General features: G+C 40.5%; 1 protein-coding gene across 1 annotated transcript; it reads right to left on the bottom strand.

Moving 5' to 3' along the window:
• Positions 1–62789: 62789 nt before the first annotated feature.
• Positions 62790–232828, bottom strand: LOC124798251 (alpha-catulin). The gene is made up of 10 exons (XM_047261572.1): positions 232600–232828; positions 176101–176666; positions 167369–167623; positions 166308–166556; positions 145935–146094; positions 132793–132914; positions 106359–106409; positions 101260–101538; positions 85096–85302; positions 62790–63535 (listed from the first exon to the last, which is right to left on the bottom strand). Exons 1-10 carry the CDS (start codon positions 232826–232828, stop codon positions 63398–63400), a joined length of 2256 nt encoding a protein of 751 aa, XP_047117528.1. The 3' UTR covers positions 62790–63397.
• Between the last annotated feature and the right edge of the window lie 55530 nt (positions 232829–288358).

Genomic DNA, 288358 nt, shown 5'->3' with positions numbered 1-288358 from the left:
GGTGGGAGGTGCAGCCCTCTCCACACTCGACTGCATTCTCTGACTCCTACCTGGTGGCGCAATGTCCTCCCATCTCAGCAGCAACCAGTGACATCTATATGGAGGTGCAACCTCCTCCCATCTCAACAGCTTCCAGGAGCAACTGTCCTGCAGCACAGCCATCAGACTCCGCATTCGACAATTCTACACTGCCACCAAGAACTTCTGCTGCACACGCCAAATCAGATCATGTTATTTACGGTGATTTACCATCCTCACCAGTTCCTTGCTCCTCCAGAAGTTCAGATAATACGATCTGAAACCAATAAAGCAGAATTTTCTGTTCCTGTTATGGCAATAAATAAATAAATAATTATGGAACATTAATATCAAGTTTTTAAATAATATAGTCTGAACATACTATATTAGAAATAAGAAATGCTGGCTGGATATTACAAATAATAAATGCTGGAAGATTACTTATCTTAATTCACGCAATTAAGTTCGACTTCCACAGCCTCTCGCTACGATTACCACTGTAACAGTCTAAATTGATTGATATATTAACTCTCTTTTGAACAGAACCATATTTACCTCTTCTTTCTTGAAGAAGAAATTGCGGGGTCCAGCTCTCTGATAAAGAATGCACTTCATACAATCATTAATAATGTTGCCGTATGCAGGGAAGTTTGCACCCTGCGGTGTATGCAGGTATCATTTACGGGATGAAGCAATTTAGATATAAACGAAAGTGTCACCCTTTCCAGAAGATATACTGTGAAAACTTTTAGACGCATATATATATTGTTGTCTGATATGCATGCAATACTTCCACCCAGAACCACGGATGGGAAGAGGCCGATAGTTAAATAGTGAAAACATTTGATATTGGCTTAAGGATACATTGGAATACAGATATACGTTCAGCCTTCTTTTCATACATATCTCTTTTTGGCGCGGGCATGTTTATACGTATTTCATATTTGCCCTGCACAGTGTTCAGATATACTCTATTGCTAAGCCAAAATAAGATCTCTCAATACCTACACATCTTAATAGCAAAATCACCAAATAGCACTGTCATAGCTGTAACAATGTTTCATAAATAAAGGTTTGAAGGCTCATCGGTGTGTTCCTGTGTCTAGCACCCATCCCCCTATTTTCATAGATCTAATACCAAGTGATGAGTTGAACCTACAGACCTCAATTTTTTCATGCATTAAATACGTAGGCCACTTAGGTTATATAATAAATAAAATGTAGGGTACATGATTTAGTTTTTATGCAAAATGTTGAAAAGAAACTTTTTATATACTGTGGTTTATTGCTTTAAAGAGAAACACTATAGAGCTCAGTTTGTGCACTGCAACTCCTAATCCTATTATTAGGTATAAACAACAATGAAAATAATTTTGCGTTGCAATTAATAGTTTATACATGCACTTAAAGATGACTTCAGCGGAAAGGAATATAAAATTTCACGAACTTCAAAGTCCCGGGGGCGGGCAGGCGGTGATAGGTACATAGACGAATGAATTTCACCTTGATTTTGTTGTTGAAATGTTTACATACTTTTAGAAATCTTAAGTGCCAAGAAGAGTATCCTTACACGCTTTATTCATTGGTAAAACATAACGTGAAAATGCCACTTACACATACCACCCACATTCAACACTGCAGGGAATTGTCAAATTAAAGCCTTATGTTTTCCTTGAAAAATTGTTTCTAAAATATATGTGGTTGACCTGTAGGTCATAACTGTAAATGGGTGAGAGCTGAAAGCAGTTATCAACAGTTTTTTTCTTGGCGTATGTTTTGTATTTCACTGCTAAATGTCTTTTTAATGCAAAGAATAAAAGGGACAGCTTGGGTGCACAAATGCGTTGGTATATCATTATTCTGTTACAGTAAATAAAACAGACGTCAGTGAAATAAAATAGAAGATGCAAGCAATAATGACAGACATTAATATTTTTTATGTATAGCCGTAGATATAGAAGCAAAGATTCTGGAGAGAACACTTCCATAACCAAATTCGAATATGAAGAAGAAAACTTGCTTATAACATTCTTTTCCTTGACATTTTGATCTAAAAACGAAATAAGTTTACTTAAAAGAGAGAGATAAAATCTTTTTATATCACTTATTGTCAAGTTTATACAACTGTGCACTGTGACTCTGTAACGGTGGGACATCAGCTTTGCACATAACAGTGGAGAAGAGGACCTAAACAGCGTCTTTCCTACTGGGCCATGAAAGGAAATGTGATTCAGGGGGACACATGAAGTTAATTTCAATACCTTTAAATTCACGTGATAACGAATAAGCTGCACACTAGTTTTCATCATATTTGGAAACCACGTACTGCCCCACTTGCAGCATTATCTATCTCTATAGCAGCAGTGGTCCCATTTGCATCTGTCGTAAATATCTTCATTGGAATACTGTCAGTTGCAGTGACTAGAAATGCACGGATCAGTCATGTTCCTGGAACTATCCCCACTGCATCGCGTACAAAGCCTTACAAACGTGACCTACCATCACTAAGAGTTTGAGACTGAAACAACGTCTGTAGCCAGCTAGGAAGCTACATCACCATACAGTTACAATTTGATTGCTGAAGAGCTGTACACCTGGGCACTCCACAAAATACAGGGTGTTAATACGAGTATATTCTTTGTTTCTTCACAGTAGAACAAATCATGTGAAGGTTCTTTGGAATGCAGGTGTAGTACAGCGAGAACAGTTCCAGGAACACGATTGCTCCACGCATTTCTAGTCATTGCTACGAACACCATTCCAGTGAAGAGACTTTCAGCAGATGCAAACAGGGCCACTGTTGCTGCGGCAGATCGAGAAAATGCTTTGTTCGAAAATCTACAAGTGGGACAGTAAATGGTTCTCAAATACGACGAAAACTAGTTCTTAGGACATATTTCTAGATATCACTTGAATTAAAGATGTTGAGATTAACTGCATGTCTCCTGCTGAATCACAATTCCTTTCATGGCCCACTAGGAAAGATGCTGATTAGGTCCACTTCTCCATTGTTATATGCAATGCCTCTGCCTCTGTCCCATCATTACAAAGCCACAGTGCAAGATTGTATAAATTTGACAATAAATGCTATCAAGACTGGTCGTCAATTTGGGGTTGCAGAATGCATGTGGCTCGAATTGTGTGTTAATGCGGCTTACGGGTTTCAGCCGTATGTTATAAAATTATGCATCTAGCAACTAACAGCTAAATCTGAACACATCAACTAACGTTAAGAGGTTCTTAAAAGTGTAGTTTTTCTCGTCAGTAATAAACAAAAATATTTACATAAACAGTAATATTTTAACATGTGCTTCATTTTAAATGACACTGGTGAAGTCGAAGTTGACCTTGAGCTAAGTAAAGGTGGGTACCTCAGTGATAGAGGGGAGGTAGCACGGCTGTAGGTGGGTTAGTGGAAGTGAGAGGGGGAGTATTTCATTGTTTGCCTTCCAGTACTGACAAGCGTGTGTGCCACTCATACTGATCGGGTGCTATGGTATACATTTCATACGGAAGAAATATGTATTTGTAACTGCTCATTACAGAAATGGTCATCGTCAAATGTGGTACATATCTGTAGCAAGGTATATAGAATTAAGTTAGGCTATTGTAATACAACGCAGTGGGTACTAGACCACACACTGCCCGAGGTGCAGCTGTTGAAACGAAGCATTTTCTCGATACGCCATAGCAACAGTGGTCCAATTTGCATCTGTTGAAAGTCTCTTTATTGGAATGGTGTTTGTAGCAGTGACTAGAATTCCATGTTCCAACAGTATTCCTGGAACTGCCCGAAATGTACTATACCTGCGTTCCAAGAAACCTTCATATGATTTGTTCTACTGTGAAGAAAGAAGGAATATATTAACACCCTGTATTGTGTAGAGCTGTGCACCGGTCTTCAGGACTCAAGTGTAACTGTATGTGACACACAAAGAAACTGGTATAGACATGCGTATTCAAATACAGAGATATGTAAACAGGCAGAATATGGAGCTGCGATCGGCAACGCCTATATAAGACTACAAGTGTCTAGCGCAGTTGTTAGATCGGTTACTGCGCCTGCAATGGCAGGTTATCAAGATTTAAGCGAGGTTGAACGTGGTGTTATAGTCGGCGCACGAGCGGTGGGATACGGCGTCTCCGAGAGAGCGATGAAGTGGGCGTTTTTCCACGAGTGTACTGTGAATATGAGGAATCCAGTAAAACATCAAATCTCCGACATCGCTGCGGCCCGAAAAGGATCCAGCAAGAACAGGACCAACAAAGACTGAAGAGAATCGTTCGACGTGATAGAAATGCAACCCTTCCACAAATTGCTGCAGATTTCAATACCGGGCCACCAGTAAGCGTCAGCGTGCGAACTATTCAACGAGACATAATCGATATGGGCTTTCGGAGCCGAAGGCCCTCTCTTGCGCCCCTGATGACTGCACGACACGAAGCTTTACGCATCGCCTGCTACCGTCAACACCGACACTGCACTGTTGATGATTAGAAACATCTTTCCTGGTCGGACGAGTCTCGTTTCAAATTGTTCGAGCGGATGGTATGGATACAACCTCATGAAACCATGGACCCTGCATGTCAGCAGGGGACTTCTCAAGCAGGTGGAGGTTCTGTAATGATGAGGGGCGTCTGCAGTTGGAGTGATATAGGAACCTAGATACGTCTAGATACGACTCTGACAAGTGACAAATTTGTAAGCATCCTGTATGGTCACCTGCATCCATTCATGTCTATTGTGCATTCCGACGGAGTTGATCAATTCCAGCAGGACAATGCGACACCCCACACGTCCAGAATTGCAACAGAGTGGCTTCAGAAACGCTCTTCTGAGTTTAAACACTTCCGCTAGCTACCAGACTCCCCAGACTTGATCATTATTGGGCGTATCTGGAATGCCTTGCAACGTGTTGTTCAGACGAGATCTCCACCCCCTCGCATTCTTACGGATTTATGGACAGCTCTGCAGGATTCATCGTATCAGATCCCTCCAGCACTGCTTCAGACATTGGTCGAGTACTTGCCATGTCGTGTTGCGGCATATCTGAGAACTCGCTGGGGCCCTACACGATATTAGGCAGGTGTACCAGTTTCTTAGGCTCTTCAGTGTTGCCACGCGACCGTTATCGGGCGACTGTCGGTCGTGCATTTCCATTGCCTATTGTGAGACGCCAGTGGGGATCATATTTATCTATTATACCACAGTCACGGTGCACACTTGTATAAACCTGACAATAAGTGCTGCGAAAAGATCTAATCTCTCACCTTTAAGCGAACTTATATCGTTTTTGGATCAAGACGTCAAGGTAAAGGTAAACAATGTTACATACCCGGTAGAACAGTCTGGAAAGTACATTTGTCTTCTGTATGTTTGAATTTGTATACGAAACTGTTCTTGTAGGATATTTGTGTTTATATCTACCAGTATACATAGAAAAATATCGGTATCTCTCATTACTGCTTGCATATTTTATTTTATTTCACGGACATCTTATTAATTTACATATCAAAATAATTATATATCAGCACATTTGCGCAGCCAAACTGTCTCTTTTGATTCTCTGCACTGGAAAGATATTTCACAGTGAAATATAAAATATACATTAAAAAAATATGATTGATAATTGTTTTCAGCTCTCACCTGTTTACAGTTTTGATCTACAAGTGAATCATATGCATTTTAGGAACAATTTTTCAAGTTTACACGCGGCTTTAAATTGACATTTCACTATAGTGTTGAATATGGATGGTGTAAGTGGCATTTTCATGTTGTTCTTTGCCAACGAATAAAGTGAGTTACCTTTCTGCACCCAAGATTGTTACCAGGTATGTAAACATTTCAGCAAGAAATCAAGATGAGATTCAATTGTCTATGTAGCCCCCTCCTTCCCCCCCACTTTGAAGTTCGTCTAACTTGATGTTTTTTCCCGATGGAGTTATGTTTCAGTGAAAGTAAGAACCTTAACTGCATTACAAAGTGATTTTCATTCTTTTTTATACTTAATACTAGGTCTACAGAGTTGCGAATTTAACGCATAACACATTAAAAATATTTTCTCGAACATTTTTCATTAGAAATCTGAATGATGTATCCTACTTTTTATACATTAAATCCACTTTGTGGTCTAAGTATCTGATGATTCAAATTTTATTTTTGTAGGTAAATTCATTGCTAAGTAGCAGATCTCTGAGAATGGGGGAAATTTGTGCCTGACTAATAACCGGGTACACACTGCAAAAAGTGAAATTTGGCAGATTTACTATTAAGATATTTAGTTCTCCATGTAACTAATACGACGACATTGAAAAATGACCACCTTATCAGTGAGATTTCACGGAACGACCCTATGGTACACTCTACAACAAAAAACGACGCTTCATGAAGGAGTTATGCAAATTGGTCACAAACTGATATTCGTACAGGGAGCGACGGGCAACGCAAAATTGTAAACTTTGGCGGGAGAAGGATGAAAACGTGACGCTGCAGCGCAATTTCACTGTGCATCCGGCAAGGATAGTAAACAGAGAACATGCCCGTACCAGGGTTAAAGTCGTTGCGAATTTCATTCCATGTTCTCATTTGGGCGGTAACTATCTCTGAGAGACAGACGCGTGAACGCTATACGCAGATTTCAGCATTTGATAGGAAACTGGTAGTTGGGCTCAAGGAAGCCCTTTGGTGTAATCGGTGAATCGCGCAGCATTTGAATAGGAGCGACGCCACTATTTGACGATGTTGGCAGGAATTGGTCAACCACGGCCGAACACAGTGTCAAGAATCAAGCTGTCAACCTACAGTGGAGTGTCGTCACAACGTGAGGACTGAGCAGTCGTCAGAGAGGCACTCAGGTCCCCGGATTCGGCATCATTATCACTTCGATGTGCAACTCGCGCTTCAGTGAGCACACGGACCATTAATGAGCAGCCCACAGAAGGGCGCTTGTGACGACTCCCATTGACCTCTGAACACCAACAAGCCCATCTGCATTTGTGTTGGGCACATCCGGCCTGGAATCTCATTGATTGGAATATAGTTGTCTTCAGTGATGAGTGCCGCTTCGAAATGAGCGCGAACGACCAGCGAAGACGTATCAAATGGGTTCAAATGGCTCTGAACACTATGGGACTTAACATCTGAGGTCATCAGTCCCCTAGAACTTAGAACTACTTAAATCTATCTAACCTAAGGACATCACACATACCCATGTCCGAGGCAGGATTCGAACCTACGTCCGTAGCGGTCGCGCAGTTCCAGACTGAAGCGCCTAGAACCGCTCGGCCACTCCGGCCGGCGAAGACGTATTCAGAGACGCCCTGAACGGCGGAATACCAACTTGACTATCGCCTACCATACAACCCTGCAACCAGGAGTGACGGTCTGGATGCCATTTTTATTTCATAGAAGGACCCCTTTGGTTGTCATCCGTGGCTTGCTTACGGCACGATATTCTATGTCCCTTTTGATGCCCTTCATAGCAAGCAATCCTGGACTTACATTACAGCAACATAATGCCCACCTGCAAGCAACGAGAGTTTCAGCTGCCTGTCTTCGTGCTCGCCAAATTCTACCTTGGCCAGCAAGGTCGCCGGATCTATTCCCAGTTCAGAACGTTTGGGGCCTTATGAGTAGGGACCAACAAACAGTTCGGTAATTTGTCGATCTAACGCACCAGTTGGACAGTAGTTGGTACAATATCCCTCAGGAGGACATCCAACAACTGGATCAATCAATGCCAAGCTGAATAACTGCTTGCATAAGGGCCAGAGGTGGACCGATGCGGTATTGATTTGCTCAGTTTGTCAAGCCATTTCTCTCGAATAAATCATCCAGTTTTCTTGCATTTCTAATGCCTTGTTTGTTTGTACAAGGTGTACAACTTTGCTTCCACCGTTTTTTCCCCAACATTTGAGGCTTTAATGAAACAAATTGGTTACACATGTATCATTCAGAGTATTTTACATCGCTGGCCACTACTTTCTCCCATCTTTAGGGCAGTGTGCGAATCCCACGTCGAAAAAATTGTTCATCTTTTGAAGCGATCCACGAATCGATCCAATTTGTGACTTCTTCATGAGATCGGAACTGTTGGTCAGCCATACCCTGTGCCACTGATCTAAACAGGTGATAGTCATAGGGGGCAATGTCTGGAGAATACGGTGGGTGGGGTAGGACTTCCCATTTTAACGTTGCCAACTACGTTTTGACCTCTTTTGCAACGTGGGGTCGAGCGTTGTCGCGCTGCCAATCACTTAATCGTGCCTCTCGCTGTATTGTGGCCGTTTGTGTTTTAATGCTCTGCTCAAACGCATTAATTGCATTCGATAACGAGCACCTGTGATTGTTTCACTTGGTTTTAACACCTCATAGTACACGGCCCCGAGCTGGTCCCATGTGGAAGCATGGCTGGGATATCCCCATGATCTTTTGCGTTTACGGTTATCGTAACGAACCCATTTTTCGTCCCCGGTCAAAATGCGATGCAGAAATCCCTTCCGTTTTTGCAATTATTCACGAATACACAAACGCCGTTCAACGTCTCTTGGTTTCAGCTCACACGGGACCCAAGTTTCTTCTTTCTGAATCATGCACATAGCCTTGAGACGTTTTGAAATGGCTTGCTGTGTCACTCCCACTAATCATGCCAATTGTTCTTGAGTTTGACTTGAGTCTTCACTCAGCAATGTCTCCAATTCTGCATCTTCGAAAACATTCTCTCTTCCACCACAATGCCGGTCTACGACGTTAAAATCACCGTTCTTGAAGCGTTGAAACCACTCATGACACGTTATAGCTTCCTTACCATGTGTACTTGAGAGCATTCGATGAGACTGAGCCGCTGTTTTTTTCGTACTGAAACAAAACAGTAACACCTCCCGCAAATGACGAGAATTAGGCTCGTAAACTGACATTTTCAATCAAGAACAACTTTATTATGTTTGAGGTCCAAGCTAACTGCCTGACGTCTGCGATCTGTTTCTTTCTACCGCTACTTACCGTTGTCGCCACCTATCGGCAAATGGCGGAAGCAAAGTTGTACACTTTGTACATGAACGTCACATCTTCCGATTACCGTCCCTTCGAGTAATTTAAAATCGTCTCTGTTCTCATACCTTCAGTACCTCACTGCGCGGTAACAATGACACAGATGACAGTGCTACTAACGCAGTTACTAAATACTGTTTTCCAAAACTCTTCACCAAGAAGACGAAGTAAATAGTTCAGAATTCGAATCTAGAACAACTGTCAAGTAACTTAGAAGTAGATATCCTGTGTGTAGTGAAGCAGCTTAAATCCCTTAAAAAAAGGCAATGCCTCCAGTTCAGACTGTATTCCAGGCAGGTCCTTTTCAGAGTATGCTGATACAAGAGCTTCATATTTTGCAATCATATACACTGCTCGCTCTTCGAAAGTTCCGTACCTAAGGACTGAAAAGTTGCAGAAGTCACAACAGTACGCAAGAAACGAAATACAGTTGTAATCCGTTGAATTACAGACCCACATCACTAACGTCGATTTTTCAGTAGGATTTTGGAACATATACTATGTTAGAACGTTATGAATTACCCCGAAGAAAACGATTTATTCACAAATAGTCAGCACGGTGTCAGAAAACTCTTGTGAAACTGGACTACCTCTTTATTCTCTCGAAGCAATCTGTGCTATAGATAGGGTTCGTCAAATTGATTCCATAATTTTAGATTTCCAAAGACTTTCGACGCTGTTTCTTACAAGCGTCTTCAAACCAAACTGTATGCCTATGGAGTATTGCCTCAGTTTTGTGACTGGAATCGTGATTTCCTGTCAGAAAGGTCAAAGTCCTTGGTAACTGACGGATAGTTATAGAATAAAACAGAGTAATATATGGCGTTCCCCAGTGAAGTGTTAAAGGCCTTCTGCTACACCTGATCTGCATAAACGACATAGGAGACAATTTTAGCAGCCTTCTTAAACTGTTTATAGAGGATGGAGTCATTTACCGCAAAGTGATTTAGGCAAGATATCTTATGGTACGAAAAGCGGCCATTGACTCTAAATAATGAAAATTGTGCAGTCACCCACACGAGTACTACAGTCAAACCCCGATATTACGAATTTCATGGGACCATAAAAATTGAATTGTTGTACCAGGGTTATTGTTAAAATGAGGTTTTGTTATCGTGACTCGGAGCAAGGAGCCAAGTGTTCGTGGCTGAGAAGTTCATTATTGTAGTACTTTCTGATGAAAAGTAACATTAAAAGACGAATAATACAACACATTTTGTTCACTTCATTTATTAATACTGTACCTGTAGAGTATCTTACTTTCGTGTACAGAAAAGTTCACGTATTTTCCTTTGTTTCTTTTTTCTTAAAGATTATCTTGTGAATGTTGTCTTTATCACCTCTAACGCAATCAATTGCTCCGCTGAAACACTGGAGATTGAAGATGCTACTTGCTAACTGGTTTCCAACTGACCTATAAGCCCCATCACAGGAGGGGGATTCGCAGTTATCACATCACTGTCATCTTCAACAAGCGAATTACTCTTTAACTCCTCGATGATAGATTCGTCGGTATATGCTTCAAACATCAACGCCTCATCATCCACTGACAAGTATTCAACTACTGAGGCATCTATGGTTTTACCAGCGACTGCTGAATAATTCTCCAGATCGCTTTGAATATGATCCTGCGTTATTTCATCCACCACAGCATTCTCACCAACATCTTCACTTTCTGAAATTCTTGCATTTTTCCAGCCGTTCACAATCACATTCGGCTGTACACTGTTCCAGGAACTAGCAATCATGTCACAAGCCTGCTTCACATTGAAACTGTAGGGATTGCTCACCTTTCTTTCAATGTTTGCGATCACGTTTTGAACTAAACGTGAGCAGTATTTTGTTTTAAAGTTCTTAACTATCTCCATATCTAGTGCGGCTTACATTCGAGTAAATGCAGTAAGCTGTAGTTAGGATTCCACTTATGCAAAAATTGACATCATTTACACTCCTGGAAATGGAAAAAAGAACACATTGACACCGGTGTGTCAGACCCACCATACTTGCTCCGGACACTGCGAGAGGGCTGTACAATCAATGATCACACGCACGGCACAGCGGACACACCAGGAACCGCGGTGTTGGCCGTCGAATGGCGCTAGCTGCGCAGCATTTGTGCACCGCCGCCGTCAGTGTCAGCCAGTTTGCCGTGGCATACGGAGCTCCATCGCAGTCTTTAACACTGGTAGCATGCCGCGACAGCGTGGACGTGAACCGTATGTGCAGTTGACGGACTTTGAGCGAGGGCGTATAGTGGGCATGCGGGAGGCCGGGTGGACGTACCGCCGAATTGCTCAACACGTGGGGCGTGAGGTCTCCACAGTACATCGATGTTGTCGCCAGTGGTCGGCGGAAGGTGCACGTGCCCGTCGACCTGGGACCGGACCGCAGCGACGCACGGATGCACGCCAAGACCGTAGGATCCTACACAGTGCCGTAGGGGACCGCACCGCCACTTCCCAGCAAATTAGGTACACTGTTGCTCCTGGGGTATCGGCGAGGACCATTCGCAACCGTCTCCATGAAGCTGGGCTACGGTCCCGCACACCGTTAGGCCGTCTTCCGCTCACGCCCCAACATCGTGCAGCCCGCCTCCAGTGGTGTCGCGACAGGCGTGAATGGAGGGACGAATGGAGACGTGTCGTATTCAGCGATGAGAGTCGCTTCTGCCTTGGTGCCAATGATGGTCGTATGCGTGTTTGGCGCCGTGCAGGTGAGCGCCACAATCAGGACTGCATACGACCGAGGCACACAGGGCCAACACCCGGCATCATGGTGTGGGGAGCGATCTCCTACACTGGCCGTACACCACTGGTGATCGTCGAGGGGACACTGAATAGTGCACGGTACATCCAAACCGTCATCGAACCCATCGTTCTACCATTCCTAGACCGGCAAGGGAACTTGCTGTTCCAACAGGACAATGCACGTCCGCATGTATCCCGTGCCACCCAACGTGCTCTAGAAGGTGTAAGTCAACTACCCTGGCCAGCAAGATCTCCGGATCTGTCCCCCATTGAGCATGTTTGGGACTGGATGAAGCGTCGTCTCACGCGGTCTGCACGTCCAGCACGAACGCTGGTCCAACTGAGGCGCCAGGTGGAAATGGCATGGCAAGCCGTTCCACAGGACTACATCCAGCATCTCTACGATCGTCTCCATGGGAGAATAGCAGCCTGCATTGCTGCGAAAGGTGGATATACACTGTACTAGTGCCGACATTGTGCATGCTCTGTTGCCTGTGTCTATGTGCCTGTGGTTCTGTCAGTGTGATCATGTGATGTATCTGACCCCAGGAATGTGTCAATAAAGTTTCCCCTTCCTGGGACAATGAATTCACGGTGTTCTTATTTCAATTTCCAGGAGTGTAGTTCCAATATAATGTACGTAGAGGAATTACAAACATGGTTTACAGATTAATTGTACGATTGTAAATCATACCCTGGAGCCGTAACTGCTGAGCATGTGGACTACGGGTGGAAAAGACCCACTGTGGTTTAATAACAAAATTGGATAATGCTGGGGAAGCAGAGACTGTTACACCTTCAGATAAAAAGGCACCACACAAATGTTGACGGCCAAAAAGATAATACAAATTTGTGCACCTGTAAAAGATTGATGCATGAAGCATACAACAAGTATCACCATCATAACTTAACAAAAGATCTTGCTGAGAAGTTGACAAAATTCTGGTCCCATCTAAAATCGCAAAGCATGTTGAAGGCTTCTGTCCAGTCACTCATTGGCCAATTTGGTGAGGTAGCAGAAGACGGCAAAAGGAAAGATGAAGTTTTAAATTTCACATTTAAAAAATCATTCATGCAGGAGGATCATACAAACATACCGTTTTTGACTGTCACACAGACTCTTATATGGAGGGCATAGTAATAGGCATCCCTGGCATAGAGAAGCAACTGAAAGGACTGAAAACAAGTAAGTTGTCAGATCCAGATGAAATTCCAATTTGGTTTTGCAGAAAGTTCTCTACGGCATTGGCCTCTTACTGAGCTTGCATTTATCATGAATCTCTCACTCAGAGCCAAGTCCCAAGTGAATGGAAAAAATGCAGAAGGCTCCTGTATGTAAGAGAGGTAAAAAAAAGGGACCCACAAAATTACAGATCAACATCCTTAACATCAGTTTGCTGCAGAATTCTTGAGCATACTCTGAGTTTCAATATGATAAATTTCATGGAGGTGAAAGATCTGTCCACAAATCAGCATGGATTTAGAAAGTGTCGCTTGTGTAGAACTCAATTTGCTCTTGTCTCACAAGATATCCTGTGAACCACGGACAATGGGAACATGTAGATTCCATGTTCCTAGACTTCTGGAAATCCTTTGATACAGTAGCCCATTGTACCCTTATTTATTTGTTTGCTGTTTTCTCTTAGTTTGTTATCTAGATAGAAGAACAGACCAAATGTTGCACATGAATTGCCATTAATAAACACATAATACTTCAACATAATTTCAAATGTGTTAGTATAACTAATCATTATGGTGTTATTGTGGAAAAGCCTACATTAAAAAAATTATAATTAAAAAAGTCTGCATTCCACCCTTTGTCCATCTGGTGCAGAGATTTTAGAATTGAGAAGGCAAATCATACTTGTCTACTGCACCTCTGGATCATATATTTTGTAATTTATATTTCTGGACTACACTACTATACAACACTACACTAAACTAAAAGAATACACTACTGTACTTGATATCAGAACCAAACTAGATTTTCTCATTTGTTTGGATAGTTAGCTTCTGGCACACTGGTGTGAGATTGGGAGATGGCTGCCATAGTCTTAGGAAATCCTTCCTGATTCTCCCTTTGGATCATCTCATCACTTCTTCCAGAAGGTGGTTGTAGGTGGATGCTCTGCCATAGTGTGTCTTGCTGTCATGATGTATGTCATCTTCTTGGTTGTCTGTCAGCAATGTGGGCTTTCAGCTCATAAGCTAATATTTTAGTTGTCAGTGAGTTCAGCTTAAATCACAGTTTCTCATTCCTTGTTATGTTATAGAGTATTGTATTACCAAAGGTAGGGCACCAAGTCCTAACAGGTAGTGTATACCTCCACTGGCTTGAAGAAAATATGACATTCTGGTTCTTTCTTTTTGTTAGAAATGAACTGGTAAGTCCTCCTCTCTGTTTCTGCCGTGTCCCAAATCTCTTGCCATTCTCTATTAATGCATGCCTTTATTTCCTTATTTGATGTGGCTCTTATGCCCAGTATCTCCTTTACCTTCACCCATATTGAGCCAATATTGTGCACTTCATGAGGTCCAGGGGCAGCAAGCCTAATATTAGCAGCAGTGCCTCAGTCAGTATATGTGCCCGTCAGGCTCACCATAGAAGCTCTACTGTCATTACCTTTCTTGCTCTATTAGCCCAAATGCTTTAACCCTAGCCAACGATAATGATTAAGATTATGTTGTGGTACATTTTTATTGCACTTAGTGGCATCTGAAAACTTCTTTGGTCAATTTTTATTATTATGTTCATGATTTTAATGTGTCCCTGGCAGACAGTTTCTATACGTGCATGAAAGTTTTGCTTTTTATCAATATTTATACTAAGGTGTCTATATACTTCTTTTCTTTTAACAGGTTCGTCATTTATTCTGATGGTGGGGTTTATGATCTTGGTAATGTTCCTTTTAGTAACACATAATCTTTTTGTTTGTTTGTATCGTTAGTTTGTTTCCTACATGCCAGTTGCTTAGTCTTTCAAGAACTATCCTACTATTTTCCTCTAATGTAACCCTTCTGTTGGCAGATATTGTAATTAGTAGATCATCTGCTTAAGTGATGCAGCCTCTTTTTTTTTCCTATTCTCTGAAGCTGGTTCAGTAATGGTTCTGTGCCAATTTCCCAAACTCTGGACCACAAACAGAGCCCTGGAGGCTGCTTTTGGTGATATTTTTCACAATTTTGTTTCTGGGACATTCTAATTGCATCTTCCTGTCTCTGCAATAATCTCATCGGCTGTTTTAAAGACACTGGGGGCAGTCCATCTATTTCAAGCTTTTGAACAGAGCAGACTACCATAAATTATTGAATGTCTCAGCTATATCAATCATTTTGTCCATAACATACTTATTGTCTGAGGTATTCACCGTGTTTGTTACATGACTTTTCACATCCTCAGTGTTTTCCCTTTCCTGAAACCATACTGCAGGAGGCTTATGCCTATAACATACCTGTGATCCCTCAGCTAGTGGCACAGAAGATTTCCCTATACTTTGGCTACAGCATTTGCTAAACAGACTGGCCTACAAAATTTGTCTCTTGTTTCTTTCTGTTCCCCATTTTTTTAGTATCATGATATGTGAGATTTTCCAGATTCTGGGCACTCGTCCCTGCAAAAGACATTGATTTAATAACACTAGCAGGTCACTCAATAAGTAATGCCCCACATTTTTTTTCTCAGAACATATTTATTGTTAGGAGTCAGAATTTGGTGACAATGTACATGCACATGTCTCATCCATGTCCTATTTTGCTATGTAGTCTCCATCACATTCTGATCTGCAGCTTGTGGTCTAGTTGCTGCCTCTGGATCACTGGGTCCTGGGTTCAATTCCTGGTTGGCTTGGGGATTTTTTTCTGCCCGGGGACTGGGTGTTTGTGTTGTACTTATCATTTCATCATCATTCATGAAAGTGGTGAGATTGGACTGAGTAAAGACTGGGAACCTGTGCGGGCGCTGATAACCATGCAGTTGAGTGCCCCACAAACCAAACATCATCATCACCATCATCCACCACATTCTATGGTCATTTGCCAATGGTGTGGAAGAGCATGTATTCCCTGCTAGTAAAAGCTCTTGTACTATAGGCATAGTCATGTTTTCACTGCATGACTGACACTCTCTTCATTTTCAAAGTATGTTTCCCACAGAGAATCTTTAAGTGGCCCAAAGAGATGGAAGTCCGAGGGTGCCAGGTCTGGACTATAGGTAATGGCATCTGCACAATTCAGCATGTCTGGAGCAGTGGCTGTGACAGTGACATCCAGAGCATGGCTGATCACGGAGCTCTGTTCCTGCATTTCATGAGCCTGTAACTTTCTTTACCCCTCACTCAACTGTACTCCTATCAATGGCAGCATTGCCATACACCACACAAAAATGTTTATGGATGTTCACCACAGTTTCTTTTTCTGCATACAAGAATTCAATAACAGCATGCTGCTTGTAATGTGAGTCATCTGTAGATGCCATTTTGATGCTGTACTATGGCTCTGCCATCTGCCAGAATGGTTTGAAACTTCACCGGAGCACAGAACAAACATCAAATGTGAACCAGCAACAAAGATGTTTGCCTATGTATAGCAACGGCTTTTTTAAAAAATGTGGGGCATTACTTATTGAATGACCCTTGTATATGGTTCAATTAGGGTTACTAGCTGATGTAACACTTCTGCCATAATTCTGTCAGGTCCTGGTACTTTCTTTTTTTTTTAACTTCATTCTTGCCCACCTCACTATGTCCTGAGCAAATGGAATCACAACAATATTATTCACATGCTGCTCTAGTAATTCAGAGTGAAGATGCTGATAGTACTTGTGTCTTCCATTGTCATATCATCCAGAAACAGAGTTCTGCATAGCTGTTGCCCTGATGTCTCCCAGTCTCTTCATTGTTCCATCTGATTGTTTTAGGATTGATAACTGCAACATTCACACTAATTTGTCTGCTTTGGTGTCAACATCAAATGTACATCACTGCAGTGTTTGTAGCTTGAATTCTGCTTTTAACAGTTCTCAATTCACTTTGTGCTGATTGTATAGTCACTCAGGCTGGATGTTAGCATCTAAGTCATTATCTGCATCTGTAATTGTGAAATAAATGAGATTATGGCCACTTGTAAGTCCATCACAGATCTTCCAGTTTGTAACGTGGTCACCAATTTTCTAGTTTGTGATGGTGATTTCTATATTTGTTGTCACATCTGTGCAATTTTGGAAATTAGGGAGGTTGAGAAGCCTGTTTATGACATTTAGGCCAAGTTCTTGAACAGCATCCTGAAGTCAGTGTCCTCTTTCATCTGTTACTATGCTATGCCACAATTCTGACTTCACATTTGCTTCCTTTATGAAAATGTGTCTGTCATGACGACCTCATATTTATGCTGCTTTTAACTTTTCTGTATGTGGTTGTATCCTCTGATTGTATTGAAAATGTTGATTAGTTAAGTAAACTTTTGTAAGGCAGTCATTGTTTCTATTGTCACTGCATGTTCATCAAATAATGATGTATCTTCACCTCTATTAAATCTTTATCTGGCACCATAATGGCAGATACTGGATGGTAACCTGATGTTGTGATCTTTGCTGTAACTGGCATGTGGGGTAATGCCCCATTTGTAGAGTATGGCTGTTATAAACATAATGTGTGTAGGTCCAACTCCTCTAACACTTGCCTGAGTTCTTCCATCACCATGGCACTGTGTATCACATTTATCTAACTGATTTTAATAGTTTATCTATTTTCCATGGCCATTGGACTGTGAGCTGATTGTATGTGAATGCTATGGGAACCTAATGAGCACATGCTATGGGGCCATTGCACTGCAGACTGTTAAGGATGGTCTGAGCACGTGTATTACATTCCCAGATATGTGAGTGACTTGAAGACTTCTTAAGTTGGTTTGATGAATGTAAAAAGTATGTAAGTCAATGCAGGTGAGTGGGAGAAACAATTCCATAACATTCAAATACAGCATTATTAGTGTGCTGCTTGAGACAGTCAGATAGGTTACATGTCCAAGTGTAACATTATAAAGCAATACAAAATGGAACAAGCCTGTAAGGATGGTAGTAGGAAAGGTAATGGCTGACTTTGGTTTATTAAGAGAATTTTAAGAACGTGTAGATAAACTTTAAAGGCAACCAGATCTGGAACAATAGTGGGACCCATTTTTGAGTGCTGCTCAAGTGTTTTGGATCCCCACCAGGTCAGATTAAATGAAGACATTGAAGTAAATCAGGGGCATGCTGCTAGATTTGTTACTGTTAGGTTCAATCAACATGGGAATATTACTGAGATTTTTCATGAACTCAAGTGAGAACCCTTGGAGGGATGATGATGTTCTTTTCACAAAACATTATTGAGAAAATTTAGAAGACCAGCATTTGAATTTGAGTGAAGAACAATTCTACTGCCACCACGTACATTCCACATAAGGACCATGAAGACAAGATAAGATAGAAAAAAGTAGGGTTCGTACAGAGGCATATAGACAGTCTGTTTTCCCTTGATCTATTTATGAGTGAAATGGAAAGGGAAATGTTTAGTAGTGGTACAAGGCATCCTCCACCATTCAAATCTCAGTGACTTGCAGAGTATGTATGTAGATGTAGAAGTAGATCTACGTTAGGAAGTCAGGAGGCTCTCTTTGGTTCTGTGAAGATTTTAATCAAATTCTTACAGCTCAAGTAGGCATTGAATATTATCTCTTGCCTTGTCCCAACGTTTTTCTAAACTTTAGGAGGAAAACTCTTTTCCAAAATTGTTCTAGTGGTGGTGGCTCTAGGAAGATTTTAGTCTTGACTACACTGCTGCAGCTGTATCTACATAATAGGCTGCCTTTCTATGTGGTTAGCAGCACCACCACGTTCCACTGGCTTGTTGAACAGATGACTGCACTGATTTTGTATTGTATGAATTATGTAAATTATATTCTGGGAATGATCACACAACAAAAGGACATTTGTGGTCCTTGGGAAGAAAGGCCTTAAGTGTAACTTTTCCATATCTGGCTTCTTTTGACCAGTGCTCACTAGATAAGGCTGTGCCAACAGAAATAAAGAATGTATAGAAGCTATTCAGAACATTCCTGTGCCTAAATCCATTAAGATCCTTCAAGTATTTGTAGGAAAAGTGAATTATTACACACATTTTATTTCCTGGGGTGCCTCCATAGCCCACCTGCTAAACTGTATCCATAAAAAGGCATTCCCCTTTCAGTGGCCAGAAGAGTGCCATCATACTTCACAAAAGTTAAAATCTGCTCTCCAACTTGCACCTTGCCTTGTAACTTACCAATCTCACTTGCCTCTGGTATTGACAACAAATACAGTCCAATAAAACAACGGGACTTTTCTGTTTCATCAGTTAGAGGATGGAATGGGATGTCAGTCATATGTGTGTCAAAGACACATACTCCAGATCAAGAATATTATTTACTGATTGAAAAGGAAGCATTAGCCATCACCTTTGATGTCCGTGAATCTTATGTTTTTTAGGGTGGTAACAAATTTCATCTTTTCATTGACCATAAACTACCCATAACTTACTGAAGATATGGCAAAATTGCCAAAACATATGGCACATTATCATCAGCAGGCTCTCTGTTTGACAAATTTCCAAGAACCCATTCACTAACACACTTCTGCTCATCATTTTCATGTGGATGCACTTCCTCCCTTCTGGCAGGTCCATTTCCTGATTTTGGCTGCCCGGAGACAGTTCTTTTATTTTTAGTCATCAGTCTTCTGACAGATTTGATGTGGCCCACCATGAATTCCTCTCCTGTGACAATCTCTTCGTCTCACAGTAGCAGATACTGAGCTGCCATAACCTGTTGCCAGCACACTGGTTGGCAAAGAGCTTGCAAGAAGATAGATAATAAGTGCTGAATCAATTGTGCCTATCAGGAGAGAGAGACCAAAGACAGACTTGCAAGCAATGTGCCACCAAAGCCCTCTTGACTGACAGTATTTAGGTGACTGCCACAGACAGGAGGGCCCAGTCGGTCACAGACAGCCACCCAGTCAGTCACAGACAGTCAGCCCAGTTCAAAGAGAGTCAGTCTCAGCTCAGTCACTATTCTAGTTGGCATCTGTCAGTACATTGTGACCAGATTTGAGTTTATAGTGGGACTTGTACTTCACCAGCAGATGATTAATGAATCCTGTTAATGCATGTGTGCAGTTATGTTATAGAAAGAGGATACCTTCCACCAAACAATATCCTTTCTTTTTTCCCCCTGATACAAGACTTTACAGTGGCAACAATTACACAAAACCCGACAAGAAAAAATCCGGGCAGATTGATATTAATCAACTTGCCCAATGTAACTGTGCTCCATTCTCTTGTGTTTAGCTTGCTGGGGGTGACCATTTTACTAATATGTTGTTGTGTTCTTGCGTGTGTACCAGGAGGGGTGCTGTAGAACTAATCAGATTTGTCTTTTCAGAGACATTGCTTGCTTTTTTGCTATATCGCATTTGTGTAAACCATAGCTACCTCGCTCCCTCCACCCCCTGCCGCCATGCCTCAGCCACAGATGACCAACGTGATGGATCTAACACAAATTTTCAGTTTCAGAACCAACAAATTGCTGCCTTGCTGATGATAGTAAAACAACTATGAGCTGCCCTAGCTGTGTCGGCTGCACAACAGACAAACAAGTAAGTCCAACAAGTGCCGCTGACCAGCATACCACTGTTCCAGCAATTTAATGACACAGAAGAGCAATGGCTCGAATACTTGACACAGTTCCAAGCACATTGTCAAGTTCATTGTGTTAAATGTACTGTAAACTGCAATACTTTCTTTTGATTGTGGGATCCCCAGTGCTCAGGTTACTATAAGAACTATACATATCTGCATCTCCTGACAAACTCAGCTATGATGAAGTAATTCATGCATTAACTCAGTACTATGACCAGCAAGTTCAAGTAGCTGTAGGCAGGTATTGGTTTGCTCACTTGCCGAAAAAGCTAGAACAGACATACCATCAGTGGTACACCGAATGAACAGGCATGACTAGGAAGTGTAAATTTAAGTGTCATTGTGGAAACGTTTATGGTGATTTAATGATTAGGCGTGCAATAACATTCAGTGTTCCAGATGGTAGAATATGAGAACACATCCTAAATTACTCTGATCCATCACTTCCTCAAGTATTGCAAATGTTAAAGCAATATGATTTGGATGCCGCAGCGGCCGATTTATTTGACCAGGCCCCGATTTATCAGGTCGAGTTGCCCCTTACTTGTGACCACCCCAAGCAGAAGCAACATTAAGTGTGTACACAGCCATGCAGACAGCCACATAGACACGTAAACAGAATTTAGTGAAGTATTGTCCTAGATGTTTTGCTTGGCATTAGACAGGAGGGCCAGCACGTAATGCAATGTGTTATATGTGTGGGGAATATGGCCACGTCCAAGCAGTTTGTTTGCAATGGCACAAAAATGCCAATTTTGCTCACTCCCAGAAAAAACAGGCTTGTGCACTTGTAGTGAACATTGTGTATTCCAAACCTACAACAGGTTCTGACAAAAGTAAGATCAAGGTGTGTCTCCTTCTAACCATAGTGCTGTGCAGTGACATTCTAACAAACCATTTGTCTCATTATGAATTGCTGGCCATTGTGTGAACTTTCAGTTCGACACAGGTGCCTCAGTAACTTTGCTTAATCATGCCACGTTTGAACAGGTAGGCTCACCATGCCTTTCTAAATCATGCAAGCACCTTACTGCTTACAACAGACAGGAAATTCCAGTGCTTGGACAATGTAGTTTGCCTGCCACCTACAAATCTCTCTCTAGGACAGTGAATTTTGCTGTGTTGAAATCAAGAGACAGTGAGAACATTTTCATTTTAGATGTCTTTGATTTGTTTGGACTTAGCATCCACGAGAACGTACTTTCCATATCAGCTTTTGCACCAAAAGACAGTGTTGGTAGCTTGCTTGAAGAATTTCCTGAACTATTTTCAGTTTTTCTGCCCCCCCCCCCCCCCCCCCCCCCCCCCCGATTCCAATTACTTTAAGAGACAAAGTAGCCAGTGAATTGAAAGAATCACAAGATAATGGTGTAATTGCCCCCATTCAGGCTAGTCAGTGGGCAAGTTGCCTAGGCCTTCTGATCACATTCGCATTTGGGTTGAATTCAAGTCTACAGTCAACCCACAGATAGTAGTTGACACTTATTCATTACCTCGTTCTGAGGAAATCATGGACAGCCTAGTAGATGAGCTGATAATGTGTGATGATCTCAAAAATAAGAATGAGATTGATATACTTTGTCTGTCTGAGCACCATGTAACTGTGGGGATGGAAAATATCAATATAAATGGGTATAATTTAGCATCATACACTTGTAGATCTAGTATGGATAAAGGAAGAGTTGCCATTTTCATAAAACAAGGGTATAAATACAGAACTGTTGAGGTAAGAAAATCTTGTGTTGATCAGCACTTTGAGGTTTGTGCATGTGAACTTCAGCTAGATAATGTTGTGCTGATATTAGCAACAGTGTACAGGTCTCCACTAGGAGATAGTGAGCTACTCATAAAAAAGTTTGACTACCTATTGTGCTGTCTGTCAGACAAAACGGAGAAGTTATTAATCTGTGGTGATTTCAGTGTTAACTTTCTAAGCAATTCTGATAGGAAAAGTGAACTAGAAGTGTTATTAACAACAAATAACTTAGAATCAGTGATCAATTTCCCTACACGTGTAGCTCAGGACAGTATTACTCTAATAGATAATGTATTTGTACAGCAAGAGAATGTAGAACAAACATATGCTTTCCCTGTGGTAAATGGATTATCTGACCATGATGCACAACTGATTAACTTACAAAACCTAACAGGGTGTACACTTCAGAAACCATTAAGTAAAAGTGTGAGGGTGCTCAACCTGGTATCTATAGATCACTTCAGAGAAAGTTTAGGAAATGTAAACTGGGAAGATGTACCGGTATATAATGACCAAAATGCTAATGATAAATGCAGTATATTTCTTGATAAATTTATATTCCTTTTTGAACATTGTTTTCCAAAGAAAATTACTAAATGTAACACCACAAACTTTTCAAATAAACCTTGGATTACTACAGGTATTAAAGTGTCTTCAGAAAGAAAAAGAAAACTGTATGAGACAGCAATAACTAGTAAAGATCCAGAAGTAGTTTTACATTATAAAAATTATTGTAACATACTGAGAAAAGTTGTAAGGAAATCAAGAAATATGTATGTTAGGGAAGAAATTAACAACTCTAGCAATAAAATCAAATCAATATGGAATGTTGTTAGAAGGGAGACAGGAGAAGTAACCACTGGGGTAGGTAGTATTACTGTTAAAGAGAATGGGACCATCCTAACCAACAGTAGACAGGTAGCCAATGAATTTAACAATCACTCCTTAAGTGTAGGAGAAAAAATTGATGAGATTAGTTCAAAGGAAAAAGCCAGGCAGTACATGGAAGAGTCAGTTTTGAAAAGTTTTAGTCAGATTAAGCTTCATCTAACAACGTCTAGTGAAATAAGGAAAATTATTAAATCTTTGAAAAATAAATGTTCTGTTGGAGTAGATGACATCTCCAACAAGTTATTAAAACAATGTGGAGCAATTACAGCTGATGTTTTGAGTCACATATGTAATGCATCACTGACTCAGGGTATTTTTCTAGACAGGACAGGTTAAAATATGCCATTGTCAGGCCTCTCTACAAAAAGGGGGAAACCACAGATGTCAATAATTACTGGCCAGGATCCTTGCTTACAGCATTTTCAAAAATCTTTGAGAAAGTAATGTACTCAAGAGTGGTTAGCCATCTCAACAGTAATGGGATACTTAGTAAATCACAGTTCGGATTTCAGAAATGCTGTTCCACTGAGACAGCAATATACAATTTCACTGTCCACATAATAGAGTCTTTAAATAGTAAAATGTCACCAGTAGGAATATTCTGTAACTTATCCAAAGCATTTGATTGTGTGAACCATGACATTATGTTAGAGAAATTACAATTCTATGGTATAAACGGAACAGCATATGAGTGGTTTAAGTCATATCTACAGAACCGGAAGCAAAAAGTCTCTTTATATGTTTCAAGTGATTCAAAGGAGTTTGCCAGTTCATCTAACTGGGGTGAAATTACATTAGGTGTTCCACAAGGTTCAATCATGGGTCTCCTCCTGTTCTTGATATATGTGAATGACCTCCCGTCTTATGTGAAACAAGATGCTGAACTGACACTGTTTGCTGATAATTATTAATCCAGTAAAAGAAAGTCCAATTGAAAATGATACAAATAAGGTCTTTGGAAAAGTTATTAATTGGTTTTCTGTGAATGGGCTTGCTCTGAAGATTGAAAAAACACAGTACATCCAATTTTCTGCTGCAAAAAGTATAATTCCTTCAATAAACATAACACATCAAAAGAAGTCAGTAGCCAGGGTAGAGTATACTAAGTTTTTGGGTGTACATATAGATGAGAATCTTAATTGGAAAATTCATATTTTGAATCTCCTAAAGCGAGTAGATTCAGCAACTTTTGCAATCAGAATAATTGCCAATTTTGAGGATGTAGAAATTAGTAAGCTAACATACTTTGCATACTTGCACTCTCTGATGTCATACGGAATAATATTCTGGGGCAACTCAACACTTAGGCAAAAGGTATTCACTGCTCAAAAGAAAATAGAATAATGTGTGGGGTTCATAGTCGCACATCTTGTAGGCATCTGTTTAAAAGGTTAGGAATTCTTACAACTGCTTCACAGTACATTTACTCAGTAATGAAATTTTTTCTCAACTTGGACCAGTTTAAAATCAACAGTGACATTCAGGATTACAATACCAAAAAAAGAAAGACGTACACTATCCTTTACTTAACCTATCTTTGGCACAGAAAGGGGTAAAATATGCTGTAATAAAACTTTTTGATAAATTACCGGATGAAATAAAATGTCTGACAGATGGCAGTAATAGTTTCAAAAACAAATTGAAATCGTACCTCCTTGACAACTCCTTCTATACCATAGATGAATTCTTGAATATGAGTAAATAAATCTGGAGATATAATATATGCATTTTGTGCCATTTAAGGGAACAGGTTAGATAAGAAACATTTAGGGGTTGGGGGGGGGGGTGGGGGGGTTGTTTGGGGGAAGAGATCAAACTGCGAAGTCATCAATCTCAATGGATTAGGGAACGACCGGGAGGGGATTTGGCCGCGCCCTATCAAAGGAACCATCCCGGCATTTGCCTGGAGCGATTTAGGGAAATCAACAGAAAACCTAAATCAGGATGGCTGGACACGGGATTGAACCGTTGTCCTCCCAAATGCGAGTCCAGTGTGCTAGTCACTGCACCACCTCGCTCGGTAAATATTTAAACTTGGCACAGGACATTACTTTTCTAAAATAGATTTGCATGATGCCTATTTGCAAATTCCACTGGATGAAGAATCACAGGAAGTATTTGTTGTAAATACACTCTTAGGAGTGTTCCAGTATTTGTGTTTGCCCTTCAGCAGTACTTCAGCATCCACCATTTTTCAACATTACTTGGAAGAGCTGATTGCAAAAATTTCACTGTGTTCAAACTACCTTGACAATATTGTCATCTCAGGTCATACACCAGAGGAACATATTGCCAATTTGCAAACTCTGTTTTCAGTGTTATCAGAAGCAGGACTCAATTGTCGTCTCAAAAAGTGTGACTTTATTCAAACTGAACTACAGTTCTTAGGTCATGTGATAAACAGTCAGGGTGTGCACCTCTTCCAATCTCATTTGTTTGCCATTGGTGACCTGCTTGTTCCTCGCAATGTGTCAGAACTACAGTCAGTACTAGGCAAGGTGACATACTACATTCAGTTCATACCAAATGCAGCTCAGATCACGGCTCCATTGCATCACTTGCACTGCAAAAATGTGCCTTTTGTGTGAACTAAAGACTGTCAAGCTGCATTTCAGAAACACGAAAATGCCTGCTCAGTGACAGATGATTAGTGCCTTTTGACCCTGCCAAGCTGGTAGTTTGCTTTTTCCTAAGGAACTGTTTCTGTGATTTTGCACAAAATTGGTGCGCAAGACAGACCTATTGCTTCTACCTCAAAGTTGTTAACTCAAACTCAGTGCAATTATTCTCAAATAGAAAAAGAGGCTCTTGCTATTGTGTATGAAGTGATCAAATTCCATCACTATTTGTATGTTTGCAAGTTCTATTTAGTGACAGATCACAAGCCTTGGTAGTACTTTTTTCATCCAATAAAACCAGTTCCCACACACACTGCTCAAAAATTGCAATGCTGGGCTTTGTTCCTTTTGCAGTATCAGTATGAAATTGTATACAGACCTATGGCAAAGCTCGGCAATGCAGACGCCCTATCTCGCCTTCCGATTGGTCCAGCGTCTGATTTTGATGCATCTGCAACATCTTGTTGCCAAATCAACATGCAGGACTCTGAATTGTTGGAATCTTTTCCCTTGCATTACAGAAAAATTGCCCAGGTCATGGAAGCAGACCCAGACCTCATGATTTTGTTGCATTACATTTGAATGTCTTGGCCTCGTTCATTGAACAGTGCCCAGAACTCAGTTGTGTGCTGATATTTTGCACGTCAGCATAGCCTTCAGTTCAACAGGGTGTGATTCTAGTTCAAAATGACAGTGGACAATCGTGTTTGCTTATTCCCAAAGTGTTGTGAAAGGCTGTGTTGCGATTGCTCCACCAAGGACATTGGGGAATTGTTCGCACTAAACAGTTAGTGTGACTACACTGCACTTGACAGGACACAGATGCCCGTATTGACCAGATGACATCACAGTCTCGTACATGCACAGCGAACCAGTCTGCTCCACCACAGACATTCTCAGCTTGGTCTAAGACTCAATTTCCATGGCAATGAGTGCGTGTAGACTTTGCAGGGCCATTTTGGAAGACCCGTTGGCTTGTAGTGGTAGATTCTTTTATCAAGTTCCCATTTGCAGTACCTGTGGCTTCTACCACATCACATAGCACTATTCAGGCATTGTCCTCCATACTGTCAGATAACAGACCACAGTTCACTTCACATGACTTTGAACAGCTTTCAGAACTAAATGGCATTCATCTTCTAACAAGTGCTCCGTTTCACTCATACTCCAACAGAGAAGCAGAACACTTCATATGCACTTTTAAACAACAGATAGCCAAGCTTTGCACCACCCACTCACAGAAACAGGCACTGCAACTCTTTCTCACCTCAAATTGGTCCAACCCATGGGACTGACCATCACTGGCGGAACTTCTGCATTTCAACTGCCATCGGACACTGCTATGCTTGCTACACCCACCATAGCATCATCACCACCCTACAATTATTGCTTTGTGCTGTATGATCTTGTTCTTTTTTGGGTTTATAGCAACCATGGGCACTGGGAAAGAGGTGTGATCCAGGAACGTATTGGATCTTCTATGTATTTGATTGCAGGTCCCAATGGTTTGCAGTGCTGCCACCAGAACCAGCTTTGCACATGTAATTTGCCCCATGATTCTGCTGCTTTTCTTCCCCAAGATTTGCGACCTTATGGGAACATGCGGCCTTTTCAGCCGTCCACTTGTACTGCCAGGGCATTCCAGATGGAGCAAATGGGTGATGTGCCCTCGCCCCTGCTGTCCCACTCGCTAATCCATTGGATCTGTACCCCCCATTGCCATCACCCCCATCGTCTAGGACACGCCCTCAAGCCGGACATGTGCCCTGGCAGCAGTTTTCCAGAGGATGTTGTTGTTGCCTCGCAAGCCAGATGGTGGGGTACGCACGTCAGGAGTATGCCGTCCTCCACAGTCATGGCTCCCAGCTCATCTCTACGTCCAGCATTCTGCCTCCCTCCCCATTGTCATTGACAGCCACCCTACATGACAACAGCGCAACATTTTTTTTTTTTTTTTGGGTGGGGGGAGTGGGGGGGGTGGGGGGGGGGAGGGGAGGGAATGTGCTGGCATAAGTTGTCACCAGCACACCATTCAGTAAAGAGCTTGCAAGAAGATCGATAATAGGCATTGAATCAAGTGCGCCCTTCAGGAGAGAGGCCAAAGACAGACTTGCAAGCAATGTGCCACCAATGCCTTCCTGACCACCAGCGTTTAGATTGCCGCCATGGACCAGTTGGCCCCTTCAATCACAGACAGCCAGCCAGTCGGTCACAGACAGTCAGTCCAACCACAGATGGAGTCAGTCACAGTCAGAGTCATGGCTCAGCTCAGTCACTGTTCTAGTTGATATCTGACTGTATATTGCAACCAGATTAGAGTTTGTAATGGGACTTGTTCCTCACCAGTAGAGAGGCTAACATGGACTATTACAGAAGAGCTTATACCACAACAACTTTTTTAAGATGAGTAGCTTTTTGTACTTATGATTAAAGAACCCTGTTAATACATGTGTGTAGTTGTGTTGTAGAAAGAGGAGACCGGCCACCAGATGACATTCTTTCCTTTCTTCCCCTGGTATAAGACTCTACAGTGGTAATGATGACACAAATCTATTTACATTATTTGCGGCTGTGTTCTAATCTCTTTTTTCCTTTACAGTTTTTATCCTCAACAGCTCCCTCTAGTACTGTGGAAGTTATCCTGTGGTGTCTTAACAGAAATTCTACCATCCAGCAGGTCCTGTAATTCTTCTTCACTTTCCCTGAGGATAGCAATGTCATCAGTGAATCTTATCATTGGCATCCTTTCACCTTCAGTTTTAATTCCACTCTTGAACCTTCCTTATATTTCCATCATTGTTTCTTTGACGAATAGAGTGAACAGAAATAATGAAAGACTACATCCCTGTCTTATACCCTTTCTAATCTGAGCACTTTGTCTTTGATCTTCCATTCTTATTGATCCCTGTTGGCTCTTGTACATATTGTACATTATTTGTCTTTCCTGTTGCTTACCCCAATCTTCCACAGATCGAGATTGAAGGAGTATGATCTACACTCCGGAAAGAGATATTCGATTCTCATACTGCCTTGTAGGGTGGAATACAGGAAATTTCAAGTCTCATTCTGCTCTACTTAATAAGATTGCTGAATTTAGGGAGACACATAGGAATCTTCCTGAAGTGGTTAGTAATTTACATGGTGAAGTGTCAGAATTAAGAAAGGTCATGAAGCCTTATCTGTTAGTGTTGTTGGTTTAACTAACCGAGCTTCATAGTTGTCTCATAAGCAAGACGAGGCTCTAAATGAAATACCTATTGCACAGAAAGAGAAATTAGATGATATTATACCTAGCTAAGAGGTGAGGATAACCAATTAATTGGCAAAGTGCAGGAGGAAGTCAACTGAGCTATAGAGACAATTATATCACGGAAAGATAATTTGAATAAAGAAATTACTGAGAGATTAAAGGAAGTCAAAACACAGATAGGAGATGATTTTGGCCAATGGTGGAATGAAGCAAATCATTGTTTGGAAGCAGTGAGTCATGAGCTGGTTGGGCTAAATGGAAAGTTGTGTAATAACCAGTTTGCTGTCAATGATAATGAAATAGGAAATGGACAACATTCCATAGCATTTTCTCCACAATATCAAACCACTTCTAGCAATCCAAATTTGTCAGTACAATGACACACAGTGTGGAGAGCATGGACAAATTAGTTACTCTTATGATGTAAGAGAAACTCATTAAACACCATCAGTTTGAAGTGTTCAACCCAGAACAGAAGACAATTCATCCCATCATTTTTATTTGTGCATGTAAAGTTGCATTGCCACACGTGTTACCTAAAGCACAGAAGACTGGTTACATGAGTGGATTTTTACATGGTGATAAAGGACTTTGACTGTGGATGCAGCCAAGTCCTGCAATACCCATGAACAATTCAAGAAAGTGTTTATTGTGAAGTATTTGTCAAATGTGACACAGTAGCATTTGCTTAAAGAAGTATTTGATCACAAACCTTTTAATGTTCATCAAGGCAATTTACACAAGTGCTTTGAAAACTATGTTAATAAAACCAAATATTGGACAGAATCAATAGCAAATAAAGATTTTATATGGATTCTCAAGGCCAAACTGTCCCTAGAAATCAAGGTAAAACTGATACGAATCTGGAAGAGTGCTTTTCTGTATTAGACACTCTTGATATGTTATATGAGGACCTGTAGGTGAATGGATCACAACCTCACCATCAAGTGAACTGTAGTAATCAGAACAACTATCACAGAGCTAGTGTACCACAGGACAATAGAAGGTAGCAAAAGAGGACTGGGGCAAGTTCACAAAATCCCACTGTAGGTGACATGTACAGCAATGGCAATAGTTAAGGAAATGGTAACTTGAACAACCATAACCACTTCCCAGGTAGGAGGCAAGAAAGGAGATTTAGCCCTGGTTATCAGACAAATCAAGGATGTAACAAGTGGCATCAAAACCAACCTACATCTCCTAGCATCAACGATGACTTACGCAATAATCCACTGATCCTCACAGAAGTGGTGGTGGGCATTTGTCCTTGTGGACTACAACCAGTGTTAAACTAAATGCAACCACATCTTTCTCCAATATATTGGTTGACAATTGTTATAGAGGCTGTAGTAGTAGTAGTAGTAGTAGTAGTAGTAGCTGTTGTTGTTGTTGTTGTTTATTGATATTATGGTATAACGATGAGAATGACAAATCCGTAGAACCCTCAATCTGGCATTTGTATTGAAATAGATGGCTAAATTGTAAATGCTGTACTGGACATAGTATCAGTGGCATTATTCCAAAGGATAGATCTTGCATTACCATCCTTCCCACAGTGAACTGTCACATAGCTGGGGCCGTTGGAGAATGTTTTCCATCCGTAAAATTGCAGACATGACTGAAAATAATACGGGTCGACAGAAGCGTCCGATCCCACGCGTCGGCTTTGACCTGTGACGTAAGGGTGTTGTCGTGTGTGACGTCATGGAGTTTGGTTTGAGTGTGGCTGTCTCCAGTTCTGTTTTATCTTATTTTATTTACTTTTCTCATCTGTTCGTTCTATCTCGTGAGATTTTTTTTTTTAAATTTAAAAACACTTATTACTTATTTTAATTATCTGTTTCCTCCAATTTCTGTTTTAGTTTATTATATTTATCTTTCTGATCTGTTTGTTCTATCCCGTGAGATTTTTTTTTTAAAGACAAAAAACGCTAATCAGCTAATGAAGCATCTTTATCTTCTATGGGTTGCAGGGGTTACGACCCCTGGGGAGGTGGGTGGGTATTCATGCATGGCTGTCTTCACTTACACGTTTTAGCTACGCAAGGCGTCTAAATTTGTTTATATTTAGTTTGCCCCCCACCCAAAACACCCCATTTCCCGAGCTTGTCCCGTTAGTGTCAATAGGCTTCTTGTGGAAAATGTGTATGTTTGTTTGTTTTTGTTTCTGCCATATTTGTGACGTCATGGGTCAAAGCAGACGGGCAGGATCTGACGCTTCCGTATTTCCAATAATACTGGGTAATGTAGCAAAATTTTGCACATGCTTAGTGGTGCCGACTTTAGTTGTCGACAGTATACTGGGGGCTAGAGTGGCTGCAAGAAAAGGAGTCAACAATTGACTTTTCTTCAGGCACACTGACATTTGCAATTGAGGTAGTCACAGATGCAGTTAACCTGCTTGCAAATGAACACATCCATGGGAAATACTGCTAAGGATTTGTCATTAAATGGATTAGTCGAGTAACAGCAGATAAGTCTAAACAAATGCGTGGTCACAGAAACGTTGTCACTACATGAGCAGATCAAAGCCAAGATTGATGAATCAATATGTTGTTATTAACAACATATAACTTAGAATTAGTGGTCAATTTCCATACACATAATAGCTCAAGACAGTAGCACTCTAATAAATAATGTATTTGTACCGAAAGAGGATGTAAAACAAACATATGCTTTCCCTGTGGTGAATGGATTGTCAGACCATGATGCACAACTGATTAACTTACAAATCCTAACAGGGTGTACAGTTCAGAAACCATTATGTAAAAGTGTGATGTTGCTCAACCTGGCATCTATGGAGCACTTCAGAGAAAGTTTAAGAAACGTTAATTGGGGAGATGTATATAATGAGCCAAATGCTAATGATAAATGCAACATATTTATTGATAAATTTATATCACTTTTTGAAGATGGCGGCTCGTATAGAAGTTTTAGTAAGTGGCTCCGTGAAAAACATGTATACTGCCGATATAAAGTGCATCTTATGCAGTGAAAGACTTTTTAATGGTTTCAGACTATGTTCAGCGAGTCAAAAATGGATTCATTCAAAATGCATCTCGAGTTCTGCCGCGGTAAGCGCAAAATGTGACTGTGGTGTAATTGGCTGTTGTTTGCGATCGATGTGCTTATCAAAACAAGATACTGTGCGAGAAGAAAACGTTGTTTCCACATTAGAACAGGATTTATTGTACGCTAAAGAGTATATACATAATTTGGAAACAGTGATTAGTGATCTCAAACAAAAACAAAAAGTGGAAAACGAGCCTTTTCTTAGGCCTAAAATAAACAGGCGTGTGAAACAAAGTGGAAATCGTTTCGAACTAAAAACAAGGAATAAATATGAGCTGCTAGACACGTATGAAGAGACGAACAACCAGGGACATAAGAGAAATGAATACACGTCTCTAGGGCATACTCTGAAGAGTGAAGAAAACACTAAATTTTCGCAAAATGGTTCACGAAGTGAGAGTAAGGGCGATGTTTACATTTTTTCAGCTAGCCACGGAAGAGGCTTAGCAGGTAAAATGGCCACTATGCAAAATAAACGAAAAGTAAGTGGAACCACCAAGCCTGGGGCTCCTCTACGAGAAGTGCTAAAAAACTGTGAAACATCAGTAACAAAAGGTTCGAAATGTGTCATTATTGGAGGAGGTAACGACGTTTATAGAAACGAAAGTGTCAATGCAACAAGGGCTCTACGTGAAACCTTAGGGAAAATTACACATTCAGATGTATATGTTGTAAGCATTCCACAAAGACACGACTTGATGGAAGCTTCATGCGTAAATAAAGAAATTATTCGAACAAATAGAAAATTTAGAAAGATCTGTAGCAGTTTCGCCAATGTAACATATATTGATGCAACAAGCTCTCAGAGAGATCATTTTACAAAGCATGGGTTGCACAGAAACAATTTTGGTAAAACAATTCTGTGCAAAGAAATATTAGAAAAAATTGACAAACCACAAGAACAGATACATCCACCCATAACACTGCCAGTGAAGGAAGAAAAGGAAGAGTCACCACTTTGCCCTATAAAGGAAAAATCAGTGTTATTACCAGCAGAAGAACCAGTGTTGTCACCTCCAGAAGAAGAAGTTGTGACACCACCAGCTGAAGAAGAAGCACCACCTTCAGAGATCCTGCAGCCAAGATATGGGAGAGGGGAGAGAAGAAAGAAACAGCTAAAGGACCAGGATTTTGTATACAATGAAGCCAGCAGCAGCCGACCAATTCACAAGAGGCAACCACCTGCGAGAAGTCAGGATTTTTGTTGGCTCCAGATCAGCAACAGCACACCATAACAGACATGGGGATCAACAATCTGACAAGCACACCACTCGTAGGTAATGTAAAAAATATAAACTGTGATTCAAAGTCAAACTGTATCCAGATAAACAAAAAGGGAGATAATATGCTGACATTACTTCAAGTTAATATTTGTTGTATTAGAAATAAGATGTTAGAATTGGAACATTTCTGTAAGATTAAGAATGTTGATGTAATATGTGTATGTGAGCATTGGTTAGTTGCAAATGAGGTAGATATGTTTGTACCTCAATGATACGTTACTGCAGACATAATGTGCAGAAAGCAGAGGCGAAATGGTGGGGCTGGGATCTTTATCAGAGATAATTTCAACTTTACAAAAATAGATGTATCATCTTACTGTACAGAGTTAGATGCAGAATTTAGTTGTATAAAAATGACTGATGAAAATCTAATAATTGTAAGCCTATACAGATCTCCCAATGGCAACATTGATACATTTTTTGAAAGATTTGAACTACTGGTTAGAAAAATACTAATGCATAAAACAAAGATTGCCATATGTGGTGATCTTAATATAGAAATGGTAAACACAAGTAATGAGCCCTCAAGAACTTTTCTTAATTTATTAAGGTCCCTTAATCTGTACTGTACCATCCAGTGTCCAACACGTAAAAATTCATGCATAGACAATATTATTGTGAATTTTCCCCGTGGCAGCTACACTGTTAGCCTTGCAAATGGGTGCTTTGCAGACCACGACCCATTGCTTCTCAATCTCTTTAGTAAGCAACCAAATTCCACTAGTGTGCACAATATGACATGGGTAAGAAGACAAAAAGAAGAATACATTATGTCATTTATTCGTATACTAGAGGATGCAAGTTGGGACTTTGTCTATAAGTGTTCATCTGAGAAGTCTGATGTTGAAACTACCTTTGAAAACTTCCTTAAAAATTATACAGAATTATGGTATTCATGCTCACCACTAATTAAAACCAACTCTTCTGGAACATATAAAAATAAAAAGCTGGAATGGTACACAGACGAACTGGTCCAGATAAGAAAAAACATGCTCGTACTATACACAGCATATAAAAATGCATGTAAACAAAGATCAGAGCAGGAGGGCACCTTTTATGCAGCATACCAAAAATGTAAAAAATTCTACAAACTTAAGCTGATACAGACAAAAAAGGCTGCTTATGAAGGGTACATAGAAGGTGCAACAAACAAGTGCAAGGCAGCATGGCAGATTGTAGCACAAGAAAATCCCACACGTCACACACATGAAACTCAGCTCACTCCAAGGGAACTAAATGACTACTTCATTAGCTCAATTAAAGAAATTGAAAGTAAGATAGAAAAAACAGATACATCTGCAAGCGATTTACTTAATGCCCTTCCACCAGTAGATCATGTCTTTAACTGGTATAGTATCACACCTGCTCAGATTAAAAGAACAGTCACAAAATTTTCAAATTCTAAAAGTATGGACTGCTACTGGCTCTCCAATTACATAGTAAAAAAAACTGTAGACTCGATCGCTAAACCATTGGCATTCATATTTAATAAATGTTTACAGTCAGGAGTGTTTCCCGACTCCCTCAAAATTTCCAAAGTTATTCCAGTGTTTAAAAAGCGTGACAAACAGCTTCCTAAAAGTTATCGCCCAATCTCAATTGTGTCAATATTTTATAAAGTATTTGAGTCACTTATGTACACTCAATTAAGTAGCTATTTTGAGACACACAACCTTTTGAGCAATAGTCAGTTCGGATTCCGACAGGGCAGAAATACCACTGCTGCCATCCTGGAAATTGTTGACCAGACATTAACAGCCTTTGAAGACCGGAATATGGTGTCACTTGTCTTGTGTGATCTGAGCAAAGCTTTTGACTGCATTCCCTTTGGCAACCTGGTTGCAAAACTAGAATTTTATGGTGTATGTAACCCAGCATTAGCAGTAATAGAGTCATATCTTCATAATAGAAGACAGTTTGTCTCAGTTAAAAATAATTACTCCCCTGTAGCAGCAGTTAGTACTGGTGTACCACAGGGCTCGGTTCTGGGACCCTTCTTCTTCATCATAGCCATCAATGACCTACCTCATCACATAAATAGTACTACCATATGCTATGCAGATGACACAACCCTCCTCACCTCACATCAGAACATCTCAGCTTTGGACAATAACACACAGGAATCACTCAAATCAGCCATCCACTGGTTCACATCCAATAAATTACTGTGTAACTCAGAGAAAACACAACAGCTTCTCTTAGGGTTACCCAAAACCATAGAAAACAAAACTGTAAAACTATTAGGAATGCATATTGATTCCAAACTTAATTGGGAAGAACACGTAAATCAGGTTTGCAAAAAGCTTTCAAGAGTCTCCTATCTCCTTTGGAAACTTAGGGACATGATTAGCATGAACTTTCTGAGAACAATGTACTGTGGACTCTTCCAGTCACATATTACATATGGCCTTCTCATATGGGGGCACAGCTCTCACAGTAACAAAATTTTGTTGATGCAGAAAAGAATGCTGCGCATAATGTGTAAAGTCGGTCCCACGGAGCACTGTCGTCCTCTCTCTTTATAAGGCTAAGACTGTTGACCATTGTAAACTTGTATATTTATATCTGTGTGTTACACATTAAAAACAATGGTATGGAAGGTGTTGTCAGGGAAGAAATTCATAACTACAACACTAGAAGGAAGGCAGATTATGATATACCAAGACACAGACTAACAAAAAGTAGTAACTCACACAAAGTGAATACCTTAAAAATATTCAACAAACTACCGCAATCTGCTCGGGACATGCCCACAAAAATTCTTAAACAAAATTTGTACAATTGGTTATCTGACAATCCATTTTATTCTATGCAACAATATTATGATCTGAGTAGCACAGAGATAAACCTGTAATTGCATAATTAACTTAATTAACTACTATATATACTGTTACAAAATATTTCATATCTAATACCTTTGTATTTCAACTGTGTTAGGTAACTACTTTATTTGCCAGTGTTATGATGTGTTACGTAACTACTGTGTTTGCTACTACAATGTAACTCATTTTTGGTACCTTTGTATGTATCTGAAACAAGAATATGTATTAAGCATTGTAGTCACCTGCTTAAGGTTTATGTTATTTGTAAGTTACTCATATGCTAATTATATCTATGCCTTATATATAGTGTCTGGAATATTAATATTATTTTATGTACTGACGAAGCCTATTTCATCTTGCATGATCAATGGCTAATAAAGAATCTTGAATCTTGAACATTGTTTCCCAAAGAAATTTACTAAATGTAACACCACACACTTTTCAAAGAAACCTTGGATTACTACAGATATTAAAGTGTCTTCAGAAAGAAAAAGAAAACTGTATGAGACAGCAAGAACCAGTAAATTGTAACACACTGAGAAAAGTTGTAAGAAAATCAAGAAATATGTATGTTAGAGAAGAAATTTACAACTCCGGCAATAAAATCAAATCAAAATGGAATGTTGTTAGAAGGGAGACAGGAAAAGTAACCACTGGAGTAAGTAATATTACTATTAAAGAGAATGAGACCATCCTAACCAACAGTACACAAGTAGCTAATATATTTAACAACCATTTCTTAAGTGTAGGAGAAAAAATTGGTGAGAATAGTTCAAAAGAAAAATCCAGACAGTATATAGAAGAGTCAGTTTTGAAAAATTGTAGTCAGATTAAGTTTCACCTAACAACCTCTTGTGAAATAAGTAAATTTATTAAATCTTTAACAAATAAATGTTCTGTTGGAGTAGATGATATCTCTAATAAGATATTAAAACAATGTTGAGCAATTACAGATGATGTTCTGAGTCACATATGCAAAGCATCACTAACTCAAGGTAGTTTCCCAGACAGTTTAAAATACTGTCACGGCTCTCCACAAAAAGGGGGACACCACAGATGACAATAATTATTGGCCAGTATCCTTGCTTACAGCATTTTCAAAAATATTCGAGAAAGTAATGTACTCAAGATTGGTTAGCCATCTCAGCAGTAGTGGGATACTTAGTAAATCACAGTTCGGATTTCAAAAATGCTGTTCCATTGAGATAGCAATATACAATTTCACTGTCCACATAATAGAGTATTTAAATAGTAAAATGTCACCAATAGGAATTTTCTGTGACTTGTCTAAAGCATTTGATTGTGTGAACCATGATATTATGCTACAAAAATTACAATTCTATGGTGTAAATGGAATAGCATATGAGTAGTTTAAGTCATATTTACAGAACAGGAAGCTAAAAGACTCTTTATATGTTTTAAGTGATTTAAGAAAGTTTCCCACTTCATCTATCTGGTGTGAAATTGCATAAGGCATTCCACAGGGTTCGATCATGGGTCCCCTTCTGTTCTCAGTATACGTGAATGATCTCCCTTCTTATCTGAAACAAGAAGCTGAAATGACATTGTTTGCTGATGATACAAGCATCATTATTAATCCAGTAAAAAAACTCCGACTGAAAATGATACAGGGTGTATACGTGGACAAGGAAAAAAAATTCCCGGATTTTTCCCGGATTTCCCTGTTAAAAATTCACTTTCTCCCAGATGAAAATACACTCTTTCCGTGACAGTATATTCTTCCTCGGCACTGTAAAACCCATCATCCTTTGAATGTTTATGTTTTTATATGCGGGAGTAGAATATCCCGGCACTTTATAAAACGAAACTCAGAGGGGGGAAAACATGTTTTGAAAGACCTTTGATGTGCAGCAACATGTAGGCCTACGCTGCATATTTTCGTATTACGATGGTATAAATTTGAATTCCACCAAACACCGCATGTTACTTTCCGAAACGTTGAAATCGAGATTGCAATGCGCTTTTGTAAGACAGTTCCTGCCACGTGATCTCGCCAGCTGATGGCAGCATAGGGTACATGATGTAGTGAGCCAATAGGAAGATCACTCTTAAGTAGCGCGAACACACAAATAAGAAAAGTTAATGGTTTAAATTAATATACACAGCATTCACATATAATATTGATTTCGAAGTTAAGCTGGAAGAGAAGCTGAGCTTCCACATATAACGTTGATCTTTTTTGTGCGTGTTACACTTTAAGATAGATCACACAAATGTGCCAGTAAAACGACGTAAATGTCTGATCTTTTGAGCTCAAAATTCTTCTAAATAGTCGTCCTTAAAGAGTTGATTTTTAAATGAGAGTCAAACGCTTTGTGATTTAAGATATTCATCGTACATTTTCGCACATAGTTCATCTTGCGTAAAAGGAAATCTGCTTTGAAAGTAACACTTTTCAAACCACCATTCGCAATATTTTCCTGCGACCTGGTAGAAATAGGTTCGTCTCAGCAGTTGCAAGAGAACGCCAAATAACAGGCGTCACCGCGCTTGCGCAGCTACGATGACGCAGGAACCCCACATGTTCTTACGTGTAAAACATTAAAGAAACATAAAAGAAACAAGGCATCAGATGATACTTCAAGAGCGTCGGAATTTCGTGAACCATACTAAAACGCATAATTCGGCTTAAAAAGTACATTCGTATGAAAATTTTCTTGGAGTACCAGTACTGTATTATCTCATGTTTGGTTCTTTATTATGGCATTATGCACGTGCACTGGAAGTGCTGCGAAGAGTTGAAACTAGGCAATAGTGTGAAATTAAACACTTCGTTTCAAATAAATTGATTGCCTCAGCAGAAAAGATTAACTTTAAGCCTAATCTCATTACCAAAGCGGCAAAAATAACTTCATTGTCCTGTCAGAAAGGTGGAAATAAAATCTGAAACTAATAACATATTTTATTCTTCCGTAATTATGCGAACGTATATTAATTCATTTGATAGCTCCCGGCCACAAAAATCCGTTTTGTTATCATTTAACATGAGAGCAATAAATGAAGAGGAAACAACAAAATCACTGAACGTAAACACAGGTCACGTGGACGCTCCCCACCTCAACTCAGACTGCTCTGTGCATCAGCCCCAGATTTACTACCTTTCCAAACCGAGGCAATAATAAGTAGTGGCGAACAGCCACACTTCTGTAACCAGAAGCGGGAGAAGGTACTACTCGTACGCGACTCAACTGCACATGCTCAAGAGCCCGCCCGCAACAGCTCAAATGAATCTAATTTAAACAGTTGTCACGTCACGCTCATCGGAGGCAGTTTGTTGTTGTAAAGCATTGCATAGTATTCCTAAAGCCTTTGACACACTTTGCTGTTGGCAGACGCTTGTATAAGCGCTGTTTTGTTTTTGTATATGGTGCATTTCCTTTGCAACTTAAGTTTTATTTTCGTTTTCTTTTTTCTCTCGTTCGTGTCTTGTTGCTGCAGTATTATTCTGCAGTAGCGGGATACAGTAATATCCTTTGTTAGAGTATTGGTTCTTACCAGTCAAAATCACAAAAATTTAACTGAAAACTAAAACAATGAAAAATTCCCGAAATTCTAAACAATTCCCGGGTTTTTCCCGGTTTTCTCCCGGATGAAAAAATTCCGGGGTTTTTCCCGGATCTCCCGGTTGTCCCGGGTTGTATACACCCTGTGATACAAATACGGTCTTTGAAAAAGTCATTAATTGGTTTTCTGCAAATGGGCTTGCTTTAAACTTTGAAAATACACAGTACATTCAATTTTATGCTGCAAAAAGTACAGTTCCTTCAACAAATACAACATCAACAGAAGTCAGTAGACAGGCTAGAGCATACTAAGTTTTTGGGTGTACATATAGATGAGAATCTTAATTAGAAAATTCATATTTTGGACCTTCTAAAGCGACTACATTCAGCAACTTTTTCAAGCAGAATAATTGCCAATTTTGAGGTTATAGAAATTAGTAAGCTAACATACTTTGCATACTTTCACTCTCTGAAGTCATACGGAATAATATTTTGGGGTAACTCAACACTTAGACAAAAAGTATTCACTGCTCAGAAGAAAGTGGTTAGAATAATGTGTGGGGTTCACAGTCGCACATCTTGTAGGAATCTTTTTAAAAGATTTGGAATTCTTACAACAGCCTCACAGTACATTTAATCACTAATGAAATTTGTTCTCAGCAACATGGACCAGTTTAGAAACAACAGCGACATTCATGATTATAACACCAGAAATAAGAAAGATTAACACTATCCTTTACTCAACCTCTCTTTGGCACAGAAAGGGGTAAATATGCTGCTATAAAAATCTTTGACAAATTATCAGATGAAATAAAATGTCTGACAGACAACAATGAAATGAATTGATCATATGGTATTTATTGGTTGGGATATCCCCTTCGGGGTGTGGCCACTGTATTGCAAGTCTTTTTAGCTGACACCACTTCGGCAACTTGCTTGTCAATGATGATGAAGGACACACAACACCCAGTCCCCTGCTGGGAATTGAACCTGGGTCCCCTTGCATGGTAGGCAGTAACGCTACCGCTGTGCTATGGAGGCAGATACAGACAGCAGTAATAGCTTCAAAAATAAACTGAAATAACATCACCTTGAAACCCCCCCCCCTCCTCCCCCCCTGCCATGAACCATAGACATTGCTGTTGTTGGGGAGGCTTGCGTGCCTCAGTGATACAGATAGCCGTACCGTAGGTGCAACCACAAAAGAGGGGTATCTGTTGAGAGGCCAGACAAATGTGTGGTTCCTGAAGAGGGGCAGCAGCCTTTTCAGTAGTTGCAGGGGCAACAGTCTGGATGATTGACTGATTTGGTCTTGGAACAGTAATCAAAACGGCCTTGCTGTGCCGGTACTGTGAATGGCTGAAAGCAAAGGGAAACTACAGCTGTAATTTTTCCCAAGGGCATGCAGCTTTACTGTATGGTTAAATGATGATGGCGTCCTCTTGGATAAAATATTCCGGATGTAAAATAGTCCCCCATTCAGATCTCCGGGTGGGGACTACTCAAGAGGACGTCGTTATCAGGAGAAAGAAAACTGGCGTTCTACGGATTGGAGCGTGGAATGTCAGATCCCTTAATCGGTCAGGTACGTTAGAAAATTTAAAAAGGGAAATGGATAGGTTAAAGTTAGATATAGTGGGAACTAGCGAAGTTCAGTGGCAGGTGGAACAACACTTTTGGTCAGGTGAATACAGGGTTATAAATACAAAATGAAATAGGGGTAATGCAGGAGTAGCTTTAATAATGAATAAAAAAAAAAATAGGAGTGCAGGTAAGCTACTACAAACAGCATATTGAACGCCTTATTGTGGCCAAGATAGACACGAAGCCCACGCCTACTACAGTACTACAAGTTTATATGCCAACTAGCTCTGCAGATGATGAAGAAATTGAAGAAATGTGTGATGAGATAAAAGAAATTATTAGGATAGTGAAGGGAGACGAAAATTTAATAGTCATGGGTGACTGGAATTCAATAGTAGGAAAAGGAAGAGAAGGAACCGTAGTAGGTGAATATGGATTGGGGGGGAAGAAATGAAAGAGGAAGCCACCTGGTAGAATGCTGCGCAGAGCATAACTTAATCATAGCTAACACTTGGTTCAAGGATCATAAAAGAAGGTTGTATACATGGAAGAAGCCTGGAGATACTGAAAGGTTTCAGAATGATTATATAATGGTAAGACAGAGATTTAGGAACCAGGTTTTAAAATGTAAGACATTTCCAGGGGCGGATGTGGACTCTGACCACAATCTATTGGTTCTGAACTGTAGATCAAAACTGAAGAAACTGCCAAAAGGGGCAATTTAAGGAGATGGGACCTGGATAATCTGACTAAACCAGAGGTTGTACAGGGTTTCAGGGAGAGCATAAGGGAACAATTGACAAGAATGGGGGAAAGATATACAGTAGAAGAAGAATGGGTAACTTTGAGGGATGAAGTACTGAAGGCAGTAGAGGATCAAGTAGGTAAAAAGACGAGGGCTAGTAGAAATCCTTGGGTAAAAGAAGAAATATTGAATGTAATTGATGAAAGGAGAAAATATAAAAATGCAGTAAATGAAGCAGGCAAAAAGGAATACAAATGTCTCAAAAATGAGATCGACAGGAAGAGCAAGCAGGGATGGCTAGAGGACAAAGTAAGGATGTAGAGGCTAATCTCACTAGCGGTAAGATAGATACTGCATACAGGAAAATTAAAGAGACCTTTGGAGAAAAGAGAACCACTTGTATGAATATCAAGAGCTCAGATGGAAACCCAGTTCTAAGCAAAGAAGGGAAAGCAGATAGGTGGAAGGAGTATATAGAGGGTCTATACAAGGGCGATGTACTTGAGGGCAATTTTATGAAAATGGAAGAGGATGTAGATGAAGATGAAATGGGAGATGTGATACTGCGTGAAGAGTTTGACAGAACACTGAAAGACCTAAGTCGAAACAAGGCCCCGGGAGTAGACAACATTCCATTAGAACTATTGACAGCCCTGGGAGAGGCAGTCCTGACAAAACTCTACCATCTGGTGAACAAGGTGTATGAGACAGGCAAAATATCCTCAGACTTCAAGAAAAAATATAATAATTCCAATCCCAAAGAAAGCAGGTGTTGATAGGTATGAAAATTACCGAACTATCAGTTTAATAAGTCATGGCTGCAAAATACTAACGCGAATTATTTACAGACAAATGGAAAAACTGGTAGAAGCCGACCTCGGGGAAGATCAGTTTGGATTCCATAGAAACGTTGGAACACGTGAGGCAATACTGACCTACGGCTTATCTCAGAAGCTAGATTAAGAAAAGGCAAACCTACGTTTCTAGCATTTAACTTAGAGAAAGCTTTTGACAATGTTGATTGGAATACTCTCTTTCAAATTCTGAAGGTGGCAGGGGTAAAATACAGGGAGTGAAAAGCTATTAACAATTTGTACAGAAATCAGATGGCAGTTATAAGAGTCAAGGGACATGAAAGGGAAGCAGTGGTTGGAAAGGGAGTGAGACAGGGTTGTAGCCTCTCCCCAATGTTATTCAGTCTGTATATTGAGCAAGCAGTGAAAGAAACAAAAGAAAAATTCGGAGTAGGTATTAAAATCCATGGATAAGAAATATAAACTTTAAGGTTCACTGATGACATTTTAATTCTGTCAGAGACAGCAAAGGACTTGGAAGAGCAGTTGAATGGAATGGACAGTGTGTTGAAAGGAAGATATAAGATGAACATCAACAAAAGCAAAACGAGGATAATGGAATGTAGTTACGTTAACTCAGGTGATGCTGAGGGAATTAGATTAGGAAATGAGACACTTAAAGTAGTAAAGGAGTTTTGCTATTTGGGGAGCAAAATATTTGATGAAGTGAAAGTTGCTGCACATAGAATTTTTAGTTCATGTAATCTCTTCTGCTGCTTTACTACTGGATACCAAAAAGATTAGTGCAATCTAGAATGCACCTGTACTGAAGAACTGAAAATAATTTAAAGGATTCTTAGGACAGGCCCCATTTTTTTTGTCATTTTCTCTTAGATAAAGTTCTGAATGCGGAACCTCTGTTGAGTTTGCTCAGAAAGAATGTCCAGTGGCAGTGGACTACTAAGAGTTGATTGTTGTTTGAAGGGACAAAAACAGCTTTAGTCAATTAACCGTTGTTGCACTATCCAGTTGTGAATATTAAATTTGGACTAACAACTGATGTAGATGCAAGTTGCCAATTAATTGAGTTTTTTTATAGTAAGATACAGGAATGACATAAACAATGTAAAGAAGAAAAATATTATATATTATCTAGATAGGTTGTTGCAGCATACTAATCATAATGAAGTTTTATTAATTAATCTGTAAATTTTTATCAGCAACTACAGTCTGTTTTTGTGTAGTTACATCATTAGTGATCCATACGTGAACTGTATAATAATAAATAATAATATAATAATGATGATGATGATGATGAACTACTGGCTGCAACATAGCCACGTGAAGGTGTTGATGAGGATATCTGGTTGAACGATTATAAATTTTTTGCAATTAGGTTTCAGAATCCAAACCTTGGTACTAGCAAACAGTCATGATCTGTGTGTGAAAATGTGCTTGTTTATATACTCAGCAAGCGGGTATGTAATGCTTAGGTTCCCAACTAATTCTTAAGTAATGTATCCTTAATGTTGAGAAGATGACTGAGTGGTTGTGAACTAAATTCTTAAGTCCTACAGAATGAGAATCTAATTTGATCTTCAGTTGACTGGCTCATTGGTGCAATATGTTCGTGGATACATCTTTTAAGCCCTGAGGTGTGACATTTAGTTGAACAGTAAGCTAACAAGTGATTTATCTCAGAATTTGCTGAGCTGAATGATTAACATTTTGTGAGCAAGGTGAAGTATATACCGAATATCAAGTGTACCAAAATCACACTACATGAACACTATTGTAGTATTACGTGATGAGTAAACATTTGAACCATCAAACTGCTAACTGCCATTAAGGAGGAAGGAAGACATTACAAATTAATTGTACTAGTAGTTGATGTAGCAGTATCACCTTGAATCTGAATATCTTGCGACTGTAGTTGAAGTGAAAGGGAGTGAATGATTACCCATATTGCTGAACAAATGGTCTTTTCCACCTCCTCATCTAACTATTCAGTTGTTTCATGTCTGCTACCAACCTTGATGATGTTGCTGGATGGAGTCCACCCCTACCTGAATGACAGTGCTGCCACCTCGCAGCGTCTTCCCACACTCAATCAGTTCCAAACTGGATCCATCCTCTTGGCTTCCTGACTCCTTGCTATTATCACCTCAAGTCAACACCTTGAGTTGCAAATTTACAATCAATTCAAAGCTAACTTCAAGAAGAATGATGAACTGTATGTTAAAAACATGGTATAGTGTCTTTTTTTTTTCTTTAAGCCAACACACCTTCAACTCACACTCATTCGTAATAGTTCAAGTATAATGGATCAATATGACACTACAGCATGCATAGACATCTAATACAATTACATCCCTCAGATCTGAAGGCCCTGCTTGGGTTTTTATCTTGCTTTCCTTGAGCTGAGCCAAGATGGAGAGGCAGATTTGTTAATTCATGGTTTATGAGCCTTTCCAGTTCTAAGATATAAAAAAGTGAGTGAAAGATATATTATAGCTACACACCATTACAAGAAATGAATACATATACACACCACTGTATGACTATAGGAATGATTAAGTAGGAGATCCTTCATTTCACTTTTGGTGTGAAATTTCATTATGTATGTGAACTTTCTGCCGTGCCAAACCTACTGAAATAACTGTTACATTCAACAGCTAAATAAAATGGTACACTCGACACGTCATTTCATGCTTCAAGGATATGTTCCCATTGGGGAGGGGGGTGAGGCTGTATAGTATCCCCTTTCGTATCGGAAATGACAATTCAGCATATGTGGGAGGATTTGTTAACTGTGGTAATTATGTGTATTGGCCAACTGTAGTCAACAAACAATTTTATATTTATTGCAAATGTACTACATCCTCTATGCACACGGGTTACTCCATGAATGTTGAAACAGGTTGTGTACATGTATGGAATGTTGTTGATACTGAATTGTGAAGAAAAAGATGAATAAAATTCCAAATCATCATGACGAGAGATTCCAATTCAATTACATCGTCTATTCATTTTATTAATCACAAAGTCAATTTTCAGGTGGTATGGATCCTATAGGAAGTTGGACACTGCAGACAAGCCTGCAGTATGGTTGATGTAATGTGTTGAGGATGGAGCAGTGCTACAGGAACAGTCTAACTTCACTATTTGGGCCCACACTGCACATTGCGGAGTCCCTCTGACTGTAAATGCTCCTGGAGATTCTGTGGAGCATTATAGACTGCATTAGAAACTAAATCTAATATTCATAATAATAGGCAACATACTAAGAGATACTTCTCAATTTAAATCTGTTGTTTCAAAAAGTTGATTTTCATTTAATTAATGTTGTTGTGGCCCTAAAGTGTGAGTTACAATACATACCCAACTTGATTAAAACAGTAGTGCCGTTACAGATACTGTATTCATACTAGGGATATGCAATGTTGGTAAATCATCTATGCTGATTTCAATTTCATCGTTGACATGTAAACATCTATGATTGATAAGAACTGACATCAGTGATCAGTTTTATTGCATGGCATAAAAACAACATACAAATACATCTAATATACTTATTAAATAATGAATACTGCAATTATTAAACAACATTTTGTCTACAAAACGAACAATTACATTTTTGAGAGGAGTTTCCCATTCAGTCTATTGCATTGTCAACAGAAAGCATATCCTACCTTCAAGAACATTTGTTCAGAAGCTGATGATATGACTATACATCTCAAATATTTATGTGCATTTTTATGTAGCTTAGGGTAGGGAGCACCAATGCTGTGACTTCATCTTCTTAACAGATCTTGTTGAAGCTCTGGAAAGTGATCTTTAAGATAACTGAACGTAATGATACAGCCATTTCTGTTCCTTTTTAAAAATTATTTTTTTCTTGTTTTATTTTATAAAGTTCACTCCATAATTTATATTTAGTTGCACCATTTTCATGTAATGTGTTGAGGATTGAGCAGTGTTGATATGGCTAATTTGTTAATATGTCCAGTTGGTAGTAAGAACTTTTTCATTTCTAATTTTGTTCTTTAGTTTCGCGCAATGGTCTGCATTTCTTGCATGTTAGATATTTTGATATTCAGTATATTAGTTATAAGTATTACCTTACTGTTTGTAACATACTTTTCTACAAAAATTTCTATGGGCTGCAGAATGTCACAAAAATCTGCCAGATCTACAATATCTGGAGCTGTCAATATCGGTGGTGCACTAGCATAGCAATTGAGGATGTTATTAATCACTGGAGGCAGCTGCAAAAAATTGTTCAGTCATATAAAATGTTGAAATCAATCCAGCAGATACTTCTCAGATTAATTTGAAGTCTGATCCTTTTTGTGACTCATAACATGCCACTATTTTTGTTTAAGCCATAGTACAATCTTTTTCAAAGCAGTAATCAACTCAGGCAGTTTATGTGGGCAAAATGTGTGGTATAGGATTTCTTTCACGTGCTATTTGCATGCTTTTAACCATATTGCTCCAGTTGTGTTACACTGTTCATGTTTTGAATTTTATTTTGAAGTAGTTCTTAGTATGTTTAAATTTATTTTCCAGGATTGTCTTGAGTGTGTGACTTCATGGTATTTTTCCAAAATTTGTGCAAAGATTTTCAGAATATTAAAAAAGCCTTCATTTTCCAAATTTTGGAAAGGTCATGTATCTTTGCAAATCATGTACAAAATTGCACATTGTTGGATGAAGAGTGTTTTTAAGACACTAAATGTGAATTACTACTTTTACCTGATACACATTTATGAAAAATATTCCCGATCACCCCCCCCCCCCTCCCCTTCCCTGCTGCCCAGGTTTGACAAATCACAAATAATGTATAGTAGTAGTGTCATTATGAAATATATTCATTCAAATGATGAGAAAATTGAAAGTGGTAAAATCAGCCTGATTTTTTGCCAACATCAAATGCTGACATTTTGTCTTCAGAACTAATTTTATTATGTTTCCAGGCTTCAGATTTTATATTGAAACAATGATGTTTAAACTCATAACATTAAAATTTTCTAAATATTAAACATTATCAAATGACCTTAACTCATACGAGGGTTGTTTTTTAAGTAAGGGCCGTTCGCGTGTATAGTCCCGTAGTTCGCGCGGATGCCGCGACAAGCCACCGCGCCACTTTCCAGCATCCTTCCCGTTCACACTGATGCAAGTTGCAGCTCTGTAGCTGACATGTACGCATTGCTGTGCTACTTTATAATGTTTACAATTATTGAATCACCCGCCGCGTGTGAGATACGGTCAGTGATACGTTTTTTGACCATGAGAAGCCTATCATCTGCAGAAATTCATCGTCAGTTAACAGAAGTTTATGGCTTGAATGAAATGAGTGAAGGTAAAGTGCGTCAATGGGTTAGAGAGTTTAAAAATGGCCGTCAAAACATCCATGACGAAGAACGCTCAGGCCGGCCCTCTGTGATCACTGATGATTTGGTGGCTGCAGTCGAAACAAATATTCGTGAGGACAGAAGATTCACAATTTCCTCTCTTTCTTTGGAATTTCCACAAGTCTCAAGATCGGTTTTGTACAAAATTGTGTCTGAAAACCTAAACTTTAAGAAACTGTGTTTTCGGTGGGTACCCAGACTCCTCACAGAGGACCACAAAGGGAAGAGATTTGCCACTTCATTGGACTTTTTGATTCATTACGAGGAAGAAGGGAATGATGTGTTGAGTCAAATTGTCACTGGAGAAGAAACATGGGTATCCCATATCACTCCCGAAAGCAAGCGACAATCGATGGAATGGCGACACACAACCTCACCCGTCAAGGTCAAAGCCAAACAGACGCTGTCAAAGCACAAGATTATGGCAACTGTGTTCTGGGACCAGCACGGTGTTTTGCTAGTGGGCTTTATGACACGAGGAACGACAATCAACTCAGATGCCTACTGTGCAACTCTAAAGAAGCTGTGCAGAGCAATTCAAAACAAAAGGCACGGCATGCAGACAAAAGGAGTTTTGCTCCTGCACGATAACGCTAGGCCTCACACCTCTCAAAAGACTCGGGATTTGATTGATTCTTTTGGCTGGGAAGTTTTGGACCATGCACCATACAGCCCCGACCTTGCTCCTAGCGATTTTCACCTTTTCCGGTACCTGAAACACCATCTTGGCGGGCAGCGCTTCAATGACGACGATGAAGTGAAAGCGGCCGTGAACTCTTGGCTGTCGAAGCAGGCGGCCGAATTCTTTGAAGAGGGAATTAAAAGCTTAGTTGTACGGTATGACAAGTGCTTAAATAAACAAGGCAACTATATAGAAAAATAGGTAAAAGTGTGTAGAATCAGAAAATAAAAGTTTTTTTACAAAAGTATTTGTATCTTTTTTAAAAAACAGAAATGGCCCTTACTTAAAAAACAACCCTCGTACAAGTGGAAATCAAAGAAATAGTGCCTATCCTGAATAAATGGACTATCAGATAACAGTGCATGGTCGGATACATTACATAACTTAACTACATGTACAGTTCAGAAACATCAAGGAAGACATTGAGGATGATTAATGACAATACAACTGAAGACTTTAAAGTAGTTTACAATGAGGCTCATGCTAGCTCTTAATCTGACATATTTCTTAACGTGTTTTGTACCCATTTTTGGAAGCATCTTTCTTGAAAATATAAATGGAAGTTATTGCAGAAACCTTGGATTGCTAGGGATATCAGAGTTATCTTCACAATCGAAAAGGGACATGTACAAAACAGACACAGCAAATAATGCTCCAGAAATACTATCATATTGCAAACAGTGTGGCTTCAGCTGCCAGAGGTTGCGGTCATATGTGTGAGAGTTGTGCTTGCATTTTGTGTGTTTGTGTGTGTGTGTGTGTGTGTGTGTGTGTGTGTGTGAAATCTGAATGGAATATTGTTCATAAAAAAGACAAGGAAAGCAGCAACAGAAATGAAATTATTTCTATTAATGGGAGTGCTGTAAAAGGCTCTTCATGTGTAGCAGATATTTTTAATAATTATTTTTTTAAAAATAGGCAAGAACATTGGTGTAAACAGCTCAGAAGAGAAACTGAAATGGCACATGGAAGATGTGGTACAGAGAACATCTAGTGAAGTAAAAAGTAATCTCACATTCTCGTCTAAAATAAAGAAGAGCTTTGTGACTCTATAAAGTTAATGTTCAAATAGTGTGAATAATATTTCCAATAAAACACTCAAATGTTGTGGCCCTATAATATTTAATGGTTTTGATCACATGTGTATCACATCATTAATTCATCTACATCTACATGGATACTCTGCACATCACATTTAAGTGTCTGGCAGAGGGTTCATCAAACCATCTTCACAATTCTCTATTATTCCTATCTCGTATAGCGCATGGAAAGAACTAACACCTATATCTTTCCATACAAGCTCTAATTTCCCTTATTTTATCATGGTGATCATTTCTCCCTATGTATGTCAGCGTCAATAAAATATTTTTACATTCAGAGGAGAAAGTTGGTGATTGGAATTTCATGAGAGGATTGCTCCACAAAAAAAACACCTTTGTTTTAATTATGTCCATACCAAACCCTGTATCATTTCAGTGACGCTCTCTCCCATATTTTATGATAATGCAAAATGTGCTGCCCTACTTTGAACTTTTTCAATGTACACCTTCATAGATCTGTTACATTTTCTAAGTGGCCTACCAATAAAATGCAGTCTTTAGTAAGCCTTCCCCCCACAACATTTTCTGTGTGTTCCTTCCAAATTAAATTGTTTGTAATTGTAATTCCTGGGTATTTAGTTGAATTTATGGCTTTTAGATTTGACTGATTTATTGTGTAACTGAAGTTTAACAGATTTCTTTTAGCACTCCTGTGGATGACCTCTCACTTTTCATTATTTTCACACCATACAGTTATCTTTCCTAAATCGTTTTGCAGTTTGTTTTGTCAACTTTACTAGTTGACAAATGACAGTGTCATCCGCAAACAGCCTAAGACAGCTGCTCAGACTGTCTCCCAAATCATTTAGATAGATAAGAAACACCAAAGGCCCTATAACACTATCTTGGGGAATGCCATAAATTCAGGTTTTTGCCCAAGCATACTAGAATATGCCATTGTCAAGCCTCTCTGTACAAAGAATGACTCCACATCACTTCTGACCTCATTTTCTAAAGTTTTTTGAGAAGGAAATATACTCTAGGTTTGTCATCCATCTGTGTAGTAATGAGGTACTAAAGAATACACAGTTTTGATTTCAAATGGCCCACTCTACTGAGACAACTACTTCAGAATTTACTGAACACATAATTAATGAGGGCTATAGGAAAAGAGGCTATGTTGCATGAAGGCTTACCATCTGCACAATTCAGAAAAGCTGGTGTTGGTGGTAAGGATCCAGTGGGACAGGCTGTGAAGCTGTCATTGAAATGAAGGATGTCATGTTGGGCAGTGTGCTGAGCAACAGGGTGCTCCAGATGTTCTTCACCACAGTTTGTCAATGGCTATTCATGTGGACAAAAAGCTTGTTGGATGTCATACCTATGTAGAATGCAGCACAGTGGTTGCAGCTAAGCTTGTAGATCACATGACTGGTTTCACAGGTAGCCCTGCCTTTGATGGGATAGGAGATGTTTGTGACCAGACTGGCATAGGTGGTGGTGGGAGGATGTCTGGGACAGGTCTTGCATCAATATACCTACATGCAAGACCTGTCCCATACATCCTTCCACCACCAGCTACTCCAGTCTTGTCACAAACATCTCCTATCTCATCAAAGGCAAGGCTACCTGTGAAACAAGTCATGTGATCTACAAGCTAAGCTGCAACCACCGTGCTGCAGTCTATGTGGGCATAACAATCAACAAGCTGTCTGTCCTCATGAATGGCCACTGACAAACTGTGACCAAGAAACAACTGGGCCACCCTGTTGCTGAGTACGCCATCCTTCCCATCAACACCAGCTTTTCTGAACTGTGCAGTTGGGAAATCTCCCTGCAATGTATCCTATGTTCCCGTAACCCTCCTGACCTCAGCCTTCATTAGTCATTGTTCTTACTTATCTAGCCTGTTCCCTGTTCCCATACCAGCACTACACAGTCCTGTATTCCACCCCAGTCTTTTTACTTCTCTCCTTTTCCACTAATCTCGACCCGTCTCTACCCTGTCCTCTGTCTAACCTCCAAAACTGCACTTAGCTGCCCCATCCTCCACCTCAGCCCTGAACACTCCCAGCAGCACTTTATGGTACCCCACCCTTATCCTGCTATCCCTCCCCCTCCCCACCCCACTTACTCCTTACACTCAACTTGTTGTCTCTCCCACAATGCCATGCTGCTTGCAGTCTGACTCCAGTTGTCAGAGACTGTGTTCATGTGTGTGAGAGTTGCATTTGTGCGAGCCTGTGTATGTTGTCTATTTTTGACAGAGGCCTTGTTGGCTGAAAGCTAACTTTCTGAGAGTCTTTTTGTTGTGCCTTTCTGTAACTCAGCATCTCCACTATATGGGGAGTAGCAACTATTATTTTCATTACACTATTACATTCCATCCTGGATTTTCCATTGTTTCCTTCAGAAAATACCTTGTTTAGTTCTTATTTAAGAGACAAAATGCAAAATGTTTCCCAAGAATACAAAGAGGAACATCACATTATCTTCATGAGGAGAAACTGACTGAGAGTCTCACAGTGTTCAATCATTTGTCCACTACTAGCCTTGCCTTACGTTAACAATCTGCCATTTTATTTGAATCTGAAGGCAGAGGTAATATCCTGTTTGTAGATGATACAAATTTTGCTCTGGAGCTGAGCAAAGAACCTTCAACAGAAAAAATAGCAAATGACATTTTTGTAGAAGTTATTGACTGGTTTTGCACAAATGGATTAGCTAGAAAGTTTCAAACATACAGCTAATTCAGTTCTGTAATGTCAAAAGTATCCCACCTCCTAGTAACTTAGTTTGTCATCAAGAAATAATAAAAGTGGCAGAAATTTCTAAGTTCTTAGGCGTGCAAAAAAAGTGAAAACTTAATTTGTAGAAATCATATAAAAGAACTGTTAAAACATTTAGATTCACCTACCTTTGCCATAAGAATAATTTGCAATTACAAGGATACAGATGCCAGTAAGTTAACACACTGTGCATATTTTCTTTTGCTGATGTCTTATGGGACAATATTCTGGTGTAACTCCTCACGCAGGCAAAAAGAAAGTAATTAGAATTACGTGTGGGGTTCACACATGTCATCTTGCAGGCAAATCTTTGAGAAACTGGGAATATAAACCACAACTTCACAGTACATTTATTTACTTATGAAATTTGCTATAAGCAATCTGTCTCAGTGTGAGAGAAACAGAAATATTTACAAGTGCAATATTAGAAGGAAAAATTATCTGTAATGCCTCTTGATGAATCTAATTTGGGAACAGAAAGATGTGAAATATGTGGCTACCTTTGACAATCAACCAGTGGGTATAAAATGTCTGACAGACAAAGCCTTTTCAAATAAAGAATAAAAATGTTTATCCTAAACTACTACTCCTGTACCATACAGGAATTCTTAAATAGAAATAACTATGCAAGAAGTAACATTTGGAATCTTGGTAACAGATATTCAACAGAGGAATGTCATGTTTCATCGATGTACACTGGCTATAAATTTGCAAAATTCTCACATAAGCAGGCTACTGTGGATATTAAGAGTTGAATCCTTTCTTGCATTCACTTAATCACACATCTTTGTCAACTAGATTTTGGATGTCAGACAGAACACACATTCACAACATAGATTCATAAGTAGCAAAACACACATTTACTGTGTAACAAACTTGCCTCATTGCCTTTATTTCACTAATATATCATGGGAAGAGGCTAAACTCAGTTCCACAAATAAAAATGCATAAATAATGTAAGCCTGTATGTAATAAATAACAAATTTTTTCTTTAAATTAGACACCAGGTACAATTTTGTCAAATAATTAATTGGCAACATGTTGAATGTGTCGTATGCTTGTTCAGCGTATGGCTACGACAAAACAATTCTGTTGTAATTCAAGATATGGATAACTACCCTGTACTTGTGCACATTAACAGTGGCAAATTTTGTGGACCCAAACATTTGTAGCACACAGCCAGTTAAGCTCTCTCATAGTATTAACAAATTTCCAAAACCTAAACTAAAGTTATTAATTCTCTTTCCCACAAGATATTATGTGCTGCATATTTACAATAAAAAATACTTTCTGCACGATCATACACATGGCTAGAGTAGATAACCAATGTGCAAGAATATTCATTCCCTGCACAGAGCACTGGTGGCAGGACTACCACAAATACAGAAGCTCAATGCTTAGTCATACTACACAATATGATTGTAATACCTTTTCATATACATACATCTCACATATATTTAAATATTTCAGTCAAGATTGCACATTTTCTTCTGCAAGACATGTCTGCCAAATTAAAATAGACATTTATATTTTAATGAATTCTCAACAGTATCCTGTTAAGTAAACAACATGGACTCTCCTAAAGAAAAGTAAATGAGTTACTTAAAGTAGAAAAGATGTGTGTGTTGAAGGATTCAAACAGTGAAATACATGTGGCATGTTCACAGCCCAAGGGGCATTTACAGTATATGAAATATATAACACTTCACATAGAGAAGCAGCACTATGGTGAGATAGTGATACACAGATGACAGCAAAGCTCAGAGAATTAATTCTGCTTAGAAGATGTACTAGATCTGTGCAAAGACTTCTACCAGTTGGGAAACCTCTGTCCTTGTTCGTAATGCTCTTTGATATACAGATGATAACCTTTCAATGTCAATTTTTTTTATACCATGTTTAATTATTATCCAGGCTGTTTCTTAAATGTATTAGAAGTTGTATTTGATGAGTACAACTACAATATATGTATAAAAATAAAATGAAACCAACATTAGCAAATGAAAATTTAAGTAGCTGCAATAAATGTTGTACACCTGGTACGGGTAATGAAACTTATTACAAGAAAGAATAAAACTGTCCATTTTAAATGGATATATTTTTTAGCTCTTTGCCTATGACTATATACAAAGTGTACAATAAAGTAAAAAATATACATAAATAATAACAACAGTAATAAATACATGGCTGAACATACAAAATACTAGAGTTTATTGGGGATACATACAGTTGATTCTGAGAGTTGAAAAAGTTTCCAGCATATTTACAGTTGACGACATTTATGGAACACAAATAGGGAACAGTACATATACATACATCACATGCATGGACAAATAAAAAATTACACCTATAGTAATGAGTATTGCTGTATCAAAATTCTACCCTGAGTTATACATGAGTACACAACAATATTGCACCAGTTCCACTGCTAACTCTTAATAAACCAATTGAAACATTTTCATAATTTTAGAATCTCCATGTATTCACCTTTGAGCATACATCCATATAAACTGTTCTCATAACAATGATAATTCTATCACAATATTTGCAAAATTTATAATGAGGATGTCATCCACAATCTGTGAGTATTACAATTAAGAACCTATGTGAGGAACTACCTTGCAAGAACTTAATATGCTAAATCTAAAAAAATTAATGGAAATTATTTTCCTTATTTGGCAAGTAGCTTGGTAAATGAAGGTAAATAAGTCATTCTATGTCAACCTACAGGTGATGAACTTATTTTAACCGAAATAAGAGTTTCATTATGACTACCCTCCTTCTGAAATAATGTGTCATATCAATCTCAGTTCATTGCAGTTCAAAGCATTTAAATACTGATTGGTCTAAACATAAACAGGATACTGAAGGCTAAAGAGAGAGGCACAGCCTGATATGCTAGTCAGAAAGGACAGCAATGTGACTCTGACTCCAGAGCACAATATTGAAAGTACACTGAAAGAATGGATGAAAGAAACAAATACCATATGGAAATAGCTAATTAATTGCATAAAAAGGAAGTAGAGAGAACATAAAGAAGGGGCAGTGGCAAAAGGAAGGAGAGGGAGGCAGTGAGAAAGAGAAGCAAACCTGCTAATGTTGAAGATAAACGCACACAATGTTACCGAATTTCATCAAATTCTCTGATACCATTGTTCTACTACTGAACCTTAAAGTTTGATATGGTATTCCTCCACTGAGTTAAACTTATCAATACAGTATGTACTCATCACCATAAACAATGCTGCAAACAAAGCACCAGCAGCTTCTTATGGTTTAGCCATTGTTTGTGACTGATCTTAATAAACATTAGTTCATCTGTAATTTACTAGGATAATGTACCTAACAAAATAAGGAGTATAATCAGATGAAAACAATAAGCAATATGCAATAAAAACAGCCACTGTTTCAGGAAGTTGAGCATTTTATTTCTATACACCAACACTCTGCATATTTTTAGGCCAAAAGATGACAACAATCTGCAGATAGCCGGTAGCGTTCTCGCGCACGGGGTCCCGGGTTCAATTCCCGGCGGGGTCAGGGATTTTCTCTGCCTCGTGATGACTGGGTGTTGTGTGTTCTTCATCATCATTGACGTACAATTCACCAAAGTGGCGTCAACTAAAAAGGACTTGCAATATGGTGGATGAACTTCCCCGCATGGGGGCTCCCGGCCAACAATGCCATACGATCATTTCAGTTCATTTTCATGGACATCAGTGTAGAACCAGGTGTCAAGCAAAGGCAATTTGATAACACTCTAGATGATGATATTACGCAGAGTAGCGGAATTTGCCTGGACTGAAATTTGGGCTATGGAATTTGATATTTATATACCAATGTACTATTTTGAAAAATGAATTAATTACTTTTTCCATGCAGTTTACTATTTCCTCTGATGATCAAAGTTAAAAAAGGTCTCAATTTCATACTGGTAACACTTCACTATTTCCGCTCAAACAACATACTCACTTTCTAAGAGTGTGCAGACTATATAATAATTTCTGACCTTATTATGAAAAGGATGGATTGCTACCCACCATATAGCGGAGATGCTTAGTCACAGACAGGCACAAGAAAAAGACTGTCAAACAAAAAGGCCTTCATCAGATTTAAACAAAGTATCCACACACACACACACACACACACACACACACACACACGCAAAAGCAGCTCTCATATTCATGACCACAGTCTCTGGCTGCCGAGTCTGTGCTTGAGCATGCATATGTGTGTTGTCTAACGCCAATGAAGGCCTTCTTGCCCAAAAGCTTTTGTTTGACGGTCTTTTTGTTGTGCCTACCTGTGACTCAGCATCTCCACTATATGGTGAGTAGCAGTCTAACCTTTTCAAAATATTGTCATTATTCCATCCTGGATTTTCCGTTGTTAAATTTCTGAGCTCGTAATTTTGAACATGATTTAAGCCAAGAAGTATTCATGATTATTAGAAGTCCCCAGCAGTTTAGAAGACTCTACAATGAGACTGATCATCATGCATTTGATGTTTTTAGTTATAGTGATCATACATTTGATGGCATTTTAGATAACGTCAGAACGGAAGAGAAAGCCAGGAGTGTAAGAGGTGATGAAGTTATGCAGTCTTAACAGTCCTTGAGCAAAACATCCATTCACTTACAAAGAAACCTCAATTATTCAAACTTTGGCATTGTTAAACCATAATAGCATGTATCATAGGGCACAGGTACAGACAAATCAAAATTTAGGCCTATTATGCATATGCTGTAAGGCTTCTCTAAGAAAGGAGAAGTAACTGTTTGAAGTTAGAAAGGATCTTTCCTCAGCTTGCTAAGTCAGTTACTTTGAAAGGGCAGCTATTAAATTAGCAGTTCATACATGCAAGAAATTAATTGAAAAATGTTGTGAGATGTTATCACAGGGAATTACTGATTCAGTCAGTACTATATTTTTTTGTACTCACGGCATATCAAAACTGGTGAACACTGCAAAAACAGCACTAAAACTATGGTGTTATCCAAATATACACAACAATAATAGTGCCACATGTACAAAAGTTCCTGCAATCAAGTTATAAAGTTGAAATTATATTCAGAAGAGCCAACTAAAACCAAGGTTTGCAAAAAAAATTTAAAAATCCAAAATGTTTAATACTGTCACAAGAGCATCAGAATAAAGTTGGGAGGATATATAAGCATGAAGAAGTGAATAACAAATTTCTGAAGTACAAATTTTCAAAAGGCTTTTTTTTTAATGTTCTGTTTTCAGTTGAATAAAAAACTATTCATATCATTTATAAATCCTAAAGTTTTATCAAAATTACACAAAAATATAAAGAAGAAAATCACTAAACAATAAAAACATTTATAATTCAGAAAACAACAAAGATATCTGGAATGTAATGATGGAAACAAGAAAGGAGAATTAAATTATAACAAAAAATATATCAAAACAAGGGTAGAATCATGTCTGGTTCACTGAAGTTAATCTGTAGAACTGCAACATAGTTCCAAAAAGTCCCACATACAGACACAACACCTAGAAAAAATAAAGCAGCAAACAAGAGCTCATTATGAGAACATTAATCTGGCTGTGTGGACAGTCTGTGTGCTGGGTGAATTAATCAATAGATAGCATGGAAGATTATTTAGAGATATAACGATGAGCTGATTTTACCTACAGTGTGCAAATATGGTCTCATTTTTACTCATGAAATACAGTGTTTAAGTCACAGAAAATTTAATCTCTGTCATCATCATTGTCCAAAATAACAGAATCAGTGGAACAATAAGTTTACTATTATCACTAACATTTTCATCTGATATCAATAACAGTAAGGGTAATGCGTAACCAAAATGTTTGTCGTTAAAGTAAAAGATGGACTAATTAACTATTTAAATGAACATAACCATCTCTGTAAACTGATAGAGGCGCAATACTAGTCATACTAGAATTACAAAGATTGTACTTGAGGCACTGAATATAACCGGCTGTATAAAGAATATGCTGCAGGTAATAAGAATATCTTATGTCTGCTAAATTAAGGATACTTGGTAACTCCCATAAATCTAATATCAGACTCTTTTTTTTCCTTTTTATTTATTTATTTATTTATTTATTTATTTTTTTAAAAGGAGTCGGTGATTCTTTAAATTGAGATGGTCAAATTAAGAGTTGTACCAATGCAAATATCAACATTTTTGTGATTAGTATGTCTTGCATTTACACTATTTGTAGCTATGGGCTTATTTTTTTGGGATACCGTAAACAAAAGAAGAAGAAATTTTTAAGTGAGAGAAATGAATCTCACTGTAAGGACCCATTTAAAAAGTTATACACAAAAAAATTGGGATCAAACAATACTCAGCTGCAGATGAATGACCAGCTGCACAAGGGCACACTAAACAATCTCGCAAATTTTTGAGTCTTCCTTGTTATAGTGTAAACAAGGCCCTATCCTCCCCCCTCCTCACCATCAACATGCACACTTACTTCTGCAAAAGAAGTATTTGTGAGTGTTGTGTGGTTTTTCTCATTCTTTAAAGTATGCTTATTTGTCACACAATTGACCAACAAATGACCAGTTGCCTGTCCTTGATTTTTATTCATTATTTCCTGGTTTGTTATTAGAAATGTTAGGTACAGAATCTTAACTATATCAACCAAACTGCAATCTACATTAAGAAAAGAAAAACATATCAATGCATACAATTATACATGAATATAATAGAGGGAAACATTCCACGTGGGAAAAATATATCTAAAAACAAAGATGATGTGACTTACCAAAAGAAAGCGCTGGCAGGTCGATAGACACACAAACAAACACAAACATACACACAAAATTTTAGCTTTCGCAACCAACGGTTGCTTCATCAGGAAAGAGGGAAGGAGAGGGAAAGACGGAAGGATGTGAGTTTTAAGGGAGAGGGTAAGGAGTCATTCCAATCCCGGGAGCGGAAAGACTCACCTTAGGGGGAAAAAAGGACGGACATACACTCGCGCACACACACACACACATATCCATCCACACATATACAGACGCAAGCAGATATATTCGAAGGCAAATTCCTGACGAAGCAACCGTTGGTTGCGAAAGCTTGAATTTTGTGTGTATGTTTGTGTTTGTTTGTGTGTCTATCGACCTGCCAGCGCTTTCTTTTGGTAAGTTACATCATCTTTGTTTTTAGACATAAAATTATACATATTTCCAAAACAGATTAAAAATGAATTAGGTTCCTTAAGAAAATTTTGTGTTAAAACACCAAGGTATTGCAATGAATTACATATTACAGATGAAAACCACTCATCAAAATCCAGAAGTACACTGATCTTTCATGTCCAGACACCCAGGATGTAACAGAAACATTGTGAACCTCATTTCCCTCTTGTTATGAAGAAATGGTGTAATATCTTAAATTTTTGTTCTGTCAATTTCATTACTTGAGTAAGAGAGAGTAGTTTTGATGCATACTCGGTACACAATGTGCTCAACCTGCAGAATGACTAAAATAACAATTTAAAACAATGGAAACACCAGGTAGGAATATCAACAATGTAGCAAAAGATAGATCGCTACCTACTGTAAAGACGACACATCAAGTTACAGACAGGGACAATTAAAATACACTTATGTAAAACTTTCAGCCACAGCCTTCATTAGTAAAGAGAGACACACGTCATTTACCACACAAGCAGGCACACCTCACACACATATGATCGCCAAGTCAAGCATCTCGGGCTTTGGTGGAGTTAGTGGCCGTGTGTGCATGAGGTGTGCCTGCTTGTGTGTATGAATGGTGTGTGTCTTCCTTTATTGATGAAGGCTGTGGCCAAAAGCTTTATATAATTGTCTTTTAATTGTGCCTGTCTGCAACTTGACGTGTCTTCTTTAAGGTAGGTAGCAATCTGTCTTTTCCTACATTCTTAAAATAATAATTTTCTCTTTTGTTACTACAGTTTTGTTAATCTTCATTGAGGACACACAAACTAATCATATACACAGTACTGTACATCTCCATAAACTATATTGCCACATTTTGGTCAGACAGAAAAAATATATGATATGAGATATGCAAGTCATTAATTTCTATGAAAGTAAATTAAATACCTATACCTAATAAGTTTTTTATTATTTGAAATGACAGGCCTAATCTGATTTACTAGTTTCTCATTCAGATGATGTAGGAAACAGTAGTTAATCATTTAAAGGGAAATTCCATAAAAAATATGATGCTAAGTATGAGTATTAACAGCTAACTAAATAAAAAATTTACATCCAATGAGAAACTGCAAACTCATAATGTTTCTGTTCCATTTGTATAGTTGTTAGTAAAAATTGTGTGTTTTCATTCCACTGTTGAATGTGTATGCCAGACTAGCAGATATGTCGAAATGTATTCAAAGAAATGGACATGCAGACAGATGTATATTTAGCTACCATTGATTACCCAACATTACGGCATGAAAAATAAGGATGCAACAGATAGAAGTAATGAATATAGAAACATGAGCATTGAGCCATGATAAAACTGCCAAACACAGCCATATGAACGAAAAGTGTGGTTAATACTATCCTGCAGATTTGTAATGAGGGGTGTGTTTGACAACACTACACAACTTACAGTAAAAATTGCAACATAAATTTTTCTTTTGAAGCCCTCATAATGCATTAGTTCACACAAAAGAGAATTTTTATCTATAAATTAATTATGATGCTGGTGGTGGTGGTAGTAATAATTATAGCAGTAGTGGATGCTCATATTCCTGAACTAATTCTGTTGGCAATAGCCTGTGTCTCTAAACAATTTGTATGTCAACACACTGTTATCTAGTGCACAACACTCACTCCTAAGCGCACAGCTGTTTATTGTCTTTAAGGCATCATGTTTATACTTCACTGGTCAGCTAATTACTGTTATGAATACCACAAGGGTACACAAGATTGTAGATGACTTCCTCACCTGATATGTAAAAACAATTTAATGCTGACACTGACAGCTTGCTACAGTTAAAGCTATTGTGGTTGTGTATAAATTGAGAAAAAATGTTTATAAATTCAAATAAATCTCCCACACAAAAATGTCATAGTTTGCAGGCACAGTTATAACTTTTGTCAGCTGATATTCACAGAGACACATGAAAATGCTTGGTTCCTCTCCATATCAGCACACAATATCAAATAACGAACAACAGCACCTTCACATCCTGCTGCTGCACAAGTGGAATGTTAAGAAGCTCATGCTTTCTTAAACCTAAAACAGCCTCTGCAAGGTATCATGTAGAAGTAATACTTAACATCATTGTCCATCATGTAACAGCCAGATGAACTAACATGCTTGTGAGACTACTTCATTTCCTCACAATGTTACTGGCTTTCCATTGTTATATAATGATTCACTGATCTTATTGCATTGCCTTACACTTGCAGTCTGACTAGCAAATGTGTGCTGGAGATCATTTATTGCTTTACTGCTAGTTTTCTTTTTCGTTTTGTCGCATACACAGGTAAGAGAAATACTGCAAAGGATGAAATGCACTCACATGAGTAATAAAGCATTACCACAAGGAGCACATTACTAGCTATAACGTATAAATACAATGCATATATATAATTGAATACTCATACAATAACTGGATTACAACAGTCTAAAAACAACTGTACAATTCACTTACAATTCAGTCAAATAACCTCACTGCACACTTTGTGAAGTTCCCTATAGCAATGTAAATCTCATTCAATGAAGACAAAACTCCTAGTCTTTTATTTTTCACTTAATGTTATTTGATGTTTAGGAACAGGTCACCACACCAAATATATGATGGTGTAGCACAATATACGATTAAACACTGGTCTAGTATAAAAATACATTTACAACATTTAAATAATAAGACATAATAATCACAGTTACAAACTATGTAATGGTCAACAGATAACACGGTGAAAATGAAACCTATTTATTGCAGGGATTCATTAACAATACTGAAATTTATAGAAGAGGAGACTTATCACAGATGACTCATGTAATTTGTACAAAAAAATTTCTTTCTACTGGGCAAAACGAACAACAAAGTAAGAACTCACACAGAAATTTCATTGGAGATTCCCTTAAAAGAACTAGAACTAGAGGTATGGGATACAGATAGGGATGGGCGTTGGGGGAAACAGAGAGGTACAGAGGGATTGCTTATCAAAAACATAAGCAAATGAAGTCATCCTTGCATAAAAAAGTATACAAGTTTCAGGGGTGATACCAATCACTATATCAAAGGCAGAGAGATAGTTTCTGCCTTTAATGGAAGATGTCAAATGCCAAAACCTGAGAATGTAACATATACATTTTTGTCTCTTATCATGATGTAAGCCCACAGAAACAAATGTTCTTCATAGTCTCATATGTTAGCAACATCTACTAGTGCTTGCCAAGAATTGGCAATTTGATAATATCAGCTGGCTTAGTATTTCATCTGAAGGAGCAGTGCTGGCAGCAGGCTCCAGTCTCAGCCTCTCTTATGTACTGCCTGCTGATTTCCTTGGCAGGCCGCAGCAGGGCCTCAGAACAAAAGGAAAGACACCCTGGTACGGCGCGCGTCGCCCTTGGCCCTTCGGGCCATCCCGAACTGTCAGATGGAGGGATCGGAGCCAGGGGCACCACCCATCTTGCCTCCCTCACCCCCAGCTCCGGCCCCTGTCCCATCCTCGTCGCGGAATGGAGACCCGGATGTGCCACGGGAAGACAGGCCTCGGAAATCCAAGTTGTACTGCAACAAGAAATGGTATCTTATGTACTTCTCCTCAAGCAAATGCAAAGACATCTCATTACATTAATCAAGTAATACCACATATATGCAGCATGAAAATATTTAAGGAATTGTAAAAGAGCAATTGTGACAGTTGGTCCAGGTTAAAAAACACTTTATGCTACTGCAACTACTTGCATGAATTTTAAGTAGTTTTTGCACAGTGTGTGTCAAGCAAATGTAAAGCATGAAAAAGATTAGAAGATATTAATGGCGAGAAACAGATTAAATTATAGCACGTCATTATTCCATATGATAGTTATTATGCTCAAAAACAGTCAATCTATAAATAGGGGTTAAGTAAGCCAAATATTAGTTACAGGATCCTGAAGAAACACTGTATCTACAGTCTCTGACAATGAGACATGCAATTTATCATCCTCCACAACTTTCATATGAAGAACGATATTTTTTTGTGTCTGCAATGAAATATACTGCCAATCACCTAATGAAAGGGTATGGAAACAACATAAATATGTTCTTCTTCTTAGGTATATACATCCTAATTGGCAACAAAGCACAGTAATCAATTTTCCTCTTAACTTCTTTCAACAAAACATTCACATATTTACTTGCATATGACAGCAGTGTGTTAGATTATCAGCATTCTCTGAAATTTTTTATTTGTTTTTCTATCTCCAACTTGACTGTCACATGAGACATCAGACCAATGATAGCAAAACGTGATTACCACATTTGTCACTGTGAACTTTTACAATATCCTTGTAGTGATGGAACTAAAAAGCTTGGAAAAACAATGTGTCATCTGCTAATGTAGAAATAAAAATGATATAGTGGCTCCATGTACGTGAGAATTGCAAGAAAAGATGTAGAAGTTGAACATTTAGTGAAAGGTGACAGTGAAATATTTTTCTTGAAGCTCTAGGGACAGAGTGAACATAGAAGAGCACTAATTTTGGAAAGAATGTTCTTCTTTGTTGAGGCTCATCCTCTGGGCAAAAGAGTTTTTTTTTTTTTTAGATTTCAGAGCACCAGTAGTCCACATGAGTATGATTTGCTCCACTTAACAGCAGAATTCACACATTATCATTCAAAATTTAAATACACTTGTTTGTCATATCCACAAATGTCTTCCTTTTCACTTCTGTCATCCCGCCAGAGTCCCACCTCCATATATTTATGCTTAATATATGTACTTTCATCTGTCAGTATCAAATATTATTCAGCAAGAGGTAAAGCTGCAATAACCTCAAATTTTGGGTTGAACACCACAGTGTTTTACTAGGCACAGTTCAATTATACACGGTATGCTATTGCTTTCCTATGACCTTTGAACTGACTTACCCAGATAGCGTTATGGGGATCAAGAGTTTAATATGGATTCAGAATCATGGAGCAAATTGGCATTTTTCACATGAACAAAAATTATCAGAGGTGAAAGAAGTGAAAAGTGACTAGGACTGAGTGGAGACTGAAGTGGAGATCTTTCGCACTTTATCACTGTCAAAAATTTTACATCTGCTGAACTTCAAAATGTCAAATTATACAAAAACAAGGATTATTCATATAAAATGAAAAATGTAATTTAAAATTATACAAGCAAGCATAACATTTTTGTTAGTTCTCAAAAGACAGCTCTTTAAACACTTAGAAACACTTAGGAGATTTATGCTACGTGACTAAACACGCACACACTTCAAGCAATAAGGGAAGATTTACACTAAACTTTTCACAGACATTAACACTAGTCACACATTATTAACACACACACACACACACACACACACACACACATACGACAACACAGAAGACAGCAAGCAATTACACAAACAAGCATGCACTGTGGGCCGTACATGTTGTTCTTGTGTCCTGTCACCTGGGAAGAGAAGAATAAGGGTTCCCAATGAAACGCATCATAGCCTGAGGACTCAGGAATCCAGGAATGTGATGATCAGCTAGTGCCCAGCTGCTGATTTCAACTCGCTGTGGCATGTACAGAGAAAACTGAAAAGTAAAACTCTTCACTAAAGTGCTTACAAATCTACATCCATTCAAACAAAAAGTTGTAGAAATTTCTTGAGACATTACATTATCTTACCTGCAAAACAAAATATACTGATATTAACTGTACAATATGTCCTAACTAACTTGTAATTACAGACTGAGATTTAATCAGTTAAAATAAGCTGGAACATCTTTCATTCATTTGCACTTCAAATGACGATGGTTCTGCACAGACTTTTAAGACAGTGACACTGCACCAGAAATCTGAATAATTTATGTCACGCACAACAGATGGCTGTAAATTACTTGTATATTTGAAACATTGTTTTACGTAAAATCTGATATGAGAGAGATTAGCACACTACACACTATGAAAGGAAGTAAGAAGAAATAGATATACAATAAAATGCGCACAAAGACACAGAAAGAATAGAAATAACAAGCATGTGTATAGTATACTGTGGAACATGGTAAATGTGGATAAAGGAAATGTTATTAGGTATCAAAGTAGGAGAAAGATGGTTAAACAAAGAAGAAGAAGAAGAAGAAGAAGAAGAAGAAGAAGAATCCAGTATAATAACTATGACTTAATAACCTAAGAAGAAAGATATGACATAGTATCAGTATTAATATGGTTAGAACATAAGAAAGCAGGTAGCATAAATTTGTAGGTTAGTAAAGGCAAACTTTTACTTTGTTAATCAGCCTGTGGAAACATTCAAAAAATGTTTGCACATGAGTGTAGTTCACTGCCTCTCTTGACAACTTCAGGCAAAAACAGTGTAGCCTCACTTGAAGAATTTCTTTGTAATGTCCATTTCAGACAGCACAGAATGTGAAACAAGTGCCAGGTGAATATGGGATATAATACCTTCACCATCTTTGGCTTTTGCACATTATGATCTGACATCTTCTGCACAGCCCTCTTCAGTTCAGTGTAACACAGAATTAGTGCAAGCTAACAAAACTTACGACACTGAATCTACTGATAAGGGAACCTCCCCATCGCACCCCCCTCAGATTTAGTTATAAGTTGGCACAGTGGACAGGCCTTGAAAAACTGAACACATATCAATCGAGAAAATAGGAAGAAGTTGTGTGGAACAGTGAAAAAAATTAGTAAAATATACAAACTGAGTAGTCCATGCGCAAGATATACAACATCAAGGGAATTGAGAGCTCAAGAGTGCCGTGGTCCCGTGGTTAGCGTGAGTAGCTACAAAATGAGATGTCCTTGGTTCAAGTCTTCCCTCAAGCGAAAATTTTACTTTCTTTATTTTCCCAAAGTTATGATCTGTCTGTTCGTTCACTGACGTCTCTGTTCACTGCAATAAGTTTAGTGTCTGTGTTTTGCAACCGCACCGCAAAACCGTGCGATTAGTAGACGAAAGGACGTGCCTCTCCCATGGGAACCGAAAACATTTGATTGCAAGGTCATAGGTCAACCGATTCCTCCACGGGAAAACACGTCTGATATATTCTATAAGACACTGGTGACGGCATGTGCGTCACATGACAGAAATATGTTGTCGACCCACCGAACTTGTACACTGGGCGAACGGGTAAAAAGATTCTTCTACCTTGCCCGATTTAGGTTTTCTTGTGGATGTGATAATCACTCCCAAAAAAGTGATGAAAACATAAGAGTTTGTCACATAAACTGAAAATAAAAAATTAAAGTTTTCACTCGAGGGAAGACTTCAACCTAGGACCTCTCGTTCCGTAGCTGCTCTCGCTAACCACGGGACCACGGCACTCCTTGACTCCCAGTGTCCTTGATGTTGCCTATCTTCACATGGACTACTCAGTTTGCATATTTTACTAATTTTTTTCATAGTTCCACACAACTTCTTCCTGTTTTCTCGATTGATCTGTGTTCAGTTTTTCAAGGCCTATCCACTGTGCCAACTTATAACTAAATCTGAGGGGGGTGTGATGGGGAGGTTCCCTTGTGAGTGTAATAACTGGATTACTACAATTCTTTTGTCCTACAAGATAAACAGAGCATGCAAGGAATTATATCTCAATATTCTCTTTTTTTCGTAACTCACATAATTTTACTTCTTTGGTTACAGGAGATACTGTAAGTCCAAATTAAAAAGAAACTGCCCCCTAAGTGTTGTTTCCTAAAGAAGTAATAAATATGTTTTATCTAGACTATGAAAACATTTCCTTGAGTCTGCATTTGTAACGATGTACATTGCCAAAGGTGTCCAGCTTGTCCCTAAAATAGTCTGCTAAGTACCCACTCTGTTTCTTCTGTGGTTGTCTCACTATAGCAAGATATACTAATAGAAGGCAATTGCCTTTACAAGACCTGACAATTATTTTGTTTTGATTATGCAGCCTACACACCTCTGTCAACACAATTATCAGCTACATTAGATGTGGAAAGTCTCGTTAGCCACCTGTATGTGAATTATGAAGACTTTTTATGAATATATGTCGTAGGAAAATTCTTGTTCAACGTAAATACTTTAATATTAAAGGAAACCACTCACCGAAAATCAGAAGCATTAAGCTGTTGATACACACACACACACAAAAGAAAGAAAACTTGCTAGTTTCTGGAGTTATCTTTTGACAAGTTAGTGTGAAATATGCAAACACACACACACACACACACACACACACACACACACACACACGCACACACACACACACACACACACACACATATTCATAAACATGCCTACTCTCATATATTGTGCTAGCTAGACAACCTCGCCGATACTGTTTTGCAGCATGTGGAGTGGTTGTGATGTGGGTAGTGTCAGGTGGGAGTGGGAGAGGGAGGCAGGGGGAGATACTGAAGGTGGGTGGCTAGCGGTCTGGAGGGAGGCAGCTAGTTGCTGGCTAGGAATTCAGAAGAGAGGTGTGGCAAGTACATGGGCTGCCACAACTGTAGAGGACAGTGCAAAGTGGCACATGATGAAGGTAAGATGGGGACATGAACTGGGAGATGGAAACAGGATGGAAGAAGGGGAAACTGTTGCCTGGAGGATGCAGGGACAGTGGGTCTCCTAAGACTGAGACCAGGACAATTGAGAGAGCAGAGGATTTCTTGTAAGGATAACTCTGATCTGCATAGTACAGAGAGGCTGGCGGTGGAAGGAAAAATCCAGATGACTCAGATTGTGAAGTAGCCATGGCTAGGTATTCAGGAAGGAAGGTGGCAGGTATGTGAACTGGCATGTCTGTATTGGCTGGTGGGAAGTGGCAAACACTGAAAGCAGTATGGGGTGAGAATTGGAACATCACATCCCAAGCCATCTGGATACTTCACTCTGCCACTAGCTTCTCTGAACTATGCTTATCCTTACAACACATTCTCCACTACTGTAATCACCCTGGTCTCAATCTTGGGTAACCCACTGTCATTGCAGCCTCCATCCAATGGTTTCCCCTTCTTCTGTCCCATCAACCCCTCCTAATTCAGGTCCACACATCGCCTTCAGTGTGTGACACTTTCCACTGAGCGCTACAGTCATGCCAGCTCATGTATCTGCCACCCCTCCCTCTACATTCCTAACCAGCAAACCAGCCATCCCCTCCAAGTCACCCACCACCCAGTCCCTAGCCCCTCTCCCACCCCACTCTCCCCTTACCCACCCTATCTAAAACTAGCCCACCACAACCAGTCCACCTACCACAAAATAGCATTGGCATGGTTAGTCTAGCTGGCACCATGCAGGAATATATATATGGTTATAATAGAGGGAAACATTCCGTGTAGGAAAAATATATCTAAAAACAAAGATGATGTGACTTACCAAATGAAAGTGCTGGCAGGTCGATAGACACACAAACATACACACAAAATTCAAGCTTTCACAACAAACTGTTGCCTCATCAGGAAAGAGGGAAGGAGAGGGAAAGACGAAAGGATGTGGGTTTTAAGGGAGAGGGTAAGGAGTCATTCCAATCCCGGGAGCGGAAAGACTTACCTTAGGGGGAAAAAGGACGGGTATACACTCGCACACACACACATATCCATCCACACATATACAGACACAAGCAGACATATTTAAAGACAAAGAGTTTGGGCAGAGATGTCAGTCGAGGCAGAAGTGCAGAGGCAAAGATGTTGTTGAATGACAGGTGACGTATGAGTGGCGGCAACTTGAAATTAGCGGAGATTGAGGCCTGGTGGATAACGGGAAGAGAGGATATATTGAAGAGCAAGTTCCCATCTCCGGAGTTCGGATAGGTTGGTGTTAGTGGGAAGTATCCAGATAACCTGGACGGTATAACACTGTGCCAAGATGTGCTGGCTGTGCACCAAGGCATGTTTAGCCACAGGGTGATCCTCATTACCAACAAACACTGTCTGCCTGTGTCCATTCGTGCGAATGGACAGTTTGTTGCTGGTCATTCCCACATAGAATGCGTCACAGTGTAGGCAGGTCAGTTGGTAGATCACGTGGGTGCTTTCACACGTGGCTCTGCCTTTGATCGTGTACACCTTCCGGGTTACAGGACTGGAGTAGGTGGTGGTGGGAGGGTGCATGGGACAGGTTTTACACCGGGGGCGGTTACAAGGGTAGGAGCCAGAGGGTAGGGAAGGTGGTTTGGGGATTTCATAGGGATGAACTAACAGGTTACGAAGGTTAGGTGGACGGCGGAAAGACACTCTTGGTGGAGTGGGGAGGATTTCATGAAGGATGGATCTCATTTCAGGGCAGGATTTGAGGAAGACGTATCCCTGCTGGAGAGCCACTTTCAGAATCTGATCCAGTCCCGGAAAGTATCCTGTCACAATTGGGGCACTTTTGTGGTTCTTCTGTGGGAGGTTCTGGGTTTGAGAGGATGAGGAAGTGGCTCTGGTTATTTGCTTCTGTACCAGGTCGGGAGGGTAGTTGCGGGATGCGAAAGCTGTTGTCAGGTTGTTGGTGCAATGCTTCAGGGATTCCGGACTGGAGCAGATTTGTTTGCCACGAAGACCTAGGCTGTAGGGAAGGGACCGTTTGATGTGGAATGGGTGGCAGCTGTCGTAATGGAGGTACTGTTGCTTGTTGGTGGGTTTGATGTGGACGGACGTGTGAAGCTGGTCATTGGACAGGTGGAGGTCAACATCAAGGAAAGTGGCATGGGATTTGGAGTAGGACCAGGTGAATCTGATGGAACCAAAGGAGTTGAGGTTGGAGAGGAAATTCTGGAGTTCTTCTTCACTGTGAGTCCAGATCATGAAGATGTCATCAATAAATCTGTACCAAACTTTGGGTTGGCAGGCCTGGGTAACCAAGAAGGTTTCCTCTAAGCGACCCATGAATAGGTTGGCGTACGAAGGGGCCATCCTGGTACCCATGGCTGTTCCCTTTAATTGTTGGTATGTCTGGCCTTCAGAAGTGAAGAAGTTGTGGGTCAGGATGAAGCTGGCTAAGGTAATGAGGAAAGAGGTTTTAGGTAGGGTGGCAGGTGATCGGCGTGAAAGAAAGTGCTCCATTGCAGCGAGGCCCTGGACGTGCGGGATATTTGTGTATAAGGAAGTGGCATCAATGGTTACAAGGATGGTTTCTGGGGGTAACGGATTGGGTAAGGATTCCAGGCGTTCGAGAAAGTGGTTTGTGTCTTCGATGAAGGATGGGAGACTGCATATAATGGGTTGAAGGTGTTGATCTACGTAGGCAGAGATACGTTCTGTGGGGGCTTGGTAACCAGCTACAATGGGGCGGCCGGGATGATTGGGTTTGTGAATTTTAGGTAGAAGGTAGGGGTGCGGGGTGTCGGTGGGGTCAGGAGGTTGATGGAGTCAGGTGAAAGGTTTTGTAGGGGGCCTAAGGTTCTGAGGATTCCTTGAAGCTCCGCCTGGACATCAGGAATGGGATTACCTTGGCAAACTTTGTATGTGGTGTTGTCTGAAAGCTGACGCAGTCCCTCAGCCACATACTCCCGACGATCAAGTACCATGGTCGTGGAACCCTTGTCCGCCGGAAGAATGATGATGGACCGGTCAGCCTTCAGATCACGGATAGCCTGGGCTTCAGCAGTGGAGATGTTGGGAGTAGGATTAAGGTTTTTTAAGAAGGATTGAGAGGCAAGGCTGGAAGGTTTGGAGAGGGTGATTTTGAGGAAGAGGAGGTGGGTCCTGCTGTACTCTAGCTCCTAGCTCATCAAAGGACAATTCCAAAAGCTACCACGTATTCTTTCTTTTACGTGTGCCAGTCAACAACTCAAAACTTCTGCTTTTCAGTGAGTGGTCTTCTTTTTTGTGTATTCATGGTGTCTCAGATCCTTTTGGATCAAATTGAAACAGGTGATAGAAGGTCCAGAACTGATTATATTGATACAGGGAACCAACTAACAGAAATGTATATTTTGTGTGTTATGAACATACACAGCATACACTGCATAACAATGACAATACTCATAGTAATTGTTCAAGTGATGACCGCTAGTCTAAAAGCATGTATTGCATTGGTGCATGCAGTTCTGCTGCACTCTTGCAAAGATCCCAGGTGTCTGTTGAGCACTGGAACAGGCAACAGGTGATAAACAGTGTACACCTCTGCCCACTAACCAGACACTGTGTGCAGAACTTAGCTCATAGCATGTGAGTCATATGAAGACCACATGCATCACATTGGTGCACACACATCACTGTCACTGGTGTCAGTAGTCCATTGCATCAGACAGCTGGTGAACAAGGTGAGGTGTGTTACTGTGTTCGTATGTTCGTCATGAGAGATAGCAGACATACATTTAATGTATGGTGTGGCAGGATGATGTTCCTGTAAAGCAAATAAATGTACAGAGGACACTTTCCTAACAGCTGTTATCCTAACAGGAAGAAGTTTATCTCTGTGGATATCAATTTGCAAGAGACAGTGACATTCACACCACAGAGAGCTGGCCAAAATCCCCACCAAAGACATATCTGAACATCAGATTTGAGTAGATGGTTTTGGATTGTCTGGCTGATCACCCAGCAATGAACACCTGTCAACTTGCTAGAGAAATGCACACTTCAAGGGATACAGTGTGGAGAGTATTTGTGGAACATGTATTATATCACTATCATAAAGGGCAGGTGCAAACACAGGGACCAACAGATTTTGAGCCCCGCATTCACTCCTGTCAATGGATTATCCACTGCATTGCTGCAGTGTCACACTTCATACAGTTTTTATTCGGAGTGTATACAACCCCAGAGATCCAGGAAAAACCTGGGAATTTTTTCATCCAGGAGAAAATTGGGAAAAACCCGGGAATTTTTTAGAATTCCGGGAATTTTTTGTTGTTTTAGTTTTCAGTTAAATTTTTGTAATTTTGACTGGTAAGAACCAATACTCTAAAAAAGGATATTACTGTATCCACCTACTGCAGAATAATACTTTAGCATTAAAACATAAATAAATAAATTAATTAATAAATGAAAATAAAACTTAAATTGCCAAGGAAATGCGCCATATACAATAACACAGTGCTCGTACAAGCGTCAGCCAACAGGAAAATATGTTAAAGGTTTTCGGAAGACTATGAAATATTTCATAACAACAAATTGCCTCCGATGAGCATGATGTCACAACTGTTTGTATTAGACTCCTTTAATCAGTTATGAGTGGGCTCATGTGCACACACACACAATTGAGTCGCATACGAGTAGTACCTTCGCCTGCTTCTGGCTACAGAAATGTGGCTGTTGGCTGTGTAGCAGCAGTAGCAGCAACCAACCAAACAGTACGCGGAAAAATTTTATTGTTGCGCCCAAGCCGCCAGATTCACGTGTGCACAGCAGGCCCGGATCTACTGGGGTGTGGAGACAAACCGGGTTATCTGAACCATGCGGAAATTTCAGGAGGAGGGGGAAAATTCATATTCTTGAGAGAAAAAAACCTTGTTACACAAAGCACCTAGCATCCAGCTCACGTCGGTCTATCGATCATTCATATGATTTTTTTAGCACGTTCTAAGTTGATTTCTGAGTGAATTACAAGTTGATTTTTGAATGCATGCATAGTGTACATAATGTCTCTGCCAGGGGAATTCTCGTCACATCTAGAAATAAACTTTCCTGCAGACAGAACAGGATGGGGCTATATGAGCTGAACAGAATAAAGCCGAACCGGTGAATGCCAACTACTTCTTGTTTATGTGGTTGATTTGGTTTGCGAATGTTCAGCATTGTTTTAATTACTACTGAAATCCATAGATTCAGACTACCAGAGTGGAAATGAATGACTAACAGGAATAACAGATAAGAAAGATTACAAGTCATCTTCTCAGTGTATCCAAGAAAGTGAAATGTTGACAGAAAAGTTTTGGCGAGATTGCTACACTAGACAGGGCTAGTTGTAGTCCCTGGCTAGCAGCTGCTTAAGTTCCATTCTGGGAGTAGCACAGAAAACACATTGTACAAACATGTAATAACGCCTAACCGGAGAATAATCGCTGGACAACTAAACCGGTGATTGTGGCAGGTTTAGTAAAGTTAACCAGAGAATGAGTTTTGACAGTGGTACGAATAGTTACAGAATTAGTGATGACAAGACTGTTTGTTAGAACAAGGAAGGAGAAGAAATGGGGGCATCACACAAATTATGGAAGAATATGATGATTCCAAATTTATATAAAAATTTCAGTCTACTACTTTTCGGTCTTGTGCATGAGAAACTGGAGCATATGAATGAAATGTGAAACTATTTCCTAATTAAAGCTTTTTGCTTGTAGTAGGCTAAATAGGTATTTTGGATTGGTACTTCGTGAATTATATTCTGTCGTATTATAAAAATGATCATTACTCCCAAAACAGTCTCACTTATTTGGTGTGTTCAATTTCTGCAATATTAGAAAGGCCTATTTTGTTTTATCCAGCACACAATGACAAAATAGATGTAATCAGATCAAGAAATCACACCAGAGTTGGGTACTATTTGTATTAACAGCTTTTTCAATATTAGACAATGACATTTCTATGTTTCATGTAGCGAAACTTTTGACAAACTTCGACAAGGTAACAGTTCTTTCACAGAAAGGAAACCACGTCATGTAAAGCTGTAGCAAGATTAGAGAGAAAAATAGCTAGGACCTAAGGATTGAAGAAATGTGTACTGTCATACCTGTCTCTTGTCTTTACTGGTTTCAGGTATCCTATATTTAGTTTTATGTCACACAGAAGAGCAAGTTTTTTGCTTATAGGCAATAAAGAGTCCAGATTTTCTGAAGAGTTCTTGTTCTCCTGGTTGCAACCAATCCTATCTAGTATTAACTGCAAGGTTTGTGTCTTACATTTCCTTGAAGATATATGTTGTATGTATCAGACTCTTCAGAAAGATGTGTGCTACAAAGTGAACGTATTTTTGAAAAGTCTTTTAACGTTCTGATGTGCAGAGCAATCGGAGTCATAGTGGGGTGGGGGTAGTCTCCATGTGACCCGTGTTTACATTTAGCAATTTTTCTGTTTCCTCTTCGTTTACTGCTCTCATGTCAAATGAAAACAAGACGGATTTCTGTGGCTGGGAGCTACCAAGTGAATTAAAATACATTTACATAATTATGGAATGCTAAAGTATGTTACTAGTTTCAGATTTTATTTTATTTCCACCTTTCAGACAGTCAAGCATTAATCGCGTTGCAGAACAATAAAGTTATTTTTGTCGGTTTGCTAAAGAAATTTGGCTTTTATTAAGCTTTCCTGCTTAGGCAGTCAATTTATTTGAAACAAAGTGTTTTATTCCACACTATTGGCTAGTTTCAACTGTTCTCCGCATTCCAAGTGCATGTTTTCATCTTCTATCACGTATCGCATTACGCCATAATAAAGAACCAAACATGAAATAATACAGTACTGGTATTCCTAGAAAATTTACGGCCCAAAAACCACACCGAAAAGCTTCATATCAGGTCGAGGCCTACGTCATTGGGAATCTGGACATATGAATGTGCACTGTAAGGTGAACTATGCATTTTAGTATGGTTCACGAAGTCCTGACACTCTTTGAGTATCCTATAATGTCTTGTTTCTTTTATGACATGATGTAAGATCTTTTAATACGGGCTTCCTACATCACCGTCGCTGCGCAAGCATGGTGACGCCTCTTATCTGGTGCTCTCTGGCAACTGCTGAAATGAATCTATTTATAACAGGTCACAGGAAAATATTGCAAATTGTTGTTCAAGAAGCATTATTTTCAAAGTAAGCTTCCTTTTACGCAGGATGAACTATGTGAGAGAATGTACAATGAATTTCTTAAATCAGAGAGCGTTTGCTCTCTTTTAAAAATCAACTCTTTGATGACGAGCCATTTAGAAGAATTTCAAGCCCAGAAGATCAGAGATTTATGTCGGTATTAAAAATTTTACTGGTTTATTTGTGTGATGTATCTTAAAATGTAACATGCACTAAACAGATCAACACTATATGTGAAAGCTTAGCTTCTCTTGTCGCTTATTAACCTTCAAGACAAATGTTATATGAGAAAGCTTTGCTTTTCTTGTAGCAACACTATGTATATTAATTTAAACCATTAACTTTTCCTGTTGGTGGAATTAGTTTTATACTTTCGTAATATGAAAATATGCAGTGTACATGTTGCTGCACATCAAAGACCTTTCCAAAACGTGTTTTCCCCCCCTGAGTTTCGTTTTCTAAAGTGCCAGGAAATTCTACGCTGCTGTATAAAACCATATCCATTCAAAGGATAAGTTTTACAGTTCCAAGGGAAAGTACACTGTCAAAAAAATGGTTCAAATGGCTCTGAGCACTATGGGACTTAACGTCTGAGGTCATCAGTCCCCTAGAACTTAGAACTACTTAAACATAACTAACCTAAGGACATCACACACACCCATGCCCGAGGCAGGATTCGAACCTGCGACCGTAGCAGTCGCGCCATTCCAGACTGAAGTGCCTCGAACCTCTCGGCCACACCGGCCGGCAAAATATACTGTCACTTAACATGGAAAAAGTGTATTTTCACCAGAGAGAAAATGTTTTTTTAACCAGGAGATCCGGGAAAAATCCAGGAAATTTTTTTCCTTGTCTGCGTATACACTCTGTTATTGTTCACGGATGAGGCCTCATTCAACCATGATGGTGTTTTCAACACCTGCAACAGCCATGTCTGGAGTGGGAACAATCTCCACGCTACCCACACTGGTGGCCACCAGTAATAATTCTCTGTCATTGTAAGGATGGGCACTGTCCAAGATCAACTAAGAGAACCTTATTTGCTGCCTCCCCATTTGACTGTTCCACATTATATAGTGTTCCTGTGAGATGTACTACCACAATTCTTGAAGATTGTACTCCTTGCAGTCTGCTAAAGGATGTAGTTTCAACATAATAGTGCACCAGCCCACTTCAATGTTAATGTCTGCAAGCACCTTGACATGTACCCTCATTGTTGGGTTGGAAGGGGAGGTCCTGTCCCATGGCCAGCACAATCACCAGATCTCACACATCTGGACTATTTCCTTTGGTGTTACATCAAGATGTTGGAGTACGAAATTCCTGTAGAAATGGATGAAGACCTTTGCTAGGGTCCAAGCTGCCTGTCTCCTGGTGCAACAGACATGAGGGATCTTTGAGAGAATGCGGAGTACTTCATGCACCTTTGCCATGCCTGCATTGATACTGGCTGTCCCATTTGAACAATTACTATGAATTATGTTGTTGTTATGCAGTTTATGCTGTGTATGTCTGTACCACAATGAATATTCATTTCTGATCATTTGTTCCATATCTCAATATAACTGATTGTCAACCCACTATCATCTGTTCAATTTGACCCAAAAGATTTGAGACACCCTGTATTTATTGTATAGTGTCTATGTATTAGATTTCTGGATCAGAGATGACGAAATAACTCTAAAATAGCCTAGAAAAGTGTGCAAAACTACCTAACAATCACATATGAGCTAGATATTATACTATAGCAATGATCATCAATCCACCATGTGGATTTTCTGGTTCAACTTCCTGTTGCACAAGCTGGTGTGCCATGCAAGGGGGCGGCCGATAACGGAGATGTATCAAGAATTACTATTTCTGAAATGTAAGTACCAGTAACAGCTCCTTCCCCCCCCCAACAGTTAACAGTTCCTTAAGAATCAAACTCTCATGTATAAAACAGCATTGATGATCTGATTACTTCAAAGATGAGTTAATATGTTAAATATCTGCTGTTAAGAATGTAAAACCTTTATGGCTGAAGAAACAAAAGCCAAACCTTGTTGGTGTCTTCAGTGGTATACGTATTACTGTCTGCAAAATGGGCAGTGAATAGAGTTAGTAGTAAAGAAATAATGCTTGATGCTTAAGTTCTACTGCATGAACAATGAGCATTTAGTAACTGATAAAATGGTATCCTTTCATTATGTTGTGGGGCTGTAACCCAGAAAAAGCTTAGAAAAGATTTGGAATTATGTGTAAAGTTTGCTGGAATACTGGATAAATATAATGCTGTTAATTTGGGTGCCATGAGTTATGCTGCCTCAAGACATGTACACAGATTCTGACTTCAATACCTGACTTAATGTGTTAACCTGCAATGCAAGATTATACTTCTTAATGAGAAGATTATGGCAGCATTTAAAATTTTTAAATTTCATCAATAATTATATGAAATACCAAAAATCACATTTTTGTGCCCCTGGAAATGATGATCTTCCGGCTATTCAGTAATACTGATTGCAAATAGGAGAAATAAAATAACTAACCTGTCATTCATTGTGAACAGGAAGAAAATTAAGAAATCAAAAGCTAATTGACATGATTTTCTGAGGTGAGATTGGATGATTGAGAAGCACTGTTACTGAGTGAGTCTGACACAAGGCAATATTTTTTTGAAAGACTACAATTGAGAACACTAACAGGAATGGTCATGATGGACTCACCACACAAACATGCAGATCATGATTCTGTGAGAGCTACAGCTGTGTAACCCATTAATGTGAAAGCTAGCAAACTCTTGCTGGAAATAAAGTAATGAAGTATTGGGAGATAGACAGTGTGACAGTGTGAGGTTGAGGATGTAGAAGATAAAAGGACACAGGAAAATAAATGAGAAACTATCTTACAAAATACATATACTACTTTTTTCATTACATCTTCTATATCTTTATAACTGAAATGTTGTCAGTGGAGCAGGAAGAACTGTCAGGAAGGCACATCTTCAATTTGCTTGTCAGACACTTTCCTTGTTTGGGGAAACAAAATTTAATGAAAGGTAATTACAGTTTTTGTCAGCAAGTTCTGCAATTGTGAATCTAACATTTGGCTAATGGGGGTTTATTTGCATAATATTTGATTAAAGAATATCTGTAGTATAAAGACACAGTCCTTAACAGAATGAGATATCCTTTCTTTCAGGAGTGTTAGTTCTGCTATGTTCACAGGAGAGCTGTAAGGTTTGGAAGGTAGGAGACGAGATACTGGCAGAAGTAAAGCTGTGAGGATGGGTTGTGAGTCATGCTTGGGTAGCTCAGATGTTAGAGCACTTGCCCGTGGAAGGCAAAGGTCCCAAGTTCGAGTCTCAGTCCGGCACACAGTTTTAATCTGCCAGGAAGTTTCACAGTCCTTAACACTTTTGCTTCTGTGGGCACACGTACACATCCTGCTGTGCCATTTCCCTGGTGTTGTGGATGCGTATGTGCACTCTTCTTGGTTTTTCTTGCAGTGCTATAGTTGTTTGAATGTGTCCCAAGCTGCTGATCTCTCACTGTTGTGGATGACATACTTCTCAATCTCCGTGAATAAAATGTTTTTTAAGTATTTATCATACAATATATGTGGCGCATTGCATTCCATCATTTGTAGAAAACCTCACTTCAGTATCTTGAACCTTTTACAAGTTTTGTTATGACCATATGATTCATAATGCGCAAGGCCCTGGATGGGCACATTGTGCACAATCGTCCTTTGTATATAAAACCTAGACACTCATGAACAAAATGAAATATCCTTCTGCTCTCAATTTTAAATAAAATTTTGATATCTTATCTACATTCCAGTGACTGCAATTTATGGGTTGAAATCAAGTGTATGCAAAGTTTACACAATGCGTTTTTACATTTGAGAACTCTTTAAAATTTTGTGGAATATTAATTTGATACAGCACAATAAGTTTGATAGATAAGAAAAAGAAATTCAGTTTTTTATTGAGTGAAGACATCAGACTGTAATAAGTACAAAAATCAATTTTTTTCACCTAATAGCTTTCAAAAAATCTGATGATAAGTGTTTCATATCAGCCAGAATGTTGTTTCTCAGCACAGTTTCTCAGCACAGCCACCAACATGTGGCGAGCAGTACAGCCATAACAAAAGCAACCTCAGCATAGGACACAAGGAGTTCATCTATTGCAGCGAAAGGTTTAAATGAAGTTCCTTATCCAATGGTGATAAGATATTACAAAGAAAATAATGACTGGGGGCTATACCGAATTATTAAGTCAGGCATAACTAAACTGGACATGGACAGTGGCTGCTAGAGCTAGAAGCTTTGGAAGTACACTCCTCCAGTCAGAGTTCTCAACAACTGAGCACTGTCCACTATAAAAGATAGTTCACTTGCAGTATTCAAGAAACGATCTGTTCATGTGCAGTGTGGAATTGGGCCCTGCTCACAGCCTGTGTGACTATCACCAGGCACAGCAAACAACACCACATTTATGTACACTGGCAGTCATCTCCCTGTTTGACAGAGCCTTAACCAAGTGGCAGCTAACAGCCTTTATTTAAAAGCTATACTGACATGTAACAAACATTATTTGACAAGTAATTTTAATGAAGATCTTAAGGAAATGCTTATAGAATAGTTCTGGGGAAATAATTTTTTGGTATGGATAGTTGAGTAATAATTTAAAATACTTGTAAAAAGTAAGCATTTACTCTACAGCCCACTATGATTTATTATTGCTTCTCCTGTGGTGATGTTAGTTATAATAGCTGCCTAACAAGTAAAACAGCATTAACTGTTGCTTAGTGTGATATTCTATTACTTTTCATTAACTAACAACAAATTCCATTTTACTTGTTAAGCAGCTGTTAACTTTCCAATGCACATGGGAAAGTCATCTGCAGAAAGTACGTTTAACTTGAAGGCAAAAATTCCTATTCCAGTTTTTTTGTCTGGCCAGCAGTTTAGTCAATAATTAATGTCAAAGTTTGCTATTTATACAAATGGCCTCCAGAAATGGCCCTTTCCAGAACAGGCAGCTACAGATGAATGACAGAACAAGCACCTACACAGTTCTTGTTGAAAATACATGGCAATATATAGGAAGAAAAGCATACCATAATTGCTCTGTGACATGCACCAAGTAGTTCTGCAGGTACTTGGAGGAAGTACTGTGATAACCATCATTCTGTGAGATATAGTAAGTTTTTGTGACACCTACTAAATTTAGTTCTTGTCTGAAGCTACATCTCATAACTGACCAACTCATTTATACAGGGTGTTACAAAAAGGTACGGCCAAACTTTCAGGAAACATTCCTCACACACAAAGAAAGAAAATATGTTATGTGGACATGTGTCCAGAAACGCTTACTTTCCATGTTAGAGCTCATTTTATTACTTCTCTTCAAATCACATTAATCATGGAATGGAAACACACAGCAACAGAACGTACCAGTGTGACTTCAAACACTTTGTTACAGGAAATGTCCAAAATGTCCTCCGCTAGCGGGGATACATGCATCCACCCTCCATCGCATGGAATTCCTGATGCACTGATGCAGCCCTGGAGAATGGTGTATTGTATCACAGCCGTCCACAATACGAGCACGAAGAGTCTCTACACTTGGTACCGGGGTTGCGTAGACAAGAGCTTTCAAATGCCCCCATAAATGAAAGTCAAGAGGGTTGAAGTCAGGAGAGCGTGGAGGCTATGAAATTGGTCCGCCTCTACCAATCCATCGGTCACTGAATCTGTTGTTGAGAAGCATACGAACACTTCAACTGATATGCGCAAAAGCTCCATCGTGCATGAACCACATGTTGTGTCGTACTTGTAAAGGCACATGTTCTAGCAGCACAGGTAGAGTATCCCGTATGAAATCATGATAACGTGCTCCATCGGGCATAGGTGGAAGAACATGGGGACCAATCAAGACATCACCAACAATGCCTGCCCAAATGTTCACAGAAAATCTGTGTTGATGACGTGATTGCACAATTGCGTGCGGATTCTTGTCAGCCCACACATGTTGATTGTGAAAATTTACAATTTGATCACGTTGGACTGAAGCCTCATCCGTAAAGAGAACATTTGCACTGAAATGAGGATTGACACATTGTTGGATGAACTATTCACAGAAATGTACCCGTGGAGGCCAATCAACTGCTGATAGTGCCTGCACATGCTGTACATGGTACGGAAACAACTGGTTCTCCCGTAGCACTCTCCATACAGTGACGTGGTCAATGTTACCTTGTACAGCAGCAACTTCTCTGACACTGACATTAGGGTTATCGTCAACTGCACGAAGAATTGCCTCGTCCATTGCAGGTGTCCTCGTCATTCTAGGTCTTCCCCAGTCGCGAGTGATAGGCTGAAATGTTCCGTGCTCCCTAAGACGCTGATCAATTGCTTCGAACGTCTTCCTGTCGGGACACCGTTCTGGAAATCTGTCTTGATACAAACGTACCGCGCCATGGCTATTGCCCCATACTAATCCATACATCAAATGGGCATCTGCCAACTCCGCATTTGTAAACATTGGACTGACTGCAAAACCATGTTCGTGATGAACACTAACCTGTTGATGCTACGTACTGATGTGCTTGATGCTAGTACTATAGAGCAATGAGTCGCATGTCAACACAAGCACCGAAGTCAACACTACCTTCCTTCAATTGGGCCAACTGGCGGTGAATCGAGGAAGTACAGTACATACTGACGAAACTAAAATGAGCTCTAACATGGAAATTAAGCGTTTCCGGACACAAGTCCACATAACATCTTTTCTTTATTTGTGTGTGAGGAATGTTTCCTGAAAGTTTGGCCTTATCTTTTTGTAACACCCTGTATTATAAATGCCAATTTCAGATTTTTGCTCATTGATTTATCACTAGTTATGACTCTCTTTTGCTTGGTTTGAAAATAAAACTTTTGTTCACTTGGAGAGTAACATGCTATGTTTGGACAAAGTAGTTCAATGAATTCTGTATAATAAGTCTTTTCATGTATGAATTAGCTAGTCCTACTATGTTCTTCTAACATTACAACAGAAAAGTAGCAATAGCTCAGTAAAAAGTGGTTTGCATGAAAAGGGAACATTACGTTTCGATACACACACACACACACACACACACACACACACACACACACACACACACACACACACACACACCTCTACCTCTCTGCGTGTCTGTCTATATATGGCTATGGGTATGAAGCTATGAAAGCTTGCACAATTCCATAACATTTACGTGTGTTTTCTCCTGTCATCAAGGGTTAGTAGATTTTTTTATCTATCCTAGAATATTAAGAAGTTCTACATATTATCAAAGAGCACAAAAATGATTATTATAGTGTCCATGCAACCAGTGAAATGTACATAACAATGTAGCATACCAAATTAGTCCAAATGTCAACATTACCTACAGGTTTCATTTGCAACTTCAGTTTAGCTAACTCTACCGAATTTAGTATAAAAGTTCTGGTAGAATGTAAATACTTTAGTAATAACAGAGACCAATCACTGAACAGCAGAAGCATTGATTCAATGACAGGCACAGACAAAAAGAGAGAAAACTTTCTAGCTTTTGGTGTCATCCTTTCTTGAGTTAGGGTACAAATACACACAGAAAATGTGCAGCCAGTTGGCGCCATGTAGGGGCAGAGGTGGGTGTATGCATGTGAATGTATATGTATATGTATATGTACATGTATTGTGTGTGTGTGTGTGTGTGTGTGTGTGTGTGTGTGTGTGTGTGTGTGTGTGTATTTGTACTCTAGCTTGAAAAAATGATTACCCAAAAGCTAAGAAGTTTTCTTTGTATTTGTGTGTGCCAGGCGACAACTCAATGCTTCTGCTTTTCAGTGAGTGGTTTCCTTTAGTCCTAAAGTATCTACCAAATTCAATAAGTGCTGAAGCAACAAAATTTTTATCGCAGTTCTGGTATTATAGGAATGTCTATTGTCTTACTGCAGAGAGATGGCCTTCTAATCCCAAGACTAAGGGGATTCTAACAAAAAAACCATCCTGAACACCCAAGCAGTCATGAGGAGTTTCTGGGGATCATACAAAATTGATTGAAACTGTCATTGGCACAAACTTACTCTTGAATTTCATCATTTGCAGTTCCACTGGTCCCAATTCACCAGTTACAGTCATAATCACTTCACCATTTTGTGGGAAACTCACATTAAAAGCACAGTCTGCCATCATTCATGATAATGTTTTGGACAAAAGAATTGGCTCCTATTGCCATTTGAATGAAGATGTAGCAAATATTCAAAAGTTTTTTGTTTTTCAGGAACTGAAACAGTACTGTATGAATTTCACTCACACCTTTTTCCATCGGTAAACCTTTTTTGAGTGAACAGTGTTTTCAAAATATGAGTACCTAAAAACATTTTTTTTGCAACTGAAATTATGATAATTGATCACCAATTCTTTTGAAATTTGTTTTTATAAAAAGCATATTCTAATGATTCAATTTTTCATAACTTTCAAATGACTCATTGTCTTTTTTGAATCTTTGTTCCATCAAATGCTTTTCGTAGAAAACACTTTTTGACGAGACAGGAGCCAATAGGCAGTTTGAAAACACTTTTTACTTCAACTCACGCACTTCTTCTGTAGCTGCTTAATATACCTTAAAATTGGATTTCTTGATTACTACCAATTCCTTTCCTACTCCTTAACATAGAAAGTAATCAGATTTTACATTGTGATAACAAAAATGGTTGATCTATATGGGAGCAAAATTAGACTCTTTGCAAAAATAACAAAGCCAGAATGAACTGCACAGGTGAGATTATTACATTCCCTGAGTGGTGTAACTTTGAGGAACAGAGCAAGAAAGAAAACTTTAGAAAACAACAGCATGTAGAAGAAACTGTACATCATGTGCAAATGTGTCAGTCTAAATGGCGTTGTCAACTTATTACCCAGAGAAAAGGTTGGTATGTAAAACACTCCAATATCAACACTGAGAATGGTAAGTTTAGGAATAGTATATTGTTGATGGATTGAACAGTTTGTGTCACTGCATAATGAAAGATGCTGAGGGAACTGATGACGAACAGAGCAAAACTTTTGTATTGACTCAGTGACTCATATAGTTACAGTTGTAGGTAACAACAACATAATTCTTTAACTGTCTAACAAATAATGCAGCCTGTATGCTCAGGAAAAGAAAAAAATCAGATGGTCTCCTTAATTTCTGAGTAGGGCATATATATGTCCTATCTGTTATTCACATTAAAAAAACTGTACAGCACACTCAAACTTCGAGCAATTTGACAACCCACATTCACTGTCAAAGAACAAATACTGATTATCTCAGACCGAGTTAAATATTGTCATTAAATCCAAAAGTAATATGCTACAGAAATTACAAGAGTAATAAAACTGAAATATGGTGAAACATAGGTAGTTTACCTTTGTGGCACAAACAAAGCAAGTTGTCACCACTTTAGAAATGCAGTCCATAAGACTTTTTGTTTCTTGGATAACATTATCAACCTTTGTGAATGTAGCAGCTTTGCCCACAGTTGGGTTTTTCACCGTGAACTGAAGCTGCTGCACATAGGTTGGTACCTTGTCTAAATTTTCAAGTAGTTCCTTCTTATGAGGGCCACCTGGAACCTAAGCAGAAAAAAGTACACATAAGTATTTCAGGCCGCATAAAACTTGGTACTTTAGGTGTTTCTGGAATGTAATGATAAAAGACAGACCTTAAACAACAAAGCACTCTTCAAAAATACACAGATCATCACTAATTCTTGGATAGCAGTTGCAGTGACACTACTTTAGGATCTTATGACACATATGGTGCACACAGGGGTGATACTAGATAGGCACAGTGATTTCTAACATGCTCTAAATGAATCACCTTTATAGCTCAATGTATTTATGTGCTGTAGATTCAGTGAATCACATACTATGGAATCATCACTGCATTTGTTGGCCACATATGAAGGCATCATATTATTTCGTATGTGAAATATCAGACACGATTTTCAATTATTGTCTTGTAAATGCTGAGAGTTTTCTTGCCCAGCATTTTACTCGGTACTGCTGTGACATTTTGAAGGACAGATTATATTCATATCATGTTTATTACCATGTAGGATTATTAATTTATACATTGAATTAACTAACAATCCCAAATTCTGTTACATTCACCTCTCAAAATTGTGTATTAAACTTTTAGCAGAGTTTCTGTATGAAAAACAATTATTATAATCAATAAATACACATAAGTGGGCTAATTTATTAGTTATGATTTAATATTGCAATAATTAACTATTTTAATTAAAGCAACTTGGTGAAACATTGTGAATTAGCTAAACAAACATTGTTTTTTGCCTTGTTTCACAATTTTGTTATTAATGTTACTTATGCTATTTGATGTTTTCCCTATAACAGGTAATCTGCACCATTTCTTTTCCAGTTTGTCTCTGTTTTTCATTGGGGACAGTAGGAACCTGGCTTGCTTCTTCATCTTTTTACCTGAAATTTTATCAGTGATGTTTGGGCTAAATTCATTATTTGTGGCTACTGTTTTTACTGTGTTAAGTTTCTGGTCAAAGTCTTCTTGGGACATAGGGATAGAAGTGGATCGTATGGTGGATTGCTGCATGTTCGTAAGTTGTAGGATGATGGGGGGGGGGGGGGGGGGGGGGGGGAAGCCAGGATGAATGTGTGAGTGAAACAGTCTTTTCGGTAAATTTTAAATATTTATGGTTACTGTCTTTAAGCCAATGTCCAGGAAATTTATGTTCCTCTCCCCCCCAAACACCATGCTTGTGGAACAAGGCAAAAAACAATGTTTGTTTAGTTAATTAACTATTTAAGAAATACATCTAGAAAATGATACTAAACCTAGGTAAGTGAAGGGAGGTTTATCTTTGGACATAGAAAAGACTTCAGTGCCCTCTACTCTGTCTTAGAATGCAGATGTGTGCATGTATTGTGTTTAATAAATAAATCATTTTTTTTAAGTCCAGCTGTTCTGATTATGTTATCAGTATGCTTCCTATCACCCAGTAGGGAATTCTACTACAGTGATGACCCTGTATAAATGACAAAATGCGTCATGCAAGTTATTGTGATGATCAGCCTACTAAGCATTTACAATGCAGCCATCTGGAATTAATACGTGTAAGTGTATCAATAGCACAATCATTGTGAGGAACCAGTGATAAAACATTAGTGTACTTCAGCTACATGTGGAATGTTGCCAATCAACACAACACTTACTATGTTATGAGAAAGGCGGTAAACAAACAACTTGTTATTGGACTTTGAACAAGAGTCTACAATGAATACACAACAGTGTGCACAAAAAAAAAATCTTAGTTCAAATGGTGAAACATTTCACAAGTCCCCTTTGTTGCATTGTGAGAATGGACATTTGATCATTCTGCTCATTCTCATTCAAACATTTGAATACTATTCAGCAGTACCAGCTTGGCTGATTATAGACATGCCACGTAATAGCCTTTATTTACCTTACAAGCTCAACCCACAACCAAAAGTGCCTCCGTTCAGACTTGAGCAGCCCACTCTATGGTTGGCCACCAACGAATGTGAAGACAGAACAGTCAGACTTAATCAGTGACAACATCTTGGCAACACTTCCCCACAACAAGTATGATGCAGCCAAACCAGCACTGCTACACTTGCTCTCCAGGACATCTGAGCAACAGTTAAAGCAGGCTACCTATGATGAACAACTGGGTTATAGAATGCCATCTCACTTTTTGTAATGACTTTGATCTACACTGGACACTGACCTCATGTTTGGATGCTGACCTGCAGACTATCTGGATCATTAAACTCCCACCACAAGTACAACTATGAATGACGTCACATGAAGCCTAATCTTCTGCGAGATGTTTCACTTTAATGGACAGAGCGTTTACGCTACTACAAGATAGATATCATAGAAAATTACAAAGGCACTGCACCTTTGCAGCACATCAGCACAAGGTCACCCACCTCAAGTGCCCACCACCCTGAGCAGAGCTGACGACAGCCCCCCTGACAGTGACGTCAGCACTCTGACTCAACACACAGCACACAGTACCACTTCTGCTGCAGGCAACACTATGATGAGCACCACCACCACTGACTCATGATCACAGCCCTGCTGGTACCATGCACAGTCTAGAGAAACCGCAAGCAACTTCTGCTCCCCTTATGGATTCCCAGACTTCAAACATGGGCTGCCATAGGTACACTAGCCTGTACAGAGAAGCAAAGACGCAGACAGACACTACACAGGACTCAAGTGCATGCCCCCCAACCGCACACCTGGGTGGCTGATTGTTCATATTCAATTGTAATTTGAAAATGCGCTTTCTGGAGGACACTGGAACTGACATTAATCAATACCACTAGAGAGCAAACCAACATTTGACAAAACATCAATATTACAAGTTCATGGAGCAAACAATTCAAAGATCAAGATGCATGGATCCACCATACAAATATCACCTAAGTACCAACTCACATAGAACTTCATGTTACTAACATCATGGAACTGGTAATGGGAATAGACTTGCTTTGTCACTTCCACCTCTCACCAGTCATCTAACATGCTTCACTCCTACAGCACAATATGAGACATCACATCATCACACGGCTGTCCATCTGGGGAACTGTAAGATGATATTAGGTTAGTCAATACACTTAAGATGTGTATCACGACAGCATAACAACTGTTATCTGCTCACAAGCTTTATGCTGTCAGCTGCGCAGCTTCCAACACACTCCATGCTGGAACGTGTATCTCCTACAAGGCTTCAAGGACACACTGGCTGCACTCGAGCTAGCAGAGGAGCAGCTCAAGGCCATCTCACACACTGCCACTATGATGAACATAAAGGAACACAGACAACACCACTCTCATTGACTGAACACTTTTGCATGTGAAGGTGTTGGTGTTCCTTTAGATGTCTCTTAATTGAACACTCCTGCTAACAGCTTCCTTAATGACTGTGAATGCAAATTATTTACCAAAGCTAAGTAGCTGAATGCCTTAAATATCTTCTTCAATCCAGCATACAACACACATTTTGTTACTTCCATTTCTTGTATTTTCGTCTCTTGGTTCTCGGCTGCTTGATACATCTTATGCATGTTACATCAACTTCCTAATGTAGTATGGCCAAATCTCTAGCATTTCATGAACCTTAAAGTACTTGAATAAAAGGCCTTACCTCCAATTCAATGGAACCATTCTTAACATATTTAGGTAACACTGGCATACTTAAAGTTACAACAAAAGTAGCAGTTTTCTTTTGCTATCATCTACCTTTTCCGTTACATTGCATGATGTCTTCTAGTTCTCTCTCTCTCTCTCTCTCTCTCTCTCTCTCTCTCTCTCTCTCTCTCTCTCTCTTTTGTATAGATTAGCTGTGGCTCTATCTATTATATCTTGGCAAGTAACAACATCTTTACTTGAATTACGTGATAATTCTTGGACTACTTCAGATGTGTGTGCCAAATACTGTCTAATCTGTCAAACTGCTCAGATATTTTTACCCACTACCAGATGATGAGCTACTCAAATTGTCTAACTTGTCCTGTGCTGAATATTTCTGGAGAACTTCAAGTAGTGGCTCTTGTCTGGGTTTTACCACTGTCAAAAAAAAACTAAATATAGCAACTGCAAAAAATATTCAGACCATTAATTAATGACTTGGAAAAATCTCTACAAGTTTATTATTGTAAATGGAAAACCATAGAAGTGTTAAAATTGTACTTTTCTCTAAGAATTACATGATTATTGGCAATTCTGCATACAATTTTTCTATGCCAAAAGTGATGTGTAGCTTCCAATTCATATACTCATTAACTGTTGCTTCCTCACTACCAGATCATAACAGCTGCTGTTCTGCATTTATTCCACAATGTACTAAAGAAACCAACAAATTTGTTAATAGTGATATGGATGGTTTTAGAAACACTCATCGTAGTCCACTGTTTGATGGATTGGAAATTATATGATTTACTATTTTGCTTGTGAGGGATAGGAACCACCCTTATCCAGGCAATCTTTAGAGGGTTTCTGTGGTGCAGAGCATCTTATTATGTCATACAGTGAATGATATGTTCAGAAATTGAGTAAGATGTTCTGAAATTTCTGTCACATCAGCATTCATTGTGATCTTCAATAATGACTTTTTTACTAATGAGACATGTTTAGTAGATTCACATGCAATTTGTCCTTAGACAGTGATCGCCTGAGTGTTTCGTCCTGAGAGAAACATGCATTATTTACCTTCAACATGTACAGTATGTACACAGTGTGACACTGACAAAGATTTCAATGTCCTGCTTAGTAAAATATCAAAGGGTTTCTCAAGTGTCAAATAATTTCTTGTGCAACAAGGTCAGAAGGCTGTCTGCAAATGAGTTACTGAGCAGTATGTCTAGCCTTATTTTGAATGCTTGCTGCTATTCTTAACTGTTTGCAGTTTTCCATAAGTTAAGAAATAAATGATGCAAAATCTGAAATGTCCAACTTTTCTGTTCATCTGCTATTGCAGCAATTCATCCATAGATAATCTTCAGAGTAAAGTTGTCTGTATTTTCACACAGTTAGGCCATTTGGAAGTGTACCGATAAATTTTGTGAGCATAAAGGCACATAACACTTCTGCTACAAGGAGATGTTCAAATTTTTCAAAAATATTCCTTAAATATTATTGTGCACCATCACTAAGGGGTACCAAGATGCCTGTGTTTAGTTTTTTGTTCAACATATACAGAAACAGTGAGGTGAGCTTCACTCAAAGCAACAAGAAACTTGCAACTGGTGGAAACTCTAGGACGTGAATTTAAACTGCAAACCTTTCTATTGTATTAAACCTCTACACTACGTAGATATGATTATAATTTTTATTGATTTGATTAAATAAATAACTTACTAATTTTTTGTAAGAATGTGAATCACAGAAGGGATTAATTTATTAAAGGAAAGTACCAATGCCAAAAGCCACCAATCAGAATGTTTCTCATTGGGTGCTGAGAGATGAAACTGATTCTGTCAAAGACACCTTTGTGAGAAGACTGAAGATAGCCAGAATGGTTGGATAGTGTGACAGACTTACAGGAACCAGTACCAGGATGCTGACCCTGCCGGAACAGCAGAGGAAGGCTGCTGTGTACAGCAACTGATGTGGTGCATTCGCTAGCCTGCCTTCTCTGAGACTAGAATGAAAACTGTGAATTGTTGCAGCTCTTTAACACCTTAGGTCACAATAATTAGACAGGTGTTAATCTCAGAGACTAAGCTGGCTGCCGTTTGCTACACTGTATAGATGAGATCTACCACAACCACCTTAAAAAATTGCCCAAGTAACTTCAAAGACATTCTGGGAGGGCATTTTTAATTGCTCATAAATTCATAGAGATGGTTCATCATTCTATTTCAGTACTTTACGGTGATGGTAAATTATAACTGACTTTGCACAAAAATGCATGGAACCTTAATTTATTAAAATGACCCCCCCTCCTCCCCTAAAGCCACTGAGCCATTGCTCCACTCACAGATTACACTCCTCTATGGACATTCTTCCCAGAAGCTTAGCTGGGCACAATTTCAGACTAGGCAGGGAGCTGTTGGAGTCAACTCACTGAAATCAGTATTAAGATTATGCCAATAGATTTACCTCTTTTTCCATTCTTTCTTTAAACATGGCAGCTTGATATTTGCAGTAGAATGGCAGTTATTTCACATGGCTACTGTAGTATGTATGAGGGTGAGTCAAATGAAAACTTTAAATATTTTTTAAAATATTATTTATTGTGCAGAAGTGGTACAAAGCTGTATCACTTTTCAACATAATCTCCCCCACGCTCAATGCAAGTCCTCCAGCGCTTACAAAGTGCATAAATTCTTTTAGAAAAAAATTCTTTTGGTAGTCTGTACAACCACTCATGCACCGCGTGGTGTACCTCTTCATCAGAACGGAACTTCTTCCCTCCCATTGCGTCTCTGAGTGGTCCAAGCATACAGAAATCACTTGGGGCAAGGTCTGGTGAGTATGGTGGATGAGGAAGACACTCAAAATGCAGGTCTGTGATTGTTGCAACTGTTGTACGGGCAGTGTGAGGCCTTGCATTGTCATGTTGCAAAAGGACACCTGATGACAGCAATCCATGCCACTCTGATTTAATTGCAGGCTGCAGATGAATTTTTAGGAGATCTATGTACGATGCACTGGTGACAGTGGTCCCTCTAGGCAAGTAATGCTCCAAAATGACGCCTTTTTCGTCTCAAAAGAGAGTCAGCTACCCTTCCCTGCTGATGGTTCTGTTCGAAACTTCTTTGGTTTTGGTGACAAGGAATGGCGCCATTCCTTGCTCATTTTCTTCGCTTCTGGTTGGTGGAAGTGAACCCAGGTTTTGTCCCCAGTAACGATTCTTGCAAGGAAGTCATCACCTTCTTGTTCAAAGTGCCAAAGAAGTTCTTCACAAGAATCAACGCGTAGTTCTCTCATTTCAGGAATCAGCTGCCATGGCACCCATCTTGCAGACACTTTGTAAAACTGGAGCACATGATGCACAATGTGGTGTGCTGACCCATGATAATCTGTAAACATGCTGCAATGTCATTCAGTGTCACTTGGCAGTTTTCCATCACTATGGCTTCAAGTGCTGCAATGTTCTGTGGAGTCACAACTCATTGTGCCTGACCTGGACGAGGAGCATCTTCCACTGAAGTCACTCCATTTGCGAACTTCCTACTCCATTCATAGACTTGATGCTGTGGCAAACATGCATCACCATATCGAACCTTCATTCGTCAATGAATTTCAATAGCTTTCACACCTTCACTATGTAAAAACCGATTAACAGAACGCTATTCTTCTCTGGTGCAAGTTGCAAGTGGGGTGGCCATCTTTATACTGATACTGCAACGGTATGTGTGCATCTGCACTATGCTGCCAGCTACAAGCCATTCTGCACACTGTTTGTAACATGCTTACCAACTTACAGGATAACAGGGCAAAATTTTGATTTGTTGTTAGAAATTTAAGGTTTTCATTTGACTCACCCTTGTAACAAGGTTCTATGTACTTCAGAAGAAGACATAATTGCATCTACATCTATACTCTGCAAACCACTGTGACGTGCATGGAAGACTGCACGTCCTACTCCACAAGTTTTTTGGCTTATTCCTGTTCTATTCAGATATGCAGCATGGGAAGAATGATTGCCAAAATGCCATTTTATGTGCTACAATTAGGCTAATCTTCTCTTTGTGATCCCTATGGGAGTGGTACATAATGGTTGTAATACATTCTAAAGGTCTGCAAGTTGAGCATTTTGTACTTCCTCAAGTGCACTGCGCAAGTACAAATGCTCAAAGTGGGGCAACCTTGGGTAGAACAAGATGCCACAGGGAAGGTATAGACCAACTGGTCTGGCGCACTCACCCCACTGCTGTTGCGATGGTTATAGTGGTAGCTTGGTGTGTCTGCAGGCTGTCTTTGCTTGTGTCATACTCCCACCAGTTGACGGATTTACACCGACATGAGTTTAGTTAGAACATAACACTGTTCTTATTAACAACAAATGCATGTAGAAAAATGTAAGTTAATGTGGATGAGTAGGAAAAACAAACCCATAATGTTCGGATACAGAATCAGTACTGTCCTGCTTTACACAGTCATGTCGTTTAAATGTCTGGGCATGATGACTCGAAGCGATGTGAAACAGAATAAGCAAGTGAGGATTGTAGTGGTAGGGAAGGCGAATGGCCAACTTCAGTTTATTGGGAGAATTTTAGGAATGTGTGGTTCATCTGTAAAGGAGTCCACATACAGTACACTAGCATAACATATTCTTGAGTACACAACAGGGTTTAAAGAAGAAATCAAAGCAATTCAGAGGTGAGCTGCTAGATTTGTTAGCAATATGTTCAGTCACCATGGAAGTGTTACAGATATGCTTCAGGAGCTCAAATGCTTGGAGGGAAGAAGACATTCATTTCAAAGAACACTACAGAGAAAGTTTAAAGAACCAGCATTTTAAGCTGACCACAGAATGATCCTACTGCCATTAACATACATTTCACATAGGGACCATGAAGATAAGATACAAGAAATCAGGGCTCATATGGGGGCAGACAGACAGTTGTTTTTCCCTTGCTCTATCTGTGAGTGGAACAGAAAAGGAAACTACTAATTGGGGTACAAGGTACCCTCTGCCACACACCATATGATGACTTGTATGTAGATGTAGACATAGAACTGCATTTAATGGACATGTTTGTTTTTGCACATTACTCCCTCAAATTTTGGGAAAAGTAAGTTATTGTAATTTTGTTCCAGCTTACCTGGAACCTAAATTTTATTACAGATTTGATGAACAGTAATGAAAGTCTCTTCTCTGTCAAAACAGATGTCATACACTCCTGGAAATTGAAATAAGAACACCGTGAATTCATTGTCCCAGGAAGGGGAAACTTTATTGACACATTCCTGGGGTCAGATACATCACATGATCACACTGACAGAACCACAGGCACATAGACACAGGCAACAGAGCATGCACAATGTCGGCACTAGTACAGTGTATATACACCTTTCGCAGCAATGCAGGCTGCTATTCTCCCATGGAGACGATCGTAGAGATGCTGGATGTAGTCCTGTGGAACGGCTTGCCATGCCATTTCCACCTGGCGCCTCAGTTGGACCAGCGTTCGTGCTGGACGTGCAGACCGCGTGAGACGACGCTTCATCCAGTCCCAAACATGCTCAATGGGGGACAGATCCGGAGATCTTGCTGGCCAGGGTAGTTGACGTACACCTTCTAGAGCACGTTGGGTGGCACGGGATACATGCGGACGTGCATTGTCCTGTTGGAACAGCAAGTTCCCTTGCCGGTCTAGGAATGGTAGAACGATGGGTTCGATGACGGTTTGGATGTACCGTGCACTATTCAGTGTCCCCTCGACGATCACCAGTGGTGTACGGCCAGTGTAGGAGATCGCTCCCCACACCATGATGCCGGGTGTTGGCCCTGTGTGCCTCGGTCGTATGCAGTCCTGATTGTGGCGCTCACCTGCACGGTGCCAAACACGCATACGACCATCATTGGCACCAAGGCAGAAGCGACTCTCATCGCTGAAGACGACACGTCTCCATTCGTCCCTCCATTCACGCCTGTCGCGACACCACTGGAGGCGGACTGCACGATGTTGGGGCGTGAGCGGAAGACGGCCTAACGGTGTGCGGGACCGTAGCCCAGCTTCATGGAGACGGTTGCGAATGGTCCTCGCCGATACCCCAGGAGCAACAGTGTCCCTAATTTGCTGGGAAGTGGCGGTGCGGTCCCCTACGGCACTGCGTAGGATCCTACGGTCTTGGCGTGCATCCGTGCGTCGCTGCGGTCCGGTCCCAGGTCGACGGGCACGTGCACCTTCCGCCGACCACTGGCGACAACATAGATGTACTGTGGAGACCTCACGCCCCACGTGTTGAGCAATTCGGCGGTACGTCCACCCGGCCTCCCGCATGCCCACTATACGCCCTCGCTCAAAGTCCGTCAGCTGCACATACGGTTCACGTCCACGCTGTCGCGGCATGCTACCAGTGTTAAAGACTGCGATGGAGCTCCGTATGCCACGGCAAACTGGCTGACACTGACGGCGGTGGTGCACAAATGCTGTGCAGCTAGCGCCATTCGACGGCCAACACCGCGGTTCCTGGTGTGTCCGCTGTGCCGTGCGTGTGATCATTGCTTGTACAGCCCTCTCGCAGCGTCCGGAGCAAGTATGGTGGGTCTGACACACCGGTGTCAATGTGTTCTTTTTTCCATTTCCAGGAGTGTATTTAGTAACTGTAAGGGTGATTACACAAATGTTACTATTCTTTGCAATGGCCAAATGTCAACTTTCTCCTGAATGAGATGGAGATAGTGCTATTCCAGTGCTTGTAGTATCCACAGTTAAAAGACGATAACACAACAGCTGTACCATACTGCCAAAATACCAGTGACACTGCAAATAGCATTCTGCAATTAATTGAAATTTTCATTTGCTGATTACACAGCATATATTAAACAAGAAAACTGGATCTACAGTAATCTGAAGGTACCTCTTTATCTTTGGGCACTGCATTACAATGGCATTGCTTTGTGCATTCATAATAAAATAAATTGAATTGTTGGATAATTCTCACTTTGGAGCACTTCTGTTGCATCTTTCAAAGGCTCTAAAAATGTAATAAGTTCTTTTGGAGCGTTGTTGTCATAAGCAGTTACCTTTCCATAATACGCCTTTTTCAAGAAGCATTTCCATGATTTTATTATACTGTCCAACCACAGACTGTTGTACTCTAAACAAGCTGTTCCATCTAATCTTGATTTCATGGTTCAAGTTTGTCGGTACTGAATTCACATCATCAGTTTTCTTCATGAAATGGACTCTATCTCAGGCACCAGAAGCTCTGAAATAAACCACTTTGACCCCATTTTTCAAATAATTGTCATCAACAATGTGCGTCAGGGCTGTGTCCAAAACAAGTGTAAGGCATGCATAATGCTGAAAGAATTGCAATGCCCTGCATTTATTAACACCTCGGTAAGTGAGAAATGAAATATTATTAAAATGCTGGAGATTTACTCTCAAGCTAAATAAAGTTTTTCAGTGTAGTTTTTACAAATTCCCCAAATTTTTCTTCTCGAGAAAATGATTTATCACAAATACCATACTACACAGTGCCCTGTCTCGATTAACAATTGCACAGTAATAGATAGGTATCATGTTTTCCAATATATATTAGTCAAAATATTCACTATACGTCCAAAGACATTCATGCCTATGGCCTAGTTAACGCTGTGCATCATACTCATCCATATTTCATCGGCTTGTCTTCCAGTGTTTCATATTTATATCATAGAGTGAGGCAAAATGTTGGAGACATCTATATGTCCAATTTCTGAATTGGCATTTACAAGCTCCGGACTTAAATGTGAAGTCCCACACCTGATATTAATGTAAATGGACAAAGATCTCTGGCACACATTTCTATGCACCTCCTAACGTGGTAAGCTGTCACCCACCCAACCTCCCCAACATCCTAGTCCATCCCTACGCTACTCCCAATCCCAACCCCTTGCCACAATGATCATATCCCTGTAGAAGAGCCAGGTGCAAAACCTGCCCAATCCACCCATCCAGCATTTCCTATTCCAGTCCTATCACAGGTTTATCCTACCCCATCAGGGGCTAAGTCACATGTGAAAGCAGCCATGTCGTTTGCCAGCTCTGCTGCAATCAATGCACAGTTTTTTGTATTGGTGTGACTATCAATCAGCTGTCCACAAGGATGAATGGCCACTGCCAAATTGTGGTCAAAAGGAAAGTCTGCTGAACATAACACACTTGATTTCAATTGCTGCTTCACTACCTGAGCCATCTGGATCTTTCCCTCCACTACCAGCTTTTCTGCACTGGGCAGATGAGAGTTATCCTTACAACACATTCTCCACTCCTGTAATTATCCCAGCCTCAGCCTACGGTAACATACTCTCCTAACAGCCTCCATCCAACAGTCACCCCCCCCCCCCTCCTCCCTCTGTCCATCATCTCATCCCCATTCTCATCTCTCAAATGTTAAAATGTGTGTGAATTCCTAAGGGACCAAACTGCTGAGGTCATCGGACCCTAGACTAACACACTACTTAAACTAACTTATGCTAAGACCAAAAGACACACACACACACACACACACACACACACACACACACGTGCGCACGCCCGAGGGAGGAACTGAACCTCTGGCGGGAGGGGCCGAGCAATCCGTGACATGGCGCCTGATACCGCATGGCCACTTTGCGTGGCTCTCACCTCTCACCCTGTGTATTTGCATCTCTCTGCCAATGCATCCACCCATCTTTCCCAGCTCCTCCCCTTCTTTCCCACCTCCCTGCCTCATAATGTTCTGATGCTGTGCCTGTGGGCAGTTTAGTCCCCGCACACTCCATCAAAAAGCATTTGTCTCTCTCCCCACCTGTACACTACTATCCTTTCCCCTTCTACATCCCCTCCAGATTGCTGCTTGCATCCCACATGACGTTGTATACCAGCCCGAGATGCTGGAGTTGGTGGTTGTGCGTGCGTGAGGTGTGCTTGTGTGTGTGTGTGTGTGTGTGTGTGTGTGTGTGTGTGTGTTTTTTTTTTTACTGATGACAGTTGTGGCTGAAAGCTATATGTGAGTGACTTTTAATTGTGCCTGTCTGCAATGTGATGTGTTTTCTTTATGGTAAGCAGCAACCTGTTTTTTACTACACTGATAATAGTCCTACCTGGAGTTTCCATTGTTTGATTAACCATCATGTGAGATAGCTTTAACTCTGTCCCCTTATTGCTTAAGCAGGATTCCATGCAGAATTTAAGCAAAAACATCCATCTCAGTTTATAAGACTACGTACTAATTTAATTTCAACTGCTTCCTTAATAACACCACCCTAAAAGCTGGAAGTCCATGCCAGAATCTTCATGTTGTTATATTTTACAGGATAACTGGTGCCAAGGCAGTGTCCTCTAAAAGGAGATTTGCTTGGCTGTTTCAAGTGTGTGTGACATTTATGTTCAGTACGCCAATGGTCCTTATGGTCTGCCCGATATATGAAAGGCCACAACGGTGAGGAAGATGAGAGACACACAAACCAAGATCATTCTTTATGGATCCAAGAGTAAAACAACAGCTAAGAGGGCTGCTTTGTGGTGACTCAGTGTGGGCCCTGATATCATTATATTACCTGCAGGCAATGGCGATGCCACAGCTGTGTTAGATAAGCTGGGTTATGTTCAAAAGATATATGTTTACAATCTGATTCGGTGTATTGTAAAATCAGTGCTGATCCAACAAAGAGTATTGAGAGAATGACAAACAACTGCCTGAAAAAAAGTTGCTTGCTGCGGCAGACTATCAATAGTTTTACTATTATGCTACTGTGCCCCTAATATTGTATGGCCTTCTGAAGATTCACAACACAGGCGTGCCTCTTAGGCCTATTGTTAGCACCATTAGTGCTTTGACATACCATGCACCGAAACACTTTGTTATTCTGTGAGCCCCTAGCAGGTCGGTGTGTGCATCACAATAAGAACACACCAGATTTCTTACACTGATTAGAGGGATTGTGTTGAATGACCCCAGTATTTTAGTAAGTTATGATGTGGTCTCTCTCTTCACTCATGTTCCTGTGTTGGATCCACTATGGTTAGCCGAGTTTAGGTTTCGTGTTGAATTAATGAAACTATTTTGACACTTGTTAACTTACACTTACTTTTTATTCAATGGCCAGTACTATGTCATCATCACTGAAAACTGTGTGTTTTTCCTGATATGTTGATGATGCTTTTGTTGTGTGGCCCCATGAAGTGAGAATTTAAATTATTCTTAGAACATCTGAATTCAATATACCCACTTATTTACTTCACAATGGAAAAGGAAAAGTATGGCTGCCTTTCTTTCCTTGACATGCCAGTTAACAGGAAGGCTGATGGTATCTCGGGACATGCCATTTTCAGGAAGACTGATAGTTGTCACCCTCTGGCGCAGTGTGAAGGGATAATACATACGTCAGTTCACAGGCCCCCTGTAATCTAACAACCTCAAAGTTTGTCAGCTAAGCTAACTCATCTTGAAGACCTTTCATCAGACTGGTTACTGTGAAGGACAGGTTATATGTGCATTGTGCTATGCACTAATCATGAACTGGCTGCGTGATGATGATGATGATGATGATGATGATAACGAGGTGGCACCAAAGTCTGTGGCTTTTTTGCCTCATACAGGAAGTATTTCCAACAGGATTAGAAATATGGAGTAACAAGTGTCTTTCGACCACCATCTAATATTAAGGCCAAAATTAGGATCTGTAAGAGATGATCATGGGTTGCGTAAGGTAGGTGCCTATAGTATTTCTTGCACTTATGGCATGCCATTTATTCATCAAACAATCACAACTGTGGATGACCAGTATATTGACCATAAGCATAACACACACTTACACAGCCAAGCAAATCTCCTATTACAGAACATTGCCTTGGTACTTGTCATTCTATGGAATATACAACACAGACATTATGGCATGCATTTCCAGATGTTGGGATACTGATATTAAGGAAGCAGTTGAAATTAAAAGAGCAAGTGACCTGATAATAAGGTTTTCACTTAAATTCTGCTTGGAATCCTGTTCTCTTGGTGCCACTGACAACCTCCACATATGACTAAAATTTTGTCAGCTTTCACGAGTGGTCTTTCAATGTGATTCTGCTGTAGTAGTCATCAAAGGATTAATACATTGCTCTTTTGATAGCTGTCTCATTCATCATTTCTCTATCTATACTCCTGCGTTTTTTGTGCAATAGCCACTGTTTCTTTACAGAGACTGTATACTATGCAAGGTGTCTCGCCTCATATACCTATGCAGTATTGGCAACTATAATACTAAGCTAGAGCCACAGTTCCTCTACGTGCTTCTGCATTGAGCTACATGTTTGGAGATCCTCCTTGCGTTGTGACACTAATGTCTCTTTATCTAGTTAACTTACTTACACACACACACACACACACACACACACACACACACACACACACACACTCCTCTCCCTCTCCCTCTCCCTCTCCCTGTCTCTCTCTCTCTCTCCCTCTCTCTCTCTCCCCCTCTCTCTCTCCCCCTCTCTCTCTCTCTCTCTCTCTCTCTCTCTCTCTCTCTCTCTCGGAATTTAGTTTTTGAATAACCTATCCACAGTACCATCTTCATTAAATATCTGCAATGCAACAGAGATGAATTGGAAGCCACCTGTAATGCTGTATTGTCCAACAAGGCTGTTTGATGATTGGTTTGTACAGTACACTTTTGAGCTCATTGGTCTCTATCACTTAATTTATTAGGCCTACAAGAACAGTGACTGAATTTAGTTACTACCCAATATTTCCATTTCACAATACCAATATTAAAAATAACCTTCAACACCTGTAAACTTGTGAAATATAGATGACATTATCCTTAAACCTGGATGTCCTTGCAGTCATGATCCATTTGATTTTACCCATTTTTCTTCATTGATTCATTCTTACAGAAAATGTGTCTATGGCAATGATAATAGCACTTACATGTGCATGTCCTCGATGCATAGCTCAATGATGTGCAAAATACATTCATTGGAGTGTCTGGGTGGTTTTGGCAAAATAGTATATGTCTAAAAAATTTAATAAATGACCTAGATGCTCTCTTGTTGGTTGTAATATTCTAATAGATGATTTATACAACAAAATACAATTAATTAAGAATGAAAAATTTACCTGGTACAGTGAACCATTTTTATTACATGTCTTAACCATGAGCAGTAGCTAAAGCAAATTTTGATACGGAAAATAGGAATTCATAATTTTTTAAAAATTCTATATTCTTTACTTTACCTTCATTAACATTTACAGCACGTTATTTATAGCCCTTAAACAGTGTTGTCTCATTAGATATTAATCAACATTTGATACATGTCTCAAAAGTTAATGAAAAACACACAATAACTTACAAAATTAAATTAATTAAAAAAAGTTATTACCTGGTATGAAAACTGTCTTACAACTTTATACAAGCGATTTGCCTCCTCAGCAAAGTATTCTGCCTGTGTAAAGAGGTCTTGTGTTGTCTTTAACGCTCCTTCACCTCTTGTGAACTGATACATGGAAAATGCCATGGAAGACATATTTTTGGCACGCTTCACAATGTCGTTGTTCTCTTCCAGTGCTGATCCACTTTCCTGCCACTTGTCTGTCTCAGCATCCATCTCCGATGATATGAGTTTCATTTCCAAACCAGTTTTTGCTATCTTGGCCTGTTCCTGAAAAATTTAAATGACATTTTAGAATTATGCTTTCGTATACTATGTACAAATGGAGAACCACACTGAACAGCATCTGCATCATGGATAGCAAAAGCGAGGCTACATTTATCCTACTACACTGAAAGCTGGCATGCTGTTGCTAGTCTACATTTCCTGCATTAACTAATGGCTCATGTACGTAATGTGAGAGAAACTGCTCCCTTGAAATAGTACCAGCATGTATATTTGGGAAAATGAATAGCTGTTGATTTCAGGAGACACTACGCAAATGATTCTGACGGAAAAAATGAGAGACAGGCTGAGAGATTTCTGAATATCTAAGCTATTGTGATAATACTGGAATTCAACAATATATGTGTTTAAAATGCCAGCTTCCTCCACTGTAGGTAATGTAATTCTCAAATTGCAATAACACTGGACTTAAGACAAGAAATATATTTAATTGACTGTAGAAGAGAGTCCTGCAATCAATAAACTGACCATTGTATAATGGGCAGTCAGTATCTTAATAGCTGAATTTGGATTTTAATCCACTCTTCTTTTACCTGTTTTTTTAAAAATTTATATCAGTTTGTTATAACAAGATATGTTACCTACAATTATGAAGGATAGATTGCTACTCACCATAAAGATGACACATCGAGTTGCACACAGGCACAATGAAAAGATGGTTACACACTAAACTTACGGTGAAGCCTTCATGAGAAAAGAGAAACACAAACACAAACACATTCACACCAGCAAGCACACCTCTCATATACATGACTGCTATTTCTAGCTACTCAGACCTGAGAAGCCAGAGATAGCAATCATGTGCTTAGCATGTAACAGCCTTTTTGTTGTGCCTGTCTGCAATTCATGTGTCATCTTTATGGTCAGTAACAGTCTATTCTTTATGTAATCATCGATATCCTGACCTGGTTGATTGGTTGGTTTAAAAGGGTGGGGGGTGGGGGGGGTGGGGGGTGGGGGGGAGGGCAAACTGCTAGGTCATCGACCCTTTGCTCCAATTGAAGTAATTCCACAAGGGTGGGAGTAAAATAATTGAGGCATACAAAACACAGCTGGAAGAAAGGAGAAAACCACAAGAATGACAGAAGGGCAACAAACACTAAAATGGACAAAATCAGACAAGAAAACCACAGAGAGATGCAAGAAACACGTAGAAGAGATCAAAACCAGAGAGCAGGTTACCATGGCTGACTGACCATGAGAAAAAACAGGAGAAGCCAGCCACTCTGGAGCACATTAAAACCTCCACCCTAAAGACACTAGGGTGGAGGACACACAGGGACAAAGGACATGTGTTAAAACTTAGACCAAATGATAAAACCCACCCTCAAGAATAAAATGTAAAACTAAAGCTGCTGTTGGGGCATTGTCACCCAACACTGAAGGCAGGGTGCTGGGAAAGTTAAAAGTCCGCCGCAGAGCAGCTAAAAGTGGGCAGTCCAGCAAGAGGTGGACGACTGTAATTTGTGAGCCACAGCAACACCAAGGTGGGTCCTTGCGACACAGGGGTAACCAAGCATTAGCCACGTATGGCCAATGCAGAGTCAGCAGAGGACAACTGATTCCCTGCGAGAGGATTGCATGGAAGACTTCCACACATTCATAGTGGAGGGACTCCAGCCTCCACAAGGACACTGGTCACCAGACTCGTTCTAAAAGCTCCAGTCACTAGGCGAATGCCACTGTGCTGCACTGGGTTGAGGAAACGCAACGTTGAGGGTGCCACCGAACCGTAAACCAGACTCCCATAGTCAAGGCAGGATTGAACATGGGCTCTGTAAAGCTGCAGCAGCTTAGAGCGATCTGCACCCCAGTCAGTGTCACTCAGGCAGCAGAGGGCATTGGGGTGCTGCCAGCACTTTCGCTTAAGCTGGCGAAGGTGAGGTAATCAAGTCAATCGGGTGTCGAAAACTAGTCCTAAGAATCGATATGTCTCCACTACAGTGAGTGGATCATCATTAAGGTAAAGTTCTGGTTCTGGATGAATGGTGCGATGCCGACAGAAATGCATGACACACGACTTTGCAGCTGAAAACTGGAAGCTGTGGGCTAGAACCGATGACTGCGCCTTGTGAATGGTTCCCTGTAGGCACCCTCAGTACTGGAGGAGCAGTACAAAATGCAGAAGTCATCCGCATACAGAGAAGGTGAGAGCGACGGCCCTACAGCAGCTGCTAGAGTGTTAATGGCCACTAAAAATAGAGACACACTCAATACAGAGCCCTGCTGGACCCCATTCTCCTGGATATGGGGGGCAATATGGGAAGCACCAACTTGGACATTGAAAGTACGAAGTGACATGAAGCTTTGGATAAAAATTGGGCGTGGGCCCCAGAGAGCCCACTCATACAATAGGGCAAGGATATGATGTCGCCAGGTTTTGTCATATGTTTTATGTAAGTCAAAAAAGGCGGCAACCAGATGTTGGCATCAGGAAAATGTTGTTCAGACGGCAGACTTGAGGGACACAAGACTATCAGTGATAGAGTGACCCTGTTGGAAGCCGCCCTGACATGGAGCCAGTAAGCCGCGTGACTCCAGCACCCAACCTAATGCACCCAACCTAACTGCCAACACACCATATGTTACAGCAGCTTACAAAGAAAGTTGGTGAGCCTGATGGGCCGGTAGCTATCCACATCAAGTAGGTTTTGACCGAGTTTGAGCACTGGAATGATGGTACCATTTGAGGATGCGAGACGCTGGGCGGTATGCCAAGTATAGTGCTCAGCAAAATGCTTGGCAGCTGTGTGTGCATTAGTAGATAACACACCATTGACGTTAATGCGAGGGATGCCTGTTGGGGTCTGGTACAAAAAAGACATCTGATCTACGTTCAGACTTGGGAAGGTGACGTATGGCACCCAATGGTCAACAAGTACCTCTCCCAACACACCTGTTTCCATTGTTTTATAAGCTGGTGAACGCGAGCACGAAGCTGCTTAAAGGCTATTAGGTGCTGTAGGGAAGGGTGCTGCTTATACCACTGTTGAGCTCGATGATTTGGGGTAACATTTATTAGAACTGAAGTTTGACCTTGACCACTTAGAGACTGCTGGTGTTTGACTACCAGCAAGAGATGATGTACTACACTTCATGGCGTGTCATCCACACTGATGCCACCCACTCCAACCAGGTTCCCTCCCCACGGGCATCACTCAGCCACAGCAAGGCCACCTGGCAGGGTGTCCATTGCTGGGAGTCCCAATGCCCCAGGGTGACGGGCATCTACTCCTTGGCATACATGGTGAGTTAATGGTGCAGGCATCAGCAGAGTGATCCCTGTGAGCTACTACAACCAACAGGGTACATGGTGGCCCCACCACAATGGACTGGCTACCGTGCTGGATATCAGGCTCCAATGAGCTAAGAAGTCCATTATCGTCGGCAGTGCAGAAAGCGATATTGCAAGGAGGATGGAGGAAAACACATGCAGGAGGGTGACCTCGCCCAACAGTTGGAGAATGAGTGGCAGTGCAGATCCATGTCAACAAAGGATGCGAGAGGTCTCAGCGCATGATGGACACTATGCACCATGTAAGGCATCCTTCCCCAATTGGCTTGCACTTTCGGAAAATTTTGAAAAATGGAGGTCAAATCCTACAGGGACCATCACATAAAGGCCAAAATGACTGAGACTTCTTTTAGTCGCCTCTTACAACAGGCAGGAATACCTCGGGCCTATTCTAAACCCCAGACCCGCAGGGGGGATTTCCGACCTGGACTTTCCATTATTTTAGCACATGGTTCTATCTTAGTTTTGGACAAGACCATTTATGCTACATTTGTACTTATTATTTTTCAGAACTTTTATATGAGAATGTATTTTACTTCACAGACAAAATACTTTGATAATCTTTAGGAGAGACAATCAATGTTAAAGGTGCCCTAAGGTTAAGAAATTACAGAAGAATACAGAGATTTTGATACAAATGAAATTTCACTTACTTGAAAACAGAAACACTGCAATTATTTTCAAATTACACCAGATTCTATTTGGAAGTTTGATAGATAAATCTTAACACTGAGATTCCTGCACAGATATGAAGTACACAACATTTTCGAGAGACTGAGTAGTGCACATTATTTTTTTGAAATTTTTTTAAAGCGCTATCAGCTACTTCTTGACATTGCTACACCATTATGATGTTCTTGAAATGTAGCAAGTTTAAAATTAATCAATTAATAATCTCAGGCAGCAATGTGCAGATCAGCAGGCACATCCTTCTACAAGCCATAGTTAAGATACCTTTAACACTGTAACTTCAAATGAAAATGATAACATAAAATAAAATCACTGAATTATTGAAACAGTGCTTAGCAAAGACCATAAAGCACCTAGTTATTGCTAAGCTGAAACAGTGATTATTTGTGCAAAAGAAGCTTTGTGCCGATCTGTGACTGCCAGCTGAGAAGACGCCATGGTGCTAACTAGAGCATGGAAGCAACATGCAAATGAAAGGTCAGATATGGAATGTAAGTGAGCTGTTAGCATTAGAAACTACCTGTAAGGCCAGACAAATCTCGAACTGAATACTTTTTCAGTCACCTCGTCTGGTAAGAAATCTGCAAATGTATATTTTTACGAACAGGTTGGTAAGCACAGAAGAAGATGATGGTGGTGATGAGAAATTCTATAAGTACTAATAGTGGTGGTAGTAGTGGCAGTGGTAACATCAGTAGTAGTAGTAGTAGTAGTAGTAGTAATAGTTGTAGTAGTAGTAGTAATAGTTGTAGCAGTAGTAGCTAGGAAATGGCCAATGAGTGGACCATTTATCCTCTGAACACTATTATAAGTAACTTACCTCTGAATCTAACCTCACAGGTTTTAATGGTTTGCTGGTTGTACCATGTTTCTGCAAACAAATGAAGCACTGTTAGAAGTTGATACAATTTGTCATCACAACACAAAATTATGTAAAATGTGCAGACTATTTACAAAATAGAAAGTGTAATATCATTTAGATATTTCAAAGCAATGCTTCCCACACAGCTGGACACAAACTGCTTCCAGTTAGTTTATAATGTGCAAATTCTCACACAATGGTAAGAAAATACTTAATATCAAGTCACAGTTTAAGTTTTCCATAAATAAAAAATTTCTCAATTACCTGTGAGTAAGTTCTTATGTTTTAAATTCACAGACATATTATGACAGACAACAAAATGTGGAAACAAATTATAATCTGTAGACTATGGAGCTATACACTACAAAAAAATATGGTGCATTGTGCAGGCATTCAGCATACCAAATTACAGTATGTGCAGTTACAAATAAGTCTATTAAACTGCCGTATCTGCTGATACATGGGAAGGTTTCAATGACTGAATTACTATTTGCTGTTGTCTGAATAGAAGAATCAGAATAAACATTTTAGTCAACAATGAAAGTCTAAGATATTTAAATTATAGTAGTCTCTATGCTGCATGTCAGTTGAAAGTATGACAAGGCATAGCAATATTGTTGTGAAGAATGTTACCTCAGGTGATGCTGAAAGTTAGTAAATTCTCTAAGGAGAATGATTTATTGCCTGTTAGTGAACAATTCCTCTCAAATTACCAATCTGAGAACACACATATAACCAATTTACAATTTTATAAAGTGGTAATGATCCTCAATGGGCAGCTGCTCTTCTGTAAAATCTGATATCAAGAGCACCACTAAAAATGAATGTAACATGTACAAGAAGTAACACAGATAAAGTGAATTTTGGGCACTAACAATGAACTTTACACAAGACATCTTCACACACATGACAAAAGAGATAATTCTAACTAGACTGATGATTTCAAAATATGCGGGGTTATTAAAAAAACTGGACCCAATTTAATCATTTTATAATACATATATTACAAACACAAGTCACAAATTTGAAGCTTCCTGGCAGATTGAAATTGTGTGCCAGACTGGGACTCGAAACTGGGATCTTTGTCTTACATGGGTAAGTGCTCTACTGACTGAGCTATCCAAGCATGACTCACAACTTGCCCTCACAGCTTTACTTCAAGCAGTACCTTATCTCTTACTTTCCAAATTCCACAGAAGTTTGTCTCCATAAGATGTGGGACTAGCACTCCTGGAAGAAACGAAACTGTGGAGATACAACTCACCCGCAGCCTGGGTGATTGTTTCCTGAGTGAATTTTCATTCTGCATTGGAGTGTGTGCTGATTTCAAACTCCCTAGCACTGTGTACCAAATTGGGACTTGAACCCGGGATCTTTGCCTGATACAGTTATGTGCTCTACCAAGTGAGCTATCCAGGCATGGCTCATGCTTTGACCCCATAACTTTGCTTTTGCTAGTACCTCCTCTCTGCAATATCCTTTCTTCCAGGGGTGCTAGTTCCACAAGTTACACAGGAGAACTTCCCTGAAGTCTGAATGATACAAGATGAGGTGACTCATGTTTGGACAGCTCAGTCAGTAGAGGTTTTTGCCCACATAAGGCATAGGTCTTAGGATGGAGTTCTGATCCAGCACACAGTTTTAACCTTCCAGGATGTTTCAGACCAGTTCACAATCTGCTGCAGAGTGAAAATTCATTCTGGAAACTATCTCCTCAGGCTGTGACTGAGTCAGGTCTCCACATCATTCTTTCTCTCAGGAGTACCAGTCCTGCACGTATGCAGGAGAAAATCTGTGAAGATTGGAAGGCATGAGATGGGATACTGGCAGAAATAAAGCTGTGAGGGTGGGTCACAAGTCATTTTTGAGTAGCTCAGATGGTAGAGCACTTGCTCATGTAAGGTAAAGGTTAAAGTTCTTATCTGGCACTGTTTTGATCAGCCAGAAAGATTCAAAAGATGCAAACTTTGCTGCTGAGTAAAAGTAATTCTGGAGACATGTTTTAATCTTTAATGTGTCTCCCTCTTGCTGCACAGCATACATCCAAGTGTAAGCCAAGCTCACATGGTGTGAAGAATCACCTTTCACGTCACCAAGTTCACCACAGCTGTGATTTGATTCCACAAGCTGACCAAAATTGATGGTAGAGGTGGGATACAAACTGCCTTTTTAAATAAACCCCCAAAAGAAAAAGTCACATGGCATGAGATCAAGAGAACTCAGTAGTCATAAGGTAACTGACAGGTCCTTTTTTTCCCATGCAACTTCTACATATATACTCTGCAAACCAATGTAGTGCATGTCAGAGGGTATCCTGGACCACTACTACTCATTTCCCTTCTTGTCTCACTTGCAAATAAAGTGAGGGAAAAAAGCTGTCTATATGCCTCCTTATGAGCCCTAATTTCTTGTATCTTTTCTTTGTTGGCCTTATGTGAAATTTATATTGGTGGCAGTAGAATTGTTCTGCAGTCAGCTTCAAATACCTGTTCTCCAAATTTTCTCAATAGTATTCATCAAAAAGAATGTTGCTCCCTGCAGGGGTTCCCATTTGTATTCCTGAAGTATCTCTGCAACACTTGTGTGTTGTTCGAACTTACCAGTAACAAATCTAGCTACCCTGAACTGCTTCAATGTCTTTCTTTAATCCAACCTGGTACAGATCCAAAACACTCAAGCAGAACTCAGGAATAGGTCGCACTAGTGTCCTGTATGCAGTCTCCTTTACAGATTAACCAAAGACAACAATTTTCCTTTGCTATCACAATCCTCAAAAGAACTTCACCACAACATCATCAGCAAACCACAGCAGATAACTACCAACCCTATTTGCCTGACCAATTATGTTATAGGAAATAACAGAAGTTCTATCACACTTCTCTGGGGCATTCCTGATGATAGCCTTGTCTCTGACGAACATTTGCCATCGAGGACCAGGTACTGGGTTCAGTTGCTTAAGAAGTTTTTCAGCCTTTCACATGTCTGGGAACCTATTCCATATGCTCACACCTTCGTTCACAGTCTGCAGTAGGGCACTAATGAAATGCTTTCTGGAAATCTAAGAATATAGAATCTGCTGGTTGCCCTTAATCCATAGTTCATAGTATAACATGTGAGAAAAGGGTAAACTGAGTCCAGCACAAGCAGTGCTTTCTAAAACTGTGCTGATTTGTGGAGAGAAGCTTTTTGACCTCAAGGAAATTTATGATGGTCATTCTTTATGATAGATTTATATAGGTCCAATAATTATGCAGCAAATTAATGTTAAGGACACTGCTCTGCAATTTTGCAGGTTCCTTCTATTACTCCTCTTATATACAGGATTCACCTGCACTTTTTACTAGTCATTTGGCACTCTGTGCTGGACAAGAGATTCACACGCAATCTAAGTGACGGACCAATGTCATAGATTACTCTCTGTAACATGAAACTGGGATTCCATATGGAGCTGGCAACTTATTTGTTTTCAAATCTTTTAACATTTTTGTGCACTAGGAATGCTTGTTAATATGTCATCCAGGCAGGACTCTGTGTGATGGTCAGACAACGATATCTTTGTATGATTCTCCTGCATGAACAGTTTCTTAAATTCGAAATTTAAAACTTCAGTTTTCATTTTGATACCCTCTACTGGCACATCAGACTGATTGGATAAAGCCTTAGACCTGCTCAGCAATTTTACATGGGACCAAAATATTCTCACATTCTTGGCCAGATCTCCTGCTGAGGCACGACAGTGGTAGTAGTCGTATGGTTTGTCATAGATAATTTCATAGACACGCGAATCTCTACTAACTTTAGTCGGTCATCACTTGCACATTCTCTCTTGAACTGAAAGTGCAACAGCCTTTACTTCCTCAGCATTTTCTGGATTTTGTTGTTAAACCACAGTGGGTCTTTTCTATGCATTATTCACTTAATAGTCACATACTTCTCCAGAGCACGATTTACAATCTGTTTAAACTTTGCCCATAATTCCTGTATGTCCATCATAACAGAACTAAATGATGTTACTTCATTGTCTAAGTGAGATGCTAACAACTGCTTATGTGCTCTTTCTAGCAGAAGCACTCTCCTAGCCTTCTCCACTGATTTATCAACTTTTGTAACTACAGTCACTACGACGACACCACGTTCATAATCACTATCTATATACTGATGCCATTATTACGGTCCTGCCAATTTGTGGATACAAGGTCTAAGATATTTCCATTGTTTGTGGGCTGCCGAACTAGCTGGTCAAGACAGTTTTTGGACCACGTGTTCAAAAGAACTTCACAAGACTGTCTGCCTGTATGTCCGGCAATGAATCCACTGATGTCTCTGTTTATGCTCAGTATATTGAAGTATTGCATGATTTGGGCACAGACTTTCTTTGAATGATTCTAGCATTATCACAGCATTAATTTTCACTCATTAACTTTGTTTTGTGATGAGGCATAACACACATTTAGCTTCATCAAGTCAGTATCATGTTGCTATGTTTCACAGGCATTTTGTGAACCCCATATATAAACATGGGGATCTATTCAGCTTTCCACTAGCATGACAAATAAATTTAGCACTAAAATTTATGTATAGGAGAAATGTTTCTTACCATGTCACCACAAAATTCAATATACTTTTCATCACAATTTTGAAAAAGAGCTTGCACCAATTGTACATGGTACATCTTGTACAGCAAAATGGATCTCAAAATTCATCATAGAATTGGTTGCGGTTTTCTTGATTCTCTATTAGCTCTATTGATGGACTTATCTGGACTATGCAAGACACTTTCTTCAATTTGTCTCATGTCCTCATCTAAAACATGCAGTCATCTCGTGCTTCGTACTTTGTAGAGACATCCTATATGTTGAAATTGCTTAAACAAATGGTTTAAAGTGTTCCTAGTTGGTGGTTCAAAGTATTGAAACTGTTGACTCATTTCTGAATTCAAGAATGCAGAAAACATTATGCTGCTTGGTAGTCATCTTACTCACAACTGCTGTGAACTGGCTGTCTGTTAGCAGAAGCACTCTAGTGATCATTAACACAACTGTCAGCACTCTAGCAGTAAGAAACAAAAACTTTAGATCCTCTTGATTCCAAAGGACTCAAGGTTTCATGAAATAAAAATTAATTAAATTGGATCCATCTTTTTGAATAACTATATATTACAGAGTACTTACAAGACAAAATAAATTTCAAATAATCTCAACAACTGATCAAAAAAAAAAAAAAAAAGAATGATATAACATATTTATGGCAAAATAAACAAAATATCTATAAATGGTAAGTAAAAGAAATAAACAGGAAAACACAGTCAGGATAAGTCTGGCATGTTACGTAATATATCACTGTAGATAGGGAATTCCCCCCTGTGAGATGACTTATGTAACAGGAAAGGGTATATTCAAAGCATTGATTTTATTCTGACTACTGTCAAACTGATGAACAGAGTAGAATACATACTCCCTGGTGTGCAGCCATTTTGAAAATTCCATTTTTCATCACAAATTTCAGTGTCTTTCCTAATTGTCTTTGCATGCTGCAAGCAAAGGATTTTGATATGCTTTCGATCTGGTGTGCAACTTGACAATTATTAGTGCATATCTCCATCACATACAGATTAGCGGGTGATGAAGCTTGACAGAGAGAGAAGCCATACGGAAGACAAACCAACAAAATGAAATTCATCCAGTGTTCCAATAACAATGCAGAATGGTAAGGCTGTGTTCGTGGAGAACATGGTGGCTTTCTGCCACAAAAAGACAAAATCTGCTATCAACTATCTGCATATCTTGGCTGGGCAATGAAAGAAAAAAGATAAATTTGATGTGCACCTGTACAAAGTGTCCCCTGCCCTGTCTCTTGAAAAGATGCTACTGTGAATTAAAAGATTCCAGGAAACAACTATGTCAAATTATGATTTTGCACATAATATATATCATAAACACTAAAAAATGTGTATGTGCTGCTGCTCTAGAAGGCTTGAGATGTGAAGATATATTCCTTTCCTAATTCATTTCCTACATGAACTGCAGTTAGGATCTAAGTGCCATCAAAGCTGCTTCTTTTTCCTCCATCACTACCTACTTGTTCTTCAACAATCTGTGGTTAACATTTCACCCTTTTTGTCATTCACTGCATTTTTAATGTTGCACAATTTTACATTTTTCCAATGGTGTCTACAAAAATAATTTAAAGCTACATTTCTTGTTTACAAATATCATTAACATTGCTAAACTTTAAAATTTGTAATAAGATGGCAGTACTACAAGAGGTGATCACAAATTTCTGTTTAAGGGTGTTTCTGCAGCATGTATGTAAAGTAGCACGACTCTTGTGTGGGTATATAAGCACCGACATGTAGGCACGGTATTATTACGGTATTCGTGTCTTTCCAATGTGCGTATGGTAAATGCAGAATTGTGAACTATGGCTAAATTACTGCCAAATGCATCCAAACAGGATCAATGGGGTGTTATTCTTTTCTTGGCTGCTGAAGGGCAAACACCAGTAGACATCCACCAGTTTTAAATTGACCCACTTTTAATGTGACCTTTTAGCACAACTGCTGCTAGCTATTAATTGGCATATTACTTTCTGACAGTATAGACTGTAAGGTTTCGCTCCTTTCCTTGTTGAACAGAAATGAGTTTGTAAATAGGAGTGGCACACGTGTGTGTTCTTTTAACTGATGACTGTGACATGTTGTTCCACGTTGCCACTTACATATCCCCACTAAATTTAAAACCTGTTTGCCACTCATGTAAAAGGAAAGTTTCATTGCCCTTTATAGTTTATATAATAATTTTATATCGCATCTTCCACTCAGTTTTACCACAGTTCTGTACCGACCTGTTCAATATGCTTCTTTACTACGCGTAATGCACTTTTAACTTATTTCGCGTATTTTTATGTAATTTTTTTGTTTTTTCTTCATTTTCAATGTAAACCACTAAATTCATATTGTGAATGGCTGGGCTAGTTGCCCCATGTTCTTCTCTCCGTCAATAGATGGCAGTACTTTTGCCACTTTGGTTTACCAATTTGCCTCCACTTTCGCATCCACTACTCCATGTTCTGTGGCCATAGGCAGCACACCGCGCCTGGTACAAACAATGCTCGGGGACCACAACACAGCGCAAGTGTCACGATATCATTTGTATATTTCCCTACCCAGGCAGTTGTCCTTAGTACTGTCTGGTGCCACTTTTGCATTGACGTAGGTTTCACAGCACCTAGCCCGACCAGCGGTTTCGAAATCTTTTTTAAAAGTTTATAAAACTTTTTAGCAAATTTTTTGTTTGTTTTTATGTGCATTGTGGCATGTGAAAATTATCTCCCGCCTTTTGCTGTTTCCAGTCAGACACTTGGAGATGGGCTAACAACAATCCGAAACTGGTCGTGTGAAAATAAAGAGGCCGGCCGGAGTGGCCGTGCGGTTCTAGGCGCTACAGTCTGGAGGCGAGCGACCACTACGGTCGCAGGTTCGAATCCTGCCTCGGGCATGGATGTGTGTGATGTCCTTAGGTTTGTTAGGTTTAATTAGTTCTAAGTTCTAGGTGACTGATGACTTCAGAAGTTAAGTCGCATAGGGCTCAGAGCCATTGGAAAATAAAGAAATTTACAACTGAAGCAGTATTTTCAACCTCTGCCATCAGAGAATGAAAAGTATGTCTCTTGAAAACCACCATCATGGAATGGTGCACCAAGGGATGCTGCTCATTCATGAAAATACATGTATCACAAATGTCATAATGCAGACCTTACACCAACTCAAGTGTGAGATACTTGAGCACCCACCCTATAGTCCTGTTCACGCCTCACATGATTATCATGCTCTCAGTCCCTTAAAAAAGGCCTTGAAAATGATGATTCCTATTGGACGAGGACATGCATCAGGCAGTTACAGATATCTTTACGCAGCACTACATTGTGTTTTCCAAAACACGTATCTTCAACCTGGTGTTTCAGTGGGCTGATTGGCTCAATGCTCATGGGGATTTTGCCTGACTGCATACCAATTCTGGACTGTACGGACTACAAATGGAAACTTTTTGATAGCCCTCATAATTATGGCATTTTTAATAACTGTCATCTGCTAAATTATGAATAATATATATAACTACAGCTCATTTAACTGAATATTAAACATTTACTGTAGTATTTATATAAAACAAATACTACATATTGTAAAATGCTTCTTAGTGCACAGAGTAAAAGAAGCTACAGTATCAAGTTAGCAAAAAAGAGATGAAACTTTCCACAGAAGCAGCAGCTTTTAAGCAGCTTTTAACAAGAATTGATAAACATTAACACAGACACACTTTGACAAAGGAACGAACATTAAGTATGCAAAATCAGTTACTGTCAGCAAATAACACTGCAGAAATCAAAACTCGCATCAGCATTCTTCAGGGAATACTATAGCATATGAAATATGCATAAAAGGGTAGTGTAGATATGATAAAATATAATTTGAGGAAACATGCACAAATTTGGTGTGGCAGTGTGTTGTACCTTTCCTTTTGCTAAACAGACAGAAGGCCTGAATCTGGTAAATCACTTGATTTTTAACTTCATACCTCTATACTCAATAACCGACAAATTAGGGAACTAGATTCACCACAGGAGCATATAGATTTGGAACAAGTCATAGAAAGACTTTCGCAAATTTTATTTCATGGGCATTAGGCCATGGTACAAGGCATATTTCTGAGTCTAATGTTTCATCTCCAAAAGCTCAGATAACAGTTTCAAATTTTAAAAAAATCACATCATCAGACTGCTGCCTACAACAGCAGAGTCATACCAACATATGTTATGGTGTAAATTGAAGGGGGAGGGAGGAAAGGAAAGGGATTCCATGTAACATCCTGATGCAGCTGACGGCAGTGATACCCTCCCTTTCCTTTCCTTTCCCCCCCTCTCCACCTTCAATTTACATATAATGTATCACACATGTGGATGCTGCATGGTGTCTGTTCTTTTGGACATGTCCGAACGAACATACACCACACATTCATATATATAATATGTTATGGTGCTTATAGTGCAAGAGAGTTGGTGCTGCTTGATTAATTTATCACTTAATCACTTCCTTTACCATTTTCCTTATCACTTTTTCTTTATTTGTCACTTGTCTAATTTCAGTCCTCCTCCTTTTCTGTTAAAGTCATTTACGTGCATTTGAATTTTTATGGCCCCTCTGTGCATCTTAGCATAGTGATTGGATCTCGATAAAATCACAGTATCAGAGAAACAAATTTGGTAATTCCATTTTCTCAATGCATCATCTTCCGATTTATCTGTGTTTCCCAGATGACAATTGCTCTAGTGTTCCTTAAGCCAGGTGTTAATGCTTCTTTTTGTAGTTCCTCTGTAACTTGACACATATGCAAGAGATTTTACATATTGCCACTGAGGAAAGTGAGAGGTGTATATCATTTCAATTGTTCAAATGTTCATGCACCTTTAAACTAAACACTATGTCAGTATCTGTCTCTTCTTATTACTCTGTTGACACAATCTCTATCTGCTTATACAAATGGGAGAAAATTTCCCTTTATTTGATTTTGTCCAATGAATGCTCCAGATCCTTTAGGATGCAGTGCCTTGTTTATCTCCTTGTCAGAGTAGCTGTTTCTTCTGAAAGTATGCATTAAATGATCGAGCTTTTCTTTCACATAGTGTATTTCACAAATATTTTTAGCTGCCTACAAAAATGTTTTAATCACTCCTCTTTTCTACTATGCAATTTATGTCAATGTGTCTATGTGTAAGAGTGGGCTTATGCAAGACATAGTGCCCTAAAGTTTCATTTTTTTAAAGTACCTTTATATCCAAAAACAAAATTTTTGTGTCCTTTTACGGTGGTATGGGCAGTGGATCCCACTGACATCTATAATGGTTTATTGCACAAAGTTAACAATAGCATGTCATATAATATTACAATATAGAAGGCTCTTCTGGACTTGGGGTGGAGCTGGCATGGTGCTGTGGTTAGGGTGTGACTGGTGGCTGTTAACGCTTGGCATGCCACGGCAGGATCCTGGCAATTGACCCTGTGGTGACACCAACACAACTGGCGACTGGCACCTGGCAAGGCTGGCAGTATCAGAAGCCCAACAAGTCAGCAGCAGAATTGGTGGGTGATGGAACTATTGGTGAGACACCACTCGATAAGTGCCAACCACCCTCGATGTGGAGAGGCCACTGGACTGGTGAGGGTGATGTCACTCTGGGCAATGGTGGTGTTGGCAGCAGCTGGGTGGTGTGTGTGCAGTCGAGTGGAAAATGAGTGCCTCTGGAGAGGAAATGCCTGCATCCCAACCACTAGACAACATGTACCAACATCCAAAACCAACAAGGAGGTTTCTTTTGAGCCATCTCAAGGGCTCTTTCTTCTATTTCCCCAAACAGAAATTTTATTTAACTGGTCTCTGAGTGCCCCCCCCCCCCCCCCCCCCCAATAGCCACACCATCAGTTTGCTCATATATGATTTTGTTCCATTGAAAGTAAGTTGGTAAGTTGATGTGACAGAACATTTAAGGAGATTTGCTATTTTCTTTCTGAAAATTCATTCCAACGGTGACTTCACCTCATTAAGAGGAACCACAGAAAACGGTGTTACAACATCAACACTGATCATATCATGGACTCAATCTAAAAGTTTCTTTCTTTCTTTTTTTTTTATATGTGTCCGTTTTTCCTAGAAATGGATGTATGAGAGTGGCTAAGTGGTTGCATTCCCATAGATCAGACAATCAGTAGTGATAACAATAGGCTTTTATGGAATGCTGGGTTTGTGAATTTTTAGTAAATCATATAATCTTGGTGACAGTGCTTCTGATTTGATGAGACACACATTGTATATGGGAGAAATTGAAGGGACTTTAATTTGATTCTTCATTAGTGTAAAACCAGAAATTGTTAGACCTCCCTTAAGCTACACATATCTTCCAGGTTCTATTATGTCCTCAAGTTAACTACATTTGACATTTTTTATATTACTTAGTATTGCCAGAATCTACTGTAAGAATTAGAATGTGGGTATCAGAATTTAAATCTCCGAGAGTTTTCTTCTCAATTTTCACTAAGGTGATTTTCTCCTAAGCAACATACTGGCTGATTCAAAGCATGATTCCAGCTTTAATATCAGCAACAATGTCCTCGCTGGTAGTTTTAAACAGAACTATGTCACACCTATAAATAACAATATAACCCAAATCTGAAAGTAGGAAAGTCACCCTCTTTTTTTGCAAACTATCCAATTTCTCCAGAAGTCTATTACTTGATATTGCTGAATCTACCTCTGTGGTCTGGTATATTCAACTATCTATTTGTCTCAAATATCACAGCACAACTTATTACCAAGGAAAATACATAGCTCCAGTTGAGAAAGCCAAACTACATCATTTGTGTGATGGACAAGCCCTTAGTGCAGTGCTGACACTCTGCAATTACAGATTCAATGTACAGTGGCCAAAATGAAGTTTTTGCATCACCTCAGAAATTTTGGATAAGACACCATCACAAAATTTCAATCATCATTCAAAGCAGGACAGAGGAGTGGTGAAAACATTTATCTACTGGGGTAAAAGAATGTGTGAAACACAGTATATGTAAGAAGAGCTCAATCATGTAAGAACAGCTTTCAAAAGATACATCTATTCTGACAAAGAGATAAAGAGGGCATTTCATCAAATAAGATCTGGGGCTGGAAGCAACAAAGGGAAAGTATTCCTCCTATTAAAAAAAAAATTACAGGTTGCATCAGCTGAGTAGACACAGTACTGACCCAGTTTTTCAACTAACAAGGAAGGTGCTTGAATATTTGACAAATGCAAAGGACTATACCTGTCATTTGCCACAATAGCAATATACAAAGCCACTTGTACATGTGTCAAGTGTACACAGAAACTACAAAAGAAGCATTAAGACCCAGTTTAAGGAAAAACAGATAAATTGCCAATAGCAGATGATGCACAGCAAAAAAGGGAACCTCCAAATTTGTTTCTCTAATACTATGGTTTTCCCAAGATCCCATCACAATGCCACGACAAACAGGGAGGCTACAGAAATTCAGAAGCACAAAAATAGGTTTAACAGAAAAGAAGGATTGAAATTTCACAAACTGTTGTCCTTAGTGATGAAGCAAACAGTTCCAACTCTTCCCCTCTACAAGCTCCATAACATATGCTGGCACTCCTTTGCAACCTTACACAGCAGTTTGACAACGTGACAACCATACCATTGCATGCATACATATAAACAGTTTGATTTGCTGAGCTTATTTAAATTTGAAACTGCTACTTGAGACAGTAGAGCCTCCGATGATACTCCAACATAAGGAGATGAAATATTAGGCACAGAAATATGCCTTGGACCACAGTCTAATGCCCACAAAACAAAGTTCACCAAGGACACAAAGCCAGTATTGTATGATCATTGTAACACTGTATCAGAGTGTTGACTTGATGGAGAAATATGCATAAGGTTAAACAATTGATTCAAGACTATAGCTCCTGAGGCTAGCAAAATGCAGTCATCATATTGACATACAACGAAAACCAGAATAACATGTCTCCTATGAAATGCTGTTAAGAGTTTCATTTGCGCTTGATACTGAAACAAATGCACATCTTAGTTAACTATGAAATGCACATGCAAAATTGAACACTGAATACTATATAACATTTGATGTTAATCCTTGCCTCCCATATGTGAAAATACTTCTCTCTGTTTCAATATTACCAGCAGCCTTCTTGTGGAATAGAGAACACATAGCATGCACACACATTATGGGGCTCCATAACACATAATAAAGTATAATTCGCAAAGCATGGTGATTGCTTCCAAATGTTAGGTACTCAGTTTAATATCCATGCCAACAACCAATATCAATAGTGGCTCAGAGACACTACAGATTGTCACAGGGTGTGTGCAGTGCGAAACATGGCCTGAGCTGCTGCAGGAGTGGGACCAGGTAGGCTGTTGTGATTCTGCTTATTGGATTTTGACACTGCATTGTACTTGGATGTTCTTGTTCTTATTATTTGGTTTCATTTAATGTTCTGCTGTCAGTGAATTTAGTTCTGTTTATGCATTACGTGTTCATGTAGGTAGCCAACAGAAAACTTGCGCATATTCAAAGTGCACAAAAGCTGGCATAATTGTCCTTAGAACAATAAATAACTCATTACATAAATCAAACCAGCAAAATGTGATACTTTTTTTTGAGTGTTCAAATTGCAAAAATATCTGATTTCAAAGTTAAACATGTTAGAAACTGGTCTTTTCCCATTGTAGTAATATATGCACATCTATTACACAAAAAACTTTCTTTTCCTTTGAATTCATTCCTACATCATGACCCATAAATCTCTTTGTGAAGAAGAGCTTGAAGGATGTGGAATGAGTCAAGTCATAATCAAACATTACTCATTAACAGCCAGAAGCAACTGCTGTGGGCCACTTCTGTAAAGTATACAAACAATAAATCATGACTAGTGCTAATCTACTGACACTGATTATTATGAGCATTATTTCTACATTAGATTCAAATATATATTTTAGAAGAAAAAATAGATACTTAAAAAAGCCACTGCTCCTTCTCTAGTACTTCTCGACTGTTGTAACACTACCCAGCTGTTGTTTATTTTTCTAGTACCTTAAAAAGAAGCATTAATGCAACTCTATACAGATCACTATTAGCTCTCTATATACAGGCAAAAATAAAGATCTTTCTAACAGAAATATGAAAGTTATGCAAAATGTACATCCTCAAGTTAAAATAGTCTGTTAAATTGTAGTATGTGTGGTTTATGAGAAATTCTTTTACTTAGTTTTTTTTAATATTTCATTAGTTTCAGTTTTCTGCATAATGTCCACTACCTACAGTTACAGGCTTTTGTGCCAGAGTATAAAACTCCATTCTCAGCCCTAGGCAGGAATGCATGGTCTGCGTGAAAACTGTTTTATTTCAGATATTGATGTTGCGAATTATAGAGTTCAACCTAAATAAATTCCTGTCATTAAACACATATATCACAATGGAGTGTACATATTGGCATGTTAAGTGGAAAGAACACCAAGTCCTTGAAGAAGCTTCTTCAAGGTGTTTGGTTCTTTTAGCACACTTATGAACAGTAAATAGTTTTAGCTCAGTTGTTCCAGAAAAGTATGCTACAGGTCAGTACGTATTGAAATTATGTGAAGTATGCTAGCAATCCCATCTTCCGGGGCCACTTCAGTTTATTATTCATTTGCATGCTCAAGAATTTCACACATGTAGTCTCGTCCAGCACATGCCCATTGATTTCTGAGGTTTTTGTATGTATAAGGGTTAAGTTCTTGGCTGTAAACCAGTTGGAAGCCTGTTCCATTACTCTCCCGCCCATGTATGGTCTGGATATGCTTGGGCCCTTTATCAATATACGTGTGCCATCAGCAAACACTACAGTTTCTGAAGATTCCTCCAACATCCAACACTAAGAATGAGACAGGATCAAGCACCAAATCATGCGACACATAATCACTCTGAAATTAATATTATTTGTTACTGTGACGCTTTGTTTTGTATTCTTATGATAAGACCCCGTCTATGCAACAGGACGGCCCTTAATGACACACCATTTTAATTCACCGAGTAGGACTTTAAGACCTGCACAATCAAAGGCCTTGGTAATATCATAGAAAATGCCAATTCGTCTTCAGTTCTACTTGAATTAAGTTTGTGAGGTGATATTTTGCTTTCTCAGTTAAGAAACCTAAGTGAGTTGTTGTTAAAAAGTTATTATCAGACAGATGTTCAGATCACTATTCGGATCATCAGCTTCAGTAACAATTTTTATGACATCACCAAAACACAACTTTATAGAGAAGGAAGTGCAGTTGAGAGCTCTTTTCAACACTACAAATGTTTACAAGTTCCCATTTTCAGTTCTGAAGTCAAGATCATTTTCTCCATTTTCCAATTACAGTTTGCCTGAAATGCATTTTACCAGAAAAATATTAGTAGCACCATTTCTGAGAAGAAATACCTGCACGGGAGGTCTGAAGAACCTTATATATAGATGTTCTTCTTTGATCTGTTTAGTTTAGGTAATCAGAATATTTATGATGAGTGAACACACCTTCGTATGCCCACTGCTTCCAACACAAGATACAGCATGAGTGATACAGTCCACAAACTGCACAGTATCCAGTCTTCATACTATCTAAATATATGATACCTCACAAACACATGCAGCCCAACTCATCTCCAAAATGTCTTTTATGTCTTTTGATATTCTTTTCAGCTGTCAATAACATCTGTTGACAAAGTGCCTAAGATGTCTTAATGTTATTTTCTACACATTACAAATGGAGATTGTCAACTTCTTTAAATGTTCTTATAAATTGAATTAAAGCAGTGCACAGTTTTTGAATCAGAATTTTTTCCTTTGTCTAATTAAATGGATGTAGTGCATTTTTGTCGTCATCCTGTGGTGTCCATATGATTGGATTACATTACATTATATCTTGCTATGTTGTTCATGCAGCATATGTCGCTTATGTGATGATGGTGATAATTATTCCTGGCCGAAAGAGAGTAAAATGAGTGCAATATTATAGACTGGATAGTTATTTTAAGTAAAATCATTTACTCACATTTACTGTTCATTTGTCTCTGCTGGCACACTGGCACAAATAAATCACTGTTACACTAGCAAATTTCAGAGATGTTTATAATGAAGTAACTGGGTTTCATTAAAGTTCATAAAATTATAATGTAACTTCAACTAACTGCATACACTTGTACATAAACAGTTACACTGTAACACTCATTTTACAAATTTTTATTTTGGCTTTAGTGGAATATACTGAACATTGTACTGAATATACTACCTGTAAAATAATGTTTTGAATATATAGTGTTTCACGATCCATTTTCTTGTCTGTCATTTTTTTGTCACATATGAGAGATGTCTTAAAACATTCTCAAGCATTTCATTGCTACGCCAAAATCTTTTGAGGCAATTTTTGTAATGCATCATTAATCAAATTTTCATCTTTTAATAATAATCAATTTTATACTTTGTTCATCTGCAGATGCTAAGTAAAGGATGGCCTGATTGTTTTCTGTGAGTAGTTTGTGAGCTCCAGGATAGTCAATGCTGACTACCCTAACAACTCGCATAGAACTGTGCAGAAGTCAGTGATGAATGTGCATCCATTGACCTTGAATGAAATTCTTAAACATTGTCGCACACTTTTTCCACACTTCAGCACAACTTTTGACTCTGATGTGACATATATAGATTTTGCATTTGAACCAAATGCACCCTCCTCTGGTCAAAGGTAGTGTTGCTTTTATTACTTCACAAGTGAGTGACTAATATTCACAAAAAATTATTTTGTGTTCTTTCAGACTCTCAGTGTGGTAGATGTCTTGCAAAAACATTGTAGTAATAGTACTGAACCAGAATGCTTCTATAATTGATGTTGTCTTGTTGCTGTAGATTATACAGTAGCAATAGGCCTATTTCATCCCTACGGGCATCTTCAGGCTATCTGCAGGCAAATATGCTTTGTTAACAGGTGCAAAATTCTAAATAATAACAATTTTGTTTCTTTGTGTGTCGGTACTTACATCCATATTCCATCATGACATTATCGCTGTCTTATAATTTTATTGCTGTGTAAGGAACTTCAATTGCAGCCTATTTTTATTTCTTAATCATTTACTTTACTTGTGACTGCTTTTATTGATGGTATATAGTGTTGTAGTTTTGACAGCTACGACTGACAGCAAATCCAAAGATGCTGTATGGTTAAGTTTGATTATTTGTCTGCATATTGTAAAGATCTGTAGCATGCTAGTATTATCTTCGCTGTGTTTTCATACTGTATACATCTTTGTTTTTATTTTGTTTGAATTATTTAGAATCCAGCTGTACAAGTTCAATTAAGTTGCCTATATAACTTTTCTGTTTCAGGTCCATTTCTTCATTTAATATTTTATCAGGGTCTGTCCGTGAGATATACTGGTTTCAGTTTCTTCCACAACATTAATTTTGTGTTTGTCATGTGATCAGCCTAAGTTTTTAAGTGGTTGAAAAATGTGGATTAGTTTGTGTTGCTATTAATTGTGTGTTCAAAATATTCAAATGTGTGTGAATTCCTACGGGTCAAACTACTGAGGTCATTGGTCCCTGTGTGTTCTCTGTACCTAGTTTCAAAGTTTCTGCCTGTTTGTCCTATACAGAATTTTTCACAGTCTTTACAACTGATGTTATATATGCCTGTTGGTGTGTGTAGTGGTGGTTTTGCTTTATCAGAATGGATCAGTGCTTTGAGGTTGTGTCCGGTTCTGTATATGAACTTAACTTTTGTTTTCTTTAGTAATGTGTTCGGTTCATTTGATATATGTCCTATGTAAGTTTGTGGTATGTATTTGAACTGTTGTTTTGTGGGTATTTCTTTTCTTAATTTTATGTCATTGTGGATCTTAATGTGTTTAGATTTATTGCGTTTTTTGTATAGTTTTCTCTCTATGCTTGGATTGAAGTCATTTTGTTGAGCTACATAAGTAAGGATTGCTAATTCCTTTTGTATGGCTGTATGTTCTCAAAATAGATTTATTAGTTGTTAATCATTGTGTCAAAATATGCATATTTATATGTTTTCAGGTGGTAAGAGTTTGTGTTGTTATTGGTTTGCTTGTGAATTTGATTTTAGCTTGTAGTTCAGTCAGCATTTTACATAACAGTTGTAATATGATGTCAGATCCGTCTGTTAGTAGCAATCATCCACATACCAGAAATAATGTGATTTTCTTTATTAGTGGGTTGGTTAGATTGAAGAATTTTAACTAGAAACAGTTTAGCCAGATGTCAACTATTGTTCCTAAAATGCCACATCCCACAGTAACACCATCTTCCTGGGTGTAAATATCATTGTTAAGTTCAAAGTAATTTTGTTTTAGTAGATTTATGATCTCATGTATTCCATTTGTAGGTAGCTCCCTATATTGTACTAAGTTCTCTTCTATGATTTTATTGTTTCTTGGACTGCTGTGTTTGTAATAATGTTATAAATGTTGAAGGACACGAATTTTCTATTCTGTGAAATTTTTATGTTTTTAATTTGATTGGCTAGTGTTCTTGAATCCTTTATTGTGAATTGTTTGTTATTGAGCAAAATTTTTTGGACCAGTTGTTCAGTTTTTTATTAATTACACATGTGAGACTATCAACAGAGTTTACTACAAGACATATCAGTATTAAATTTTTATGTAACGTTGGTTGTCCATGTAGTTTGGGTGTTTTTGGATTCATGTTTATTTATGCTCTTCTTTCAAAATCAGTTAGTACGATGTCACAGCTTTTTTTTTTTTCTTTTGTAGTTTCTGTTGTGTATTTGTTTGTTGTGTTCCTATTCATTTTGGTTATGTGGTTTGCTATAAAAAAATTCTTGTAGTTTGTTAATATAGTCATTTTGTATATTACCACTACATTATTACCAACGTCAAATTTGATTACTACCGCATTGTGTGTAAGCAGCCTGTAGGTTATGTTATTAAGTGTGGCATACTCTTTCTTTGCTAGTTTGTTAAGTATGCTTTTGGGTTAGAGCTGCGTGCACTATTAATTTTGTTATGTTGGTGAATAAACAATCTGACTGCGTCAATAGCTTGTTGCTATTAGGTTTTCCAGCAGTTTCATATGTGGTTTTAGTTGTACAATGTGCTTTATATAGTAACAGTTGTTCATAATTTCTAAAGTTAATATTTGTTAAACTTTTTGTTCTTATATGGAACTGGAACAGAGATGTGTATTTCTGTATTGGCTATGTGGCCAGGTAGATAGTGGAATTTCTTTTTATGGTTTAGAAATATTTGTTTGATTGTGTACACAACTTTGTCTGTAAAACTGGACAACTTATGAAATATTGCCAGCCTTCTATTAACACTAAGAGCAATAGTAATCAAATTAGACAAAGATAATAGTCTACTGGTAATAAGCAAAAATGACTATATTAACGGTGTATAGGACTTTCTTTATAGCAAACCACATTTGTTAGTTACTTACATGTTTCAGGGATAAATTTGCATGACAGATTGCAATGATGTGGAATGAGTCATTTTACACATCATTATAGTAACAGAAATTCTTCTACACAAGTTGCAGATAGGCACAATTAAAAAACACTTACATATAGCTGTCAGCCACAGCCCTTGTGAGTAAAACCACACACACACACACACACACACACACACACACAAAAACCAACTCCAGCAAATCGGGCAGGCATTCCGACCGAGATGCTGGAGTTAGTGGTTGTGTGTGCATAGGGTTTTGTGTGTGTGTGTGTGTGTGTGTGTGTGTGTGTGTGTGTGTGTGTGTGTGTGTGTGTGTGTGTGTGTGTGTGTGTTTTACTGACAAGGGCTGTGGCCGAACGCTATATGTGAGTGTCTTTTAATTGTGCCTCTCTGCAATTTGGCACGTCTTCTTTATGATAAGCAGCAATCTGTCTTTTACTATATTGTTGATATTCCTATCTGTAGCTCCCATTGTTAGAAACATTATATCACCAGATCAGTGATCAAAAATTTTTGTTGCAGCATTGTGCACCCTTATTGTTATAAAGACTGCTGACCAAACTGAACACAGACCCCACAAACAATTACACAGCAGAAACTACAAAAGTAATAAAAAGCTGTGACACTCTAATAACTAATTTTGAAAAAAAGAGCATATATAAACATGAATCCAAAAACACCCCAACTACACGGACAACCAAAGATACTCGAAAATTTAATATCGGTATGTCTTGTAGTAAACTCTATTGATAGTCCCACATATCTGATTAGTAAAAAGGTGGGCAACTGTCTCAAAAAATATTACACATATATCAAACAATACACAACAAAAAATTCAAGAACACTAGCCAATCAAATAAAAGACATAAAAATTCCAAAGAATGGTAAATTCATGTCCTTTAACATTACTAATTTCTACAAAAAGATACCAAACCAAGAAACAATAACCACCACAAAAGAAAACGTATTACTATGCAGGAAGCTACCTATGACAGAAAGACAGGTGATCATAAATCTACTAAAACTGGTACTAAAACAATATTACTTTGAATTAACAATGATATATACACCCAAGAGGGTGGTGTTGCAATGGGACATAGCACAGCAGGAACCATAGCTGAAGTCTTGCTAAACACTTTAGAGCTAAAATTCTTCAGTCTAACCAAGCCACTAACAATGAAAACCACTAACAATGAAAATCACACACTATTTCTGGTTCACGGATGACATTCTACTACTAATAGATGCATCCAACACTGACTAACAACAGTTACATAAAATGCTGAATGAACTACACAGTAAAATCTAATTCACAATTCTATCTGAAATCAATGAAACAATAAATTTTTTGGACCTGACAATCAAAAATAGTAATAATGAGAACAAATCTGAAATCTACGGAAACACACTGTGTCAGGCAATAATGTTAATGCAATCTCTTACCACCCAAAAACATATGAACACACATTTTAAGACAATGATTAAAAGACTAATAAATCTACATTTAGAACATAGAGGTGTACAAAAAAAGTTGGAAATCTTTACTTATGTAGCTCCACAAAATGACTTCAGTTCAAGCATAGTGAGAAAACAATATGAAAACTGCAATAAACCTAAACACATTAAGATCCTTAATGACAAAAGTAACAAAAGAAATACCCACAAAACAAATAAAAACAAAGATACATTACAAAAACATAGGAAAGATTATACTCCCATGATCTAGACCATTACGATACACAGACAAATAAATGAACAATCTGCAACCATACAGCATTGCTGGATTTACTCACAAAACCACAACAGTATACAGGATGAATCACCTAAAACATGCCCCACAAATATTGCCTAAATGGAGAGTGCTATTGATGTGCAATTTTCACACAATGGATTGGTAATCAGGGCTCTTATTGTTAGTCAATAAGTAGATTATAGTAATACTAAGAAAGTGTACTTTTTGTGCAAACATACATCTTTTTAAATTGAGCAATGCCTATTGACATTAACAAACTAAAAGTAGGATAAATTAGAATGTCAGTGGTGTCTGTTGCAGGATTCAAGTGTGAGTCGTTTATGAGACATTATATTTTGAAAAATTCTCATGCTGACACTTGTACAATAGCTGAGATAGCACTAACTAAAAAACAATATAAGTGCATGCACTAGTTATGTGGATTCTAACCAGTGACAAGACAATTGACCATCACAGGTTTTGCTCAAAATGACCACCAGCAGTGACAATACACACTTCCAGTCTGGTATGAAATGACTGCTGCACACATGCTAGCATTTCAGCAGGGATGTTCATTGCTGTGTCTCATCGGGTGCAATTGGTATGACCTTGTAGACAGCTTCCCTCAGCTTTCCTCACAGAAAAAAAGTCTACAGGCATCAAATCTGGGGAATAGATCGGCCAAGCTACAGGTCCTCTGCATCCAATCCAATGATTTGGAAACAATTAGTGAAGACATGTTGTAGTACTTCATGCACTATGGGCTGGACAGTAATCACATTAGTACCACAGGTTCCTCTTAATCTGCAAATGAATGTATTCTAACATCCATGCAGGATGGTCTTTTAGGAGGCTCCCATACTTGTGTACATTCAGTGTTCTGTCTATGAAAAATGGGCCTATGAGCTGATTTTTCACTATCCCACACAGCACATTTATACTCCACTGACACTGACGTTCCACCTGAGGGATTGTCATCAGACCAATAGTGCATGTTTCAGCAGTTTACCTGGCATGATTGGTAAATGTGGCTTCATCTCTAAACAAGATACATGATATATCTTGAGTATTCTGTGTCGATGCCCATGTACAGAAGTTAACACGATTCTCATAATATATTCGACGCAGTTCTTGATGGAGAGAGATGGGATACAGATGGACCCTATGTTGATGGAGAACTCATAGGACACTTGCCTGAATCATACCACTTCCTTGTGTTATTGCACAGGAGCTAACATGCAGATCAACTGCAACAGCAGCAAGAACATTACTTTTCTCCTCTTCTGTCATCACTTGTTTCCTCCTGTTATGTTATCTAGGTGTTACACTATCACTTTTGTGTAACTGGGTGCAGAAGTTGATAAATAATTGCCACAATGGTTGACATCTATTGGGATATCTTGCCGCACACACTGTACAAGACCGAACTTCATTCTTCATACCCTCTCCATAAACCATCAGCATGTCAGATTTTTCTGCATCGGTAAATCTCATTGTCCACTCACAATCTACTATTTGGACTGCCACACAGATTGCCCAGCAAGTCGCAGTGAGTTCTAGGAACATGTAAGCAAACTTAACATCATCATACTTTACAACTATGCAGGTTGAATGGCACACAGAAGTGCTGGTGTGGAGATTTTTCAAAATACAATATCTCATAAATGAATCACACTAGGATCCTGCAACAAACACCACTGACATTCTGATGTACCCTACTTTTAGTTTGTCAATGTCAATAGGCATTGTTCCATTTAAAAAAAACGTATGTTTGAACAAAAAGTACATTAAGAATTATTACATGCTGTTTATTGGCTAACAATACAAGCCCCTGAATATAAAACCATTCTGTGAAAATCGCACATCAATAGTGCGCTCCATTTCTGCAATATCTGTGGTGCAATTTTTAGGTGATTCAGCCTGTATACCATCGATAGAAGACCTAAGCTGATATTTTCCAAGAACAGCAATCATAAGTAAAGCAAATGATTAGCAAGTAAAATTAGGGTGCAATTATAATTCCTTATGCAGCAATAAGATTATAAGACAGTGACAGTGTCACAATGGAATACAGATGTTAGCAACACCATACAATTAAACAAAATTGTAATTAGTTATAATTTTGCAACTGTTAACAAAATGTATTTGCATGCAGATAGCCTGAGGATGGCCGAAGAGTTGAAATAGGCATACTGTTATACACAGCAAAACAGCATCTATAATAGTAGCATTCTGATTTCATACTATTATTGCAATTCAAAAAATATCCACTGGTGTATTAGCCACCTGGTATTGGTACCTCATCCACTGTGGTCATTGTACGTCATTATTTGAAATCGTTATGCTCTTTTCTACATTAAAAAATAGAGAAACTACAACTTACGCATATCGGAAGTGGAAAGGAAATTAATCTATATTGCCTCACAAGTTATTTCTGATTTCATCTGATTGATTGTGCAATAGCCACTGGTATGTTCAGGACAATGTTTGTCACATCTCTCACAACAGTGATACGCTGATCTCCACAGATAAGAGATTTTGCTGTATGTTGCTTCACAGTTAAGTGAACAACACATCATTCCTTTTGTGTGCTAGTTGTGTGGGGCCTTTGAGATCCTAAATGCAGCAGATATCACCCTCTTAAGCCCACCAGTCACGGGAGCCCATCCAAAGGAAAGTATCAATATCACAGAAGAATAAACAGTGATTTGATAGGCCACCATCCCATTGTTGTCGAATTCTAGAACAGGTTGGTAAATGTTATACATCTTACTCAAGGCATGACATGATATTCTCACAAACAACCAAAATTCAGATGCAGTTTCTGAATATGGCTCCTGCTGTGTAATTTTTCAGACTGTTGATGGATTTACTCCAACCTACTTTGAGAGGTTGGGCTGAAATGCTAATCATTGACATATTTAACCCTTTCCACTCCAATGGTGAGTGGTGCTCGACATAGCGAATTTTGTTTTCCACTCCTATACTGAACCTCATACGACATAATTTCTTATAGCTCTCACATGCTCCGACCTCGAATCTGAGTGTACTGGGCATCAATGCTGCATAATGCTGGTATCTAGGGATGCCTGTGTTAACTTGATGGTAATTTGTACATTTAAGTTAGTAGGAGCAAAATGGCTAGTTACTCATGCATCTTCCTTTCTGAGGAAGAGACAGTAGAACTTTTAGAGGAAATTCTATGTGAAAATGAGTGTGACAATGATTTTGATAATAATGATTTTGACAATGGAAGTGACTCATTTGTCACAATTTCAAGTGAAGCGATGATGGAAACAATCCACCCTGAAGAGCTTCAAAAAATATACAATGAAAAGTCTGGTATTGAATGCTTACATAAATATATTTGAATGAAAGTGCAACTTTTGTTTTAATATATACCATTATTGTTGGTCGGTGACCTCATTGTTTCCACAAAGGGACTCACACAATTCCCTGTGGTGCACTCACCGCCCAGGCAGCAATGATTTAAATAAGAGCACATAGAAACACCCTGTGTCTGCATTACAGAGTGCAAAGGGTTAAGCATGTAGTACACTTGAAGCCAATTTTACATGTGTTGCATACTGCCTTTATGAGATCACACTTTTAATGAACAGTAGCACATTTGTGACGATTTCCACACGTTTTATGACCAGTGAAAGACAAATAGTAATTTAACTTTAATTTAATATTATAGAAAAATGTAAAACAATGACCCTAAAGAAAAATATCAAAAAAATTATGTACATCATAGTCTTAAGATAGAAATCAGGCAGCTGACATGATTTATCCAAACTTGTATTATGTTTACTACACTGTTATATCTATGACAATTTTGGAGTGAAATTCTAGTTAATTATTGTGTTCAATTTCATTTTTAACATTTTATTTCCTTCAACGTAATTATTACTTAAATTTAAACACTTTACTCCAGATCATCTTGACTGCGAGTGCTTCTATGTTTATTTCAGTTGTTCAGTAGTTTAGTTTCTTAGGTTGTTTAACTAGTGATATAAGTTACTGGTGGTCATTACATGAATCTAATAAATAAAATAATTTATTACATCAAGAACTCTAGTCCAAGCATAGCTTTCCAAGAAATTTTATAATTTACTTGCTTGTGACATAGCTTCTTATTTAACATTTTTTTAGAACTATGTGATATAAGTATTAGCAAAGTTCTTTCAACTTTTAGTACCAAACCAGCTACATACCTTTTATTAATGGATATACTATGAATGTTGACAGTATTTATTTGAACCCAAAAATTAAAAATTAACTTTAGCTGCATATGTTAACTGCCAGGAATACTAAATTTCTTTATTTATTTATTTTGTCACATATCGAATTCTGAGGTTGTGAGCATCTTTCATTAATCACATGAAATGAGTTGTGAGAAAGACTTGGGGTAAATAGATGGATGCAAACCTCATGCATATAAGAAACATTTTGCATTGCATACAAAACTATTTGTTTAGGTCTGACTGGATGAGATTTCCCTGCATGTCATACAGAACACGGCAACAGCTGAATGACAAACACACACATTAAACAAACAATTGCTACTCATACCAAGCATATATGCCATCATTTCACTGATACTAACAATAGTATCAAAACAATCCACAAAGACGGTAAAATTGAGTTTTATTATGAACTTATTTACATTTTATTGTACAATACATGACTGAAAAATAATAAGCAATAAAACAGTAAATAGATGCCCAGAATTATTTTTGAAGTACTCATTTCTAACTGATTACTCACAAGCATACCTAATGCAACAATATGAATATATTTGTAGGCTATTAGTATTTTTTGTTGTTGATGAATTAACAGTTGTTTACCAATATATCACCATCTTTTAAGAATCTTTAGACAAATGAAGACACCCCATTGTAAACATTTCTGAAATTTTGCAGTGGGGAGAGGGATGCATGTGTCCCATTTGTCATAAGAAGCTAATGTACTTGTGCCACATGTAAATATATTATTTGAATTCATGTAGTTATCCAAGCAAGCACTAATTCATTTTATTATTTACACACTATGTTAGTTATGATCAGGGGGAAACATAATAAGTTCAAACAGACTAAGCATTACAAAGAGCAAAAGGACTGCAGTCAACAAAATTGATGACTTGCTAATGTTTAACATTATATTATGTATATATAAGCATGTGATCATGGCAGAATACTAGCACACAGTGTCATACTTATTTAAGTGACAAATAAAAATGCACATGTTAATGAAGAGAGTATTCTACACTGGTGTCAACATGTTAGACAGTTTCATGCTTCCAATAAGATAATGATACAGACTGGTAATGGCTAAGAAGACACTGGGATGGATATATGCAATAGAATTAACACAGTCAAGAATAGTCTGACAAGTATACGGTAAAAATATGTGATGAGAAGGAGAGTTAGAGTGAAATAATATGAAAGGTAAAAGAAAACTGCAAGGAATAATACTAAATGACACCATCAGAATATCTCTTGCTGTAACTACAGAGTCTGTTACACAGTACAAAGCCATACATTTCTAATCTAAAGTAATCAGCTGAAGTAATAAGACTCACCCCTGGTCTTGGTAAGGACATGTACACCTGTTTGCCAGATTGTCGCCCCTGGCACTGCTCCACAATTTCTTTTGAAACAGTCTGGACATCCGATGCTAAAGCCTGCCACATATCTGCAAACACTGTGGACAACATCATCATCTCAGAATACAACAGAGCAGCTGGATGAGAGTAAGTTGTGGATGCTAAAATATGTTGAATACTAGATGACCAAGCACAATTAACTAATTCCACATCCTTGAGGGTTCTATCATATGGTTAGGTGTACAAAATGCTGACACTGAATGAATGAATTATTGATTAGTTAATTAATTAATTAATGCTGCCTCCTATTTTATTTGCTGGTAATAAAATATAATTTCTGCTTTATTCTCTTACAATGCACTTACAATATAAAAAAAAAAAAAAAAAAAAAAAAAAAAAAAAAAAAAACAGTACACAATGACTGCAATATGCTTGCCTAGCAGCAGAGTGTTTCTCCATTGCATCAAATGATTTGGTTGCTGCATTCAACCAGATGAATTTCATAGCATGGGTATCCCCTGCAAATGATGTCTGCAACTTCCATCCAACTGGTGAAAGAAATAGGCTGGGCTACCCCTATGAGCAGTATAATGTAACACACCCAGAATCACCAACTGAAGTATACGATATGTCTTTTTAATAAACAGCACCGATACACTGTAACTTCATTGCATGAATGAATATACTGCCCAACAAAAATGTGAAGCATCCAAAAGACATGGTCAGATGTTAATGTAGCTTTGTAGGCATACCCAACATCAACGGGTATTCAAATTATTAAGAGCTGCAATTCTCTGTGACAGGTAGAATGGTCACCAGAGAGCATTTGTGTTCTCTGTGTTTAGTATTATTACCACACCTAGTAGAGTATACAAGGGGTGTGAACAGCTTTGGATGCTGAATGATCACTGTGAAAGACACGGAGCTGTCAAGTACTCATGTCAGACAGAATTGTTATCAGTGCCTGACAGAGTTTGAAAGGGACCTCATTGTGGGTCTACATTTGGTCAGCTGGCTGAATCATGCAATATCTAGATTTGTAGGGCATTCGGATATGGCAGTGGCTCAATGTAGCACTGCATGGTGTAATGCCCCTCCCTTGATCTAGCAAACAGAAAACTGTTCTTTTTCTTCACAACATTGCGAAATAATGCGTACCACTTTTATGGGAACGTACTTACAATCTTAAGGAATGTAACATGACACATTCTATTAAAAGTTTTGCTTAACTTCCAGATGGCGTTAGCGGCTCGAGTCTCTCCTGTAGGTGCTGTTATAACATCAGTTGTTATGTCCAGAGTATTTAGTGAAAAGGCGTGAAGCAAATAGTTCTCATTACACAAAAAAATGTGACTTTATTGACAATTGTGTTGACCTGATCCACATTCACATTCACAAATTCAAAACACAAGAATAACACACACAGCTAAAGATCATTTACATTGTTCCATATTTCAAACAGCTTCATGCATCTGTACACAATCAACTCTAAAATTGCTCTGATGCAGTTAGTGCCAGGGAACAATAATATAAGACATGCTATTTTTTATTGACCCTTCCTCTGAGTCAATACAATGCAAGCATCACATCCAGTTTTATATTATACATCAGGTTTAATTTATTAAGCATTTCTTGTGAATATGCATTCTTTAAATATTTTTAAGAATGGCAGTTGTTGATAACATATGTAATATGTTGGCAATATTCAGCCTCTAGACATCCAGTCATATTGGTCATGTCAGTTACATATCCATATCATAAAAAATAAAAATATGAATAGTAATATGTGTTTTGTCTGCATTTAAAATTGCTTAATAAAATAATAACAAACAACATAGTTTTGCTTTTAGAGCATTTGCTGTTAGTTATTTGCAAACCAGTCTTAAAGTGTATTCTCACATTACGTGAACATATAGACACATGAAAAAAAAAATATATATATATATATATATATATATATATATTTACGGCAAAATTGCACCCAATGACAGGAAAACTATATGAACATCCAGAGTTATGGATAATCAAATCAATGTATTGGAAGTGGTGCCATGATCAGGAAGCTTGGACTGCTGATGAATGGTGTCACATTGTGTTCAGTGATGAACTGCGTGTCTGCACTAATCTGAATGGCAAGAATGGTGGTGATACACAGAATGGTCCCATTCTTCCAATGTTTTCGAGAGGCCCAGCAGTGTTACTACTCGCATGGAGGTGTGGGGAGCAGTTGGGTATAACTTCACATTGTGGCTGGTTGTGATTGAGGGAACTCTGATGGCACCACAGTACATCATCGTTAATATGCATCATCATGTGTTTTTAAGAGTACTGTGGTGCAATTTTTCAACAGGACAATGCTCCTCCACACATGGCCTGTCTCTCTTCAAACTCTCTGCATAATGTTAAGGTACTCCCATGGCCAGCAAGACCTCCAAGATCTATGCCCAATAAAACGTGTGGGACCAGCTCAGAAGTCAAATCCACCCCAGTACCAATATCCAGGATATCAAGGACCAGTTCCAAAAGTTGTCGGCCAGCTTGCATGAGGAGAGGATGCAATGGCTTTATGAGAACCTTCTCAAGTGAATCAGTGCAAGTGTCCCGGCCAGTGGAGACATCATTCTGATAAGTGGGTTCATACTACAAAATTCTTTGTAAATTTGACACAATTATTTGTATAAAATGATAAAAGTTAGGGATTCTAGGTAATTAGAAAGTCAATTTGTTTTTGATGTAATCTTACATATTTGTATATTAATTATTAAAAGGATTTACTTCACAAAATTTATTATGTGAAAAAATTTTGCTTTATAAAACATTTCATTTAAAAATCTGTTATTTCTTCCTCCTGAATATGTTGTCATTTTTCAATGTATTTGAAACAACTTATTTTCATTGTAACTAGTGAAACATTGAAATTGTAACAATAAAAAAATAATACATTTGTCATGACTGTATATAAGGGCTGGTGTTCGGCCAAAGCAATTTGTGCAGTTGTGAGTTTTAAGTTGTTGAAAACCAGAGGTTGTGACCACTATGTGAGATGCTCAAAGTTAAAACTGGTAGCAAAAGAAAATATTACCTAACATTGACATCAAAATTAATTTGAAAAGTATAAAACCTGTTCCACATCATGTATATAATTAACAAATTGAAGACTTTTGCCATGAAGCAGAATGAAGAACAATCACAATCAACAACTGTTGGCAGCTTAATTCTTTTCCAGCCAAGTATACAAGATACCATGGCATGTTTCCTACTTCTAAACTTTTAAGACATTACAATAACCTTATTTAGTTACTTGGAAGAACAGCAATTTAGAAGGGTAAATTTTTTGTGACAAGTTTTCATACATACATGGTGATTCAGAAGGAATGCCACATAACTTGTGATGTGATTCTACATGTGAAAAACTAAAAAAGTCCTACAAACATGTGTCCAATTTTCCACTGTCATGGAACTGGCGAGGGAACAGGTTGAACACTACACACATCCATGAATGAATATTATGAAGACAAGTGCGAATATTACTTACTGAAATCCTGTGCAGGTGCTGTGGTGAACAGAATAATGGTGGGACAGATGACTGATCCATCCTACAACAGATGTGGGGGTTCTCCTATAGATGGCAGTACTGTAACGTTGCACCGAGGCAACATCTGCAAGTGTACCCAGTGTTCAATCATGAGATGGATCAGTTAGCAGCCATGATGCCATGTGTGTGTTGTGCTCAAATGTTGTTTAATTGAGCAAAACCAATGTCACATATATTCACCCATGCAGAATATGCAGACCTGTTGTTTGTGTATAGCTACTATAATGGCAGTGGTCATGATCTGTGACAGAATACCAGAGATGTTTCCCTCACCAATGGACCCCCTGGGCCAGGGTACTTCCCCAGGGTTTTTCGAACATAACATGAATCCATCTAGTGTGCACACATCATCAGAATATGAGGCCATCCAGTCAGTTGAGGAAAGGGAAGACACTATTGCAATAGTACAACAGAGACCTACCACCAATACACGGCGGATTAGCCATCAGCTCAATATTCCAGAAATGCAAGTGTGGCGTACACTACATTCCAAGGGTTGTACCCATTCCATGTGCAGCTCGTGCAACATTTGCATCCACGCGATTCAGGAAGCGGACAACAATTTTGTGAATGGTTGGCTGTTCAAAGAGAAACCATACAATACACTTTATTTAGACATGAGGCTACATTTATATGCAATAGTATCATGAACACCTGCAATTCTCATACACTGGTGATGGAGAACCCACATGACACTAGGAAGACAAGATTCCAAGTTAGGTTCTGAGTGAATGACTGGTGTGGTATGACCTAGTGACAGAGCCCGTGTACCTACCAAATCGCATGAAAGCCACAGCATACTCACGTTTCCTGATAAAAGACCAACCTATTCTTTAGGAAGAGATAATATTACAGTAATGATTGCATATCTACGTGTAACATGGTGGATCAACAATTCACTGTACCTGACAGGTATACCATTATCTGGATAACACATTTCCTTAATGATGGATTGGCTAAGGCAGACCCATTAACTGGCATGCCGTATCACCCGACCTAACCCCACTAGACTTCTATTTACGAAGCTGGTTAAAGAGAGATGTATACGCTACAAATATGCATACACATGAGAAACCTGTAGCTCCCATCACCAATGCTGTTGGCCGCATTAAAACCTGGTGAGATGAGGTTTGATGTGCAACACAACACACCCTCCAACACGTTGAGAAGTGCAATAGGTGGGTTGGGGTCTTTCTGAAGACCTTGTGTAGGATGGATCAGTCATCGGTCCCACCAGTATCTTCTTCTGCATGGATTGTGTTTGAGTTCACAAGGCACCACATGTGGTGGTTACGTGATTGTAAATCATAAAAAGCTGAAGTAAAAATTTAATATTGTGTTATCTGTTGTGTTACAGAAGTAGTCCTGCAACAACAAGGAAATTCAGGTCACAGTGTTCCAATTACAGTCCCAAAGACACGTGACTGATGATACAACCCACCTGTAAATCACACCACACATTATGTCAAGACAGCATTGAGTCAGCTGACAGTGCATGCCTTCATTGCCAGGCAGCCAAACAGTTACTGGGGCATTACTTACATATGCTGATCAAGCCACTAGTAGGTTGGAGCTGGTGACCATAATCAGATGGCAACCACACCAGCAGCCCTCCCAGCATCCATCAGACAGCTGAAATCATTGTCAGCCCGCCATTCAAATGTGGTGGCCCCAAGTTTGGGGTGCCAGCTGCTCCACATTCCCATTGCTGCCCTTGTCCAGCAATCACTGGCTGTGCTAAGCCAGTTGATATGGCCTGCAAGAATGCTGTTAGCCTCACCTGACCACCAGCTGTTTACTTGGGATATAATTTGTCGCTCCGCAGAGCCACGATGCTGCTGCCCTTGCCACATGCCACATGCCACATCGTAGGTCACTTCACGTGAGCCAGAGACAGACACCTGACTACACCTGCAGGATGCCCTGGATTGATGCCAGGCTGTGACTACTGGAGAAAGGCATCCATCTGTATCTGATCTAGTTGATGAACAATAACAAGTTCTCCTGAACACTGTCAGTCTTGCTTCAGCCACCTGCACCTCCAAAGGATTCCTGTAGTCCCTCTTCACATCACTGAGCCCACAATACTCAGGCGAGAGAGCTGAAAGCCATTCTGACAAATCTAAAGAACAGCTTCCCCACAATTCCTCCACTGCAGTCATTGCACACCAGACTGTTACATTTTGGGGTCAGCAGGGGGGTCAATGTCACTATGAGTAAGCAGCAGCAGCAGCAGGTGTGTTTTGTTACTGATCATGCATTCCTTGTGTGTGGATTGTCTCTGTCCTCCTATGTCTGTACTACTGATATATCACATTTACGTCAGGAATGAAGGTGATTGTGTGCTGGAGGAGGGGGGAAGGAGGGGGGTGAGGGCGAATGCCAGGGTAGGCAAGTATAAGTAGGAGTCAGTCATATAAATAATAGGCGAGTGTATACATAATGTAATTTGTAAATTTAAGAGCCCTTCAGGGATCACTGAGCGAGGTGGTGCAGTGGCTAGCACACTGAACTCGCGACATTTCAAACCTGCGTCTGGCCATCCTGATTTAGGTTTTCTGTGATTTCCCTAAATCGCTTCAGACAGATGCTGGGGTGGTTCCTTCAACAGGGCACAGCTGATTTCCTTCCCTATCCTTCTCTAATCTGTGCTTGTACTCCATCTCTAATGACCTCGTTGTCAACGGGACATTAAACATTAATCTCCTCCTCCTCCTTTTGAGATGTAAGCTAGTAGACATCTACAGAGTGCCTTAGTCGTATGGAGCTTTCCTCTTCCTTTCTGTTCTTGTGCTGTACCACTTTTGCTTCTATTGGCGGAAGGTCAGTTGGAATGATAAAACAGGATCTGCCCAAGACTGCTGTTGGGATCAGTGTAAGAAATAATGGGAGACATAATAGGAGAGGGTATTGGATTTCAGGCAAATATGATAAGGAGAAGCTATTATTTGAGTAACAGGAGTTGAAATATAGTTGCACAGGTTGTAGCTGGTAGACCCCCTATCATTAAAGGAATAGTCATATCACAGGGTTTAAGGAGCTTGTTAAGCTCAAAAGGTCTCTCTAGTATGAGAGGTGAATTTTAAGATTAAAGCTATATTTTTCCAGAAGCTACAATTACTAATGTGACAGCAGTGACTTTATCTCAGACTCTTTTTATGATCTGCTTATGTCTGTGTTGTTCCTAACAAATTATTGTGTTTGTACTTTAAGTCAGATTTCACAATGGGTTAATAGGATGATGTGTAGCATGGGGAATAGCACAAATATTTTGATGAGGATTAGTGATATGGTGAGTATGTAATTCTGCAATTTTCTGCAACTGTAGATAGATCAAGTGGGTGCTATGGGAATTCAAAGACTCCATCCCTACAAAGTGCTTTAACCCTGCTGCCAAATGGACAGTGAATGTCATAGATTGTAAGTGTTTCTTGGACTAGATTTGCCTGGAGCCTCATTGAGAGAACCTAGAAGACAGTGCATGAATTACATAAAAGTGAACCCAATCAAGTAAAGCACGGTCATCGGTAACAACTGGAGTCAAAGTGTAGTTATAGAGATCAGCTATACTAGTGTCTGTTTGAAGGACTTGTGCAGTTTTCAGAAGAACCCGGTGACTAGAACTGCACAAATATAGACACACTTGTCATATCTGAGAGCCTGTTCTACCTAGCTCTCAACAGCACAACACCAATGTAAATTTGGGTACCGAATCTACATTGCAGTATGGATAGAGTACCACGGTGCTAAGGAAAATCAGGACAGTGTTGTAATTACCATCCCAAAGACACGTGGCTGATGAAAACGCATAACATATTATGTTAACAAGTGGCAAGATGCTCATAATGACTTATCAACACACCACTGTGGCGATAGATACAGGAATATGTCAATAGTATCATAGAAAGTTTTGAGCTTGGTAACCTGAACAGGTTTCCCTTTACTAGCAAACAGCCAGAGAAACAGTCGCTGGTGTGTTATTTATATGCACTGATCAAGCCATTAGACAGGCTCAAGCCAGCAACTGTAACCGGACATCCAATGCTCTATTGGATCTCCTAGCCTCTACCTCACAGCCATCATCATTATCAGCTCACTACTCATTCATCAAGGTCCAAAGTACAGGAGATCATACTGCCTTCACCCAGTCACTTCTCACCGTGCTAAGCCTAGTTACTACATACTGCAGGAATGCTGCGCTGCCTCAGTTAACTGCTGGCCACCATCTCAGCACCTGGTGCATCAGCAACACATAGTCACAGTGCTGTTGGCCACGCCATGCGCCACAACACAGTGTCACTTCATGTGAGCCAGTTATCAACATCTGACTATGCCCATGGAACATGAACACCATGAACTGATGCCACGTTGGGACCGTCAATCAAGGGTAGACATCTGTATCGGATATAGCTGATGAACAATAAAAAGTTCAGAATGTTGTCTGTCTTGTTGCAGCCACATTCACCTCCAGTGAATTTCTGTAGTCTCTCGTCAACCCCTCAAACCCACAACATACAAGTGGGATAGCTGAACGCTATCCTGACAAACATGAAGAATGACTCCTCCACCACCCTTTTGCATCAGTCATTGCATATCAGACCGGTATAAATCTATGACCTGTAGATGCACTAAACGCTATTCTTACACAAGGAGGTGGGCAAACCAGACAATAGACTTACGACATCATCCCCCCCCCCCCCCTCCCTCCCCTCCCCAATTGCCACCAACCGCACAGTATTTTGAGTGCCATCTGTCACCTACTCTGTTTAATTTATGCTGTATGTATATCCTAACAGACACTGCTGCATGTATTTCCTGACAGACATCTGGTGTCTCTGAAAATATTTTCAATTACGTTTTTGTGACATGTTAGTGGAATTAGCACAAACAATATTTTTCTGGTATTTTCATTCAGAGTTCAGCTGAAAGTATTGCCTGTACATAATTCCCAAGTGATTTTACACGGTCTAGTCACATTAATGTGACCACTGCCTATGTTCAATGTCAACGAGCAATAAACGCTCACAGACAGATAGCAGCATTAGCACTGGAGAGCATATAAACTGTGTCGGGGAATGCAATAAACAGTGCAGTCGTTGTTGTAATGCTGAAACTGAGCAATTTATCTCACACCCTAAAGGGCATGATCATTGGCCTTTGGGCCAAGGGTGGAAGCATTTCTGAAATGACTATGTCTGCAACTGTTTGTGTGCCACTGTAGTTAAAGTATTCTGTGCATGGCGAGTTGGTGCTAACCAAAACTGTTACTGAGCCAACTGTGGTGCACCATGGACCACAGATGACAGGGGTGAATTACAGCTGCAGATATGTGTACAGGTGAATAGACATGCAACTGTTGAGCAACTGACCAACCAGATGAACCAAGGGGCTACCACCAGTGTCTCCTCAATGGTCTTTCAGCAAATGTTGCTGAGTATGAGCTCCGGCAGCAAGTGCCTAGTACATGCACCCATGCTGATTACTGTTCATCAACAATGAAAGCTGGAATGTGCATGCTAATATTGCAACTGTATATCCACTGAGAGGTCCATTGGACATATGGCCGTTGGCGATATAGCATGAAATGTCCATAAGTAGACACACTGCAATAATTGTTAGGAGGGTCCAGGATGGAGGAGGGAGCATTATGATCTGAGGAATGTTTTAGTGGCATTCCCCAGGTGATCTCATACTCTGGAAGGCATAATGGATCAACACAAGTGCATCTATACTTGGGAACCATACCCAACCTTACATGCAGTTCGTTTTTCCTCAGCATGATGGTATCTATCAGCAGGACAATGCAACATTGCACACAGCTCACAGTGGACGTGCATTGTTTGTTAACCATGATTCCTCAACTGAGAAACCTAGTACAACTGGCCATGGCACTGGAGTTGGTATGACTCCACATCCATTTTGGTACCTTCCAGAACCTCACTGATTCTCTTCCTGCACATCTCACAGTGGTCCATGCTGCAAAGGGTGGTTATTCAAGCTTTTGACAGCTGGTCACATTAATGTGACTAGACAATGTATATTCAAATGTTATTTTCGCAGGGAATCAAAAGAGGAGAGTGGCTGTCAAGACACTTCAGAGACAAGCAGTGACATTATTTCTATAACTATCATGCTTGAACAGTGCAGATGACAAAGGCCGAGGGTGAGGATCTCACACTGTTCGATTCTGATAAGGCTGGAACATCACTGTCTGTGTGGCAGATACGGCTATATTAACTGATTACAGCACTGTAATTTTGGATGCCAATGGTGCACATTTAGAACTTATTTGTGCTTTATTGTTGATTCTATCAAGAATACTACAAAGGAGCAAACTAATCTGTATGCCCACTGAAGCGTAAGGACAATACTAAACATGAATTGCTCTTCAACTGGTATACACTATGAAAGTGGAAGTAGCCCTTGCTAAAATCAGAATATATATTCATATGTACCAGATTTAACAATGTGAAACTTCATATATGATGGTTCCAATCCTGTTTCTACTACATGTAAATGATTTACATGTAAAAAATAGTGACAGAAAACTATACCATTTGCTGATGCCACCAGCATCTTAATTACAGGTAGTACCAAGGAAACCTTAGAGAAAAGATTAAAACTGTCACACTGAATATAGTAGAATACTTTATGCAAAGAGCTTTATTATTAATCTGGTAGAAACTCTTGCAATAGAAATATTCACCACCCAGTCCAGAAATGTACAAACAATTAGAAAAATGGAGAGTATACAATTTCACTGTGTAGGGCTACACTAGAACATGGAATGGGGTACACATGCAGACTACATAAACAGAAGGCTGAACAAAACATGTTAGACAATATAAATATAAGAAACTGTGTATGATAATCTCAGAACCATATATTTTATTTATGATCACTTGGTATTGAAATATGGTGTAGAATTTTGGGGAAATCATGAAGCAAATTTGAAATCATTTAAATTACAGAAAAAGCTTATTGGACTAATAGACAGGGTCAATCAAAGATCATTATGCAAGCAGTTACTTAGAAAAAATGAAATTTACCACACTCATTTATTTAAATGCTAGAAAATGTAATTATAAGAAAAATTAAATAGTAAAAGTCCCTGCATCATACATAGTGAATCTATGTACAGCTATCGCTACGGTCGCAGGTTCGAATCCTGCCTCGGGCATGGATGTGTGTGATGTCCTTAGGTTAGTTAGGTTTAAGTAGTTCTAAGTTCTAGGGGACTTATGACCACAGCAGTTGAGTCCCATAGTGCTCAGAGCCATTTATGTACAGCTACAACACAAATGAATGGTCTACATTTACAACAGCCATATACAGCACTATTATAAAAAGACATACATCATCCCCGCATCAAAATGTGTAACACATTACCCAAATCCACAAAAGTAATAATGGAAAGGAAAAATTTCAAATCAACCATGAACAATTAGTTGCTCAGGCATACCATCTATACAGTAATGGGGTATGCAGAAACATAAAAAGTGTAGCATTAATTAAAATTGGGTTTGTAAAGTGTATAGAGTAATAAAATAAGGTGTAACATTAATTTTTACTAAAATGATGTATGTGTAAAAATTTTATGAAATATGGATAGTAATTAAGGAATGGCCCTCTCCTTTTTTGTAGGTCCTAGGTTTAGAGGACCAATAAATAAAAATTAGTCCTAGACTCATGTTGTTTCATGCAATTTTAGTCCTAGCATTTTGAGTCATGATAATTACCTGTCTGTTCTCAGAAACTTTCACGTAAATGGTTATTCTTTAGTCATGAAAAAGGGGAAACTGCCTACAATCCACTGCAAAGGGTGAGACTTCTTGTAGAAATGGTGTCTGCTAACTTCCAGCTGGCCGCGGTGGCCGTGCGGTTCTGGCGCTGCAGTCCGGAACCGCGGGACTACTACGGTCGCAGGTTCGAATCCTGCCTCGGGCATGGGTGTGTGTGATGTCCTTAGGTTTGTTAGGTTTAAGTAGTTCTAAGTTCTAGGGGACTTATGACCTAAGATGTTGAGTCCCATAGTGCTCAGAGCCATTTGAACCATTTTTTTGCTAACTTCCAAAGTGCATACATGCCATCTCATAAGATAACTACACGACACAAAATGTTAAATTTTGTGGTTACATGTATTTTAAGCAATACATGCCACAAAAGGCAAATAAACATGGTATTTAACTACACATATTATTAGAGCCAGATGCAACATATGTCTACAATTTTTATGCAGGTGAGAGATCTGACACTGAATTTAGAGATAATATTGCCTGGGTATTTATCCAGAAAAGATTACACTGTGTTTACAGATAGACGTTACATCAATACTACCATTGTTTCAGAAATGAAAACTGCCAAAACCAGTCTTGTGGGAGCTACAAGGACATCCAAGCTGAGATTACCTCATTCAGTAAAACATACAAACCTTCAGTAAAGTGAACAAATTTTTAGGTGTCAAGGGACTGTCTTAGCATTGTGTTGGAATGATAAATGAAAGGTACACATTGATGAGCACAAGGCATAACACTAAAATGGTCATCTTTACTGATAAGAGAAGCAGGCAGAAGTCATGAGAGGAACACATCTACCAGCTCCTGGGTCTATGGCAATTGTCTGTGGAGGTCTTGATGGGAGCTGAAATTTAAAGCACAACCAGGTCCACAAAAACTCTCCAAACTATTGATTAGCTATACTTTTTTGAAAGAAGTGAAGTGGTGTAAGAAGAAAACAATATCAGGCATAAATATGACTGGAAAAGAATGACACAAAGCTACCTGCTACCAGAGTAGTGAGTGCAAAAGATCCACACCACTGAAAACTGGACACACATTTACAACTAGGTAGCAATGATGTTAGCACAGAAGCATTGTATCTCACTTTAGGTTTGTAAACATGCAGAATGTACCTATTATGGAAGTATTCAATGCACAGAGAAATAATTAAGGGAAGCATACAATTGGTTCAAAGAAAGACCTCACTGTGAAACAGTTTCAAACATTCTCAATATAGGGTCAAGAGAGGGTATAATGACATATGAGTAAAACTTCAGTCTTCACCAGATCAGTTTTACTAGTCTTTATCACTAATTATAATTCAAATGACCAGTTTTTGGTTGTTTAGACAGTCATCTTCAGGTCACATCAAAGACTGTAGTGATGTAGCATGTGCATACACTGTTTAAGATGTGTTACCAACTTTAATCAATTATTTTGAATGACCTGAAGGCCATTGTCTAACACTAAAAACTGATAATCAGAATTATTATTTGTGATAAAGACTAAACACTTGTATTTGAATCATCAGATTATGTACTCAAAAGCTTAGCTACATCAAGCTCTATTCAATTATAAATGTGAAAGTAACTAATGTGTTCTAACCAACACAAAACATATATATAAATATAAATAAAAAAATTCAAATACAGTTCAGAAAATAGACTGTCAGTTTGTTTGATCCAGTAACACTCATTTTACTACCAGCTGAACTATGTGGTAATTCAGCTAAAATGAAAAATTACCTTCAAGATTTTCCTTTGCTATTTTTGATGTTGGGTGCAAAGATAAAGTGTGAGCAGCTGTTATAACTTGTGGTCCATATATCCTCAAATTAATTTCTGTGTATTTGGCAGAAACTTGAAGAGTATCGGTAACTGCTATATGTCTGAGAAGCTTGCACACCTAAAATGGAAGGTGAAAATTACAAACATTCTGAATGAAAAATTGTCCACAGTAAATGGTTTCTAAATTTTTCATTTGAGGATGTGCATGCAACACGTAATTGCAGTTTTCAGTTCAATGTGAGCAAAATATTGGTCATTTCAAATATCAGTCTTATTAATGATACATATGGTAAATATGATTCACAACTATTGTTTGTTACTTAAGTCGTCCTCTCAAGACAATCCATATAACTGCTAGAATAAGACACAAGCATAAGTTTCATGTACAATCAGAAACACGCCACATTTTGCCATGTTCTACATATACTATGCTTTACCAAAACTAAATCAAGAACCTTACTCCACATTTCAACTCTGAGCCGTTCATTATAATGATGAAAATTTACAGTTTAATGATACTGAATGGAAAATGATTTACTTCTCTACTTCACTCAACTACAACTTCAATACCAATAGACAAACATAGACTCCTTTTGGAAATGATACTGTTTTAGAAGATATTAATACTTATTTTTCAAACAAGTCTAGAGATTTTTTTGGAGGTGGGAGGGAGGTACTGATAATCATCCTCAATTCAACTGGAAATTTAATTAATAGTTACAACAAATTTTTGACAACTTTTAGCAGTGTGATAAGCAGTATGGTAAACTCCTGTTTATCTGAATCACGTTTATCCTAAATCCGCTTTATCTGAAAAAAAAATTTCTGATTTTTGCGGTTCACATTGGCGCTGTAAGACTCATCGTACAGCTACGCTTTTGGCTAGCTAGAATGACACTTGACAAGTTTCAACTTGTCTGCACCTGGAGCCGTGCATTCTTTTTTTTTTTTTTTCGGCATTGGCACGTATAAAAAATTCGAATGTCGCCAATTTACGTGTGTGTTGGTTGAAGTTTTAGGTTGGTTGGTGTGATTTTTAAAGGGACCAAACTATGTGGTCATGGGTCCCTTGTTCCATTGAATGAAGTCCACAGGATAAAATGGAAAACATATGGGACACACCACAGGAGTTCGAGATGGACAAAGAAAACAGGATAAAATGGAAAACATATGGGACACACCACAGGAGTTCGAGATGGACAAAGAAAACACAAAGCTGAACACACTAGGGACAACAGAAGACAAGAAAAGCACAGACATACAAGAAACAGACAGAAGAGCTTAAGACAGTAGAGCAGATGTCCTGAGATGGCTGATCATGTGGAAGTTATAGCATGTTTTTTGTTCGTATTGTGTCGTTTCCTGCCATTGACATCTATTGGAACTCCTTGGAAGTACAGCACATACAGTATTGCTCTATGCAGCATGATGTAGCCCTGCTGAAACCGATAATGAGAGTACGGCGCCAAACACTTTCCGTCTGTTGTCAGTACATCAGATGAAGCTGAGCATTTGACAATTTAACAGTGAATGTACAATGCACTGTTGTGTTGCCGCGTGGGCTTGGGTAGGACAGGGGAGAGGGGATAGATGTATCCAATGTTTACATTCCATTGCTGCCATAGCCTGGTTTCAAAAGTCAAAAGCTTTGTCTAGTGCATCTTGAGTGTTGTCAAGTCATGCGTCTGTGTGTTTTCGATTTAATGTTTTGTGCTCGCACTACATGCTTTAAAATGTCCACATATAAAAGTGGCCAAATGCTAAAAAAGAATCATTCAAGTGTCAGTAAAAAAATTCTGAATGTGACTACAGGTGCAAAACAAAGAAAGAGGGTGATCTCGCTGGAACAACAGCTTCGCACTTTGTGGAGATTTGATGCTGGTGAGCCACTTGTGAAAGTTGCTGCGGATTTGAATGTCGGTAGGAGTGTGATTACTGATTAGACGACAAATCGATCAGAAACTCAAAAATTTTGTTCCATCCAATTGTCAGGCAGCACAGTGAAATCTCCAAAAACAATGAGAACAGGTGCACATCCTCAGTTAGAAGAGGTCTTATTTTTGTGGCGTGAACAAATAGGAGCTAAAGGTGTGCCAGTTTAAGGTCCTCTACCTCATCAAAAAGCGATGACTTTATGTGAGTTTATTGAAGGAAAGGAGCAAGAATTCCTCAAAAGTAATGACTGGCTGCATTGGTCCAAGAAGCAGCATGGCATTTGGGAAATTGCCATCAGTGATGAATCCAGGGACGAAGCTGCTATCACTGATTTTAAGAAACTGCACACAATCCTTGACAAAAGAGGTTATACTTGTGATCAACTTTATAACTGTGATGAAACTGTGTTGAATTACAAAATGCTGCCAACAAAAACTCTTGCCTCTATAGAAGAAAAAAAGGCATCTGGATAGATAGAGAGAGAGAGAGAGAGAGAGAGAGAGAGAGAGAGAGAGACTGTCCTCACATGCTCACATGCAGTAAAGTCACTTGGAATCATAAATTGTGCCTTACTTATATTGGCAACTCCAAAAAACCAAGAGCATTTAGAAGGCAACCAGATGATAAATCTTTGCCATTGTGGTACACGAATCAGTCTAAGGCATGGATGAATGATGCCATCTTCAAAGAGTGGTTCCAGGCAGGGTTTGTTCCAGCTGTAGAAAAATACAGCAAGGAAAATGGACTTCCTTGAAAAGCACTGCTTCTTGTGGACAATGATCCTTCTCACCCAGATGATCTACAAGATGGGGATACCAAAGTTGTATTTCTCCCACCAAATGTCATGTCTCTATGTCAACCGATAGAACAAGGTGTTCTTGAGGCGATGAAAAAAAAATTACATATGCAAGCTGCTGGAATACTTAATCGGTGTGATTGATGCTGAAGATATTGTGCAAGATCTTAAAAAATTAATGTTTTAAGTGTCATTCATTGGACTGCAGACACTTGAAATCTAATTCCTCCAATTTCTTGTTAGGTCTTGGAAAACACTCTTAGATCGTAAGGGAACTCATCGGTCGTGGGAAGAAGGAGGCAACACCGAAACTCAAGCTAATGTGCCAAAAGTAATTTTGGTGAATTTACTGAAGAAGGTGTCGGGTTGTGAAGACGCGAACTTCAAAGACATTGAAGAGTGGCTGGAGAATGACTTTTCTGATTTGACTGAGAATTAATTGCCCTAATTGCAACCAATTAGGAAGCGTCGGAAGAATATGTCTCTGATGACGAAGCACAGAAAAAGATTCCTCACACAGCCAGTTACGTAGCGATCCAAACTGTTCTGGAGTACATCAGCCAACAGGAGGAGGCAACTTGTCCTGAAATCGTTTGTTTCCAACATAGGAAAGATATTGCCACAACAAAAGTATCTCAAACCCAAAAAACAAGAAACCATTACACACTTTTTTACCAAAAAAATAAATTCTAATCAAGCGTCCTAGAACTTCAACATCCATAAGGTAAAAGTTTTTTGTTTTTAACTTTAAAGTTCCTGTCGACTAACTTTTTGTTCCTTTGATTAATCTCTAGATTTGTTTCATAATTTTGTACAGCAGTTTATTTTTTATCGAAGAGAGTATGTAATAAAATTAAAACTTCTGTTTTTTCCTGCTGCCAAATAAGGCAGATTTCTTTCTGTAAGAACACAAAATAAATGAGTTTTGCTATTCAGCACTTAAACCTTTTAGATTTCAATCATACTTTGGCACCTTTTTAACACGTCAACACAATTTTTTCAGTCAAAAACATGCAGGCTTATTCACAACCATATCAATAACATTCTATGTACCCTACGCATGTTTTATGATCATATTTCACAGTATTGACGCAATTAGGAGTGTTTCACACGTGAAAACAGAGGGACTTCAGTTTATCCGAAATTTTCATTATCCGAACCAGCCGCCGTCCCAATTATTTAGGATAATTGGGAGTTTATTATATTGTCTTTTCTTCCAATGTAACCCAAACTTTGAATTTACCTGTTTCACTAAAAGCTAAAAATAATTTATCTCTTTTTTTTATAACAGTGTGTTTAGCTTCATAACAAAAGACTGAGGCGACGACCTAATGGAATATAGGTCAATAATATCAAGGAGCAACATGGGTCCATATCGACGCTGACTTTTTATTTACAGTTTTCTAATTGGGCAGGTGGGTGCCTGCTTAGTGTTCTGTGTTTGCAAACAGTCTGTAAACCTTTCAATTTCCAAGCACTCATCCATAACAGGGAGGTTTGCAGAATTATATTCACTGTAAGATCATTCATCATGCATTTTACCAAATGTGATGTAATGTATTCATTCAGTTGACTATTTCTAGATTTTAGCTTCTTTGTGAGCATCAAGCAGTTTGCTGCAGAATTCTAGAGCATATTCTGAGTTCTAATACAATAAATTTCCTCGAGACCGAATAGCTTATGTCCACTAAACAGCACAGTTTTAGAAAGTATCCCTCACATGACATCCAGCTTGCTCTTTTTTCACATGATATACTGCAAACTACAGATGACAGGCAATGGATTTCTACATTTCCAAAAGGCATTCGATACATTACCCTACTGCAGACTGTTAACGCAGGTACAGGCATATGCAATAAGCTCTCGGATATGTGACTGGCTTGAAGACTTCCTAAGTAATAGAACCCAGTATGTTGTCCTCAAACATGAATGTTTATCGGAGACAGGGGTAACATCAGGGGTGCCCCAGGGAAGTGGGACCGGACCGATGCTATTTTCTGTACACACAAATTATCTGGCAGACTGGGTAGGCAGCAGTCTGTGGTTGTTTGCTGATGATGTACTGGTTTACAATAACGTGTAAAAGATCAATGACTGTAAGATGACACAAGATGACCTACACAAAATTACTAGTTGATGTGATGAATGACAGCCCATTCCAAACATAGAAAAATGTAAGTTAATGCAGATGAGTAGGATAAACAAACCTGTAATGTTGCAGAGCAATATGAAATGGAACGAGCATGTGAGGATTGTGTTAGGGAAGGCAAATTATCAAGTTCGGTTTATTGGGAGAATTTTAGGAAATGATGGTTCATCTGTAAAGGAGACAACATATAGGATGCTAGTGTGACCTGTTCCTGAGTACTGCTCAAGTGTGTGGGATCTGAACCAGGTAGGATTGAAAGAAACATCGAAGTAGTTCAGAGGCGAGCTGCTAGATTTGTTACCAGTAGGTTTGATCAGCATGCAAGTGTTACGGATATGCTTTGGGAACTCAAGTGGAAATGTTTGGAGGGAAAAAGACACTCATTTCGAAGAACACTATGAGAAGGCTGAGAGAACCAGCATTTGAAGCAGAGACCTGTGTGTCCTTAATCCACTGCAGTCCTCCAACCATGGCAAGGGGCCTACAATTTTACATATAATCTGAACCATGTGTCATTGCAGGTAACTCTTCACATCATTGAGAGATGAAGGCTAGATGAAAAGCAGACTAAAAATTTCCATGGTCTCACTGCACTTTGATCCTATGACTTCTCTGTTTCCAGACCACCAGGCCTGACCCTGAACTTGATATTAGCCTAGAATATTTTAACACCTTTCAAAATGCTCAGAACTGTAATTTAAAAAGTTTGATTCATCTGGCATCTAAGAAAACCAATATTGAGAAGAAAGATTATACATTATTTAATTTTACTTAAAATTACAAATATTAACAATAAAGCAAGAATACAGGACAATAATAAATTATAGCTTGTTCTGTATCTCAGTCAATAAAATCAAAGCAAACCAAAAAATACCAAATTATACACAGAATTATATAAGACCTACCATACTGTACATTTTTCTGGAAAACAATGTGCACAATTTTTCAGGTAAAATGTCTCTTAGGTAAACCAATAAAAATGAACTGAATGGTGAACATACATGCCCTGGAAGCTACTAGAAATTGGCAAAAAAGAATCCAAATTCAGAATTTTAAATGGCTATAGTCCTTTTGCATAGTTTTTTCAAAACTGAAACTTCCTCTCCAAACTGTATTTTTGTGTTGTGTGTTGATTTTACGATATCATCAAAACCTTACTGACAGCATGCCAATTCACCAAACATTTGGGACAGCTCACACTAGGTAGATGAGATAACTGGAATTTCTTCACCGCTACTGGCATTAACCCACATCTACTAAGAGGCATTTTGGTGGTATGTTATCAAGGGATTCTGTAGTGGTCTTTAATGAGCTTATTTCATTCATTCAGTAATGGATCATTCAATTTCAAAGCACATCTTTACATGGAAGAATAGCACAGGATTCCGAGGAGAGATTAAGTACTATCTGAAAGATCCTACACTACAGTGGTTACATCCATATCTTTGTTATGCCCATTAGGAATTAATAAAAATTATATCCAGATAAGAATCACCTGATGCAACTGGCTCTTAACTCCAAATCTGGACTTCCCAGTTTATATACAATGGATTGATGAAGCTACTTTCAAATCCAATGGTGAGGCAAATATGTACAATGCGCACTACTGGCAAGAAGAAAATCCTCACTGGTTGTACCATGACAACCAACACAACTTGAGCACAAATACTGGACATTATTATGAACTGCTCCAAAACGTAATGGGCAGTAAGAATGCAGTTGTTGATATGGGTGCAGTAAGTTGTATGCCTGGCACGTTTTTCTTTTTTGACTAGATGTACTTTATATCAAATAGGTCCTGATCAATATATTGGTAGAAGGCGGCCAGTGACTTGGCCATCACAGTTTCAAAATTTCATCAGCTTCGATTATATCTTTGGCACAACAACGAAATGAATGGAAATATCAATTTTATGAAGCTTCTGGTCACTCCCAAATGCACTGTTATAATGGTTGTTATGTTTTTTTTTCTGTAAGTGATTGTATAACAATCCATTTTGGTAGGAACCCAAGAAATGGTGGTAAACCCCCATAGAAAGATGTGTTTGACTGTACTTAGAGGAAGGCATGAAGTGTTTTGAACACCAAAACAAGAATACACATTTCTTCTAATAATTTTTTTTAAGTATATTGTTAATATTTGCAGCGATTCTTCTCCAGTTACTACTTCTATGCTATTTATCTAGTAGGTAAGAATAACTATTGCTTGTCCTTTGCAACAGATACATACGTTTTTGTTTTTAACTGAACATGTCTCTCATAAATGTTTTAGGTATCTTGGTCTATATTGAAATAAAATCAATAACTGCTTCTTTGTCAAAAACTTCTGTTTTTAAACAATGTGTGTGTGTGTGTGTGTGTGTGTGTGTGTGAGAGAGAGAGAGAGAGAGAGAGAGAGAGAGAGAGAGAGAGAGAGAGAGCACATGTGGGTACACACGCAATGAAACAACTGAAACAATTATTTCCTTTGTAAACCACTGAAGATCATTAAAACAGTTGGGAAAACATCTCCAGTTAAAAACAAAAATAAATTTCAGTTGCAAATGATGGGTAACTATTACTCTGATCTACAAGTTAATCAGCATTTTGTAAGAGTCAAATTTCCTATCAAGTTTACTTAAAGTTGAAAGTACATAAAAAAGTTTGCTTCCTCACTTAAACATAAAAAGTAATTTTTTCTTCTTTCCTTACACCATTGGTCAGATTGTCATATCCACAAAGCTTTTTGAGCATATCAAAAAATCTGCAGACAAAAAATTAGTTTTCTCCATTTATGATGCCCTTATCAGAATGGCTAAAAAATTTATCTGAAAAATATTACAAGTACAATTTTCCAGAAAATGGCATGGTATGCTTGGTTTTAAGCACCCCCTACATGAAATAAAGCTGCAATTTGTTTGAATGTGACCCTCATGTGTACTGAAGATTATATGTCCTGCCCTGTTTCAATTAAATGGGCTTAAAACTGACATTGTGAAATACACAAATTTTCAGTAAAGCTGAGTTGCACTTATGGGGTATGCCAAAAACAAAGTCCTCATTCAAGTCTACTACCTTAATTGACTTGTATGGATATACTACACTAGAGACAATGTTACTTTCTGGAGCACTTTCTATAAACTAAGATAGTGATACACCACATATGAAATTATAATTTTTTGGTCAACACACTCAGTTGTGTTTGTTATCATTTCTGAGAGGTAATGAAACAATCTGTTAATCATCCAAGTTAGTGTTCCAGTTATTGCCTCCACATCAGCGCACAATTATATAAATATTAACTACAGTTTGCTTCTTACTCATTTTTTATTAGTTTATCAGTTCAGTACTTTTATACATGCAACCATACTCTGCAAACCCCTGCGAAGAGCATGGCAGACAGTACTTCTCACTATGCCATTTATTTGGACTTATTCCCGTTCCATTCACTTATGGAGCACAGAAAGAACGACTGCCTGAATGCAACTGCATGTGCTGTAATTGTCTTCATAATCGTTATGGGAGTGATACGTACGGGGTCATAATATATACCTAGACTTGTCACTTGAAGTTGGTTCTGGAAACTTTCATGGGATAGTTTGCATATGTCTTCAAGCATCTGCTAGTTTAGTTCTTTCTGTATCTTCATGACACTCTCCCATGTGTTGAATGAACCTGTGATCATTTGTATTTCCCTTCTTTGTATCTGTTCAAACATCCACTGTCAGTCCTATTTGGTTATGAGTGCCACATACTTCAACAGTATTCTAGTATGGGTCTCATAAGTGTTTTGTATACAGTCTCCTTTGTGGACTGTTTGCATTTCTGTAGTACTCTACAATTGAACCACAGTCTACCACCTGCTTTACCTATGAGTAAACCTACTTCATTGTTCCACTTCATATCCCTAACAATTGTTATGCCCATGTATTTGTATGAGCTGACTGACTCCAACTGAAACTCATCCACGTTGTTGCCATAGGATACCATGTTTTTTCATTTTGTGAGGTGCACAGTTTTACATTTCTGAACATTTAAAGCAAGATGTCAATATTTGCACCATTTGACTGAATGTTTGTGCAGCTTTTTTCAGACAATGTTTCACTGTAGATATCTGCGTGATGTACAAAAAGCTCGAGGTTACTATTAATTTTGTCTGTCAGGACGTTGATATACAACTCAAACAGCAAGGGTCCCAATGCACTTCCCTAGGCTGCAATTGAATTACTCCTACATTTGCTGTTGATGCATCCTCCCTACCAAGAAATTCTCAATGCAGACAAAATTTCACTTGATAGCCTATGTAAATGTACTTTCACTAATAAATGTTGCTGTGATTCTAATTCAGCTGATATTCAGAAGTCATACCAAATTTACCTAACTGCCTTCACCGATGGCTTTCAGGATGTCACGTGAGAAAAGTGCAAATTGTTTCTAATGCCTGATGGTTTCAGAATCTGTCCTGGTTGGCACAGAGACCAGTCTGATGAGATATCTCATGATGTTTGAGCTCAGAATATGTTCCAAGATTCTACGACAGACGGATGTCGATGGTACTGGGGGACAGTTTCATTGATTATTTCTGCTACCTTTCTTCCAACTAATGGCCGTACGGCTCTAGCTCATGTGTCTGGTATATTACAGTTAAAAAGGGGATGATTCCCTCACAAGTTCAATAGGGAAGCTTACAGGATTTCCATCAAGTCCTGGGGCTTAAATTTTTTAGTGATTTCAGCTGTTCCACAACAACCCTGACATTTATGGAACCCTTTACCCCTTCTCAATTACAGAATTGAACTGTGGGGCTGTGCGGCTGATGTACATTTAAAAAGAATACTACTACTACTACTACTACTACTACTACTACTACTACTACAGAAAAGAGCAATAAGACATATACATGGGATGGGACACAGAGATTCATGTCATGAAGTGTTTGTGCAGCACAAATATCTGTCAACATATTCTCTGTACATCTTCAAAATAGTTGTATTTTTTATAAGTCAACCAACAGAAACTATCAAGGGCAGTGATGTACATGATCACAACACTAGAACAAAGTGTGACTATTTCCGTAACAGAACAATGTTAAAAATGACTGATAGAAGTCCATATATCAGTGGTTTGATTTGGTATAACAATCTACCAAACTCTCTAAGAATGTACATGGGAAATGTTTTTAAAACAAAATTAAAATCTTTTCTAACAGAAAAACGTTTATATTCTTTCAACGAATTTTAAGATAGTGATTGTAACATGAGGCATTAGCACATCAGTTGTAATGTGATAAATGTAAAAAATAGACATAAGAAGCAACAGCTAGAGAATATAGTGTATTTTATAAGTGTAAATATAACCATAGTATTAAGTCTGACGTTTGCAAAAGCCATCATTACAATGGCTCCATGCAAAGAAAATGTAAATAAATAAATAGTATGTATATATTTCATCTCTGACATCTTACAAAAATGAAACCGGGGCTATTCCTGTAATTTACTTTCTAAAGAAAATTTGAAAACAGAGTTCAGCATTCCTGTTTTGCCTCACTATCCTCAATTTCATTTTCTTTGTTATCTTCTCTATCCAGTGCATGGTCAAGTATTTTTCTAAACTCAAGTCACGTGCTCCTCCTCAGAGCTAAATGTTTTGATGTTCTTGAAATAAAACACTATTACTATTTTATCTAGTTCAGTGAACACATAAATCTTTGTACTTGTTTTAGTTGGCCTTTGTACTTCAGTTATCATTCTTCCTACAACTGCCTCACAGTCATGGTACCAGTTCAATGTGCACATCCTCAAAGAGGCTGGATGAAGTCTATTTGTTGCCATTAGATCCAATAAATTTTTGTTGTGAATATACTTTCAAACTTTGTGTCCTAAATAGTTTTCAGAGTATTGTTCCACAGGTTGTCTTAGCAAGCCCACCTTTGGTAAATGTCAGAAGGCTCTGACTGGCAGTAATTTTTTTATTGCAGCCAATGTTACCTAGCTAACAAATACTGTATGAAAAGTATTCTCTCTGGTTATTGCCAGCAGCGGATGTAACTTTCAGGAAGCTCATGACACTTGGCTGATTTGGAAAAAATTGTTAATTTGCTACCAGTTTCTGTCAATGACCATCATATGGCACCTGAAGCCATGTTAGAAAACAGATATGAAAACAAAATCTCAATGAACAAAACGTCATAAAGACATAAAACACAAAGTGTAACATTTCCAGAGAAGTTGTAGCATTTTTCCCAGTCAAATTTTGAGATCTCAAGGGTAAGTGAATACATACAATGACAAAAAATGTAAGGACTTCTGTATTTCTCCCCTGTGTAAGCAAAACTCTTACGTACTAACATCAACATATTTTGTAATGAACTTTTTAGATGTAGAAAGGAAGCCAAATAATATATGTGTTTCATTAAAACCACTGTTGTTATTTTATTTCAATAAAACAAAACACATTTTGGGACAGAAATATGCATTTTCTTCGAGTCACAAGACAGATTTAAAATACCTTCAGTGATTCCTGAAATAACCTCAGAAAAATGTAGGCATCTGGAAATAAGTGAATAAGGCAGGGAAGTGTTGTGAAAACCAGCACTATAGGTGACCGCCAATAAAATGTTGGCTCTACCATGTTCATTATTGTTGGTTATTACCCACTGTTTTATGTCTATTATTTTACAGGTATGATGTGATTTTTCTTCTGAGAAATACATGGGTACACAGTGTACAAACTGCCAGGGACTGCCACAAATTTCTTCTTCTTATCACCCATACTTTCTAATGTATAAACTACTTTTGGGTTGCCAAAATGTACAAGAATGACTAAAATGTCTGTAAAGCATCACACTGTACAATGTACTTGCTAGCCTCTGGCCTGCCAAGGAGCACTGCAGTCTTAGGTCTATAGATAAACCACAAAAGTCTGCTGTATTATGCCACATAAAATAGACCTGGCCTGCGGGTAGATCAGTGAGACTAGATCCAACGGGCAAGCCCTGCACATTAGTGGGAAATGATGGGCTTCAGATCGGTCAGCTCAATCCATTAGAGATACCCACAGAAATTGCCTTCGATACTGGCCTGGTGTGGAAGTCCACTCGTGTGGCCAGCAATTCATGTGTCACAGACACCACGTTGATGAAATGAGATCGAAATGATAAATCCATGCAACAGACAACTTGCGCAAATACTCTGAGAATCAGTACTATTGAGGACAGGTTGCAGCTCACTTTAAAGATGATCGCAGAGCCACAGGCAGGCATGTAGAAAAGACAACTACATTCTCACAACTAAATTTTCAGCTACAGCCTTTGTCAGAAAACACCCATTCACACAATCACTCAGACAAAACTCATGCACACATGACTGCCATCTCCAACTGCTGCACCAACAGTCTCTTGAGAATCAGATCCAAACAAACCACTACTCATGCATCACTGCCTCTCATTGGCAGCTGCTAGGCTAGTGGCAAGAATTGGTGGCACTGACTGCAAGCTGAGGGGAATGGTAGAAAGGGGAGAAGCAGTAAGAATGAGGGAGTAGGGAAGTGGCGCCCAGCCAGTGATGATGCATGACATCTTAGTAAACAAACCATTTCATCTACTGAGACATAAATGAGATTTTTCATGTTTTTTTCAAATTTCTTTGATTTCCCTGACACGTTTAAAATTCCCTGATTTCCAGAACTTGTGGCAACCCTGGCATAATGAGACAATAACATAAAAAAATGTAACCTGTGACAAAAATCTTTCAAGCATTAATTAAAACAGACGTGGCAAATTCTGGGTACAATGCGTAAGTCAGTGTATCACATGTCCCACAGGGACACAGGAACAAATGATTTAGATTAAGGTTTCCAGTATATTAATGGGAAGTTATGTCATCTCATGGATATAAGAAAAACTAACCACAGTTAAACGGTCCAAGGTACACAGTGTTAAACTCAGTAGCCTCATTAAGGGTACCTTAGTATGCAGAGGGCCTGTCAATAAAAGCATTAATTCATCTCCATACGAGTGGCTAAAATGACGTAGATATGACACCAAACTTATAGTCAAACAGATACAAACAATGGAAAAACCAGGATGGAATAATGACAATATTATGAAAATGATAGATTGCTTCTCACTATATAGTGCAGATACTGAACTGCAGATAGACACAACAAGAGACTGCCAAACAAGTGAGCTTCAAAAAGGCCTTAAGTGGACAAAAAACACCCACCCACACCCACCCACCCACACACACACACACACACACACACACACACACACACACACACACACACACATACACAGGGTGGTTGCAAGCTCATTTGTTTGGAAGTCTTTTTGTTGTGCCTTTCTGTGACTCAACATCTCCACTATATGGTAAGTAGCAATCTGCCCTTTTCATAACATTATAGTCAAATAGGAATTATGTGGTTCTCATTCATAAGTTATATTACCCATTCTGCCATCCCCCTCCCCCATCCTGAGAACATTTGAGATTTTGTATAATACTTTCTATAGGACTGCTTTGCGATTATTCAAACTTGTCTGTTATCCTCTATATATAATACCCTCTTTGTATTTCCAGATAAAATTGTTGTTACATTTTATTTTGATACAATTATATGTGGTTCATATTGTTAATTTATGGGAGTTGAAGTATTTTTGTCTATGCTGGGATATCGTTTCCCATCTTTATTGCACAACACAGTCTATTAGACATTTAAAAGTGTTAATGAGTTGCAATGGTCTAAAAAGATGTTTTTGGTAACATGCTTCACCCTATTCAATACAATCTTTAACTGCCAAAACCAGATGATCCTGAGTCTCTCTCTCTCTCTCTCTCTATATATATATAATGGAAGGAAACATTCCACGTGGGAAAAATTATATATAAATACAAAGATGAGGTGACTTACCGAACAAAAACGCTGGCAGGTCGATAGACACACAAACAAACACAAACATACACACAAAATTCAAGCTTTCGCAACAAATTGTTGCCTCATCAGGAAAGAGGGAAGGAGAGGGGAAGACGAAAGGAAGTGGGTTTTAAAGGAGAGGGTAAGGAATCATTCCAATCCCGGGAGCGGAAAGACTTACCTTAGGGGGAAAAAAGGACAGGTATACACTCGCACACACGCACATATCCATCCACACATACAGACACAAGCAGACATATTTGTCTGCTTGTGTCTGTATGTGTGGATGGATATGTGCGTGTGTGCGAGTGTATACCTGTCCTTTTTTCCCCCTAAGGTAAGTCTTTCCGCTCCCGGGATTGGAATGACTCCTTACCCTCTCCTTTAAAACCCACTTCCTTTCGTCTTCCCCTCTCCTACCCTCTTTCCTGATGAGGCAACAATTTGTTGCGAAAGCTTGAATTTTGTGTGTATGTTTGTGTTTGTTTGTGTGTCTATCGACCTGCCAGCGTTTTTGTTCGGTAAGTCACCTCATCTTTATATATATATATATATATATATAAAAACAAAGATGAGGTGACTTACCGAACAAAAGCGCTGGCAGGTCGATAGACACACAAACAAACACAAACACACACACAAAATTCAAGCTTTCGCTTTCATGGTGTTAGAAGGTGGAAAGTGTAACCTGAGGTGAAATGAAAATGAAAATAAAAATATATGGGGAGAGATAAAGGTGAACCGGAAAGAAACTGGAGATCTGGAATGAAAAAAGGCGAAAAGGTGTTGGTTACAGCTGGGCTATGTTGGACTTGGGTTGGTAGACAACGATGTGCATAAAGGTTAGGTGGTTGTGTTGCCGCCAAAACACGTTAAAGGACGGAGAAATTCCCGAATTTCTCCGTCCTTTAACGTGTTTTGGCGGCAACACAACCACCTAACCTTTATGCACATCGTTGTCTACCAACCCAAGTCCAACATAGCCCAGCTGTAACCAACACCTTTTCGCCTTTTTTCATTCCAGATCTCCAGTTTCTTTCCGGTTCACCTTTATCTCTCCCCATATATTTTTATTTTCATTTTCATTTCACCTCAGGTTACACTTTCCACCTTCTAACACCATGAAGGCGAAAGCTTGAATTTTGTGTGTGTGTTTGTGTTTGTTTGTGTGTCTATCGACCTGCCAGCGCTTTTGTTCGGTAAGTCACCTCATCTTTGTTTTTATATATAATTTTTCCCACGTGGAATGTTTCCTTCCATTATATATATATATATATATATATATATATATATATATATATATATATATATTGCCTTTACAAATGTCTGCTTGTGTCTGTGTATGTGTGGATGGATATGTGTGTGTGTGCGAGTGTATACCTGTCCTTTTTTCCCCCTAAGGTAAGTCTTTCCGCTCCCGGGATTGGAATGACTCCTTACCCTCTCCCTTAAAACCCATATCCTTTTGTCTTTCCTTCTCCTTCCCTCTTTCCTGACGAGGCAACCATTGGTTGCGAAAGCTAGAATTTTGTGTGTATGTTTGTGTTTGTTTGTGTGTCTATCGACCTGCCAGCGCTTTTGTTTGGTAAGTTTCATCATCTTTCTTTTTAGATATATTTTTTTCCCACGTGGAATGTTTCCCTCTATATATATATATATATATATATATATATATATATATATATATATATATATATATATATATATATACACACACACACACCTTAAACTTAGGGGGAAAAAAGGACGGGTATACACTCACACACACACACACACACACACACACACACACACATATATCCATCCACACATATACAGACACAAGCAGACATATTTAAAGACAAAGACAAAGAGTTTCTCTTTGTCTTTAAATATGTCTGCTTGTGTCTGTATATGTGTGGATGGATATGTGTGTGTGTGCGAGTGTATACCCGTCCTTTTTTCCCCCTAAGGCAAGTCTTTCCGCTCCCGGGATTGGAATGACTCCTTACCCTCTCCTTTAAAACCCACTTCCTTTTGTCTTTCCCTCTCCTTCCCTCTTTCCTGACGAAGCAACCGTTGGTTGCGAAAGCTTGAAATTTTGTGTGTGTATTTGTGTGTTTTTTTTATTGTGTCTATCTACCACCACTTTCCCGTTTGGTAAGACATGGAATCTTTGTTTTATACATATATAAAACACATTTGCTGTCTGTCTGACATTTCATATTGATCTTACACGTTTGGATATTGTGTACTGATCAATCTTGTTTGTCTATAAATAATATTAGGAAAACATCAAAGAGACTGTTACGCATTATAGCTTTCAGCCAATGCATCCTACAGCAAAGAAAAAAGATAAAGATGAACACAAACAAGTATATCTCTCACACACATGACTTCTACCACTTGCAGCTTCAACCAGAATTTGGAGAGTGGGTGGGTAAGGGGGAGGGATAGCAGAGTACATTTGGGGAGGCGAGAAAGGCACTGTCTGGTGGGGTCAGAAACTGCCAGGTGCAGCATCAAGATATGGGGTGTGTAGAAAAAACGAGGAGTGGAGAAGGAGAGAAGCAGAAAAGGAGAGGAACAGGGAAGAGGAAAGATCGGGCGGGTAAACTGGGAGTGGGCGGCACACGGAGGATGCAAGAATGTGAGAAGGGAGGAGATGATGGGACAAGAGGATGAAAACTGTTGGGTGTAGGGTGTGGGGATAATAGGTTACCATACATTGTGGCCAGGATAATTTTGAGAATAGAAAACATGTTGCAAGGATAACTTCCATCTGCACATTTCAGAATAGCTGGTGGTGGAGGATAAGATCTAGATAGCCCGGGCTGTGAAGCATCCATTGAAATTGAGCATGTTATGTTCAGCTGCATGTTGTGCCACTGGGTGGACTACTTTGCTCTTGATCACAGTTTGGTGATGGTTGTTTACTCTCATGGACAAATGGTTGATAGTCATAAAAAAATAAAAATTTGTGCAATGGTTGCAACAGAGCTGATGTACAACATAGCTGCTTTCACAAGTGGCTCGGCCTTTGAAGAGGGTAAGATAAGCCTGTGACAGGACTGGGATAGGAAATGCTGGGTGGGTGGATTGGGCAGGTCTTGCACCTGTGTCTTGGTTACGGATATGATTCCTGTGGCAAGGATTTGGGACTGGGAGAGGCATAGGGATGGGCTAGGATGTTGTAGAAGTTGGGTGTGTAAGCAAACTATACTTTAGGAGTGGTGGAAAGGTTCTTAGGTGGGATGTCTCTCATTTTAGAGCATAACAATATATAATCAAAGCCATGATGTAGGATGTGGTTCAGTTGTTCAAGTCTGGGGTGGTATTGAGTGATGAAGTGGGCACTCTTTTATAGCTGGCTCTCAAGGGTGATTAACATTAAGGTTATGTTGAAATTTTTCTTTTTTCTAATGTTAATTCAGGTGCCAGATGATGGTCATTGACTGAAACTGGTAGCATATTAATTAACTGTTTAAAATCAGTAAAGTGTCATTAGTTTCCTGAAATACTGTGTGACGTAGCCACTGTCTGTTGTGTTACTAATACGTGCTGCACTCTATTTCATACAGTTCCCTTTCTTTGAAGTGTGCATTATTGTTGCAGTTAAGATACACATTATATCAAAACATGTGATGGTTACAGTTTTGATTATGAAAATAATTTATGTCACCTTAATGTTACATGCAGCTGCTGCTTTTGTGGAACCATGAGGCACAGATTAAGAGGCTTGACTGCAAGAAACAGGTGTGGTTTCTCTTCCCCCCCCCCCCCTCCCTTTCTCCTCTCCCCACATGCCTCCTTATCCCATCTCAATCCAAGGGAGGGAAGGGGGTGGGAAAGTTCACTTCCTGCACTCCCTACACCCCCATATGGCAATCGGCCAACTTACAGTCAATGTACTGTAAAAACTGTAATTATTCCAGTTTTTTGTGAGATGATCAAAGTCTTTCTCAACCTCCAATGTTGAGAGTATGATTGGGGAATGTATGTGTCACTGAGTTGACATCTCTATGATTATTTTGTTAGCATCTGGGTAAGAGTCTGGTGGTTGATAGAAGGGCCAATTACAAATGTGTTTGGTGGATATGAGTTTCCTGTCTATTGCAATGAATACACCAACTCCTTTTCCCATCAGGTACGCTTTGGTACACACTTAGATTCACTCCAAACATATCAACTCTGTATATTATGGCTTCTGAACAGCTTTCTGTACCTAGTATTATGTTACCCACAATATTTTTAAAAGTGCCTTAAACTTTGGGCTACTGCTTCAGTTAATCACTAGAATTTTAAGACTCATCTATGAGGGGCATTTCTTTCACTCTTGAACTGTTTGGACCTTGTATAGCTATCACTACAAGACAAAGAATCACCTAAACTAGAACATCCTTTTGTGCACCCCACATATAGTCCACTACCGGGATGACAGTGTTTATGTGTAGAGCAACCTGACCCATCTTGGGAGATCCAGAACACAGCATGTTGTTATCAATGGAGAGACGTCTACAGACGTTAAAGTAACCTCTGGCATGCCACAGGGGAATGTTATGGGACCATTGCTTTTCACAATATATATAAATGACCTAGTAGATAGTGTCGGAAGTCCCATGTGGCTTTTCGCGGATGATGCTGTAGTATACAGAGAAGTTGCAGCATTAGAAAATTGTAGCGAAATGCAGGAAGATCTGCAGCAGATAGGCACTTGGTGCAGGGAGTGGCAACTGACCCTTAACATAGACAAATGTAATGTATTGCGAATACATAGAAAGAAGGATCCTTTATTGTATGATTATATGATAGCGGAACAAATACTGGTAGCAGTTACTTCTGTAAAACATCTGGGAGTATGCATGCGGACCGATTTGAAGTGGAATGATCACATAAAATTAATTGTTGGTAAGGCGGGTACCAGGTTGAGATTCATTGGGAGAGTCCTTAGAAAATTTAGTCCATCAACAAAGGAGGTGGCTTACAAAACACTCGTTCGACCTATACTTGAGTATTGCTCATCAGTGTGGGATCCGTACCAGATCGGGTTGACGGAGGAGATAGAGAAGATCCAAAGAAGAGCAGCGCGTTTTGTCACAGGGTTATTTGGTAACCGTGATAGCGTTATGGAGATGTTTAACAAACTGAAGTGCAGACTCTGCAAGAGAGGCGCTCTGCATCGCGGTGTAGCTTGCTCGCCAGGTTTCGAGAGAGTGCGTTTCTGGATGAGGTATCGAATATATTGCTTCCCTCTACTTATACCTCCCGAGGAGATCACGAATCTAAAATTAGAGAGATTAGAGCGCGCACGGAGGCTTTCAGACAGTCGTTCTTCCCGCGAACCATACGTGACTGAAACAGGAAAGGGAGGTAATGACAGTGGCACGTAAAGTGCCCTCCGCCACACACCGTTGGGTGGCTTGCGGAGTATAAATGTAGATGTAGATCCTACAGTTCTCAAATCTATGACTCAAGTCTAGGAAATTACAGGCTAGGTTGTCACAGAATCTTTGAAGTCTCTGGTTCAAGTAATTCATTGGCCTTAGAAACAGGGAGTTTCTACAAGTTCGGGGACAATGCTGTAGACTGTGAGCTTATTGGAAGTGAGGCCAGTTTTCTCAGCCTTCTCTACCACTTGATGAAATGGTGCAAGTATGATCTTCGAGCCCAGATTACTGGCGTCATTCATTTCAGTGTTCAATATGCAGTTGGCTGCATCGTGTTTCCTTAATGGCTGCTGGAACAACCTCTTCAACATGTTGAATGAGGTGTCAAACCACACACACCGAATGCGCAAGGTGCTCCTTCTTACACCACTGCTGCACATTCCCTTAGGAATATCATTATTTTCTACGTGTCTGAAATGGAGAACTTGAGTTATATTAGAGTAAGGAGTTAGATAGATAGATGGATGGATGGATGGAGAGAGAGAGAGAGAGAGAGAGAGAGAGAGAGAGAGAGAGAGAGACAGAGAGAAACACCCTAACCTCTTGTAAGAGGACATCCTCCGCTAGCATTACTTTTCCTCAGCAGTACTTGTTGATACCAGTACTGTTTTTTCAAATTTTGGACACATCAGTATTATCTCAGTTGATTTTCTGAAAAATTTCATTTAATTTTATACGCAGTACAGTATTTCAAGCTAAAATTTATGAAAAGGAATTACTTTATAAAACATTTTAATTTGATGTTATAATCGATAAGTACTAGTTCTGATTTTTTTTTTTTTTTTTTTTTTTTTTGTTTTGCTGTAAGTCTGCAAGTAAATCATCTTATTTTTCTGTCATATACTTAAGAAAAGTAATTGATATCTGCTGTGTGTTGATGTGTAGTTTATTCATGATCTGGATAGCACATCAGTAAGAATAAAAGGATTCTACTTCTCTTTCTTTTCAAACCATCTGACATTCTTGGTCTATTAAGTTTTCTTTGTACTGGTTTGAGAGATCAGACTGCACATATAATTTTTTTTCAATCAATATATTTTTGAGCACTTGATAGCCTTTGTGTATCACAACTCATCAGTTCAAGTATGACTTTGTAGACATTGTTCAAGGCTTTCTTATACATGTTATGTACTCACCTCAAGAATGTGGTCAAGGCATTCAGTGAAGCGATCAGAGCAATCTTGTAGGCGGTCAGCATCAGCTGCAAGTGCAGCATTGCGTATCGCTGCAACTGTGTCGTGTGCACCCCGTAGTGCAGCTGGCAGTTCTGCTGCTTGTTCCAGAGTTGTCTGTCGCAACTGGTGTCCCATGTCACGTGCAGCACGAATTGCGCCACATACTGCACTCTCCATTTCACTTGTAGGTGAACTGCCTTCACATTGTTCCTGCAAGAGAGAAAGTATGAGAATCTGGTGCACACAAGACATTTAAGACGGTCATCAGGACAGACACTGTGACCATCAGTTTGTGCTTTCCTTTTGTACTTATATACTTTTAACAATTGCTAGATTATTTATAATAACTAACTGAAAAGTTTTTGACAAAATGCAAGAATAATGGCCCATCAGAAGTTATCAGTTGCGGCTGTGCCCAACTTGTGCAACTTGTGGCCAACAATGACACAGAAGCAAGACCACAATCGACATCTGTGTGTGTGTTTTTTTTATCCTCTTCTATCAACAGCACATTCTTCTACATAATGTTAGTTTTGCTTAAATTTGCAAGGAACAGATAACTATCTCTGTCTCCTTCATTATCGAATATCAGTAATACCATAAATATGTAGGGATTTTTGCAATGACTGTCTGTCCATTTCTGAAGCTACTTTACATTGCAGCTGCGTAAATTTTATATAGTTGTTATTTCTCCCATGAAACATCCATTAAAAACATCAATATAATGTCTAAAAAGTAATTTTGCATTAATTTCATCTCACAGTGATACATTTCTTTACTGAGTGTAAATAAGAGTGACGGAACCCAGGAAATTTTCCATGAAAATATGATTCAACTAGATGAGCGTTATGCTACTGCTCCACAATTTTTTGTTCCAGAAGTCAGAAGACTTCAGATTTGTAGTATTTATACAAATTTACTGAAGAAATTTTCCTCAGTTTTCCTAAGAAAACATCTGATATACGAGAAATCAGAAGCAAGTCTTCTCTCGGCTTTTAATATTTCGTGTTGAGAGTGCTTACCAGACTGACACCAACACGTAACAGCTGGTTGAGCTCAAGTTTCGCCCGATCACAGAGTAAGAGGATGCTCTCACGATGCTCGTGACTGGTGTACGCTGAGTCCGTGAAGTCTTGCGTACGTTCCACGACTGCATCAAGTGCCGCTGTAAGGCGCTCCTTGCAGCCAGGTCCAAGCAGTGTCAGTCGCGTCATTTCCACCAGGTCCTCGAAGTGTTTTAGTGCACCAGATACAGTCCGACTAGCATCCCAGTCCTCCTGCAACACACAAAATCTACCATGCTGTTGGCTGTCATCTTGTTCTGCAGCCCCATACCTCTATTTGCTTACTTTCACTTTGCACCATGTGAATTTCTTTATACTGATTTAATCTGTACATTGTTCATGACTTTATGATACTCTTTTGGCTGCTATCACCACCACCACCACCACCACCACCACCACCACCACCACCACCACCACATCAAAACAAGTGCTTCACTGCCCAGCCATGTCTTGGACAGTTCTGGGAGACAGACACCAAAACGTAAAAAATTTACGAGTGCAGCAGCACTTTGGGTTTCTCATGAATAAATAATATGTTACAATACTTAAAACAATTTAATTGTATCAAATTAACCTGTATTTAGCAAACTTCCTGTACTATGGCTTGTTTTAAACAACATGTCAAATAGAAAATAGCTCCTGAAACCCATTTTTCAGTGAGTAATGTGAGATTAATGCTCAATTTCATTTCCAGTAATCATTAAGAGCTGACAAGAATGGCTGTGCTGCCTTCCTTACAAGTCAGTTGCAAAACATTATGATCGCTCATTTATCTGTATATCTGCAGATATTTCAAACCATAAAAACATTAAGTGGGAGCAGGAGAAAACATATATGAATGTATTTAAAATTTGGAAGCTCTTGGAGCCAGTGATTCTTTCTTCTGGCTGAAGGCTAAAAGGGGAAGGAAGAGGGGTGAAGAAAAAGGACTAGAGTTTGGAAAAGTTGTCTACAACCTTGGGTCAGAGGAGACTTACCAGACGGGGTGAGAAAGAAAGACTAATTCTTGGGGACTGCACCAGATCAGATTTAAAACCTGAGACCTTAAAGATGGAAGATAGGGTATTACATGAGACAGACATTATTGACAAAACATTGGCATGTTAATAAAAGTGGAAAGCAAAATGCATTGTATGTTGTAGAGGTGGAGGGGGGGGGGGGGGCAACAGACCATGAAAGAAATAGAAAACTAAAAGGGTGTGAAGAAAGAAATAATTACCGTGAAGAAATGCTGAGACCAAAGAAACTAACATAAATTAAGGTGAAGTGGCTCGTGGGAACCAAGGACATGTTGTAATGCCTGTTTCCACCTGTAGAGTTCTGAGAAACTGGGGTCTCGGTGAAGATCCAGATAGCACATGTGGTGAAACAGGCACCAAGGTCTCTCATTTTATACAGCATATTCTGCTACAGAATATTGTATGTTGCCAATATATACCCCCTTACTATGGCTACTCATCCTAACTGAGAACTTGGTGGTAGTCATGTCGATGTAAACAGCCAAACAGTGTTTACGTAACAGCCGCTACATGACAAAAACATTACATTTCCAAAAACTGGTTATTTTTGTTGACCACAAAATGTTAAAATATTTCCAATGCTAGTGCAGTACATTCAGCCTACAACTGAAATTAACACAAAATGTTAAAATATTTCCATACGTTAAAATATTTCCAATGCTAGTGCAGTACATTCAGCCTACAACTGAAATTAACATCAAAATATTAGCTCTTCCCATAATTTACATGATTCTTTAATTGATATTCTAGAAAGCACAAATGTAAATAGAAAGTGACTGGCTCTTGTGCAGATAAGGCCCATACAAATTTTGGCTCGGTCCACTTGAAGAACAGTGTAAAGCTTTATTAAAACTTCCATAGGGCTTTGGAAGAAAAATAGTTGATGTGAGCTTTGCAGCACATATTGACAATCAAACATTGGCTGACCTGTTACCAATGGGTGTCTAACATACTAAGCTATGACACTTTATTTGTACTTTCAGACACACCATGTGTGTAGAAGCTCTCAACGATATTTGTGAAGAAACAGAAGATGCAATGTAAAATAAAGTTGAGTTACAGTAAAACATTATGACTTGCACTTTTATCTGCAGCTGAGAGAATCTTGCAAATTTATTTGCCATTGAAACCTTACTTCAGTGGCTTCTAATTATCTTTTTGTTAGGACAATCATTTAAAATAAAATAAAATTTCAATTTTATATATGAAAGTACATTTCTTGTAAATTCGTTGATATTGGATTGTAAAACTCCTACCTCAACTATTACTGGGGGTCCTTTTTAATTAATATCAGGATTAAGTTTGAAAGCTATTCTTGAGAATGTGAACTATATACGCAGTTTTTTATCTTTTTTATGGCTGAAAAGCTTTTCTCAATTAAGGCACTGGATGTATTAATAGTTAAAATAAATTCAGAGTTTTACAATTTTACAGTGTACAGTCTGTAGCCCATTTGACAGTAATCTTCAACAAATCACAAATATTTTTAGGATCTATTTTTCTGTAAATACACCCAACCACTAGTTGTGGTCTTAAATAGGAAAAAATAAAACTGATCCATAGAAGTAGAGTAGCACTAAAACTAGTGACTGGAATGCAATTTCAGAGTAACACTGTTCATACTGATTAAAATTTTGTACACTTCAGAGTTCCAAAGTTATTGAATCTACCTTGTAACTCTGACCTGTAATTGCCCCATAACTACGTCAAAAATTTTACACTAGAGTCTTCACCAAAGGTTGTCTCCAAATTGACTGTAGTATTATTACAAGGATGTCTAGTTGCTGGTTCATATACATGTTGCCCACAACTGACTCTTTCCTATATTATTTCAAATCCGTAACTTTTGTCTTTCAACATTTCTTCAAATTTATTACTTTTGTTACACATTAGCAAATGTCATAAGCTCAAAGTATCATACAAAGTCTCAGTGAGAGAGAAAATATCTGGAAAAGTCTGTAGAATGAAAGTGAAACAGACCTCCTCCATCGTGATTTCAAATCCACAAAAAAAAGTATAGGCCTCTTTGTCTCATTTATCTGGATCTATTATCATTCTGGAAAGCGAGAACTGTTGACTGTGATGTAAGGTTTTCACCAAACAGGATGCAGAAATTCACCATGTAACACTTTCAGGCAGTAATTCTTTTACTTCCTCTTCTACAACCCTAGTTCTTTAGTCCAACTTGAGGGGGAAAAAAAAGTAGCACGACCATTCACAGTGAGGGAAACAATTCTGGATTCTTTGATCTTTGATATGGCTAGTAATAGGACTGAATTCAGTCGATGAGTGAAGTGGTGAATGAACACTGCATTAGAAAACATGTTTATCACCCTTTATTGCAGTCCATTCAGATGACCAGCAAATTGCAGCTCCTACATAACTTTGAGCATCTTCATGAATTTTAGAAACATTTCATGGATTGACCAACAGCTGTGACATAGTGAAATACTGAGAGGACCTGTGAGAAACAATCCGTTGTTTCATGAAGAATAACCAAGACAAAAATTGAATCATTTTTCTCCTTCCTTACTTTATTAATGAGTGTGTTTGAAACATAAACATTCAAGTTGCTCTGTAATACATTTGAGACTCATGTAAATACAGAAGAATGAACTAAATGATGTTTCAGCTTTTTCTCATAGTCACTGAGAATGTGTACGAGATCAACATAACAGCAATCCTTCAGGTTTTACATATTAAGGCATACTTACAGCCACTTGTTGCTGTTGCAAAGCTGCGTATTGAAATGCTGTGTAGAAGATTTCTGGTTGTTATGTATGACTCAGTTGTAGATCTGCCCTCTTGTATTATGTCCTTGTCCTCTTAGAAACAGCAGGCAGAGAAGTTTGACAGCGGGGTCCCAGACACACACTCTGGTGCTGCCCTGCTCGAATCACCATGATTTTGCCACTCAGCAGTACTATAAGCAACTGGCTTGGTTGCTTACCATCTCTCTAACAGCAGCATACCTATGTGATTGTAGTTATAAACTCTTAAGACTTGCATTACATTATATCCTACATATTTAATTAGTAATCTTCCTTAATCTCAAGCATGTTTTCCATAGCACTAGAAAAGAAATCACAGCTTTTGGTTGTTACAATCAAGGCCAACAGTTGATTTACTGCAACACCTGGGGTAGCAGGTAGCCAAACATCTCCGAGTTCCAGCAATCGCTTGTACTGTGCACAAACATACAAATTATGTTGAGAATCATGAAAAATCAGCAGCTCTAATACAAAATTATTGTATAACATCATATTAGTCAACCCATGTCAGGAGTTACTTTGAACTCCAATGCTTTAATTAGCTTCATCATTGTTTCCAAGGTCATTCTGGGAAAGCAATGCCTATCTTGAGTGCATTAACTGCCTTACTTTTTGTTGCAAGAAATATGTCTTGATGTACAACATGCATTCTTCTGTAATGAATGCTCACAGCTGTGGTTAAAATTTGTAAATGTTCAAGCTACAATATGTAACGATTTTGTTCAGATAATGGAAAGAGATAAAAATATCATATGGAATCTTCCTATTTATTTGTTGATTTTAAAAGGCAAATACCATGCAAAAACAATTTAGAAAATGATTATACACCTCTGAGCAATGGAATGAGTTTTAAAAAAGATACATTCATCTGTACAATGAATTCCAAACATAAAAATAGGATTTGGTTAAAATGAAGACTAAAACAGGCTCCTACAGAGCAGAATTACCAACTGTTAAAGGTGCAAATATCTATGACTTTGGTCAAAGTTAGAGTGTTTGACTATATAACATATGTATCAAATTACATTGACCACTATGTTCAGAAGAGATGAGAGCAGATTAGGAACAATGTGGAGCAACAATGGTTAGTGCCATTCAAATAACTGAATGAACAGCAAATATCACAGAAAAACTGCCTGGACATTGTCCAGAACCTTCTCTGTCACGGGTAAAGTACCCGCCAAATGAATATTTTTGTTAATGAGTACAAAGTGGACATCAGAACAATGATTATTTAAAGTTGAAATGATACATACAATGGTAATTTTAAAATTCGATATTGGCAGTTGTGAAAATTTTGATGCAATTCTGGACCAAAACCCAGTATTAATTAAAAAAAAACAACACTCCTGTGAAAAACATGATTTTAACAATCAACATACCAATGCTTAAATAACATAAATTTTTTACTAATTTTAACTAACTGAAAACCTCACCTACATCTACAACTACATAAATACAACACAATCCACCGTACGGCGCATGGTACCCCGTACCACTACTAGTCATTTCCTTTCCTCTTCCACTCGCAGATAGAGTGAAGGAAAAACAACTGTCTTTTATAACTCTGCATGAGCTCTAATTTCTTGTATCTTCTTTTTGTGGTCCTTACATGCAATGCATGTTGGAGGCAGTAGAATCGTACTGCAGTTACCTTCAAATGCCAATTCTCTAAATTTTCTCAGCAGCATTCCTCAAAAAGAATTGTACCTTCTCTTCAAGGATTCCCATTTGAGTTCCTGAAACATGCCCATCAAAGTTATGAGTTGTTCGAACTTACCAGTAGTATATCAAGCAGTCGGCCTCTAAATTGCTTTGATGTCTTCCTTTAGTCTGAACTGGTACAGATGCCAAACACTCAAGCAGTACTCAACAATAGGCATCCTATATGGGGTCTCCTTTATAGACGAATCACACCTTCCTAGAATTCTGCTAAGAAACTGAAGTCAACCATTCACTTTCACAACCACAATGCTCATAAGCTCGTTCCATTTCATATCGCTTTGCAACATCACACCCAGATATTTAAACAATGTGACTGTGTCAAGCAGGACACTACTAATGCTGTATCTGAATATTACTTGTTCATTTTCCTATTCATCTTCATTAACTTACTTTTTTTCTACTTTTAGAGCTAGCTGCCATTCACCACCACAACCAGAAATTTGGTCTAAGTCACTTTGTATCCTCCTATAGTCACTCAACTTCAACACCTTATAGTACACCACAACATCATCAGCAAATAACCACAGACTGCTGCCAAGCCATCTGCCAAATCATTTATGTTAATAGAGAACAACAGTGGTCCTATCACGCTTCCATGGGGCAATCCTGACGATACCCTTATCTCTGATGAACACTTGCCTGTCACTTATAGTGAAATCCCCACCCATAGCCACCAGAGAGGTCTGCTCTGACTTCTGAAGAAGCTAGCTGCCTTATGATACAGTTCAAAACACAAAACAATACAAGGTTGGAAGTCACATTGTTTGGAACAATAATGCAATTTGTTTTCTATTATGTAATGAAATCCAAATTGCTGCTATAGGAGTTTATTGTTTTATTGTAATGAATCCATTTTGGCTAGATTGTCATCTTCAGACCACGTGAAAAAATTACTTAATATTTTTAATTCATTTTATTATATTGTTAGTTATCATATTTTCAGATATACAAATTTTGTACATATATCCATATATTATCAGTGGTCACTGTTAATCTGGATCATAATACAGTGTGGTGAAGATTTAGGACTCTTATTTTATAAGTTGTTTTGTGGTTTGTTGCTGTTATTAAGGGCGATTAAACACTAAAACTCGTATAGCAGCAATTTCAATTTCATTACATAACATCTCTAAGAGATATCTTCAATTCTGCACGTGCACTGGATCGTAAACTGTTTTCAAAGGTTTTACTGATAGTTAATGAAAAGCCATAACAAATGAAAAAAACAGATACAAAATGTGTCTTTATACTTCTGATGTATTTGGTTCACTTAGCATAATGAGAGTGCCTGCATCTAGCAGTTTGTTTATCAATTTATTGTTTCAACTGCTTCCCAGTTCAGCAGTATCTGTGAAACAAATCACATCAATAATGTCAACAAAGTAGTGTATCATGTTCTGGAGAATCAAGTTGTTTTGCTGTAATACTAAAAATAGTTTTTTTTATTACAGCTTTTTTGGTAAATCTGCCTTTCTAATCTCCTTGGATTCTAATCTTATGTGTATTTCTTGAGATATTACTATTTTTCAATGGTATGTATCCCATTTCGAATTTTGTTGACTACAGTTCCATCTACAATACAACAAAACAGAACTAGGTTAGCCTTTTTTTGAAAACCAATTCATTTGCCAAAATCACTATGTAAACACAGTTACTGGATCCACTAAATGCGTTTACATAGTGATTTTGGGAAATGAATTGGTTTCCAAAACAGTACCACAATACAAAATTACAGATGCCTCCTGCACTGACTGATCATGTCAGGTAACCATAACTAAAAATTGTCAAATACAAAAGTTACGTAATTTTTCCCCACAGGATTTGTACTTGCAATAAAAAATGGGAGTTCCTGTTTAAGATTTCAAAGTTCATCCCCTTCCACTCCCTGGGTGTGGGGCAGGGGAGTCAAGATAGGTGTCAAATTGGATGTCTGCCTTCAACACAAACAACTTTTATTTCAGAATTAGAAAATATTTTTTACTCTGCAGTGGAGGGTGCACTGATGTGAGACACCTTGGCAGATTAAAACTGTGGGCCATACCGAAACTCGAACTCGGGACCTTTGCCTTTCACGGGCAAGTGCTGTACCAACTGAGCTACCCAAGCACAACTCACGACCCATGCCAATAACTGTACTTCTGAAAACTTCCTGGCAGATTAAAACTGTGTGCCAGGCCGAGACTCGAACTCGGGACCTTTGCCTTTTGTGGGCAAGTGCTCTACCAACTGAGCTGCCCAAGCACGACTCATGCCTCGTCCTCACAGCTTCACTTCTGCCAGTACCTCGTCTCCTACCTTCCAAACTTTACAGAAGCTCACCTGCGATCTGTACTTCTGCAAGTACCTCATCTCCTACCTCCCAAACTTCACAGACGTTCTCCTGTAAATTTCACAGGAGATGTTCTGTGAAGTTTGGAAGATTTGGAGACGACATACTGGCAGAAGTAAAGCTGTGACGATGGATTGTGAGGTGTGCTAGGGTACCTCAGTCAGTAGAACAATGGCCCACCAAAAGGCTCAGTCTCGAGTTCTAGTCTCAGTCTGGCACACGGTTTTAATCCACCAAGAAGTTTCAACTATTATAGCCTCTGTTGTTAATCTGATTTGTTGTTTTCCAGATATTTCCAGAAACAATATTAAATGTCTCATCCTTACTTTAATTTCAGACTTGTGTGGATTATTCTAAGATTAGAGACATCAGTTTTGTAAATGTAAATGTAAATGTATGTGCGGCAAAGGCCTCCCGTCACATAGACTCTTCATGTGGTGTAAGTCCCAGACGACACCACTTTGGTGACTCGTGTGTCGGTGAAGGTGAAGGTGGAGGTGAAATGATGATGATGAAGACAACACAACACCCAGTTGCCGAGTGGAGAAAATCTCTGTCTCTGGCTACAGTGGCATATCGAGTGGGGCGGGGAATGGGCCAAGGGGGTCTATCGCGCTCTGGGCACCACTTGCAGAGGGCGCCAAATGGTCTGCAAGACAAACAAGAAACTCTGGAAAATCACAAAAATTCCAACCTTGTACAATGATATCTGCAGCCTTCACATTTTAGTATCCTCCAATCCATCCCATTCTTCTTTTTCTTCCTTTCCCTTGCATTTCTCATTGTTTACCGCACTTCACAAAAAAAACCGCCCCCACTGCAGGTTAGAGACGGCCGAGTGCTCACCTCGGAGGGAACGGGTGGCCCCACGGGCGAGGCGCCGGAGGCAGCTGCGCCGGCCCGCGCCAGCTGCGCCGCCGAGTCGAGCACGCCGTCCTTGACGACGTAGTGGATGAGGTCCATGGCGCGGCGCATCTGGCAGAAGACGGTGTCGCGGTTCTCGCGCGCCGAAGGGCAGTCGGGGTGCCGGAGGCACGCCTTGGACGAGGTGAGCAGCATCATGGTGGAGCGCTCGAGCACCTGCCGCGCGGCCGCCATCTGCGCGCGCCGCCTCTCGTCCTTGAGGTCGTTCTGGCGGTCGCCGGTGAGGTGCGCCAGCTCCACCATCTCGGCGCCGAACTGGCTGAACGCCTTGACGAACTCCGTGAAGTTGGTGACGCCCTCGAGGCGGCCGAGGCTGCGCGCCACCTTGTCCTTGGCGAGCAGCAGCTGCTTGACCACCACCACGTCGGCCAGCAGCAGCACCCTGGTCACCGACGCCAGCAGCCCGCGCGCCGCCCGCACCACGGCGCCGCGGTCCGCCAGCGAGTCCTCCAACACCGCCGCCTCGCACAGCTTCTCGATCGCCGCTCCTGCAACACCGTCGCAGTTCGAGTAACACAACTCGGTCATTGATCCGTCGGTTCGAGTCCTTAACAAGTCGGCATCGTAGCAGGCGCAGATCCAGGTTTCAGTTCTGGGGAGTTCAGAGATTGTTGCTGTCTTTGTTTCCCCCTCTCCTCCACATGTAATTTGTCTTCATCCCCCATTTCTAAGGTGCCACCCGATGTGTACGATTTTAATAATAATAATTAAGAAGTTAGCATAAAATATAAGAAAAATTTAATGTAAAGGTGAAACTTCACGGGCTTTCAGCCAGAAGGCAGCGATAACCCTCGCAATAAGAAGAGGAGAGGGGGAGGTTACGTTGTGTTCCTCTTTTGAAAATGTTGTAATCTAGTCAGTTACCTTATATTTTAAAATTCTGAAAATATATTTATTGCTTTTAACGATTTGCCGGCCGCGGTGGCCGAGCGGTTCTAGGCGCTTCAGTCCGGAACCACGCGACTGCTACGGTCACAGGTTCGAATTCTGCCTCGGGCATGGATGTGTGTGATGTCCTTAGGTTAGTTAGGTTTATGTAGTTCTAAGTTCTAGGGGACTGATGACCTCCGATGTTAAGTCCCATAGCGCTCAGAGCCATTTTTTTAACGATTTATTCTACCACATTCTATAAATGTTTTAAATTTTACAATTAAACTTAACGCTAACATTTAAGTTTAGTAGCAATTGTCGCATCCTACAATGAAAATTATAGTATGTTGTGACTAAACGTCAACAACAAATAATCAAATTTGTATTATTTAAATTTTTTTATGGTCATGAAGTACTCCAAGCTTAGTAACACACGTTACAGAAAATGTGGGATATTGCCAAGAGTGGCCGGCGGTTGTAGCCGAGAGGTTCTAGACGCTTGAAGCCCGGAACCGCGCTGCTGCTATGGTCGCAGGTTCGAATCCTGCCTCGGGCATGGATGTGTATGATGTCCTTAGGTTAGTTAGGATTAGGCAGTTCTAAGTCTGGGGTACTGATGACCTCAGGTGTTAAGTCCCATAGTGCTTAGAGCCATTTGAAACATTTTTCCTAAGAGTGTGATACAAGGTACTTTCACGGTCTAGGCCATAGTTACACATCAATACCTCTTTAAAAAGTATGTTGTTAATGAAGTCAACAGCAATTAACGAATTTTGTTTTTTGTAATTTTTTAAAGGGTGAGTATGAAGTATTCTCCTCTTGGTAATGTGCGTTATGGAAAAATGCCTTGTTGTTGCTAAGGTTAACATACTGCGACCTTTCGAGTGTCGTAGTCAGCTTCTGGTGAAAGTAACAATAACTATAATAATAATAATAATAATAATAATAATAATAATTATTATTATTATTTGTTTACATAAGTGAATAGTACATTGCATTCGCTAAACGTCCAAGAAATAGCAATTCACAAAAATAAAGCCTTTGCAAAGCATAATCCGAAAATTTGAGAATATACGTCACGCAATTAATTTAAGAGCCGTAACAGCAACAAACGTTCACAGCTTTAATAACGTTATAATTTACCCAGTACAGATGATCCACGAAGTATGGTCGATATTCAGGGGTGTGACAGGAACGAGCATTCGAAGCAAAAATGTGAAGTAAACACGGGCTCAAAATGCTTATCTTAAGACTATGACTACTTGTTCAGTAGAAGACGTGTTTCACAGCAGCGAAGATGAACAACTGCTCATAGCTCTTGATATACGCACTTTACAGCCTATGCTAATTGGACATTTTTTTGTCTTCTTTTGGCGCCCCTACTACCACCTTTCAAAATATGTAAAGCAAAGAGCTTGCAGTAGAAGAGATTTGTTCCGCAGTGTACACGATTAAAAATTGCTCATAGCTCACCTTTACGTGGGGCAACGGAAAATACGTTTTCCACTTCAAGGAATCCGTTTCTAATACTCTGTTCCCACCTCCGTAAGGCGCTGTCACATAGTGAACAATACAGTACAGTACAGTACAAGGTACTATTTCTGACCGGAAGTTCACGCCGTTATAGCTGTATGATGTCGTAGAGGCATTGTTTCGCTGAGTGTTGTCGGTAAAGGAGCCCCTGCCTGCTGTTAGCGTGGCTTTTGAAGTTTTCTTCTCACTGCTTTAGTCTGAGGTAAATACTTTAGATTTCTATATAATTACCGTTGAAACATTTATTTTTTAAAATTCTTACGATGAAATAATTAACCTGCATAAGAACCATGTCATAGAATATGTTTACAACGTAAAAGACTAGAGATGAATATTTGTCGTATTTCAAAGAGAGTGTATATGAGAACTGTTAAAGAAAATCTGTAAACCTCATTCAATTTTTTGTAAAACAAAGCGAGGCCTTCCTCCTCTTGTAACTGACTTCAGATAATGCCTACGAACCTGTAGGAGGTACGTGTGATTGAGCTCTATAATTTATTTAATATTAATTGCCATATCGTAAATGTGTCTGCATTCTTTGTAGAAACATTTTAGAAACAACGTTTTACTTTTATTGTGTCAGTTGTATGTTGCAAAAATGCAGAGGAATTGTGCACACATTGTCTGAAGGCACAACGACCGATACCGTATTGGATCGCGTAATTTAAATATTACATTTTTAAAAAGTGGAACCTGCATATTCTTTTTAACGAAGCCCGAACTAATACTTATCACTTTTTACATGGAAGTCAATTTAATGGAAGCCAGTTTTTATCTGCGTGGTCAAAATGCTTTCAAACAATGATGATGTACTACAGCCACCAGTGCCTGATACATCAAAAGAAAGAAAATAAGCGATGATCAGCAAAGTACCAATGAAGGTTACACAATGTAACAAGAAACTGATTACTTGCTGATGTTTTAGAATAGTAATCACATCACACTATCGCATTTGTGACGTATCTTTGGCGAGGCAAATTGTTATTCATGCATTCCATATTTTTGTTCGATGTAGTTATTTTTTTCACTTTATTATCTGCCCGAAAGGAACAAGCGTGCTCATACCTAGGAGCAAGGGGTGCAGCCCCGTCTCCTCGTATCTCTCAGGAAAAAGAGAAAGATATACTGTGGTCAGCTGTGGTTTAGGAAATGATTTAAAGGTCGGTATTACGCAGGTTTTTAAAGTCGCGGAACTGAAACTTTTTATGGCTACTTACAAGTGGCCATTAAAAATACTCCATGCCCCCACGTCTAACCCCCCACCCCCCCGCTCTACAGATCATCGTATCGCTGCCCTTGGGAAGGAGGGATACGTTCACCGTATTTGGTGTTTCCTGTTTGTTGTAAAATGTGTTTTATTTACATTACTTGTGTACATCATCTGCAGTGTTTAACTGTATTGGTTAAGTATCCTTTACACCGCCTCTTAGGTAGCATATGTTTTCAGATCTCTATAACGAATTTTTCACTATTTTGCTACATTTATGTGAGATTTCTGAGTAAGTATATTTTTGAAATAATACACAGGTCAGTATATCATTGTACCAGACCAAGTATTGTCTTAGGGTTATTATACCCCCCTTCCATTCTCTGTATTTTGCATTACTTTTCTTTGAGATGGCTAATTCTCTAGATCTCAACAATCATAAACATAGTGAAGACGTTTATTATTTACGTTACATGACAAAAGTGATTCGAAAACTGAAGGAGATTAAGGTGCTGTCGATGAACTGAATGTTTTTGATGAAGCATTCACAGGTGATTCGAATGATCTTTCTGTTGAGCAAGACGCTTTTGTTGGTGAACTTAACGCTGAATCATTTGTGCTTCCTAAATATGCCAGCAGCGTTGTGTTGAGCAGTGAAAGTGGAAGTGAAGAAGACTGGAAAGGGGATTGTTCTTACTTTGACGACTGAAGAACAGCTTCCTAGAAAGAAGGGAAGGGAAAATAAAATTTCTTTTTAGTGCCAGCGATCGAGAGCTCTTTTTTTTTTCGAAAGTTCGTTGATGATAATAGTCTCACTCTCATTGAACACAAGACAAACTCGTAAGCAAATCAAAATCAAGCTAGTAGAAGCCCTTAAAGATCTGGTTGGACGCAACTATTCGACAAATGAAAGCTTTTATAAGATATCTTCTTAGATGGCCATTCACAAACTTCCGCTCTCACTAATTTTTCGAATCCGGACCATACACTAAAAGTAGATCCAGTCGTTGATGTAATGACAAGCAAAAGATTTAAGAAGATTGTAAGGAATATTCACTGCAATAACAACGAAACTGCAAAATTATGGAAATTTGACAAACTGCATTAACTGCAGCCACTGATTGAAAAACTTTTGCAGAACTGTAAGAATAATTTTGAGAACTAATCTACATCAAAAGATGAATCGACAATTCCCTTCAAAGGAAGATCATCAATGAAACAATACATTCCAATAAAAACAGTGAAACGAAGCTAAAATATGTGGTGCTTGTCAGTTTCTTTCTCTGGATACATAATAAACTTTGGTGTTTATACAGGCAAGTGTAAAACAAACAGTAACATGACTTTCGATGGAAGGGTTGTGTTAGATAAAACGAAGAAAATACGCAACAAAAAATAATGTAGTTGCATTTGTGATGTAAAATCGCGGATGAGGTGTGCGCCTATGTTGATACTAGATAGGAGTGTGGGAACAGCTATTATGGACGCTGTGATAATAGTAAAATAGCCATAGGTATTTTATGACCAGTTATTTAATGACATGTTTCGAAAATATCATCATTAGATGACTTAAGATAACTCAGTACATTGTTTGGTGTTTGTTCACTTAACTGAATCTGATGATGATAGAATGCTACGGTCGCAGGTTCGAATCCTGCCTCGGGCATGGATGTGTGTGATGTCCTTAGGTTAGTTAGGTGTAAGTAGTTCTACGTTCTAGAGGACTGATGACCACAGAAGTTAAGTCCCATAGTGCTCGGAGCCATTTGAACCATTTTTTTGATGATGATATTTTCGAAACGCGTCATTAAAAAAGAGTGGTCACAAAAACACTTGTGGATATTTTTCAATCATCATAGAGTCCTAATAGCCAGTCCCATACACCAATTTAGTATAGTTGTTTTTGATAGATTCTTCACCACTGTCAAATTGATGTCAATACTTTTGAAGAAGGGTGTGTGTGTGTGTGTGTGTGTGTGTGCAACAGTGGAGATCAATAGGGAAGATTTACCCTGAATTATGGAAGAAAACTTGGAACTGTGGAGAGGAGAATTTAAATTTGAGAAAAAGTGGATGGGTAACCGTCCATTCACTTTCCTGTCCTCTATTCATGACCCAAGAGAAATAACAATGGCGAAGAGGTTATACAAGGTTTGTACTAATACAGAGATTCCTTGTCCTGAAGCTGTGGCAGGAGGCAACATATTGGGTGGCGCCGATAAGTCTAACTACTAGAAAGATATGCTGTGAAATCGTGGCACAGAATATTTTATTTCCTGGTGGATGTTGCCGTAGTAAACAGTTTCATACTGTGGAAAATAAGTAGAACGGAAAATTGAAGTACGAGCAGCTCACACTTATAATCTGTCTAGTCAGGCAACAGATTGCTTGCTTCTCATCCTAAAAAAGACGAGGCCAGAACTCTGTATTTCTGTCAAAAAGAGGTAAAGTACCTGAAGAAGTCCATCTTGTGGCTGTGGGAAAACACCAGCTATTTTAGGAGGAACCTACAGGATGTGCTGTCATTCTAGTACCAAAGCAGCAGAAAAGTGCACACCTTGTGTTTGTACATATCATCAAATACCACTTCGCATCGGCCTATATTTTAGAAAACTTCATGGAAAATACTGTGAACAGTTATTGAAACAATACCAGTAAATTTTCTCAAATAAATATGATATGTATTGTGTGTATTTCTTTTATCATTTAACTCCGATAGAAGGCAGTGGGAAGAACATTTCCTGTCTCTTTGTATGCACTTCCTTTTACAAATGAAAGAAGTCTGATCTTTTGAACGATTAATCTACGAAGAGTTGACAAAGGTCATGGGTTACCTCCTAATATTGTGTCGGACCACCTCCAGCCCAGCGTAGTGCAGCAACTCGACGTGGCATGGGCTCCACAGCTAGTTGGAAGTCTCCTGCAGACATATTGAGCTATGCTCCCTCTATAACTGCGAAAGTGTTGCTGGTGTAGGATTTTGTGCACGAACTGACCTCTCGATTACGTTCCACACGTGTTCGATGGGATTCATGTCGGACGATCTGGGTGGCCAAATCATTCACTCGACTTGTCCAGAATGTTCTTCACACCAATATGGTGAAAATCTGTGGCATGGTGACATGACATCGTTATTTGGGAACATGAAGTCCATGAATAGCTGCAAATGGGCACCAAGTAGCTAAACGTCACCATTTACGATCAACGATCGGTTCAGTTGGACCAGGAGACCCAGTCAATTCTACGTAAACACAGCCCGTACCATTATGGAGCCACCATCAGCTTGCACAGTGCCTTGTTGACAACTTCAGTCCGTGGCTTCGTAGGATCAGCATCACACACTAACGCTGCCATCAGTTCTTGCCAGCTGAAATCGGGACTCATCTGACCAGGCCTCGGTAGTCTATGGTCCATATCGTGACGTTAGCAAATCTACTCGCGTCGGTTGCCTGTTCCCATTGCCCATTAAAGCCAAATTTCGCCGCATTGTCCTCGTCCGTCGTACGTTCCACGCTGATTTCTGAGGTTATTTCAAGCACTCTTGCTTGTTTGTTAGCACTGGCAACTCTACGCAAACATCGCTGTTGTCGTTAGTTAAGGCAATCGGCCACTGTGTTGGCTGTGGTGAGAGGTAATGCCTAAAATTTGGTATTCTCGGTACACTCTTGACACTGTGGATATCGGTATATTGAATCCCCTAACGATTTCCCAAGTGGAGTATCCCATGCGTCTAGCCCCAACTACCATCCCGGGTTTCCGCCGTGCGGCCATAATCACGTCGGAAGCCTTGTTACGTGAATCACCTGAGTACAAATGATAGCCCTTTTATATCTTGCATACGCGATACTACCGCCATCTGTATGTGTGCATATCGCTATCTCATGACTTTTGTCATCTCAGTGTAGTTCAGAAATGTAGCCTGGGAGGTCTATAATTAACATTAATCCTAGTGACCGGAAAAAAGAGTATTACTAACGTAATAGAAAATCTCGTGACGGATTCCGGCGGCTGTCAGAACTTGCCTGAATACCAAGCGTTGGGAAACTTCCGGAATAGGGCTGCTGCATATCGTATGTTTTCGTTAGTGAATGACGAGAATTGCACAGACGAAGTACCGTTTCGCTACTGCCTGAAACATTTCGCATGTTTTGTTCAAAATGGCTCTGAGCACTATGGGACTTAACATCTGATGTCATCAGTCCCCTCGAACTTAGAACTACTTAAACCTAACTAACCTAAGGACATCACACACATCCATGCCCGAGGCAGGATTCGAACCTGCGACCGTAGCAGTCGCGCGGTTCCGGACTGCAGCGCCTAAACCGCGTGGCCACCGCGGTCGGCGCATGTTTTGTTCCAAGTATGCAATTCGTGCTTGATTCGAGTCGAGTTATGTAGTTGTCTATGTATTCCACCAATTCGTTTCCCTCAGCTGAGTCGTAGTAACGGAAACGTTTCGTTACGCGTCTGTTTTCTGTACCGCACGTTCGTGTCAATTCTGTAGTTTTCATATTCCCGCGAATAAATTTTGTAGCTAATCATCCTTTCTTTCCCGAGTGCAATTCATCCAAGCCTTTCGTTCGCCAAGTATGAGAGCTGTGTTTGTAAGTGTATACGTTAAGTATAGGTGACTGAAATGAGTATTGTGTGTAGTGTAGTGTCATGTCCGTCTTGGAAATGATAGAGAAGGGAGAGGGTTAAATTGGGTGCCGGTGCATAGCTTACTCCTCTCGAATAACGTCAACTGGGTCGCGACCTGAACGTCCTCATCCGATGGAAGGATCACCATGAACAGTGTCACTTGCCCTCGCTGCATGACACGCACTGCGGAGAGGTTTGGAATTTAACCCAGGACATCGGCGCAAGGAATGCAGACCAGAAACTTTACGCCACCACCTGACCTTCCCTGCCGGCCACATAGTGACAGTGAAAATTTCATCCAACACCAGGATTCAATCCGGCGTACCTTCGAGTCGAGCGCCACCGCACAGGCATGTGTGAGCGACCTCGGCACACGGAGTGTGGATTAGTGGCCGAAGTGAGGCAGTAGCGTGGACATAGAATCTGGAATTATTCAGATACGACAACGAATTCGATTCTTGCAACTTCAGATGTTCCGATCAATGCCAACACAGCTATAGTGACTTCATCACTATGCAGAACACAATTCTGTTCAGGAAAGAGAAGCCACTGAAATGGCGCTTTCACGTGTAAAGTTATACCACAACTCGGTTGGTTAATAAAGAAACGCGTTTACGTCTAACGGCTACATCATTAATGACGTTCAGTAACGAATAACGAATACTTTGTAACGTGTATGCGTGTGTGTGTCGATAATACCGAATACATATGGTAAAAATTTTAGTCGTACATTAAAGGGCTCCTCATACCTTCAATAATATTGTCAAATCGTCAATATATTGACTGTCTAAGGCCGCATATTGATGTACTATCAAAACTAGAAATATTGACGAGCAGTACTGATGGACTTCAAAATATTCTCAATATTGTCAATACATACTGACTGTGTGACGTCAGGTATTGACATTTTACAATAATTCCCCATTCATGATTGAAAGCAGCCCCAAACGTGTCTCGCGCAGTTCTCTGCTCTGCTGTCTCTCTCTTGCCCGGGCTGTGCCATTCACTTGCGTTACATTTAACGTACCTAAGACTACTGAGTGTACTGAAAATCACATCCGATGCCTTACTGCCTTAAATGTCTAGGTCTGTCCAACCAGAAAGGGTATGTTCAATATTCTTCATGCAGGAAGGATAACGCTCGTCTTCTTCGCCCAGGGTGCTCAAGACGTTTTACGTGAATAATACTCTCAGTTTTCTCAATAATGCTTGTAGTCAATAGTTCGAAGACACGGTTGACGCCGTTGTCCATGCTAGTTATCCTGTTGCAATTTTCTCACATCTGAATAACTACCGCATACTAGATCGCCTCGTATATTAAAATCTAAGTGTCTCTTTACAATTTTCACCTCCTACACTTCCCTCCACAATCAAATTAACTATCCCATAATGCCTCACGATGTGTACTACCAACCTCTCCCTTCGTTTAGTCCAGTTGTTACACAAGTTCTTTTCTCCACTAATCGATGTGGTACCTCTTCATTAGTTACTCGATCTGCCATTTTAATCTTCAGCATTCTTCTGCAGCACCACATTCAAAAGCTTCAGTTCTCTTCTTGCCTGTACTCTCTCTCACTCACGTTTCACGTCCATAGAAAGGCTAAACTCCAAACTAATACTTTAAAAAATTAACACTTTTCCCTTTCTGATAAGCCCTTCTTGTAATTGGCAGTCCACCTTTCTTTAGAATTCTGTCGTTGTCATTTATTTTTCTGTTCAAACAGCAAAACTGGTATTCTGCTTTCGGTGTTTCATTTTTCTAATCTAATTATCGCAGAACCACCCGATTTGATTTGACAACACTTCGTTGCCCTAGTTTTACTTTTACTTATTTTCACCTCATCATCTTTTTTTCAGCACATTATGCATGGTGTTCACCTGAAACATCCCGGACTTCCAAATGAAATATTCATGTGCGCCCAATAAGATGGAAAAGGTCGAGAGACAGCACGGCTACATCAAAACAAGTACCCTCACAGATACCAACCACATCACACAACAATTCAAGCCCTTTTTGGTCGTTTGTGTGATAATGGGACCGTCCACACAGACGAATGTGCAGGGAGGCGGCGGACTGTTCGCACACCAGATTTGGAGGACCTGGTTTACAGGATATGCAGAAGAACCCCAGTACACGCTCCAGGCAAGTTGCTGCCAACATGATGTACACCAAAGTAAGATTATGTGTATCCTGCATGACAACCGCTACTCTCCCTTATCACCTACAATCCCATGGAGGCCACTTTGAACATTTGTTGTGACGTGGATCCGATGCAGCTCTGAAGTATGTTCCAGGACGATTTGTTCTCGTTGCAGGCACAACGTCCATTTCCGAATACATGTTACGGGACCTTTTTTCCTCCATTTTCAGTCAGGAATCCATCCCCGAAGTTTGTCGGTTTTATTAATGTTCACCCTGTATAATGAATAAATACTGTGACAGATGCTATGAATTTACTATGAGAGACTCTTCGTGCATGTATAATGCCAACATTATATCGTCTATATTTATGTAGGCGCACAGAACTTGTGATGCAGCGTCTGCTGTGTGTTATTCTGGCACAATATCTGAACTAGCCGCCGTGATGGAGAAGAGAGATTTGAGTAAAGTTTCAGATAAAATGGCTGTTTCGACCATGTAGCTCGTTCACTTCTCATGACTGTAAACGTAGTGGTGTCGTTTAAGGAGGCAAGATGTAGTCTGCGATACAAGAGCCGTCTGTAGCGGTCCTTTTGTGAATGACGGGCTGCTGATACGGCTGTGCGAGGTGTGTGCGTACACACACACACACACACACACACACACACACACACACACACACAAATTACAGTAATTAAGATACGGCTAAATATACAGCCTGTTACGATAGTGGGTCAGAGCACAGGTTGATGGCTTGTTTACATTAAAGTCATAAATTAGACTTGGTTGAACATAACTTAAGAGCACAAGTGAGCAGTTTGGAGACCTGGCAAGTGTGCAGTATGCGCCAATTCTTCTGACGAGTATGATAACGTCTTTTACCGCCATTTATAACATACCCAACTGGCCGAGAGGAGAGGGAGGAGGAGGAGGAGGAGGAGGGAGGAGATCTTCAATATGACAGAAATATTTGTTTACACAAGGAGATGTACCACAATGCATGCTGCGCCAGTATGCAGCCAGTCACACTACTCCATAGAAGGTTTTGGGATCCTTGCTGTTCATGTTGCATACAGAACGACATAGCAGACAATATTATTAGTAACCTCAGACGTTTCGCAGATGATGCTGTTATCTGCAATGAAGTACTTTATGAAAAAGCTGAACTAGTCAGAACTTGATAAGTATTCACAGTGGTGGCCAGACTGGTAACTCGCTTTTAATGCTTAGAAGTTTAAAACTGTACACTTCACAAAACGAAAAAAAGCATAGCATTCTACGAATGCAATATCAATGAACGCTAACTGGAATAAGTAAACGCACATAAAAATCTGGGTGTAAAAATTTTTAGGGTTATGAGATGGAAGATCACACAGTCTCAGGTTAGGTAACGCGGTTGGCAGATGTCATTAACTGTAGAGATACTAGGAAAATCCTACAAAGGACGTTGCTCACGAAACACTCAAGTGAACTATCCTAGAACACTACCCAAGTGTGTGGGACGCATAGCAGATAGTTGTAACACGGGATATTCAAAGTATGGAAACATATGCAAAAAAGGGGCAACAGGAATGCTCATATGCTTTTTTAACCCCACTGTAGAGCGTTTCTGAGATTCCCAAAAACCTGAAGTCGCAAACGCTTGATAGACAGTCGCCAACTATTCTGCGAAAGTCAACGTAAAAGCTTTCAGGAACCGGCATTAAGTCTTGAATCTAGGAACGTACTTCAACTCCCTACGTGCTGCTTCTGTAGCGACAGCAAGGATAAGACAAGACTAATTAAAGTGCGCATAGAGGCATTTAAGCGGTCATTCTTCCATATGCTTGCTGAAAAAGATGAGGCCCTAATGCATGGTACTGCTGGAAGTGCTCTCTGCCACGCACTTCACAGTTGTTTTTAGATTATAGATAAATATGAAGATGTTCATTAAAACCATTTATAAAGGACCAAGCCCTGTTCAGAAAGGATAGATTAAACACAGTTGGTGGTGGTATGTTTATTGCTGTCAGTGTTGAAGCCGAAGTAGATAGTTTCTATAAGTTAGTACGGATACAGATTATACTAGAGAACCGGAATAAATTAGTAATTGATTCCATTACTTAATTGATACAGCTGCTGAACAGTTCAAAGAAAACTTGAGTCTCATTTCAAATAGGTACACCACTCTTACAATTACAGCTGGTGGCACGTTTGCGAAAATACATGTTTAAAATCGGTTGTAGGCATAAACCGTCATCCAAAATAGCTCTGAATGCTTTCTCAGAAAATTATTTTGTACAGTTAGTCCAGGACCCCACTATAAGGAAATAGTTGCGAAAGCATACTTTACCTCTTTGTAATAAATAAGCCTGAGCAAATATGAAGCAGCATAACAGATACAGGGATTAGTGACCACAAGGTTGTTGTAGCGAGACTAAATACTGTAACCTCAAAACTCACCAAAAATAAACGCAAACGACATCCATTTAAAAATGTAGACCGATCTATGTAAGTGTAGACCAGATGTGGTTTGAATTCAAAGAAATAGTATTGACTCCAATTGAGAGAGATATACCCAATAACCTAATAACAGATGGTGCGCATCTCCAAAGGTGCAAAAAACACGTCGCAACACTGTTGCAGAAGCAACGAAAAAAGCATGCCAAATTTCAAAGAACGCAAAACTCCGAGATTGGCAAAGTTTTATAGAAGCTAGAAACCTAACGCGAACTTCAATGCGAGATGCTTTTGATAGTTTCCACAACGTAGCTGTTTCTAGAAATCTGGCAAAAAATTCAACGACAGTTTGGTCGTATGTAAAGTACACTAGCAGAAAGACACAATCAGTACCCTCATTGCACGACAACAATGGTGATATTGCAGATGACAGTGGCACTAAAAGATAGTAAACACAGTTATCCGAAATTCCTTCACCAAAGAAGATGAAGTACATATTCCAGAATTCGAATCAAGAACAACTGCCAACATGGGTAACTTAAAAGTAGATATCCTGGGTGCAGCGAAGCAGGTTAAATCATTTAATAAAGGCAACGCCTCCAGTTCAGACTGCATACCAGTTAGGTTCTTTTCAGATTATGCTGAAGAATAGCTCCTTAGAAATTATGTACAACTGCTCGCTCGTCGGAAGATCTGTATCTAAAGACAGGAAAGTTGAACAAGTCACACAAAAAAAAAAAAAATCAGAGTAATCCGTTAAATTACAGACCCATATCGCTAAGGCGATTTGCAGTAGGATTTTGGAACATATACTGTGTTCGAACATTATGGGTTACCTCGAAGATAACGATTTATTGACAAACAGCCAATAAGGATTCAGAAAATACTGTTCTTGTGAAACTCAACTTGCTCGTTGTCCTCAGGAAGTAATGAGTGCCATCGACCGGGGATGACAAATTGATTACATATTTTTAGATTTCCACAACGCTTTTGACACCGTACTTCACAAGCGATTTATAATCAAGTTGCGTGCCTCAGTGTCGTCTCAGTTATGTTACTCGATTTGTGACTCCGTGACAAAAAGGTCACAGTTCGTAGTAACCGACTGAAAATCATCGAGTAAAACATAAGCATATCTGGCGTTCCCGAAGGAAGTTTTATAAGCCTTCTGCTGACGTACATAAAAGATTTAGGAGACATTCTGAGCAGCCCTCTTAAGACTGTTTGCAGATGAAGCTTTCATTCACCGTCTTGTAAAGTCATCAGATGATCGATACGAATTGCAAAACAATTTATACAAGATGTCTGTAAGTGGCAATAGACTGTTAATAATGCAAAGTGTGAAGTCATTCACACAAGTAATAAAAGGAATCCGCTAAATTTCGGCTCCACCATAGATCACACTAATCTGAATGCTGTGAACTCACCCAAATCAGTAGGGATTGCCATCACGAATAACTTAAACTGGAAAGATCACATAGATAATGTTGTGGGGAAAACAAGCCAAATACTGCGATTTACTAGCAGAACACTTAGAAAATGTTACGGGGCTGCTAAGAGACTGCTTACACTATGCTGTGCGGGATCTGCATCAAGTAGATTTGACGGAGAACATCGAAAAAGTTCAAAAAACGGCAGCTCGTTTTGTATTATTGCGGAATAGGGAAGAGAGTGCCACGGATATGATATGCGAATTAGAGTGGCAACCATTAAAGGAAAGGCTATTTTCGTTGCGGCACGATCTTCTCATGAAATTTCGATCATCAACTTTGTTTCCAGAGCGTGAAAATATTTTGTTGATGCCCACCTACATAGGGAGAAAATACATCATAATAATATAAGAGAAATCACAGTTCGCACAGAGAAAGATTTACGTGTTAGAGACTGGAACGGTCGAGAAACAGTGGTCTCGCGGTAGCGTTCTCGCTTCCCGAGCACGGGGTCCCGGGTTCGAATCCCGAAAAGTGGGGGGGAGTAAGGGATTTTCATCTGCCTCGAGATGACTGTGTGTTTGTGTTGGCCTCATCATTTCATCATCATTAATTAAAGTGTCGAGATTGGTCTGAGCAAAGGTGGGGAATTTGTGCGGGCGGTGGTAACCGCGCAGCTGAGAGCCCAACAAACCAAACATCATCATCCTTATCATCGAGAAATAGCTTGGTGGTGTTTCGATGAATCCTCTGTCAAGCACTTGATTGTGAATTGCAGGGTAATATGTAGATGTAGGAGAGTAAAATTATTTAACATTTAAGGTATTGTTCGCAGCAAGAATTGCACATTCAAAGACAAAATGGCTTCCCTCACAAGGCTGGGATGGTTTGACGATTATGAGAATGAACGAAAACATATTCCTCGAAGTCCATTATCGCCGCAATGGAATATTATACAGACATTGTGGTCCGTATTTTTAAAAAAATAAATTTACTCTCTTTCTACATCTACATCTACATCTACAGTGATACTCCGCAAGCCACCCAACGGTGTGTGGCGGAGGGCACTTTACGTGCCACTGTCATTACCTCCCTTTCCTGTTCCAGTCGCGTATGGTTCGCGGGAAGAACGACTGTCTGAAAGTCTCCGTGCGCGCTCTAATCTCTCTAATTTTACATTCGTGATCTCCTCGGGAGGTATAAGTAGGGGGAAGCAATATATTCGATACCTCATCCAGAAACGCACCCTCTCGAAACCTGGCGAGCAAGCTACACCGCGATGCAGAGCGCCTCTCTTGCAGAGTCTGCCACTTGAGTTTATTAAACATCTCCGTAACGCTATCACGGTTACCAAATAACCCTGTGAGGAAACGCGCCGCTCTTCTTTGGATCTTCTCTATCTCCTCCGTCAGACCGATCTGGTACGGATCCCACACTGATGAGCAATACTCAAGTATAGGTCGAACGAGTGTTTTGTAAGCCACCTCCTTTGTTGATGGACTACATTTTCTAAGCACTCTCCCAATGAATCTCAACCTGGTACCCGCCTTACCAACAATTAATTTTATATGATCATTCCACTTCAAATCGTTCCGCACGCATACTCCCAGATATTTTACAGAAGTAACTGCTACCAGTGTTTGTTCCGCTATCATATAATCATACAATAAAGGATCCTTCTTTCTATGTATTCGCAATACATTACATTTGTCTATGTTAAGGGTCAGTTGCCACTCCCTGCACCAAGTGCCTATCCGCTGCAGATCTTCCTGCATTTCGCTACAATTTTCTAATGCTGCAACTTCTCTGTATACTACAGCATCATCCGCGAAAAGCCGCATGGAACTTCCGACACTATCTACTAAGTCATTTATATATATTGTGAAAAGCAATGGTCCCATAACACTCCCCTTGGCACGCCAGAGGTTACTTTAACGTCTGTAGACGTCTCTCCATTGATAACAACATGCTGTGTTCTGTTTGCTAAAAACTCTTCAATCCAGCCACACAGCTGGTCTGATATTCCGTAGGCTCTTACTTTGTTTATCAGGCGACAGTGCGGAACTGTATCGAACGCCTTCCGGAAGTCAAGAAAAATAGCATCTACCTGGGAGCCTGTATCTAATATTTTCTGGGTCTCATGAACAAATAAGGCGAGTTGGGTCTCACACGATCGCTGTTTCCGGAATCCATGTTGATTCCTACATAGTAGATTCTGGGTTTCCAGAAATGACATGATACGCGAGCAAAAAACATGTTCTAAAATTCTACAAGAGATCGACGTAAGAGATATAGGTCTATAGTTTTGCGCATCTGCTCGACGACCCTTCTTGAAGACTGGGACTATCTGCGCTCTTTTCCAATCATTTGGAACCCTCCGTTCCTCTAGAGACTTGCGGTACACGGCTGTTAGAAGAAGCACGTCTCAAGGAATTAGCTAGTTCTTTTGGTGAGAAAAGGAATAAAATTTCGCTGATCTCTATTCAAGATTTCTAAACATTGTCCCCGGAAGGATGCTGACTGGTTGGGGTGTCAAATGTGGAAACACGCGACAATTACGTTTTGTCCCATATTTTTTCATCAGTCCTCATACTGATAAAGTATTCTCCTAGTTTTCTTCTACATCTGACAGTGTCTTTTATGACGTTTCCTTTATAGGAAAGTTATTCTGTATCTGTCATGCCTATGCCTTCATTTTAAATATCTGTTTACGGATTTATTAGGCATTCTCTAACTGGCACACTTTCGGTAATAGAATATTTTCTTTCAGACACAGAGTAAGAAGTAAATTAGGATATTAACAATAATATTAGTTATTTCTCGAAGTATTACAAAACACTTATTGTTCCACAAGACTATAGACGACAAGATCAGAGTAGTGACAAAAATCTATGGCAAACCGGAAGGGATAATATTTCTATTTTCAGCATTTCTGCCTTCCAGACATTTGCGTGATATGACGGCGTTTAGTGAACGCAGTGCGAGCAATGTTACCCACAGTGCGTGCTTTAAATAACCGCGTTAATCTCTAATCTCGCCAAACGCAATCGATGAACTTCGGAGTAAATGTCAAGAAACATTCTTCGTGAAAAAGATGGAAGATAAATTAGTTACGGATAAGGAGTGCCGAGCACGGCAACACACAATCATGTTATGAAAATCAGCCAACTGTTATGGCGACCTTCCCTCGAGCGTCGAGGAGAAGACGGTTGGTCAGCGTTGTAACAAACTGTCACCCGAGTCTGACACTCATATCGGGTCTCCAGCCGGAACAGAACGTCATCTTGTCACAATACTTCGGCGGCCCACGAGGCCGAAATATTGTGTCAAGATAATGTTATGTTCCGGCTGGAGACCCGATATAAATATCATCAATTACTACCCCGGAAAGTTTACTTAGGCATGTCACACGAGTCTGTCTCGTCATATGACTAAGAATCGGCAGCTATCGACACACTGACTTAACAAATTTAAATGATGACTGGAGACACGTTTGCGATACTTTATAAAATTCTGCATTTCGTAAGATTATACAACTTCGTACAGTATTAAGGAAAAAATTTCGCTTTAATCAGAAAAGAGTCTATTTGGCATTGGAAACGGACAGAATACAATAGACCCCTGCACGTCGTGATTATACTGTAGAAGGGAGCAATAGGTATGGGCTACCACCTTTCATAGGATTCAGAGATTTTGAGAAAGCCTTTGACTCATAGAATATTGAACAACATACACGTCAGTTCTACGGCTTTTCATTAGATTGCAACACGATAGCAGTCATTTCATAACTGAAAGAGGAGCCAGACAATGAAATTTCGTATCAACAGGACTGTTGTGGGCAGCGTCCTAAAATGAGAAGAAGAAGAAGAAGAAGAAGAAGAAGAAGATGATGATCATGAAGGAGGAGGAGGAGGAGGAGGAGAATAATACGTGTGACTCCCCAATTTCGTTAGTTATACCATCATCGTTTTTGAAGATAAAGTGTAATTTTATATGCACTAGAGGCAGGCAGCACAACAAAGAATAAAAAAAAATGTAATAGAGTCGGGACATAGGCCTGAAATAATGGATAATCAACGTACAGAAATTGTATAGACTATCAATGAAGTCATACACCAATTAATGAGTTTTTGTATTTAGCGCATTTGAAAACTAAACGGCTCGATTGACGCCAAAAGAAACAAACAGAATATAAACAAATGAAGTCAAGCGTGTTTGGTAAACTAAGCAGGGTATTCCAAACTAAGTTTCCTATGTGTACGAAACAGAAAGTGCACAGTCCGTATGTGTCGCATGTTTTGACGTGTGGCAGTGACGCACGGATTTTTAATGCGACAACCACTCAAAAACTTACAGTTTCTCAGCGAGAAATGGACAGATACAGTTGGAAATTACTAGTAGATTCAGGAACAGAAACAAGAGACCTTGGGGCCGGCCGAAGTGGCCGTGCGGTTAAAGGCACTGCTGTCTGGAACCGCAAGACCGCTACAGTCGCAGGTTCGAGTCCTGCCTCGGGCATGGCTGTTTGTGATGTCCTTAGGTTAGTTAGTTTTAACTAGTTCTAAGTTCTAGGGGACTAATGACCTCAGCAGTTGAGTCCCATAGTGCTCAGAGCCATTTGAACCAAGAGACATTAGTGGAAGGCGTATTTAAGAGTGTAATGAAAATGAAACGGAAACGGGTAGAAAATGTATCCAGGTGAAAAGAAATACCGAGACGACCTACTAATGGCATGTAGGTAGATGACTTTAAACAACATGCAACAGCAAAGAGTGTGTGCATAACTCAATACTGTAATGCTGAAGAAATCTGGAGGTCTTTATCAAGTAGTGAATGTCACATGACTCAAAATGATGATGATTTCGTCAAAACATAAGTGCATATGTACCATGTCATGAGTGTACATGTACTATGTCACAGTTTTGAATGTATACTGAAATAAAACGCGTTACTATTATTTCTTTGAACATGAGCTGGCAATAGATTGGTAGAGAGTATATTTTCATAACAGAGTCTATGTCATTTTCATACATACCATAAGATATCACTACAATTGAGACACCAGAGTGATTTCAACCCTTCTAAAGCTCCTCAAGCCGACTCTTGGTGGTGTGACTGTAAAATGGAAACGCGAACAACCACAGATAAACCAAGACCAGGCAAACATAATGAACTGGCCGTCAGGGACTTCCGAGCAACGTGGAGGGTGATTGTGTGAGCTCGTGTGCTCCAGCCTCCGAGCAGAACGGAGATCATCATAATCATTATCAGGAGGAGCCGCTTATGTGTTGTTGTACACAGTTCGTACACATCGTTTAGTTTAGTGGTATCCTAACTCACACTATGTGATCAAAAGTATACGGACACCTGGCTGAAAATGACTTACAAGTTCGTGACGCCCTCAATCGGTAATGCTGAAATTCAATATGGTGTTGGCAATCCTTAGCCTTGATGACAGCTTTCACTCTCGCAGGCATACGTTCAGTATGGTGCTGGAAGGTTTCTTGGGGAATGGCAGCCAATTCTTCACGGAGTGCCGCACTGAGGAGAGGTATCGATGTCGATCGGTGAGGCCTGCACGAAGTCGGCGTTCGAAAACTTCCCAAAGGTGTTCTATTGGATTCAGTTCAGGACTCTGTGCAGGCCAGCCCATTACAGGGATGTTATTGTCGTGTAACCACTCCGCCACCGGCCGCGCATTATGAAAAGATGCTGGATCGAGTTGAAAGATGCAATCGCACATCCCCGAATTGCGTATCAACAGTGGGAAGCAAGAAGGTGCTTAAAACATAAATGTAGGCCTGTGCTGTGATAGTGCCACGCAAAACAACAAGGGTGCAAGCCCCCTCCATGAAAAACTCAACCACACCGTAACATCACCGTCTCCGAATTTTACCGTTGGCGCTACAAACGCTGGCAGATGACGTTCATCGGGCATTCGCCATACCCACACGCTGCCATCGGATCGCCATATTGTGTACCGTGATTCGTCACTCCAAAAAACGTTTTTACATTGTTTAATCGTCCCATGTTTACGCTCCTTACACCAAGCGAGGCGTCGTTTGGCATTTGCGGGCGTGACGTGTGGCCTATGAGCAGCTGCTCGACCATGAAATCCAAGTTTTCTCACCTCCCGCCTAACTGTCTAGTACTTACAGTGGATCCTGATGCAGTTTGGAATTCCTGAGTGATGGTCTGGATAGATGTCTGCCTATTAAACATTACGACCCTCTTCAACTGTCGGCTGTCTCTGTCAGTCAACAGACAAGGTCGACCTGTACGCTTTTGTGCTGTACGTGTCCCTTCGCGTTTCCACGTCAATATCACATCGGAAACAATGGACCTAGGGATGTTTAGGAGTGTGGAAATGTCGCATAGAGACGTATGACACAAGTGACACCCAATCATCTGACCACGTTCGAAGTCCGTGAGTTCCGCGGAGCGCCCCATTCTGCTCTTTCACGATGTGTAATGATTACTGAGGTCGCTGATAATGTAATACCTGACAGTAGGTGGCAGCACACTGCACCTAATGTGAAAAACAAATGTTTTTGTGGGTGTCCGGATACTTTTGATCACATATTGTACTTCTGAGTAGAAGTGAGCAGTATCTGATAATTTAACTGTTTTAGTGCTGCTGTTTATTTTTGTTGAATGAGTTAGCGTCGTTTACAATAGTTTGTGTTGAGTGAATTTACTTTGTGGTGTAGTTTGTCGCCGCAGAAGTCGCTAGTGTAGCTTGATTCCGTGACTGTTGCAAACAGTAAATATTCAGCAGAACACCAGCCTCCTAGCAGAATGGAGATCGACAGCAGCAGGTTATCGGTTGTTCACAGTTTCTATACATCGTTTAGTGTAGTAGTATCCAAACTTACCTCTGAGTAGACTAGTGGTTATTCGTACTCCAAGTTTTTTGCGTAAATTTTACTGCATATCTTTGTGTGAAGCAAATTCCTCGGGCAGCTTCCTACCGCAAGAAGCGCCACATCAAGTGACTCCCTTGAAATCTCTTGTTTATACACAGTGTGTAATTTAGATCAGTGCTTTAGAGTTTGCGTAATTATTTCTTGCAGTAGCTTTCGTGTAAGCGGAGTTTCTAGTAAAAAGGAACTGTTGATACATCCATTTTCAGTAGGGAAATTCATTTTTGTTTTCAGAGCTTGCGGATCTTGCGATCTTAGGCTATAGTGAGAACTCTGCAGCGCAGAGTTTCGTGTTCTTTTTTCTCAGTAGCGCCATAATCGTGTAATTTTCTCTTTTGCTAATGTCTGTTTGTAATTACGGTATGGATAGGGACTGTACTTGTCGCGGGCGGAAACAAGGAGAGTTGGCTGCTGTACGTAAACAGCTGAAAGTTGTGTTGGCGACGGGCGACAGGCTTCTGTTTACTGCTCAAGCTGCGGCGAAATCGGGGCGCCGGTGACGAAACCTGCGACATCTCTGGTGCTGTTTGAATCCTCTGGTGACCTGGTTGCTGCTGTATCTTCAGATATTCCACATCTGACTGGACTGCCTTCTCTCGAGAGTGAATGGCGGGCAGAGGTGGATTCGCATGTGGCTGGACGAAAGGCGAAAGAGAGCACGGACCGCACGACTGTCTCTTTACGCCTTAGCAACAGGTACGAGGTGATGCCTAATGTTGGCTGCTTCTTCTCTTGGGCCAGTGGCCGAATTTTCTGCCCAGTCAGGACAAGTGCAGAGGGCAGGTATGCTAGTCACTGGAAGCTCAACGTTAGGCGTGTAATGGAGCCCCTCAAGGAATTTGCAAGCAGGGCAGGAAAGAGTGCGGTATGTTTGACGGGGAGGGGAGGGGTCTCGTCCGAGACGTAGAGGAGGCCCTGTCGGCGGCTGTGGGTGCAACCGGCTGCAAACAGTGGTCATGTCGGCAAAAACCACGCCTGCTGCGTTGGTACTGTGGTCATCTTCAGTTTCTGTTGGCGGATGGCTGTTTTGGCGAACACAACTAGCATCACCTATGAGGTAAAGGCTAAGCTGACTAACAGTAGCATCTTGCCGAAGCCTGTCGCTGTCCTCTGGTTTGTACCACAGTGGAAATCTCTGGCGATTCTGCTACGGTATCGGATGCAAATTTCTCGACCTCCTAGTACCCCCTTTAATGGGTTACGCGTGCACAACACGGAGGAAGCAGGTACTAAGGTAGCAGAGTACGTGTGACGCGCACACGGTTTTTTCCCTTAGGAACCCCCCATTCCTTTGGGACCAGATACGAACTGCCAGCCAAAAGTTAGGATGCATCAGCCACTATGTTCTCGGAGAATTCTCGTCCTCGTAGATCGGACATCGAAAATATTATTATAATATTAGTAAATTGCAGGTGCATCCAAGAAAAGGTCTCAGAATTAATATCGCTTATTAAGAAATTTAATGTCTAGATAGTATTAGGAACAGAAGAATAGGAACGAAATCCAAAGTTCAAGCCGGCCGAAGTGGCCGTGCGGTTAAAGGCGCTGCAGTCTGGAACCGCAAGACCGCTACGGTCGCAGGTTCGAATCTTGCCTCCGGCATGGATGTTTGTGATGTCCTTAGGTTAGTTAGGTTTAACTAGTTCTAAGTTCTAGGGGACTAATGACCTCAGCAGTTGAGTCCCATAGTGCTCAGAGCCATTTGAACCAAAGTTCAGATTGAAATATTTATCTCAAGTATAGGTTAGTCGCCGTGTTTAATGCAGTAAAGAATTCGATAATATCTGGAAAAGTTATCGAGGACTCTGGTTCAAATGGCTCTGAGCACTATGGGACTCAACTGCTGTGGTCATCAGTCCCCTAGAACTTAGAACTACTTAAACCTAACTAACCTAAGGACATCACACACATCCATGCCCGAGGCAGGATTCGAACCTGCGACCGTAGCAGTCGCACGGTTCCTGACTGCGCGCCTAGAACCGCGAGACCACCGCGGCCGGCTCGAGGACTCTGAATGTGAATTAATCTGGATGAAGTCAAGTAACAAAGGCCAGTAAAAAAAATGGTAATCGTATGTTCTTATAGACCGCCTGGTGTCAGAAGCTGTACTAGCACTGCGCTTCAGAGAGACCTTGCCCAATATCGTTAGTAACTTTTCTGATCATGTCGTTGTAATAGGTAGTGACTCCAAGGCTTATTCGTGTGACAATATTCTGAAGATCTTGTCTGAAAATTAGAGAAAGACGCATGAAGATAATGTTTTAGACCAGCTACCAAGAAACAGTTCTGAACTTATCGAATCAGTTAACGCAGAGGAAGGTATTAGTGATCATAAGGCTGTGGTAGCAACTGTGACCACAGGTTTTACAAGGAATGTTAAGAAAGGTAGGAAAACAATTTTGCTCAGCAAGAGAGACAGAATACAAATTGCAAAATATATGAGTAATCAACATCAGATATTCGGTGCTGAGTACGAAGATGCGGACTACAAACGGAAAAAAAGCATCCTTCAATATGCCTTAGACAACTATGTCCCGAGATAGGTGTTAGATGATGGGAAATAATCACCGTGGTCTAATAGCTTTGTTAGCAAACTGCTAAGTAAACAAAGAAAGCATCACAGATTCAAGCGAAGTCAAAACCTAGCAGACAAACGAAAGTTGCAAGAATCGAAAATGACCGTAATGGACCATGTTCGCAACGGCCGTCTGCACATCCGATCCGCCGTATTCAGTTCACATTTACACACTCCAACCAATGCAGCTGTCGCACAGTCCTGAATCAGCAGCCGGAGAGTTAAGACTATTTCCTGACCATGGCCGAATTAATTAAATTTGCTTATAAGATAATTATTGCGTCTATTGCTATTATTTCTGAAGTTACAGAAAGAGAACGAACAGTATGGAGAAGATGGACTAAATAATGGATTCTGAAAAGAATAATGTCTTCGCACCTTATTTTAAAGGAGTTAAATTTTAGAAAAATGAGTGATTTTTTTGTACTTTTGCATTATATTACACAGTAATTGAGGATAAATGACATTATAATGAGCAAATTGATAAATGCTTATGAAACACTTATAGTAACACTGGCAGAAGCTATGCTGATCTGGAATTTCCTTATGTGATATCAACTTCATTGCTGAGCTACATCGTCCTGGCAACATGTAGTGCCATATATGAAATACTAAAGAACTTCACCTGGTATGATCATCTGGTCTGCATCAATTCAAGAGCCGCCAAGACTTCTCACAGGCCGAACACAAACATTAGCAGTAAGACAGACAAACTTTTCAGTCGGCGATTCATTCACATGCTACGATTTGCCTGTGCAAACACTTCCTGTACAGACGAGTCGCTGCAAATATCTGAGCGTGTCAAGAGCGACTAAGGAGAGCAATGAGAGAAGCGTTCAATGACTCTGAAAGTAAAATTTTGTCAGCTGATCTGATAAAAGTCCCAAAGAGGTATTGGCCTTACGGAAAATCAGTAAGCAGTTCGAAATCATCTGTTCAATCACTCAGTTACCATACAGGTACCGAAACGGAAAAAAACAGAGAGAAGGCCGAAACACTGAATTCGGTGTCCCGAAACTATTTCACCGCCGTAGATCGTAACACGGTCCCTGCTTTCAATTGTCATACGAACGTCGAAATGGCATATATTGAAATAAATAACTGCGGAATAGAAAAGCAATTACAGTCGCTTAGTAGTGGCAAGGTATCAGGACGAGATGAGATACATTTATGACTCCACAGAGGTTATGCGAGAGAACTTATTCCCCTTCTAGCAGCAGTTTATCGTAGTTCGCTGGAGTGACGAAGGGTACCTAGTGACTGGAAAAAAGGGCACGTCATTCCCGTTTTCAAGTAGGATCCTAGAAGAGATGCACAGAATTGTAAGTCTATATCGTTGACGTCAATCCGTCGTACAACAACGGAACGTGTTCTATGCTCAAGAATTGTGACGTTCCTGGAGAATGAAAATCTCCTCTATAAAAACCAAAATGGATCCCGCAAACAGAGATACTGCGAAACTCGGCTCGCACTGTTCTCCTCGAGATCAACAGCGCCGCAGACAACGGCGCTCAGGCTGATGCCGTGTTCATTAACTTCAGGAAGGCATTTCACACTGTCGCGCACTGCCGTTTAGTGAAAAAAATAAGAGCTTACCTAGTATCGGACCAGATTTGTGACTGGATTCAAGACTTCCTTGCAAACAGAACTAACGCGTCGCTCTTAACGGAGCAAAATCGACAGATGTAAATGTAATTTCCGGAGTACCCCAAGGAAGTGTGATAGGACTGTTATTGCTTGCAACGTTTATAAATGATCTAGTAGAAAGTATCGGAGGCTCTTAAGACTGTTCGTAGATGATGCGGTTGCCTATAATACAGTAGCAACGCCAGAAGACAGTATCTATTTGAAAAATGACCTAAATAAGATTTAATGAATGATGTAGTATCTGGCAGTTGACGCTGACCGTAAATAAACGTAACATACTACACATGTATGAGAAAGGAAATCCACTAGTGTAAAACTACACGAAACAGTATATACAGGGTGGTCCATTGATCGTGACCGGGCCAAATATCTCACGAAATAAGCGTCAAACGAAAAAACTACAAAGAACGAAACTTGGCTAGCTTGAAGGGGGAAACCAGATGGCGCTATGGTTGGCCCGCTAGATGGCGCTGCCATAGGTCAAACGGATATCAACTGCGTTTTTTAAAATAGGAACCCCCATTTTTTATTACATATTCGTGTAGTATGTAAAGAAATATGAATGTTATAATTGGACAACTTTTTTCGCTTTGTGATAGCTGGCGCTGTAATAGTCACAAACATATGGCTCACAATTTTAGACGAACAATTGGTAACAGGTAGGTTTTTAAAATTAAAATATAGAACGCAGGTACGTTTGAACGTTTTATTTCGGTTGTTCCAATGTGATACATGTACCTTTGTGAACTTATCACTTCTGTGAGCGCATGCTGTTACAGCGTGATTACCCGTAAATACCACATTAATGCAATAAATGCTCAAAATGACGTCCGCCAACCTCAATGCATTTGGCAATACGTATAACGACATTCCTCTCAACAGCGAGTAGTTCGCCTTTCGTTATGTTCGCACATGCATTGACAATGCGCTGACGCATGTTGTCAGGCGTTGTCGGTGGATCACGATAGCAAATATCATTCAACTTTCCCCACAGAAAGAAATCAGGGGACGTCAGATCCGGTGAACGTGCGGGCCATGGTATGGTGCTTCGAAGATTAATCCACCTGTCATGAAATATGCTATTCAGTACCGCTTCAACCGCACGCGAGCTATGTGCCGGACATCCATCATGTTGGGAGTACATCGCCATTCTGTCATGCAGTGAAACATCTTGTAGTAACATCGGTAGAACATTACGTAGGGAATCAGCATACATTGCACCATTTAGATTGCCATCGATAAAATGGGGGCCAATTATCCTTCCTCCCATAATGCCGCACTATACATTAACCCGCCAAGGTCGCTGATGTTCCACTTGTTGCAGCCATCGTGGATTTCCCGTTGCCCAATAGTGCATATTATGCCGGTTTACGTTACCGCTGTTGGTGAATGACGTTTCGTCGCTAAACAGAACGCGTGCAAAAAATCTGTCATCGTACCGTAATTTCTCTCGTGTCCAGTGTCAGAACTGTACACGACGTTCAAAGTCGTCGCATTGCAATTCCTGGTGCATAGAAATATGGTACGGGTGCAATCGATTTGTTGATGTAGCATTCTCAACACCGGCGTTTTTGAGATTCCCGATTTTCGCGCAGTTTGTATGCTACTGATGTGCGGATTAGCCGCGACAGCAGCTATAACACCTACTTGGGCATCATCATTTGTTGCAGGTCGTGGTTGACGTTCTACATGTGGCTGAACACTTCCTGTTTTCTTAAATAACGTAACTATCTGGCGAACGGTCAGGATATTTGGATGATGATGTCCAGGATACCGAGCAGCATACAAGGCACACGCCCGTTGGGCATTTTGATCACAATAGCCATACATCAACACGATATCGACCTTTTCCGCAATTGGTAAACGGTCCATTTTAACACGGGTAGTGTATCACGAAGCAAATACCGTCCGCACTGGCGGAATGTTACATGATACCACGTACTTATACGTTTGTGACTATTACAGCGCCATCTATCACAAAGCGAAAAAAGTGGTCCAACTAAAAAATTCATATTTCTTTACGTACTACACGAACCTGTAATAAAAAATGGGGGTTCCTATTTTAAAAAACGCAGTTGACATCCGTTTGACCTATGGCAGCGCCATCTAGCGGGCCAACCATAGCGCCATCTGGTTTCCCCCTTCAAGCTAGACGAGTTTTGTTCTTTGTAGTTTTTTCGTTTGATGCTTATTTCGTGAGATATTTGGCCCGGTCACTATCAATGGACCACCCTGTACAGTAAAATATCTAGGAGTAACTATCCAGAACGACCTTAAGTGGAGTGACCACATAGAACAAATAGTAGGAAAAGCAGATGCCAGACAGAGATTGATAGGAAGAATCTTAAGGAAATGTAACTCATCCACGAAAGAAGTGACTTACAAAGCGCTTGTTCGATCGATTCTAGAATATGTTCATGAATCTGACACTTACCAGGCAGGATTGATAGAAGAAATATAGAAGATCTAACGAAGAGTGGCGTGTTGCGTAACGGGATCGTTAAGTCGGTACAAGAGCGTCACAGAGATGCTAAACAAACTCCAGAAGCAGACGCTACAAGAGAGATGATGTGCATTACGGAGAGGTTTGCTGGTGAAATTTCGAGAGAGTACTTTCCAGGAAGAGTCGGGCAACATGTTACTTCCTCCTACATAAGTCTACGTTGAGAAAATTCGAAAATTAAAGCTCCGAAGGGCACACGACGGTGTACTGATGTAGACGTAAAAAAAAGTCGTATATCGGCGGAGGAAATCACTTGTAAGTTCGAATGTGCTGCCAGCAGTCCCAGATAGCAAAATGAGTGTGCACAGGGAGTTAAAAGGAATGGGGTGCGATGGTTGAGGAGCTCGTCATATGCCACACTTTTCTGTAGTCGGTGTTAAAGAGGTGATCTAAAGCGGGACACTACTTGACTGTGGATAACTGGAAAGCAGTAATCTGGAGTCATGAATCACAGTCATATGGCAATCCTGTAGAAGGGTTTCGATTTGGCGAATGTCTCGAGAATGTTAGCTGCCGTCATGTGTAGTGCCAGCAATGAAATATGGACGGAAGTAAGGTAGGCATGTTAACAACGTGTGCTATCAGCGACAATAGTAGATTCCAACGCGTAGTGTCTCCACAGCAGAGTTGCCACTTTACAAGTTCCATCCCACGTATTTATGGAATGAACACGACAAAGTAACTCGTCACCCTGATTACAGGTTTACGTGCGCGAATTTTCTCAAGATTCCGATATGTAAAACTTACAATAATTATAATTTGACAGCCGCGCGGGGTAGCCGCGTGGCCTCAGGCATCTTGTCACGGTCCGTGCGGCTCCCCCCGAAGGAGGTTCGAGTACTTCGGACATGGGTGTGCGTGTCGTCCTTAGCGTAAGTCAGTTTAAGTTAGATTAAGTAGTGTGTAAGCTTGGGGACCGATGATATCAGCAGTTTGGTCCTATAAGACCTTACCACAAATTTCCAAATAATTTGACATCAAACCTCACGGGAAAAAGGAAATGTACTGTGAGTTCTATACATGCGTCATCTAAGAAATAACTCGGTCGACAATTTTTTGCAGATTTCCGTACAAAAGACTGAAATGTGAAAGTGTTGTAATGTGTATAATTATATTTAAAGAGAGTTTGTTTTCTGTTATTACGTGAGACTGTTCAATGGTAAATAAATATCTTAAAAAATTTCTTCCGTGTTGGTTATCAATATGGGACCCTTACCATGTCGGACTAATAGACGATAAAGAGAAGACTCAAGCGCTGCACGTTAGACCAGCATGTGTTGAGCAAGATTGTGAGATATGTTAAAGACCCATCATGAGTCAACAGCCACGTTAGAGAGCTACAACGAAAATAAAGAGAGCATCACAGATTTAAGCGAAGTAGAAGTCTAGTTCGAAAACTAAAGCAGCCGGGCGGTCTTGGGCGCCTTACCATGGTTCGCGCTGCTCCCCCCGTCGTAGGTTCAAGTCCTTCCTCGGGCATGGGCGTGTGTGTTGTCCTTAGCGTAAGTTAATTTAAATCAGATTAACTAGTGTGTAAGTCTCAATGACCTCAGCAGTTTGGTCCCTTAGAAATTCACACACATTTGAACATTTTTTGAATTACAAAGTAAAATTTTGCTTACCAATCTGATTAAAAATCCAACGAAATTTTGGTCTTTCGTAAAATCAGTAAACGGATCGAAATCATCCATTCAGTCGCTCACTGACCATGCTGACATCCATACGAACATGACGGGAAGAAGACCGAAATGTTGGATTCAGTCTTCCGAAATTGTTTCACCGCGGAAGATCGTAACAAAATTCTTCCTTTCAACCATCGCGCGGACGTCGAAACAGTAGATATTGAGATATGTGATCGTGGTTGGTTGGTTGGTTTGGGGAAGGAGACCAGACAGCGTGGTCATCGGTCTCATCGGATGAGGGAAGGATGGGGAAGGAAGTCGGCCGTGCCCTTTCAGAGGAACCATCCCGGCATTTGCCTGGAGTGATTTAGGGAAATCACGGAAAACCTAAATCAGGATGGCCGGAGGCGGGATTGAACCGTCGTCCTCCCGAATGCGAGTCCAGTGTCTAACCACTGCGCCACCTCGCTCGGTATATGTGATCGTGGAATAGCAAATCAATTAAAATCGCCTAACAGCGTAACTGCATCTTGACCAGATGAGATGCCTTTTAGATGCGACAGAGATTATACAAAGAATTTGTTCTTGTTATGGAGGTAGTTTATCTTAGATCCTTGGATAACGAAAGGTAGAGGCCCACAACGACCGAAAAAAAAAAAGCGCTGGCAATTCTTGATTTCAAGAAGAGTCGTCGGATGGTTGTATGTACGTACAAAATGGTTCAAATGGCTCAGAACACTGTGGGACTTAACTGCTAAGGCCATCAGTTCCCTAAAACTACTTAAACCTAACTAACCTAAGGACATCACACACATCCATGCCCGAGGCAGGATTCGAACCTGTGACCGTAGCAGTCGCGCGGTGTATGTACGTACATATACCAGGCGTTTCACGCAACGCATTTTTCTCTGTAACTTACAAAATAACAAGTGAAAGAAATATTCATTTATATAGGTAAACGTAAGAAACGTCATTCTTTCTACAGATGTACGAACATGATTTATTCAGTGAGTTTCAGCAACGAGTAATAATTTTTTTAAACAGAATATTTTTTGTACATTTAGCTGATGTATTTAAACATACCGTGTGCAGATCGGTTTAAATTACACGTTTGTAAATTGTAGCTACGGAGACAGAAACGTTCAAAGCTTTATGGGTGATTGTTAGTAACATATTAAGACAAGATATAAACGGGCAATGTTCCACGTACTGCGCGACCACTGTGTCACTTGTTGCGCGGAAACCAGGACCGGTGAGGCGAGGTTCGGTCGCCGTATACGCTGTGGCCCGCTTATCACGGACTCTTGGCAGCTGCTGTAGCTGTTTTTGCTGAACTAACAAGCTCATCCTGTTGACAACTCTGCCCTCTTCGATTTTCTTTGTACGTATAAAATTCGAAGATAATTGCGACATCATCAATTTCGCAATTCTAGTAAAATTCGGAAAAAATTGGCCTTAAAGATAAGAAGATATACGAGAGCTGTTAAATACAAAACTTTTATAAGTAAGTAACAGAATCGTCAGTAGCTAAGCACGTATCGTAAAGGTCTGATAATTGTCAAGTTGCTGGTTCCAATCCTGGCGTTAGCAATATTTCTTTTTACTTTTATATAAATTCCATATTCAGTAACAAATATAAATTTTAATTAAGAAAGACTGAATCCTAATTTTTAATAGAATATCGTCTTGTTATTTTTCATTAAATTAAAATTTGGTACTTATATGCAAAATGTCTTATTGGTAAATAAAGTATTACCAGTGAATGCGATACATATACTTTCCAGTTTTAACATCTTACAACGATTTTTATAATATGTAAATGTTGCATTCGCTGAGTAATCTTTGCATCTTTGTAGCTGCCATACCTTGGTATGTCACCTCTTTGATGTAATTTCGTCTCTTTTGTTGAACTCAATAACACAGAGAAGAATATTTTTTCTGCAACTGTAATGACATTTGCTTTCTCTTTTGTTGATCTGAATAACACAGAAAAGACTATTTTTTCTGTAACTATAATGGCATTTGGTTTCGATGAAGTAGAATGCGAGCGCGACGGCTTTGAATTTATTAAGTAATTTATAAAACGGGTGGTTATAATTGAACTTTCACTATTCGACACGTTGTAACACGGAGACTAATTACCGTATGAGTAACAAACTTTGTATCGTTAATGTCCAGAGTACGGGGTGCACGATTTCCATGCGGCACAGCGCCACCGGCCAGTTCCAACTATGGCCATCGCGTCCCGTGTTCAGTCATCGTGATTCATAGTCTCACACACCTGACCAGCGCAGTGCACTTGTTTACGTTTCAACATGAGCTTGGACAAAAGGAGCAGGGCATTATTGGTGAAGCTCTATTATCAAAACAACAGTAATGCTGAAGCTGCAGTTCGAAAATATCGTCGACTGAAAGGATTACGGAAGGGTCCTCTTTCTCCACCTGCTGTGCGGAGCACCATGAAGTAGTTCGAATGAACTGGAGAACTGGGCGTCTCCAGGAAGAGGCCGACGACCGGATGTACCACAGGTGGTCGACGAAATCGCTGTTGCTATGGCAGACAACGCTGCGCGCATTTCCTGATCGTCGGGCAGGGCGCGTGCTATGTCGCGACATTTGAACATCCCGTGGTCCACTGTACGGAAGGTGCTTCGAACCATTCTCAAATGGTATCTGTACAAGATCCATATCGTACAGCAGCTTGCACACAGGACGCACAACGACGTGTTGACTCCGCTCTTCACTTTCTCGCGAGGACTGTAGTTGATGGAGGCTGGCCCTGGATCATCCTACTGACAGATGAAGCTCATTTTTCTCTGACGGGTGAGATGAACACACAGAATTGCCGAGTGTGGGGATCTTCAGCTCCAGACACTGTGCATGAAGTTCTTCTGTATGGTGAACGTGTCACCGTATTGTGTGGCTTCACGGCTACTTACACCATTGGCCCATCCTTTTTTGAACAGGTGGACCAAAGAAATACAGTGCGACTGGCCAGTGTTATTGTGATATGCTTCGGCAGCATGTCACGCCCAACCTGCACGAGAGAGTTGCATTGAACTCAACAGTTCTCATGCAAGATGGGGCCCACTGCACACCGCTCGCGAAGTTCACCTGCTTCTCCGAGAGACATATGGAAACGATCGAATTATCAGCCGACCGTTTCCAAATGCTTGGCCGGCACGATCACCTGATCTCACTCCCTGTGATTTCTGGTTGTTGCCTGAAGGACAGGGCTTACCAGGGGAACATTCACACATGCGCTGATCTGAAGCGCAGCATATCAAGAGAGGTAGCCAGCATACCTACGGACATGCTTCGTTTTGCTGTGCAGAATGCAATCCTGCGCTTTAAGACTCTTCTGGTCACTGATGGGCACCATATTGAGCTCCCTTGGTAGCAGTAATGGTACCGGCATATAATGGTGTGATGTACCGTAGCAGCACATTAAAAGTGTTTCAATTGAATTGATTCTGCGTTATTTCTCTTCCCCATGTCCTTGATATTAGTGCTACCAAGTTTGGTGCTCGTGCGGCAATTCGTTTCCGTGTTATAACGTGTTAATAGAGAAAGTTTATTTATAACCAGCCGGTACATGCAGGACTCCTGTGCTAAGATTCTTTTGGCACATTTTCTCTGGTGTTTTCGGCAGATACTTGCGATTTTGTGTTGCAGTGCGTAGCTGTAGTCAGCCCAAACGAACACCACTCATCACGTGTTACATAAGAAGCGTAATGTTGCTGGAAATCTTCGGTTTGTTTCTCGTTACAAAAAAAAAATCATTTTTAAAGCGGAAGTTTACGTGTCCATTCGATAGAGTGGTCCATAACGAGTGTAGTGTGATATTCGATTCATCGACATTTATGAAAACAGACAGTAAAATCGCGAGGAGTAATCAGTACTCAAGCAGCGACGGAACAGTGCTTCTGCCTGACGCTAGCAGTCAGCGTGTGCTACGGCGGTGATGCAGTTGCTGGAGTACCGGATTGATTGATCTATTTATTTATTTTATCAGGGAAGCAAAAACAACATTGGTCAAGCCCGCTGCTGCCTGCACCGAAATAGGGTTTATTGTGCGGTATCGTTCCCTGTATCTCTAGTAAAGCCAACCAATGTCCTTCGAACAGTGCAAGGAGATCCTTTACAAGTGCTTTGCTAGACACAATTTCTTCGGATCTGGTTGATCCGAATATTCTGTGTCTTTTAATCTCCAATGCCTCGCATTCGAAGATCAAATGTGATGTGGCTTCCTAGGCCACACTACACATCCTACATTTGGGGTCTCCTTTTACTATCCCCATTGTACAGTATGTAGGTGTTCTTTGAAATTCCCATGGCCTGTCATAATCTTTGATATTGTTGAAGTGGCTGCCAATGCTTTCAGGGGTTGTGGCCGAGCGGTTCTAGAAGCTTCAGTCCGGAACCACACTGCTGCTACGATTGCAGATTCGAATCCTGCCTCGGACATGGATGTGTGTGATGTCCTTAGGTTAGTTAGGTTTAAGTAGTTCTAAGTCTAGGGGGCTGATGACCTCATATTTTAAGTCCCATAGTGCTTAGAGCCATTTGAACCATTTGCTTTCAGGGCTGCTTGGCTGTCTGAATAAATGAAAATGCTACGACTCCTGTAGCACCTCCGCAAATTCTCCTCCACGCACATCCTGATAGCAGATGTTTCTATTTGAAACACAATGGCCATCTTCCCTAGAGAGGTTGCACTCTCCAACCTTGGCTGCACCCCGTATACGCCGGCCCCAACACCTTGGTCTGTTTTCGAACCGTCAGTGAACTAGACTATGCCCTCATTACGGTGTCAAACTTTGTTCTCCCAGAGCTCTCTACTTCCATTCACTACATTGAAATACTTGTTGAAGCAACTGGGAGTTGTTATATAGTCTGCCTGCATTTCCCCGGCCATACCTATGTCTACCTCATTCAGTGTTTTAGTATGAGATCCTGGATACCTCAGCGAGTTCCAGTTTTTGCCAGTCTTTAACCTGTGTGCTCCAGATGCTGCCTCCATCTTTATCCACAGGTGTAATGGGGGCATGTCCAGCGTTGTTTCCATCCCAGCTGTGGATGTGCTGCTAATTCCGCCTGTAACGGATAAGCAGGCCAATCTCCGCACCTTAGCAAGATCCTTAAGAGCTGCTTGCTGTTCCACTTTTTTCCACCACACTGTAGCCCCATAAGTGATCATAGGTGGTGCATATCCAGTCCATGCTTTCAACTTGGAACATGGGCCTCTTACGTGAGGGGTCCACGACAGTTTCTCATTCAGGGTTACCCGTAGATATTTCACTATCCCCTTCACTAGCATAGTTTCATCGAGAAGCTTGATGTTCCAATATGCGTGTTGGATTTGCTTCCTCGTACATGATACTATAACAGTCTTCCTAGGACTGACCCTTAGATCCTGTTTCCAGCACCAATTTTGCACAATGTTCAATGCTCCTTACGCCATGGCTCTGACTGTACTTGAAAATTTGCCAAGTATCACTATGACAAGATAAAGTATCACTATGACAAGATCGTCTGCGTATCGCAGAGTACCGGTTACTCTTCGTGTTTTACTGATCCTGTTAATACGTATAGATAAAAGAGAATCGCACTAGACTAATTTGAGACCGCTCTGTTGAATGGGCACGTAACATTCCGATTTCAAAATCATTTTGTTTGTAAAGGGAAACAGACGCTTTCCGTCGACAGAGGCCGTCGCTTGAAAGATGCAAAGAGCAATATTTGTCTGGGGTGGCCCCAGCTACACATTGCATAAACGAAATTGTAGATATCTCCCGAAACACCAGAGAAAAAGTGCCTGACGACTCTTAGGAGAGACACCTGGTGTGTACCGACTGGGTTACGTGCTGAATGTAGGTGTACGTCGCCAAGTGGTGTGGCAAGTACGGTACGTACTTAAGTGCATTTATTTTATACAACAATTCTTATTATACGGGGCATACGGTTCAAATACATCTATGAACGCTCACACAGTGACGTATAAAATGTGAAATTTTTTCATTGAACTAGACTTAAAAGCTAAAAGCGCAAGCTACTCCATTCATTATTGAAGTCTCCGTAACATTTTATCATTATTATTAAGTGTACATGATTTCTAAGTTAAAGAATTTACTTTGTTGTGCCATGTAAATGCGAGAGTACAAATTGGCAACAGTATAGGTAATTAATACCTCGCATTGTCAAGAGTTTGTTATACTTAAAAAAAAGAGTGCCTGCTCAGTTTCACACGGTACTGCAACTGCTATGTATGTATATGAGCATACGACAGACGACCGACCGACAGGGCACTATCAGTCACCACAAAGCACTCCCGTCCGATGTCAACGTTTCCGACTTTGGAGCTGCTAGCTCTCAATGAAGTAGCTACTCTATTGTCATCACGAGGCTGGGTGCACCCTGCTCCAGCTCTCCCACCGTAGGAAAACCCCTGGCAGAACCGGGAATCGAACCCGGGCCCCTGCATGGTGACGTCTACCTACTCGGCCATAGAAGCAGACAGTGTCTAGGTACTTAAGTACATTTATTTTATAGAACAACTTCTTATTATACGGCACATACGGTTCAAATACACCTATGAACGCTCATTTATTCAGTGGAAGCCGCACAACCCTGACGTATAAAATCCTGTCAAAAGTTTTGCAAAAGAGCTTAGAAAGGGAAATGGAGGAACAATTAGGAGAATACAGGGGAAGGTTTAGTAGAGAAAGATCATGTGTCGAACAGATATTAAACTTAAAGCTTTTGATCAGATACAAAAAACATTGAGCTCAAAATCTTTATGTGGCCATTGTTGATTTAAACAAAAAGCCTACGATTCCGTCGACAGAGATACACTATTCAATGTCCTAGAATAATTTGGAGCTGACAATAAAAGAATAGCAATCATTAAGCAAAGTAAGTAATACAATTTCCGAAGTTAGATATTTAGATGAAATAGGTATGTCTTTCGAATTTGAAACAGGTGTGAGGGTGATGGGCTGTGTCCATTACTCATTCCGTTACTCAACTGCAATTTGGAGAAAGTAGTGCGGCAACTGAGAAAACGAACAGCAGAAGAAGGAGTAGTAAATGAAGTGAAACTTGGAAGAACGAGGGACTGACTGTCTAGCTTTTGCGAATGTTTTAACAATCTTACCAGAGAACCTGCAAGATGCACTGAAGCACGTGTCAGAAAAAAACTCGAATATAAATTTCGTTTGAAAAATCATGTATACATCACTAACATTAAAAGCGCATCAAAATATACGGAACCAAAATGTGGAAGATTAAAGATAGTCTCAGAAATAAAGCAGCTGAGAGAAATAATCCGAAAAATGCTCTATAAAATGCAGCTAACGTAAATAGAGCCAGAAAAATGGAAAATGGCATTCCATTTAACGAAGAAAACTTTCGACGTAACACAGGCATTACATGTGGCGATTTTAAAACTGGGTGTCCTTATGCTTCAGAATGCCTGGCCCTAAACAGAGCCGAACAGTTAAATAATTAGGAGAAATTATGAAACAAGGAATAGGGTTTCAAAACTGAGGAACAATAAGGCAGCCTACGAAAAAACTGAGGATATAATAAATACAATGAGAAAGCGGAAGATTATATTTTATGGCCACTTACACAGAATGGATAACAAGAGGATGAAAAAAATATTTAATTCTTTTGACAAAATGCCAAAAACCCAAATTTCATAGTTTATAGAAGTTAAGAAAGATTTACAAGAGTTGGGAACCACAGACAAAGATACAGGAAACAGGCAAGAATTCAAGGAAAAAGTGAAAAAAGTCAAGAGTTTCCAGAAGAGAAAACAAACGCAGAGAGGAAGGACATGTACAGAAGAAAGTACAAGAGAGAGTAAGAATTAAGTAGCAATGAGAAGCCACAACAAAGGAACAGTATATGATGTCATAAATCAGATGTTTCATGTGGCCCTGGGTTGGCCAAATTCGAAAATTAATTACTGTTCACTCTCGAGAAATAGAAACGTTATTTTGTATTTAACGTTTTGCATTTTCCACCAAATTTTAATTTCTTGTGAATACTGGCATTTTCATGCAATTAGTAACTAAAAATAAACTATGTTATTTTATGTATATATCATTTAATATTTATTAATTAATCTTTCTATTTGTTAATAAGTATGAGTTTTAGATCAAAGTAAAAAAATGCTTATAACGAGATTGGAACCAACAGCTTTAACATTTGTAGTGGTTAATAAAAAGAGAAGAAAAATAAGAGAGAAGAAAAGAGGTTGAAAATGTGGAAGAAATCGTGAATAAAAAGGGGGTTTTAAAATCGTAAATGACCGTGAAAAAAAGGGAAAGAAAGAAAGAAATGCAGATCGGACTTCGTGTTACAGAAAAGCTATTGTTGGGGTGGTCCTTGTGGCGTTTTTGAGCAAAAGTTAAACCAATTTCCACTACAAAACTTACTGAAAAGGAACAGAGAATAGCAAAATGTAACTGACAGGGGGAAGTGGCGTAGATAAGAGTTCATCCTTTACCAGGTTAACTTGTCTTCTTTCGTGCGGCGTCCAGGTCTTCAAAAATCTCCTTATTTCTGCGTGAAAAGTCTGCTCCGAAATCTTGTAATCGTCCAGGAATCACTAATTTATACCAATTAAAAATCATCTTGATACTGTATGCAATTTAATTTACTTTGCTACTTCCATCCTCCGAATTTCTTAACAACTTCCACAATACGTCTACACATTAAAATCAGACCAAGACTAGCCAATAAGTTTTTTTACGTCTTCATCAGATCACGTCTGCCTTCAGCTTCGGCTATCAAGAGACAATTAAGAAACGGATAGAAAACAAAAAAAAGTTACAATTTTAGTATTTTCTCTGCCGTCGAGCGCTCATACCGCTGTGACGGGATATTTTTTATCTGAGGGAACGAGTGTAGCGCGGCGAAATTCAAAGTCCCGCTATACATTGGCAGATTTTATCACCATGCACTTTGTTTTTAATAACTTAATCAACCGGAAACCTTTATTACAACACATGAGGGTCTACAGTTCTTGTATCACACCCGTTTGCATAACATATGCAATATTCAGCACATAAATAAATCATTACAACATCGGTACGCTACATATATCGCATGATTAACAACACATCAATATAAAGCTCCAGTACCAGTGATTTTTTATGAAATTTATCTTACTATTATCAACTACCATAAAGGAATCTGTCTATAACATTGTTGTGCACTAAAACTTTTCCTCAAGATAACGAGTAAAAAATTGGTAAATTCTTCTTTATGTAGTTTCTCGTCCGTTGACAAGGCTATGGTTGTTTCGGTTGCGTGTTAAGTAACATGGGCTGTGCCTGTCTGACTTCCGAATGCGCTAGGGGTTTACGTGAAGTTGAGGGAGTAGGGTTGTGTGCGTGTTTTCTCTGTGTAAGCTTGTGTTTGGTGTTTTACGTATGAGTTATTCGTCCGTAAAGAGGCGTGTAAGGGTTAATTTTGGGCGTCTGTGAGAAGCTTCTGTGGGTTCGTTTCCTAAATTTTGAATGAGAAAATGGGGCGAAGTTCGTATTGTTTCGTAAAATTTTGTGTATTTGTCTTGAATAAGTGTGTAAATGGTGGGTTGGCCTAGGAAGTCTCTTATGTGTTTGTTGGGGACGTGCCTGCCAGCGCCTGAGATGATACGGAAAACTTTGTTCTGGGTCCGTCGAAGTTTATGGCACTCTATAGTGAAGTACGCACAAAAATTCTGTTCACTGTTTTCTTCGTCAGCCTTAACCTAAAATACAGTATGACGTTTTAGCCAGCTCACTGCGTTTTGAGGAAAGTGACGTGGTGTGGGTTGATGGAAGTCCAATGTTGTTGTGGCGTGATGTGCAATCGTCTTGCACTGACCAACTTGATACTGATTGTGGTCCGTATTGCTCTCGTGTTTAGATATGTAAATCTATGTTCCTCACTGTCGATAAGAGCATATTAGGAGCACATGAGTAAGTCATTGATGTGTATTGTGTGTAGTTTGGTATTCGTTCGAATTTTCCGATTGACCGCGGTGCACCGCATGCGTCGGTAAATGACAGTAATGAATGTTGTTTCCTATCGCTTGCCAGTTTGTGTCCTTGTATATCTTCTATAATGTTCCTAGCATTGTGTTTCATTAATTTACAGCACAATTCTGTTACGTCTGTCAGTTTGTTACCGGGTGTTGTCACTTGCATATAACTGTAATCAACGAGAAAGCGCTACAAATGATACGAGTCCGTTCGGTACGCGGTGACATTGATTGGTGGAATAAGGCTAACCTGTGCTATTTCATTTACTAAATGTGCGGTGAGACTAGAAGGCATATTTCTCCACTGATTCAGCGAGTTGCTGATGTACGATGCCTGTGCTTTGTTGCAGACGATGGTGAGGCTGAGATCGCCTTTTTTGGTTGCTACGTCAGTGTGTAATATTTGCCTTGAAAACTATGACCGCGACTTATAAAATGACCTACCACCGACACAACTTTTTTGACGATGTCGTGAGGTGGTGGGAGGACCTGGGTCACGTAGTTCATTTTGGATATTAGATACACTTAACCAGGTGTATTTTTTTGCATTTTGTCGAGTTTTCTGATGCTTTGATTTTGGATGCAAGTGGGCGATTTCCTATTCCACGAAATTTCCGGATTGTAGCCGGCTAACGTCGACTTCTTGCCACAATATTTCGGCGGACAGTCATTGACCCATCTTAAAGTGAGTGTTTTGCACTGGAGATTGCTAGCTCACATCGCTACGAATCTACCGTGCAGAACACTCACTTTAAGATGGATCAATGGCTGTCCGCCGAAATACCGTGGCAGGAAGTCATCGTCAGCCAGCTGCAATCCCCAAACTTTTGGAAATACTCTTTACACAGAGAAAATTTCAAGAATCATAGGTGATTTCTTATCTATAATGGTCAGTGAAATGAAAACGAGACAGATGGAAAGAGAAATTGTACTGTTAATTCTTGAAAGTAATCGCCGTAACTTAACGCATTTATCCCTCTGGGAGGCAAGACCGTCAACGCCTTCATGCGAAAATTTTTTGCGGTTGCTTACCGAACAATGAAAGTACCCAGGCGTGCACCTCTTCATCCGAAGCAAATCGACGGCCACATGTTTCTACTACGTTCCAGAAGTTTCGCTGGGAAGGCCTTACACGTCCTCCATAGAGTCCTCACCCCTCCCCAAACGATATCCACATTTTTGAAACCCTGAAGAAAGACATTCGTTGCCGTCGATTTGCTTCGAATGAAGAAGTGCACGCCTGGGTACAATGATGATTCGGTAAGCAACCGCAAACAATTTTCCGTAAAGGCATTGACCGTCTTGTCTCACAGTGGGATAAATTTATTAACGGTTATGCGATTACCTACGAAAGAATAAATAGTTTGTTTACTTTTTCCATCTGTCTCATTTTCATTTGACTGCCACTTACATATTTCTGGAACGCTGTCCTGGAGCCAGATACCAGTTGCAGCTTAGGGACAACAAAAATTCGATTTTAGAATATTTCGCGTAGTTAGAGACCGAATATAAAAAGCTGTCATAATTTACTGATTATGACGTCTAATGTTATGTTAAAAGTTTAAAACAGTAAGACGAGAATTACAGTTAGAAACTGTGTGTCAGTCTCGATGCAGCGTAACAGATTTTGCGCAAATATACGGACTTACTTCGACTAGTATTTCAGAATGAGAGCACTTAGCGACTTCCAGCAAACTTTACACATAATTTCCAATCTTTCACAATATTTTTTTCTCGCAGATAACCCTCCCTCCCCCAAATGATGAGAGGAAAAACATGTATCGCTTACTACATTTTCGCTTTCATGCAGTCGAACTTTAGCATCAGCATGGTGTTTTAATTCATTACTTCTTTACTACCGGCTCTATTTTCAGCCTGCATCCATGCATACCACTGAATGGTTCAAATGGCTCAGAGCACTATGGGACTTAACATATAAGGTCATCAGTCCCCTAGAACTTAGAACTACTTAAACCTAACCAACCTAAGGACATCACACACATCCATGCCCGAGGCAGGATTCGAACCTGCGACCGTAGCGGTCGCGCGGTTCCAGACTGAAGCGCCTACAACCGCTCGCTCGGCCACAACGGCTGGCACCACTGAATGTACCTGCAAAATTATATCGTTGTACGACATACAGCTCAGGTCATATGACGTAATGAACATTCCGATGCGTGAATAACTAGCTTTTGCTTAAAATGGCGCGCAGTGCATCTTCCAACATCACGCATGACGTTTCTATGTATTACTTCTATTTGCGACAAACTCTGCAGACACTACCCACATCTGTTACTGAATGTACCTGCATAATTGTATCATAATAAAACACGTACTTCAGGGGTTAAGACGTCATAAGCAATGAGATGCGCGAAGAACTAGCTTTTGGTTAAAATGGAGAGTAAATTATACAGTTTATATTCATCCACTGTTTCATAATAAAAGAGTTAGCGAATTCCAAGAAACTTTAAGCATAATTTCAAACCGTTTCTAATTTTCTTCTCGCTGACATCCTTAAAGGTAAATATTTATCACATTAACTTGTTCGTAAAGCAATAAGACGTTTGGGAGTTTCATTCCATAGAGCAACAGGATTTACTGGTAATTTTCGGAAATCGTTTGGCGTACATTTCTTCTGAAGTCAATGCCCAGACACTGAATGCTGTTTATTTCTCTAAAACGTCCTTGTACTTGCGCGGTTATTCCACGACCTATGTTCATTTTCCCTAACTTGTTGATATTCAATTTTGCGCCGGACGCTATGTCGTACTCCTTTATAATGTCTAAGCCCATCGCTGCATTGCTAGTCAAAACTAGGACGCCTACCTCATCAGCAACGCCTCAGTTACCGACGACTACGTACAGGTACCACAGTTGTTATGGACTTAACAGCTCTCGAAAACTTTTTACTCTTCACATGCGATTTTTTCTAGGTCCTCTGAGATCTGCGTCTTACTGCTTAAGGACATTGATCTCCAGGCACTGTGAGGTCCCCTTGTAAGACGTCTTATGAGCGGCCTTGGAAAGCAGGCAGAAAAAGTCGTTACGCCATTTAGAAGTTTAGAGTTTTGTGTCGGTATCACCTGGTCACAGGGCTGTGAACAAACAAAAAATTAAACCTTACAAACTAGCGGTAGCGCGTAGACTGACCAGATGCTGTTGCTAGACGGCAGTGCCACAGCTGGCTGTTGCAGTATGTGAATAGTAGAGACGTTGAACATGAAATATTTTGTTCTGATGAAGCCTGGCTGCGTTTATCAAGGCTTGTGAACTCACTGAACAATTGAGGTCGTAGTTCTGAAAATCGTTGTCCGTACCAAGCACATCTGCGTGATGTGTAAGCTAGAGTATGGTGTGCAGTTTTTCGAAACACCAATTGCTGACCCTATGTTATTCCACCAAAACCTAACTTCTGGCAGAAAGTCTGAACAACATATTCCGGCATTTGGCAGCGAACTAACAAGTAACGAAGAGAGCTGCAAATATTTCTTGTGAAGTAAGGCTAAATTCACATGATGGATATCTGACTCGTGTTTTCAAATCGCGCGTTTAGAAATCTAACGTCCATCTTACAACACATTACATGGGTGGGCTTTAACGCAGAGTTTGCGCAAAAAGTCACCAGACGCAGACAAATGCGTTACGCGCGGTTGGAAAGATACAAGCCCCTCCACTATTCTGTAGACCGGGCACTTCCGTCGTGACCAGACGTATTTTTTGTGTGTTTCTGTTACTTTTGTTGTCCGTCCCTGGTAGCTGAGTGGTCAGCGCGACGGAATGTCATACCCAACGGACCTGCTTCGATTACCGCCTGGGTCGGAGATTTTTTCCGCTCATGGACTGGGTGTTGTGTTGTCCCTATCATCATCATTTCATCCCCATCGACACGCAAGACGCCGAAGTTGCGTCAACTCGAAAGACCTGCACAAAGCGACCGGTCTACCCGACGGCACCGTCTACTCTAGCCACACGGCATTCCCATTTCCATTACTTTTGTTTATCGGACGCTGCGAAAAATGAGTGAAACCGAAGGCGAGATTATTGACATCGAGTTACTAATTGAGAAATGGTTCAAATGGCTCTAAGCACTATGGGACTTAACATCTGAGGTCTTCAGTCCCCTAGACTTAGAACTACTTAAACCTAACTAACCTAAGGACATCACACATCCATCCCCGAGACAGGATTCGAACCTGCGACCGTAGCGGTCGCGCGGTCCCGGACTGAAGCGCTTAGAACCGCTCGTCCACAGCGGCCGGCTACTAACTGACAAAGCAGACGAAAACGGCAACCGTATAAAAGTAAAATTTTGAGACGGCGTGCTTGGGAAGAATTAGTTTTGATTTTCTGTGAGGGAAATCACTTAAGAAAAAAATACAGGTATGAAAAACTTTCTCGTTAACAAGTACACTTCCATTCATATCATACGTTCTGCATATTCAAATCTACCTTCCTTAATAAAATAGCCCGAACGTTATCCAATGTTGAAGTGTGTCGTTAATTGAGGAAAGCACAATCCATACTGGTAAGTAATGTGCGATGTAGTGTTCTCCAATTATTATGCGCTATACCGAAAGTACACTTAACGTACCTACGTGATAATATTAGACGATAGTTAAGTAATAGTTCGGTTGCTTTCCGTGTAGAGTCCCACTAAATTTTCCACATGCCTAATGGTTCATCGACTATTGAGGGTCTTTGTTTCGTTATATTCTAAGATTTTCCAGTGAGATTTTCATACAGAACAAAATCTCTGAAAATTCCTCATTCGCTGTCTTTCCCATAAGCACGAATGTCTGCTCAGTTAAAGCGATAGTAGGAGTCATATAGCGCCAACAGTACTAGAGAAAAATGTGTTTAGAAGAGGCTGTCCGTTCTGGGTTTTGTGTTCTGAGACGCTTACCATTGACAGCTCCGATGGAATGAGAAAACATCGCGTATTGTCGAAATCCTCGAGATATTTCAATCCATTTTTCTTCATCCGGTGTCAGCATCGCAATGTCTTGATGACTTTGCTTCCTTGACCAATTATCCCTGACGTAGTAGGTTTTCCAGTTTTATACGAATATTGTAGCTCCGCCGCTGAACAACTGCTTGCAACATCCGAAACCGAAACACAATGCAAGAGAGTAACTGGAGCTACTAACGCGCTCTACCGCCCGTCATCTGAACTCTCTTGAAATTCCACTGCGCGACAGCAGGCGTCAACGTGCGTTAAATCTGAACTTGGCCTTATGCAAGAGCACACACCGTCAATGTGTCTACGACATTATTAAGAGGTGTTTCTAATGTTAGAAACTATCGTCTTAGTGCTGAAGTACTAAATAGCCAAAATATTTCCTCGGACGTCTATTCATGGCTGCTCATACTCCACCTGCCAGAGCCTAACGGAGCGTATGAGGCGACCGGAGCCAGCCTGCCTACCAACCCTCCCCAGCAACGTTGGGCACAACGTTTTCTTCTTATGAAGCACTCTGCGTTACATCTGATCAAAAGTATCCGGACACTTATTAGTGGAGTTTAAATGGGCCATTATGATGGCTTTAATTCTGCTGAGGACACTTTCAAAAGGTGACTGAATGTCTGTGGTGGAACTGGTGGAATGGCAGCCATTCTTCCTCAAGAGCCGCAACCCCATTAGATAGTTATGCAGGACGCTGGTTCTGGAGCGAAGTTGACATTCTAAATCATCCCAAAGGCTTTCGATTAGGTTCAGGTCACGACTCTAGACAGACCATTCCATTTAAGGAGTGTTATTTTCCGCAAACCATTGTCTCACAGTTGGTACTTTCTCACACGGTGCTTTGTCATGCTCTTACAGAGAAACATCGTCTCTGAACTGTTCCTCTGCTGTACACACAGTACACAATGCTGTAAAATGCTTTCATATTATTCTGTATTGAGCATTTTCTTAAGCGCAATAACGAAACCACACAAAAACCACGGAAAACCACCACGCCGTAACACCACCACGTTTGAAAAGTCCGAGAGATGGCACCACCGGCGCGTCTCGAGGTCATGTTTAGTTAGTAGCATCTTTGGAAAGAACTCATGCGAAGTTTCAGCCATATTGGTCTGTTCCTTTGTGTTTGGCGTTCGTGTGAAACAAGGAAGTCGAGTGGCTGTCAAAAATGAACGAAAAAGAATTTCGTGTGGTGATTAAACATTACGTTATTAAAGGCAAAACGCCTCAGGAGACTAAAGAGAAGCTTGATAAACATTACGGTGACTCTGCACCTTTGATTAGAACAGTTTATAAGTGGTTTCAAAATTTTCAGAGTGGCCATATGGGCACAAATGATGCTGAACGTTCTGGACAACCTGTGGAGGTTACGACTCTAGAAATCATTGATAAAATCCATGATATGGTGATGGATGACAGAAGAGTTAAGGTGCGTGAGATTGCTAGTGCCGTGGGCATCTTGAATGAATGGTACATAATATTTTGCATAAACATTTGGACATGAGAAAGCTATCTGCAAGATGGATTCCGCGATTGCTCACGCTTGACCAAAAATGGAATCGCGTGAAGTGTTGCAAGGATGGTTTGCAGCTGTTCAGGAAGAATCCGCAGGACTGTAAGCGTCGTTTCGTCACTGTGGATCAAACATGGATGCATTACTTTACTCCTGAGATCAACCAACAATCTAAACAATGAGTTACCAAGGGAGAGTCTGAACCAAAAAATGCGAAGACCATTCAATCGATCGGAAAGATTATGGTGTCTGTCTTTTGGGATTCGGAAGGGATAATTCTCATCGACTATCTGGAAAAGGGTAAAACTATTACAGGTGCATATTATTCATCTTATTGGACCGTTTGAAAATCGAGCTACAAGAAAAACGCCATCGATTTGACTGCAAAAAAGTCATTTTCCATCACGACAACGCACCAGCACACACCTCAGCAGTTGTGGTCGCAAAATTAATGGAAATAGGATTCCAACTCGTTTCACATCCCCCATATTATCCAGACTTGGCTCCCTCGGACTACCATTTGTTCCCCAATTTGAAGAAATGGCTGGCAGGACAAAGATTTTATTCAAACGAGGAGGTGATTGTAGCAACTATTAGCTATTTTGCAGACTTAGACAATTCCTATTATTTGGAAGGCATCAACAAATTAGAACATCGTTGGACGAAGTGGATAAGTCTAAAAGGAGACTATGTCGAAAAATAAAAAAGATTTACCACAAACAGGTAAGTAGTTTTTATTTTTGCACGGACTTTTCAAACGCCCCTCGTACCTCACTATTGTCACTAGACATGATGACAGGTAAAGTTCTCCCAAACCCTTCTGTCGGACTGCCGTGAAGTACAGCGTGATTAATCACTCATAATCACTCGCTTCCAGTCACTCACCCTACAGTGGCGCCGCTCTTTACATCTCCTAAAGCATCGCTTATCATTGACTACAGAAATGCGGGGCTTACGAGGAACTGCTCAACCGTTGGACCCCATTCCTTTAAACTCCCTGCGCACAGTCACTGTGCTAGCTGAACTGCTGTTACCCCTTTCGAACTCACCAGTGACTGCTTCCGCTGATCCCAAGCTATTTTTTACAGCCACCCTCCGCTATGCTCGAAAGTCCATGTCCGGTCTTGGATTAGCTCTGGTTGTTCCTTCGCATTTTACTTCACGTTCCCATTGCTAACAGTCGATGTGGGCAGCTTTAGAAAGGCCGAAACGTCCGTGACGGATTTGTTACTCAGATGGCATCCAATGACTCGTCCACGTTTTAAGTCGCTGAGCTCTCCTGACAGACCCATCCTGCTGCTGCTGGTTCTCTACTGACAATGCAACATTCCCCGTCTCCACCTGTGCTGGCGGGTCCGTCTCTCGTGACATCTAGTGGTCAATTCCGCATTACATGCAGTGTCCGAATACTTTTGATCACATAATGTACGCCTCAGAAAAAGTTGTATATTCCCAACGCTCAGAAAGAAACAGAAACTGCCAGATTCTCATACTATGGTTTTCTGCAATATTCTTGTGCAACTTATCAAATATGTAAAGGAATAAAGTTGGAAATCAGAGATATTTAGAACTGCAGTTGGAATTTAACTATCAAACTTTTACCTATTTTTAATATTAGTTTTGACTTTAATTGGAGATGCCCTTACATCATACCTACACCACAGGTAGCATAGCTTCTCTCGAATAGTGTTAGTTCATAACAGCACAAGCGAAGATACGCCTTCCGAAGAGTTCCGAAAGTTTGGAACTATATTGAGAAACATATTATCACACCTCAGCGCTGAAAAAATAATGGTATAATAACTATTACGATTATAAACACCGAGAATTTTCACGGTAATTATTACGGAAATTCCCTGGTGAAACCTAGTCCTTGGATTTTCTGCAGACTGTCTTGTGTGAGGGACAACCGCAGTCGAAAGTACACATCTTGAAAAATAACCGTTTGGCTGTTCTTGCAAATAATTTTTTTATTGACCGGTTTCGTAGCCTAGAAGCCACATAATTAGGTTAAATGTGATGCAGTTTTTCAAATGGCTCTGAGCACTAGGGGACTTAACATCTATGGTCATCAGTCCCCTAGAACTTAGAACTACTTAAACCTAACTAACCTAAGGACATCAGACAACACCCAGTCATCACGAGGCAGAGAAAATCCCTGACCCCGCCGGTGATGCAGTTTTAATGCCATCATTCACCATATTTAACCTGATGATGTTGCATCTAGGCTACTAAATCGGTCGCTAAATAATTTATTTAAAGAGCAGCCAAACGGTTATTATTAAAGTTGTTTTAGATTTTGATTTCCTGTGGGTCATTTTAATTTCATCCTCATTCAACAGTCCTCTATTTTACCGCTTTGCCAACAGCCTCTCATCAAAATTACAACTTATCGCAGCTGGAGAAATGATAATGCAGGGCGGCAAAAGAAAATTAACCTGAAACGTGAACGGCAGCGTGAATGCGATGCGGTAGAAGCATACTAAACAGATAATTTGCATCAGAGGGAAACTTTTGTTGCTACCGATCCCTTCGTTAAATAGGAAGAGAAATATCACAGGGGAAATGCCGCTTAGATGAAATGACTACAATGTCACTGTACTGGTCAGCACGGCATACGTCGCAACTCCACCGACCACTTGTTGGCGCTCCAGCCCGAGAACTTCTCTATCGAGAATAACTCCAATTGTAGACTTTAGCTGTTCTCTGATTTTAGACGTTAGGTGGTGCTCTCGTTCTTTTTTTCATTATTTCTTTATAAACGTACTTGACTTGTTTTCCCCGTTACGTAACACATATTTATGTTGCTTTCCTGCTCTCCTCATAATTTCTAGGAACAATTAATTTCACATTTTAGGTACGTTACATAATAGGAATACAAGGTCCTTTGTACCTGTGGATATCTGTTGATAACGTTCTTGTAAATATAAGAATATCAAAGGACAAATCCATATGTACACTATGTGATCAAAAGTATCCGGACACTCCCCAAAACATACGTTTTTCATATTAGGTGCATTGTGCTGCAACCTACTGCCAGGTACTCCATATCAGCGACCTCAGTAGTCATTAGACATCGTGAGAGAGCAGAATGGGGCGCTCCGCGGAACTCACGGACTTCGAACGTGGTCAGGTGATTGGGTGTCACTTGTGTCATACGTCTGTACGCGAGATTTCCACACTCGTAAACATCCTTATGTCCACTGTTTCCTATGTGATAGTGAAATGGAAACGTGAAGAGACACGTACAGCACAAAAGCGTACAGGCCGACCTTGTCTGTTGACTGACAGAGACCGCCGACAGTTGAAGAGGGTCGTAACATGTAATAGGCAGACGACTATCCAGACCATCACACAGGAATTCCAGACTGCATCAGGATGCACTGCAAGTGCTATGATAGTTGGGCGAGAGGTGAGAAAACTTGGATGTCATGGTCGAGCAGCTGCTCATAGGCCACACATCACGCCCGTAAATGCCAAACGACGCCTCGCTTAGTGTAAGGAGTATAAACATTGGGATTTGAATAGTAGAAAAACGGTGTGTGGAGTGACGAATCACGCTACACAATGTGGCGGTCCGATGGTAGGATGTGGGTATGACGAATGCCCGGTGAACGTCATCTGCCTGTGTATGTAGTGCCAAGAGTAAAATTCGGAGGCGGTGGTGTTATGGTGTGGTTGTTTTTCATGGAGGGGGCTTGCATCCCTTGTTGTTTTGCGTGGCACTATCACAGCACAGGCCTGCATTGATGTTTTAAGCACCTTCTTGCCTACCACTGTTGAAGAGAAATTCGGGGATGTGCGATTGCATCTTTCAGCACGATCGAGCACATAATGTACGGCCTGTGGCGGAGTTGTTTTACAACAATAACATCTCTGTAATGGACTGTCCAGCACAGAGTCCTGACATGAATCCTACAGAACGCCTTTGGGACGTTTTGGAACTCCTTCTTGCCAGGTCTCAACGACCGACATCGATACCTCTCCTGAGTGCAGCACTCCGTGAAGAATGGGCTGTCATTCCCCAAGAAACCTCCCAGCACCTGCGAGAGTGGAAGCTGTCATCAAGGCTAAGGGTGAGCTAACATCAAACTGAATTCCATCGTTACCGATGGAGGGCGCCACGAACTTGTAAGTCATTTTCAGCCTGGTGCCGGATACTTTTGATCACATAGTGTACGTTACGAATAAAACATGAAATATAAGTACTCCCCAATAGGCAAAGTCAACAAACAGAAATCACCAATTAAGCTAATTGTTTGTATACAAGTAAGTGAAAAATGGATAATGGAAGGAGAGAACAGAGCCGAGCGAAACATTTGTGCACTCACATTTAGCATTTCTGGACAATTTTATCCTCTGAACACGGCAACAAATCACGGGTAAGGGGTCCGATGCAGATACTCCGTAATATAATCGAGCAACCGACAGAGCGAAATACAAAAACTTAGGGCATAAACGAGTGGATTAAGCACTGGAGATTATTCCCAGAAATTCAATGCAAGAAGAAAAGACTGCAGTAACTCATTACGAACTAAAGTGACTATGGACCTCAGTACAGCGTACGGAGGTTTTGGCTTTTCCTTACTAAAACGTATCCTTGACTGGTTGCCGGTGGAATAGGGTCATTGGAACTACACCAAACATCTTATTCTGAAACCTTTCAGTGATCGAACGAGACGGTGTACACCATAGTATATTAGCAATACATCTGAACAAAACGGAGCAAATGAAGCACATATTGCACAATATGGATTGTCCCAGTGATCACATCAATACACAGTGTTTCACCCCAGACAGCTCCGGCGGCCGGCCGGTGTGGCCGAGCGGTTCTAGGCGCTTCAGTCTGGAACCGCGCGACCGCTAAGGTCGCAAGTTCGAATCTTGCCTCGGGCATGGATGTGTGTGATGTCCTTAGGTTAGTTAGGTTTAAGTAGTTCTAAGTTCTAGGGGGCTGATGACCTCAGAAGTTAAGTCCCATAGTGCTCAGAGCCATTTGAACAGCTCCGGCGGCATACGTTATCGCAGCCAAATGATCGATAATACAGGTGGTGAATATCATTCCACGATAAACCAGCCAGGAAATCTTGCACCTGTAGTTACAGTTCGGCATGCGTAGCACTTGCACTGGGACAAGCTGTAAATGGAGCATTTCTATTTTTTTGCCGGTATGATAGCAGATCTCGAGGAGACAAATTCAATGATATTACCCTTCCGCAGATCTAACAGAAAGTCACCAGGTACAAATAACTGAATATAGGAAGTCCTGAGCTGTTGTTTCGATCGTTAAACGACCCACCATCCGGAAGTTTACACCACTGTCCAACGAAACTTGCGACACTGAGACAATAGGTACGGGATGTTAACGCTACTCTCGATGGAAACCTGCTTCGTCAAGACAAGGTGTAAACTGTATGTTGCCTTCGGAAAGAGTTAACTGAAGTGGAACTGGACAACTGTCTAAGCATCGTAAGAAAATGAAACGCCTACAGCCGTCCTTAAGATCTGATTTACATTTTCTTATTCACAATTATATGATTACATCTTATTTACCAGACCTCCAGTCAAAAGGATAGACATACAAAAACTGTCTAAGTAGATCACGTTTGTTATGAGATATGCTGCAGTTCATTTGCAATACATTGCACGTAAAAATTTCACATAGCCGAATTGTTCGTAATGCAAAAAACCATTTTCAGGAACACAAGGCCACTGACTAGTGAAGAATTAGTCGACATGCTTAACTTATGGGGAATGTGCCAAAAATACATTAATAGCAGCAGTACTGTATTCAGAACGAACGATTCCCAGGCATTTGCCGTCCAACTCGTCCCGTCTTAGTTAATTTCATCAAAAGACTTCGCGAGACTAAAGTTTTGCTCCGAGATAACGTATACAAAAGAAGACTGTTACCAAAAATCTGCAGAAGTAGCAGTTATTGCAGTTGTTGCACTAAATCCGCATGCCAGTTTTCGTCAAATGCAAAAAGAGGTTGATACGTGCCAAAGAAGTGTTTCTGTGTTTTAATAGACATACATATCCACCGATAAATATTTCTTTACGTCAAGAGCAACATGACAGTAATTTCCAATACTGTCAGTGGATTCACCAGCTACACAATAATTTTATGAAGAACCCACACTGGCTTCGTTAGGTGTACAACCAGCGATAGTTGAGTGCGAATGGGTGGCGTGCTATAATAGGGCAGCAAGTGATCGACTCTTATTTCGTTGATGGTACGCTGAACGGGGAAAAGTATACAAATATTTTGATAAATGCTTTACCTTTGCTACTGGAAAACATGTTCTTGAGAACTCATCAAATGAATACTGTGGCGAACATGAGAGAGGGGGTTCTGTCGCGTGTAAAGCGATTCTCCACGTGTGTTGACAGCAGTGAGGTTATTTGTGATACAGCATGTACGAAGCTGTCTTGATATAAATCGTTCCCTCTTTGAACTCTCTCTTCAAAATGCAAATCAACAACGCAAATGTGACGCCATATAATGATGTTTATTGTTTTTCGTTCACAAACCTAGTTTTAATTTATTTCATGCACTATTTTAATGCACTGCGTTTTACCGCTATGTAAATGATACACTATATGCCAAAAATGGAAGAAATAATTTGATTTCCACTTAAAACAATAAATTTTATCCTGCGAATTCTAATAATTTTGTCACTAATAAACATACCTTTGCAAGCATTAGACGTTTTATGAATATTCTCGAATACTGTGGGAGGTAAAACAAATTAATTGGCTAGGTTCCTACGAGAGTTTTCATAAACTTCTGGGTGGCAGGCCAGACTATGGCCGCAACAACAGCACAAAAATCCTCATTTTCCGTTTCCGTGAATTTTTGTTAGATTTGCAGAAGAGTTATATCACTGAATTAGGCTCATCAAAATCTTCTAACCTGGCAGCAAAAACCAGGCATAGTTCCGTTTACAAAAATAAAGAATAAAGTTGATGCTTATCTTGGTTATTAACGAAACTACGAACACGCGCCGCTGTTTTTCGTAAGTTCCTGGAGTCCTGGTCACTATTCAGGTCAAAAGTAATTTGAGGTGAAAAATTGGTCATCTCGCCCTGTACACCCACACAATCTCTCTCTCTCTCTCTCTCTCTCTCTCTCTCGCGCGCGCGCGCGCGCGCGCTCTCATACACACACACCACCACCACCACCACCACCACCACGCAACCTTCGTGTCATCGGCGGCATCATTCTGGATGATGACGCTCACCAATTCAATACGCAAACGACCCCCTTCTGCTTATATGCTTATAGACATTCGTTAGAAGAAGTCATTCCAGCTACATCACAACAGATGCCCGAGCAATTTTATGGTGAAATAGAAGGCCTCATTAGAGATATTTTGCAGCCAATGGTCTGTGCTGAGAAACTGTGTGTTTCATTTGCTCAAAAATTTTCCCTCCTCCCTGCCACGACGGCCAGGGTTGGTCGCCCTACAAATCCTTTCTTAAGGCGCTCTTTCTATACCTAATTAAGTGGTTTAGGATCGCCGCTCCAATGTGTTATCCGATACAAGATGACTAGCGAGTACAGAAATCTGCTGATGGGTCAGTCCAGCTTCTCTTAGGCCTATAACATAACCAGGCTCTCCATGTGCAGTTGAATCCTTATCGTAGTATACATAATTGCACCATTTTGGCACACCCCGGGCTCGTTTGTTTCAGAACCAACTGCCAGTCTTTGCACTAAACATCTATCTTCCGCAGGTTTCTCTGCACATTTTTGTAATTTTCTAGCGTTGCTGCCTCACGTACACAACTGCATCATTCGCATTATCGTCGTCATAATCATCAACATCTTCCGATTGTAGAAGGCTTTGACTGATACACCTACTTATTTTGGTTTTGGATCTTCCTATGTTTCTTCGTGCTGTCGATCTGAATTTAATTTTTAGTATTCTAACATCCTTCAAAAATCAGTTTCTCGCACACAGTGCTCTCCATGTTAAGATTCAACAATATTAAATTGGTGGCACGATTTGTAAAGCAGTAGACATCGAGTTTCTTGGGACTAAAGGTTGATGGTATACTCTCGTGTAAGGCAGATATTTCAACGCCCTGCAGAAACTGTGTGTATCTTTCTTGAGGGTTGTACACTGCAGCGCCAAAGAAACTGTTATAGGCATGCGTATTCAAATACAGAGAGATGTAAATTGACAAAATACGGCGCTGCGGTCGGTAACGCCTATACTACATTGTCTCTCGGAGTTGTTAGATCGATTATATTTGCTGCTATGGCGGGTTATCGTGCTTTACGCGAGTTTGAACGTGGTGTTATAGTCAGCGCACGAGCGATGGGACACAGCATCTCCGAGGTAGCGATAAAGTGGGGATTTTCCTGTACACCATTTCACGAGTGTACCGTGTATATCAGTAATCTGGAAAAACATCAAATCACCGACATCGCTGCAACCGGAAAAAGATCCTGCAAGAAAAGGACCAACAAAGACTGAAGAGCATCGTCCACGTGACAGAAGTGCAGCCCTTCCGGAAATTGCTGCAGACTTATATGCTGGGCCATCAACAAGTGACAGCGTGCAAACTATTCAACGAAACATCATCTATATGTACTTTCGGAGCCGAAGGTACACTCGTATAGCCTTAACTGCACGACACAAAAGCTTACGCTTCGCCTGGGCCCATCATCATCGACATTGGACAATTGATGGCTGTAAACCTGTTGCCTGGCCGGACGAGTCTCGTTTCAAATTGTATAGAGCGGATGGACATGTACGGGTATGGAGACGATCTCATGAATCCAAGGACCCTGCATGTCAGCAGAGGACTGTTCAAGCTGGTGGAGGCTCTGTAATGGTGTGGGGCATGTGCGGTTGGAATGATATGGGACCCCTGATACCTCTAGAAACGACTCTAACGGGTGACACGTACGTAAGCATCCTGTCTGATCACCTGCATCCATTCATACCCATTGTGCTTTCCGACGGACTTGGACAATTCCAACAGTACAATGAGATACACCACACGTCCAGAATTGCTACGGAGTGGCTCTAGGAAGCCTCTTCTGAGTTTAAACACTTCCGCTGGCCACCAAACTCCCCAGACATGAACATTACTGAGCATAATATCCACGGGTGTGCTGTCGGTCTATAGTGTCCAACAGGCACAGTATTTCGGCGATCATACATGTCGCCATCATCAGGTGAACTGACGGACTGAGCTCCTGTGAACGTGCCGGCACGGAGATCCGTACGCTATGGCTGCTCAGAGGGAACTGGGTTCGGTCGCGGCGGCGGCCGATTTAAATACCCTCCGCCCGCGGCGCGCTCCCTCCGCCGTCCGCGCCCCGCGCCACGGTCGCGCGGTGGAACGGATTGCGACGGCGTCTGAGATGACGTCGGTGTGATGGCTCTGTCCGCCGTGGTCGTCACAACTATACGTTTGCTCGATTTACTCTTGAGTAACCCAATCGCTGGTTCCCAAGCCTTGCTAAGATTATAGCCACAGTCACGGTTTATGAGGTCGTCATTGGTGCGAATTTCGATGGCCTCTCTAACAACGCTGTCCCAGTATCTCGACGTCTGTACCAGAATCCTCGTGCGGTCATACTCCATGGCGTGATTTTCCGACAAACAATGTTCAGCGATCGCCGACTTGCTCAACTTAATTTCTGTGTATTTGGCAGAAACTTGAAGAGTATCGGTAACTGCATGGCTGGACACCGGTTTCACTTTCACTGTTAAGCACGTACCGTCATCACTGTTCTACTCCTGTACATTGTCCGCACTGTCGAGCGTATAGGACACCACACATTCCACTGACTCATTTAGGGAGAAACGCTAATATTTCATCAGCCATTTCTTTCTCACTTTGCGGAATTCCTTGGGTTCCTTTCTGACGAAATGTCAACTTCGACAACTGTTGCTGTAGATGCAATGCAATGCAATGTTTTCTTTGTTTATCGTTGCCATTGCTCTACTTTGTATCAACATCTCTGGCATTCTTGTGAGTTTCTCGTCGACTAAGCAGTTCAACGACGCCCCAAAGCCTCAGGCTGTGCTCACCATTAGATACCTCCAGTCCCGCCCCCTGTTTCCATCAGCAGCCAATATTGTGGTTGCACGGTGAACAGTAGGCAGGGCGTCGAATGCCGTTAACACCATTGGCCTTCTGCGATCTAGAGCTCAATGAGTTCCTGGTCAGAACACCCCGAATCCTTCAGAATTCTCTGATCTCTTCAATAAATCAGTTCCTGTGAGAATTCCCAATTTTCCAGGTTTTCCAGACAAATTGCCAGCCTGTAAGTGACTAATGCTGTAAATGAAAGAAACGAACCGCTGCTGCATGCGTCAAGTTCTTAACGGATGGGTTTGTTGCAGGTATCTCACCGGCGGCGCGCGCCTCCTTGCAGGCGTCGTACATGTCGGCCTTAATGTCGGGGTTGTCGTCAGCGATGGTCTCGCCGACGGTGACGAAGCGCTCGACCGCCAGGTTGACGGCCTGGCCGACGCGAGCCACGGCCCGCACGCTGCGCTCCGAGCATAGCGGCCGCTCGCGGTCGCGCTCCCGGTGCGCCACCAGCGTCGAGATCTGCAACAGGCGGGGGAGGCGGTCCATGTAGCGAACTCCGTCACAAAGTCACTTTGTACAACGGGGGGTGACGGACTTCCTAATACGGTACTATAACGCGGTGTGTTCTTCAGGGTTCGGTACCAGGGTCACTTCTTTTCCTGAGACACATCAACGACTGGCAGAATTTCCACTTACAAGGAGAACACAGCAAGTGCCATCACTTGATTTCCCAGGTACTTCACCCAATGGAAGAGGGGTCAGAATAAGATAATTGGTGTCTCGGCTTATCTGTAGATAGTCGCCGGCCGAAGTGGCCGTGCGGTTCTAGGAGCTGCAGTCTGGAACCGCGAGACCGCTACGGTCGCAGGTTCGAATCCTGCCTCGGGCATGGATGTGTGTGATGTCTTTAGGTTAGTTAGGTTTAAGTAGTTCTAAGTTCTAGGGGACTCATGACCTCAGAAGTTGAGTCCCATAGTGTTCAGACCCATTTGAAACATTTTTTTTGTAGATAGTCGACCGTTTCTGAAAAATTGGCGGTCAAAGTTTTCGAGGAATTTTCCAGGTACTTGACATCAGTTTTACTGCATCCTGCAATGATACGAAACGGCTAGTGTCGCTGCTTCTTATTTTGCGTCCCGTGTTCAAAACCCGAGTCTTTTTCATTTATATGCCTATATCTGTAGAAGACTACTAACCCGCCAGGGTAGCCGAGAGCGCTAACGTGCTGCTTCCTGGACTCGGGGAGACGCGCCGGCCCCGGATCGAATCCGCCCGGCGGATTAACGACGAGGGCCGGTGTGCCGGCCGGCCTGCCTGCCTGGATATGGTTTTTAGGCGGTTTCCCACATCCCGCTAGGTGAATAAAGAGTTGGTCCCCACGTTCCGCCTCAGTTACACGCATCGCAGACATTTGAAACGTGTTCGCACTATTTCACAATTTACACTAGATACAGACAGCTGGAGTACACTGATTCCATCCTTGGGGGTACGGGGTGGCGGCAGGAAGGGCATCCGGTCACCCCTAAAACTAACCTTGTCAAATCCGTTCTAACCGCGCCGACCCTGCGATCGTTGCGGGACTATGGCGTAAGCGGAAGAAGAAGAAGAATCTGTAGAAGATTACTACGCGAATGTTTTCCAGTATACACTGATATGATTTTGTCTTTATCAACCTACAGACCGTACGTCATATGAATGAATTAAAAAAAAAGTATGAGAAAATAATTTCGAATTGTTTTCGGTGAAACTGTTGTAGTGTAATAATCATTCATAATCCAATGGAAGAGCCAGTTTTCATAAAACTGATCCGTTATGCATGGTTTCTCGCGAAATTATTGCTAACCCCCGAAATCTTCACCAATGCTAACGACATTTCTTTCCCGAGTGAGATTCATGTCAAGAAATGTCACTGTGACAAATCTGTCTTCGCCGCGATGCTCGTAATGTTCGGATTATCTCTGTTTCGAATGTTTCTACGATCCGTTTCATGCAAGGGAATGCGCAAAATCTTTCTGAAGAATAGACATTTGAATAAAATATAAGAACTGATATGACAATGGAATATCAGAATACGAAAATTTAAAAAGATTCTAAGCCCTCAACGTAGCACCCACATGTATTATACAGGGGGATTGTAATCGAGGTTATACTTCCAAAACGCTGTAGAAATAACACCACTGGTCAGAATTACACCAAACTGCAACGGAATATTATCGGAGAAGGGGGAAAACGTATGGCAGAAGAAAAAGATTGTGTGAAAATTGATCAATAGATGGCGCAGTATGTGTCAAAATACGTAAATGAAAACACCTGTCATGCGCACGACATACTGAAGTTGGTATAAACACGCCTGGTACACGGCTTTTCCTTCTTTCGCCTCTGCGCCGTTCGCCATGAGTGTCTCAATGCAGGATAGCACTCTGCTTGTAAAGCTGTATTACAACATTGATGACTGTGCACACGTCGCTGTGCAGGAGTTCCGGACACTGAAGGATTTGAAAAAAGGCGCTGGTCCGATGACTGCCAAGGGTCTGGAGAAAATGATTCAGAAATTCGAAAAGACGGGTCCTTTTGGTGTGCAACCTGAGAGGAAACGAATTGATACGACGTCAGTGGAAGCAGTGGCCACAGCAATGGGTCCTTTTGGTGTGCAACCTGAGAGGAAACGAATTGATACGACGTCAGTGGAAGCAGTGGCCACAGCAATGCAGGAGGAGACGAGTGGTGGTGTGCAAACGTGTAGTGCACGGAGAACTACCCGAACACTGGACATACCTGCGAGCACGGTGCATAAAACCCTACGAAACATCCTTCTTTGCTCTCCATTCAAAATTACCCGTGTGCACGAGTTGCTTCCTGTTGACCTGCCAGCAAGAGAGACCTTTGCTTTAGAATTTCTTGCTCGCATGAAAGTGGATAACGACTGGCCGTGGAAGATTTTGTAGACAGACGAAGTCCACTTCCATTTGCCAATACACAGAATTGTCGAATATGGGCAACGGAAAACACACACGCACTTCATCCTGAAAAGGTCACTATGTGGTGCGGGTTTACGGCACGATTTATCATAGGGCCATATTTTTTCGAAGAGACAGATGCTTCCGGTCCTGTTACCTATACCGTCACTGGTAAGTGCTACGAGTCTTTTTTGCGCAACTACGTAATTCCAGCTCTCCAACAGGGTGGACGTGTGGATGGGATCATTTTTATGCAAGATGGCGCACCTGCGAACATTGCAAATCCAGTTAAGCAGCTGTTGAAGCGCCATTACGGAAATGCTAGAATTATTATCCGCCTTTTCCCTACAGCATGATCGTCCGAATCACCTGATCTTAATTTGTGTGACTTCTGGCTATGGGGCTATCTGAAAGATATTATGTTCAGTGTTCTGATTACAAACTTAGCTGCATTGAAGGTACGCATTGAGCAACACATTCTGAACCTGACCCCGGAAACAGTTCGATCAGTTGTGGTACATGCTGATTCTAGAATCCAACTTGTTGTAGAAAACGGTGGTTAAGTTATGATGCGAAGATTCTGAGAAATCAGGTGATGACATTAGCCGTGTTCTTCTCGTTAGTGTAGTGTGTGGCACCCTTCTTGAAAGGTGGACAAAGAGAAGGAACGTAACAGCACCCAATGGCGAACATACTTTCAGAAACACTGGATGATTTATTCAAGAGAAAGAGCTTCACGAACTGAGAAAGTCAACAAGGTGTTGGTGAGCCTCTGGCCCTCTTGCAATCAGTTATTCGGTTTGGCTTTGATTGATAGAGTTGTTAGAGGTATTCCTGAGTGATATCATGCCAAATTCTGTCCAACTGGCGTGTTACATCGTAAAAATCCCTAGATGGTTGGAGGGCCCTGCCCATAATGCTCCAAACGTTCTCAATAGTGAAGAGTTCCGGCAATCCTGCTGGGCAAAGTAGGGTTTGGCAAGCACAAAGACGAGCAGTAGAAACCCCCACCTGTGCGGGCGGGCATTATCTTGTTGTAATGTAATCCCAGGATGGCTTGCCATGAAGAGCAATAAACGGGGCGTAGAATGTCGTCGACGTACCGCTGTGCTGTAAGGGTGTCGCGGATGAACCAAAAGCCTGCTATGAAAAGAAATAGCAGCCCAGACCACTATTCCTGGTTGTCGGGTCGTATGGCAGGCGACAGTCAGGCTGGTATCCTATCACTTTTCGGGGCGTCTCCAGACACTTCTTCGCTGGTCATCGGGCTCAGTTCGAAGAGGGACTCGTCACTGAAGACAATTCTACTGCAGTAAATGAAATTCCAGGCCGAAGACGTGTCTGGACAGGCCTGAAGGTGGGAGATATTGCATGAAACCAATAATTTTGAAATAAAAAAAAACAGCGTTCGTACTCATCGAATTACAGGAAAAAATTAAAATCTTTATTGCTGAAGAACCTTTTACTGTCGCCGTGTATGTAACGAAGAAAGAAAGGACGATTGGGGTTTAACGTTCCGTCGACGACGGACCCCGTATAACCGTGCGTGTTAAGGCGCCACTTCCGGGACGGGGAGACGCACCGGCTCCGGATCGACTCCACCCTACGGATTAACGACGAGGGTCTATATGTCTGCCAGCATCTGTGTGTTTTTTAGGCGGTTTCTCACATGTCTCTAGGTGAATACCGGCCTGGAACCGAAGTCCCGCTTCAGTTACATGTTTCGCAAATATTTATCAATTTCTCGCTCACTTTCGCATGACTTACACAACGCGCAGACATTTGGGTGCACAATCCGTCCTGGGGGATGGGAGAGGGATGGAGGGAGGGAGGGAGGGATAAGGCGTGTTGACAGGAAGGGCATCCTGCCGTCGCTCAAACTAATCATTCCAAATCCGTACTGGATGTGTGTAGTGTCGTCCGACGAGTCGCAATTTTGCCTTTTTCAAATGACGCAAGGGACGAGTGCACCGAGATGTTTAACCCGTGGTTTGTGGAAGGTGAAGTTCACGCCGGTAGTTGTTCAGTGATGTTTCGTAACATGACTCTCATTCAGGTTCCGGAATCATGAATGTTTTAACAGTGTCGGTGACTTAAGTGTTATCCTTTGTTTATGCCCTAGTGATGAGTATGCTGCGGGCACTAACGTCTTCCAAGCTGTGTTCAAAGGGCTGCACGCGTATGTTACTGGTTTTATGAACACTCAGGCACCATATTGCTCTTCGTCTTGCCAGCTATATCGCTCGATCTTAAACCTCTGCTTACCAGAGAATATATGTATATTTACCTACCTCTCGGACCCGTGTTGTTTAAACTGACACTATTTTGACTATTTATGACATGAACCACCTTTTAAAATAATTTTATTTATTTGAAGTTTATATTTTAAACAACACGATTTTATACTTCTACTGGTAGCTTCTTAGGTCCACAGACAATAGCAGAATGTTCCGAGCATACGGGTTTTCTATCTTTGGTCTTTACACAATATTAAACTACTGACCTTTCCTTAGTTGTTGGTTTCGCAGCTCTTCTTCTTTACCTGTTAGTTGCTTCCCCAAATTGACAATGAAAGTCCGGCGTCTCATTTTTTGTTGGTAGCCAGTATCATTCAAGTTATGTATTCATTCATTACACATACATCAATCATGTTGAAGAAAACCACCAACGGCCAGTGTCTTGTTTTTCTCTTCATACTGTATCATCTCGTCTTATGGTCCACGATGTGAACGCCACTTTCGTGGCATTGTACGTCATTATAACTTCAGGTTTTATTACTTCTGATGGTGATACCGTTGGCCGGTCATGAAGAGAGCTAAGGACGGTAACAACTTTATTCTTCTTAGGAACATAACTGGCTATCATCACATATGGTTGAAAAATAAATAATGTACACTATACTTCACATCTTTCAGATGTAACAAAATCGGCGGGCAGTTCACCTTTGTTCTTTCACATAGTACCGACTACTGTCAGATCTCTTGACAACAAATAATGAGATAAATCCAGAGACGTAAAAGAAGTATCGCAGGTGATATTACGTCCAGACTTTTCAAGTTCAATCACCAGAGTTTCCACAACATTCTGTTCGAGACGCACGGCTATGGTTTGTTCCTCTCTCTACAAATACTCTTTCATCTTCTTGCAATAGCTTGTTCCACTGTCACAAATGGCCCAGAACTTTGTTTCGTATCTACCAGGTTTTCATGGCATATGTTGTGATCAACTATTCATCCACGGCCATGCACAATCCTGGAATGTAGGTATATCTCAGGGTAGTACCCCACATCTCAAAAACTTCTCTGACAGGTTCAAATTTGTCACTTGACCTAAGCTCAAGTCGGGGTGCTACACTGCGAAAGCGCAACACCCTCGGAATAGCATGGGAGCGATGCTGAGACAATTTTATGGAACCGTTATCGGACATTCTCTCCACTCAAAGCTGACTGATATCTTCATTTATTGACTTGTAAACACACTTAACGATCAGAACACTACGAAACTTTTTCATTTCGTTCAAATCTATATCCAGCCAATTCTTGTAAACGATTCGACCATCCTTGCTGGACCACAGACACACTTTTTCTCAATGTGGGGTACACGAAAGAACAACACAAAACAAGATTCTTCATTATCACAATTCCTAATCGAATACCTTTTAGGTTCTTGGTCTTCTTTTAATGAATACTTTTTGCTCCGGCTACCAGAAGTTCCAGATGAGAGGCCGTAGCCATATTTCATCTCCATTACGAGAAAACAGTGAGCCACACTCAACAGAATTTGCACTGAATTGTCCTCCTCCTTCGTAAGGGGATTTTCATAATCATCAACATCATCATCATCATCTTGGTGTTGACCTGAGTTTTCAGCGATGTCTGCATCATTATCACCATATCGGAAAATTCAAATTCAGTAAATAGATTTCCAAAACTGGCATTCTGCTCCAACAATTCCCATGTCTAGTTATCTGACAGTCCTCTTCTCCGTAACATTTATAGTTTGTAGAACAGACAACTGCTATGAATAATGCACCACAATAAGTGCTTATCACAGTGTGGACTGCTGAACACTGAAAGAACAACGACGCGAGTCAACAATAGCAAATGACGTAACAGAAGCTGCGCAAACATACATATGGTTTGAAACTTCCTGGCAGATTAAAACTGTGTGCCCGACCGAGACTCGAATTCGGGACCTTTGCCTTTCGCGTTCGAGTCTCGGTCGGGCACACAGTTTTAATCTGCCAGGAAGTTTCATATCAGCGCACACTCCGCTGCAGAGTGAAAATCTCATTCTGGATACATATGGTTGTATAAAAATTGATTCCAACCGCACGGGATTGCGAGGCCCATGCGGTAGGAAACGTAAACCAACACTTCACAACAAAGCCATAGGTAAATTTTTATGATTATTTTCCTAAATTATGACTAAAAATACAATTAGTCCTAAAATTTCATTAAAATAAAATGTATAGTTTATAATAGAGAAGATAATAAAAATCGCAGACTGGCGTCAGAGAGGTAGTTAGAGCGTTAATTATAATAAAATTACTGGGCTGTTTGGATTAGTGTATGAAAAGCAGCGATGAACATGCAAATTTTGTAATAGGTCCATCTATGGAATCTGGTACATCTACAGAATCTAATCATTAACGAGTGGGTCCTGCTGGACTTAGCGTACCTGAAGAAACTTGTGGTTTCTTCCTCGCCGAAATGAGACCATTACCAAGGCTGTACTCCGTTCATTATAAGACTAAACCTGATTTAACCATTACACCATGTATTCTTCCGCGTTTGCTTGAATCTCATGCCGCGCGGGATTAGCCGAGCGGTCTTGGGCGCTGCAGTCATGGAATGTGCGGCTGGTTCCGGTGGAGGTTCGACTCCTCCCTCGGGCATGGGTGTGTGTGTTTGTCCTTAGGATAATTTAGGTTAAGTAGTGTGTAAGCTTAGGGACTGATGACCTTAGCAGTTAAGTCCCATAAGATTTCACACACATTTGAATTTTTGAATCTCATTGGATTTCGTTTCGCGTGGAGCAGAAGCCAAACTTTGTCCACTACAATCAAGGACGATCATAAGAATACGTAGTATGCTCTGTTACACGCACATAGACTTAGCGATAATGCAGGACAACAGCTTTACCGGCGCATATAACAGCTGCAGAGAAACAATATAGCTTCGAGTGTCATTTAATTTTTAAAGAGAATGAAATAATATTCCAGCACAACCGAACGGTTCTTAAGTGACCAGACGGAAAGCGAAGAATGCTCTCGTTCTCACGTAACACAGTATTCTAATTACAAACAAGAGTGATGAAAATTATTAACTTTTTAAAGACAGGGTAATTTTTCTGAGCAAGCTCAGTGTGATGCAAAAGCACACTGGATGGATTTCGCCATACTGTTTAACACTGAAGTCACTGAAGGTATTGATCACAGTCAGTCGTCTGGTAATCTCTTAGCTCCTTCCTTATCCGAATCCGAGAAATACATTTCAGTTCTGGAACTGTCATCTGCTACGATGATAACGAGTCGATGAACAACAGAATCCACTAAGCCACCCAGGCGCCGCATTTTCTCCTTTTCTTTTATGATGAGCCGTTCTGTATCCCCCCGGCGTTTGGTAGTGACATGTGAAAAAGCTACGTGCGTTAGTTCAGTTATGTCTGGCTGCTTAAGTCTTGTTATTTCTCACGACATATTGCTTAACTTGGCTCCAGATCAGTTCTGTTGGGTTCATATTGTAATGATACAGTGGTAAATGTAAACATGCAGCATTTGTATAGTGTGCTTGTGGCTGTGAAAAAGATTGTTTTTTCACATTTCTACTAGACTTATCACTCTGGTTCGTGTGAGACTCGATCTGTGGTGTAAAACAACGGACATATACCGAATAAAAAGTATTTGGTTTTTCATTTTGTCGTAAAAAATTAAATTCTTACGTTTTCTTAATTTAAGCAACCTTTATTAACAATCTTTCATAAAATATCGATAATTAAGAAATGAATTTTACAATGATGACCTGTAGGTATTACAAATTGAACGAAAAAAAAGCATGTCCAAAGCGGGGTTCCAACCAGCGATCCGTGAAATGCACCCGCACATTAATCCATCACGCTACCGGCACCAGCACATCAATCTATCACGCTACCGGTTACGCTACACGTCCAACGCACCAGCAAAACTCTGCTGTATCAAATAGAGTACCTCGAAAAACTTCAAAGCCGAACTTTTTCTGCAAATTTATGAAAAACATTAAGAACAACCTATTTGTCGGCACTTTTTAACCATGTTCCACTCGGGTGTTTCACTGCGGAGCAGGAAGCAGCCTCAGCCATTTTCATAATGCGCATAACAGCGCGATAATCAGAGCACAACAGCACAGACAGTGACTGTACACGATTTTTGAAACAAGGATTACAAAGCTGAAGTGTGATTAAGAAAAACGTTGATGGCTGTTAATACACAAGAATATCTTAACGTTCCATTTAACATAACTTAGTAATAAGATATGCCTTTGATTGTGGCACCTTACACTATCATTAACGCAACTCCAGGGAGGCAGGGTTCCCTTCCCCATTCCTCCACTGTGGTCTGGCGCGTCCACGTCGCGGGGGTGGGCATCCTACACTTCAGTATGCCGGAGTGGCAGGATAGCTGAGTTCAGGCAGGGATCTAATCCCATGGGTTATAACACGCAACCCATGCCCAGGGTTACGGGTGAAGACCTTAATGGCAGCGACGGCGGAGAATAAAGACTTCGGAACGGCAAAGCTGGCAGAAGAGGCAATCCTCCTTTCTGGGGATTAAATGAGAAGGGAACTACTGGCTTGTGGTGGAGGAGAAACACGAAAGACAAAGGAAGACAAGCCCAGCAGAAAACCCGTCCTTGCGTTAGGCCTAGCAAGCCAGCAGAAAAGTCTTCATATATTGCTTTCAAAACACAGACGAGCCTCGGAACGAACCACTCAGGATCTGACACCTCACTGCTTCAGGTACTGATGCGAATGATGGGAGACCTATGACATTCATCAGTACAAGAAAATGGCCAAATGGACTAAAAAATAACCTAAATATTGGCACCCTTAATATATCAACCCTCAATGGAAAAATGGAAGAAATGACAGATGTACAGGGTGTTTCAAAAATGACCGGTATATTTGAAACAGTAATAAAAACTAAACGAGTAGCGATAGAAATACACCGTTTGTTGCAATATGCTTGGGACAACAGTACATTTTCAGGCAGACAAACTTTCGAAATTACAGTAGTTACAATTGTCAACAACAGATGGCGCTGCGGTATTTTCCACATATCCACCATGCGTAGCAAATAATATGGCGTAGTCTCTGAATGAAATTACCCGAAACCTTTGACAACGTGTCTGGCGGAATGGCTTCACATTCAGATGAGATGTACTGCTTCAGCTGTTCAATTATTTCTGGATTCTGGAGGTACACCTGGTCTTTCAAGTGTCCCCACAGAAAGAAGTCACAGGGGTTCATGTCTGGCGAATAGGGAGGCCAATCCACGCCGCCTCCTGTATGTTTCGGATAGCCCAAAGCAATCACACGATCATCGAAATATTCATTCAGGAAATTAAAGACGTCGGCCGTGCGATGTGGCCGGGCACCATCTTGCATAAACCACGAGGTGTTCGCAGTGTCGTCTAAGGCAGTTTGTACCGCCACAAATTCACGAAGAATGTCCAGATAGCGTGATGCAGTAATCGTTTCGGATCTGAAAAATGGGCCAATGATTCCTTTGGAAGAAATGGTGGCCCAGACCAGTACTTTTTGAGGATGCAGGGACGATGGGAATGCAACATGGGGCTTTTCGGTTCCCCATATGCGCCAGTTCTGTTTATTGACGAAGCCGTCCAGGTAAAAATAAGCTTCGTCAGTAAACCAAATGCTGCCCACATGCATATCGCCGTCATCAATCCTGTGCACTGTATCGTTCGCGAATGTCTCTCGTGCAGCAATGGTAGCGGCGCTGAGGGGTTGCCGCGTTTGAATTTTGTATGGATAGAGGTGTAAACGCTGGCGCATGAGACGATACGTGGACGTTAGCGTCATTTGGACCGCAGCTGCAACACGGCGAACGGAAACCCGAGGCCGCTGTTGGATCACCTGCTGCACTAGCTGCGCGTTGCCCTCTGTGGTTGCCGTACGCGGTCGCCCTACCTTTCCAGCACGTTCATCCGTCACGTTCCCAGTCCGTTGAAATTTTTCAAACAGATCCTTTATTGTATCGCTTTTCGGTCCTTTGGTTACATTAAACCTCCGTTGAAAACTTCGTCTTGTTGCAACAACACTGTGTTCTAGGCGGTGGAATTCCAACACCAGAAAAATCCTCTGTTCTAAGGAATAAACCATGTTGTCCACAGCACACTTGCACGTTGTGAACAGCACACGCTTACAGCAGAAAGACGACGTACAGAATGGCGCACCCACAGACTGCGTTGTCTTCTATATCTTTCACATCACTTGCAGCGCCATCTGTTGTTGAAAATTGTAACTACTGTAATTTCGAAAGTTTGTCCGCCTGAAAATGTACTGTTGTCCCAAGCACATTGCAAAAAACGGTGTATTTCTATCGCTGCTCGTTTAGTTTTTATTGCCGTTTTAAATATACCGGTCATTTTTGAAACACCCTGTACTAACAGAGACAAAGTTAGATTAGGTGTCAGATATATATCAGACAGAATCATAATCTTGAACCTGAGATTCCAAAAAGAAACACTAAAAATTATCGCCGGCCGCGGTGGTCTTGCGGTTCTAGGCGCTCAGTCCGGAACCGCGCGACTGCTACGGTCGCAGGTTCGAATCCTGCCTCGGGCATGGATGTGTGTGATGTCCTTAGGTTAGTTAGATTTAAGTAGTTCTAAGTTCTAGGGGACTGATGACCACAGATGTTTAGTCCCATAGTGCTCAGAGCCATTTGAACCATTTGAACTAAAAATTATCCAGATTTATGCACCTCAAGTGGGATGTAGCGAAGAAGAGAAGATGGACTTTGAAAGTGAGTTAGAGAACCATATAGAGAGTGCTAACATAGTGATGGGTGTTTTTAATGCACAGATAGGTAAGGACAGCAAGGGATTTGAGCAAGTATTGGGATGTTTTGGATGTGGAGGCAGAAATGAAGACGGGGAAAGACTCCTCGATTTGTGCCAGAGGAATAGAATGAAAATAGCAAACAGCTGGTTTATGAAGGGAGAAGGTCGTGTTATCACCAGATACAGTTGGGATGGAAGAACCAAGAGTGTAATTGATTATATCCTAGTAGATAGGGAACGGGGAGAGAAAGTAACAAATGTGAAGGTAATTCCAAGTGTGAGTGTAGATGGAGACCATAGATTACTGGTGGGACAATGAAAAATGAATCAGTGTGTGAAAAATAGAAAACAGAAGATAGTCATGAGGATACGGGATTGGAAACTGAAGGAGAGTGGTAGTGCTGAGAAGTGTAGAGAATTAATCACACAAAAATTTCCAAAATAAGTTTTCTGCGATGTAGAAAAAGAATGGAGTTTATTGAAAGACACTTTAGTCGAAGCAGCACAAAAAGCATGTCGTAGAACATCTGGAAAATATAAGACAAGTTGGTGGAATGATACCACAATACAAGCAGTTTGAAGAAAAAAATGGAGCGTGGAGAAAGTGGTAGGAAACATGTGTAGAGGAAAAGAAGAAGTGCAAAGAAATGTGGAAACAGCAAAGAAAAAGGCATGGGAAGAGTTAAAAAAAAGTACTTGAACATTTGAATAGCAATAAGAAAACAATTATAAAATGATGAAAAATTAAAGGAAGGCTTCTGGCCGGCCGTGGTGGCCGGGCGGTTCTAGGCGCTACAGCCTGGAACCGCGCAACTGCTACGGTCGCAGGTTCGAATCCTGCCTCGGGCATGGATGTGTGTGATGTCCTTAGGTTAGTTACGTTTAAGTAGTTCTAAGTTCTAGGGGACAGATGACCTCAGAAGTTAAGTCCCATAGTGCTCAGAGCCATTTGAACCATTTGAAGCCTTCTGAAGTACCAGTAAAGATGGAAACAGAGGATGGTACTGTGATTGAAGATCCAGGGGATATGAAAGATCTCTGGAGAGAACATTTTAAGAAACTGTTAAAAGCCGAGGAGAAGGCACACGAAGAAACAACAAATAATGGAGAAAATGAGAGAAGTTGGGAAGCAGAATTAGGACAAATTACACGGGAAGAAATGGAAATAGCTGTGAAGAAGATAACGGTGGGGGGGGGGGGGGGAGGGGGGATAACCCTTATGAGTCATGCAGCCAAGATTTTTGAAAGAATTTTACTAAATCGAATAAGTGAAAAGATAGAAAAGGAGTTGAGTGGAGAACAGCATGGGTTTAGGTAAGGAAGAAGCACAATCGATCTGATATTTTCTATCCGTCAACTGATTAAAAAAAGTTGGGAGTATAGCATGAGGGTGATAATGGTTTTTATAGACATAGAAAAGGCATATGACTCAGTTAACATGGAGAGACTCTGGGAAGAAATGAAGTAGATAGATATAGAAGATGGATACATTAATGTAATAAAAACAATGTACAGAGGACAATTGTAGAATTAGAACACGACTGGGGAACTCCGCATACTTCGAAATACAAGGGCTTAAACAAGGAAGTATTCTATCTCCTGCACTTTTTAATGTTGTGATGGAGGGAATGAATAGGGCAGTTAGAGATATAGTAATTGACAAAGACAAAAAGATGATTTTTGCAGATTATATGGTAATATGGGGAGATAAAGAGGTAGATGTACTTGCGTGGAAGGAAATAATGAAACGATATGGATTAAAAATAAAGATAAGAGTGAAGTAATGGTATTTGGAAGAGAAAAAGGAATCAACGGGAGTATTACTTTGAATGGAGAACCCCTCAAAGTGGCAGACAGTTTCACTTATTTAGGGAGTGAAATATCTGTTGATAGAAGAATAACCAACGAAATTAATAGGTTACAGGAGGGAGGCAATTTCTACCAAACATTAAAACACCTGATTTGGAATAAGGAAGTTTCAGAAAAAGCAAAATTCCTTATGTATAAGAGTTATTACTTTCGTATTGTCAGCCGCGCGGTGTAGCCGTGCGGTCTAGGACGTCTTGTCACCGTTCGCGTGGCTCCCCGCGTCGGAGGTTCGAGTCCTCCCTCGGGCATGGTGTGTGTGTGTGTGTGTGTGTGTGTGTGTGTGTGTGTGTGTGTGTGGTCCTTAGTGTAAGTTAGTTTAAATTAGATTAAGTAGTGTGTAATCCTAGGGACCAGTGACTTCAGCTGTTTGGTCCCATAGTCCTTACCACAAATTTCCAAAAATGTTTCCCTGTTGTCACCTATGGAGGAGAAACATAGACAATGACAGAAAGGGACTGGAGCAGACTGCAAGCAGGGGAAATGAAATTTCTCAGAGCTATCAAGGCAAAAACAAGAATGAACAGAGTAAGGAATGTAGATATTAGAAATGACTTTAAACAAGAAAGTATGAGAGAAGAAATCGAAAAAAAAGAGACTAAGATGGTAAGGGCATATTAAGAGAATGCGTGTGCAGAGACTTCCCAAAATTATGGAAGAACTAAAAATGGATGGAAAAAGACCTAGACGGCGCCCAAGAACACGGTGGAAAACGGGAGTGAGAATATCTGTGCAAAGGAGAAGTGTGACCTGGCAGCAAGTGGAGGAAGAAAAGTGGTGGGAGGATCGAGCCAAATGGAGAGGCCTCGTCAGCACCCAGACTCGGCAGTAGCTGGAGCGGGATCCGGATACAGCAACAATTAATAAGATATCAAATACATAAGTAAGACCTACTTCCAAGAGTGTAACAACCCCAGCATACGTGTGCTACGGCTTCTGGTCAATCATTGCGTTTTTGTTTGTTTACATCATGTTTATTCTTATGATAAACTGAGTATAGGTATTAACATGATGTCTCCTCTGGGTGTGCGGGACGCCTATGAGGTGGCGGTTACAGAGAGAGCCTAGGGAAGACGGCAGGGTAGCGACTGCCACGGCTGCCCGCTATTCGCTGCCCGCCTGTTTGCTCTGACAACCGGCCGACCCGGCCAGGTGGCAGGCAGCGCACAAGGAGCGTGACTGCGAGCAATTTTCCGGTGGGCAGACGAGGGGTATCGCACCCGGCACGGCGTCCCACGAGGGCTCTCTACACCCGCGAGGCCCTCTGGAATTTAATTAAACCTGACCTGCGGGAAAAGGCTTTCGGCGACGGCGCGCCGTAGCTGCAGACACAGGCCGCAACGACCCCCGCCTTCCACATCCCACTTGGTTGCCCACGGCCACTCGCCTACGTCACTCGATTATAAAATTAAAGTAGGTCTAAAATAGCCTTCCCTCTATAAGCGGGTCGTCGTTCCGGCATTGTTGCCAAGTCACGAACGATGCTGATACGGCATCCCGCGCCCGCGAACCGCCAGGGGTGACGTCTGGCCGCCAGGTGTTCGCCGCTCTGCCGGCACGAGTCGTCGACTTCGGCCGCCGAGACATTCACAGTCTTCACTGGTGCGCACTGACGTTTGTCAAAACTGGATCTCTCACAAACAACAGCTGCCCGAATGAATACTCGCGGCACAGTAAGTGACTAAAAAGGGACCTTAATGTTGGGCCTCCTCGAGTTTCTTGACAGTAGTAGGAGCCGCGGTTCAATGCGCTGACATCAATTTCCTAAGGTAGTAAGACGCAATTTAAAAAGAAATCTGGATGATCGTTAAACTGGGAACTGGCGATGGGATGGTGAACGGAATAAGATCTATTGTGACCATTTAAAGACAACAATGTCGGTATTTGTCACAGGAGACTTAGGGAAACAATGATCAACCTAAATCATAATCCGATATTGCAGTACCTATGTTGTTCAGAAGTACGACGTAAAGTTCCCTGAAGGAACGGCTGCAGGCGGTGGCGGTGAATGGAGCGTGTGTTTTGACTCCACGAAACGCGAGCATGAGGGTCTGACGACAGTCAAAAATTGGTGAAACCGATTACCATCAAAATAAATATTTTTGCGGACGAGGCTGTTTGTGTCCACTTTTAAGTACTTTTTGCCAGACCGCAGTTCTCCACTAGAAACGTTCTCAAAAATTACATCAGCTGCAGAATGGGGCACGACAATGAAAACTTGGGCCTGACTGGGTACTGCAACGTGGATTTCCCGCTTATCGGGAGTATGCACGCATGTCCGATGGGACATTACATCGCACTTCTGAACAACACAGGCACTGCATCATTGTATTTATTCGCCGACATCGGACAAGCGACTTTCAATTAAAATGTCTCTTCTACGCGGGAATATACATAACGGATATACGAATGCAGGTTGTACACACATGGCTGACTACACATGGAAGTTTGGGTCTGGCCATGAAGCGTCCTCGGATACCCAAATAGTAAGGCAAGCGCTTGCTATAAGCGGGAAATCCGGATTCGAGACCCGGTCTGGCACAAATTTTCACTGTCGTCATTCCGTTAGAAAGCTGACGGTTGCCCACATTTGAAACTGTTAATACATTTCATGTACTACATCATAATGGTCACACAGGAATTTGAATCTGGTAGACCCAAAAGCTCCTAGGCCGGTATCACACTACCAAATTTCTTTGTCAAAGTTGATATGTCAAATATTTATGTCAGAGACATTTGATGGTGTAATAGGGAACTTTGTCAAATATATATGATCAAATTTAGGGCATCGCCGTAGATTTGATCATAAAAGTCGTTTGTCTTCTTTTTACTGCAATGTGAAATGTAACCGCTTGGAGCACTATTGTCGCTACAGCTATTTGACGTCTCTGTATTGTGTTTGTAAATATGGCTTAAAAGTTGGTGTGTTCCTTCGACTCTTTTTTTATATTTTTAAAAAACTTGCCTCCTCAAGGTTGGGGGTGAGCATGGGGCACAGTGCATGCTATTAATTGTGTGTTGATGGGCAAGTGGAATATGCTGCAGGCGACTTCATGTCCACAATCACACCTACAGGCATCCACCTCTACATCTGGAAACATCCAGGCAGCTTTTCAGTAAGCCGGAATAAAGAACAGAAAATAAAAAAGTCTTTCTTAGCTTTCCATTTTACTTTGTTTATCCTCGAACTCTAGATGCCACAAGTTAAAAAGCGCTTCATCGGTTTCGTACTTATTAATTTTGTAGTTGTGGAACACTAATTCCATTATTCAAAAATAAAAATAGTTCTTATTGCCTATGTAGTGTACTAAAAATTTATTTACATCCACATATGGCCCATTCAGTGCTTTGTAAATCGCTTCACGCATCTCTGGAATTATTTTGGTTAATGTGCAATGTGATATTCGAGTGCTGTGTTGTAAACTAGAGTAGCTCTCTTCTGTGTCAAGAAATCCTAGTGTCACAATTTGCCTGCCTTCTGCACGTAAAGTATTTCTCAAAAGAGTATTCTCTATTGTAATACGAGAAGCCACTTGAATGAGCAAACACTGAAATACATTCTCACCCATTCGTAAGTAATTTACGTCCTCCAATAGCAGCTTTCGTAACACATTTTGCTGAATGCTTTTACTATCTCGACGTAATGCCTATGGCTTCATCCAAGTATGTTTCATCCAAGTACACACACAGTGAGACGTCAAATATCTTTGACAAACACGAGACATCAAATATCTTTGTCAAACAAATTTGACGAATATTTGATCATATCTTTGATCAAATCTTTGCCAAACAAATATGATATTGTAATACCGGCCTTACGACTTCGCATGAAAGTGGGTACACTTTATAAATTTTCGCAAGTTTTGGATCAACTTCCGCCGGTGATAATATGTAAAAAACAAAGAATTTCGGTAAACTGATTTGAAAGAAACACGCGACCACTTTTAAAACCCAAATAATCAAAGTTCTTGCACAATAATGTTCACAACTCCGCAACACGTTGGGCAAATTTTCATCTAGTCCTTGTACAATGCTGCTTTTCAGCACGTGCTCTGTGGGGGACAAATGAGCTATGTTGCGGCTCAACAGCTCTGAGTTCACGTGGCTTTGTACGGTTCAGTGCCGACAAGTTAAAATGGGCCGTGACACGCATGTGTAGCAGATGTTAAACGTCTGTGTTACGGTAGTGATTGCAACGAACACAGCGCCTCCTCCACTACGCCAATCCGAAAGCTCTGTCTTGCTCTCACTACAGCTCTACCTCTCCGCTCGGCGCCGCCCTCCGGCGGTGTGTATGATCTCGTGCAAACACGCCACGGCTTACGCCAGCTTCTGTTTAGGTGTCGTCAGCAGCGAAACTATAAGGCGGCCGCCAGCGCAAGGCCCCGGCTTATGACGACCCTAAGGAAGAACACAACGTTCATTTCCAAACAGTTTAGCTTCCTCATTCAAATCCTCTGTCAAGACGGATTGACTATCACTAACGCTTCTCCTGTCAGTACGAAGGCTACAAAGCGCAGCGCAATACGTCGCTTCTAAATGCTTGTTAAAAACTTCCACAAACAGATGTCTACAACAAATAACCAACCAGTTAAAAAAAATGAGAATCAACTGCGTTTTGTTATATGTTAATGTAAAACGTATTTTAATATTAAAAGCTTTTGGTTTTGAAGCTTGGCCAGCTCCGAATCCCAACAATAAGGACCGAGCGATTTGATGCAACGATTAGAAACGCGTTCCTGTGGTGGTGGTGGGAGGGGGGGGCGGAGGGGGGGGGGGTAGTATTGGGCTGGCATTACGACCAATGTAAAGACGCGTCATGACGAATCCTTTGACGCCATAAGCAAATCTATTTGCTTTTCTGTCATGATTTTGCATTCGTCATGCTAACAACGGGTCTGGTGGCATAACTACAAGTGACTGAAACTGTGGTTTCTAGAATTATGTGGAGGTGAACCAGTGTTGCATGACGCAAGCATGGAACATAACACATAGACGTACGAATGGGGCAAAGAAAATTTCCCAACACCTTTCAGCATTTGGTTTCGGACCAGAAGAATTGATTGTGAAATTTAAAAACTTGGCTTGTTATTGTCAGCAGTTAAAGTAGACTGGTGATAGCACGCGCTATGGAAATAGCTCTGCTCATACTCTCAGGAGATTTTCGACACGCACTTCAAGTTATCCCCAAGTCAACACTAGCAGACGAGATCAGTTCATGCTTTTAAAAAAAAATCACATCTCTGGCCGCACATAAAAATACTGCGACTAACAAAAAATATGTGAACTGAATTATCGAAAGATAAAACAACAGCACATTTTGCTCAACAACTACTGATTAGACGATTGGCCTCATTAAAATCAACGGTGATTCTCCAGCATAGCCACTGCTGATACCGAACCCATCGACCAAATTCATCCACACATTGTTCACAACTATATCAATCCGGATTGGCTATCTGAAACGGCAATTTTGGCAACTAAATATGATATTGTCGACGATATCAGCTTTAATATTGAAAAGAAAATTACCGGCGAAGGAAGAATATACAAATCGATCGACAGGCTGGTAAACGTTCAAGAAAGTGTGAACTTTCCTACAGAATTTCGAAACTCTTTGCAAGTACCAGGAATGCCGTTAGACAGCCTTCGACTTAAACTGGAACTCCGATCGCCGGCCGCGGTGACCGGGCGGTTCTAGGCGCTTCAGTCCGGAACCGCGCGACTGCTACGGTCGCAGGTTCGAATCCTGCTTCGGGCATGGATGTGTGTGATGTTCTTAGGTTAGTTAGGTTTAAGTAGTTCTAAGTTCTAGGGGACTGATGACCTCAGATGTTGGAAATTCAGTACTGGCCTCATAGTAAATGAAAAGAAAACAAAATGTATGGTAATGTCACCATCTGAGGCCAGAAGAAACCGTAAAGACCTAAACATTAATGGGAAACCCTTCAAAGGAGTGTCCTCCTTTAACTGCTTGGGAACCATAATAGCGAATGATAACAGTACTGGAAAGGCTGTAAAGGGAAGAATACAAGCAGGAAACAGACCTTACTGTACAAATATGCAACTTTTCAGAACGAACGTGTGTGAAATCTTATGGGACACAACTGCTAAGGTCATCAGTCCCTAAGCTTACACACTACTTAATCTAAATTATCCTAAGAACAAACACACACACCCATGCCCGAGGGAGGACTCGAACCTCCTCCAGGACCAGCCGCACAGTCCGTGACTGCAGCGCCTCAGACCGCTCGGCTAATCCAGGGCGAACTTTTCAGAAATAGCCCTGTTACAAGAAAAACAAAACTGCTTGTATGTAACTCCCTAGACCCCCGTTATCACAAACTGGTCAGATGTATGGACGTTGACAGAACGTGACAAAAATGCATTAAGAACCATTGAGCAGAAAATACTACGCGAAATCTATGATCAAATAAGGGAGGAAGAAGGGTGCAACGCCGAATTACAAGTGTTGATACAAGGTAGGGACATAGTAAAATTTGTGGAATCACGGCGAATACGATGGTTCGGACACGCGGAGAGAATGGCAGACGATAAAATTCCAAAGAAAATCATAAAAGGTGTGATCCATTGACTATGCGAAAGGGAAGACCAACAAGAAGGTGGATTGACGACGTAATAATGGATCTCACCAGTATGAGAGTCTGGAAACGAACACCAAACAACCGAGAATTGTGGAAGAAGCCAAGGCTCACCAAGGCCTGCAGCGCTACCGAAGAAGAAGAAGATGGCTGTACCATCGCGTACACAATATACAAAAGGGCAGTGCGTTGGTACGGCTGTCATGTGATTCATGTGAAAAGGTTTCCAATGTGATTATGGCCGCACGAGGGGAAGTAACAGACGTTGAATGCGGAGTGGTAGTTGGAGTTAGACACATGGGACATTCCATTTCGGAAATCGTCAGAAAATCCAGTATTTCGAGATCCATACTGCCAAGAGAGTGCCGAGAATATCAAATTTCAGGCAATCCATCTCACTACGGACAACGTAATGGTAGACGGCCTGCACTTAATGACCAAGATCAGCGGCGTTTGCTTTTGCGTCAGTGCTAACAGACAAGCAACACTGCGTGGAATGGCCGCGGAAATTATTGTGGAAAGTACGACGAACGCATTCGTTAGCATAGTACGGCGAAATATGACGTCCTTGAGCTATGGCAACAGATTACTGACGCCAGTGTCTTTGCTAACAGCATATGGCCTGCAGCGGCTCTCCTTGGCTCATGACTATACCGGTTGGATCCTACACGGGTCCAAAACCAAGGCCACGATTTCAGTTGACAAGACCTGATGATAGGGTTAGAGAGTGAGGCAGATCCTATGAAGCCATGGACTTAAGTTATCAACAGGGCACTGTGGAATTTGGTGGTGGGTCCACAGTGGTGTGCGATGTGTCTACATGAAATGGACTGTGTTCTCTGGCTCAGCGGAACCCATATTTGACTGGAAATGTTCGGCTACTTACAGAGCATTTGTAGCCATTCATAGACTTTATGTTCCCAAACAACGACGGAGTTTTTATGGATGACAGTGCGCCATGTCATCGGGTCACAATTGTTCACGATTGGTTAGAAGAACATTCTGGAAAATTCGAGCCAATGGTTTGGCCAACCAGATCTCCTGATATGAAACACTTCGAACATTAATGGGACACAATCGAGAGGTCATACAGTCGAGAAGTCCCGCACCGGCAATACTTTCGCAATTATGGACGGCTACAGAGGCAGCATAGCTCAAATTTTCTTTAGGAGACTTCGAACGATGTGTTAAGTCCTCGCCACGTCGAGTTGCTGCACTACGAGGGGCAAAAGCAGGTCCGACTCGATAGTAGGAGGTATGCCTTGACTTGGTCACCTCAACGTAGGTGGCTTGTGATGTATGATGTAGATGTACAGAATTAGCGTTTCACGGAATATGAGCACGAACTCTGAACAACAAAGTGTCATTAAAGAGAGCAGTGAACGTTGAGAGTCGAACTCAGCTATAATAGCGGCGGAGAAAAACAACAGTTCACACTCTGGCTGGAGTCCATACAGCGAGTGCGCGTAACAGCAAACTCGCAGAACTGAAGAAGAGTTGTCACGTTGTTGGGTCTAACAGGTAGATACGAGCATTAGCACAAATTAGGAAGACGCAGAGACCGCAATCAACCGAGTGGAAAGACAAATGACTTTTCTAAAAACAGCCACTTCCACACGGCTAATCAAGACGCACGGGTGACAGAAAATGTGAAACAAGCTGGTGGAAGGTAATTACGCTGCCACTGGAGTGAAAAGCCATTCAGCGCCGCCTTCCGCCGCCAGGGGGCCGGGCCGGGCCGGAGCGGCCGGCCGACCGGCCGGCTGGCTGTTGCTGCGAGCAGCCCGGGGGCCGGCCGGAGCGGCGGCCCGGCTTATCGCTGCCAGTGCAGCGCCACGCATTCAGCCGCTGATCAGGCCGACACCTCAATGGCACGCACGCCTTTGTCGCGCGCGTAATGCTTGACTAGTCATTAGCAGAGTGCCGTGCAGCGCCGCTGCGGGCGGTGCGCAGCTGCGCAACGGGATGCAGCCGCTGAGTCTCCTGCCGCTTTGACTTGCCACTCGTCACCGTCTGGCACGAGAAGGAGAATTGGAGGTGATGGGTGACCTACTCTTAAGTAGTATTTTTAAATGGAATTTAGTCTCACAACTGGCCTTACGAGCAGTCCCTCTTCGGTTTTCTTCGTGCTATTGGGGGGGGGGGGGACCCAAAAGAAACCGAACTAATTTTTCGATTGGCAGAGCTTTTGTAGTACCGCGTTTTGCCACTAGGAGCGCATAGAGCGAACATTCCAAGAGTCCGTCAGCCGAGTGTCGTCCTGAAGGATGATGATAATTGGTTTGTGGCGCGCTCCACTGCGCGGTTATCAGCGCCCGTACAAATTCCCAACCTTTGCTCAGTCCAATCTTGTCACTTTCATGAATGATGATGAAATGATGAGGACAACACAAACACTAAGTCACTCGAGGCAGGTGAAAATCCCTGACCCCGCCGGGAATCGAACCCGGGACCCCGTGCTTGGGAAGAGAGAACGCGACCGCGAGACCACGAGCTGCGGACGTCCTGAAGGAGGTCAGTAGTAGTTTCGGCAGAGTTAATAGTGGCAACTTTTTTTGTGATCGTCGGTTTTGCAATGGCTGATTTTCGTGGACAGCGTGGGGTGGTTTGCTCGGAAAAAATGGAACAGGAACTCTTAAAAATGTTAAAAACGGCATGCGAGGAATATTCGAATGCTTGAGTGGTTTTCCCCCTTCAAGAATGGTCAAACGTCAGTTGGCAACAAACATCGTTCTGCTCGTCCTTCCAAGGCCCAAACACATGAAAATGTTGAACTCGCTCGTGCAATCCTCAACGAAGATAGACGGCGGACCGTCGAAGAAATTTTGGAGCTGTCGGGAGTGACTTATAGTTCACTGCAGCGAATTTTGACAGATCTGTGAGTAAAATGGGCGGCTGCCAAATTCCAACCAGCACTGCTGACTGCTGAGCAAAATGGAGGTCGCTTAGAAGCATTCTGATCTTTGGAGCAAGAAACCCGAAATTATCCAAACTTTGTTCAAAAATTATCGCAGATGACGAAACATGGGGCTATGATTGCGATCCAGAATCAGGAAAGCAATCAAGCCAGCGGAAGACTTAAAGTTCGAATCGCTCGTCAGATGAAATCAAACATTAACACAATGCTGATTTGTTGTATCGATGTGAGAGGAGCTGTCCATTCACAGTCTGATCACTACGGTCACACAGTTAACCAAGCTTTCTAATTGGAAGCTTTGAAAAGATTGCGCAACAGTCTGCGGCGGAAGCGGCCTGGTTGGTGGCAGTCGGGTGGTTGGTTTTTCCATCATAGCAATGCGCTGCACACACAGCCCTACCTGTAAGAAATTCTTGACGAAAAATGGCATGACCTCTCCTCCTTACCCCCCCCCCCCCCCATACTCACCAGACTGTGCCTCTTTGACTTCTTTTTTGTCTCCTAGAGTGAAAGCGTTGTTTCTGGGGTGAAGGGAAAAAAGGAAACGACGGAGGCTCTGTTAACCATCAGAAAAGATGGATTTAAACAATGTTTCGAAAAATGGAATAAAAGATTAGACATGTTTATTGGTGCAAGTGGACAGTACTTTGAAGGGGATTGAGGTTTTGTGCGTAAAATGTGAATAAATAACTTCACAAAAAGTCACTTTTCTTTTGGGTACTCCGTTGTACATAGAATCTGCCCTGAAGATCAGTGCCTGGACATCAGTTTCCTAAAGCAGAATGATACAAAGAAAACCCCCAAAAAATTGACTTTCAAAATGTATCACCGCAATTGCGTAAAGGTAAACTCCGTCCACCGGCCCTGGGGGGGTCATCGATACTGACCAGCATCCGTGTCATCCACCGCCAATGACGTCAATGGATGCGGTATGGAGGGGCATGGGGTCAGCACACCGTTCACCGGACGCTGTCAATTTTCCGGACTTGCAACTGCTTCTACTCGGTCAGTAGCTCCTTAATTGGCATCACAAGACTGAGTGCATCCGGTTCTAGCCCTTGCAATAAGGAAAAATCCCTTACAGTACCGGGAACCAATCCCGGGTCCTCCGCATGGCAGTCAGCCTGACTGGCCACTCAGCTACGGAGGCGGACAGAAGCTCTACTAAGTTCAACAAACTCCGAACATTTTGACGGAGTGACCGATGGCTGAGTGCGTAGAGTGTAGTCTTGGAATCACCAAGTCTCACTAAGCCAACTTCTTTTACTCCAGCATGAAAAATTCTCGGTTTACTTGCCGCGTCAGATTCTCATAACATACTAAGGTTTCTGTGATTGCTTCCATCATCGTCGTCTGGGGCTAAGTCCATCTTGAGGTTCCCTCTTTTATACCCAGAGGGCAGCATCTGCTTGGCCGTATTACGTCACGATGACATCTCGGTAACGGCGTCTACTGAGATGGCGCCGTCTACGATCATAGATTTTGTTTGGCTCTGAGCACTATGAGACTTAACATCTGATGTCATCAGCCCCCTAGAACTCAGAACTACTTAAACCTAACTAACCTAAGGACTTAACACGCATCCATGCCCGAGGCAGGATTCGAATCTGCGACCGTAGCGGTCGCCCGGTTCCAGACTGAAGCGTCTAGAACCGCTCGGCCACTTCGGCCGGCTAGATTTTGTTTGCGCGCTCTATCCAGCGTCACTTGCAGTGCCATCCCTCGCGCGCCAGGCGGTAAAATGCGAGAAGTCGTCCTCTGAGCACTCTCTTCATCAAGTGCAAGCTTCCATACATCGCTAAGTGCATAACAGGTGTGTCTGGTGAAACTGTTTTCACACAATTTTATTGTCACTGCTTCCCTTATCACAGAGTCCCAAAAGTTTTATGCTTGAGCAACTATTCCCACTTGTTCAAAAAGAACCTTGGTTTATTCAATAGGCTGCTGGGCCACAGCTGATTTTTTTTCCCAAATACCTGTATGTTTAAGGGAGCGAAATACACTGTATGCCAGATTTCCGCAGGAGTCTACGGATCTTCCTGTATATGTAATTTGTGATAGGCGATTAATATCTCCCTAACTATCACTACCTCCTGGGCAGCAAAACGCTGAGAGAATCTGCATTTCACGGAATATCAATGCGAGTACTACAAAAGAAAAGTGGACCCCGTTTGTCGAACACCGGCATAAACAGCGGTGAGAGAGAAACAATAGGTGGTTCAAAGTGTGGGTGCAGGCAGTGAGTACACATAAGAGCAGAACTCGCAGCACCTGAAGAAGATGGCTGGGACGGTCACCGAAATATTGTGGATAAATTGGAAGTAACAGCTCTGAGGAATGCTCGGAAACACACTATCGATCAATTGCACCGAGAAAATCTGAGAGATAACTCCAGTACTGTTGTAAGCAATCCGCACCAGTATAAACGGTGTTATCAATGCAAAATTAATAATGACCTCACTCTGCACCGCACAGGCAGGCGACGGGAATGCAAAACTACCTACAGCAGTCATCTACCTATAGTTCTATGGCGGGCTGCTACTTCCTCCGTGGCACTACCGATGCCGGAAATGCTGAAACGCTAAAGAAAAATTCAACAGTTCAACTTGGAAGGAATGGGCGTTACTCTACTAAAAATGGTCCAAATGGCTCTGAGCACTATGCGACTTAACTTCTGAGGTAATCAGTCGCCTAGAACTTAGAACTAATTAAACCTAACTAACCTAAGGACATCACACACATCCATGCCCGAGGCAGGATTCGAACCTGCGACCGTAGCGGTCGCTCGGCTCCAGACTGTAGCGCCTAGAACCGCACGGCCACTCCGGCCGGCTACTCTACTATTCCAAGTAACATAGCCCTGCTACAATCTTATTTCAATACTACGTTACATCACTTAGTTTCACCGTTTACATACTAATACTACACTGAGTTAACAAAAGTCACGGGATAGCGATGTGGACGCATACTGATGGCTGCAGTATCGCGTACACTAGGTACAAAAAGGCAGTGCATTGGCAGGAGAGTCATTTGTACTCGTGTGATTCACGTGAAAATGTTTCCAATGTGAATATGGTCGCACGACGGGAACTAACAGACGCTGAATGCGGAATGGTAGTTGGAGCTAGACGCATGGGGCACTCCTCTGTTTCCTGGAGTTTCTCATAAGTAGCGTAGTTGTTCAGTGAGGATTTCTTTTTCTGTATGTGCTCAATATAGTGCATTTATTTACGTTCAGTGTCAACTGCCAGAGTATCCATCATCCATCAATCCTCTGGTCGTTCTGAAAATCGATACCGCCTTTGGACGTTGCTACTTTCTTATAAACAACCGCATCATCTGTGAATAGTTTTAATGAGCATCTAAAGCTTTGTAGAAGATCGTTTACATACATTGCAAGCAGTAGCCATCCTATCACACTTCTTTGGGGTACTCCGGAAATCGCCTTTACATCTGTCGATTTTGTTCCGTTAATTTACAATTTGTACAGAAACCAGATGGCAGTTATAAGAGTCAAGGGGCATGAAAGGGAAGCAGTGGTTGGGAAGGGAGTGAGACAGGGTTGTAGCCTCTCCCCAATGTTATTCAATCTGTATTTTGAGCAAGCAGTAAAGGAAACAAAAGAAAAATTCGGAGTAGGTTTTAAAATCCATGGAGAAGAAATAAAAACTTTGAGGTTCGCCGATGACATTGTAATTCTGTCAGAGACAGCAAAGGACTTGGAAGAGCAGTTGAACGGAATGGACAGTGTCTTGAAAGGAGGATATAAGATGAACATAAACAAAAGCAAAACGAGGATAATGGAATGTAGTTGAATTAAGTCAGGTGATGCTGAGGGTATTAGATTAGGAAATGAGACACTTAAAGTAGTAAAGGAGTTTTGCTATTTGGGGAGCAAAATAGCTGATGATGGTCGAAGTAGAGAAGATATAAAATGTAGACTGGCAATGGCAAGGAAAGCGTTTCTGAAGAAGAGAAATTTGTTAACATCGAGTATAGATTTAAGTGTCAGGAAGTCGTTTCTGAAAGTGTTTGTATGGAGTGTAGCCATGTATGGAAGTGAAACATGGACGGTAAATAGTTTGGACAAGAAGAGAATAGAAGCTTTCGGAATGTGGTGCTACAGAAGAATGCTGAAGATTAGATGGGTAGATCACATAACTAATGAGGAGGTACTGAATAGAATTGGGGAGAAGAGGAGTCTGTGGCACAACTTGATTAGAAGAAGGGATCGGTTGGTAGGACATGTTCTGAGGCATCAAGGGATCACCAATTTAGTATTGGAGGGCAGCGTGGAGGGTAAAAATCGTAGAGGGAGACCAAGAGATGAATACACTAAACAGATTCAGAAGGATGTAGGCTGCAGTAGGTACTGGGAGATGAAGAAACTTGCACAGGATAAGGTAGCATCCTGGAGAGCTGCATCAAACCAGTCTCAGGACTGAAGACTACAACAACAACAAGAGCGACACGTTGAGTTCTATCCGTTGTGAAGTCTTTTATATTGTCACAAATGTGATCCGATATTCCGTAAGCTCAAATCTTTTCTCACCACACGGCAGTGCGAGACGGTGTCAAATGTATTCCTGAAGTCAAGGAACGTGGTATCAACCTGAGCGCTCTTGCTTGCAACGCTATGCATCTCATCTCAAGTAGTGAGAGAGCCAGCTGAGTTTCAGAAGATCTCTGTTTGCGGATTCCGTGTTAATTTTTATAGAAGAGATTTTCGTTTTGCAAAAAAGTCATAATTCTTGAGCGTAACACATATTTCAAAATCAGAGTGTATACGTGGACAAGGAAAAATAATTCCCGGATTTTTCACGGATTTACTGGTTAAAAATACACTTTTCCCCAGGTGAACATACACTTTCTCCGTGTTAAGTGACAGTATACTTTTCCCCGGAACTGTGAAACTTGTCAATTCTTCCCGGCAGTTTAGAAAACGACCCCCCCCCCCCAAAAAAAAAAGAGTTTTGGAAAGATCTTTAATGTGCAGCAACATGTAATGCTGCAAATTTTCGTATTACGAAAGTATAAATTCGAATTCCACCAAACACAGCACGTTACTTTCCGAAGCATTGAATTGGACATTGTGATGCGGTTTTTGGAGCCATTCATAGTCAATTTCACGTGACCTTGAAAGCCGATGACAGCAGATATTCAGAGCATAGGACATGAGATGTAGTCAACCATAGTAACACCACTGTTAATAGCCCGCACACACAAATGGAAAAATCTAACATTCAAATTAATATACATAGTGTAGCCAGATGAACAGCTAAGCTTTCACATATAATATTGATCTTGTTTTGGGTGTGTTACACTTTAAGATACATCACACAAATGCCAGGAAAATTTTAAAAAATTAAATAAATATCCGGTATTCTGGGCACGAAAATCTTCTAAAGTGGCTGGTCCTCAAAGTCCTAAGTTTTAAATTAGAATCAAACGCTCTGTGATTTAGGAAATTCATCGCCCATCTCAGACGTATCATCACCTTGCGTAAAAGAACATTTACTTAGAAATTAACGCTCTTCGAACCACCATTCTCAGTATTTTCCCGCGCTCTGTTAGAAACAGGTTTGTTACAGCAGTTGCCAGAGAGCCAGAAAATTGGCTTTCTGCACGTGCGCAGTTACGATGACATAGCAAGCCTATACTTTCGTACGTATACAGCATTAATTGGCCTTACATTACGCCATAAAAGAAACAGGACATCAGGGGATTCTCCAAGAGTATCGGAATTTCGTAAACGATACCGAAACGCATAATTCGACTTGAAGTGCACATTCATATGTCCACATTCACAACGACGTAGGCCCCAACTTGATATTAAGCTTTTCAGTGTGGTTTTCGGGATGCAAAGTTTCTTGTTGTACCTATAATGTATTATATTATGTTCGGTTCTTTATTATGGCAAAATGCCATACAAGCCAGAAGACGAAAACGTGCACCTGAAATCCTGCGAACAGTTGAAAGTAGCAAGAAGTGTGGAATGAAACACTTCGTTCCAAATAAATTGACTGCCTCTGCGGAAAAGATTAATAAAAGAAAATTTTTTTAGCAAACTGACAAACATAAATAAAAAAATACAAGTAACTTCATTCTTCTGCAAGGCGATTAATGCTTGATTGCCGGAAACGTGGAAACCAGTAAACCAGAAAAAGTGAAACCAATAACGTATTCCAGCCATCTGTAATTATGTGAATGTAATTTAATTCACTTCGTAGGAACATACGCGACTCAACTGAGCCCCTGGCAACCGCCCAAACAAGCCTAATGTAAGCAGTAGTGACTGCACGCTCATCGGAAGCAGTTTATTACGAAGTATTGCATTGTCTTCATCCTAAAGCCTTTGACACATTTTGCCTTCGGCAGACGCTTGTGTGTGCATTACGTTTTCTGTTGTTGTAAATGGCGCATTTCCTTTGCAACTTAAATTTTATTTTTTTTATCTCGTTTATGTTTTATTGCTGCAGTATTATTCTGCACTTGCGAGACACAGCAAAATTCTTTGTTAGTTTCATTTCTTACCACTCAAAATTACAAAAATTTAACTGAAAACTAAAACAATGAAAAATTCCCAGAATCCCAAAAAATTTGTGCGTTTTTCCCGGTTTTCTTCCGGATGAAAAAATTTCCGAGTTTTTTCTCGGATTTCCCCGCTGTCCCGGGGCGTACACACCCCGATAATGCAACAACAGATTGACGTCAACAGTACAGGTCTGTAATTGTGTGCATATGTCCTACGGCCCTTCTTGAAATCCAACTCTGTTGGATGTTATGGCCGACGAGATTTTAAAACATTTAGTGCCGGACCCGAGGCCTTGTTTAAATGGAAACCTCCGTCCCTTTTTTTTTTAAGGTCTTCTGACGGATTTATATCGATAGACTCCTTAATTATGCTTTCCCAGGAACTTGGTATCTGCACCGCGATACTGGTCTCGTCGTATTTCATGTGCTCGGCGACAGCTGATTTGCTCTGTTATTTCAGTCGAGTGTGTGTCCCTGACGTGCCTTGCATCTCTTCTCGGCTGTTCTGATAGTCTGCCCCACGTACAACATGCCATATTCGCATGGTAGGCGAAATATACCAGGCTTTCGGAGACCTAGATCGTATTTAACATTACGAAGAACGTCCATTCGCCAATGAACAGAAAGTACCATGGTGGCACAGTGCGCTTAAACAAATCCACAACGCTATCGTCAGAGAACTGGGAGATTAGTCTTTGATAGGAACAGCGTAAATAATGAGATTATCAAATCTAATCATCATATCTCCTTCTCCAAGGTGCAAATATTTAATTCGGCTGATGATGTCCGTTTGGTTCTTGATATGGTGCACACAGTGACCCAAATGTGGAGTAAGAAAGTTGGTCATGTGTTTCGTGAGACTGTAAATCGGCAATCCATTGTTGCTAATGTTGGGCCGTAGAGGTCTTACCTTTTTATGAACTTTTGGCATGCTATAAAACGTATCTAGTCTATTCTTAATGGCACTCTTTTCCAGTAATGATGGCCTTCGAAGCTTTGACATTTTTCTCTTTGTACTGGATATTGGGTCCAGGGACAATTTTTCGTATGTCTCCTCCTGCAGCAGCAACTGGATCTTATGATCGCAGTCAACTTCTTTCATTATGAGTCTTGCAATGCCCGTATCAGCTGGCAGACTAAAATATTTAACAGACTGCTGTTTTCAGCGGTAGGATTGACTGTCATTGTAAACGCCATTGCCTAGGTGTTTTTGTTCTTTTAGGTGTGAACTAGATGAAGACAGGTCCGTGGCAGTAAGTTCAAATGTTCTCTGAATCTTGTCTATAGCACATTTTCTTATCTGCCCAATGTATATTTTCTCACACCTATTGCATTGAATCTTTCACGAATATTCGCGTAAATTGTTATTCATAACTTACATTCTTTTCTTTTATATACTACTTCACCGACATAAATCAAGTTAGAAATGAAAGTAGGTAGTCAATAGTATCAACAAAACTCATTGATGATCTAAACATCATCCTTGCCAATAGAAGGACATTAAAATTTATACGCTTATTACCATAGTCATATGATGGGATAATTATACGGATGTTATCAAGAAGTACCTTTGGGGTGTTATAAGGAACAACAGTGGTGAGTGTTTTACATGGACGATGATGTTGCTTGGTCGATGTTTGAATCTACTGACTGATTTTAGCATCATATGAAGCAATGAGCACTAAGGACTGCCAGAGCAGTTTCTACCATTTTCTACAGTTTTTGGTATTGTGAGACACTGAAGTTGTGTTTTGCGCAGTGTTTGTAAATATGAGTTCCACATATTTAAGTGCTGTATAATATATAAACGCTATTTGGCGGACATTGTTAATTCTTCAGTTACAGAGGTTTTCGGTCAGTAAAATTACGGATTTTTCAAAACTAGTTACATAACATGTGTACGCTTAAGACATATGCACTACCTTGTACCTTGAAACGGACGGTCTTTTCTACCATGAGACACTCGATATTTGGAAACGGATTGAGTTTCTTTACTGTCTCAACAACTTTGCTTGTGTCGAAAATGGAAATATGTTAGTTGCCAAAGCTTCTGTTTAAAAATGTTTTTGTCTGTTAACTGATTTTTGATAATAATCGATTTCTCTTACTGATTGTTACTAGTGTGTAGTAGAGTAATAAAGGAACACACAGACTATTAAATACACTACACAGTACTGACAATATTTTCTCGATTGCTACAGGTTTTAAAACTTAACACAATATTTGTTCCTAGGTATATGAGCATATTGTAAATTTGAGCAGTTTTTACGATTTGGAAAAAGCTTACTTCTCTGGAGCAATTTTTGTAATTTCGGAAAAAAACTGTAGCACACACAAAGTGAATGCTTTTATGTCAAAATATATTAAACTTGTATTACAGGGCCGGTAGAGGCGAAACTCTGAAAAGTGTGTCAAGGGAAAACACAAACGTTGGGCAGACGCATTACGCCAAAACAAGAAAGCAATGTTTGGTAAATATGGGCTCCATAATTCATGCCTTAGCAGATATGAGCACTCGTTCATCTGTTCTATTACACACAGCTCTTGAAGTATGCATTATGCATTTTGGAGCCCTGTTTACCAGACGTCTTTTTTTTGCATAAGGCACCTGTCCTCAAAGATTGTAAAAGTATTTTTTAAACACGCTATATAAGGAAAGCAAAATAATAAACATACTGTACAGCTATTTTGTCTTATGTGATGCATATGACGCTGAAGACAGGCATGTGTCGATACTAGTCCCCCGCAATATGAGACGTCGTATTTCCTGTAACCATGATACTACACAATGCCGGATGAAGTGCAATACGTGGTTCACCATTCACCTATTACAGATAGTGTTAAAATATAACTCTGAATAATGAAGCATGGTTGTCGATTAGTTTTGGGTAATTACTATTTTTAATAATCTGCCAATGACTACTATTCGCCACCTTCCTCATCCGAGTTTGCTGAATAACTTCAGCACATTTTCTTTGCTAAGAACGCGTTCTCATTGTCCATTAAGTTGGCGCTCCTTCCCTTAGCCAGTAAACGAAGGAACATTTGCGCAAAAAAATTGTGTAGTCTCAAATTTTTTAACACTAGTAGGAGGAGAAGGGGGGGGGGGTGAGGATCATGAGTAACATACTAAAAAGCCTGACCGGTGGCATGTGAGCTTTGCGCGCTGGAGGGGGGGTGGAGGAGGGAGAACGTTTAAAGGTCGTTTTTCTTATGATACTATTTCGATAACCGAGGCTTCTAGCGAAATTGTGTCCCAGTGTAAATTTAAACTACATTAAATTTCATACAAAAAAGATAGTATTCAGTTTATATCTAGGAGTAATAGTTTCTGCATTGCTGGGGATAAAAATACCGCAGATTTTAAAAATAGTGATTTAATGGTATAAAATTGATGTATATTGTTAAATAATGTGGGTTAAGACAAATATTAATGGTTTCTACCACATCCAAGTGCAGTAGAATCATATTAAAGGATAAACTGTGTTCTGAGGGTAAAACGAAGTGGAAAGCCAGAAGTGGAGGTAAGAAGCGTGAGGGAAATAGGTCGCCGCATTGTGGTCATGCACTTCCCTCCTTCATAGGTCTGCAAACATAAGAGCGAGGAGATGGGTTCCCACTCTCTCTACTGCACTATGTCACAAAAAGAAAGTACAGGGTGTTTCACAATGTTATACCGACCATTTCGAAGTTCGCATCATGAATCTTTGGTGATGCAGAGTGCAGACAGGCACGGGAGTGTTTATTTTCCACACAGTGCGTTAACACTACATGGAGTACAGATACTAATTAATAATGATACCAACAAATGCATATGGATACAATCTACGTAAATCTCTGCTCACAGTTCTACAATGCAAGAGGGAAATTGATACATAGTCATCCTGTGCAGAATCTGCAGCGTTCTTCCGGGAAAGGGAATTTCACCCACCACGAATGCTGCTCCTCCTTAGTTTACCGAAGTACTATATTTCCCCATAATTTTCTGTCCTCTTCCCTCATGTGAGAATCCAAAATAAGTTCACTGAGCTCTTGGTTCTATAGTGGAGTTATTTTCAGTTTATTACGTGCGTATTTAATTGCAGCTGTTAAATGAGCTGTTACGTGAAAAAGCGTAACAGCTGGAGATGTTATCTGGATCTCACACTAAAGAGACTGTCCCAAGTTTACCGTGCTGTCAGTATGTATTCGACCTTCTGGCCATTCATTAATTCACCACCAAGTGACTACAACATGGTTAAACAGCTTTACAGTATGTTTTCAATTACAGTCAGCGGCAAGATACCATATTTGCCAATCAAATTCCTTTCCCACCACCATCACATAGGTCGCTGACGATATCACGCTTACAAAGTACGTTCTTCACAGGCACTGTTTACAGGAACGTACTTTACAAAAAAAAAAAAAAAAATAAAAAAAATAAAATAAAATAAATAAATATAAAATGCACTTAAAAACTGCAAACAAGTACTGACTTAATAAACTGAAAATAACTACACTTGAGAGATACACTCCGCCAGTAAATGGAAAGTGAGCAACGCTCATGATGGAGGAAATCGCCCTTCTCGGAAGACCCTTACAAATGCCGTACAGTGTGACTAGGAACCAATTTTCCCTGTACCAGTGCAGAAAAGTCTGCAGAGACTTATGCAGAATCCGTTCATAAGCTTTTCTTGCATTTGTATCATTAGCAACTCATATATCACGTAGTGTTAACGTACTTCGTGTACAAGAGTAACAGAATAGGTGTAAAATCATCTGAAGGAAGAAAAAAGGAGAAATGGTGATAAGATAGAAGACTACTGGAGGGAAAGAAAAGAGAAATGAGAAGGAATTGAAATTGTCAGTTGGTCTCTAGTAGGGCAAAATAAAAGGAAAATACTACTACTACTACTACTACTAATAAATTTTTATTATAATGTATTATTATTATTATTATTATTATTATAAATTATTATCATCATCAAAGCTTTGCTATGAAGTGGTAATGTTTTCCTTCATGTATTCAGCAGTGTTAAGACGACCACCCGAGCGCATCTAGTTACAGCATCACCTTCTGTAACAGATGAGTAAACAAACCGAACTGTGTTACCTGGTGGTGCGGCTGCCCGCCACACGGCGCTGCCTTGCACTTCCGCCTACGGAAGGCGTACAACTCCAAGAGGATTTTCGCGCAACACGATTTAGACCTGGACGAATCCGCTGCGCTGCCGGATACGATGAAAACAGCAGGTCAACTGATACCTAGCCTCAGTCTTTCCTCTAACACCTGAGGATCTTCACGGGGCTTGACCGAATAGTGGTGGCAATCCCAGCACAGGCTCCAGTCGGACAATCTGAGGTTTTTTAAAGCATCAGTATTTTATTTGTAATATAGCTGTTTATCATGACATAAACGTCATCCCTCATGCTTAACACTTGCTCCACCATATAAGACTACACAGAGATAACCAAGTGAGCTGTTCCGTTCGAATTTTTTCAGACTCTAAAGTAAAATGTGACCTGTCATAATAACCTAAATCTAGAAAACATGCAGCTAATGACTCATGTCAACAGCATTCGGTTCTTATAGAGATATGACACATTATTCTTGCCTTTTCAACTGATAAACCTATCACAAATACATCACTTTTTGAAGAATAAGTTCTGTAATCTTAAGATCACTATCGACATAAAATAACTGAATAGTTGCCCTAATTTGGAAGATGTCATATGCCATACAAACTATACAATTCTTTAAAAGCCTTTTTTTGCTTTCATTCGTTTGGATTAAATGTTTTAATACAAATACTTTCCAAAAGGTTTGACAAGGAATCATTTCAATCAATATTACAGCTGTCTAAACTCGGAGTGAGCAGTACATAGTTACTCTTCAGTAAACACAATCCGAAAAATCAGTACTGAATCACAAACATCTGCACTCTTTTCATAATTAGATACATCATTACTAAAAATAATTTAAGTGATTTCATCATTGTACCACAGCTGTGTTTTTGGCACTCTAGTAATATTGTGTAAGGATAGTCTGTTTTAATACATCCATTACAGCTTTTCTTCCAGCAGAATGCAAGATTTAAAAGGTTCCAGAACTGGTGACAGCAGCTGAACAAGCTTCGTTGTGCTTGGATTCCATTGGCACAAGACTGTTAGAACAGTGTAACGCCTTGCTGGGGTTTGTCACTACAAAGATGCACCAAATGACAACTCCAGGCGATAGCACAGGGTGATTCAGCTAAGCCGTTCACCTCAGGTATTTAATGCATCGTTTAAGACATCGTAATTCTGTTTATATGCAGATGAATTCTGAGGTAATTCTCATTGAACGACGTATAGTCTCAAAAATGGTTCAAATGGCTCTAAGCACTATGGGACTTAACATCTGAGATCTTGAGTCCCCTAGACTTTACTTAAACCTAACTAACCTAAGAACATCACACACACATCCATGCCCGAGGCAGGATTCGAACCTGCGACCGTAGTAGCAGCGCGGTTTCGGAATGAAGCACCTAGAACCGCTCAGCCACAGCGGCCGGCCGTATAGTCTCTTTCGATAGCTATATTACTTACAGAGATAACGGTACCAACTCCGCTTTTTCAAATGGAACTATATAACGTTTACCGCTAGTCGCAGTTCTAAAACAGGCGTTTCACTCTTTAAATCCGATTAGTAAGTACTTGGTTATTACAATACCTAGAATTGTATTAGACATGAGTTTGCTGTGTCACGCGGAAGTTCGCGATTTCATAACCAAATTCAGTGCGGAAATACGAGACGTCTGAGAAGGATGAAGCACGGTGTTGCACCATTGTAATAACGCTGTGACAGGGGCACAAAGGAAATGAAGCTTTCATTCTGCCCGTGTTGTTCACAGGTGTTCAGTGCTGGTTAGTTTGAGAAAATAAATGTCTTTCACAAACCAAGAGAAACCAGATGTACTCTTCTTTCCGGGGAATGCAAAAGGAACGCGAGGAGAACTGTTGAGCTGTGCGCACAAAGGTATCTCGACGTGCTATGTTCAGCGAGAATTAAATTTCAGTTAATGTGCAAAAAAAATTGTTACTGGAATACTACGGAAAGGATAGGGAGCAAACCTGCAAGGAGCGGAGCGAATGAAATAGATGTTCTGCCAGCTGTTGCTCGCAATCCATACATTTGTTGCACAGAAACTGCAAGTGCCTCTGGAATAAGTCAGCTCAGCTTTGTTCATATTTGACGCGCAGACAGCTTTCACCCGTATCGTAAATCACATCACCAGTGGATTAACCACCGAGACTGGAGAAGAGACATGAAATTTAGTCGCTCTGATCGGTTCTGATGTGTTTTCATGACAATAGGTTCTTTCTCCAAAGAATTATCTTAATCGATGAAGCCGCCTTCACAAACAATGAAAATCTCAGTGCCAGAAATATTTATTTGGCCACTGAGAATGCACTGGCTGAGGCATATTGGACAACTGAGACAGTGGAGTGTGAACGCTTGGTGCGAGTTTATTGGAGAATGCGTGGTTGGTCTTTCATTCTTTGATGAAGCCCTAACGGGTAAATAATATGCACAATTTCTTACCGAAGTATTACCGGCCGCCATAGATAAAGTACAATTTGAAATACGTAGATGTATGTGGCTCCGGTACAATGGGTGCCCGCCTCACTGTTCGCCTGTGGGTAGGAACGCGCTCACTCAGCTCTTCTTGTCGCTGGATAGGACGCGAAAGCGTTACCATTTGGCTTCCACGTTTGCCTGACTTGATGCGACTACCCTTTCTCTCCTGGGATAAATTCCAAGATGATGTCTGGGCACAAGCTCCAACGATGCAACAGAAATTAAAATATCGTTACGTTGCAGCGTACGCAATGGTAACGAAGTAATCGTCTCAGGCTTTCCAGAAGTCCTTGCCCCAGCCAGTAAAACGTGTACTGCAGTAGATGGGGGGCATTTCTAATATTTGATGACATGCTCGTATATAGAATTTTGAGGAGATATATGTGATCACATAATTATATGATTTCCTTTTTGTTGCTGTTGCTGATGTAATTTTGTGTTTATATTGACCTCGGCTCCATGTTTTACAAACTCATTCAATTTTTGAAACGCACTTTCCTTCAACCCTTTGGCAGAAACAAGAGGAGAACTGTAATCGTAGTTAATTGTTGAATCATCCGTAGATTCCGCGTCGTTTGCCTTCCAGTTGGTGTGTCAGTTCAGCCACATGTGTCCAAGTGTGATTGGAATCAGTTTATACTCAAATTTTTCTCCACTGTTCCGCATTCATAAGCAGACTCCCTTAGCTGCCTAAAGCTGGAATGGTCATCAGCTTGACGTAACAGTCCTTGTACGACAGCAATAGGTTTCATGTTCGAAACCGATAAATCATAAGTTTTAAATATTGTAATTACTCAGAAAATTATTAACGCGATTTTGAAACGTGAAACGCCATTGAATTTGTCTGTTTTAGAACTGCGACACTAGTAGGAGGAATTGTTATTGAAAACGCAAAGTTGATCTCGATATTTCTGTAATTGCTACGCAAAGAAACTATACGTTGTTAATGAGGACTACCTCAGAAATCATGAGAGTGAGAACAGAATTGCAATATCCTAAACAATTGAGGAAATATCTGAAGTGAATAGCTTAGTTCAATCACCCTGTATGCACAGTTGACAACCAGCTTTCCATGTCGCCCGCAGACATCTAAGAAAACAGTACTCAGAGAAGAAAATTTTCACAAGCGCCCATTTGCAAGATCTTATACAAACGATTGCAGCAGAAGTCGCACCAACTGCAACTTCTAGACGATCAGACAGTCGACGACAAAGTGAATCGCTTTGAATTTGCTGTACGAATGCAACAGGATATGGAGGAGAGTGCCTTTAGTGAGGAAGCAAATGTTTCTGACTACGGTGAACAGACACAATGTTTCATTCTTGGACACAGAAAATCCCTGTAGTGCCGTATTACGCCCGTTACTCGCTAATGCTGTCGATACGATTCCTCAGTTCAAAGATGATGTCTGTTCTTCATCACGGAACAGACAAATACAGGACACGTGAATCTGGATATGCTGCAAACTTGGTCCGTTCGTAACTAGACTTACACAAGATACTGCTGCACGCTATTGCCTTGTCGATGCTCGTGGTAAATCGCGGGATCGAACGCGGTGGAGATACCACCCACGTGCTCAACTGATATATCGTTATGCTTTCTTGTAAGGCTATGTAGAAATACAGTGTCTGGGTCACCTTCTTACAAGCAATCCTAAGCGAACTGGGGTCTTGTTAATAATGCTTTCAAACATGTTGATACGAAAACGCAATGTTTCGATAACGTAGCTCGTTGGCATTATCTGGTGATCCATAACACTGTTAAGCGTCAGAGGGCCCGTTCTTTCTTTTATACCTGCCGATTAAACCTTCTCTTCGCCGTTAAAAGAAGAGACAAGAAGTCGGCAGCATACCAGTGAGAACGTTATACATCAACAACAGTAAACATTGGGATCTTACACTGATGAAAACGTTTCAGTCGTTTGTAATAGCTTTATAATGCATAGGAACTACACGAAACAGGTCGCTAAATGCGAGCAATGAATGACTACAACGAGAGTAGATCTCAAAATTGGGTGGTACGTTTCGGGTTTTTCCAGATAGCAAATTTTATTTTACTAGTCTTGAAGACACAGATTTAACTTTTTATTGTGCCATCTCATTATTTGTGAGTATTCAAAATTATATTTCTTGCAATGACTGTGCAACTTATACGCTCTTGCCGCCCTTGGAAATTCCATTCTTATTGTCGCCCGTCTATTCTGTACCATGACATGCGAAAACCTCAAGCACAGCGCAGGTGACATAAAAAATATATTAAAAAAACGACGCACCACGAAGGAATTGTACGTATGGGACGGAGATTGTTAGATGTAATGTACATGTACAGACAAGCAAATGATCGAAATTAAAAAAAAAATTGGATTATTTATGATTTATTCCAGAGAGAGAGTTTCACAAACTGAGCAAGTCAATAAGCCGTCGGTCCACCTCTGCCGTTATGCAAGCAGTTATTCGGCTTGGCATTGATTGACAGAGTTGCTGGCTGTCGTCCTGAGTGACACTGTCCAAAAATTCTGTCCAACTGGGGCGTTTAATCGTAAAAATCCCGAGATGGTTGGAGGGCTCTGCCTATAATGCTACTTAAGTTCTCAATTGGGGAGAGAGCCAGCGACTTCGCTTACTATGGTTGGGTTTGGCAAGCACGAAGACAAACAGTATAATCTCTTGCTGTGTGCGGGCGGGCGTTACCTTGCTGAAATTAAGCCCAGGATAGTTTGTCATGAAGTGTAACGAAGTGGGGTGTAGAATATCGTCGACGTACCGCTGTGATGTTAGAGTGCCGCGAATGAAAATCAAAGGCGTCCTGCTATGAAATGAAATGGCATCCCTGGTTATCGCTGCTGGTTGTCGGGCCACGTGGACGGCGACAGTCAGTCAGGTATCCCACTGCAGTTTCGGGCGTCTCCAGACATGTCTTCGGCCTCAAATCTCACTGATTGGAGTAGAATTGTCTTCAGTGATGGGTTTCGCTTCGAAATGAGCCCCTGTGAAGACGTGTCTCGACATGCCCAAGACTGCGGTGGGATACCAACCTGACTGTCGCCTGACAAGCAAGAGTGATGGTCAGGGGTGCCACTTCACTTCACAGCAGGACCCCTGTGGTTGTCATTCGCGGCACTTTCACAGCACAGCGGTACATCGACGATATTCTACGCCCGGTTTTTTCCCCTTCATGGCAAGCCATCCTGCGCTTACATTTCAGCCAGGTAATGCCGCTCGCACACGGCAAGAGTTTACACTGTATGTCTTCGTGCTTGCCAAACCCTACTTTGGCCAGCAAGGTCGCCGGATCTCTGTCCAGTTGAGAACGTTTGGAGCATTATGGACAGATCCTCCCAACCAGCTGGGGATTTTGACGACCTAAGGCGCCAATTAGACAAAATTTGGCACGTTATCCCTCAGGAGGACATCTAACAACTCTATCAATCAATGCCAAGCCGAGTAACTGCTTGGACCAACGCGTTACTGACTTGCTCAATCTATGAAACACTTTCTCTTGAATAAACCATTCAGTTTTTTCTGAAATTGTAATCCTTTGTTTCTCTGTAGATGTAAATCACATCTATCAATTTCCGTTCTATTCGGCTAATTCCTTCGTGGTGCGTCTTTTCTTTTCTCACAGGGTACTTGTAAGACTCTCGTTAATGAGGATAATTCCCATCACAGTAATTGCTGGGAATGCATCCATTCCCAGCTGCACATTTCTATGCATGCGCATCTCCCCGATACTTTGTACCGAGTACTTCGCTGTGTCATTACGTTTGAACGAGTCAAAGGAGCAAGTTTGTTCAGTAATCAGTCGAATACAACAAAAAATGGTGTTCACCGCAGAACAGCGTGTGTTCATTAACGAATGTTATGCGACGCATAATTCGTGGAAAAAGTGTGCGCAACTGTTTGCGCAAGCTCGAGACGAAGTGTTTTAGCAAAGCCTCCAGCAATATCTACAAGGCAAAACTTACTGGAAAAATGACGTGAACAGTCTCTACAGCGACTGAAAACCGTAACTGTCCGAAAGAGTGTTCGAACACCAGAAAACATTGCTTGCGTGAAGGAAACCGTGGAACAGAGTCCGACGAAATCTCAACGTTGTTTATCAGTACAAATGGGGATGAAGAGATTCTCATGTCAAAACATTATCAAAAAGGACGTGCATCTGTATCCTTACAAATTTACTGTTGTGAAGTGTGCTGACGAACTTCCGCTTGTTGAGTTCTGCCGGTGGTTTCTGACTGAAGTGGTGTCTGGACTTTTGGAAGCATAGTTTTTCATATCTTCGGATGACGCCTGGATCAGTCTGTCGTGGAATGTGAATTCACACAATATGCGTCACTAAGCATCAGAAGATCCCCATTAGTATTCTGATGAGCCGTGGCATAATCTGAAGATTTGTGTCTGGTGCGCTGTGTGTCTAGAGTCCGCTTTCACCAAACTGTTAATGCTAGCTGGTACGTATCGAAATTGACTCATCAATATTTCGAGCAACCCATACAACGTGAGTGACCGTGCGGATATTTTCAGCAAGACCGAGTATTCAGACAATCCTCACACACTGGATACACTACTGCTGTTATCCCTCTGGCAGAGTTGCAACGTGCGTCTCACAGTTTGATAAATCGAGCACAGCGTTACATCAATGTTACGTTGGCCACTTTCCGAATCTTCTGTGGCGTTCATTCACGAGGGTCAATTCCGTGTGAGTTTTAAAGGTTTACAAAGCCTGAATAGGCCTATTCGTTGCTTACCTATACAACATGGTTGTTCAAATATGGATATGTAATTACACAGGGTTATTCTAAATGATAGACCCATTTTCAAAACTTCGTATTTATTCAAGTACAATTCCAAAATGAACAAGCTTTACACCAATGAAAAGAGGAAGTTTCAAAGTTTCTTTCATAATGTTTGATATAAATTTAATAATTTGTAATTAATTCGTTTTTAATATTTATTTAATAATTAAAAATGTGATAAATGTTCAATGTGGCCACCGTTGCCTGCACGGCAAACATGGACACCGTAGCCAAACTCGTCCCACACACGCAAAAGCGTATCTGCTGTTACTGAGTGCACAGCAACAGTGATCCAGTTCCGCAGATCGTTTAGAGTGGTTGGTAGAGGAGGGACATAAACAGATTCCTTCACATAACCCCATGAAAAATAGTCGCTGGGTGTGAGATTAGGAGATCTCGGTACCCAGAAGCGAGGTCCTTAAGTCCCCTGCTACAGAGCCAGCGCTGAGAAAGGGAGCCTTTCAAAAAGCCTCGTTCATCACGGTGCCAATGAGGCGCAGCTCCATCTTGTTGGAAAATGAAGTCCTGGGAATCTTCCATAACTTGAGGGAACAGACACGTATTTCCCGTTACAGTTCTTTCCGCAAAGAAAACTGTTCCATAAAATTTTTGTACGGTATATGGGACAGAACACGTTGATCTTCGGTGAGTATCATTCGTGTTGCAATGGTGAATGTGGATTTTCCAAACCCCATATGCCACCAAAAACTTTGAGACTTCCTCTTTTCATTGGTATAAAGGTCGTTCATTTTGGATTTGTACTTTAATACATACGAATTTTTGAAAATGTATCCTACATTTAGAATAACCCTGTATATTTTTTAATTAAAGAAGAGTGATGTGCTCTGCATTTGAGCTAAAGACGAATTCACACCTACGTGACAAATCCTCACGCATACGTTACACTACGTAGCACTTACAATAATGAAATGGGAAACGGACCTGGAGCCCGAGAACACACGGGCATTAACGAAGAACCCCGAGGTTGGCGAGCGCGGCCGAGGTAGCCGCCTTCCACCAGCAGACACTACAAAAATGCAATGAACATCTTCACATTTCCTCACTCGATAGCACAACCGATAGTTTTCGAAGCGAAATCTGTGAATGAATCGTATACGTCAACAAACAGTTCGACTCTTCCTGGACTTTTTCCAGAATCCCTCAGTCTTTCAGGGTCTCCAGAGCTTTTCTGAATTTTCCAGTAAATCCAGTTTCCTCGAGAATTTCGGATCTTCCAGGTGTTCCAATCATTTCGTCACCCTAAAGAACCCTCTTTTCGGAGAAGTGTTCCTCAAATCATTGTGACACATTCCGTCTGTATTCGTTACTGTCGAGATATATTCCCGTTACCAAGTATTCGTTCATCGTTACTTCCGTTACTGAGCGTCATCATTCGTGTAGCCACTAGATATACAAGTACATACTTCTATCCTACTGAATTGTGGGTATAACAAGAGCTCGTGAATGCAACATTTAAGAGGGTCCTCTTATCTGAACATTTTTTTCTCCTATAAGCTGATGGAGTGCCTCGGTGGAAAAGTGCTGGACTAAGATCTCGGATTCGGTACCCGGTCAGGCCTAGGAATTTACCTGTAACTTTTCACTTCTTCCATCTCTTGGCAACGTTTGTTAATGTCAAAAATGCTGAGCAGAACCGTGATTCAGAGTCCATGTTAATCTGAAGGTCCCCAATAACTGGCTTGACAAGTGGTTCTAAGTTAGGAGGAAGGCATCGGCGTACCACTTCTAACAGGGTCATGCATATTAAAGCACTGCTGTGTTCAAACCAATCTTTGGACAGATACTGTTTTTATACTGATGGACAGTCTCCATAGCTGTACTAGCGTTAACGATAACAGCTGAAACTGCACGAACTGTACCCTCGTCATGTCAAAATAAATTCCAAATTGAATCGCCACGTGACAGCTTCACCTACGCCGCTAGAAGCAGGTACACCAATTCTGCCGTACGACGTCTGGTCTCGGCAGTGGCAAGTCACAGCGGCACACGGTCGCTGGAAGGCAGCTGCTGTGTTCCCGCCCCTTGCCGGTGCCCTATTGAAAATAAAAGACTCTGCCATCCTGCTCAGAGGACCGCGCGCCATCTGGCCGCTCTGACAACCCCTGCCAAACGGCGTCATTCTGATGCTGTATGGAGGGGCAGGAGCGGGTCACAGCACACCGCTCTCCCTGTCCTTGTCACTTTCCAGACCTCGGTGCCGCTACTTCTCTTTCAAGTACCTCCTCAGTGCGCATCACGAGGCTATATGGGCTCTCCTCCAGTGCTTCCACCAACGAAATATCCCTGGCAGTACCGGGAATCGAACGCGGGTCTTTCAGGTGGCAGTCAGTCGCGCTTACCACTCACATAGGTCCGTGTCACGCTATGGGCTAACGAAATAGAGAATTCCTAATACTGCCGACTACGCCCTAGCCTGACACGAATTGCGTATGGGAACGAAATGAGAGTGGCGAAACTTTTCCTACGACAACACGTTTTTACAAACATCTGTCGTTAAAATGATTTATACGGCACACAGCGCGATTGGTTCACAGCTGCTGCCCTAAACAGCTCGCTCATATCCACGAATGCTACTACTTCGGTGCGGTATTTTAGGGTCTCAAAGGTCGGTGAGCGGGAGCTGAAGGAACTATGCTATCTGACCCAAGGCATCCAGTTTTCCTCGATTTCTGCCGACTGAAGACTCGAAATAGACGCGATTGTGGAGCAAGCAAGCTAAAAAAAAAGTTGGAAGGTTATGTAATTTACATCTCCCCCCTTCCCGCGCTTTTCTGATCCCAAGTTTCAGTTGGTACGATCTGCGAAGTAAATGAAAAATAATTCAGGAAGAAGCCATATGTGACTGATTCGTTTGCCAGTGCATAAAGTGATGGGAACATGGTCGTTTGTGGAAGTACTAGTACTGTGCCCGATGGACACTGACATCCGGCAGTACGCGGCAGAAAGTTGAAGAATAACGTTACGTGAATTGTTAGTGGGTGTGCCTGTAGGCAGTTATACTCAGTCCATCTAATCTGAACCCTCAAGTATATTACCGTATGCTCCGACATTGGGCACTGCCAGCGTTGCTCAAGTTTCTGATGTAGCGGGTGCGAAGGACAGTGCCTAAAACGACGCAGAGGTGGAGCATCCCATACACTGAGAGACCACAATCTTGGAGCTGTCAGATGGGTTGACAACACCATGCGTCGATGGCCAGTACAGATATGACAGTGTAATCACGTGATACGACGAACTATTTCATTTGCGTTAATACAGGATTTCTCTTTGTCCCTCCCAATGACAGTTGCTGTATCTAATCCCATTCCTTATGAGTGGACACACTTTAAAAGCATTTCACCTCATACAGCTATTTCGTCATATACTTTTGAACTGGGCGGAAAGTGTGGCAATCAAAGTTCGACAGACCGGGGAAAAAAGTGGAAAGTGTGATAATCTCCCACAGCCTGACTCTTTGCTTTGTCAAATTATCGCAGAACGAGCTTCGTGTAATTTTGCTTTCCGGATGTCGTCTTCCCGCTTGAATTGTAGCCAGAAATTGTCTGTTATGTAGTCAGCCAACTTCAGCGCTAATGGTTCTATATCTGGGGAGCAATTTCCAGTGTGCCAGACGATTGCTGTTTCACGCAATGTTCATGTTGTAGTGAATGAGAGGCTTTTTTTCCCTTTAGAGCAGAAATTATATATGCTTTTCAGAAGGCAATAAAAGCCCTGAATTCCATAGTTACCGCTTAAAGTTTGCTGGCACCAGAATCCGAATTTTATGGCTTTTCTCATGAAATACAAATATCGTACAATGAGTAACTAGTTACAGTCCATCGTATGTGCCAATTCTGTGACTGGCTAATATTAAATGCCGTGAATCAGCGAGTTTACAAGTATTTTTCAAACATCAATGGTCTTTCCCAGAAAGTTAAAGGAGTTTCTCGCTGTAAGTTACATGCTGCTAAGCTCGTAGACGATGCAAATGTTTCGCGCCATCATACTGCATGCGTTCTGCTGATAATCATTCAGTGTGGAGCAACATGTGTGCTCGCTTGAGATAAATATCCTTTTGGCATTAACGAGCGTAATACAGTTTGAAACATGCACGGAACAGCCAAACCATTACGACTACTGCCCACCGCGACGTTGGATGCTGCCTGGTGCTGGTGGTGTTGGGGGCACGTGACCCAGTAGCACAAGTATGAAGCGGAGCAGACACGGACGGCGACGGGGGATCACTCTAACGAAGGTAAGGGCTGTAAACGGGGAAGTCCATTGAGATAAGCCTTCGACAAAGGGTAGAGCCTGTGAACGAGTATCTCGAAAACGGCAAAGCTGTTCGAATGTTAACATGCTACTGTCGTAAGCATCTACTTAAAGAGGTAGGAGCACAGTGAAACTACCACTAGGCGCTAAATGGTTGAATGTCCAAGACTCTTCGGAGAACGTGGCGTTCAGAGGCTTATCTGCTCTGTACAGTTTGGACGGTGATCTATGGCATCTCTCCCGAAAGAGCATAATACTGTTGCACGCGCAAGTGTTTCGGAACACGCCGTTTTACGTACATTGTTGAACATGGAGCTCCATAACAGACCACCCATACGTGTTCACACGTTGACCCAAGAACATGGCCAATTACGATTGCAGTGGGCCCGGGACCATCGGGCTTTGACCGTCGATCAGTGTAAACATGTCGGCTCTTCGGGTGAATCACATTTTCGGTACACTAGGTCGGTGGTCGTCTCCACAAACGCCGTCATTGTGGTGAACGGTGGCACCAAATGGGTAACGCACCACGACGCAGGGAGATGGGAGCAGTACTATGCTATGGGAGACATTCACCTGCTGTTGTATGGGACCTGTGGTCATAATCGAAGACACACTGACAGCTGCGAACCAACTGCATCCTTTCATGCTAGGTGTATTCTTCGACGGCAATGTCATCTTTCAGCAGTGTAAGTGTCTGTGTCTCGGAGCCAGAATCGTGCTACAGTGGTCTGAGGAACATTATAGTGAAATCACGTTGATGTCTCGGCGACTAAATTTGTCTGATGTAAATCCTGTGAAACCCATTTGGGTCGCTAATGGGCGCCATCACCGCGTACGCAAATCAGCGGCGCGTTATTTACATGAATGACATGACCTGTGCGTAGACATCTAATGCCACATACCTGCACAAACCTACCGACAAATTGTCGGATCCCTGATGCACAGAATCAGTGACGTATTTCGTTCAAAAGACGCAGAAACAAGCTATTAAGCAACCGGTCATAATGTTTCGGCTCATTAGTGTGCTGAGATGGATGAGTAAGTACTGGAGCGCAGTTGTTTATGCTTGGACTTAATTCATGTGGTTGCACTACTGAGTATGAAGCAGTTAAGAATTAGGTGCTTTTAAATTAATTTGTGAATATTGCGCTACACTGAATTTGATATCCTACGGCCGTTTTCTCTCTGTAAGTGTAGCCATTAATCAGGATGACGCTGAACACATGACGACAAAAGAAAATTTGGGGGTGTACACTTGCTGATTACCAGACTGCGCCAGAAACAAAATCTATGGTTCAAATGGCTCTGAGCACTATGGGACTTAACATCTGAGGTCATCAGTCCCCTGGAACTTAGAACTACTTAAACCTAACTAACCTAAGGACATCACACGCATCCATGCCCGAGGCAGGATTCGAACCTGCAACTGTAGCGGTCGCGCGGTTCCACACTGAAGCGCCTAGAACCGCTCGGCCACACGGCCGGCAAACAAAATCTAGATTCCAGAATGAGATTTTCACTCTGCAGCGGAGTGTGCGCTGATATGAAACTTCCTGGCAGATTAAAACTGTGTGCCCGACCGAGACTCGAACTCGGGAACTTTGCCTTTCGCGGGCAAGTGCTCTACCAACTGAGCTACCGAAGCACGACTCACGCCCGGCACTCACAGCTTTACTTTTAAAATCTAGATTGCATTTGTAACTAATGTACGGCGTTTGCGTTTCATGGAATAAGAGCGCATGGTACACTTGATGGTAACGTGTAGTAATTAGCTAAACTTCTGAAGAGGAAACGCTCGATAAAATATTCATTTACTATTAATAATACATCCAGGGTTCATACTAAAGGCATATTTAAAAGCGCAACTTAGTCGTTTCACATAACACACGATTTACTAATATGGACCTGCTTTTCTCAGGAGATGGTTGCATCGGAACCGAGGTCCATGTCAGACGCTGCGTAGTTATTTTGTCGGAGCTAACCTCGTTTTAAGCTTTGTCAAAAAAAATTTCTTTAAAGTTACCCATTTCTGCGAAACACAGTTCTGTTCGTCCATGAAATCAAGAGCGCCTTAGAGAATGGCGTTCCAGGTTGGTGTCATCTTTGTCTACTATCGCAAAGCATTCGATACACTTCCACGCCGTTGTTTACTGAACAAAGTACGAGTTTACCGAGTACCCGACCGGATTTGTGACTGAATTGAGAACTGAAACAATTTTTCTTACGGAATATTAAGTTCACAGATGTGAAGATAATTTTAGAAATATTCCCAGAGAGTTATAGAGGTATTAATGTTTTACTATATATATAAATGACCTAGTAGGTAACATCGAAGCTCCATAAGGCTGTTAGCAGACGATGCTGTCGTCATTATAGAAAGGCTGAAATGTGAGAAGATTTTAGCAAAATGCAGGAGGACCTGCAGAGGAGCAACGGTTGGTGCAGGAAAACGTGGTTGACTCTGAACACCAATAAATGTAACGCGTTGCGTATAAAGACCAAGAGAGCTGTTAATGTTCGATTAAGCTAGTGACTATAAACTATTGGAAACAGGAACAACCATGACGTACCTCGGAGTAGCCGTCCGGAAGGACAGAATGTGGTGTGACCACATGAAACTAATTGTGTGAAAAGCAGATACAATGCGAAAGCAATTTATCCACGAGAGAAAGTAGCTTACAAGATAATCGTTCGCCGGATTCTTGATGTTGCTCACAGGTGAGGGTCTCGTACCAAGCACGATATCGAGAGGATGTTGTGGGTAGGGGGTAGGGGGGAGAGGGAGAGGGAGAGAAGCAGAATCTTTTGTCACGGGATAGTTTAGAAAGTGCTGTGGCACTACGGAGATGCTCAACAAATTCCAGTCGCAGATGTTACAAAAAAAGCGTTGTGCATCAAGAGGAAGTTGAAATTCCGAGACGACACGAACTAAGAAGTGTCGTCAAACGTACTACTTACTCCCCGCTCTCCTTACACGCGTCTCGTGAAATGGCTACGACGAGATACATCAGAGAAATTAGAATTCACACGATGGTTTTTCGACAGTCGCTCTCCCCACGCGCCAATCTCGAAAATAACAGTGAAGGGTAGAAAAGATGGTAGTTTAAGAAATATCTTCCGGCATACACTGTAAGGGAGCTTGTGGAGGACAGACAGACATAGATGTAAGTATAAATTTGGTAAAATTTCCGTTGCAGAATATGTGAGTTGATGGCGGAGGGGCAATTTCAATTGGAGGCTCAGACAATTCGGAGTCGGAAGGTGAAGCTCCGTTATATCGCTAACAGTCACTACCGCCTGGTCCAAAACAAACACAATTAATTACCTTTTGGAACCTAGCCAACTGTATTTCTGCTACAGAAGTTATGCTTCTTTCCGGACTTCACGTAATTTGAAAATTTTGGTGCAGAACTCAATCTTACATCTACGAGAACATGTTGAAAAGTAATGCCCGCCATTTTTTTTGTGACGATACTTAAACCTTTTTAAATAAAACAAACGTTATTAAGGTTGTACATCTTTATTCTTCATATCTAGATAGTTGTCACCCTCTGCCGCTAGAGGGTTCCGAGTTGTAGCGTGTAACATGGCGATGTGTAACGTAACTATGTCGGTGCCTGAAAAACAGTGTGCTGTAATCGAGTTTCGAGTTCGAAGAGTTGTCCCCACGTGGAGGACTCTCTCCTTCAGAATTACGATACCAGACCACACACAAGCGCTGCGACATCTGCAACAATCCTACCCCTTGGGTCCGTCTTCATAGATTATCCTACGTACAGTCCCGACTTGGCTCCATCCGATTTTCATCTGTTTTCAGTACTTGAAGAACGCCTTCGAGGTCTTCACTTTGATAGTGATGAAGCGGGGCAAGCAAAAGTTTGGTTGTGGCTCTTTCAAGAAAGTCAGACATTCTACACTGACGGTGTCAACAAGCTGGCCTCTCGTTGGGAGAAATGTGTTCGTCGTGAGGTTGACAATGTTGAGAAATAAATATCTAGACATGGAGAATAAAAATGTAGAATGTCCATAACGTTTGTTTTCTTTAAAAAGGAGTAAGAGTTTTCACCAAAGAAATTCGGATGCATTACTTTTCAGCACGGCGTCGTAGATCTACTACTCCTTATGCCACCATACGGTGTGTGGCGTAGAGTACTTTGTGTACGAGTGTCCCTTACCCTCTTTCCTGTTCCAGTAGCGAATAGTTCGCCGACTGCCGGTAAGCCTCCGTATAGGCTCATACCTAATTTTATCTTCAAGGTCTTTTCGCGAAATATACGTAGAAGGAAGCAATATATTGGTTGACTCTTCTAGGAACATGCCTTCTTAAACGTCTTTTAGCGCCTGATTCTTGGATTTGCTGAGCATCTCCGTGACTCTCTCGTGCTTACTAAATATGCTGCTTTTCTTTAGATCTCATCTGTTTCCTCTTATCTATCCTGTCTGGCACGGATCTCAGACTGACGAACAATATTCAGGTATTGGTAGAACGAGAGATTTGTAAGCTTTTTTCTTTACTTCATGAACTATATTTTCCGACGATTGTTCCGACGAATTTCAGTGTGGCATCTTTCCTACATGTGATAAGTTTTATGTGGCCGTTCCACTTTAAATAGCTCCATACACAGACTCCTAGATATTTTATGGATGTGACTGCTTCCAGTGATTGTCCTGCAGTCCATAAAATAATTGGTCTTTCTGTGTATGCATAAGCAATACGTTACATTTATGTTGCGCGTCAACTGCACTCCTTGCAGTAAGTGTCGATCCACTGCAGGTTTTCCTGCATTTGGCCACAATTTTGCGGCGTTGCGGTCTGTCTATACATAACAGCATCAGCCGAGAAAAGCCCTATCCAACTTCCGACATTATCTACTAGGTGATTTACATAGATTGTGAGAAACAATGGTCCTCTAATACTCCCTTGGAGTACGCCCGATGTTACTTTTACGTCTGAAGACTTCTCTCCGTTGCTGCCTTAAGGTGCGCGTCCACTAGCAAGTAAACTTCCGGAAGTCGCTTGCGGAAGCTACTTCTGCAAGTTAGTTGAGATGGAAACAAGCAAGTCGACTTCCGTTTACTTGCAGAAATAGCTTCCGAAAGTTGGTGGAAACCATTTCTTGCGTCTTGCTGCAAGTACTTGCCGGACTTTCCGGTTGCTCGAAGTTTTTCCAAGACTTGCAGAAATCGCATTTTTTCAGCACCGGTACGAAAATATCATGCCAAAAAGGAGAATGGTGCAAAGACAGATGGCTCCAATCAAAATGTACCATTGGAACCCCTAAACATATAACTGGCCACCGTCAGCCAAGGAAGTGCGAAAAGAATTTACCGGTTAATTTATTTCACCAGAACGGAAAGGAGAATGGCAGGACAGATATCTTTAAAGTTTAGCTGTGTTTTTTTTAATGTTAACGTTAACACGAACGCATAACATTTGTAATAAAAGTAATAAACACTGTTTTCAAAAATCTAAGAGTAATTACAAGGCGATTTCTTGGTGATATACAGCTTGCGATATTTTTGTATCCTGATTTCGAATATACCGGGTGTTCAAAAAGTCAGTATAAATTTGAAAACTGAATAAATCACGGAATAATGTAGATTGAGAGGTACAAATTGACACACACATACTTGGAATGACATGGGGTTTTATAAAAATCAAAAAAATACAAAAGTTCAAAAAATGTCCGACAGATGGCGCTTAATCTGATCAGAATAGCAATAATTAGCACAACAAAGTAAGACAAAGCAAAGATGATGTTCTTTACAGGAAATGCTCAATATGTCCACCATCATTCCTCAACAATAGCTGTAGTCGAGGAATAATGTTGTGAACAGCACTGTAAAGCATGTCCGGAGTTATGGTGAGGCATTGGCGTCGGATGTTGTCTTTCAGCATCCCTAGAGATGTCGGTCGATCACGATCCACTTGCGACTTCAGGTAACCCCAAAGCCAATAATCGCACAGACTGAAGTCTGGGGACCTGGGAGGCCAAGCATGACGAAAGTGGCGGCTGAGCACACGATCATCACCAAATGACGCGCGCAAGAGATCTTTCACGTGTCTAGGAATATGGGATAGTTCTAATAAAATCCCATGTCATTCCAAGCATGTGTGTCAGTTTTTACCTCTCTACACACATTATTCCGTGGTTTATTAAGTTTTCAAATTTATGCTGACTTTTTGATCACCCGGTATATTAGTGCATAATACACAAGAGAATTACGGAAATTGCCAACGACAACCTAAGCGAAGTCCTCTGATTTTAACTCATTCTGTTGTGTTTCTTGATAAATATGTTCAGCGTCTGTATCCATCTCTAGACACAGACATTTCCTTTTTTCTCTACTTTTTCATTTTCTTTAAGATTTTTCCTCAATAATAATAATAATAATAATAATGCAACAAAGATGGCGGCTGCAACGGTTTTTAGCACGATGCTGTGAACATCCAACTGCCTGTCTCACGACGCGCCTGTAGTTAAAACACTTAGGCAAGTACCGTACTTGCAGCAAGCGGCTGAAATTAACTTGCCCGAGAGATTCAAGAAGTAAACTTGCGCAAGTTTTTCTTCTAATGTAAACACCTCAGCAAGAGCTTACAGAAGTTACTTGCTAGTGGTTATGCGCTTTTACAAAGTAGGGAAAGAGCGAGACGTTGCATCACCCTTGGTGTCGCCGTGGACAAGAGAGCCGTAAGCGTTGCAGGCAGGCAGGCAGAGCAAGGCAAGGCAGCGGCAAATTCTGAGCGACGGGCCGTTCCGTTTCGCGTGCGGCCACGTGCACGCCGGATTAAGCGGCCCCGCGCATCGACCCGCGAAACCATACAGCGGCCGCCGCGCCGGTGGCGCCCGGGGCTGGGAGCTGCCAGGCTACCTGTTGCTGACTGGACGTACGTCGCCTGACCCCTAACCGTTAGCTTCCCTTACCTTACCTTCCTGCGTCCTAATCTCACCGTCCTCCATGTTAACGCAGCGACTTGGGCGCGCCACGCAATATGCTTATTCGCCAGGTACACATAAGGAGCTTTCATATTACATAATTTTCCAAACAACCGGAACGGAGCGACTTAGCGATACGCTTAACGAAACTACGCTTCTTACCGAGTAATACGAAGGTAAATCTAAAATATTGGGTGGGTCAAGTGCTGAGCTTCTTTTTTTTAAGTCAAAGCACGTAAGTTCACAGAAGCAGGGAAAACGTCTTTAATTTGCCGTGTTGTATTAGTAGCTATCGTAATTAATTACAGATTTTCCAATACACAAATTGTTCAATTTTCATGTAGCCTTAGTTTTGTAAGGATGTTCTATCTACGTAAAGGTACATGGCATTGGCTTTGCAAATGACAAACACCATCTGTCGTCTGGGATCTTCTAAGTCCTAACTTCAGAAGTTCATGTACTGCTCGGCTGGTAATATTCACTATCTCAAGTAGTGTGGCGTGGTAGTCTATTATACGCGACTAAAGTCCGAGTACAGCAAGTGTCAGGATACATTCAGCGACCATTCCTTGTCCGTGAGCCAGGACGGAGACTTTGAAAGTGACCAATGAAGTGTACGACACCTTCAGTTCAAATGGTTCAAATGGCTCTGAACACTATGGGACTTAACTTCTGAGGTCATCAGTCCCCTAGAACTTAGAACTACTTAAACCTAACTAACCTAAGGACATCACACACATCCAAGCCCGAGGCAGGATTCGAACCTGCGACCGCAGCGGTCTCACGGTTCCAGACTGTAGCGCCTAGAGCCTCTCGGCCACTCCGGCCAGCGACACCTTCAGTATTCTCGAATTACTTCAACTGTTATTAATGTTGAATCTTATACGTTTGATTAATTAAATTTTCCAGACTCAAGGAGAGCGCAACTTCACCACTTACGTGTCACCGTTGTTTTTTTCATTCCGAATACTGGTTGGATACAGAACACCACAGCATGTCCTCTGCAAGCTCACAAACTACATACATTTGAACCTGCTTGCTGTATTCAAGAATTGGTCTCCTTCTACAATTTTAACCCCTCCCCCACCTCCTTCCATTACCAAATTGACGATTCATTGGTGCCTCAGGATATGTCATATCAACCGAGCTGCTCTGACTTAAATTTTGCCATTTTTTCTCCATCATTCGATTTACTACCCCATTTAGTCTTCAGCAATCTCTTGCAGCACTGCTTTTAAAAAGCTTCTCTTCTCTTCTTTGAATTGTTTATCATCCATTTTTCACTTCCATACAAGCCACCAATTCAGACAAATACTTTCAGAAAAGACTTCCTAACATTTTGAAACTTGATTTTAACAAATTTCTCTTCTTCGCAAATGCTTTTCATGCATCATCACCATTTTAGCCAACGTAAGTTATTTTTCTGCCTCATCAACGAAATTCGTCTACTGCTTTTAAGAGCCTTATTTCATTACGTAATTTCCTCAGTATCACCCGATTTAATTCGACAACAATCCTTGTTTTACTTCTGTTAATGCTAGTCTTACACTATCTGATCGAAAGTATCAGGATACATACTAATGGACACTAATATGGACTGTGTATTCCCATCAACTTTATGACGGCTTAAGCTCTGTCGGGGACACTTATAATGAGGTGTCTGAATGTCTGTGGAGGAGTGGAAGCCCATTCTTCCTCAAGAGCCGAAACCAGAGAAAAATGGTTCAAATGGCTCTGAGCACTATGGGACTTAAAATCTGAGGTCATTAGTCCCCTAGAACTCAGAACTACTTAAACCTAACTAACCTAAGGACATCACACACATCCATGCCCGAGGCAGCATTCGAACCTGCGACCGTAGTGGTCGCGCAGTTCCAGACTGAAGCGCCTAGAACCGCTCGGCCACAGCGGCCGTCAAAACCAGAGAAGGTAGTGACATTGGAAGCTGGGGTCTGGAGCGAAGTCGTCGTTCTGACTCATCCCAAAGGTGTTCCATTGGGTTCAGGTCGGAGCTCTGGAGAGGTCATCCGTTTCACGAACGTTATTGACCAAAAGCCATTACCTTATTGATACTGCTTTATTACAGAATGCATTATCATAATGACACAATCATTGTGTACGTAATACACAATGCTGTAAAATTAGTTCACGTCCTTCCGCACTTAGAGTTTTTTTTGAGCGCAAGAAGGGGACACACCATAACCACGAAAAACACCACCACACACAACGCCACTCCCTCCGTGCCACTACACATGATGCCACGCAACGTTCTCCAGGCATCCGTCAATTCCCAAACCCTTCCATACAACTGACACAGGGTATAGCGTGATTCATCACTGAAATCATTTCGTCTCCTGCCTCCACTGTCCAGTGGCGTCGCTCTTTGCAGCACCTCGAGCGTCGCCTATCACTGATTACAGAAATGTGTGGGTTCTGAGGTGCTGCTCGACCACTGTATCCTATTATTGTTAAGTCCCTGCGCACAGTCAATGGGCTACCCGGACTTGTGATAGAACTTTGAAGCTCA

Source organism: Schistocerca piceifrons, chromosome 5 (genome assembly GCF_021461385.2).
Source record: "Schistocerca piceifrons isolate TAMUIC-IGC-003096 chromosome 5, iqSchPice1.1, whole genome shotgun sequence".
NCBI classification, from domain to species: domain Eukaryota; kingdom Metazoa; phylum Arthropoda; class Insecta; order Orthoptera; family Acrididae; genus Schistocerca; species Schistocerca piceifrons.
Note: the sequence above shows the minus strand (reverse complement) of the source record. Positions and strands in the feature narration are given on the sequence as shown.

Excerpts from the sequence above, each read along its gene's own strand:
- LOC124798251 (XM_047261572.1), bottom strand. The coding sequence starts at position 232,828 with ATGGACCGCCTCCCCCGCCTGTTGCAGATCTCGACGCTGGTGGCGCAC. Across the intron at positions 176,667-232,599 it reads CAAGGAGGCGCGCGCCGCCG|GAGCGGCGATCGAGAAGCTG; the intron begins GTGAGATACCTG and ends ACGGTGTTGCAG. Across the intron at positions 132,915-145,934 it reads AGCAAAGGAAAATCTTGAAG|TGTTTGCAGATATGTGGCAG; the intron begins GTAATTTTTCAT and ends TGTTGTCCACAG.